This window comes from Mustela putorius, unplaced genomic scaffold (genome assembly GCF_011764305.1).
Source record: "Mustela putorius furo isolate JIRA1106 unplaced genomic scaffold, ASM1176430v1.1 tig00000997_pilon_pilon_pilon, whole genome shotgun sequence".
Classification (NCBI taxonomy): domain Eukaryota; kingdom Metazoa; phylum Chordata; class Mammalia; order Carnivora; family Mustelidae; genus Mustela; species Mustela putorius.
Genome location: NW_025421527.1, coordinates 1,527,015 through 1,778,452, shown reverse-complemented (window position 1 = coordinate 1,778,452; position 251,438 = coordinate 1,527,015). Strand labels below are relative to the sequence as shown.

Here is a 251,438-nt window from a genome sequence, read left to right as displayed (position 1 = left end):
TCCATTGTATGAATATTCCACATCTCATGTATCCCTTCATCTGCTGATGGACAGTTTGGCTGTTTCTTAAGACTGTTATGAAGAATGCTGCTATAAAAATTCATGTTCAAGTTTCTGTGTGGACACATACTTCATTTCTCTCAGATCTACATCTGGGAGTGGAATTTCTGGGTCACATGGCTAATTCTAAGCTTAATCATTTGAGAAACTGTTTTTCAAAGCAGTTGTACCATTTCACATTCACACCAGCAGTGTATGAAGGTTCCAGTTTCTACCATCCTGGCCAATATTTGATTATCTGACTTTTTATTTCCAGCCATCCTAGCAGACAGGAAGTGGTATCTCACTGTGATTTTGGTTTGCACTTCCCTGATGACTATCAATGTCATGTATCTTTCATGTTTATAGACATTTTCATCTTCTTTGAAGAAATGTCTAATCAGATCCTTTGCCCATTTTTAAATTGTCTATTTCTGAGTTTCAAGAATATATATTCTAGGGTGCCTGGGTGGCTTAGTGGGTTAAGCCTCTGCCTTCAGCTCAGGTCATGATCTCAGGGTCCTGGGATGGAGCCTGGCATCGGCATTGGACTCTCTGCTCAGCAGGGAGCTTGCTTCCCCTTCCCCCACCGCCTGCCTCTCTGCCTACTTGTGCTCTGTCAAATAAAAAAATATATTCTAGATCCAAGTCCCTATGACGTGTATGATTTACAAATATTTTCTTCCATTCTGTGGGTTTTCATTTTTGATGGTGTCTTTTGAAGCGCAAAGCTTTCTAGTTTTGATTAAGTCTAATTTATCTTTTTTCTTCTGTTTTTCATGCTTTTGGTTCCATATCTAAGAATCCCTAGCTAAGCCCAAAGTTATAACAGTTTTAACCCTGTTTTTTTCTAAGAGCTTTACTGTTTTGGTTACTACTTTTAGGTCTTTGACCTACTTTAATTTTATCTAATGTGAGGTAGGGATTAGGCTCAATTCTTTTGGATGTGGCTAGCCAGTTGTCCCAGCACCACTGTTGAAAAAACTGTTCTTTCCCCACTGGATGGTTTTGGCACCCTTGTCAAAAATCGGTTGACCACAGATGTGTGTTTATTTCTGGACTCTTCGCTCTAGTCCATCAGTATCTGTGTCTGTCCCTGTGCCAATAGCACACTGTGTTGATTACCATTGCTTTGTAGTAAGTTTTGAAGTCAAGAAGTATGAGTCCTCCTTCTTTTTCAGGACTCTTTTCTTCTGAGTCCACCACAATTTCATGTGATTTTTAGAATTACCTAGTCAATTCCCACAAAGAAGTCGGCTGGGACTCTGATAGGGACAGCACTGAGTGTTTAGATCATTTGGGAGTGCTGCCGTCTTGATGATGTTAAGTATTCTGCTCCATGAACATGAGATACCTCTCCATTTATTTAGATCTCCCTTGTTTCAACAACGTTTTGTATTTTTCACAGTATTGGTTTGCACTTCTTTTGTTAAATTTGCTCCTAAGTACTTTTTCCCCCCAAGAATTCTTTTTATGTTATTGTGAACAGGATTGTTTTCTTAACTTCATTTTTGGATTACTCATTGCAAACGGACAGAAGTACAATGGGTTTTTGTAAACTGATCTTATGTCCTTAGAATTTCCTATACAAGATCATGCCATCTGCAAATACGGCTTTATTTCTTCCTTTCCAATCTCAGTGCCTTTTATTTCTTTTTCTTGCCTAAGTTTCCTGGCCAGAACCGCCAGCACAATGTTGACTAGAAGCAGTGACAGCTGATATCCTTGTGTTGTTCCTGATTTTAGGGGAAAAGTACCCAGACTTTCATCATTAAATATACTGTTAGCTGTAGATTTTTCTTAGATGCCCTTTGTCATGTTGGGGAGGTTCCCTTCTCTTCCAACCACTGGTAGTTTAACTTTCCCAAAGTGAACTCACCTTTCCTCTACCTCTGTCAAACTCAGAACCTCTCCTATTCTTTTTTTTTTTTTTAAAGATTTTTATTTATTTATTTGACAGACAGAGATCACAAGTAGGCAGAGAGGCAGGCAGAGAGAGAGAGAGAGAGGGGGAAGCAGGCTCCCTGCTGAGCAGAGAGCCCGATGTGGGACTCGATCCCAGGACCCTGAGATCATGACTTGAGCCGAAGGCAGCGGCTTAACCCACTGAGCCACCCAGGCGCCCAGAACCTCTCCTATTCTTATCTCTTAGTTGACACCACTGTACTGTCTTAGGCCTGGATGCCCTAGAAGCAGAGCTCAAGAAGGGATTCTGTGCAAATGGTTTATTGAGGGAGTGCTCTCAAGTAAAACCTGTAACAGAGTGAGGAAAGCAAGACAGGATGGGGGGGGGTTAGGTAAAGATAGGGGTTCCTAAGTTTACCCTCCACTGGGAACTCTTTGGCACATATATGGCACATCTGCCCCACCCTGAGGAAAGGGGGAAGAATCATTTGCTGATAACACAACCGATTACATGTTATCACTGATAATGCAATCTCTATCAGAATCCCAATGCCATCGTACCATTGTCTGTGATGCTGTCCCTTGGAGGCAATAACCTTCCAGGAATTTCCAGAAGTGGCTCCATTGGCACAGAGGACTATTCCCAAAAGGATGCAGCTGTGAGCTATTTGCAGCCAAGACTTCTACTTCCTAGTAAAGAAGATCTCGACGGGGTACCAATAATGCTTACTTCAGTCCACTTCTATCTAGCATTGCTCAGATCCACATGCTTTGTACACGTTCATTCTACCCAGGCAGTTTCTCCAGTGTTCAAGTTAATCACAATTTGGGGGGACATGTGCAAGAAGGGTCCCTAAGCTGTAAGTGGTATTGTCTCCCTTCTCTAGTACCCATTCTAGATTCACCTCCTCATTAACTGGCACTTCCATTAGTCTAGATGGCTTATCCAAGAGTAAACCAGACCCTCAGCCCTGATGGTTCTGAGGCCCTAGAGATCATGCCCTTAGGAGGATGTAATTGTTTACTTCCTCATTTACAGTTAGAACTGAGTAGAGGAGGACCGAGAGAGATCTCAAGGATCATATGTGCATCTTCCTCTCCATGTCCTATTAGCAGCAGTCCTACCTCCCAGGCAGTATGGGAACTTCTTTGCTTGAAAGTCTGCAGGCATTAGGAGTTCCAAGTGACCAGAAGATGGCATATTTTTAAGTTTATTGAGATTCTTATGTTGAGCCTAATTGAAGGCTCTCTCACCCAACCCCAGCCTGCCACCAAAACCAGGACCTCCAGACCCACAGAACTTAAAGTTGCAGGGAGAGGACATAAAATTTCTCAAGTAGATCACTAGAAGTGATGCTGAACAGGGTCACCTCTGTTTCTACCCTTGGTCCCAGAACTCTTGGATTCTACCTAAGGGCTGAGGATGAAGCCCCCTATTATGGTCATGTAGGTTTATACTGTATTGTAAAGGACAGCACCGCATTCTTGCTGGCACCACCAATGTACCTTCCAAAGTGCATCCCAAGGCTCTACTGGGTCAGAAGCTTCTGGATGGAAAGGTATTTGATAGGAAGAGTATCCCTACTGCCATGTTCCTGTTGCTGCACCTGCTTTGTCATTAAATGGGTCCCTTGTTCCAAGGCATTATTATACAGGATCCCACACCAGTAGATCAAAAGTCTCTTGAGTCTTTGGATGGTAGTACTGGCTAAGGCACTTTCAGCAGGATAAGCACAGTGAAAATATGTGATCAGAGGAAGCTGTTGGGTGTGACTTTTCCAGCATCGAACTGTTGCCACCAGGTGGCGGGCTCTTCTTGAGCAGTGGTACTGAACTAGGGGATCAGCACTGCTTTGTAGCTGACGGTTAGGTATTAAAAATAGCTAGGTCAGCCACGGGTAGGAAAGGAGTCCAGTGCTAATAGGTGGGTAAGTATCCATCTCTCCGGCAAGGTGATTCTTCTCGCGAGCACCCTGTGCAAGAACCCCGTGAGGTGAGGCTCCTGACCAAAGCGTCCTATTCATGTGGTTATTAGTCAACACTTTTCTGGTGAATACTGTGACAAGTCCTGGTCTCACAGACCCACTGAAACATTCTTCACCAGACCTTCTCCTGCATTTTCTTATCTTGCACCTTCTGGGCTCCTGATCAACCAGCCCACTGGCTGTGAGAGTTCACCTATACCCTGGCCTCAGGCCACTTCTCTTTCCACACAAAGTGATCAGCTACACTGCCTGAAGAACTACTGGTTGAGGGGCACCTGGTTGGCTCAGTGGGTTAAAGCCTCTGCTTTCAGCTCAGGTCATGATCCCAGGGTCCTGGGATCAAGCCCCGCATCAGGCTCTCTGCTCAACGGGGAGCCTGCTTCCTCCTCTCTCTGTCTCTGCCTGCCTCTCTGCCTACTTGTGATCTCTTGTCTGTCAAATAAATAAATAAAATCTTAAAAAAAAAAAAAAAAAACTACTGGTTGAGAATTTCTCATCATGGACTCTCAGGACCACTCTAGATGGGCCTGCTGAGAAGCAATGGTCCCTATTTGTCTTGCCCTAACGTATCAAACCAACTCATCCACCGACCAGACCTGGACAAAGGGTTGCAGGTATCCTGACATTGCCACAGGCATGATCTAGGACAAAGCTAGCCCCATGCAACAGACACAGGTAAACGGAGGCCTGGGGACCCTTGTTCATTTCAACTTACTTGTGCCCCCCCAACTGTGTTTGGGCTTCTTCCCAAGTGCACCACTTCCGCTGTAAGACAGACAGCTGGTGTATCCGCCCAATCTCATGACCTGGCAGGTCTCACAGTGACCAGCGGGCTCTATGGACAATTGGTCACACAGTCACTTGATCCTTTGTGGTCAGGCACTGACTGGTCTCTATTGGGGCCTAACTGTATGCTAGGAGATGCTTTTCGAATGACACTTTCTTTACTGCAGAGGCCACAGCCTTTCTCTAGAACCCTAGAGAACTATGCTGGAACTCTCCTACTGTGGATTGCCCTAGAATCCACACATCATCTTTCCCTACCACAGACACCTCTAGCACCGCAGAATTTTCCAGGCCATACGGCCCACGCAGCAGCGCTGCTCGTGTTGTAGCCTGGATCTGCTGTAGGGGCCTTTCTTGCATTCCCAAGCACAGAATATGGGGCCTCCTAAACTGAAAGAGGCCTACCACGGCACTGGGCTTCTTTCCCACAGTAAAGGATAGAAGATGCAATAGTTTACCCTTTGCCTTACAGAGAATGTCCCTGCACACTCTAGACCATGGGACTCCTACTAAAAACTTACTCAATGTAGTAGGACCCTGTAAGCTCTGCAGGATTTATCTTCCACTCCCTGGAATGTGTCTCACCAAGGAATCCAAAATACTTGACAATGTCTTTTCATCGGGTCTGATTAGCACACCCTTATTTCCTGAGTAGCATACACGAGCGTGACATTCTGCAGAATGTCCAGCTCCCTTTGGACTACACTGTGACAATGGAGGAGAATTAAGAGCCCTAGATCAAGACTGTGAAAATACACTGGTGCCCATCGCTTCTGAATGCACATTGCTTCTGATACTTCTTTCTGATGGGTACTGCAAACCATATTCACGGCATCACAGGGTCAACGAACTTTCTGTGAAGGGTCAGAAAGTACGTATTCATCACCATGTACCCATGGCAGAGGCTCTAAACCACACTCAACGCTGTACTGCAACAGGGCCAACTGCCTGCTCAAGCCCACTGCAGGGCACAGCAACCCGGTTTGCAAGAGCCAGACTGGAGCAACTAGGAGGAAGTGAAGGAAACCCACACCCTGCATTCTTCTACCTTTCTAAGCACTGAACGATCACGGCCGTTTTCCCTAGAATGCAGGACGATTTTCTTATTTTCTATCTTGGCAGAAGTGGGGGTACAGTTTCAGGGGCTTTGACTGGGGCTTTCTGCCAACTGCCAAATACGTCCATTCTGATTATACATTTGGAAACTGAAAAAATGACCATAAAGCGGGTTTTTGGACCCACTGTGAGGCCGACTTGGGCGAACACTCGGCTCTGAGCCCACTTCTCCCTATAGCAAAGTGGATGAGTATAGGGAGGGAAGTGCTGTGGTGGTCCTTTAGGTCACTGGGTATCAGAGTCAATTCTGACCCAGTATCCCTGTTTTCCAACGTAAAAAATCAGGTCGTCTTCTCCCAACACAGTTAACCGGGGAAACTTTCAGTTGACAGGTCGAGTCTGAGAATGGTCTGAGGCCTAGAAAACGGGCAAGGAATTTAGACTTTTCGCTGAAGTTTCTAACTCCTTCTTCTGGGTAATGATTCTTGATCGCTCTTAAATATAAACCAGTGCCGTCCTTGGCTGACCATTCGTCTGGTCCCTGGGACCACCCACGTCATTAGCCACCTCCACTCTGCACATGCTGCCCTTCTCCACTCTGCTTCTGAGAGGCCAAGTGCTGCCGCTCGGCCTCGGCTGTGCCCGGGTCCTATCTTCCTCACTGCTACAGGGGAAACCGGCTCTTAAACCCCCCTCCCCCAGCCTCCGCTGCTACGGGGACCGGCTCTTAAATATCCCCTTCCCTCAGCCTCCACCCACAGAGACAGCCACATCTAAATTTCTCGAAGATACCAGTGACCCATTCATTAGTGCCCTTCCTTTGTTAAAAAAAGTTGTCCTCAGGCCTTCCTGAGGAACATGGTCAGCCAGTGGGTTTTCCAGTATAATACACATTCTCTTCCTCTAGGCCTTCTGATCACTTTTCATATGGTCCAGCGTCTCAACTTCATTTCCTGTGCGCCATCGTTTTCTGCAAGTCCCCCAAAGCCCTCTCAACAGAGTGCTCCTGGGGCCCTCACCAGGATGGTCCAGAGTCACAGGAAAATATCCTCCTTATCACAAATTCCATAGGAATTCAATTCTTAATTCATGAAACCATCCAAACAACTATAAATTTATTATCTAACATACAGTATTTTAGAACAAAGGGGCAGCTTTAAATCCTTTAAAGTTTGAGAGCAGCATAAAAACTCCTCATAGAGCTTGAACCTAAACCCTGTGATGGTTATTTTTAAGCAAGAGAAAAGGCTAGAAAAATACTATAAATATCCTTACAGAGACACACCTTGTCAAAGAAGCAAGTTCACAAGAGGCAATCCTCACGTGAGAGAAAACACGTACCGAGACTGTCCAGTGGCTGACAGAGCTCCAGAGCCCGGGGAGGGCCTAGCAGTGCTACTCAACGGGGTTCAAAGACTTGTACCGGTCCGTGAACAGTTTTCTTACTAGTCTACGACATGATGAATTAGTAACTGAGAGTGTTTAGACACCTTTAAGCATTTTGACATTGCTGTGATACCCCAGTGCATGATCCGTGGACTTCTGCTGAAAGGGCTGTGGTCAGTTCAGGTGTGCAGAAGCTCGTGGGGTGGGCAGCATACTGTGGGGACTGCACCGTTGTCATGGAAACACATCTTAGGATACAAAGGACTGGGTATTTATAAAGCAGAAAGCCTGGTCCTTTAGCAAAGATAGCTTGAGAAGGACTGCTCTGTCCTTCCCCCAAGTCCCGGAATCAGTCAAATAATGCTTTGGGAACAGACAGTAACCAACTGGAGGTCAATTTGTTTATGTTCAATCAAACTGAAAACAAATGGCCTGACCTGGGAACAGAACTGAACTGGACTAGGGCATCTGTTTCGACTCCTGGAGTAAGGCCAGAGTAGGCCAGCAGGAGTGAGAATCTGTTAAAGCCAGCCACCCCTACGTACAGGAGGCATGTGGATCAAGGGTTGGGGCCTCTCTGTCCTTCCCTTCCCCTCTGTACCCTTGTCCAGTCTGGCCGGGGATAGATGGACAGACTTTAGCCCTTTGGGCTCTGTGACCACCATAAGTCTGCCTGCACCGTGCCCACCTCCTCCAAAGGAGAGGAGTCCTGGGTTCAGACTGGGGTGCTTCCACACTCTGGTAAGAGCAGTGGCTGGAAGTTCCCAAACAGCCTCAGGCTCTCAGAGCACTTCCTTCCTTGTCAACACCACAGAACAGGCAGGATCACTTTAAGGGGTAAAAAGCTTTACCCAAGGGAAGTGGCATAGCAGGAGCTCCAACTGACTCAGATGCCCAATGTACCCCTGCTCTGGGCATCATCTTCTGAGTGCTGAACGGGACAGCCGCTGGCCTGACCAGAGTGCCCACCAATACCTGGCAACGAAGGTCCATGGATGCAAGGAGAGGTGCCAGGTCAACTCAAAAAAAAACCAAACAAACTGTAATTTAAAAGAAAAGGTTAACAATATATTACTAACAATAATAAGAATGTCAAATGTTAAAGTACAGTACCAACTGAAGGGCTTGCCAGATTGAAACACCCAGAGGGAGGGAATGAGGCAAGATGGCCAATCGGTCTCCTTTGCCAAGTGAGGCGCAGACTGAGCTGGGGAAGGCGGGTGACGGTAGAACCCAGCATGGTGAGATCACGCAGAACTCGTCTGCAAGCACTCCTCACTGCGGCTTACCGATGGTGAGGAAGAGCCGAGAAAGACCTGAATGAAAAACCGGCCACACTCCTCAATCAGAATATTTATTAGTCAAGAAAAAGGACCCGGGCTGCACTCCACTCCCGTTCCCAAGTCACCTGCTTAAGGGAAAGGATTCAAAGAAATCAGAGGTCTCAAATAAGCCAGAACGTATCTGGGGAAGAACAGTCATTCATTTCCTAGACCTGACACTGTAATTACATATGTTTTCCAATCAGAGTGGTGGTGGCCCAGAGGAGGGGATATAAGATGGCCCTTCTTTGTCACAGCCCGGGTTCCAGAGAAGGCTGGAATAAACGAGTGTTTAAAAAGAGAAGAGATGAGGAGAGGCAGGGGGCAGAGGAAGGTCAAGGGCTGGTTTCACCCAGATCACAGAGCACTGTACAAAGAACCATGGTAGCAACTTGAGTTCTCAGGCCGGAACAGGGAGTTGAAGGCTCAGCACCTAAAGAGAGGAGAATCCCAGGGCTTCTCTCCCAACCCTACTGTGATTAGATGCAAAACCCCCACCTCCTTTTCCTTCACAGAGTTCATAACGGTCTGTCTGAAGGCAAGAGGACATGGTGGCAGACCTCGCGTCCCAGCCCAGGCTAAGTTTCTCCCCATCAATCCCAAAAGCTCTGCCCAAAAGAACTAGAGAAATACAGAGTCCCAAGACTCTGTCTCTGCTCCCCAGGTCCCAGAAGGAGTAGAGACAAGGCACGAAGACCCTGAATGCAAAAGTGAACATCAGTGTGGCCATATATAACATTATCTGGGAGGTAAGAAAGTACATGCCCCACGAGGGATGCCTTTCTTCACCTGGAAGGTAGCTGGGCCTTTGCTAGCAGCAGAAACCGCATGGATAGGGCCCACAGAAACGGCCCGCACAACAGGCCATGTTTCTAGAAAGACAGAGTTAAAGCCTCAGCTGGTATGGCACAGTCCCAGTCAGCTGGGACGACACAGGGCAGCGGGCAGGCTGCTCTTGGAGTCGGCTCTCCTGCCTCGGCTCCCAGTGGTTCTGCTGACTCCAGATGCTCCCCATGGCTGGGACTCAGTGACAGACACGTGCTGTGTTTTACATGATCAGACACTGTTCGCCATTGGCACCTGGTGGGCCCGATAGATTGAGGGCATCCAGGTCGAAGTTGAGGCCAGGAGGCTGGAGAAGAGATGGAGAGACTGAGATTACTGCTCCCACCTCAAATGAGAGCTTCCGAAGGTGCCTCCCCCAGAGCCACAGTGATCGCCTCATGTGAAATCATTAAAGATTACAGAATTCCAGAGACTTGGAACTCAGATTCAAATCTTGGAGAAGATATACTCACCATCTCCCCAGCCAGTTCTTTTGGAGGATGGCCCAAATCCTGTAGCTGGAAAATAAGAGGAACTTGAGAAACAGAAGATCCTAGAAAACAACAGAGCAACCCAAAGAGGAATCTGAGCCGTGTTATCTCTCCCATCTTCTGAGGACCAGGCTTTGGGACCTCTCTTGTGCTCCCTCCTCCACTGGGTCTGGCAGTGTGGCGTTCTTCCCAGACCCGTCCTCCACCGAACACCCAGACAGCACCCGTGGGCAGACGGCAGAGGAGACCTTACCTGCTGCATGAGATCCAGCACTAACTCAAAACGAGCCTTCTGAGTGGCCTCGCTGTCCGTCGGGGTCTCGGCCTCAAACTGCTCACATATCTTGCCCATTACACTGTGCTGTTCCTGGTATTTTTCAAACTGCTCTGGAGGAAGAGACTCCCGGTGACTCTGCAACCATTCTGGATACTAAGGAAAGAAGAGCATGGGTGGGGAAGAATTCATGAACAATGGAGAGGAAAGGAAATTAAATATGAAAAACAATAAAAAATGAAGGGGAAGGGGAGGACATGGAGGAAGATAAAAACTAAAGAAGCGAGTTCAGTGTCAAGCAGCAGCACGGACTCCAGCCAGACGACTGGCTATGCTAGCGCGATGGTCACCAGAGGGTGGCGCACTTCTCGGTGAAGGCCTACACAGTCCTAGTTTAGCTCTTATGGGCCATGTGTAAGCTCTGTCACAGTCTTTCTTCTTCCTGTTTTGACTTTACAACTTTAAACTTGTAAGAACCACTCTTAGCTTGAGAGTTGGCTTTGGTCCACCCAGACCCTCGCCTGCTGACTCCTGGTCTACATGGCTCACTCCACACTTGATCCCACGTAGTACTGTCACGGGAAAGCTTCTACTCCTGTATGTTGTTTCTTGAGCGAAACTGTAAGCTCCCTGACAGCAGGGACCATCTTTTCACTACTCTTAAACTGCATAGCACCAAACCAGCAAAAGAAAGGGCTGGTCGGACAGCAGTCGGAAACCAGTTTACAGAAACCAGAGCTGAAGGACCACCCGTTCCACCTTCAGCATCTTCAGTGTGGCACCCTCCCGCTCCAAACACAAAAAGGAGAAAAGAGTGGATGGCTTGTGCCCTCGAGTTACTCTCTAGCTTTGTAGGCTCTAGGCACACAAAGTAGCCCACAGGGGCTGACACAACGGACAAGTAGGAGGAAAAGCAGAAATACAAGTTCACAAACCTTTTCAGTAATCTCCTTCAGGGATGGGTACAGCACATCCTTGGACAGGAGGTTCTGCATGATGCTCTGCATGATGGGGAGGATGTTGCCCTCCCCCTCCCCTTCATCCATGCCCAGCCCTTCCATGGCCTTGGTCAGTTCCTCCTCTGACATGCCTGAGTTCTAGAAAGGACAAGAAGGAGGTGAGCCAATACAGGTGGTCTCTGACCGCGGACCATTTTCAACTTTATTAGGATGGTGTGAAAGAGACGCACATTCCGTAGAAACTATACTTCAGATCTCGAATTTGGATCTTTCCCCAGGCTGGTGATATGCAGAGGATACTCTCCAGCAGCCACACCGTCACCAGGGTCAACAACTGTGGCACTGGTGACGTCCCGCCCCCCACAACCATTACTTTTCACTTTCGGCACAGCAGTCAATAAATTACATGAGATACTCGACACCATATTAGAAAAAGGGCTTTGTGTGGAGGACTTTGCCCAACTGTAGGCTCACTTAAGTGTTCTAACCGTGTTTAAGGCATGGTTAGCGAGGCTAAGCTGTGATGTTCAGCAGGGTAGCTGCATTAAATGCATTTCTAACTTAAGACATTTCCAACTTATCAGTTGAGGAAGATCTGTACACGGCCTTCTTGGGATGCTTACCACCCCTTCAGGTGGGAAAGAACTATTTAAACTTGCCTGCAGCAAAACAGTGTGGCGGGAACAGACTTCACCTGCTACGAGATAGGGTCTGTCTTTTGAGACTTTGCTGTTCTGTGAGATCCCTGGTGGGCCCCCCCCCCCTTTCCCTCACCTGGAGATCAGTGGCATTTTTGGCGAGTCCACTTAGTGTCTCCTTTAGGCAAGACGTAAATTCTTGTTGGGAGGTTGCGTCACTGCCTAAGGAAGGTGAAGAAAGACAAGGTCTTCAGGTTTTAACTGTTTGCCTACCAGCTCGATATGCACCATTTACTGGTGGATCACCAGCACTCCAAATCTCTGAGTCCTCTGTGTTCATCTTCACAGCCATTTTCACCAGTCTGCAAGAACTGTGCCTGTGTCGGTCTGTTCTCCAAGATGACAACCACCTTTCAAGTGGTCGGTTTTCAACAATCTTTTCAAGGACTTTCCAGCCTCATTCCTTTCTTGAAGCCCTGTAGCCATCCCTCTTCCCACCTGCTGGCCTCACCCCAGGGTGGTGATAGCCCTATCAGCCTTCCTGACAGTTCTCCCGATCTCGGGCAACAAAGACCAGAGAAGTTTGTTCCCAGTGTTCCAGCCCTGGGGCGCCTCCTCACCCACTCTCCCCGCGGCCTCCGAGAGCTTCTGGAACTGCTCCACCAGGTGGGGCTCCTCCTCAGCCAGCTCCTTCATTGCCTTCTCGAATTCCGCAGTGGCTTGGGAAGCCAGCTCGCTGTCGAACAGTTCCTGGAAAAACTTCTCTTGGGAGGCAAAAAGGGCATCCTGCAGGGAAGGGGTGGCAAAAAGGCATGTCTTACTCGGAAACCCTCTGACAGAAGCCACAGGCAGTGGCTCTGGGAAATGCAGAGCTTCCCTCCTACCCCCTCCACTGGACATTCTAACTACTTCTCTTTAGGAGAACAGGAAATAAGGCTTCTGGCCACTGAGGAAAGGGTATGGGGCGGCATTCGCAAACCAACCATCTAAACCCACTTTTTTTCCAAAGAACTTGCGCGAGATCCCACCAGTCCATCCTCAAAAGTCCCTGTTTACCAGGACTGAGGCCTGAAAGAGCACTCATTGGTGTAAGGCCAGGGCCTCCTCCCCCCAGACCACTCCAACCCACAGGGGCCTGTCCCACCTCTGCTCAGAGATGCATGCCCATCCCCTCCCCATCCCTTAAGAGGGTGGAATTTATACTTTGGCAGTGTCTCCTGGCGATCTCTTCTGGGGCCCCGAAGCATCAGGGGCCGTGGTAGTAGGAGGGGGTGCTGGGGAGGGTTTGGCCTTATCGAAATCATCAAGGGCACCTTCAGAGACAAGAGACATAGTGTGTGTGTTGGGGGATGGATGAGGATGCAAGGCTGGGGTCAGGGAGGGGTAGTTACGAGAACAATCTTTCAAAGTGCCAACCTTCCTAAATTTTTTTTTTTTGTCTCCCTCTCCTGGGCCCCCCTCAATAAGCTTCCCACTTCCCTCCTCATTACCCAATTTATGTGATCAAAGGAGAAGAAATCCCTCAAGGTGGAAGAGGCATCTCTCTCGGAGCTGGGGGGAGACAGTGAAAAGCTCTGCAAAGACCCCTCCCTCCACACAGTGCCTTCCTTGCCACATCGAATGATTCCCCAGAAATCCCCTACACATATCCAATTGGAGCAGAGAGCACAGGCATCCATACGCCCCCGAGGGATTAATTTTTGGCAAGAAAGCCGAAGCCACATGATGCTCCACCCAGCCTCCCCAGGGTCGGGCGCTAGCTCCGACTGAGGGACCGCGCGCTCTGCTCTACTCCCGGGGGAGCATTCAACTCCCTTCGCTCATCCTGCGATTCAGCCCACCCGGGCCAAGCTCCCAGAGCTCCCTCCCGCCGCTCTGCAGCTGTGCCCCAATCCGCACGGTCGCCTGCCGCTCCTCACTTCTGCTCATCCTCCACCTCCCCACGTGTCTGTGACTGGGCAAGGGACAACACATACTCACCTCTGCCCTCAACAACCCGAGTTCCCACCCCCACACTGCCTGCCAGGCCTAGGGGCGGGGGCACGGCCCACGGCGGGCAAGCGGCCAACAGAGCAGCGGAGGTCAGGGCTAAGGAAGAAAAGAACCTTCCGCCTCTCCGAGGAGGGTGAACGGTCTGCCCCCAAGGCCGCAGAAGGGGGTGGGCTTGAGCTCTGACCCGTGAAAGCACCGGCATGGGGCCTGCTGAGGAAAAGGTGAGAGGCCTGGCGGAAGACGGGCGAGGAGAGGACAGCGCACAGAAGGCCGCGCCACGGGCTCGCCCACACTTCAAGCGAGCCGTCGGTGAGCGTCGGGGTCGCCGGCCACCGAGGACCGAACGCTGCGGCTGGCGGGAAGGAAACTGCTCATCTAGAGCAAGGGGAGCTCAGGTCGGACCGTGACACGCCGGCCGGTGCGTTACCGCTTTCCCTCCGGCCCGGAGACCAACGGTCTGACAGGCTCAGGGGCCCACGGTGGCTCCCGAGCTCCCGCCGCGGAGGAAGGAGAGCGTGACCCGCAGATCTTCCTGGGAGGCGCAGGCTGACCCTCCGCCCCCGGCCAACATTTTGGAGAGCCTCTCCCGCTCCGCCCCCAATATCTCAGGTTCACTTTACCCTCGAATGAGTCCTTACAACCGCCCCCGTCGGGCCTCTCCCATAACGAGCTCTTACTTTCCAGGAGCTCTTCCAATTCCCGGTCAGCGTCGGCCCCAGCACCACAGTCCTCCTCGGCAGCGGCCATCTTGCTCTCTCCGGCTTGCCGTAGGAGGCGGGTCTCCGAGGCGGCTGCGCCCCGCCCCCCCGAGCCCCGCCCTTATCCCCGCCCCTTCCCCTCCTGCGACCAATAGCAGTGCAGGTCGGTGCGGAGCCGCCATTTTTAAAGGGACAGGAAGCTTTATGGGTTGTTTTTGTTTTGTTTTGTGTGTTTTCCTCCCTTCGAGCCAGGAACCGTTGAACTAACGGAGTGGAACCCGCTGTTAACTTCTGCCAGGTTACTCCGTAGCCCGGCTTCCTTTATTTCAACTTCTCGCATTATCCAGAGAAGGAGCTCTTTCGTTTTCCCTAACACTCGACGCCCCCGGCTTCCTGTCTCCCCGCCGCCGCCGCGCCGGCGAGGACCGTCCCTGCCGGGTTCTCCGCTCCCGGGCCGGGGCCTGCGGGACACGCTCGCGGGCCGTTCTTCGCCCGCCCGGACCCTGACGAGTCCGACGGCTCCCTGTCACCGCCTGTTCCCCATCAGGACGGCCAGACTGAAGGACACAGACCTCGGAACTTAGAACCCAGTGTCAGCTGAAGCCACTCAGGCAGAAAAAGCCAGTCTGGGGCCCTGGAGCGAGCCGGGGGACGATTCGAATGTAGTCGTGGTAGAGCTGCCGTCCCTGACGCATCTCCTTTTCTCCAGACGGAACCCACCCTCCAACCCCGAGAGGCTGGGGGAGGCGCGGAAAGGGGCAACTCCACATCCCTCCCCTCCTCTTCACACGGGTCGGAACCCCTCGGACGCAAGCTCACTTTAGCCCTTGGAGGGCATCCACTGTTTAGGATCCTGTGCTGGGCACAGCGGAAGGAGAGGCCAGGCAGGCCCAGCCCCTGCTGTAGAACAGCGGCCCGGGGACTGGGCTGGAGGTGAGGTCCGACGGGCGGCAAGGAGGGTACACGGTAGAGGTCTTAAACGAAGGATCAAGTGCTATGGAGCTTAAAAGGGAGAAATTACATGAGAATGAAGTCACTTCCCTCCTTCAGTCCTTGGCTTCCCGAGCACAGACTTGAGTTCTGTGTTATGCACCAGCTTAAGTACCTTCCTCTTTCCTTCAGATTTTTAAAATCATATCCGTGCAAAACCTACTGCATTGCCCCAGGCACAAGTGGTGTGACTCAGGAGAGAACATTCTGCACTTAAGTCAGAAGACTTAAGTCCCAGTCCCAATTCTGTAACTTTGTTCAAAACACTTCACCACCCAAGGCCTCGGATGGCAACTATGTAACACTGAAGTTCCTCTCAGTTCTGAACTTCTATAATGGAAACCCCCTCCGTTTAACCCCTTTCTCAACACCTGTACCAGAATCTATTCCAGGCTTCCCCGCTCAACTCCAAACTGCTTACATGCGCGTCTCTAATATGACTATTGTTCTATCAAGCACATTACAGGTATTTTTTTAAAGATTTTATTTATAAAAAAAAAAGATTTTATTTATTTATTTGATACAAAGAGAGACAAGTAGGAAGAGAGGCGGGTGGGGGAAGGAGAGAAAGCAGGCTCCCCGCTGAGCAGAGAGCAGATGCCAGGCTTGATCCCAGGACCTGAGACCATGACCTGAGCTGAAGGCAGAGGTTTAACCCTCTGAGCCACCCAGGTCCCACATGAAAGGCATTTCTATCAGCTTTACAGTAATGTGGTAACAAGCATGTTAATAAGGAAATTACTGGAGGTAACTGAGACAACATGGAGTTGAAAACAAACACTTTGCATTTCTTAAACTTGCTTCTGCTTCTCTCTTATTAATGATATTCCTAAAACTTCATCTTCATATTTAGTCACCTCCTGCCCTTCTAATGTATAGTGAACACTGTTGCAAAATAGTATTTTACAGCATTTTTTAAAAAGTGAGCTCCAAGCCTAGTGTGGAGCTAGGCGTGGAGTCCAATACTGGGCTTGAACTCATGACCCTGAGATCGAGACCTGAGATGGAGTCAACATTTAACTGACCGAGCCATGCAGCTGCCCCTGCAGCGTTTTCTTTCTATCATTCTCTCGATTAAGGACACAATGGGTCTCCACCGTTTAACGACCAGCTTCGAATTCTTGCCTGATATTCACAATCATCTTACATATATCCATTTCGTTTCCCCAATAACATGAGCTTCAGGAAGCATGGACTGTCCTTCTTTTATATACCCCTGTTCAGAATAGTTTGTTTGTGTGCAAAGTTAGTTTTATAATTTAACTTTTAAACTTGCAAGAATTTTTTTGGCCCAAATTTATCACCAACTTGTTTACAGAAAGAATGTTGACAACTTGAAAGAGTGTCATCAAAACAGTATGCAAATTTTTGCAAAGGCAGGCTTTGTTTGGGGATATTAAGTTTAAGCAAGCAGCTCTTAAAGCTAAAAAAAATATCAAGGCCTGTGCTCTTTGGTGCAGGAATTCCATCTCGAGGAGTTTATCCTACAGACACATTTCCCCAAACTGTACAATGTATGTTCAAGTCATTCACTGCAGCATTTTTTTAATAATAAAGATTGAAAACAATCTAAACACCCATCAACAAAGAAGGCAACTTCTATGAACTAAATCGTACAATGGTACACTATGCGGAGAAGTAGAAAAAAAAAAAAACAGAGAGAACCTAACATGTGATATAGAAAAATATCTTAAATGCAGTACATGATAAAACTAACAAGGTGCAGTCTTTTAGTGGTATGCGTCATGTATGTACAGCAGGGGAACGGGGAAGGACATATTTTTGTCTGTCTGCAGACACACAAGCCACTGGAGCATACAAGGATGCCAAGAGTGGCTCCCTATCTGGAGGAAGGTAACAGGAACTGGGCATTTGAGGAAAAGAGCGGAAAAAAGATGTCACAGAATAGTTTTTTACCTTTACTGAGTTATGAACTACATGAATGAATATATTGTTTATTGAAAACATGAGTTTAAAATGAAAAAAAGTACAAAGTCTCATCACAGGCACGGGATGTCAGTCTATCCAGTGTAGTCTTAGCACACGACAAGCAAACTACCGCGGTTGCCAAGGTAACGGTTGTAACATAACGTATTACTTATTAATCTTACACTTGTCTATTACTGTAAAACATCTAGAACAGAGACAAGTAGGAAAGGTGGGTGGCAGGTGTTCAGTCTGGCTCTAACTAGCAAAAGTGGGAAAGTACTGTCATCAGTCATGGAACAGGGGAGCTACTTGCTTTCTACATTCTCACAGTTTAATACATGAACGATAGGTGCTTTTTAAAAAAAAGACAAAGGGCATTTGTTACTTACAAAAGTAATGTAAATTACAAGTAACTCTAAGTAAGTAATTTTAATTGTATAATTACAAAAAAAACCTGTCTGCTTTGGTGAGGCAGCCACACGGAGCAGGAACATGAGGGTTTCCAGGAAACAAATGGGATCACAAAACTCTTAGAAACTTACTTTATTAAGGGGTGAGAAACAAAGCACTAGAACAATGGCTATAAAGAACAAATCAATAAAAAGTGACGTGCATTTCTGGAAAACAAGTCTCTCCCCAGACTTTAAGTTTCTGGGCATACAGAGGGTACTTGCCTATGAGTTTAAATGTCCGAGGAAAATGGGGGACGGCTAAGAGTTTGCTGTGACTGATCTCGTTTACCACATCCTGCTTCTTCCCCAAAGAAAATACAAAGACAGCGGGGAGGGAAGGAGAAGTACTAAAGGAATTCGGTAAGCAAATGTGCGCCACCGAGTTTCATTTGTTCCTTGAACGATCGAAGCGGGGAAGGAAGGCCAACAGCGACCACAACTGTAGTCGCCCTTGAGGAGAGGACAAATAGTCAAGTGTGGACATTCTGATTAGCCACAGAAGAAGAGAAAGGGACACTGGTCTTAGGGCAGGAGACCTAAATGTCAATGATCTGAAGGGTAGTTGAGGAGGAGGAGCTGGAAAGACAGAGACTGATTCTCCGAAGGGGGCCTTAGCGGAACTGCAGAGGACTGATCCTTAAACCAATGACATCTTTGCCGATCTCTGTCACCTGTGGAAAAGGAAACAGAGGAAAAAAATTAGGGATTTGTGAGGGCAAAAAGCCCAGAAAGCTTACTCCCTCCACTCTTCAGGGCATACAGCAGGATTCGTTGTTAACATCTGTTACTGATCAGTAAACAGCAGTGGGAGAAGCTCCAGCTTTCTTCAGTATCACTGCCTCAAGGAGCTACAGGCAAATACAGGAGGAAAAAAGGACCCACATGCTTCTTTCCCTTTCCTCTTCTCTCAAAATCCTGGATGCATTTCTAGAAGACAGTACTTACTGTAGTGACCTTGCAGATTTGACCCTTGAACTCTGGGGAATAGCAGGCCCCGCTGAGCGGACATTTCTCCACTGGCTTTCCACGGTAGATGGGCCGATAGGACGCAGCACAGATGTCAAAAGGGTTGTGCATGTCGTAATTGAGCTGGTAGGCATCTGTGGGGTTCTTCTCACAGGCAGACAGAATTTTGCGGGTCTGAGGAAGGGAAGGAATATTTCATTCAAGAGGACTGAACGTTGCAAACCACAACTCAAATGGTCTCAGCACCATGACTGAGGAGTTTCTTTGATTCAAGATGCAACCATCCTGAGTGAACACAGAGTGTGTCCTTCACACAGGACCTATGCGGAGGGTCACAATCACATTCCTGCTCTGTCAGGACTTCCCCTTCTCAATACCAAACTGGTTCCACGGACTGAGACCCATATTCCTTCACCAAGTCTAGGAATTATCAGGGTCAGGACTCAAGGGAGTAAGACTGGCTTCGACCGCCCGAGAGGAACGCTTCTAGGGAACGCAAGTAGGGGCACGTGTGTGTCGGGTTAGCGGTGGTGCTAACGGGTGGAAGGGCTTAGGCACAGAAGGCAGGAGGTACTCTAGGGAGCAGGTCGCTCTTACACCTGCAGCGCGGCTGAATGAGTTCGAAGTTCACTTTCCAGGGGCAGAAGGAGGCGCGCACGGCTGTTCCTCAGCGCTCTGCTTCAGAGGCCAGGGCCTGGGTCTTCTACTCCCTCCACATAAGAGACCCGATTGCTTCATGCTTAAAGGGTTGCCATCTACCTGCTGAGCCACCTCCGGCTTGGGCCCAAGTTCTAAGAGGCGTCGAGCAAAGGTGGCAGCTGTCTTAAAGTTCTTGAGCTTGAAAAAGAGGTTGAGGGCGGTCCGCAGCACCAGGATCATGTGCACCGGCTGCAGGTTCGAGTGGGTGAAGTAGGCTGCCATCTGGCGGACAGAAGGAGGGACACATGCCAGGCTGAGGCCGCACAGCTTCACAGATCAACAGATCATTTCGAGGCTGCTGCACATGCATTGAACACGACACCAAGCAAACAAACACGGGACTGACTACATGGCAGAGGGAGCCTTCTGCCCCCTGGGTGTGGAGGCCTGATGCAATGAAGAGGGGCAGAAAAATACATTCTCTCCTCACAGAAGTGGGCCCAAATCTCTTACTCCCCAGGCCGAAACCTGGGTTTAGAAGTCAAGAATTCCGACCTACTAGACGGGAGAGGGGAGGATACCTCTGTACGGCGCAGGAAGCCCAGAGATCGTACCTCGCAGATGCGCTTCTGCTGTTCCAGAGTCTCTTTAGGCAGCTTCTTCCTCTCTATCTCCATGGACAGACCCACGATGTACTCACGGCAGATAGTGATGAGCTGCTGCGCCTGCAGAGGGGGCAAAGCAAGGTCAGGGTGCAGAGGCAAGGCTGTGGGTGAGCCCAGGACTAGAACAAGCGGCTGCGCCTCCTACCTCCGCGATCTCCTGTTTGTTGTCCACCACGAGAAGAGGCACACTGAGCAAAATGGAGCGGAACTTCTCCACAGCCTCCTCAAACTTGCCCACTGTGGTGAGCTGGTAGCAGAGCTGCAGCCGCTGGATGAGGTCATTCAGCTTCAGGCCCACGGCCGGCACGCCATTCTTCAGCCCTGCATCCTTCCTGCGAGCACGGAGAAGCAGGAAGAAGACAGGATAACCGGGACTCAACGGGGGAAACAGGAGGGGGAACCGCACACAGGTGTACAAACCCAGCCGCATGGAGCATCAAGCCGAAGTTCTCTTCCTACTAGGAAACCTCAGCTCTGAGGTTACCCATCCCCCAGGCGACCATCGGAAGTACCTACCCCAAGCTGGAAGAGAGCAGAAGTCAGGCGCAAGGGGCCTTACCAGTTGCGATTAGGATAGCCATACATGGAGGGCAGGCAGGGCAGGGCCTGGTAGGTGGTACGGCCACGGGCAAAGGTCTGTAGGAACAGCTGCTTGTAAGGGCCAAACTGGGTGACCCCCACTTGGTCGTGAAGAAGCTGGAATACAGGAGGAAAGCAACACAAAAACTGACCACTGAGAAACGAGCTGACCCTGGGCAAGGTGCTTATTAGCTGCTCCGCACTTGTTTCCTCATCTGTAAATTACACTTCGCTGCAGGACCACCACATTCAGTAACACCCATAAAGCATTTAGGACAGTGCCTGACACACCGTCAGGAAAGGTTTGTGGCTGTTGCATCTGTAGTTACTGTCAGCGTAATGCATGGTTCAGTGTTTCACACACCTGTTCGTGTGGGGTACTGACTTCACTGATGCGAGTCCGAGAACAGACTATACATGGGGGAAGGTGGCTGGTGGGCTCTGCCTAAAGAGATTACTGAGCCAAATGGAAAGCAAGAGGAAGGCCTTATGAGGCAAGTTTCCTTAGGCCAGATGAGGGTTTCCAAGATAAAGGCACACCTCTGCCCTTGTGGGCAGGTTAACTTCCATTTGGTTAAGAGGAGTCGGCCACCTCCCTGAGGACCCTGAGCGAGGTCCTCAAGAGCCCACAAGAAGAGCCAGCGCTACTCTAAGACTTACCCGCATGGCTGTTTCAAAAGAGCCGGCCAGGATGTGATCGACTGGAAGCTGAGAGTTATTGCACCAGATCTACCAAGAAACAGAAAACCCAAGCCAAGTGACACTTTGCACTTTCTCCTCCCGAACTATTCCACTCTGCATCTTCAGCAGAAGAGCACAGTCTTCACGCATTAATGCAGTACAGCCAGCTCAGAACCAGTCACGCCCACACGGCTGTGCTTCCCTGCGTACCTGAGTCGGGCTGGTTCCCTTGGTGGGGGGCACAAAGAACCCATCCTCAGCGCCCCCCGCGGCTCCAGGGGGTATATCCTAGGAGGAAAACACTCAGTCATTTTGTGAGCCGTTCAAGCACTTGCCCTGCTAAGTCTGAACACTGCCCTAGACGTCGTTCCCGGATTCCACTGGGGAGGCAGGGGGACGGTTGTGGGAGCAGACCTTCCAAACAGGAGCAGCTCCACCAGTAACAAAAACCAAAAGCTCCAATTCAGGCGACAAAGACTGCTGCCTTTTCACAAGCTGCTGTTGGCACAACCTGATTATCTCCTTTTTTCTTCCAAATGGAGACAGGCATCAGACCAGGAGGGTCCAGACCCCCTGCCTTCTGGGAACCTCAGGACAGGACGGGGGCGGTAGGGATGGCGGCCGGCACAGGGAGAAGCAGAGGGAGCCTTCTCAGGGCGAGAACCGCACGCACCAGCTCGGGAGGGAGCTCCAGGTCCTCTTCGACATCCCAGCCGCCTCCTTCCTCCTGTCCCTTGCCAAGACCATCGTCCCCCAGACCTTCTGCAGCCTCCACAAACCCGTCTGTAAGGAAAATCCAGCTCAGAGTGGATTTGCAGAGTGACACAATCTTAGCCCAAAGAAAGCATAATGCTAGGATCTTTGTGGGTCCCATGGTCTGGAACCCTGCAGGGCCGTCCCACAACCCAGCCCCCAGCCAGGCAACCATCCTGCCAGGACAGTCCGAGAAGCGCGCTCTTACCTTCGTCCAGCTGCAGCTCCGCATCCTCTCCCCAGCCCTCGGTGCCAACAGTGTCGATGTCAATGTCAGCAGCCAGTGCGCCGCCCTTGCCTGCACAGACAGAAGGAACGAAAGGAGCTCGGTGTAGTTGGCAAGTCTGAGATCTGCCCTTTCTGCAGGCAAACTGCAGCCTTGCAAAAGCAGGTGGCAAGGCTCTGTCCACTTCAAGTTCTTGTTTATTATTTATTGTTATAGTATATATGCTATGCTAACTTGCAATAGGTTTCACAGAGAGAGGGAATGAAAGAGAGACAGAAAGGCCTTCCTGCTACTAAAATCTGCCTCTTAAACCATTTTCTTAAAAGATTTGATCTATTTATTTTAAAGAGAGAGAGAGACGTGTGTGAGCTCGAGCAAGTAAGAGGGAGAGACAGAGGGTGAGAGAGCAGCAGACCCCCTCCTGAGCAGGGAGCCCAAGGTGGGGCTCGGTCCTGAGACTCCAGCAGCATAATCCAAGCCAAAGGCAGACACTCAACTGACTGAGCCACCCAGGCGCCCCTCTTAAACCATTGTTTACTTAGCAATTTTTAAGAGTTTCCTGCTGAGAGCTCTGCTAAGCTAGCACCACCACAGTGTGTACAGGGCATGGGGACAAAGGGTAAGAGAGAGATGGAGGAACGAGCAGGGCTGGGACCAAGATGCTCAGGGCTGTATCTGAGCTCTCAGCCAAGAAAAACAAGCCAGGAGACACAGCCAAGAAAACCGGAGCAGGGCACACGTCTGCATGCGGCCCTGGTGCCTTAAGACCGTACGTCATGAACAATGAAATACTGAGCGGGACTGTACATGTACACATATGAAAAAAACCAAGGAAACACACCCAAATGTTCAGAGCGGTTGTCGAAGGCCCGGACTACGACACAACTTTCTTTTCTCCCCCTATTTTCCAAATTCTCATCATCTCATAATGCTTTTATTTAATTTTTAGTGAAGTTGGTTTTTTAGATTTTATTTATTTATTTGGCAGAGAGATAGAGAACACACATAGTCAGAGCAGCAAGCAGAGGGAGAAGCAGGCTCTCCACCAAGCAGGGAGCCTGATGCAGGACTTGATCCCAGGACCCTGGGATCATGACCTGAGCCGAAGGCAGCCACTTAACTGACTGAGCCACCCAGGCACCCTAATTTTTGAAAGCATGTACCATAGCTCCGACTGGCGTCTCCGTGCTCCATGACGCTCACGGAGAAGAAAGGATGAAGAAGCTGAGGGAACTCTGTGGGACAGCTCCTCACAAAACAAACAAACAACTAAACCACTACGGAGGGGCAGGCACTTACCCTTGCTGGCAATGGAGCCTTCAAAGAAGCCTTTGGACACAGTCAGCAAGGGCCAGTTGGTGTCCAACGGCATGATGGGTGCCGGGGGCTGGAGCAGCTTGGCATTAGGGTCAATGTCCGGGATCTGAAGGGTGGAAGGAGGGGAAAAGCCAAGAGCCGTCAGCAATCATGCAGGGAAGGTTACGGACCTCCTCTGATCTCCTCTGCGTCTCTGCCTCCCCTGGGAACCAGGCGGGAGAGGAACTTCTCTAGATTGACACTGTCCCCAGATCTCGGAGTCCATCCTGTAACCAGACCCTCAGGTCAGCAAAGACTCACGGTCTCCTTCTCTGGGTCAAATGTCTCCTTCAGGCTCTCAGCCTCTTCATCTAAGCCATGAGTAGCAGCTGTGAGGTAGGCCAGTGACTCTGTAGAGGAAACACACCCCGTGGCAGACAGCCTCCCAGACGTCCCCCAGCATCCCTCCCCCGCCTCCCGAGATTCAAGGCTGTGCAAAATCCGCCCCCACACCCACACCTGCCGTGCGGAAGGGACTCGGTGACGCACTTCTAATGAACGAGACATGGCAGATGTGACGGGCTGTCACTTCTGAGATTAGGATACAAAGACCGTGGCCTCCACTTGGAGGCCATCGCCTGCTCTGAGGGAGCCCAGCTGCCACGCTTTGAGGTGCCCTGAAGAGACACCCACACAAAACGGACACTGCCCAGCCAGCAGCCCACAAGGCCCTGAGCACCGCCGGCAGCCCTGCAGAGCGTGGGAGAGCCTCCCCAACTCATGCCTTGAGACCGCTGCAGTCTTGGCCGACACCCTGACCGCAGACTCCGGAGAGACACTGAGCCAGAGGCACTCAGCTAAGCCGGGCTGCAAACTGAGGTAAGCAGCATTTGTTGTTTTAAAAGACTCCGGCTTCGGGATAGTCTGCTACACAGCAGTAAGCAACGAATACAGCTGCTTATCCTTAAATTCTCTCATCAGTGCTGACAAGAATCTTGGAATCTTCCCCGACTCTCCTCCCGTCACACATCCAGCCCTTCAATAAGTCACGACTCCACCCTCACAACACACAGCAAGTCTGACCCCGTTACTGTTTAGCTCCTCCGCCCAAGCCACGCCTCTCACCTTTCTTGTTTCCTAGCGTACCTCAAATGCTAGTACTGTGCTTGGTACACAGTGGGCCCTCAGAAAATGCCCCTGAGGGGCGCCTGGGTGGCTCAGTGGGTTAAAGCCTCTGCTTTCGGCTCAGGTCATGATCCCAGGGTCCTGGGATCGAGCCCCGTGTCGGGCTCTCTGCTCAGCGGGGAGCCTGCTTCCTCCTCTCTCTCTGCCTGCCTCTCTGCCTACTTGTGATCTCTGTCAAATAAATAAATAAAATCTTAAAAAAAATAAAAAAGGAAATACCCTTGAATATATAAACAAATCAATAAGTAAATGAGTGAAACCTGCTGGCTTGAAGTGAAAGACTAAAACTCTAATGGCATCGGACCAAGTGTATTTACTAGGGTCTCTGCTTCAGGATGCGCTACGACTGCCTGGCTCCTCCGTGACTATTTAAACGGTCTTCCTCGGAGTGCTCGGCCAGACCGAATACTCTGGCTGTACCCGCACCGGGCTCTGGAGAACGTTTTCTGAGCATGACGGGCATGCTGTCTCCTCTGGAGAAGTACACAACAAAGGGAAATACCTCACCCCTGGGTAATTTGCCACCCAGAGAAAATACTGTCCAAGCCCCAAGAGAGCCAGGGAGTTCCGCCCACTCACTTACTCTGCCCGCAGTTCTTCAGGATCCGGACCCGCTCGGACACGTCGCCCAGGTAGAGGGCATTCTGATAATGGCCACTCATGTCCTTCCGGATCTCAGCTGTGGAAGTCGGTAAGAGACACCGAGTTAGGTCTTTTCTTGTAAGTTCCCGCTCTCTTCTGTTTGCTTTCCTTCCCCGCCAAGGACGGCTCTTCCCATCCTTGGTTTCCGGGAACTCACCAATCTTCATCATCTTGCGAAGCTTCTCTAGGTTGCCAGTGATAAGGTACAAGAAAGAAAGTCTGTCGAAGTTTTTGGTGCGCTGATAACACATTTCCACAATCTGGTGGTTCCCTTGTAGCAAGGCTACTTCTCCCAGCTTCTCCCAGCAGTTCTTGTCATCCAGCGCTTTGGCTGCTTCCAGAGCAATCTAAAGAGTCCCCAGGGTCAGAGTTAACAGGTTGGCAGACACTGTGACTCAAAACCGGGGACTTCAGTCGAAGTATCCGCCTCCACAGAAATCTCCCACAGACTCCACACTTGTAATCACCGCTAGCATTTGTCTAATTCTACTGAAAATCCTATCACCAGAGTCCCTTTCGTTCCATGGAAACAATCATATCACACTCTCCTCCTCCTCAGAAATTCACTTTTATGGTGCGCCTGGGTGGCTCAGTGAGTTAAAGCCTCTGCCTTCGGCTCCGGTCATGATCCCAGGTCCTGGGATCGAGCCCCAAGTCGGGCTCTCTGCTCAGCGGGGAGCCTGCTTCCTCCTCCTCTCTTTCTGCCTGCCTCTCTGCCTGCTTGTGATCTCTGTCAAATAAATAAAATCTTAAAAAAAAAATTCACTTTTATGACAAAATCATCTCCGACCATTTGCTGACTCTGTAGGGCCAATTCTTACTTAGCTACCTTTCCTGCTACTTGCTAAGTCTGATGATCTTCAGGGGCTTTAGGAAAGACAAAAGAAATAACAAAAGAAAGAAGTTCAGAACTAGAAAGTCAATTCACCTAAGCCCTCTATCCATTTAAAAATAATGCCTGTACCCTGTAGGTCCCAGTATCTTTTAAGATTTGATTTAATTTTTAAGTAGGCTCCACACCAGTGGAGGGGCTTGAACGCACGACCCTGAGATCCAGACCTGAGCTGAGATCAAGAGTTAGAGGCTGACCGAGCCGGCAGGCACCCCTTTAGGTCCCAACATTTCACAAGTGCTTCTTCATCTAAGCAGCCAATCAGCAAGTAAAAGGTGAAGTAAATAATGAGACTTTTCAGATTCCATGTGATGCTGCTCCAATTCTAGAAGTTAATGAATCCAGAATGACCGAGAGTGACAACAGTAGCAATGCTACGGCAGAAGCAGGGACAGGAAGTAGCAGAGATGGGCAAACAGCAATAGGAAGATAGTTCTATCTCACAGCTAGAAAAATCTCTAATTCCATCATACTCGCTGAAGAAGCAAGCCCAGAATGACGTCCTCGCAATGCGACCTTAACCCTCTCACCTTCTCTGCAATGACACGGGGCTCATGACCACGTCTCCCTCACCTCAATGTTTCCGCACTCAAGTGCCAGACTAAAGCGAGTCTTCTCGTCCTTGACGAAATGCAGTGCCACTTCCGGGTAGCCCTTCTTCTGGAGGTAAGCGATGATGGACTGGCCGACTAGCTTGGCGTTCCTCACCATGTGCAACACCTAGACATTCGGGGTGGGGGCGGGCAGGACAGAGAGGTCACTTGGAGGGAAAAACAAGCGCTGGCCCACCTACATCCCTACTGTGCATTCTCGTTTCATACCTCGTCGTATTTTCTGTTGATCAAAGCCAGTTTGAACTTGAACTCTGTGGGATCAATGGTGAGCACCCGCGGACGACACTCCCGGTCCAGGCAATACACGTTGTTGCCCTTGACCCGCGTGACATAGATGGGTAAATCCAGAGTCCGGATGATCCCGTAGTCCCTGCAAACGGAGGAGTCAGGAGGCACCACTTTCAGCCAGTGAGGAGGGGGGAACCAGGCCTGTGAGGACCTGGAACAGGCTTAGGACACAGCCTTTTCTCTTCTCACTGCTATTTGGCCAAGGGCCGTCTGCACAATGGTACAGATGGGAAGCGACTCAAAAGAGAGCAGAACTAAATGCCACACTACTTCTTCTGTACGAAGCAGGAAAACACAGGGCACATGGTATGATCTTTCCTCATAAGCTACGACTCTGAGAGCCAACACACGTGGCTACAGGAACCAGGCCTGCGCGTTAAATCTTAAGTTCTGCTATACAGGCATTGGGCCAGTTAAACCCTTCCCTGCAGCTACAGGTAAAAGGAGAGCAGGAGATGCAAAGTTCTGACGCACACAGAGATGACAAAAAGCAAAAATTAGTTTGAACTGAATGAAAACTAAAAATTTAGAACTTCTGGGCACAGCTGACACAATACTTGATGGGTAATCCAGGATGCTAAGTGCACACACTGTATTAGAAGAAACACTGAAAACTACTGAGTTCTATGTACATATATTAGAAAATTAATAAATCTAAAAAACAAAAATGTAGTAAAAATTAATAAGCAGCCAACTCAAAAATGTTGCCCTTTTAAAAGCTAAATCAAAGAACATACTTAGAGAAAAAATGAAGTCAATCATAAAATTAAGAAACAGAAAACAAAAATATAACACAGGAGTTCATCAGTCAATAAAGGCAAAAGCTAAATAAAACGGAGAAGCCTCTCATGAAGCTAACAAGGACAAAACCGACCGAACTGCAGGAAGAGGAACGGAAAAGGGGCTGCTACAGGGGCTAGCTCCCGCAGGATGGGGGCAGGCATGAACTTTTTTTAAACGATCAAATGCCAAGAAAAGTAAAATTTACCAAACTGACTAAAAGAAATAGAAAATCCCTACAGTCCCATAACTGTTATACAAGATAAACTGAATCATAAAAAAAATCCTTCTCTAAAAGAAAGCCTCATGCCTGGATGACTTCACCAGCAAATTATACCCAACATTTCAGGAAGAATTAAACCGAATCTTATTACAAATTCATTGAGAGAACAGAGGAAGGTGTATTACTTTCCTCAACACCAAAAACATGACAAGGACAGAAAGAAAAAGAAAGTCATTGGCCAATCTCACTTACACACAAATGCAAAAATCCTAAGCAAAATACTAGCAAACTGAAACTAGCAATATCAGAAACGGGTAAAATACCAAGTTAGATCTGTAACAGGAATACAATGTTGGTCTAACATTTTTTTTTAAATTTTATTTATTTATATGACACAGGGAGAGAGACAGACAGACCGACCCCACACATACGCACGCACACAAGCAGAGGAAGTGGGAGAGGGAGAAACAGGTTCCCCATTGAGCAGGCGGCCTGATGTGGGGCTCAATCCCAGGACTCTAGGATCACAACCCAAGCCAAAGGCAGATGCTCAACTGACTAAGCCACTCAGATGCCCACTGGGCTAACATTTTTTAAGAACCAATTTAATTCACCAATCAATAAAAAGAGAAAATCCTACGATTACCTCAGTATATGCAGGAAAAGTATCTAATAAAATTTAATATTCATCTGAAATATAGCAAGGAAATTCCTTAATAAATAAAAGCTATCTCTAATGAAGTCTATGACAAGCTTCCATAATGCCAATACACTGAAAGCTTGATCTTTTTCTTAAAGATTTTATTTATTCACTTACTTAAGAGTGAGAAGGAGAAAGAGTGAGTGCAAGCAGGGGAGGGGCAGAGGGAATCTTAAGCAGAATCGCAAGAAACTTCACACTGAGTGTGGAGCCCAATGTGGGCTCAATCTCACAACCCCAAGGTCACGACCCAAGCTGAAACCACGAGTCAGATGCTTAACCAACTGAGCCACCCAGGCGCCCCAAAGCTCATTCTTTAAATTGGAACAAGACAAAAAGGTTGCTATCACCTGTTTATTCAACACTATGCTGGGGACCCTGGTGAGTGCAAGAAAAACACATGAAAATAAAAGTACTGGAAAAGAAGAAACAAACCATCATTACCCACAGATGCTATGGTAGTTTATGGGGAAGGGGGGGGGAAGACAAATTACTACAAATAATATAAATCTAGCAAGGACTCTGAGATAAAATCAATTTAAAAACTGCATTTCTAAATATCATAAAAAATAAGAAAATTAAATTTTTAAATGGATACTATCCACTTACAAATTGCATTGAAAACGACCAAGGGCCTAAGAATAAGGAAAAGCAAGATCTCTATAAAGAAAATTATAAACTTTACCGAAAGAGGTTTTAGAACATCTAAATAAATGAAGAGTCACTACATCATGTTCACAGATCAGGAAATTTAATATTGCAAAGATGTCAGTTAGGCCCCAAATGACAAACAGATCCAATGCAATCCCACCCAAAACAGCAACAGTGTTTTGTTTGTTCGTTTTATTTTGCATGGAATTTCACAAGTTCGTTTTTCTTTTTTATTTATTTAAGAAAGAGAGTGAGAGAGACAGCACAAGCAGGCAGAGGGGCAGAGAGCAAAGCAGGCTCCCCACTGAGCAGGGAGCCCCGTGCGGGACTCGATTCCAGAACCCCAGGACCATGACCTGAGTCAAAGGCAGATGCTTAACCCTCTGAGCCACCCAGATGCCCAGCTGATTCTAACATACTTTTTCGAGGCAAAAAAAATTTTGAAAATTTTCCTTTTCAAGGCAAAAGTAATTAGAAAATAGCCTAATAACTTAAAAAATTAAAGTGGGAAGGATTTGAGGATGCTTTAGCAGATGCGGAAACTCCTAGAGCTGGAATATTTTAAGACAGAATGAGATCAGAGATCAACACACCTATCACAGGAAATAGGTCCTTGCATTTTTGGAAACATGATTCATATGTGACAAAGACGACACTGCAGAATGAGGGGGGTAGAGACCGATCTTTCCAGTAAATGACACTGGCACCACCGAGTGGCCGTAAGGAAAACTGAGAAGCTGAGCTCCCTGTACCCCATAACACACACAAACACTAACTTCAGGTGGTCCACAGTCCTACGTATGGAAAACAGGACTCTGAAGTTCCTGTAAGAGACTATGAAATGGTGCCTTTATAACCTTGGAGTCGATTGAGATTTCTTAAAGATACCAAACCCAACACCCATAAAAGGTTTAAGATTCATAAATTCAACTATATTAAGAATACCTGTTCATTAAAGAGTATCATGAAGAGAATCAGAAGACAAGCTAGAGAAGGGAAGAGACATTAAGATTTGCAACACGTAGCCCTGACAAAGGATGCACATGCAAATATACGAAGAGCTCCTAAAATTACAAAGATAACTCATTTAAAAAATGGATAAAAGGCCTGAATGGAACTCATAGAAGAGGAAACCCCAGTGGATGGTCAACTGAGAAGTTGCTTAATCATTAGGAATCAGAGAGCAGCAAAGGCAAATGACAACGCAATGCCACTGCACACCCACCAGACAGACAGAGATAAGTCTGGCAAAGGCAAGTGCTGGCCAGGATGACCAGCAGGGAAGCTTTGCTACCACACTGGTGGTCGTGCAAATTGGTACAGCCACCCAGGAGAGCAGTCTGACATTACCTAGTAACCGTGAAGATACACAAACTCTATGATCCAAAAATTTGGCTCTGGGTCACACTCTAGAGAAACGTTACGTGCATTTGCACCAGAACACATGTAGAAGAACGTCTAGAGAACACTGTTCATCACGGTAACCAAATCCTAGAAACCACTCAAATATCCCTCTACAGTAGAACTGGAAAACCGTGGCATAGTCACATAACAGCGTATTACACACCAATGAAGATAAATAAATTATAGCTACAACACAGAGGCAGCTTAGAAACAAAATATTGAGCAAAATAAGCAAAACATGAGACAATATGTTCAGTATGATTTACATAAGTTCAAAACCAGGCAAAATTAAAACATACTATTTTAAGACACACACTGGGCAGTAAAATTACAAAGCACAGCTAGGACGGAATATCTGTAGAAATCCGAATAGTGTGATCTCTGCATGGGAAGTGAAGGTGGTTGTGACCATAGCCAAGCACTGCTCTAGCCCCTGACCTGGGTGGCAGGGACACAGATGTCCACGATGTGACAATCTGCTCTCCTCTCTACATGGACTCTGTGCATGTTTCTTTACTTGAGTCATGTGTCCTGATTTTGTAAAGGGTTGAAAAAGAATGCTGAGATGTGCCTAGCACGTATGTGCCCAACAAAGATTTCCCACGAAGAAAGTTCAAGGAAGACTCAGTGACATCCCTTGAGACAGGACAGTGATTTCAAGAGCTACCTTCTCCCACTCTGGGCGTCAGATAACTCACTTACCCAGTGGTGACGGCATATTTGATGTGGTTGCTTGTGGTATAGATGAAGACCCCACTCTCATCCCAGGCCCCACTCTTGACGCGAATGTTCTCATGAATGTTACACAGAGCCTCCAGTTTGCGGTTACAGATGACAATGGCTGTAAGAGGCAAAGGACATGAGTGCTCTGCTGGACAGGGTGAGTGCAGCAGACTGGCAGGGGTGGGAGGGAGGGGCTGGTCTCTAAATCAGGGCGGATATAATTTAGACCTACCATGTTTGGCCAGTAGTGCTACGTGGGACATGTCTGCTGACCAGATAACATATTTCACCTTAGAAATCTTCACCGAAGCCAGAGTCCTGGGACAGAGAAAGGCGAACATGAGGGGACCTGACTCCCTCGTCCCAGGTAAAGACCGACATCCTTTTCATCTCCAAATTATCAAAAGCCCCAGTTTTTTTAATAACACCAAATAAATGCTCTGCATTGTAGTTGAGCGACTGAAACACGTTGGCTCACAGCGTACTCTCTCTCCTCCCTCAACTCCCTGCCCCCACTCGCACGTGTTGTGAGGGACTCGCGTATGTCTGATCTCACCAGAGGACGCGAAGCTCCTCTCATCACAAGAACCGTGCTGGTCATCCCTCCGTGCCCACACTTCCAAGTGCCAGAAGCATTCCTCACTCGGGAAAGTGCTCCAAAAACCGGTAAGTAAGCCCCTCCTTGAAATGCCAGTATGGAGAGGATGGAAAGTGACCCCAGAGGGCAAAGTGGCGGGAAAGAGTCCTGGAGTTCCAGCACAAAAGTGGCCACGCCTGAGGCAAACTCACTGGGAGAAAAGTTCCCACTGCAGAGGCCCACTCTCACCCACTACGAGCCTGTCTACTTCGGGGCAGCTGACATGTTACCGCTTCTGCTGAACGTCAAAGAGCGTGATAGATTCGGCATCTCGAAGCAGGAGGTTGCCTGTGCCGGCATAGAAGATCTCCTCGCAGTTGGGCACCTGTACCTTTTTGGTGATCTCATTCTTCAGATTCTTGATCAGAAGCTGAAATAATGACCACAGGTGGGGTGATCAGAAATGGGTATTCGTTGGGGCGCCTGGGTGGCTCAGTGGGTTAAGCCTTTGCCTTCAGCTCTGGTCATGGTCCCAGGGTCCTGGGATCAAGCCCCGTGTCAGGCTCTCTGCTCCACAGGGAGCCTGTTTCCCCCCTCTCTCTCTGCCTGCCTCTCTGCCTACTTGTGATCTCTCTCTCTGTCAAATAAATAAATAAAATATTTAAAAAAAAGAAAAAAAGAAAGAAAGAAATGGGTGTTAGCGGACAGTTGACCATGTGCCTCAGGCAAGAGTTCCTTAGCTCCCAGAAATCAAATCTGGGTTGTTCCTGTCCAAGCCAGCTACCCCTCCAGGCAGCCCCCTCCAAGCCTGACCCTCTCCAGGGGCTTTGAAAGCTTTTGTTTTTTTCCCCCAACCGAAACATCCTGAGAAATCCAACTAAAGTGTGAAGTCCTCCCTCAACCAAAGGAAACTTCTGGGGCTTAAATTTTTGTCACGTATTTTCTTGAGCTTTGTCTGTCTTACATTCTTCGTACCAGCGGGGGTGGGGGGAGGATGTACTCCTCATGCAGTCCACCGATTTCAAATTTGGTGTTTTTTGGCTTCTGTATTGTCAAGAGTGGCATGAGGCTGGTTCTCAAGCTCAGACCCACAGGGGTCATCAATCCAATCAAGTCAATTTTCAGGTTTCTTTGCTTCCCAAGGGGCCTGGGGTATCTATCTGCTCCATGATCACAATTCCCCAGGCAGTGAGCAGAGAGAAACCCGCTCTTTCTTTGCACAGTACAGAAACCACTGCAGCAACAATGCCCAAATCAGTTTCCCCTTTTAGGCTTCACTCACCGAATGCATCCGATCTAGGACAGCAAACCGATTTCTAGCAACCCAAACGGCTGTCAGGCCTGAGGATCGTTTCCCTTCTGGAGCTGAGAACAAAAGCAAAGGGCGGGAGCGTGTGGTGAGCCCCTGGCAGGTGACAGAGTCAGGTGCCCCGAGCTGCCAGTCATGCTGGCTGCCACGTTGGCTTCGCCAGTTCAGCTGCTTCCTAACTAATTCAGCCGTAACCTGAGGCTACTGTCAGTGACTTTTCCCCACCAGTCCCCTCCAAACTCCAACCTACACCCCTGCCAAGCCTCTTTTCTGTAGGCCAAGTAGCTGCATTTCAGCCAACACCGCGTACTGGCAGGAGGACCGCCCATCTTGGGAGACAGCACACTCCATCAAACTAACGAGCAGGGCCTAGCTGGCCAAGCAGCATCTAGGACCTCCCGTCTCCACAGAGCCCCCTCCCCAGGACGCAGCTGTTCTGCTGCTTTTAACATGCAAATGCGGACCTGGGGTAGAGCAGGGTAGGGCAGGGCGCTCCTAAGGAAATCTTGACAGGCCTAGGAGTTCTGTGCGGAGCAGCAGTAAGCACCAAGCTGTTGCTCCATAAATGTCAATCATTCTTATTACCCTGAAGAAGCTTCTAAATGTTCCTCGGTTCCCCAACATTTCACTGGCTGATTAGAATTCTGAATGGGCTCTCCACTCCCAGAGACACTCCCAGGGTCACAGGCAGAAGGCTGCCCCGAAACACTTTTATCTATTAGCATCGGCAGAAAAGTGGACAGAACGGGCTGGCCAGCCTTGCTCTGCAGTTCTCTGGCACCTGTGGGTGACGGGCAACTCGCATCGCAGCCGACACCCCCACTCTCCGGGATGGGGAGGCACGCTCCTCAAGCCTTTGCTCTCTCTTCCTCCTCCTCTCTGCTGCCTGTCACCAGGCCGCACTGGACTCCTTTACTGATTATCCTCTCCCTCGAAAGGAGAAAACAAGAGTGGCAGTAAAACAAAACTGAGGTCAGAGCGCCTGGGTGGCTCTGTCGTTAAGCATCTGCCTTTGGTTCAGGTCATGATCCAGGGTTCTGGGATGGAGCCCCACATCAGGCTCCCTGCTCAGCAGGAAGCCTGCTTCTCCCTCTCCAACTCCCCCTGCCTGTGTTCCTTCTCTCCCTGTGTCTCTCTCTGTGTTAAATAAATAAAATCTTTAAAGCAAAACAAAGTGAAGGTATTTTAAATGCTATTAATTGTAAACAGATGGGGAAAAAGTACAAGGGGGTGGGTAGAGAAGGACAAAGTCATAAAATTTGGTCAGAAATGGCTTCACGGTTTCATTTATAGGGAAGACTGATTTATGGGTGCCAAAGACATACAGGCTTCCTCTCCTCTCGCTAGGACCACACTTTAAAAAACCAACAGTGATTCGTATCAGCAACACTAACAACACCGCAGCAGCCGTAACAAGGCCAGGGCTAGCAAAACGGTTTCTCGCAGTCTGCTGACGGAGTCTGAAGGGTCATGAAAGCGTGCTAGTAAGGTGGGGACCCCAGGACAAGCCCTCTGTAGAGCAAGGGGAGGAAGCAGAGGGCAGGAGCTTCCGAGAAGGCGGTCTGTGAATTCTAACAGGGAAGACTCAACAGGGGTGGGAGTGATGGAAGAGGCAGACAGGGGTCTCAGCTGGATCCTGGGGTCCCTGGTGGGGTGTGGCGCTGGGAGCAGCCTCATCTCTTTGACATGCAAAAGGAAGCTGATCTGATCTGGATGTGGATGGGAGAGCACAAATCCCAGTCGCAGGATGAGACCGGCAAGATTGGAACCACATTCTTAAATAAATGAAACTACTGGGGTGAAAATCATATCAGCTGACAATAAACTAGGATAACATGCTGTGCCGAAAGAGAAAATGGAGAGTTTCTAATAACCAAATTATAAAATATATATATCTAGCTGGAGTAATAAAATGGAGGAGGGACATGAATATTTCACACCATGGTCGTCTCTGATGCAACTGTCAGCGGCCCCTGCCAACAGCCATGAGTGATGTGGCCGCAGCCTGGGGACGGGACGTGAAAACCCTGAAGGGGCGGATGGCGCAGGAGAGGAGCACTCTGCGCAAGCCCGGCAGACACAGGGAGCACCTACCGTCGGGATTCTGGGAGTCCGCATCCTTGGGGATGGTGTACAGGTCGTAGGTACTGTTCTCTAAATTGCTGGCTCTCTGTAGAGGACAGAGAGAGGTCAAATCGTGAGTGACAGGCACCCAAGGCAGCAGTTTCTTCAGACAGAGAACACCGTGCGTACAACAGTCTAAAGCTATCCCTTCCTCACCCTTCAGCCAGAGGGCAAGGGAATGTGTCTACTCTAAAAATTCTCAGGCTCACTGCCCAAGAACTCAGAATTCACGGCACTGTATATTTTGTAATCTCCAAAGATGCAGGTAGTATTTGAAACGTAACAGGGATTGCTCTTTGCTCCAAAAATTAACGAACCAAACCAACATTCTGGCTGCTCTACCTGCATACACGTATCCCCTTTAACATCTGCTCAAAGGGAAAAAAAGGAAAAAAAAAAAATCAAGAGGAAAGAGAGTAAAGACAACTGTCAGGGAAAAAATGTTCTTAGATACTGAACAAGGACCAGATTAGACACTCAAAGTCGTATGGGCAAAGACAGGTTTTCATTCTTTTTAACTTGGTGAAAAGGACACTAATACTAGAATGTCACTTCTTTCCCCCCCAAATTGTAAGGCAAGAAACACGGGGGCTACTGGCTGACCTTGAAGCAACTCCACTGACAGGAACCCTCCTTCAAGTCAGTGCCACAATTTTTACCAACACGGAGGAATCAGAGAATCCTCTCTCCACACAGGACACAGTGACCTGGGGCATTCATCTCGATGGTCCGTTCAGCTTAGAGATCATTATCCTTATGCAAAAGAAGTTCACAAACCCTAACATGATCACTGAAGCAGACCTGGTTTGAGCCTGTTTACTATGTTAGCTCCCTTAAAGGACCATTACAGAGCTTCTAAGGAGCCGCCGAAGGTTCCCTAAAGGCATCAGAAAGAGACCTATGGGAAACGGGAAGGTCCTAGGAGGCCTCCATGGGTTACGTACCGTACACAGTAGGACTGCATTTTCTGCTGGATTGTATGACATGTTGAACACCGGAAACTTGGAACCACTGGAGTTATACATGGAAAAAAGAGAAAATACGGAAGAAGAATCAGGACGGAAGAACGGAATTACTCCCACGCCTCCTACTTATCTAGTCTTTATACATGTACTCATCACTTTTATAATCCAGAATAAAAATCAATATTGCATCTACTCTCTTCCTTCCTTTAAGGCTTGGAGACATCCCTAAATCAGCTTTGACAGACAGTTTTAAAAAAGACAAACCCTAGTAGCCCAGCTATCCGAAGGAAGCTCTAGGGTTAGCACACACTGTAGTGAGCAGGACGGGGTCTTCTTGGGTACACATTCCTACACATAACTGCAGGGGACACCACAGAGTAACACGATGTGCTCTGTCTCTGGCTAATTTCTCCTGTCCCTTGGAGCATTCGCATAAACCCATCTTTTTACTGTGGTAACGCTGGAGGGCGGCTATCAAAGCCTCATGCCAGAGTTTACCACCATGAATGTTTCAGCATGCTGATGCAGCTGGCTTTCCAAGAGGACAGTTCTTTTTGCCAGACATCCCAGAGGTTATCGTGTCTTCAGAGCTAAGAGCTTCCAGAGCCATATATCCTACTTTAGAGATGTGTGCATTTTGCTGGAAAGCAAAGGAAAGTTACAGAAATGCCAAAGAGAGGCAAAAAGACCTGTCACCAAGCTGGGCTGCTCTGCCCCAGGAGACTGTGGTTTGCAGGAGACCTGGCGGACTGTGGCCATTACGGTCTCCTCCGCGCAGGGTCACTAGCGTTCTCCTTAGGGAGACCCCCACTCTCCTCTTGGCACCTTCCTTGCCTGCCACGCTCTTGGGGTTTCAGCTGAGTAGGCTCCCCAACAGGGACTTGATCAGTGAGAGGCGCTGAGATCCAAAATGTTGTTGGGAGCAGAGTCCGGTGTGGGCATCACCTCCAGCGACAGAGAGGGCCTGGGGGAAGAACGGGTCGGACTTACCTCCGCAACTGCATCACGGCTACGTCTTTGGAGCTGTTGAAATCCAACTGACGCAAGAATCGGTCCTTGACGTAATGTAGCATATTGCCATGAACGGCATAGGCTGGCCGTTCCCGCTCCAGTTTAAACACAATCATGCCACCGTCATGGCCTGGGGCACAGGGAGAAGACGAAAGAATTAGCTGTAGGCAAGAAAGCAAGCTGGAAGAAGCAAAAGATACACAAGGATAAGGACTGCATGTGAGTGCTAAAAACCAAGATACCTAAATGCATCCTTTACTTGTCTAAACTGTCACAGTTCTTAGAATCTTTATTCAAATAAATTTCTGTGAAACCTTTCCTAATCCTCTGTATCACACCAGCACATGTGACAAACCCTCCTCTGTGTTCTCCCAACACTTTGTACAACGTTCCATTAGAGCGAAAATAAACACACGGAATTCCATCACTAAAGGCTTCAGCACAGCAAAGGAAATCATCAACAAGATGAGAAGGATGAAAGGGCAACCTATGGGATGGGAGAAAATATTTGTGAATCACACTATCTAATAAGGGGTTAATATCCAAAATATCTGAAGAACACAACCCAATATAAAAAAAGAAAACCACACACAAACAACCCAATTAAAAAATGGGCAGAGGACTTGAATAGACATTTCTAGAAGACACAGCAATGGCCAACAGACACATAAAAAGATGCTCAACACCACTGATCATCAGGGAAATGCAAATCAAAACCATAATGAGGTATCAGCTCATTCCTTTCTGGGCAGCTAATACCAGAAAGACAAGAGATAGCCCGTGCTGGTGGGAATGTGGAGAAAAGAGAACCCCGTGCACTGCTGGCGGCACTGCAAATTGGTTGCAGCCACTATAAAAAAACAGTATGGAGACGCTTCAAAAACTTAAAAATACTAATACTGTTTGATCCAGCAATTCCACTAGTGGGTATCTATCTGAAGAAAATGGAAACACCAATTTGAAGAGATATATGCACCTCCACGTCCACTGCAACATTATCTCTAGTAGCTATGATACGGAAGCAACACACATATGCACTGATACATGGGGAAAGAAGACGTGTTACACACACACACACACACACACACACACACAGGCATACTACTAGGCCATAAAGAATGGAATCATGCCATTCATAACAACATAAATGGACTTAAGAAGAATTATGCTAAGTGAAATAAGTCAGACAGAGAATGACAAAAACTCTAAGATTTCGCTCCAACAAACAAAACAAACAAAAATGACCACCATCACCACCACAATGGAAACAGACCACGGATACAGAGAACAAACTGGTAGTTCCCAGAGGCTGTAGGCAGTGGAGAGGGATCAAAATACGGAAAGGGAATGCAGAGTATAAATATCCAGTTACAAAACAAGTCAGTCATGGGGATGTATGGACAGCGTGAGGAAAACAGTCAACGACACCGTAACTTCGTGTGGTGACAGGCGGTAAGTAGACTGAATCCTGAGGATTATCTTGTAATACATAAAGATACCAAATCACTCCGATGTTCCCCTGAAACTAACAGGACATAGTATGTCCACTACGCTGAACCCCCAGCACTTAACACCCTGCACTGTAACTGTCTAAGTCCACGGCTCCCGACACCACCAGCTCCCTGAAGAGAGAAATTACAATCATTTCAATCCTTCCCCCGTCCCTAGCACACAGCAAGAACGTAAGAGGTTTTGCTGAACGGGGACGCTAATTCAAAAAGCCTTTTCAGTTGTTTTAAAAAATCTTTTGCTTTTTTTCCCTACTAGCATCAACCACCTCTCAGAGAAACCTCTGACCTTTGTCCTCCTGGTCAGCTCTCCACACATAAACCAGATCATTCACTTCCCTAACGGGCACCTTCCAATGGCTCTCCACCCATCCAGAGTAAAATCTGGACTCTGGGGCACCTGGGTGGCTCTGTCGTTAAGTGTCTGCCTTCAGCACAACTGATTTCAGAGTCCTGGGATCGAGCCCCATACTGGGCTCCCTGCTCAGTGGGAAGTCTGCTTCTCCCTCTCCTACTCCCCCTGCTTGTGTTTCCTCTCTTGCTGCCTCTCTGTCAAATACATAAATAAAAATCTTAAAAAAAAAAAAAAAATCGGGACTCTAACCCTGGCCTGCAAGGCAGAGCACAGCCGGACCTGCTCTTCCCTCCCACGACTCAGCCCCTCCTCGCTGTGCCCTCCCTGACCTCTGATGCCACTCACAGGTGCCCCGCAGCCCTCCCAGCACCATCAGGGCGTGTGTCACTCTCACTGTCCTCCACACCCAACAGGAAGCAGCAGTGCCCACGCGTCCCCCCCCACGCCCCTTCCTTTTGCTTTTCTTCAAAGCATCTTCCACGTGCTGTTTTATATACTTGTTTTACCGCCCCTCCGCTCCTCACTACAAGTAAGAGCTCCCCAGGGTCAGGGACACTGCACTCGCAGCAGCACCCAGACGACTGCCTGGCGCACAGCACACCATCTGCTACGCGGATGACAGAAACTCAGACTCTCAGCCTCTCAGCAACTCAGCTCCTCTGACTGGCAACCCTGAGTGTCCACCATTAGCTTCCTAACTGATCAAAGGGAAGGGGCTTTCTTGTCAAATGGATCTAGGTGGAGAACCAACCCCAAACAAACAGTTCTCCAGGAAGGTAAGGGGGAGCAAAGGCGAGAAGCTTCAACTGCACAGCTCTGAGAACCCGAGCTCTCCCCACCACCCTGCCTCGCGTCAACCAGCGAGAAAGCTGAGAGAGGTTCACTCTCATGTCTTAACGACGTGCAACTTAAACAAGAGAAAAAGAGAAGGAATGGCCCTTACCTGCCGCAAAGAGGTTCAGATTGGGGTGGGCAGCTAGGACCCAGAAACGATCATGGTCCCTACGGAAGGTCTGAACCCCAGTCCTAGGAAAGCAGAGGATACACAAAGGAAAATATTAATTTCCGAGTAATCTTCAGCTTATCACATACAAGAGCACTGAGCACCGAGTGTAAGCCAGCACACGGATTAAAGATTAGATCGGGGACAGCAAGTTGCACATACTAAGTAAGGGGAGTCTTGATAAATTCTACCAAAAGAAAGAGGAAACCTCACTGACCCTAATATTTTGGTATTTCAACTTCCCCTTATTCATCATGATTACCTTCAATTCCACATTTCTTTCTCTAACTACTGAGGAACATGCTTAAATTTGGAGGAGAAAAAGAATGCATGTGGAAGTTGTATTTGACAGGAGATCTGTAAATACGGGCTGATCTCTAGGCCCCTTGAAAACATCGGGTCAGACTTGTCCATGTGCTGAAGATGGGAGAGATGCACAGAGGCAGTCCGATCTGCCTTTTAGGAGAAAGAATGACAGGCAGGAGGGGCTTTCCCCTGGCTTGGGTCACACGTCATCACATCCCCCGTACCGCTTGGACATATCCCAGACTCGGATGCTCTTGTCCTCCGAATTGCTGAGGATCAGCTCTTGGCGAGGATGGAAGACGGCACAAGACACGTTGTTGTAATGACCGCGGCAGGTGTCAACCTCCCACGCCTTTGACTCTGAAGGACCAGAGAGAATTAGATCATCGCAACTCTCTGCAAGTTCAGGACTTAGAATTATGGCATCTCTGACCAAATGCTAGGAGCTACTCCAAAATGCTACACAAGTAACTTCTCTCTGACAGGGCAATTTTTCCATTTAAGCCTCTGAATCTCAGTATGTTTCTTCTTCCAATCAGACCCAACCACCAATGACAGCACCTCTTCTCTTCTCCGTCATTATCTTCTTACCCTGTTTTATCACTAGCTCTTATGGTAGAATAAATGCAGGCTCTATAGCTTTTAGTCACCACTGTATCTCCAGAGCCTCGAACAATGATTAGCACAAAGCAGGTACTCAATAAATATTTTTTGAATGTTTACTCTTAACTATGTTCAGAATCCTCAAAATCATGGGGCACCTAGGTGGCTCAGTTGTTAAGCATCTGCCTTCGGCTCAGGTCATGATCCCAGGATCCTGCGATCGAGTCCCGCATTGGGCTCCCTGCTCAATGGGGAGCCTGCTTCTCCCTCTCCCACTCGCCCCGCTTGTGTTCCCTCTCTCGCTGTGTCTATCTCTGTCAAATAGATAAATAGAATCTAAAAAAAAAAAAAAAAAAAAAAAAAAAGGAATCCTCAAAATTAGGATACCTCAAGACAGGAAAAAAAAAGAATGGGACAATTTCTATGCTCCTAGGGTTAGCGTTAAGAACCCAAGGTAGGAAAATGGGTCACTAAGTCCAGAAGACTTGGCTCCTTCACCTTGTTGTCCAGCAGCCAGCTCTTCAGACCCAGTGACACTGTCCCTGGTCTACTCACCGTTCATGCGCCAGATCTTCACTTGTCGGTCGTCTGCCCCAGAGACAATAAGGGGCATGGTGGGGTGGAAGGCAGCCCAGTTTACGCCACGATCATGACCCTGTGGAAAAAAAGAAGTGGTTCTTCTACGGCAGCTTTGTAACCATCACTGAAAGCAAACTAAAGCACCACCAGGTGGTTATCAAAAACATCTCTGATTTTTACTCTTCCAGAGAAGAGTCAAGGGATTATGGTAGTCTAACGTGAGAGTTAGTACCAACCCACCCAAAATTATACCCAAGTTCTCATGGCAATTCCCAAATCTTTCTACCCCCAAAGTCAGCATCACTTGCATTTGGGATACATTGCCTTGTTCTGTTACCTATTTATATGTTATTTCCCCAACTAATTATTAGCCTCACAAGAATAAAAACCAATTTTATAACTGGAAGAAATGTGGTCAGAAAACTCTCGGGTGAGTCCCAATACTCTTAGGAAACCCACAAGGCCAAAACTTCTTACCCTGTTTTATCACTAGCTCTCATGGTAGAATAAATGCAGGCTCTATAATGTTAATAATGTTAAGACATTATTTGCCTTTTTCACTTTCACCCTCTCCTGAGGATGTTTTCCAGAGGCTACGTGACATGACGTCATTGCTTTGATGGCTAACAGAATGTGTGCTTATGTACTTTATGTTTTAAAAAGTTCTTACTTTTAATTACAGATATGGTAAAAACTGAAAGATATAAACCACATTAACATGAACTCTTTGGGGTCCTCAGTAAGTCTCAAGGGTATACAGAGATTCTCAGACCACAAAGCTTGAGAACTGCTCATTTTCAGACATCTTGTACTTAGTTGTACTCAGTACTGCAACAGGACAACAGATAAGGTAGTCTCCGATTAGCAGCGTTTTAGAGAGACTTCATGCTGTGGCGTAAATCCCCTGGGTTTTAGAATCTGATCCAAGTTCAAATCCTAGTTCTTCCATTTACTAGACACATGTGAATTTTGGTAAACTGCCCAATTTCTCTAAGTCTCAATTTTTTTCATCTGTAAAATGGAAGTTACCGCTATCTGCCTCAGAGGATAGCTGTGAGGATTAAATTAGATATTTTTAAAAACCTAGTTTCTTTCTCTAATGCTCTTCTGTTTCCTCACCACGCACACAACTTACTCACCCAGGGCTGGTCCTTAATAACTCTGATCACATCAGAACCCCCACCCCACTCCCTACTCTCACAAGAGGCATGCGAACGGACTCTGCTCAGAGATGCGACAGAGCCGACACCAGCTCTCTCCCTCCCTCCCCCCTGGGCTTAGGAGGTGACGTGACTCTCCCTCAGATGCCACAGAGGCTTCGCCTCTCCCGGCTTCCAGACTTTCTGTCTCCAGAGCCTCCACACAATGCCCAGCACTTCACAGGCGCTGCACAGATCTCTCCCCCAGGAGGGAACGAGCGAGCGGCGTCCTGTCCCTGCTCCCCCGACGAGAGCCCCGATGAGCCTCGAAGATCAGTACCTCCAGCACGTGTTTGACCACCGCGTCGGTCGTTCCGAACAGATCGACCCCGGTTATTCCTCGCACGTCGGACTCCACTGCACCAGGGGACAAGTTTTTTTTCCTTAGACCTTTGAAGGGAGGAGGAGTGGGATGGAAGACACAAAATCCTGTTACCAAAGAGAGCCCAGTAACAGTGGCACGGGAAGGTGCAGGGAGAGACTAACGTTAGCGACAAAGAAAGGAAAAAGAAATCGGGAGAGACTGAAGTCGGTCAAGAGCTCCTATCTACCTCTCTAAAAACGCTCACGATGCTGACGTACTGTGATGAGCCTCTCTTTCCCTCCCTGAACGCTTCACAGCCCTGCTACTGGGATCTCCTCCCCGAGGACGAGGACAGCAATACAGACTCCTGACCCGGCACGCTTCGCCCCAAGAGCTGTCTCCCTGAGATCATTCCCAGTCTTGTTCTTGAACTGTGGCCTGAAGCGGTAAACCTCCCATTTCCACTTTCAACTTTATGGCAACTATAGTAACTTTTCTTCCATCATCCCAAAAACCCTGGAAGAAAAGCCATTTGGGGAATCCACAGCTCCGTGCTTCTCAAGTGGGAAGCTGCTCGGCCACTCCACGGGACAGATCCAGAGCGCTAAGGAAACGAGGCCTATTGAACACCGACCAGCTGTTTGGTGGCAGAGAGGAAACACATACAACTCTGCGGAAAGTGTACTCTTCTATGTGACTCTTGCGCAGGGACAAAAATCATTTCAACTGTCATGTCCTTATGCACAACAGAACTTCATAATGTACTCGCAACAAGAAGACGGCTGGACCAATGTGATTTCTTTCCTTTAGATCACGACTAATAAAATCTAGTTAGGCCCAAAATAAATTTTATAAATAAATAAATGAATAAATAAAAACTGTCAGTCCTTTTAAGCTCTTACTTTAAAAGGCTGGTTACAGATCTGAATGTGTACTTTGCCAACAAATCTTCTGGAGGCTAGTTTCGCTGGGAGGAAAGTCCCATAATTTGAAAACAACAGAAAAAGGACACCAGGGTAAGAACAGTCTTATTCACACAGGACCCAAACTCAGGGCTCAACTACACCTATCTTTAAAGACTATCTGTGGTACACAACGAAAGCTACGCTTGTTAGCATACTTTACAACTACTTTACATTTAAAAAGCACTTTGTGATTTTTCAAAGCACTCAATTTTACATTTTACACTTGATTACAGATGTTCTATAATTTGATCCGATAACAACCTTAGAGACAGGCAACCAGGTATAATTATACTTTAATAAGAAAACAGAACTGGGACTAAAATTCTATCTTTTGAAGTATTTGTGGGGGAAAGCGGAAATTCAAACTACTGGCACTTGTAAAATAAAAAAACAAGTATCCACAATTGGGGGAAAAATAAAATCTATCACTGAAAATAAAACTTAAGTCACCTTAAGTCTAAAAGTTGGCCTCTGTAGGAAAATATAAAATTTAACTTTAATGATTACATTTATCTTTGTTTTAAAATTACAATATTAATATAAGCTCTTCTCTTCCAGTGGCATGTAGACATCAGCACTGGGGAAACAGTGCTAAGAGGGCCCAATGGCATCAATCATCTCGTCCCCTGTCCAAGATGAGCACTTAGTCAACAGTAAGAGAAATAAAACGGATGCTGTAACAAAAATGCACTCTCCAAACCTCCGTTTAAGTACATCATCAAAGGGATGTCTCTTCTCACTTACTTCACTTGTCTCTTTAATGGGATCTGTCAACTTCTTCTAATGGGTCTGGTGTATGAAAGAGAGTCAAAGGAAGACACAGAGACAGCTGTGAGGAACTTCACCTCCAATAAACTTCAAAAAACACATTAAAAGGAAAAGCCGTATGACAGAACTCAAGCCTCTGCTGCACTTGCTGTCATGATTCAGGAAAGGGGGCAGAGCAAAACCACATAGATGAATAGTGACAGGCAGTGAAAAAGATACTTAGAGAAGAAATATTTGAGCATTTGAAAAGCCACTCACTACGACTGAACGACAGATGGAAAATTTCTACAGCAGCTACTCAAATCCAGAGGGAAGGGAGTTCACTCTCAGACTGGACCAGGCTGACGTACGCTTCCCAATGGGGGCCAGGGGAAGTAGTAGAAAGAAGAATAAGGACAGGAATTGGCAGCAAATTAATACTTTTTTAGTTGTCATTTCAAAGATAAAGCCTGAATTACATGGGCTTGACATGCAAAGGTGTAAGCACATTAAGATAATTTAACTGTCAGTTTACTTGGAAGATCAAGCTAAAAAAACAACCTATCTTCTATATCTAGATTGTAAATATATTCTCTTTTAAACATACTTTTCCAGGCTAACAGAAAAGATTCGGGTTAAGTAAGCCCTAAGGGGCTCAATTCTCACAGCACAGATAACCAGACAGGTTTTTCTTTAAAGATCTCTGTTTTCTTACTGTATATTAAGCTCAGGTAGACATTCCAAACAATTAGGATTTTCCGCAGTCCTTTAAATGTGAGGGTATTCATTCTCAAACTAAGAATGCACTTTTCCTCTCCCAGAGTTACTACCTCTGGTCCCTAAAAGACCTGAAAGCTAATTCCTCTTCCTGTGTTCAGACTTATTCAAACCCAGGCAAAAATAACTTGGCTAAAAAGAGTGTGCTGATCTCCAGAAAAGGAAAGAATAAATGTAAAAGTCAAACTCAAAGCCCCTTTAGGTTAAAGACCAAAGCAACTCCTTTCACTCTCGTTAAGGGGTTACTGGAAGTCCAGAGAGTTTTAAGTGGAGAAAAACACTTAGAAACGGGAAAGAGAGCATTCACATTAGTAAAGCAAGTCAGCACAAGGTCCTCAGTATCACATATGCTGAACAAGGCCAGCAATCGCAGCTGTTAGACGGTGACCCATGCCCTGCACACATTCAAGAGCAAGTAGAAACCCCAAGCAGGGTCAAACTCTCTTCTCGGTTTTAATTCTGACGTAAAAATGACCTTCAACCTACAAACGTGAAGAAAAGGATTCCTTGCTTTGGGCATTTCAGGTTATCAGTGAGACTCCATCACCCAAACTGGCCCAATCACCATACCAGGCCACCGGCACCTGCTGTGCCAGCGTGGGGGCGCGGCCAGCACTCGCAGAGTGGGGTGGAGAGGCCCCTCTCCGAAGTCCTAAGGGCCAAAGCATCCCTTAAGCACGTAACAAATTAACTTCTTTATGATCTACAACAGCATTAGCTGTAGACCATTCTCATGAGAAGTGAGAAAACAGTCACTCCAAGGATCAGAGTGGCACTCGGTCCTGTCACAGAGCTCTGGCTGGGAGACGCTCTTCTCAGTACGGGAGGCTCCCCAGCAGAAACCAGGTGAGCCAGCTGCAAGCCCTGAGGCTCCTGCACCCAGAGACAGAGAGGGCGCTTTGAATGTGTGCACAGTGAAAACCACGGAAAGCCACAGCTGGGTTACTGAGAGAGTCAGTAAGGAGCCCCCGGCATGAGCGGTGAGGAGAGAGCACAGGCTTCATGCTGCCTGTGCTAACCCCTCTCGGCAAGGCTGGTCACATCTGGGTGTACTTTAAAAGGCCTCATCAGTCTGACGAAAAACTGCAATGGCAAAAGCCCCAGTGGAGAAGAGTGCAACTTGCCCATCTCCCATACACTCTTGCTGATGCCACTGCCCTCTAATCCTGACCCTCTGAGAAGCGCAGACGGTTCTAGAAATTCTAAGACGAGAGTCATCACAATGGTTTGCCATGACACAGGACTCAGACGGCCATTCCCAAGTTCAAGATAATATGTAACGTACACTGAGTTTCTGTCAAAAACTCTTCTCATGGCTGGGAAGGGGAGGGGGCTAGAGGGATGGGTAGGAGGGTCTGTGTCACCTAAATTAGTTTCCAGCTCTTCAGATCTCTGCCACGCCAAAATACGTACACATGAGAAAGTTGAAAAGTTAAAAAAAAAAAAAAAAAAGACCCAAAGGTTCTGCTCTGCCTCTGCCCTCATCCTCCCCCAGCTGTTTCCATGCTGCACGGACCTTACCCCGCTGCTCCGGCAGCATTCCGAGCGCTGCTCCCAGAAATCCAGCTCTCTGACTTGCTGTTCCTAAGTGGCTCGTACAAGGGGCAAGCACTGCGGTGCTCCAGCCCGCCATGTCACCAGCAAGCTGAGAAAAACTATGACCTGGGCCACACAATTCAGACGGGTGACACGTTTGCCACAAAAAAGAACCAGGCCAAGGACCCCTGAGTCCTCCCTTTCATAGAAGGAAACAAGTGTTTTGCACTCTAGCCACTGACTTCCACAGAACCCCAATCTCTAGGAATTCTGAAGAGCAACAAGTAGAGAGACAATTCAGCAGGTGAGAAGCAGACTTTACTGGGCAGGGAACCACAGCAGCCAGTGTTCCTTTTCCACGGTCCAGCCATCCATGAAGCACTTCCAGCCAGCAGCCTGCTGGCCGACCGGCCTGCCCGCCTCACAGGGGCCGTCCTTCCCGCACGTTTACGGGCTCGGCTTAGCAACTTCTCACGTCTCCCCTACACAGCGCCAAACAGTAAATCCTTACGCCCAAATCAAGATAAACTGTGAAAGGAGGGATTATCCCAACTCTCCAAAATCTATAATTCTATTTTCATTTCTGGTCACTTTAACTTCTAGAAGTCTGCCCACTGAGAGGTTTCTTGGACATAAAAATCCCACCCTCCCCTGGGCTCCCTACATTAGAAGAAATGGAGGGATTTTTCTATTTCTAAGTGAGGCCATAAGATTCCAGAATCTTGCTTCCCTGCGTTAATCTATCCCCAAAATTCATTTTGGTGGAAGATGGTTTATTTCACTGGAAGGCATGACTCTCCGACATTCCCAGGTACACAGATTCTCTAATACAGCAGCATCTAGATTTTAACTACAAACTCTTCCACCTACCAAGTAAAACTCCCTTCAGGTTAAATATACTTTCCAGAGTAGCCACTTTCCTCAACAATCCGCTAATGCAAATAACCATCAAAAGCAGACTTCATACCCTCATAAGCAGAGACGCTATTACGTGAGAACAGAATATTCTAACTTCTCCTGTTCTAGGCCAACTACCGTCACTATTTTAAAAGCAATTGCAGTTTTGCGCCAGACATGATGAGGCTGTCCCCTGAACTTGGGCAGCTCACCAGAAATATCCCAAACACGCACAGTCTGGTCCAGGCTGGCTGACACAACCAGGTCTTCTGAGGGGTGAAACTGAGCACACATTACATAATGGTTGTGTCCTGTTAACACACTGCAAGAAGAAAAAAGAAAGACAACACCAAATTAGAGGCAGGACTCAACAGACTCCTACACACTAAATACCACTCTCCACACTAACAGATAACCGTCCCAATATTCTTTTTGGAGGCAAAGGCAAGTCACCCTAACAATTTTGAACTAGTAACAGTAAGCAAGGTCAGCTCTCTTAACAATAGTCCCCTTCTTTCCTCTGATGCTTCAGCATTTAAGTGTTACTAATTGCAGGAGACGTACACTGCACTGCTCTCCTCTCCTATTAAACATGTTCATATATCGGGGCACCTGGAGGGCTCAGTCGTTAAGCATCTGCCTTCGGCTCAGGTCATAATCCCAGCGCCCTGGGATCAGGCCCCACATCAGGGGCCCTGCTTGGCGGGAGGCCTGCTTTCCTTCTCCTAGTCCCCCTGCTTGTGTTCCCTCTTAAACTGTCTCTCTCTCTGTCAAATAAATTAAATCTTAAAAAAAAAAAAAAAGTTCATATGTCAAAATAAATGGAGTCATAGTAATTTATACTGGAAACTACCAGTTTGATTTTGGTGGGATAATCACTCTTAAATAGCATCATTTTCAATGGTCCTTACAGCTTCACGGAAAGCTCAAGACCTGAACACAAGGCAGGATGATGGTCTAGACCTTAACTCAGGTTTCATGGGAACAGAACTGAAAACTAGCTGAAAATTCTGTTCTAAAAGTCTAGTGATGCCCTCCCTTCCCTGGCAAGAAGTGATTAGAAAATCCAGACTGTTACATTACTAACAAGACTGCCTCTATATTTATCATCTGTAAAAGCATCTTACAAATAAATGAGTAATTAGTCAGTGGGCAGGGCCCACCAGGGAAGGGAAAGGATTGCTGTGAAGGGAAGCTCATTATGCAAACACGAGGCAGAACGAAGCCTCTCTCTCAGCTGTATCTCCTGCTTTACCAGACACAGGTTCTAGACTGCCAGTTCCACACTCGGATGGTCTGGTCATCTGAGGCGCTCAGAATCCAGGGATATTCCTGAAAAACAATCCAGACAAGGGTTTCAACACTAAACAAATGTGTTTTTTTCGGGCTCTGTAGCCATCCCTCTCTTTGGAGGAAACCCCCCATTGCCGGGCATCTCAGCTGTACTAGCAAAGGGACCACAGCTTCTTTCTCCTCCCCACCATTCTACCAGCTTTTCCCACAGCGGCACTTTCCCCTGGAGATTTCAGAATGAAGCCAGACAAAGGCATAAAGGTTTATGAGAGGCGAAGAATATGTATCGTTCTTACTTTTACGTATATGTGTGTGCTTACATGTATTTCTACTTATACACAGTTAGTCCTGTCAATTAAGATCCTATGAAAGGATCTTCTCTCTTTCACGCTAGGATTAGAACACTGTTTCACGGTCTGACTCCTGTCACACCATCCAGTCTCAAAAAATTCCCATCTCAGGAACCAAAGCACAAAATAACATGGAAAAACAACTGAGTTCTCTTAGAGTCTGTAAGTTTATTGAGAAAAGGTATTTCTTATTCACAGTAGTAATGTTCAGTGCTTAGCACAGAACTTAGTAAGTACAAGGCACACATCTACTTATCCAGCCAAAAAAATACAAGAAACTTTTTCTGAACTTTCCAACTGGATGGCAACTTGTTCTGGACAGATCTTCAGCATGTCCCTTACCCCAAGGACAAAACAATCTGCTTCACAGATCATTTCATCGAGTGGTTATCATTCTCAAATGTCTTCCTTTTTTTTAATTGATCACATATATTTCTATTAATTACCTGACATCACTGAAAACCAGATTTTTCCATCCCTAAAATGGGGTTATTATTGACATTTCTGAGTTGAATGAGTCTTTGAAGGGGACCATTCTGTACATGGAAGGATGTCTAGCAGCGTACCTGGATTCCGTACACCAGATATGGGCAGCCTTTGTGCCCTAAGCCATGACAACAAAAATGTGTCCAGACACTACCATGTCCTCTAGAGGGCAAAATCCCCCGCGGTGGAGAACCATGGAAGAGGTATCCAAAACCATTCAGGCCACTCAGTCAGTGTTCCATTCACACTGGCCGCCTCCTCCTCTCATCATTCTAGACTTAAAATAAAAGCAAATGCCACAGGGTCTTAACACTGCACATGATTTCCTCAAAGTACCAGTAGTGCTGGAGGTAAAAATTTGGGACGAAAGGACTCAGAGAATGGCCTTAATAAAATGTATTTCCTTCATTTTGTTCTGTGCGTTGAGAACAGAAAGAAACAGAAAGCACTCTTGGCTTCATTTCTCATAAAGTGAAGCAGGCCCTCCAGGACTGAGTGTCAGCAGGACGGCCTCAGCACCAGCCACGAGCTCACAGCAAGGCCTGCGCCGTCTGAGAATTTTCTTTTTCCTCACGGTAAGTGCACTCTTTGATCGCCATCCTCTATTTCACCTAGCCTCCTCTCTGGTAACCATCATCTTGTTCTCTCTAGTTAGGAATCTGTTTCTTGATCTGTCTTTGTTTCTCCTTCACTCATTTGTTCTATTTCTTAAATTCCACATGAAGGAGATCATTTACTATTTGTCTTTCTTACTTATTCTGCTTTGTATTATATTCTAACTCCATCCGTGTCCCTGTAAACGTCAAGACTTTATTCCTGTTTGACACTGAACATTCCACACCCCTCTTTATCCACTCATCTACCAACAGACACGTAAGATGCTTCCACAGCTTGGCTACTGTAACTCATGTGGCAATAAACATGGGGTACGTGTATCCATCTGAATTAGTGTTTCTGTATTTGGAGGGTAAACACCCAGTAGAGTGACTACTGGATCATAGGGTAGCTGTAGTTTTATTTTTCTTTTTTTTGCAGAATCTCCATCATATTATTTTTCCAGAGCGGCTGCACCAGTTTGCATTCCCACCAACAGTGCATTAGAGTTCCGCTTTCTCCATCCTCACCAACACTTGTGGTTCCTTGTGTTGTTGATTTTGGCCATTCTGGTAGGTGGAAGGTGATAGCTCACTGCAGCTCGGCTTTGTATCTCCTTGATGCTGAGTGACGCTGAGCATCTTATCAGGTGTCTGCTGGCCATCTGTGTATCTTTGGAAAAATGTCTGCTCACCTCTTCTGCCCATTTTTTAATTGGATTATCTGGTTTCGGATGTTAAGTTTGTTGTTGCTCTTGTTTTTAAAGTAGGCTCCACCACCAGCATGGAGTCCAACACTGGGCCTGAACTCACATCCTTGAGATCAAGACCTGAGCTGAGATCAAGCGTCAGATGCTCAACTGACTGAGCCACCAGGGACTCCTGGGTATTAAGTTTTTTAAGTTCTTTATATATTTTGGATACTAAACCTTTATCAGATGTCATTTACCAATATCTTCTCCCATTCCACAGGTTGCCTTTTAGTTTTGATTACTGTTCCCTTCACTATACAAAAGCCTTTCATTTTGATGTAATCCCAAGTTTATTTTTGCTTTTATTTCCCTTGCCTCAGACCTTATCTTAAAAAATGTTGCTACGGCTCAGGGTGCCAAGTCTCTGCCTTCAGCTCAGGTCATGGTTTCAGAGTCCTGGGATCAAGCCCCACATGGGGCTCTGCTCAGCAGGGAGCCTGCTTTCCCCTCTCTCTCTGCCTGCCTCTCTGCCTACTTGTGATCTTTCTGTGTCAAATACATGAGTAAAATCTTTTTTAAAAAAAAAAGTTGCTAGGGCCAATGTCAAAGAAATTACAGCCTGTGCTCTCTTCAAGCACTTTTTTTTTTTTTTTTTTAAAGTAAGCTCCATGCCCAGCATGAGATCAAGACCTAAGCTCAGATCAAAATTCAGCTGTTTAACCCACTGAGCCATGCCAACACTCCTCTGGGACTTTTATGGTTTCAGGTCTCATATTTAGGTCTTTAATCCATTCTGAGTTTACTTTTGTGTATGGTGAAAAAAATAGTCTAGTTTTTCCAACACCATTTCTTGAAGAATCTGTCCCATTGTATATTCATTCTTCATTTGTCCAAGATTAATTGACCATATAATTTAGGGTTTACTTCTGAGCTCTCTATTCTGTTCCAAAGATCTGTGTGTCTCTTTTTATGCCAGAACCAGACTGTTTTAATTACCACTGCTCTGTAATATAACTTAAAGTCTGAAATTGTGATACCTCCAGTTTTTTTCAAGACTGCTTTGGCTAATCGTTTCTCAGCCTTTTGGCTAAGATCAAGTGAAGGCTGCTTTGGCTATGCAGGGGTCTTCTGTGGTTCCATACAAATCTGAGGATTGTTTGTTCTACTTCTATGAAAAATGGTGTTGGTATTTTGACAGGAATTTCATTAAATCTGTAGATTGCTTTGGTGAATACAGACATTTTAACAGTATTTGTTCTTCCAAACTATGAGTATAGAATATCTTTCCATTTCTTTGTTCATCTCCAATTTCTTCCATCAGTGTTTTATAGTTTTCAGACTACAGGTCTTCCACCTTTTTGGTTAATCATTCTCACATGTTTTTGTTACAATTTTTGCAATTGTTCTAAATTTTTTAAATTTTACAAAAAGAAATAAACTATACTTAACCAAGAAGCTCTTGCTTATTTCTTTATATTCTAACTGAATTCAAGAGACTTAATCAAGAAGCAGTAGAAATTAAATCTAATAGCATAGAATTATAGAAAGATCCAGACAGGTTGAGACTGGATAAAAGGCTGAGTCTCTAATCTACATTTAACTCCGTCTTCTAGGATACCTGACAGATCAAAGAGTAGAAAGCCTAGTTAAAGTAACAGCCTCTACTGCACCTTAAAATCCTAGGATTGAAACGTTTGATTGTTCATGCTTCAAACTGATTAGCTCACCAAAACGGCATCTAACCTCGATCTCCCTCCAGACACACCTACTTAAAAACACCCCACATGGAATTAGTGAGCAAACTTTTGTTCGCTAGCTCAGCAAACCTGAAATCAAATCTCTGCTTTTCCCAATAGAGAATCAATGCCTTCCTTATAGAGCCCACTGAATCCAATTCAATTCAATTCAATATAACCCTAAGTGTTTCCTTTCCCAGAAGGAAACAAAAGATCAACAACAAAGCAGAAAGGTCAACACCACACAGATTCCAGAAGAGCCACTCCAAGACCTCCAATAATTCTGGTATCAAAGCATGGGTTCTTGAGATGCAAGTAGAAGATTCCACAGAGAAAGCGAAGAATGCTCTGCAACTAGAGGTACCATGGCTACTTACGTGATGAAAAAATGTGGTGCGAATGTAGTCCAAATGCCCAAGCAATGTGAAGAGACAGCGCCGAAGCTTGTAATTCCACACCTGCAAGGAGAAACGCAACTAAGCAATAGGACACAAGGGTCCTGAGCCTCCAAGAGCTTCAGGTTTCTCAACAAGTACATTTTGTTTATATTTTTTGGCATTTCTAAATAAGTAGGAACCCTGATAGAAGTCTTGTTTAAGACTTGTTTAAGGCTGGGGCACCTGGCTGGCTCAGTGGGTTAAGTCTCTGCCCTCGGCTCAGGTCATGATCCCAGGGTCCTGGGATCGAGCCCTGCATCGGGCTCTCTGCTCAGCAGGGAGTCTGCTTCCCTTCCTCTCTCTCTGCCTGCCTCTCTGCCTGCTTGTGATCTCTGTGTGTCAAATAAATAAATAAAATCTTAAAAAAAAAAAAAGACTTGTTTAAGGTTGGAGGCAAAGAGATCAAAGATGAAAACATACGTCTGCTAAATATATGGAGAGGGGAAAAAAAGGCAAGGCTAGGGACAATTATGGATAGGTTTTTCCTTTCTTTGGGGAGAAACCATCCCTATTTAATAATATGAGACAAGGGGTGCCTGGGTGGCTCAGTGGGTTAAGCCTCTGCCTTCGGCTCAGGTCATGATCTCAGGGTCCTGGGATTGAGCCCCACATCGGGCTCTCTGCTCAGCGGGGAGCCTGCTTCCTCCTCTTTCTCTGCCTGCCTCTCTGCCTACTTGTGATCTCTGTCTGTCAAATAAATAAATTAAAAAAACAAAACAAAAACAAAAACATGAGACAAGAGGTCTGCACAGGCTTAACTCTTTTTTCCACTTCATAATTGCGTTCTTAGCTTGAACACTGACCCCCTAGTGTGTTACCTACTACCTTAAATCAGGATAAAAAAGCGGGACAGATACTATGACTCAAAAGGAAACAATAAGGGGCACCTGGGTGACTCAGTGGGTTAAAGCCTCTGCCTTTAGCTCAGGTCATGATCTCAGGGTCCTGGGATCAAGCCCCACATCGGGCTCTCTGCTCGGCGGGAAGCCTGCTTCCCCCTCTCTCTCTGCCTGTCTCTGCCTGCTTGTGATCTCTCTCTCTGTCAAATAAACAAATAAAATCTTGGAAAAAAAAAAATAAGGAAACAATAATATAACACACGGTATCATCTTCTCTTAGACTGCTAACTTGGTGGCAAAGGATGCCCATACATTCACAGCCTGTACTGGGCAAACAGACTTTAATTCATTGCTATGGAAAATACTACATTGCCCAGTTGGGATGGACTAAGCAGACAAACATCACATTCAGATATAAAGTTGAGCTAACTACTAAAGTACCACGTATCAATGAACGTAACTAAGGAAGACACTAAACCAGGACCAGAAATGTAAGCACATACTCCCATCCAGAAAACCTCCCAAAAAAGTACTAAAAAAATTCTTTTTAAGATTTTTATTTATTCATTTGACAGAGAGAGAATGAGATCACAAGCAGGCAGAGAGAGGGGGAAGCAGGCTCCCTGCTGAACAGAGAGCCCAATGCAGGGCTTGATCCCAGGACCCCAGAATCACAACCTGAGCCGAAGGCAGAGGCTTTCACCCACTGAACCACCCAGGCACCCCAATATTTAAAATTATTTTTACCATCTACCCCAAGCCAACTACTTACTATTCCTTTTTTACTTAAAAAAATTTTGATTTTCATTTGTGAATTACAAAAGGTAGTACCATTTCCCGTAACAAATTCAAACAAACTGAAAGTATGATCGTCCAAACAAGAAGGCAAGCTCTCTGAAGGCGGGGTCCTTGTCCACCATGCTCAACACTATCCCCCAGCACCTAACACAGTGGCCACCACTTCGGAGGAGCTTAACAGGTGTGTGTAGAAATGAGAAAAGGTGAACAAAAAGAAACATCAAAGTAAAACGTGAACGTATCCCAATACTTTCACTGTCACCTGCTCAATTATCTATAAATAAAATACAGGTACACAATGAAGTTTGAGTGTCACACAAAAATTAGATCATAAATACTATTCTTTAACTTTTTCCTCCTTACAGAGTTCAGTGTTTTAAACGACATTTCCAGCTTCAAACTATCTTGACTCCCTTACAGTCCTCTATCGAACTCCAGAACTGTGTATCCTTAAAGATCTACAGGGTTTTTAGACTTTGGCTATCTGTGCCTTCCTGTGGTAACACTGCACACCCCGCCAGCTAGCTAATTCCTTTATTTAAAGGCTTTACTGGAATATAATTCAAATCCCCCAAAATTTACACCCTAAAAAACATAGAATTTAATGTTTTCAGTACATTCAAAGCTGTGCAACCATCACCACCACCAATTTTAGAACACTGCCCCCCAAAATTATACTCAATCGCTGTGACTCTCCATTTCCTTCCAACCCCTCTAACCTCAGACAACCGTCTACTGTTTGTCTTTACTGATTTGCCTATCTGGACATTTCATATAAATGGAAAATAAATCTTTTTAAAAAATAATGATGTGGGGAAAAAATCCTTTTTCTTACAAGTCACGCAGTCTTTCCTTTCTTAAACAGATTATAAGGAATCCAAGTTAACCATTCTTGATAGTCAATGGCCATCAATATAAATAACAAATACTTCACTAAAAATATTAAAAGAAAGTGATATCCCGAGGAGCTTCTGAGATCTATCAAGTGGTTTGAGCTTCTCCGTACCAGCAAATAGTGTGAAATCTAAAAACAGAAAGAACTGTCCTTCCTATAATTCTAAGGCCTCTTTTATCTGTGGGCAGTCAGCATGTGTCACGCCTGTCACCTAAGTTATGCTGTGTAATCTAGAACATAATTTTCTGAGCTAGCTTCTGAAAAAATTATCTTTTTTATGAAGTAAAATTCACTGGTTTGATTTGATACACATGTTTAATGCAAACTTGTGGAAGTAAAAGAAATTTTTGATTTTGTTTTTTTTTTACAGGTTCAAAGACTCTGCCTCTAGATTTGCCTTTATCAGTCAAGCTTCTTCAAAGAGTTGCCTATATTCTGCTGCCTCACTTTCTCTTAAGGGGCCAGCATCACTAACATCTCCCTCCTCCAGCAATCCAAAGGTTACGTGGTCCTGGTTTATCCCGACCACTTTTCTCCTTTAAATTCTTCTCTCCTCCCTTGGCATCCAATAAGCTTCCGCTTCTTCCCCGTGGTTCACCTCCAAGCTCTCAAATCATTCTTTCCTACATGAACTCTACTTCCTCTAGCTCTTCAATGACAGCTTCTCACTCAACACAATCCCAGACACCTTTGGTGGTAGACACCTTCTACCACCTCTGCTCCGGCTCCCTCCTTCATGAGGCCAACACCCAAATACGACTCCAGCGCAGACGCGTCTCCACAGACTGCCCTTAGCTACCTCAGGCTCATCAGTGTCAAGACGGTACTCATTACCCATCTGCCACGGACTGAATGTCCGTGTCCGCCCCACAGTCACAGGCTGGAATCCTAATGCCTGATGTGAACGGATTAGGAGGCAGGGCCTTTGAAGAGGCTGGAGGCCTCCTCCACCGATCAGTGTCCCGATCAGACAGACTCTGCAGAGATCCCTCACCCCTCCGCCACGTCAAGACACACAGCGGGAAGGCAGCCATCTGCAGCCAAGAAGAGGAACCTCACCAGAAGCTGACGGTGCTGGTCCCCTAATCTCTCACTTGTAGCCTCCGGAACTATGAGAAGTTTCTGTTGCTATAAGCCACGCAGGGTGTGGAGCAGCCCCCTCAACAGGCCAAGACACCATCCTCCGCCGGCACTCCAGGAAACTGAACCTCCTCATTTCTTCCTTTCCCCGTAAACGGTACACCGCTCCCCCAACGCAGTGACCTAGGCTAGAAGCCTGCAATAAACGCCATCTCGTTTGTCCCCTTACCGTCCCTCCGGCAGACTCCCTGATGCCCTTCCTTAAGCTCTCAATTCCATCTCTGTCTCCGCTGTGAAACACCACCGCCTGAGGTCAGGCTCTGCCCATCTACCACTCGGGCTTATAGGACGGTCCCCTAACTGGCATCGCTGCATCCAGCTTGCCTGCTTCCTCCAAACCATCCTGTATACCACCATCCACGTATTCTTTAAAAAAAAAAAAAAAAAGTGAATCTGATGTCACTTGTCTATTTAAACCCCCGTAATGGCTCCCAAAACTTCTGAGACACCCAAACTTCTGAATACTGCAAATAAGCACTCCATGATCTGGCCCCTCTTGTCTTCTGGCCCTTCTCACACCTTTTCTCCAGGGTTTATTCACACAAACTCATTACCTATCTCAGATGTATCCAGCTGTGTCATGCTTTTCTATCTTTGGCCTGGACTGTCCTTCCCGATTTCACTTTGGTTACCTCTCCACTGTATCACTCAGCAAGCTGTACATGCTCTTATTTTGGATGTATATGTATCTCCTCCATTAGAACATTTCTTATTTTATTAGAATATTTTTCCATTTCTTATTTATTTTTGAATTCCCCCCAAAATAAAACAGTGTCTGGTACAAGACAAGAGTTCAATGAATGTCTCCTGGATCAGTGTCCCTGATAACATCAGAAGCCTGAGCTCTGTGTGAATGTGATGTCCTGTTTTGGGTCCCTTCCATAACTGCTCAAACCCAAATCTTATCCTTTACTCCCAATCATAACAGACCCTTTGTACCTTAATCTTATAGTCATCTCCTCCAGAAACAAACAGTGGCTGCTGCTTGTGGAAGTCAATGCCTCGTACTGGACCTGAGGAAGAAAGCAGGCAATGTAGGTTAGAGAGAACTGTACTTCCTAATCAACAAGGTGATTCTTTATTATTATTATTATTTTTTTTATTTGACACACAGAGATCACAAGTACGCAGAGAGACAGGGGAAAGCAGGCTACCCACCGAGCAGAGGGCCGGATGCAGGGCTCGATCCCAGGACCCTGAGATCATCACCTGAGCCAAAGGCAGAGGCTTTAACTCACTGAGCCACCCAGGTGCCCCTCCAAGGTGATTCTTATTCAGGATGCAGTCCTTTCATATTCTCTAAACCTAAACAAAGCTTAAACTACCCCAGAAGTCAATAAATACTAAGATCTCTTCAATTTCCTCCTAGAAACTGTTATCTTACCATCATGTTCATCAAACTTGTCGATAAGGGTACACATCCGATAGTCCCATAACTGGATGACTCCATTGTGTAAACTGGTCAGGATCCAAGGTCTTTTGGGGTGAAAACTGAGCCCTAGGATGAAAAAACAAACGGGATGATCCAATTAGCTAAGCATAGGCCACAATAGCACCCCATCAATTCGGATAGGAAAAACAAAGAGCTAAGCTGACCCTAAGCTCATACACTCACTCACTGACCGCCAGACATGAATATTATGCTGTTCGGTGCTGGATTTTGTTACATTCCTTTAAATACTGCTAGATTTTGTTTTAGGATGTTGTGAGGTTACTTGTTTGGAAGTCTGCTTTTAGCTTTGTTAGCGTGAGCACACAACAGCCGTTAGTCTCGATCTAATTTGGCACCACGGTGAAGGCGATGCCGCCTGAGGCCCCCAGGTGATGCCCCACAGCATGAGGCCTTCAATTCTGACAAGCAGGAACACAAAACTACTCCCAGCTCTGAGTGAGTGCAGGGATTAGTTGGCCTTCTTTCTAGATGCTCTTTCCCAGGCTCTGGGTCATTTTCTCACAGGCTAATGTAGATGAGGACTCAGACAAAGGGCGGACAGCATCCCCAGCAGGACTCCGGTGTTCCCTTTGTAGCTCCCTCCTTGGTATTTTTGTCCAGCAAATCCTAGCTGTCTTCAGTGAGCCACAGGGCTCTTTCCCCTTCCCTCTACCACAGCCTGGAAAGGCTCCAGGTGCTGAGCTCAACCAGCCACAGGACTCTCGAGAATCACTCTCCTGCACTGCCTGTCACACACACGGTGTTCAGTTGTACAGCTGTTTGAAGGTGGAAGGTCTTTTTTCACTCTACGATGACTGGAAATGGAAGCCCACAGAAGTAACGACTGCTAACTGTCTGGAGTATATCCTTTCAGACCATATCATTTTATGAAAAGGAAATAAGTTACACAAACTTCTTTTCTCTATTAGTTATATACCACGGATCTCATTAAGTATATATAAATATACGAACTCATTCTTTTTAACAACAGCAAAATACAAATGTACCACATTTTTAAATTATTCTAGTGATAAGCACTGAAGATTTTTCCCCTAATTTTCATCTACCAGAAACGGAGCTTAAAGAAAATATTTCTAAACATTATCTAGTCTATTTGCATTATTGCCATTTTAGGCTAAAGACCTGGAAGAGGATTGCTCAGGAATACGGTATGTGCGTTTAACATTTTCACAGATACTATCTGACTGCAGAAAGACTAGGAGCATATAGTCTGATCAAGTTTCTGAAGACACCAATTTTGCACACATTGCCCAACATGAATGTTATTGGTTATTTGTTGTTTTGTTTGTTTTACTAACCTAAAGTTTTAAAAAAAGGTATTTAACTTTTTAAAAAGATTTTTTAAGGGACGCCTGGGTGGCTCAGTGGGTTAAGCAGCTGCCTTCGGCTCAGGTCATGATCCCAGCGTCCTGGGATCAAGTCCCACATCGGGCTCCTTGCTCCGCAGGGAGCCTGCTTCTCCCTCTGCCTCTGCCTGCCATTCTGTCTGCCTGTGCACGCTCTCTCCACCCCCCTCTGATAAATAAATAAAATCTTTAAAAAAAAAAATTAAAAAATAAAAAAAAAAAAGATTTTTAAAAAAATTTGTCAAAGAGGGAGAGAGCGCGTGCGCACACGCAAGGGGAGGGAGAAGCAGGCTCCCCACGGAGCGAGGAGCAGGATGTAGGACTCCATCCCAGGACCCTGGGATCCTGACTCAAGCAAAAGTCAGAGCTTAACCAACTGAGCCACCTTTTCTTTTCTTTTTTTAATATTTCTTTCATTATTAGTGAGTAGGAGAATATTTTCATTTACCTACTGAACACTTACATTTCTTCTAAGTTATCTATTTTCCCATTAAAATTTTTTTTTTTCTGGGACACCTAGGTGGCTCAGTCTGTTAAATGGCTGCCTTTGGCTTCGGTCATGATCCCAGGGTCCCGTGATGGAGTCCCACATCGGGCTCCTTGCTCTGTGGGGAGCCTGCTTCTCTCTGCCTCCTCTGCCTGCCACTCTGCCGGCTTGTGTGCTCTCTCTCTCTCTCTCTGACAAATAAATAGAAAATAAAAACTTTAAAAAATTATTTATTTCCTTTGTGGTATGTAGTAATTCCCTGACAGACAGTAGCTCTCGTATAGTCCAATACCTCTTCCCCCCATTTTCCTTCCCCACTGCCCCGTGAGAAATCAGAAGGGAAGGTTCACGCATCACGCAGACCGTTTCGGCCGGCCACAAGTTCTGCCACGACTCCCACGAGACTCCGACACTGCTCGGAATCTACTCCCACAGGAACGGTGGCCTCCGGTTTTCGAGCCACTCAGTCTACCCCAGGCACTGTACCAAGCAATCTCATACATTATCTCACTCCAGTTCTTTTTTTTTTCTTTTCTTTTTTTTTTTTAAGATTTTTTTTTTATTTATCTGACAGAGATCACAAGCAGGCAGAGGCAGGCAGAGAGAGAGGGAGAAGCAGGCTCCCTGCTGAGCAGAGAGCCCGATGTGGGGCTCGATCCCAGGACCCTGAGATCATGACCTGAGCCGAAGGCAGCGGCTTAACCCACAGAGCCCCCCAGGCGCCCCTGTCTCACTCCAGTTCTAAGAAGAACGTTAATCATGTGCGTTTTAGGGGCGAGAAAGCAGAGCTTTAGGAACCTCAAGTAAGTCGCCCAAGATCACACAGCTTGTTAGGGGCTGTTTCAGGATTCCCAAGCAAAGCCCCTGTGACTCCAAGTTCCCAAACCCCTTGTTCTCATGCACCTTACTAGACATCCAAGATCTCAGCAGACGTCTGAATTTCTACACGCATAAATGGAAATTGTTCCCGCCCCCAAGAGGCCTCACTTCTCTGCCCTTCCCATTCGAACGTTCTAAGAGACTCCGCCGCGCTCTCAGCCCCTTGCCCTCCACCTCCACCCACTGATCCTCAGGCTTCGGGGTTCCCGTATCTAGGAAATGAAGAATGAGGACGCCCCGGTAAAGATGAACTGCAGGTAAAAAGCGAACACTCCCGGAACATCGTTTCGCTGTTTCTCTGAACCTCTAATTCAACCAGGCGTGCAGTATTTCCTCCGGCCACCTGCGCAAGTTCGGAGCTCGCCGGGGTCACGGGCCTCCGGGTCCCGCCTGCGGGTAGGACGAAGCGCCCCACGGAGGCCCTGGACGTCGGTGAGGTGCAGCCCGCGCCCCGGTGAGCGGCAGCCGGCTCTCGTTTCCGAAAATGCCAGGCTTAGATGCGAAGGGCCCAGGGCGAGACCCGACCCCCAAGGCCACTCCCTACAACACGGTTATCCAAACGCCAACAGGTCGCAGGACCCTGGGACGGGGCAAAGCCGGGGGCAGTGGCCCCCGGAGAAGAGGGAACGGAAGGCGCCGGGAGCAGCCCTCCGGGGCCTCCTGCCGTGCGGGCGCCGCCACAGGTGCACCGCGTCCCGAGGGCGCTCCGGAGACACAGGGCCTCGGAAGGGCCGCCAGGCGGGCCCGCCCTCCTCCCCTCGGCCTCCGGGCCCGCTCGGTGGGCCCCGCTCGGCCTCTGTCGCCCCCGCGCAGCGTCGCGCCGACACCCAGCCCCCGAGCCCCCATCCCCGGCTTTCTCCACTACCTTTGACCCGCGCGCTCTTGGTCTCGAACTTGGTTAGCATCCTTCAGGCCTCCGGCTCCGAGGCGCCGACCCAAGCCCCGCCACTCCCTGCTGCCCTTCGGCTCCCTCCACGTCAGCGCCGCGGCGCGGCCCCTCCCGGAAGCTCCCCGCGAACTTCCGGTCCCAGGAGCCCCGCCCCCGGGACCACAGAGACGACACCGGTGTTGGCCTAGAGAAGCCACTGCCGGACCAGAGGGGAGGGGAAGCTTCCGCTCAGCCGGGAGGCAAGATGGCCACGGCCGGGGGCGGCTCTGTGGCCGACCCGAGGAGTCGGAGTCTTCTTCGCCTTGTGTCTTTCTGCGTCCTGCTGGCAGGTGAGGCCTCCTCCGCCCGTGAGCTCTGCTGCGTCAGAGGAACCTCCCGAATCGGCCGGCCCGCGACTGCCGCCGTCCCCCCTCTGGTCCCCCCTGCCCCTGTCCCCGCGCCCAGTAAATCCTCTTTCTCTTTCGTTCCCGCGACAGAAGTTCCCCCTTTTGCCTGGACGTGGCTTGAGGGTCCCTTCTCCCCCGCGACACAGGGGCTCCCCATTTCCTCCCCCGGGCCTCCTCTGGACTTCCAGCCTGACCCGCCCACTGCGCCGGCGGCCCGGTTCGCCCGCGGCCCCCGCCCCCGCCCCCTTGTCAGAACAGGTGTCGGGCAGCTCGGCTCGGTGCCCGCGCGGACGCTGTCGGCTGAGCGCGGCGCGGTTCGGCGGGCGCAGTGCGGCCCCGCTCGCCCCCGGCTCCGGGGCTTCCGCCGAAAACCCGCGTCCCTGTGCTTTGCCTCGGTTTGTCCTGTCAGTGAAGTGAGGCGAAGTGGGCGGTGGGCGCTCTTGACTGCTGAGACCGTGCAGCCGGGATTCAAGGAACTCGAGGCATTTACAGTGCACAGAAATGTTCGCTTACGCACCTCTTTGTCCTGCTGTAGGTCTTTCTAGTTGCTCGAGCCCTAAAATGCAGACGTGCCTGGGTCTGACTATGACCCGTCCTTCCCCTCAATTCATGTTGTCTTTAAAGAGCCCCAAAGGAGAGACGCCTGGGAGGCTCAGTGTTAAGTATTGGCCTCTGGCTCAGGTCATGATCCCAGGGTCCTGGGATCCAGCCCGGCATCAGGCTCCCTGCTCTGCAGGGAACCTGCTTCTCCCTCTCCCAACCCTGCTTGCGATCCCTCTCTCACTGTCTCTGTCAAATAAAATCTTTTTTAAAAAGCATTGTATGTATTCATTTGACAGAGATCACAAGTAGGAAGAGAGAGAGGAGGAAGCAGGCTCCCTGCTGAGCAGAGAGCCAGACATGGGGCTCCATCCCAGGACCTGGGATCATGACGTGAGCCGAAGGCAGAGGCTTTAGCCCACTGAGCCACCCAGGCGCCCTGAATAAATAAAATCTTAAATTAAAAAAAAATTCCCAGAGTCACCCCACGCCATAGCCACACACAAATGACCTATGGATGTTGCATTAAGTGACTCATCTGTGGCAAAAGATTTCTCCCAATTCTGTTCAGACTCCTGGAAAAATGTCTCAGACTTCTTATTGTAATCTCTGTCATTAGATTCCTCTTATCCTTTTATTAACCAGGTAGATATACACACACAAGGTGGAAGGCAGAGGTGTGCTCACCCAGGCTGCCAGAAGCAGGTACTTCCGAGGCTACATGCTTTTGCTTTAGGAAATGAAGTTTTCCTTCTTTTGCTTTTGACATAAGTTGCCCTAAGTGAAACTTGTAATAACTCCCTGTGGCACCTAGCTGTGTGCGTTCATTGACTCCAGTAATGTGTCCAGGAAGTGAGAAGAATTTTCCTTAGTCCCATTTTAGAAAGTATGGTACACCCAAGCCATGCAGCAAGTGAATGACTTGATAGTGCCAATGTCTGTCAGTGGTTTCTGACACTTGTCGTCTTCTGAGCAGGTTTCTGCAGGGGAAATTCAGTGGAGAGGAAGATCTACATCTCCGTAAATAAAACAGCTCCTTGTGTCCGTCTGCTCAATGCGACACATCAGATCGGCTGCCAATGTGAGTTGAGGTTGGGATTTGTGTTTGTGGCCATTGACATTTCAGTCTGTGCCCTCGATATGAAGATCCGAGTTCTGCCTGAGAGTCTCAGCACCCAAGTCAGGCTGTGTGGGCAGAAGTGATAGAGAACTATTTGTCAAACCAGGCGAGATGGTCGTTAAGTGTTGCATACCTAAGCTGCTTCTAGTACAACTCGTTTAACTGCCACGACAGACCCATGAAATAGATTCTCTTATTATCCCTGTTTTACAAACGACAAAACTGAGACTGAGAGAAGCTGAATGACTTTTCCAAGGTCCTCATGAAACTAGCAATTAACTGATGAAACTAGCAATCGAGCCCCACAGTTCAAGTTCTAAGCCAGGACTCTTAACCATCTCCTAGTTAAAGTAGAAAACCACTGTTTTCTAAGGAGAAGGAAGCCTCGTATTCTGTGGAGCCCGCCATCACCCACTGTCTGAACAATCTTTTTGGAACTGGAACCGGCTCTCTTAAGGCAGGGGACTGTTTGTAGAGAAGGCACATGAGAAAGCCAAACAGTTGCAGGAGGAATTAGTAAAGCATTCGGATTTGTCTTTGTATGTTTTGTAAATGTGTTCCCAAAACAGCGTATCCTGACAGTACGGTTATAAAACTGTGCAAGGGGAGAAAGCAGTGGTGTGAAGGCCGGACCCCAGTCCCTCTGCGGCTTCACTTGTCTTCAGATTTTGTTCTCCCGTGAATAGTCGTTCTGTCAGAAGGCAGTTGGGCAGTAAGCGGGAAACGTAGAGTCAGATCTTGGGGGTTTTTTAAAGTTTTATTTATTTGAGAGAGAGAGAGAGAGAGAGCAAGTGTACGTGAGCAGGGTTGGAGGTTCGTAGGAAGGGCAGAGTGAGAGGGGGGTGGCAGATTCCCTGCTCAACAGGGAACCGGATGAGGGACTCAATCCAAGGACGCTGAGACGAAGACCTGAGCCAAAGGCAGAGGCTTAACTGACTGAGCCACCCAGGTGCTCCAGATCTTTGTTTCTTCATCATCAAATTGGTCACGTCTGAATTTCAGTTTACACCTGCCAAGTGACTAAATTACACACGCACAAAGCTGAAAGTCAAACTCCCTTCTCTAGACTCTTACCAATGGCGGCTGAGTGAGCAGCGTGGTCCCAGCAGTGAGGACTGTGTGGTCGCCGGAAACCTTCCAGGCTGGCAGGAGGACACACACACCGGCAGTGAAGGGCTTGCTTAAGGTCCTTCCCGGAGCTATGCTCTGTGTTAATTGTGCCATGTCCTTGGTGCAGGAAGTTCTGGGGGTAGGTTAACTGGCTCCAAACGATTCCACATAAAATTTGACTTTGTCCTTAAACTGGGTTTGTGGGTGGCAGAGAGCTGGGTCCAGCATGGGCTGAGATCACACTTGCTGGTCTTGCTGGGACTCCACTCTGGTGCCAAGAGGCTCTGGTGACACGAGGGCCCCCATCCTCCTGGAGGTGTGCTCTCAGATAGCCTCTCTGGGAACGAGTCATTCTGCTTCATGTTCTTAGAGCAGCTCCGTGGGAAACAATAGCCTGTAGACATGAGCCAAGTTCCAGGACAGAGAAATGACAGGGGAGGGCTTGGGCTCTGGCCACTTCCTCGGGAAGAGCTTAACTCCTTTTCAATTTATTTCTAAGTCTTACTTCATATTTGTCCATCCTGAGCAGGCTACACCCTCTTTAATTAGGATTGCTAGCATGATAAACTTAAGGAGAAAAAGACGTGGGTTTGATTTCCTGACCATAATTCTCTCCTTCTATTGGCCCCTTTTAGTTAGTTATTTGTTTAAAGATTTTATTTTTAAGCAATGTCTACACCCAACACGGGGCTCGAACCTGCAACTCAGAGACCAAGAGTCATACCCTCTAGTGACTGAGCCAGCCAGGTGCCCCGTCGGCCCCTTTTAAAGTGCTCCAAGGGGGCTATATGTAGGTTTCTTCCTTTTCCTCCTTTCTTTACTTTTTTAATCTGTCGCCACAGTATGAGACGAACAAGGGTGAAAAAGTTTCTCCTCATTGACGGCCCAGAGAAAGTGAGCAAGCTACTCCAGACGACATAGCCACCAGCTGGAACCCAGGTCAGAATGCAGGTGTTTCGGTCCAGTGTCTTGGCTCGGCTTTCCCTGTGCTCCTTGGAGCTGCAGTGAAACATGTTTTGTTCCCAGAACAGCTCTTCCTTTCTGCACGTTTTGTGTGGCAAGGACTCCTGCCTTTCATTGGACCGAGAGCCGCCATTGGTAGCTAGATCTTTATTAAAGTTATTCCAGATTCTGATACTACTCTAAAGTTTATTATTTTCACTATCACCAGGAATTTCTTAGGTACTTACTCTCTGTAAGATGTAGCTGAAGGTTGGGTACTTGCTTCCATGTCTAGATTTTACCAAATCTCATGGAAGAAACCTTCTTCTTGGCTGACAGTCGGGATATGCTTAAGGTTTTGCACAAGTTAGAGATATTTCACTGCCTTGACCTCGAACCGTAATTCTCACGACTGGCTCTATGTAATAAAGAACCATATGAGGGGTACCTGGATGGCACAGTTGGTTAAGCGTCTGACTCTCGGTTTCCACTCGGGCTATGAGCTCAGCATCATTAGATCAAGCACCATGTCAGGGTCTGAGCCCAGCGCAGAGTCTGCCTGAGGGTTCTCTCTCCTCTCCCTCTGCCCCTCCCGCTCATACACGCTCTTTCTGTCTCTCTATACTAAGTGACTCTTAAAACAACAATAATAATGGCTGTCTGCAGCAGGTTTGGAAAGTGGACATTCAGGGGCCTCGCCTGTAGAGATTTAGTAGATCTAAGGCCCGCGTATCTGTATTTTTTAAAACTCGAGAGTGATACACAACAAGGGTCAAGAACTACAGCTCTGAGACAATATCCGAATAACACGTCCAATTTTCTGTGGGGAGAAGGCTTGTGGGGAGACCGTGGGATGTCTCTTCATGGATCACTAGGGACTTGACGGGCATTTGGGACTATGAACCCTCCATCCTCTACTGTGGTGCTTCCCAGTCTTTGTCATTCATGAGACACATAGAAAATGTTACTTGGGTGGCATCCTGGTATGTACGGAAATGGATGCTATTTGTAGGCCTCCTAGGCTAAGGGGGACGAGTTTGCTCCGAGCTGGGAGTGACCAGCCTAGGGTCTTTGGAAAACCTGGGTCTCCAGAAATGGGGGGGGGTCAATATCAGCTCATCATTAATCCAGCAAGCCCCATCAGTTGGGAAGGTGTAGAGACCCCAAGGTTCTTTATTAATCTTACCCAAAACTGGCTGAAAGCAAGTAAAATCATTCCCAATTAGGGCAGAGGAGTGGATACCCAGGAGTTCTCCTGAAGCCAAGGGAGTCTACACATGTGTTCTCACAAAGGAAGATTCAGTGCTAGAACTCTGAGCGAGGGATCTAGAACCTGCCATTTCCTGGAGAAAATACAGTTTGAGAACTTTGGTGTCTGCTGTCCTAGAAATTTGTTTGTATGCCCACACTTACAGTTGAGGGTTGCGTGCAAGAAAATGATCATGTAACTTTTCCGAGATTTAGTGAATAAAGCCTCTAGTGTGTAGATTTCTTGGGCTCTCTTGTCCCCCAGTCAGGCCCACCAGCTGGTGGCCCTCAGATGGAGCTGGGTGACTCAGCCTTCGGTTCAAGTCTGGGTCTGGAGATGGCGGCATCCACCCAGTGTCCTGAGCCAGGTTTGGGGGATAAATGATCTGCAGAATCAGGCAAAGTCAGAATTGTCAACTGTGGGAGCTTTACTGTGACCCATTCTGTCCTGGCAGCTTCCGTCAGTGGGGACACAGGGGTCATCCACGTGGTGGAGAAGGAAGAGGACCTGCAGTGGGTGTTGACCGACGGCCCCAACCCCCCTTATGTGGTTCTGCTGGAGGGCGCACTCTTCACCAGGTGAGGGCTGTGTGTGCCTGCTGGGAAGACACAGCAGAGAGGGGAGGGTTTGGAGGACCATCCTCACATCTGTGAATAGAAACTTCCCTTGGCCGCCCTGGTCTGATCAGGGAAGGGGGCAGGGTGGTGGGACTGAGTCTCAGAAGACACATCCACCATCAGGGGAATCATGTTGGTGACCTCATAGATAGAGCTCCAGGGAGTAAAGACCCCAGGGAGGAAGGAGGGGTCCCTAGGGTGAGATTAAGCCCTGAGCTCCGGTTGGGTCATCAGCTTCACTTAGGAGTTAGAGATGGAGAAGCAAGAAAGGAGGCAACAGCTGTGGCGGTTTTTGTTTGTCCTAATTTTTTAAGTGTATAGTTGACAAACAACATTACATTAGTTACAGGGCTACAAGGAGTCAGTGGGTTGGGTTCCATTAGTTCCCCATTTGTTTCCATCCTTGGGCAGATATTGGGACACTAATAACCTTCCCACCTTCCTTCCTGGCCTCCCTGTTTCAGGAATCTGATGGAGAAACTAAAGGGGAGAACCAGCCGCATCGCTGGCCTGGCCGTGTCCTTGGCCAAGCCCAACCCCGCATCCGGCTTCTCTCCTAGTGTGCCGTGTCCCAATGATGGGTTTGGTAAGAGCTCCAAAGGATCAGGGGACATCCCATCACCCAGAGCTCACTGCTGCTTCAGCGTCATGTCTTTGGAGGGGTTGGGGGTACGCATCTGTCTGGACGTCTGTCTGTGCGTCTGTTTGTATGTAGGGGAGCAGCTGACTCCCAAACAGAAGATGGTGTTTCTTAGCGTCAGTCATGCCTTCCATCTGCTGCTTCCCCTTCTTCCCCTTTCTGTCACGAGCTCCGTCCCTCATCAGCCAGCCGCGGGCTCCCTGCTCCCACTGTCTGTTTTACTCTAAGTGGTGACAGGTTGATGCTTGCTTCTCTGAGCCCCCCTTTCCTTTGGAACTCTTGGTCCCAACCCAGTGATATCCTAGCCCTCCTCCCACGCTGGGTCCCTGAGCGCTCAGAGTCCCAGCAGTCTGTCCCCCATCCACCCCCACAGGCATTTACTCCAACTCCTATGGGCCGGAATTTGCTCACTGCAGAGAAATCCAGTGGAACCCCCTGGGAGATGGTTTGGCTTATGAAGACTTCAGTTTCCCCATCTTCCTTCTTGAAGATGAGAATGAAACCAAGGTCATCAAGCAGGTAATGACTGCCAGCTCCTAGCAATTCTAGTTCCAAAGAGCAGCTTTGTAGGTGCTTCTCCTGTTCGGAGGGACCTCATCTCCCAGCACGCCCACTGAAAGACAGTTGCTCCAAGAAGAGCCAACACCTGTATTTTTCTCACATTTCCCTTCCCATTTCTATCCTGCCTGCTCTTACAGTGTTGACAGTTCAGGCTGGAAGAAAATAGAAACAGTATTTGCTGTGAAGTGAGGTGTGGAGCCCTGGATAGGAGCCGCGAACATGGTAGAAAGAGCGTCAGACTAGGCGTTGAGAGAGTCAGAGACCTCTGACGTTCTTTTTCAGTTCCGGCCAGTTGCTAATTCTGGTCTAGCTTCTTTGTGCTGACACGCAGGGCAATTAGGAGATTTGTTCCATAGTTTCACAGCGATGTCTAAGTGGTCTTGAATTTGTTCTTTGATCCTTGGTTCACTGCTCTGTACATCAGATCGCTTTAAGAACTTGAGCCAGGCCATTTGGGATGGGGTGGTGTCGTCCACCCCAACTAAGGCATTGAGCCTGTGGCTGTTTGGTGAGGTTTTCTCTTGGACCTTGTACACGCTGGGTTTGTACCAGGATAACTAGCTCAGGGACAGATGTGACAGTGGCTTCCTGACGGGGCTGGGCCCTCTTTCTGGGATGTCTGGGCAGGACTCCATGCGAGCTGCCTCCGTGGGGTCTGTCTCCCTCCCTAGTGCTATCGCGATCACAACCTGAGTCCGAACGGCTCAGCGCCCGCCTTCCCACTGTGCGCCATGCAGCTCTTCTCCCACATGCACGCTGTCCTCAGCACGGTCACCTGCATGCGACGCAGCTCCATCCAGAGCACCTTCAGCATCAACCCAGGTAGGCCAGGTCTAAGGCCCGCCGGGGACACTGGGGGGCTGGGGAGCGTGGGAGGGACAACTGCAGGCAGGGAGCGTGCGGTGGCAGATGCAGAAATGATTCTGAACAGCTGAGGCCACTAGTCCCTGAAGTGGGCAGAGCAGAGAAACCAACCTTGAGCAGCGGAGACAGGAGAGGATTCCCAGGCCCACGGGGCAGTGGGCGGAGGAGTCTTCCATGCCGTGTCTGGGGCTGCGGCGTCCCTTATGCCTGTTGCTGTCTCCCGTGTCCTGCTCAGAAATCGTCTGTGACCCCCTGTCCGACTACAACGTATGGAGCATGCTGAAGCCTATAAATATGTCTGGGATGTTAGAACCCGATGACAAGGTTGTGGTTGCTGCGACCCGGGTGAGTGTTGGCCCCTGGTCAGGGTGGATGGGGCTGGTCCCCGATGGGCTGGCAGGCCTCGTGCGGGCTCGGGTTTCTGGCTTGCTATGGTGGGGAGCCTCCGTGGAGAGGGATCTGGGCTCTGGGCCTCCCCAGCTTAGCCATCATCCCAGCCTATGAACATTCTCTTGGCTAGAATAGGTTCGGGGGCCTGGGGCCTTGTCCTAATGGCCATTTTCAAAGCCTGCCTCCCCTGCCTTTTCTGCTGTGCCCAGCTGGACAGTCGTTCCTTTTTCTGGAATGTGGCCCCAGGGGCTGAAAGTGCCGTGGCCTCCTTCGTCACTCAGCTAGCTGCTGCTGAAGCTCTGCAGAAGGCCCCTGATGTGGCCACCCTTCCCCGCAATGTCATGTTCGTCTTCTTCCAAGGGGTAAGGAAGCACTCTGGCTAAGGTGGAATGGGGGGGAGGGGCGGCAGGCAGGGCCAGTGGGGGCGTGGCTCTTGTCTGGGGACGATCTGGGCACTTGATGTAGGTGGTTATTCAGCAGAGAGCATCTGGATGTAACTCCATGTGTCTCCCCTTAGAGTCCCACATTTTCGGAAGCTTTTGCACCCTGACATGAAATCGCTGTGCTGCAGTCCCCTTGTCCCCTGCCCGTTACTTTTATTCTCTCAACCTTTTCACTGCCACTCCCACCCAAGGGCCCTGAGGCCCCTGGCTCTCCCCACTGCCACCACAGCCTGGCCCTGGAATCAGGGAACAGCAGCCGTGGCTGAGTGGGCAGAGGGGAGGGAGAGGCAAGGAGCAGGCACGTAACAGCTGATGTTCGCCTCGGGCCCGTTTCTGGGCTGAGAAGTCCTGTGATACCCACGTGTGAGGGATGGTCACAGCTGGGAGGCAGGGTAGGAAGGAGGGCGGAGTCACGTGACTGCGTGAGCTGGCCGGCAATTGTGATGACATGGGACAGTAGCCTTCATGCCTTGACCCTGACTCTTGGGAATCTCTGTTCCGTTTCCCACCCATCTCTACCCTCAGGAAACCTTTGACTACATTGGCAGCTCAAGAATGGTCTACGACATGGAGAAGGGCAAGTTTCCTGTACAGTTAGAGAACATCGAGTCATTCGTGGAGCTGGGACAGGTGTGCAGCGTGTGTCCTCACCCCTTCCCTCCTCCTTCACGCTGCCGCCTCTGTGTCCTGTTGTCCCCGCTGCTGGTGCCGCCACCTCTCCCCCTGACTTTTCTCTGACCTTACGCCTTTCTCCCGGGTACGGGCCACAGTGGACACCAGTGATACGTGTTGCGTCTTCATCCTCCCCCAGGTGGCCTTAAGAAATTCACTAGAGCTTTGGATGCACACAGACCCCATGTCTCAGAAAAATGGGTCCATACAGAATCAGGTAATCTGAGCATCTTTCCTCCTCACTTCCTGTTTCATCAGCTTACCATATGGGCACCCCTCACCCGAGCCCTATCCCCTGCACCAGCCCTCAGGACCGTGAGACAGGACCTCAGGTTAGGTACCAGCTAAAGGATGGCCAGCATGGCTGTTTCCGCTTCCCAGGAAGAGCTGTGAGCACAGCTCGTGTGTTGGTTTCCTGGGACGGGCAGTTCTCTGACTCCGTGCCTAGCGGTGGACGGGGGAGCGACTAGCTCCTTTCTCTCTGCTGCCACACTGGCCTGCTGGTCCAGGCTGCCCTGCCCGATGCCCAGCTGCTTCAGACTCTCTACCCAGATTGTCTTCAGCATTCCTCACCACTTGCTCAAGACCTTCCTCAATCTCAGGGTCCAGCTTTAGGCCTGTTTTACTCATGAGGTGGTCTTCCTGCCCTTCCGGTGTCCGTGCACCCCACCCCCGCTCTGGGCTCCCGTGTGGCAACCCGTGCGGTTTTGTGGGAGCGATTTGCTCTTCTAATTCTGCACAAGTAGGAAGTTGAGCATCTAGTGAGACTAAGACAGTGTGAGCCGCAGGACACTCAGCCTCAGTTCCCAAGGGCTTGAGGAACTGGGGTGCAGGAGGCCTGGGGGCATCTCCCAAGACTCGAGGGAGATGGCCCTGTGGTCCTGGAAGAGACCTCCGGCCACCCCGAGCTAACCCATTCCTGCAGGTAGAGGCCCTCCTGAGCACCCTGGAGAGGAGCGGAGCCGGCGTCCCCGCCGTGGCCCTCCGGAGGCTGAAGCAGTCCCAGCCCCTCCCGCCGTCTTCCCTGCAGCGCTTCCTGCGGGCTCGGAACGTCTCCGGCGTTGTCCTCGCGGACCACTCCACCGTCTTCCATAACCGGTAAGAGTCCCCGAGGCCGCCGCCTCGTTCCGGGAGAGAATCTACGCTGTAGTCTGGGGTCTGTGGCGGGGGGATGTCTCTGTGTCCAGAAAGAGCCCCACCCTCCCCTGCTCCCACAGCATCCTCTTCAGAGCTCAGGTCGATTCGTGTCTTCTTCTCAGTAGCCTGCTCACCTCCAGGCCAGGCGCCTCATCTGATGTGGCATCTTGGAGAACAGGCCCCGCTCAGCCTTCGCTGGCCCAGAGCATCCTTGCTCAGCCAGCCTCGCCCCGCTCTCCGGAGGCCTGGGTCCCCAGGGCTGCCAGCAGAGGGCAGCACCTCTCGCAGGAGCTGGCCGTTGGGGGGCTGCCCCAGGGTGCTGTGCCGGGTGTGCAGATAGAACTCGTGCTCTGAAGTGTACCGTGTGCCTGCCGTTGGGGTAAAAGTGTCCCCTCCAGATGAAGGGACTCCAGAGAGAAGGGGTGAGGCCCTGTCGGTCACATCTCTCCTGGTCCTGGGCACCCCAGACTGCCCCTAACTGCAGCCCTAGGCTATCGGGGGACTTCTCACTGGGGCCGGATTGCTAGGCCCCCAGCTCCCCTTCCCTCTGCCATGAGACCAAACGGGTTTCTGAGTAAAAACACTTAAGTTTCAGTTCTCTGACTCCAGCCAGGGAGGACTTTCTCATTTATTTGGGTGCAGAGATGCTTCCAGAGCTCAGGTCAGCACTCTCCTCCCTGTCTGACCTCCGCAGCACCTTGGGGTCAAGATGGTCATTTGCACACGTTCAGCCTCGCTCCTGTGGGGGCCAGCGTATGTCAGGGCTGAAGGCTAGAAGTGCTCTGCTGGGCTTCAGAGCCCACATATGCCTGGGCTCCCCGAGGACCTGGTGCGGTGCGGTGCGTTGCATCTGGGAGCAGACCCGCTCAGCTCCCTCTGCCCCAGCCCACCCTCAATGCCGACGTTTGTTGGAAGCGCCGCGCGAAAGCTCTAGTGATAGCGCGCGTGCTCCCAGAAAGTCCTCTCAGCCGTCCCGCAAGCACGTCTGCAGCCCAAGCAGAGGGGGAGAGCGTCTCTTCCGTTTGAGGCTTCCCGGGAAGGGGGCCTCCTGCATTCCTGATCTCATTTGCCTTTTCTCGCGTGTTGTTAGGAGGGTCCTTGTATTGAATTGCTCCTCTCCCGTCTCCCGGCCCCCACGCTGTCTTCGATGTGGAACCCTCGTGCTCTCTTCCCTTCCTCGGAGGATGAAAAGAGAGAGGCTCCTGCAGGAGGGGCCTGGGAGGGGGGCTAGGGCAGGGCGCTGGCCGCGGGTGGCCGAGGCTCACGGCGCCTCTCCCGGCAGCTATTACCAGAGCATTTACGACACTGCGGAGAACATCAACGTCAGCTACCCCGAGTGGCAGAGCCCCGAGGAGGACCTGAACTTCGTGACAGACACTGCCAAGGTAGCACTCACCTGGGCGGGGAGCACAGTGAAGCTGCTAAGAGGTTAGAAGAGGTGCGCCATTCAGCCCCTTCCTCGCCGCCGCAGGCTCTGGCAGATGTGGCCACAGTGCTGGCACGTGCGCTGTACCAGCTCGCAGGAGGGACCAACTTCACCGATGCCATCCGGGCTGATGCCCACACGGTAGGGACAGGCGGACCCTGCCTCCTCGCCAGCCCTGTGCCTGCAGCAGCCTGCCCCATCCTCGTGCCACTGTCTCTTCTCCCAAACCTGGGAGCGCACGTGGGTGGAGCTCCCCGCGCCCCCCAGAGCCGGCCCCTGCCTCCCCAGCCCCTGGCCCACAACAGGGTTTCCCTGGAGAACGCTCCCTGGGCTCTGGATCTCCAGATTGTTGCTTCTCGCTGCCCCAATCCTAGGTCACCCGCCTGCTCTATGGGTTCCTGGTCAGAGCCAACAATTCCTGGTTCCAGTCTGTCCTCCGGCAGGACCTAAGGTCCTACTTGGGTAAGCACGTGCTGTGGGAATGGCACCCTTGGCCAAGGCAAGGGATCGAGAGAGACCATCTTGGTTTAATCCTTTTTTTTTCTCCTTTTCTGTTTTGTCCTTTTCTTCCCCTCTGTTTGCCTTTCCGTCTCCTGATGTATCGGACCCATTCTCTTAACCTTCTGTTCTTGGGCCCTGCCAACCTCGGGCTCCTCTGTCTCACACCCACACCCGCCTCCCACCCTCCAAACCCTCCCTCCCCTGCGGCCTCCGCTCAGGCGATGGGCCTCTTCAGCACTACATCGCCGTCTCCAGCCCCACCAACACCACTTACGTGGTGCAGTACGCCTTGGCAAACCTGACTGGCCAGGTGGTCGACCTTACCCGAGAGCAGTGCCAGGATCCAAGTAAAGTCCCCAGTGAAAACAAGGATGTGAGTGGTAGTGGGAGTGGGAGGTGCCCCGAGGGCCTCTTTCCCCTGGGGAAGTTGGAGAATGTCCTGGGCCCGGCCGGACCCAAGGGGCTGGGATGGAGAGGCTGCCGTGCCTTAAACGCGAGTGTTGGAGAGGCAGTAGCCTGGGTGGAAGCAGACCCATCTAAGAGAGGATCGCCTCGGCCCCACTCCATGGCCTGTCTTCCCGTGCAGCTGTACGAGTACGCGTGGGTCCAGGGCCCTCTGAATTCCAATGAGACGGACCGGCTGCCCCACTGTGTGCGTTCCACGGCGCGACTGGCCAGGGCCCTGTCCCCCGCCTTTGAGCTGAGGCAGTGGGGCTCCACCGAGTACTCCACGTGGACGGAGAGCCGCTGGAAAGACATCCGGGCCCGCATCTTTCTGATAGCCAGCAGAGAGCTGGAGGTGAGCCGGGAGGGGCCGGGCGGGGCTTCCCTTGCGGCTGCTGCCTCTTCCCTCGCACCCCCTCCCGTCTCCCATTTGGCCCAGATGTGCCACAGAAACCACCTGTGACTCTGTCCCTTGTCAGCCGGCATGCCCCGTTAGGAAGCCTGTCTTCACGAGAGTCTGGGTCTGTACTCATGCTGGAGTGAGGCTCCCACGGAGACCCACGGAGGTGCTCCTCTGCCGGGGACCCCCCGCAGCTCCACTCCCAGCCAGCGGTGCCCCACCTGCTGCTCCTGGGATATGGACAGGGTCCCCCATTTCTTGAGCATCTGTCATGAGGAAACCAGTGATGTAATTGCCACCAGAGTCAAAAGTCATGGATCCTCACTTCAGGATGCTTAAACTCTAACTCAGGCAAGGGGGAAAGAAGAGCAGAGACTCTTTACTTCTCTTTCCAAACGGAGAGACTGGGTCTCCCAGTTGGGAAGATGTTGCCTCTGATTGCCCCAGACTTGGCGCTCAGAGCCAGGTCCAGAACTCAGAGCAAACTGGCTTGAGTTCTGAGAGCACCTCTGCCCTCCCCGCCCCTTCCCTGCCCCCCGCCCGCAGTTCGTCACGCTGATGGTGGGCTTCGGCATCCTCGTCTTCTCTCTCGCCGTCACCTACTGCATCAACGCCAAGGCCGACGTCCTTTTCATCGCCCCCCGGGAGCCCGGAGCTGTGTCTTACTGAAGAGGAACCTGGCTTTCCCTGCCAGCTCTACTGTTCATGTCCTAGATCATGTGTCCCATGGGGACATAAACCACTAGTTTGTCACTGGAACCTCTCTGGGCCTGCTCAGACTGGAATTAATGTAAAGAAGTGCAACCGCCCAAAAGAAGGGAGGGAGAAGCAAGTCACCTGTCCTCTCCAGCTCCCCCTGCCCATCTCCCCTTCCATGGTTGGTCCTCACCCCTGCCAGATTCTGGAATGGCAAATAGAAGCTTCCTGCTCCTGTTCGACTCCTAGCTGCGCCCCTCACTCACTTTCTTCAGGGCCCCTCCTCTGCCCTCCGTCCTCCGCAGGACCGCCCCCTGCTCCCCGACCCAGCCCGGTTCTCAGCATTTCCGGTTTGCTCACTGGGAGGGGCGGGAAGGCCAGATGCCGGGGGGCAAACTGCGAGGAAGCCCTGAGGAGCAGGCCCGGCCGCCTGGGGCCCTCGCCTGCTGTCTCCCTCCTGCTCTCCTGTCCCCAGACCCTTCGGTGGCCCAGCAGGGGGTGGGCTGCTGGGTGGTGGTCCACCTCCAGCCACAGCGCTCATTGTGATTTTCCGAAGCTGTAATATCTATTTTTGTTTTCTCTTTTCCGTGTGTGTGTGTGTGCGCGCGTGCGTGTGTGTAAATATATAAATAGCAAGTTTCATTAAAATAGGCTGTCCCACGTGACCTGTACGTGTTCTTCCGCACCCTCGCGTTCGGTGACCGCGACCAGAAGTCATGAAATTGTTACCTCACGTGCTCTCTTTGGGTCTCTGGGGGCTCAAGGAGTGCGGCTCTGTCAGAAGCGGTGGAAGTCCTCCCAGCAGGCTCCCGGGGCGCCGCGGAGCCCTGGCTTCCCTCTTGCAAGAGCCCCGTTAGCCTCGTTTCCCGCTTCGTGTCGGACAGGCGCGTCCTCGTTCACTGCGAGACGCCAGCTCGGGTGCGGGAGTGAGGGGACCGGCCCTCGGGGAGAGACTGGTGGGCGGTGGCTCTGGAGCGCTCGGACAGCATGTGGCAGGCTTCAGGGCCCTGGGGACGTCTGGAAAGGCCACCCAGAGTGGGGAGGCATCTGAGTTTCGGTCTGGAGTTCAGCGGTGGAAGCACAGAGCCCAGGAGGCTCGGGTAGCGTTCGGGAAGGGCAAGTTGTCCAGGGCGCAGCCAAGGAGGAGACAAGGCCAGGGCAGGTGTCACGGGCCTGGGCTGGAATGCTGAGGGATTGGGCCTCCTGTTTCCCGTGGGCACTTTGTAGACCAAAACAGGCGTGGCTTCCGACTCTCCTGGAAAGAAAACCTTGGCTCTGGGCAAATACTCGGATTCCCTGGGTCTTTCTGGGAGCAAAACTGCAGAGTATGGCCGCACAGCTAAAGGCTGGGGTGGGAGGGGTGGGCAGCTGCGAGTCTGGGGAGGGGAAGACCCCTCCGGAGCGGTGCCTGAGGCCAGCCTTGTCCCCTCACTGCGGCCCTGAGGCCCCGGAGGCCCCAAGACCGCTGACCTGGGGAGGACCCGCCCCCAGTCCCTGGGGCTGGGCTGGTCACCTTCCTGTATCCCGCTGAGGGGCTGATTTTCCTTGAGGCTCCCCTCAGCGGACACGTTTGGGGTTGTAGGAGGTAGAAATGAGCCCGCTCCACCCCACCCCCACACCCCTCCTGGCCCGCACACTGTGCTGGCGGGAGGCAGGAGCAGCTGCCACCATTGCTGGGCCGACTCCTCGCCTCCCTCGGCCAAAAGGGTCTCCCAGCGGACAGGGCAGTGAGCTCCCGAGGCCCGCTGGCAGCTTCGGGAGGCAGGGAAGCGGCTGGGTACCAGCGAGGGGGCTGCACAGCGTGGGCGCCGGTACAAGACAAGGGCCCAGCCTCCTCGGCTCAGGGAACGCTCCGCACCAACGTGTCTTCCACCCCCCCGCCCCGTGCCACCCCGACCTCACAACCCTCCCACCCCAAATACAAAAGCTCTCCCCATGGCTCTTGGGGAAACCAAGCTCCATAGGTGGGGCCCAGACCCCTTGCTGACCCCTTCAGGGGCCCCTTCGCTGAGACCTTGGTCTGGCTCCTCCCCTTGCACCCGCTGTGCGCTGGAGACCTCATGGCCATGGTCATGGCTGGCAGCCGGTTAGGGTCACAAACCAATGCCTCAGCCTGCCTCCCCCACATTTGCTTTGGGCCTTGCTCACCCCTGTGCCCCCTGGGGATGTGTCACTTCCCCTCCCTACTTCTACCCATGCGGGGCTTGAAGAGCTGACCACTCTGTCCCAGGACCCAGCCCGTCTCTACCTGCCACAGCCCCTTTGTATCTCAGCACCGAGGGCTCTCCCAACAGCCGGTGTTTCTTCCTGTGCTTCTCTCAGCCTTCCCAAAAGCAAGTGCTGGCAGATATTTTCATGGAGAGTCTGGTGTTCTGGACCAAGATCCCACCTTATTCAGTAGGACTCTGTTTCTTCGTGGAACCCTACAAGCAGAACTTAAGAATTGTACTTATGAGCTAACTCATTCAACAAATGGGGGAAACAGTCGCCCAGAGTGAGTGAGTGGCTTGCCCAAGGTGTATTAGAACCGAGCTGAGACCAGAACAAGTCTTGTATCTGCACGGGCAGTAATCAACATTTACTGAGCACGGCTGTGACAAGGTGCTCCGTCCTGGCCTTGGAAAAAGCTATGGTGAGATGTGGCAGCTTCCCTTAGAGACTCAGGGTCCAGAGCCTGGATGGCAGAAAGGGCCAGGACACAGGATAAATAACCAGGCAGAGCAGCGCACGCTCCGTGAAAATCGGTGCTGGGAATAGTTTCTTCCTGAGCTCAGACGATGGAAGGCTGGCATTGGGCAGGGGGCCCGGTGTGCCATGAATGGTCTGTGTGCTTCTGGGAGGGGCCCGTGTTGCCTGCATCGTGCGGAGTCAGACGAGGGGCAGCTGTCCGGGGTCCCTGCTGGCTCTCACAGCCACCTCCATGTGGCCTTACTTCCACACTCAACTCCTCAGGGCAGCGGGGATGAAAGGTTGGTCAATTCTTGGGGCCCCGGGATGATTCAGTCTGTTCCGCAGTTAAGCAGCAGGCTCTTGGCTTTGGCTCGGGTCATGATCTCAGGGTCGTGAGATCAAACTCCCTGTTGATCTGGCTCCAAGCTCAGCCTGAAGTCTGCTTGTCCCTCTCCCCCCGCATGCTCTCTCTCTCTCTCTCTCTCTCTCTGTCTCAAATAAATCAATAAGTAAAATCTTTAAAAAAGGGCAGACTGTGGATCAATTCTTGAACTTTCTAAGGCTGTTAGGAAGTTTTCCTCCCAGAGAGGAAGGCTTGGGAGGCACTTATTGCGCTGTAACCCGAGGACCCTAGGAGTCTGGGGGTGGGCGGTGGGACAGCAACACAGGGGCCATTGCAAAGTGACTCGGAGATTCAGGTCCCCGGCCCCCCGTCCTCCCTGAAGTTGTAGCTGAGCTTGGGAAGGAGAGAGCCCTTTCCAGGTCAGGGTTCAAATGGCCTGGGGTCTGATTTGTATTCCTTCCTGAATCCACACACAGAAGGTACAGGGGGCCCCACCGTCCTGCAGTGGAGACAGGCAGGCAGAGCTCTGCGCCTTAGTCCTCAGCCCCCGAGTTGTCCCTGAGTCGTCGGAATAGGGAAAACACCGGCAGAGCAGAGCGCAGGGGCCACCTCAGGAGGCCTCGAGATGACGCAACCCCAAGTAAGCCTCCAGGCTTAGGCTCCAGTGGGCTGGCCGCCGGGCGGGGCGGGGGTGGGGGCGACTGGGGCCGGGACCCTGGGGTCCCCTTCCGCCCACACCTCCAGAGAGGACTTGGAGAAAGGGCAGAAAGGGCAGGGAGAGGAGAGGAAAGCGGGCATCCTGGAAAGAATAAACCAGTACAGGGAAACAGGAAGTAGGGAAGCCGGGGGCCAAAGGGGGAAAGGGAACTGCGGGAGCCCGGAGCCCGGGAGGTGGGGGGGGGGGGTGGCGGGCGTGGCCAGGAGGGGAGTGGGCCCCGGAGCTGCTGGTGACAGATGGGTGGACACAAAGAGCAGAGCTGCAGGGAAGACAGATGGGTGGGGGGGGAGGGGAAGGCTGGAGGGGCAGTGGTTGGAGGCCTTAATGAGATTGGGGCCGGGCTGGGGCTGCGGAGAGGTGAGCAGAGAGGGGAGAAGAAAGGCGAGGCCGCCCCCGGGACACAAAAGCAGCGAGGCCTGGGGGCCAGGGTGGGAGAGGGCCCTGGCCGGCCACTGGAAAGGGGGGCTTCCAGCCCGGCTGGCAGCGGAGGGAGTGACAGATGCGTAGTTCACCAGAGTGGAGACCCGCTGTCACCTTCTAGAGGCACCAGGAGGGGAGCCCAGAAAGACAGACGGACAGAGCCAGTGTGGGGGCAGACACGGAGGCAGAGGCTGGGCCAAGGCTTCCCAGCCACACGGAGGCCGCTGCCCAGGCTCCTCTAGCCTGCCTCGCTCTCCTGGCCCGGGATGCGGACCAGCCTTTCCTCATAACAGCCCATCCGGGGCCACTCCCTGGAAAGGGTCAGGCACCGCGGCACAGCTAGGGTTAACGCCGTCTGCTCTCCCTGCCAGCCGCGCCCGGTTGGGTCCCCAGGGCTCCCCACATATGTCACCCCCGCTCCTGCCAACCCACTGCTCCCAGCTCCTCGGGGCCCTCCCCCACCCTCAAGGACTAGGCCCCGGACCCCGCGTCCTCCCCATACTCCAGCCTCCCACCCAGCAATCCACCTTGAAGGCTGTGTAGACGCGAAAAGGTGGTGACAGTCTGAAAAACTGGCCGGACACAACGGCACACAAAGTGATGACAAGCAGCCACAGGCCGGCTCAGGCCCCTTCCTGCTCCTCCCACAGTCCTTGCAGCAGAGACCCTCACACAGCTTGGGGGACAGTTGGGGGGTCTCCTGCCCCCTCGGACCAGGGGACCAGGGCTGCCGGTGGCCTGGGCTGACCCCAGAGCCTCCCCTCCCTCACCCATAATGCCTCAGATCACGCACGCAGGAAGGTGATTCAAATCGCCCCGCACAGATGTCCAGGTTGGGGTGAGTGCTTGGCCTAGGACTCCCCCACAGTGTGCGACACGCGCCCTGTGAGGAAGGCAGCTTGATTGATCCCCATTTCACAGAGGACACAACAGCCTAAGTCAGGATTAACGACCCGCTGAAGGTCACGGGCTCGCAGTTAGGGAGCGTTCTTTCCGGTGCCCCATGGTTTCGGCTCCTCTGCGGAGGACCAAATTCTCAGAGCCAAACAGCCTACAAGGAGAGAAGCTGAGGACTTGGGACCCTGTTCCTCCCTACCTTCCCCACCCCCACCCCCAGCAAGGGGCGCTTCTGCTCCTGGGGTCCCTCTAGGTTTTGCTTCTGTTTCCCTTAACGTCTCCCTCTGGGGGAGGGACCTCCCGGCCTCGGTCACAGTCCCTCAGACCTAGAGTTCTGTTCATCTTGTCTCCCCATCCCCGGCTCTCTGCCCCCTTCATGTCTGTGTCCCCACCCTGTCTTGGGCTCCCCCAGGGCTCTCGAGTACCAGGCAGGATCATCCCAGAATTCCAGTGTCTCCCCCTCCAAGCCCCCACCCCCACCCCCGTGTCCCCAGCTCGCATCTCTGAGTCTCCACAGAGCTTCCCTGTCCTAGCAGCTCCTGTCTGTGTCTCTCATCTCTGGGTCTGCCCCACACGTCCCTCTCCCTAGGCCAGCCCCATGTCCGCTACCCAGTCCCCTCCTCTCCCCCCGTCTCCCCTTCCTCTCCAGCCCACCCCATGGCACTCTCTCCTGGGTCTCTCTGTCTCCCAGTTTCTTGGCCAGGGTGGAGGGCAGGAGGGTGGGGGAGGCAGCATTGCGGCTGCTGGGGGCTCATTAGGTGGAGATTGGTTTTTAATCAACACCATGGCAATGATGATGCAAGAACTGAGATGCCACCTGATCCCCTGCCCCCCAGCCCCCCTCCTCAAGCCTCCTTTCCCTCCAGCTCAGCCCATCTGCTGGCGCCGGGGCACCTGTCTGGGCCTGCCCAGGTGGGAGTTGGCACCTCCCAGACCTGGGGGTGAGGAGGGGCAGGGGAGCTTGGGGAGGGATGAGAGGACTCCCCTTAGGGAATGCCTCTCCCTGGAGAAAGCCCAGGAAAGGTTGATGGGCAGCAGGGAAATGGCAAATGACTTGACAACCAGCAGGTGGGGTGTCTCCTACTGAGGTCTGGGGATAACCAGACCTTTATGCAATAACTCAGTCTCCACGGCAACGTAGGAAGCAGCTCTAATTAACCCCATTTTACAGAAAAGGACGTTTGAGGCTTAAGAGGTTACGTTACTTGTCCAAGGTCACACAGCCCACCAGGGCTTTCTTCACCGTAGACCACTCTCCGCAGTGCTCGGGGCCCTCGTTCCTCCTGGAGACGCACAAAGACTCCATGAAGGTATCCAACAGCTGGATGGAGGAGAGAACACAGGGACGCAGCCTCTGCCTCTCCAATGCTTCCCTTGCTCCCAGCCCCTGCCATCCTGCAACACACACACACACACGCGCGCGCGCAAGCACTCAGACACGCATGCACGGGCACGCACACACACACACACGCATGGGCTAGAGGAAGCTGAGCTGCTCGTGTGAACTTCACCAATGCCCGTTTGCACACAGCTCTGCATCTGGTTTTCTTACTGCTCATTGGCTGCCCCGGCACACTCGCAGCTGTCCAGGCCGCCCTGCCCAGCCTTGTCCCGCGTCCTCACTCCGCCGCCTTTAGCCCTTCCTTTCCTCCCCAGGGCCCCTAATTCCCAGTGGGTCAGCTCCGTGTGGGGAATCTGACCCTGCCACCCCTGGTGCCGAGGAAGGTGGGAGGATAAGGGCTGGGATACAGGGTGTGGGGTGACGGAGTCCGGGGGTGACGGAGTCGGGGGTGACGGAGTCCGGGGGTGACGGAGTCCGGGGGTGACGGAGTCCCGGGTGGCGAGGGCAGGCCCTGAACAGGAGCCACAGGCAGCCTCCAGGGGGTCCGCCGGGCACCAGCTTTGTGAAAGATGAGAGCTTGGTGACGAGAGCAAGGGCTCTGGGGTCCTTTCCCACATTTTAGCGCTGTCCACTTGCATACCCTGGAGAGCCTTCTTCCCAGGAGAAGGGACACAGGGGAAGGGCCGTCAAAGTCACACTGGGACCGGGAACAGGAGCATGGCGCTTAAACCTGGCATGCTGGGGGCCTCTGTCCCCACTGCCTCTGGTGTGGAAGACTGAGGGGGTTCATCTGTGATCCTGCCCTGGCTCTCGCCCCAGCCCCACCCCTTCCCCCTGCTCTCCATTTCTTGCTTATGAAATATGCATGGAGAACAGATGTCCCTGCTCCCCTACTCCCTGCCCCCCCCAGGGCCATTCCCTACCCCCAGCTCCCGGGAGGTGGGGTGGGGGGGTGTTCCCAGTTCCCTCTGCCAATGGCTGCCTGGCCTGACTGTTTAATATTGATGAGGGGGGGGCCTGGGCCAGCCAATGGAGGGCTGGGGGTGTGAGTGTATCTCCATATATATACATAGGGCTGGGCCCCCGCACAGGTGTGTATGTGTCTGTGAGTGTGTGTGTATATGTGTGTGCGTGTGTGCCACTGGCCTCAGCACCTGGCCAAGCCCACCCTCTCCACCTGGGCCCTCCATCCTCGCCATGTGTACCCCTCTCATCTGCCCTGGAGCCCGCGCAGCCTCGGCACAAGGCTGCCCCCGAGAGCTCTAGAGAGCTGGTCACTAACTTTGCAGACGGATGAGCTCTGAGCAGCCAGAGGAGACCGGGGCTGTAAGCGCTGCCCCCATCCTGCCGGCCGTGGATCCCCTCACAGGGTCTTCCTAGGTAAAGGGAGAACTGTGGGCTGGGGAGGGGTGGGTGAGTCCCTCGCCCTCTGGCTCAAGTCCCCTCCCGGAGCCTCCCTCTGGACCCTCTCCCACGACCCTGCACTTCCCTCTTCCCCACTCCTCCCCTTGGACTCTTTGTGCCTGTCTGTTCTCTATTGGGTTGAGCACAGCAGAAGTGGGGCCGGAGGTCCTACCCCCGATGCTTGGGATTTTGCTGCTCTCCCTCATCCTTGGAGCCTGGAACTTTGGGACCAGAAGTGGACTGGGGGTGAGGACTGTAGGGATAAACAGAAGCTGCTGCCAGGACTGGAGCTGGGCAGGGCGGCGGGGCCAGGTGGAGGTGGCCCAGGGATCACATAGGGAGCACATGGAGGGCGGGGTGGCAATGGCGGAGCGGTCAAGGGTGCAGCACCACCGCACGGGCAGAGGGAGAAAGGGGCCGGGACGGACGTGCGCAGAGGAACCCCGCAGCTAACTCCTGAGCCGAGGGTGGGGAGTTGGGGCAGGAAGGAGGTACTGGAAGGTGCTGACTTCGGGGTTGTCACCCCCTCTTGTCCCTGTGCAGCCGGAATGCACAGTGTGTTCTGAATTTCAGTGCTGACCACCTTCTGTTTTATGTGACGGCTGTGCCTGTGTCTGTGAGATGGGGGGACCCTTGCACCCGCCACGCCCCCCAGCGCTTACTAACCACTTGTCAACTACCCCTGAGCCTGTCTTCCCTGCAGTGGGATGGGGCAAAGGGGCGGGGGGCTCCTGACCTCTGGGAGGAAGTCCATCAGGCCGGAGAACTAGGCTGGTGAGGAAGGGAAGGAGCCTCGGTGCTTCTTGTTTTGGCCGGTTCAGTCCCGCTGAGCTCCCAGCAAGTGAGCCCCATTTCCCCCTTAACACTCCTCCGAAGCAAAGCTTTTCCCAGACCATTCTCTGCTGCTCACCCTGACCTCCTCTGGTCCCAGGGACAAACCAACCTCACCCAAGTCCTATAATAGGGTCCCCAGGAAGCTGTCAATGCCTCCCTCCGCAGCAGACCATATCTGATCAGAGGGTGGGCTACGGGAGGACGTGGAGTGGGAAGCTGACTGTCATCCCTTCCCCTCTTCTTCTCTGTGGTGTCACTGAAAGCACCAGGGAAAGGCACCCACTGCCGAGGGTGTTGGAGGCAGAGCTAGAGGAAGGCGCTGGTCCTGAGCAGGGCCATCATGGCCAGAAGAGATAGAAGCCCCTGACTCTAGGGGACGGGAGGTAGAATCAGGTGTCTTCGGGGGTCACGGTGGGCTGTGGGGGGCCGGCAGGGACTGAGCTGGGGCAGCTGTGCCGAGCTCCATATGTCCCAGTCCACTCTACAATGGGCAATCTGCGTGTGTACCCCTCCCCCGCCCTCCCCCGCCCCCCCCCGGGGGCCAGCAAGGCTGGAGAGGGGCCCGGGGAGAGAGAACATGGCAAGGCCAGGGCTCGGAGCTCTCGTCACAGCTGGGGAAGGCTTCCAGCCATGGCCATCCTCTCTTGAAGCTGTGGCCGCAGTCGTGCTCAGTTTTCTTTTTCTTCCTCCTTATTATTACAAAAATGTTTTTATGGTTAAAAAAACCAGGTAACATAAACATTGACCATTTTCAGTGTACAGGGTGGTAGTGTTAAGTCTATGCATACAATGGTGAAACAGATCTCCAGAACTTTTCCAGCTTTCAAATCTGAAACTCTACGCCTTTGAACCACACCTCCTCTTCTCCCCCGACCCCGCTCTTGCCCCAGACCCTGGCCAAGTGCCACTACCCATTCTGTTTCTCTCAAGTTAACTGCTTAGATCCCTCGTATAAGCGGCATCATACAATAGTGGTCTTTTGGGGACAGACAGGCTTATTTCATTTAGCATAATGCCTCGAGTGTCGTCTGTGCTCCAGCTCCTTTTGAGGGCCAAATAGTATTCCACTGACGGTAGAGGCCACATCTTTACCTGGCCATTTGCCGCCGGACGTCTGGCTTGTGTCCATATCTTCACTCTGGGGACGAGTGCTACAGCGAACGTGGAAGGGCAGAGCGCGGTTCGAGATCCCGATTTCCATTTTGGGGGGCTACCACCCAGAAGTGGAATTGCTAGATCATCTGGTAGTTCTGGTTTTAATTTTGGAGGGGTTTTCCACGGTGGCTGCACCATTTTGCAATCCCACCGACACACCGCACGGTCCGAGGGACTCAGTGTCTCCACGTCCTCACCCCACCTGTTCCTCGGTTTTTGTTTTGAAAGTAGCCGTCCTCATGGGGGGTGAGATTTTAGCTCGTTGTGGTTTTGATTTTCTTTTCTCTGATGACGAGGGATGAGAGGCATCGTTTCATCCTGCCGGCCATCTGTCTATCATCTCGGGAGACATGTCTGTTCAAGTTTTTTGCCCTTTTTTAATTGCTCTGATGTTTTGTTGTTGTCAGGGTTCTTTATAATCCTCCGGATATTCACCCCTCATCAGATACAAGATGTGCAGGGTTTTCTCCCGTACCTTGCCTTTTCACTCTCCTCGTGGCATGGCATCCTTTGACTTACAGAAGTTTTCAAGTTCCACGTGGTCCCATTAGTCTGGTTTTGCTCTCCCGTCTTCCTGTCGGCTCATATGCAAGAGATCACTGCCAAGTCCAGTCCAATGTCATGAAGCTGCCCCTTGTGTTTTGTTCTAAGAGCTGTCTAGTTTTCCGTGTTTAATTCTGCTGCTGGGTTATAGCCTGCAGTCCTTACCGCTTCTCACCCCGCTCCTTTCCTGCTGCTCCCTTCCGGGATTCTCTTCCCTTCTTCCGAACTTCCCTCTACTCCTGTACTTGGGTCCACCTGCCTGTCTCTCCCAGACGTCACCCCTCCCACGTTTCTGCCGTTCTCCCCGCCCCCCTTACAGTACCTCCCTGCTCCCAACACCTGTCCAACCTTCCTCTTGCCCTCCCCACCTCGGAGCTGTCCCCTAATTACCCTAATAACTCCTTCTGCCCCAGTCAATTTCCCCTTCTCTCCTCCAGGCTCGGGACTGGAACCCTGACCATGGGACCTTGAAGTGGCTCCGACCTCCTCAGCTCAGTGGCAGACCCCACTCCCCCAGGCCCTTCCTGCCCCTCCCACCACCAGCTTGCGGGCTCCCAGAGGGAGGGGTGGGGAGGGGACCGCGATCTCACGGGGCAGGGGGCTTCCATCATGATGCTCAACTCAGACACGGTGGAGCTGGACCTGCCTCCCTCCCACTCAGAGACCGAGTCAGGCTTCAGCGACTGCGGGGGCGGGGCGGGCCCCGACGGGGCTGGGCCTGGGGTTCCAGGAGGGGGCCAGGCCCGGGGCCTGGAGCCGGGAGAGCCCTGCCGGAAAGACCTGCAGCACCTGAGCCGGGAGGAGCGGCGGCGCCGGCGCCGGGCCACAGCCAAGTACCGCACGGCCCACGCCACGCGGGAACGGATCCGCGTGGAAGCCTTCAACCTGGCCTTCGCGGAGCTGCGCAAGCTGCTGCCCACGCTGCCCCCCGACAAGAAGCTGTCCAAGATCGAGATCCTGCGCCTGGCCATCTGCTACATCTCCTACCTGAACCACGTGCTGGACGTCTGACGGGGCCTGCCTCCAGCCTCGCAGGGGTGGGGGTGTCCCCCGGCCCCTCCTCCCCCTGCATCCCAGCAAGGCATGGAGTCCCGCAAGCCCCAGGCAGGGTGACCCTGCTCCCCCCACCCTTCATCCCCCCCCCCTGCAGATGCCCCCCCCCACCGGTGGCTAACAAAAGCCTGACCTCCTCTTTCCGACCCCTGGGTGGGGGCCCCTCCCCCTCCCCCACGGAGGGCGATTCTCCCGCACCTCCTCTCCTCCGGGGCGTTTGTGGTTGGGGTCCAGCTGTTCAGAAATATTTGCCTGGATGGTCCGCGTAGGGTTCTTGCTGGGGTTCCTAAGCCGTCTCCCTAGCTCTCTCAAGGTCTGCTGCCTCTTCTAACCCCACGACCAAATTTCCAGAGACCCCAGACTCTGTCTGTCTCCTCTCCCGTCCTCCTCCTCCTGCCCCTGGGAGGGAGGGTCATAGGCAAGGGGAGGCGGAAGGCTGGGCTCCAAGTACATCTCGGACATCTCTGCCTGGCCCTGTTGGCCAGAGGGACAGGCCCGGGGCAGCTGGGGGTCTCCTGAGAGGGCTCCTGCCAGGGGAGTCTCAGAGCGGGAAATTAGGGGAAAAGCTGTGCCCGTTTTCTCTCTTGTTCCTGAGGCTCAGCGCAGACAGACCTCGGATCTTACTCGGTAGTGCGTGCCTTGCCCTCTCTGAGCTCCCTGCCCGCTCCCACCCAGCCTCCCGATTTTCTCCCTTCCTGTGTGCAGCTGGAGAGGGGGAAACCTAGATCCTGGAGGAGGGGATGATGGCCCCAGACTCAGCCCAGAGACTCCGCAGAGGGCCCAGGCAGTGGGTGGGCCAGATCTCACATCTGCTCCCTCCATCCCAGCCCACTGGGAAGATGTGCAAAACCCACCCGCCTTCCTCCCTCAGGTGCAGGGGGGAGGTTCTCTTACTGCCCCCTGGGAATGCTCAGCTCTCTGGGATCTAGGGCCAGTTCATTATAGCTATATTTTTTCTCCTTTCTTAAGCTTGTCTTCAGCAAGGGAAGTCACCCCGCCCCACTCCCCACTCCCCACTCCCCACTCCCAGGCTCTCTGCGCCTCCCTACCAGGTGGCTTGGCCCCCTCTGCTCCTGCAGCCCAGGATCAGTGGGGAATGAAGGGCAGGAGGGTGGGTGCAGAAGCAGCAGCTCACAGCCCTTCCTACGCCCCCTCCTCCCGAACGCCAGACTCCACGCTCTACAAGGATATTATTTATTTATGTATTTATTTATTTATTCATCTATTTATTTACTTATTTATAAATATTACTATTTATTGCCGAGTTGTGCACTTTGGGGTAGAGCAAGGGGGGTCCCGGCGGTTCTAGCTGGGTCTCTCTTGCTTCCTCCCTGGTTACTCCTTTCCCTTTCCTACTCCTTCTACAAACTCCAGGTGTGGGGTTTGTGTGCAAACTCCAGCTGCGAACTCTCTGCTCACCAAACTCATATGCATTCCTCAGATCCGTCTGTCGTCTGTCCGGACACTGAGTCCTCTGTGATGGTACCCTCCCCCCAGCTCCAGGGCTCCTGGACTCTTCTGTAGCTTTCTCTACCCCCAGACAGTTGCGCCCAGTCCTGCCTGCCTCTTATCTCGCTCTAGCCCTCTCCCGTGACCTCTCACTTCTTCCTAATGCCCCCAGCTGCAGGCCCCCAGGGTCTGTGCCCCGAGTCCTTCGTGTGATCCCCCTCCCATTGCATTTCTGATTTCATATGAAAAGAAAAATTAAAGTGACCTCGTTCTAGTACCAGGTATGACTGTGGGTCATTCGACTGGCTTGAGAAGCTGGCGTAAGCATGGAGGGTCCTAGGCTTTGAAGGCTTTTCTGATGGGGCCATGAAAGCTCAGTATGATGGGCACAGGGCCACAGAGTAAAGGGGTGCAGTGAAGGGTATCAGACACAGGTCCCAGACCTCCGCACCGAGAGTCCCATGTTCCTCCATCTTGGTATTCATTGAGTGACACTTTCTGATCCCTCTGACATTGTGCTTCTGCTCTGCTCTCTCTGAGCCTGAAGAAGAGCTCACGTTCTCAGGGGAACCCAAGTCACACATGTGTCTGTAGGTCCACACTACTGGGGAAAGCCATGGCATGAAGTCTGTCTCTCCTCATTGTTGTCTCTGAACTGGGTCAGTGTTCACTGCAGTTTGTTCTTGGCCCGGTTTGTGTTTCCCAACCTGAAGATATGGGGGAGAACGTAGCAGAGGACCTGGGACTCTGAAAGGAATAGGAAAAGGGATAAAAAGGAGCTCTGAGAGAATATCAGAGGAATCCTGGAAGAGACCCTCCAGTCAATTTACAGATGAGGACACTAAAGGCCGGAGAGGAGGCGGGGCCTTGCCCAAGGTCACACAGCCAGTTGGGGTACAGAAATGAAGTTCAAACCTAGGTTCTTTATGTCCTGTCCTGCCAACGCCCTGCTTCCCTGAAATGACCCAGACTGCGAGGGGGATTTCTGGGGGCCTCATATGTTAAAAAGAACCCCAATAAATCAGAGAGTATTCCGTTTTGTGGCCAAGAAGGCCAAAGGTCTGGAGAAAATTTTGCAGTAGGAATAGCTGAAAAACTGAGGCTATGTGTCTCCACAAGAGCACGTTGGGGGCCACATGGTCCTTATGTTTACATATTGAGAGAAGAAAGGAAAGTAAGACATGCTGGGTGGCCCCGGGAAGCAGAACTGGAACCAGTAGGGGGAAGTTAGAGGAAACAGATTCAACCCGGTAGCTGGAGCTGTCCAGCAAAGGAAGTGCCTGCCTCGAGGAGGGGGAGTCCAGACAGCCCCGGGGGAGCGCGGAGCACAGGCAGAAGCCCTCGAATACTTTCCTGCCTCCGTGGACCATTGCCTAGGGAAACTCAAGGATCCTTTCCAAACTGGAGGTCCCCTGGGAAGTCTGAAGGCAAGCAAGGGGACGGAAATGCTGAGACACGTCCGGACCCTGAAGGTGCCCTTTTCCTCCCTGACATCGGCGGCAGGAGGGGGTTAAGTTCGACTGGGGGAGAAACCGCCACACACCTTCCCTTCCCTATTTGCATTAGACGAAATGTGCTCTGCCCAGAGCCTAGCAAGAGGGAGGACTGAACAGAGACCAGGGAGAGTCTGAGGACTCTAGGGCAGGAGCTGGAGGAGAGCATGCCATCACTAAATGGCCATCACTCAATTCAACACCTTTGTTCTGAAGGCAGGTAAGCTGCAGTCTACAAAGGCCATGGGACTCACCCATGACAGTGGGCTGGTGTAGAACCTGTGTCCTCCATTCCTGGCCCTGGAGCCTGGTGCCTTCCCCTGCATAGCAGCATGGCGCTCTGAGTTCCCTGCCTCTCTGCTTGTCACTCTGCCCCGCTGGAAGGCAGAAGGAGGTTCCTTGGCCCCTCTGCTCGGGGATCCCTCAGGGCCGGGGGGTGGGGAGAGGGGGCAGCTGCAGCTGTTTGGCTAGCTCCAAATTTCTTCAGATAATCAATTGGCCTCGGCTGCCGCTCTGCTCCACAGGACTGGAAGCTGGAGGTGGGGAGTGGGAGGGGGAAGGGGCAGGGGGCCAGGCGCTGGGAGAGGGGACTCTTCTGGGAAACCCAAGTCCCCAGGCTGAGGTTGGAGGGAAAGTAGGAGCTTGGGGCTAACACCCAGGGAAGGAGGGAGGGAATGTCAGAAGAGGAGACAGCTGGGGCCCTCATTCCCTGTGCACCCCCCCCCCCCCCCCCCTACACACCCAGCAGGTGGGCCCGTGGGATGGGCCAGGGGCAGGTGGGGGGACTAAGCCAGTGGGACTTGAGCACCTCACCCCTTCTTTCCTCCTCCAGCCCCTTCCCACCCCTGCCGGCCTCTTCCAGCTGTCCATGCCTTCCTTCCAATTACGCAGGCGCTGCCCCACCAGTGCTCTGCCCCTTCCTCAAGCAAACCCCACCCCCGTGGCAGAGCCCAGCAGGCCCAAGGGGCTTGAAAGTGGAGGGAAGGCTCCTAGCCTCTCCTCCCCCTACACACACACACACACACACACACACACACACACACTCACACTCTCTGGGTAAGCTGCCAGGCATATGGCCCTTTGTGCCACATAATGGAGGCCCTGCCTGTGCCCCTTTCGAGGCTGGGCACGGGGGCTCCTCTCCCTCCCCTCGCTCACCTCCCTTCCTTCTCCATCCTTAAGCAGGGCCCGCCTGCGCATCCTCTTCTTCCTCTAGCTGGACCTCCCCTTCCTCCAGCTCCCTGCCTCTTGTTTGCTCACTTGCTTGTGTCCTTTCCTGGGCCCCTGAAGTGTGGGCGAGGCCTGGGTACAGAAGAAAGAAGGGGAAGGCAGGTCACTGTCCTTGAAGGTTGGTTCAGAGAAGGAAGCCAGAGGGGTGGGGGGGGGGGGGAGGGAGGCAGTGCTGGGATGGAGGAGACAGAGAGCCCGTGGCTGGCAGACAGAGGACCTGAGTCCAAGCTCCAGACTCACCTGTGCTCTTTGTGCCACAACAAGCAAACCCCAGGTACTCCCTGCATCAGTCTCCTCAGCTGTAAGATGGGGACTCTATTAAGATCTGCCTCACAGGGGTATTCCAAGGATGAAACGAGGTCATCCCGGCAGGGTTAAGCATGACAAGTGCCCCCTAAATGACACGGTGAGGGGCAGAAAGTAGCAGGGACAACCTGTACTGTTGTACAGTCTGTGCACTGTACAAGGTGCCAGGCCAAGACGGCGAAGGGGCCTGACACCTAGCCGGAGCCACCGGTCATGCCAAGGGTGTCAGTAAGGACGCCCAGGGATGAACTTAAAGGAGTCCAACCGCAAACTGGGAGTCCTGACAACCTTGGAAACCGAGACAGAGTGGGGAGGGCTCGAGAAGGTTTTGGGGAGACCCCCGAAGGGGCGCTCCCTTCCCTCGTCTTCTCTGGAAAGCAGGGAAAGGCTGGACTATTAACAGGCTACCCCCATCAAGGAGACACAACGGCCCTGGAAAGCCGGGAGGAGGGAGAGCTGGGGCGGGGGCGGTGGGTGGAGACGGGACCCGGTGCGGGAGGAGGGACCTCTGGCTCTTGCCCCGCCCCCGGGGTCCCCGCGCGTCGGCGTCGCGGAGCCGCCCTGACGATCGCTTGTTGAACACCGCCCCCTGCCGGCCGGCCGCGGCGCCGCCTCGCGTCCGTCTCGGGCCGGAGCCGCCCGCCCGCCCGCGCCGAGAGGTGCGCCCGGACGCCGGCGCGGGGGAGGCAGGTGCGGTGGGGCTGCGACCCGGGACTCTGCTGTGGTCAGAGTTTCTGCGAGGAGGATGGGGCGTGGCTGCTGACCCGGGAGGACGAGGTCTGGGATTCGTGGGTGGTTCGCGGACGTGTGTTACCCACGTGCGGGCGGGTTCTCCCTGCCGGTGTCCACTTCATTCGCTGCGTGTCCGCGCGTGGCGCGCTGTCCCCGGGGCCGTGCTCGCTCCTCTGCGCTCCCGGCTGTGCGGACACACGTGGGCTTGCTTCTCGCCCTTTCCTGGGGGGCCGTCTGAGTGTCGGCTTGCAGGAACGGGGAGCTGGCGGTGGCTTCATGCTCTCCCCTGACCCCCACTGTAGACCCCTGCCTCCCACCAGCCGCTCGGCCGCCTCCAGCGGACAGTCCTCTGACGGCTCCTGCCCCGTTTGGGCCAAGCTCAGAGCCTTGCTCTGTCTTTCCCCGAGGTTCTTGAGCCTCCTAAGCGGGGCGTCGGGCTTGGTGCCCAAGTGCATGAAGGACCCTGAGCCCAGAGCCACACCTCCTTCTTGTCCTCACTGGCGTGGAACCTCCAGCCTTCTTTTATTACCGTGTGGCTGTCCCCTTCGTCATCAGTCTCCTTCTACTCACTGCAGCGTATGTTTATGAAAGAGCCAGCGTGGGCCAGGCACTGTGCCAGTCCTGAAATACCAGGCCGTGGCCGGGGAGGGGTGTGGGGAGACGGACGTGTGAACACACACTCCTGAGAGTGAAAAGCGCAGGCGAGGACTGGAGTCCGGCCAAGGAGAAGGATGGACTCAGAGGCTGGGCTGCTGCGGGACGGAGCAGGTCCGAGGCCAATTTTGAAAACGGTAAGGGCGTGTGGGGTCTGCGCAAGGGCTTGAAGACAAATCTGGGATGGCTGGCAAGACCCCTTCACAAATCGCCTCCTCTGAGTGGGGACGCTCACTTGGCAGCTCATTGCCCAGGCCCTCCTCAGGAATGCCCTTGGAGGAAGACAGCTGCCTTGTCTCAGGTTGTGCTCCCTCCCTAGGGCAGCCTGCGTGCAAGGACTGGTGGGTGCGGGTTACAGAGTCCCTGTCCAGAGGCAGCCAAGAAAGGCCAGCTGTGCTTGCACACCCCCCCACCCCCGCCCACGATGGCCAGAGGATCACATTTCAGCTCCTCCTTCTGCTCCCTGCAGCATCTCTTACACCTAACAGGTGTTCCCGAGAGCGCACCTGAGAGGGCTGTCCTGCCCAAGAATCCCTTTCCCAGAGACCCCTACCTAAGCCGGGACAGTCCAGGTAGAAGGCACGGAGGCCCGAGGAGGTTTTGTGAGCTAGAGTGCACTCTAAGCAGTGTGGTTTGTTGGGACATAAAACGCAAGGGGCTAGTGGGACAGGAGAGTGGTGGAGAGTGACCTGGAGAGGTAAGCAGGGACGTGTCCGGAGAGGTCCCCGTGGTCATGCTTCTATGGGGCCACGTAGCGGTGGGAAACGGGGAGCTGTTCCCTAGTAGGGCAGATACACACCATCAGATGGACAATGTAGACACGTCACTGTAAGAGTGGTTGTGAAGAGAGTCGAGCTAGGGCTCAGATCTGTGCAGGGACAATTTTGGGAGGCTATGACAAGGTCACAGGCAAGGCTATGGCAAGGTCAGCAAGTGAAGACAAGAGTCTGTATTGAAGCAGTGGGAGGGAATGGAGAAGAGAGGACAGACTGAGGAAAGCTGTTTAACCTGGGTTCAGTAGGGCTGGGTGATGGCTTAAACACAGTGGGCTAGCAGGGGACCCCAGGTGTCCAGTGTGGAAGTCTGGATGGACAGAGATGCTCCCTTCCAAAATAGACTACAGAGGAGGGGAGACGTGCTGGGAATTGTTGGGGCCTGTGGCTATGGTGGCAACATTCCAGGGAGAGTGGGACAAACGTATGGAGCCTTCCATGGTGTGGCCGGAGAGGAAGCTGCTCTCAGCGGTTTTGCCGAACAGCTGGACCTCTTTACCGGGACGCCTCCCAGAGATCTGCGGCTCCCTGTACCCCAGCCAGGCGCCCCTCTCCTCTCCTTCCTCAGCCCCACGTCTCCCCGGGTGTCCCTCACATGAATAAATGACACCCTCCACATTCCGTTGCCCGGGCTGTCCCATTTCCGTCCCTCCTGCACTATCTCTGCGCAGGAAACAGATGTTCAGAGATTCAGGCCATTCAGTCCGGCTGTGACGGACTTGCCCCAGTGCTAGTGCATAATAGTGTTCAATAAATGGTGCTTATATTAGGGTAATCATTGCTTTTAGTACCTTCCTCTTTAATTTGCTGAATTGTCCTCCCAACATCCACGTTGTCATTTTATTTTATTTTATTTTATTTTATTTGAAAGATTTTATTGTTAAGTAATCTCTGCACCCAACGTGGGGCTGAAACTCACAACCCAAAGTTTAAGACTCACACGCTCTACTGGCTGAGCTGGCCAGGACACCCAGTGCCTGTTACCATTTTATCTTGAGAATATGTAATTGTTCACATAGTCTAGCCCATTTGACACTTCAGACGGGGTTCTCATGAGTTATTTCCCTCCAGAAACTTTGTCTTATCTTTTCACTTCACTGGAAATCATAGGATTTCTTATTTTATCTCTCTATCATCTATCTATCTATCTATCTTGAGATGGAGAGAAAGGGGGGGAGAGCACCCCAGATTTCTCATTTTATTTTTTTAAATTCTATTTATTTTTAAAAAGATTTTATGTATTTATTTGACAGAGAGAAAGAGAGAGGGACAACACAAGCAGGGAGAGCGGGAGAGGGAAAAAGCAGGATCAGGAGCACTGATCAGGAGCCCACTGTGGGGCTCGATCCCAGGATCCAGGCATCATGACCTGAGCCAAAGGCAGACTCTCAACCAACTGAGCTCCTCAGGAGTCCCAGGTTTCTCATTTTTTTTTTTTCCAGGTTTCTCATTTTTAAAAAGTGTTTCAAAAAGTACCAAAGTAAGATATGCCTATCATAACACACTCAACCAATACTAAATTGTCTGGACTTAAGGAGTCCCTGGGTGGTTCAGTCAGTTAAGCATTCAACTTTTGATCTCAGCTCAGGTGTTCATCTCAGGGTAATGAGTTTGAGGCCTGCCTTGGGCTCCATGCTGGGTGTGGCTCCTACTTAAAAAAAAAAAAGGGTAAATGTATGACCCCTACGTACTAATTGTGTAAGTCTGAATTGCACTTCCCTCCCCAAAAGTAATTCATATTAACCATTTGGTCTGTATTCTTTCAGACTTTTGTGATTTTTGCAAATACATATATAAACATGTAGATGCATGCATTTAAAATTATACTGTACATTTACCACTACACTTTAACCTAGTATGCACTGCTGCTTACTTTTTCTTTAACGATACATTATAAATATATTTTTATATCTGTATATATAGACTAACTTTACTTTTTAAACTTCTACCTAGGACATACGTATTATAATTCATATAACCCTCCTCCTGCTGACATTTAAGTTCATTCCAATCTCTTGTTAGGAATAATACGGCAGTGCACCACACTGCTCTCTGCATATGTAATTGGGCACTTATGTGAGCACTTTCGGAGGGTAGATTCTTAGAAATGGAACTGCTGGATTAAAGAGAATATACCTTTTAATTTAAAAAATTTTTATTTATTTAACTGAGAGAGCACAAGCAGGGGGAGCAGCAGGCAGAGGGAGAAGCAGACTTCCCGCTGAACAAGGATCCGGGGTGGTGTGATGGAGGGTCGTGGGGCTGGATTCCAGCACCCCAGGATCATGACCTGAGCTGAAGGCAGACGCTTAACTGACTGAGCCACCCAGGTGGTTCCCCCATCTTTAAAATTTTGATAGATACTTCCAAACTGCCCTCCCAAAAGTCCTTATCAGTACAATTCTTCCAAACAAACATGAGAATCTACTTTTCTTCACACACTTCGTAGCAATGATTAGTGTCATTCTTTTAAATATTTTTCCAATTCAATGCACAAAAGCATATTGAGTTTTTCTTAATTAAGGTTTTCTTTATTTGAGATTGATGATAATAGTTTCATATTCTTATTGGATGTTTGTATTTCTTCTGCAAATCGCCTATTCTTTTCCTTGGCCTCTTGAAAAAAACTGTTTAATTCGTTTTCTTCATTTTATGCTACATGTTTTTCTCTAAATAATACAATGTATTTTAAGTAAAACAGGGTTTTTGTTCTACTTTTGTTAAGCTGGTATAAGCAATTAAATCCTTCAGTTTATGGCACACTAGATAATTGGTCCACGTCTTCCTTTCAGTTGCCTCTTTTCCCATCCTTGCTCCCTTTTTCCTCGCCACCCCTGACACAGGTTTATTTATGCACTCATTTATGCAGTCATTCGACTCTCCTTTCACTCCTATATCCACATATATAGGTGTCCCTGATCAATACATTGTATTATTTTGTGTGTTTTGCATCTCAGGACAATCGTGTTGAATAACATCTCATTCTGTTTTCCTTTTCTTTTCACAAACATTGTGTTTTAAAATCCTGTTCTGCTTTTGCTGTGGAATGGCTAGATCCTGGGATGGAGGGCAGAGCACAGGGAACAGAGTTAAAAGGATTGCAACAGAGCTGTAAGGTGATGGACAGACGGCAGCTCCACTTGGGAACACAGTGTAACATCGAGACTTGTTGTAGCATTATGTTGCACACTTGAAACTAATGTAACATTGTGCATCAACCATACTTCAATAAAAATAAATAGGTAAGATTGAAATGTCAAAAACTTCTATTCTGGCTTTCGGTCCCCTATGCCCCTCATAGCCATGCATTGCAAGATTGAAGAAATCAAGGACTTTCTGCTCAGGGCCAGGTGAAAGGATGTCAAATCTGTCAAGATCAAGAAAAATACGGATAATGTGATGTTTAAAGTTTCATGCAGCGGATACCTTTATACCTTGGTTATCACAGACAAAGAGAAGGCAGAGAAACAAGCAGTCCCTGCCCCCAGGTTTGGTTGTGAAGGAGCTGAAATGAACATGGCTCACTGATTTTGTGGCAGGGTTTCACAGTTCTTGTCTCACGGAGTCCAAGAATGAATCTCGGGGACAAAAAGGTGAAGTGAAGTGGAAGCTTATTAAGTGAGGGTGAGAACAGAAAGGAAAGAAAAGAGTTCTCTAGAGCCAGCGGGGTCCAGAAGGAGCTGCCACCGAGGGCTTTAATGATAGGTCTTTTATAGGATACAGACCAGGGAACCTGGTAAATTTCTTATGAATAGCCTGGCAGATTTGTGACTATCATGTCTATTTAGAACACCAAGGTGGACTTGTAACTATCACCAGCAAACAACATGTTCTTGTAAGTATCATGGGAATTTCTCCACATCTGGGATTTCTGTGAGCCTGGTTACCTATGCCCCTGAGGGACCCTAGTCATGGCTCCCCCTACCTGTCTCTCACTACCTAGCCTCACCTGTCCCTTACTCAATTTGAACTGTATCAAGATTTTAAAAATTTAAAGCACACCCACACCCACACACAACTTCTATTCTGCTTTTATATATGAGATGGTATTTAAAAATAATATATGGTGAACTAGTTCATTCTTTAAAAAAATAACTTTATTTATTTAACAGCACAAACAGGGGGAGCAGCAGACGGAGAAACAGACTCCCTGCTGAGTGTGGAGCCCCATGTTGGGCTGGATCCCAGGACCCTGGGATCATGACCTGAGTCAAAGGCAGAGGCTTAACTCACTGAGACAGCCAGACGCCCCATGCTTGTTTATGATTTTGCCATAGTTCACATGTCCTGAATTTCAATTCTCTGTTATTAGATAAAGACTTTTTTTTGCTGGTAATATTACTGACTTTTATTTTTAAGACGAATGATCTTTTCCTTGGCCTCTTGAAAAATACTGTTTAATTTGTTTTCTTCATTTTATGCTACATGTTTTTCTCTAAATAATACAATGTATTTTAAGCAAAACAGTGTTTTACTTAAATTAATTATATTTAATTACTTAATATAATTACATAAATACTTAAATTAATAAATTAAACAGTGTTTTACAAAAATTTTTGGACTCCTTTTATTTTTTTTTTTTAAGATATTATTTATTTGACACAGAGAGAGACAGCACAAGCAGAGGGAGAGGCAGAAGAAAGGGAGTAGCCGGTCATGACCTGAGTTGAAGGCAGATAATTAACCAGCAGAGCCACCCAGGCACCCCATGGATCATGCCATTAGTGTCGTAGCTGAGAAAGCTTTGCCTAGCTGAAAGTTGCAAAGATTTTCTCTTATGTGTTCTTCTGGAAGTGATGTTTTACATCCAGGTTTGTGGTCAATTTTGAGTTAATTTTTGTGTGTGATGCCAGGTATAGATTGATGTTCTCCTCCTCCTCTCTTCCTGCTCCTTCTTCTTCTTCTTCTTCTTTTTTAAGATTTTTATTTATTTGACAGACAGAGGTCGAAAGTAGGCAGAGGCAGGGAGAGGAGAGGGGGAAGCAGGCTCCCTGCTGAGCAGAGAGCCTGCTGTGGGGCTCGAGCCCAGGATCCTGGGATCATGACCTGAGCTGAAGGCAGGGCTTTAACCCACTGAGCCCCCCAGGCGCCCCTCTCCTCCTTCTTTTGTTTTATTTTTTGGCATGTAGTTATCCAACTGTTCTATATTGAAAATACCATCCCTTCTCTACTGCATTGCCTTGGAACATTGGTCAAAAATCTATTGACCATGTGTATGTAGATGTACTTATGAACTCTCTATTTTGTTCCAGTGATCTGCCTTTTTTTATGCCTATAACTATACTATCTTAATTACTTGAATTAATAAATAAATCTTGAATTTTTTCAAGTCTTTCAGCTGTATTCTTCTTTTTTAAAGTTGTTTTGGGTGATCTAGGCCCTTTGCATTTCTATATGACACTTAGAATCAGATTGTCAGTTTCAATAAACATTGCTGTTATTTTGCTTGGGACTATATTAAATGTTTAGATCAATCTGGGGGAATCGAAGGCTTAATAATATTGAGTGTTTCAATCCATGGGCAATATGTATCTTGCCATTTATTTATGTCCTTTTCTTTCTAAGGTTTTGTTGTTGTTGTTTATTTTTTTGTTTTTGTTTTTGTTTTGAGAGAGCACAAGCAGGGGCGGGGAGGGACAGAGGGAGAGGGAGAGAGAGAATCCCAACCAGACTCCCTGCTCAGCATAGAGCCAGAGGCAGGGCTCAGTCTCCTAAAACTGAGATCATGACCTGAGCTGAAATCAAGTCTGATTTTCTACTGACTGAGCACCCAGGCACCCCTCTTTCGGGCTTTTTTCATTTATCTGAGCAATGTTTTGTAGTTTTCGGTGCACATCTTTTGTCAGATTTATCCCTAAGGATTTTATGGGGTTTTTTGATGCTATAATCAATAGTATTTTTAAATTTAACTTTTGAGTGTTCATTGCTAGTGTTTGGGGTTAAATTGTGTATCCCCAAGAGATATATTGAAGCCCTAATCTTTGTACCTGAGAATGTCATCTAATCTGGAAGTAGGGTCTTTGCCGATCTAATCAGAGTTAAGATGAGGTCAGACTGGAGTAGGGTGGGCCCTCGATCCAATATGATTGGTGACCTTTTCAGAAAGAAACTTGGACACAGACATGCAGAGAGGGAAAATGACAGGAAAACCCAAGGGGAAAAGACAGCCATGTGAAGATGGAGGCAGAAATTGGAGCGACACGTTTGTAAGCCGAGGAACACATGGATTGCTAGAAGACGCCAGAAGCTCAAAGAGGAAGGAGGGTGTCTCCCCTAGACCCTTCATTGAGAGCGTGGTCCTACCAATACCTTAGTATCTGACTTCTAATATCAGAACTGTGAGAGAACTAAGTTCTGCTGTGTTAAGCCATCCCAGCTGTGACACTTTGTTACGGCAGCCAAGGGAAATTAATTCAACTAGTACGCAGGGACATGATTGATTTCTGCGAATTGATCTTATAGCCTGAAAACCTGCCAAACTCAGTTGTTCGACCTAGTAACTTTTTGTAGATTCCATTGAATTTTCCATATAGATGACTATGTCATCTCTGAATAAAAACAAGTTTTCTTCAGGGTGCCTGGGAGCTCAGTCAGTTAAGCATCTGCCTTCAGATCAGGTCACAATCCCAGATCCTGGAACTGAGGGCCACGTCTGGTTCCCGCTCACTGGGGAGCCTGCTTCTCCCTTTCCCTCTGCTGATCCCCCTGCTTGTGCTTTTTCTTGCTCTCTCTCCCGCTATCTGTTGAATAAATAAATAAAATCTTTAAAAAAATAAAGTAAAAGACAATTTTACTTCTTCCTTTCCAGTCTGGATGCCATTAATCTTTCTTGCCGCATTGCGCTGGTTAAAGCCTCCAGTATAATTCTGAAGAACAGTGGTGAGAGCAGATATCTTTGCCTTGTTCCTGATCTTAGGAGGAAAGTATTCAATCTTTTACCATGATGTTTTAATATGATCTTATTGTAGGGGCGTGTGTGTGTGTGTGTGTGTGTGTGTGTGTGTAGAAGCCTTTATCTGGTTGAAGAAGTTTCCATCTTTTCCAAATTTGTTGAGAAGTTTTTAAAATCAGAACTTTACACTGGATTTTTGTCAAATGTGTTTTTGATAGGTATTAAGATGATGATATGTTTTCTTGTCTTTTCTTTTTGGTTTTTCTTTTTTAAGTTAGAAATGTTTCAATGTTTCAGATGTTTACTGTAACTTGCATTTTTGGTCATGATGTGTTATCCTTTTTATATAATATTGGATTTGACCTACTAAAATGTTGTTAAGGGTTTTTGCATCTGTGTTCATATGCAACACTGGACTATAGTTTTCTTATAATGTCTTTGTCTCATTCTGGTGTTAGAGTAACGTCAGCTTTATATAATGAGTTGGGACATATTCCCTATGCTTCTATTTTCTGAAAGAGTGTGTGCAATTGGTATTATTCTTTTTTTTTTCTTAAACATTTGGTAGAGTTTGCCAATAACACTATTCAGGTCTGGTGTTTCCTTTGTAGGAAGGTGTTTGTTTGGTTTTGTTTTTTAAGATTTTATTTATTTATTTGAGAGGGCATGAGCAACAGAGCACAAGCAGGGGGATGGAGAGGCAGAGCCACAGGGAGAAGCAGATTTCCTGCTGAGCAGGGATGCCTGATATAGGGCTTGATCCCATGACCCTAATGATGTCATCACATGAGCCTAAGGCTGACTGAGCCACGCAGGTGCCCCCTTGTGGGAAGTTTTTATTTTTTATTTTTATTTTTATTTTTTTAAATATTTTATTTATTCATTTGACAGATAGAGATCACAAGTAGGCAGAGAGGCAGGCAGAGAGAGAGTAGGAAGCAGGCTCCCTGCTCAGCAGAGAGCCCGATGCGGGGCTCTATCCCAGGACCCTGGGATCATGACCTGAGCTGAAGGCAGAGGCTTTAACCCACTGAGCCACCCAGGCACCCCTTGGGAAGTTTTTAAACTATAATTCAACCTGCTTAATAGCTTATAGGGTGATTCAGGGGATCTATTAGTTTTTGAGTGAGTTTGATATTTTATCATTTTATTTTTATTTTTTTAAAGATTTTATTTATTTATTTGACAGACAGAGATCACAAGTAGGCAGAGGTAGGCAGAGAGAGTGGGGTGGGGGAGGAAGCAGGCTCCCCCCCTGAGCAGAGAGCCCGATGTGGGGCTCGATTCCAGAACCCTGGGATCATGACCTCAGCCGAAGGCAGAGGCTTTAACCAACTGAGCCACCCAGGCGCCCTGATATTTTATCATTTTTAAGGAACTTTTATGTTCAACTAAGCTGTCAAATGTTTTGCATAAATTCTCCTATTATTCTTTTAATATCTTTAGAATCTGTAGTGACATTATCTCTCTCATTCCTGATATTAATCATCTGTGTGTGTGTGTGTGTGTGTGTGTGTGTTTCTTGTTTGCTGATAAGTCTGGGTAGATTTATCTATTTTTCCTATCTTCTCAGTGAACCAGCTTTTCGTTTTTAGTTTTCATTCAGTTCAAAAATTTAAATTTTCTCTTTGATTTCTTCTTTTACCCATGAATTATTTAGAACAGTGTTGTTTAGTTTCCGAGTATTTGGGGATTTTCTGGATAGTGTTCTATTATTGACATATAATTTAATACCTCTGTGATCAGAGAATATATTTTGTATGATCTCATTCCATTTATGTATGTAAGTATGTATTTATAAATATTTAATTTTTAAGTAGTATCTACATCCAGTGTGGGGCTCAAACTCACAGCTCTGAGATCAAGAGTTACATACTCTACCAACTGAGCCAACCAGGCACCCCAGGTCTCATCGCTTTAAAATTTACCAAGACTTCTTTTACAGTCTAAGATATGGTCTATCTTGGTAAATGTTCCATGCACACTTGGAAAGCATGTGTATCCTGCTGTTATTGAGTGGAATGTTCCATAAATATCAATTGGGTCAAGATAATTGATGGAGTTGGTCAAGTCTTTACTGATTTTCCGCTTACTTGTCCTATCAATTATTGAGACACAAGTATTGTCATTTCTGATTATAACCGCAGATTCATTCATTTCTCCTTACATTTCTATTGATTTTTGCTTCATGTACTTTGAATCTCTGTTATTAGGTACATAAATACCTAAAACTTATTGTTTTCTTCTATTTTTTTTAAAGGTTTTATTTTCAAACAATCTCTACATCCAATGTGAGACTTGAACTCAACCTCAGCCAACTCAGCCAGCCAGGTGTCCCTCAAATTGTTATGTCTTCTTGATGAATTGACCTGTTTATCATTATGAAGTGATCCTCTGTATTCCTAGTAATACTCTTTGCCCTGAAATCTATTCCATCTAGTTTTAATATAGCCATTCCAACTTTATTTTGACTGGTGTTAGCATGGTATATATTTCCCCATCCTTTTACCTTTAACTTATTCATGTTTTTATATAATGATAGGGATTTCTTGTAGGCTGTATATAGTTAGATATTACTTTACAATCCAATCTGACAAGCTCCTTTAATTGGTGTGTTTATTTTTTTTAAGATTTTATTTATTTATTTGAGAGAAAGAGTGAGTGAATGAGAGAGAGAGAGAGAGCGAGCACAAGCCAGGGGGAGAGGCAGAGGGAGAAGCAGACTCACTGCTGAGTGGGAGTCTGCCATGGGCTTGATTCCAGGACCCTGGGATCATGACCTGAGCCAAAGGCAGACACAACCTACTGAGCCACCCAGGTACCTCTAACTGGTGTGTTTAGATCATTTACATTTAATGTGATTATTGACATAGTTGGATTTAAATTTTCCGTCTTGTTATTTGTTATCTATTTGTACCATCTGTCCTTTATTTCTTTTCCCCTTCTTTTCTGTCTCTTTCTTAATAATGTAAATAAGTGAAATCCAAAATAGAAAATATGGCACGAGAATTTCAGAGAAAGATTTGGGATTTTACAGATCACACTGATGGTGTCAGGAGCGGCTTAATAGAGAAAATATCAGGTCTTAATTCCACTCTGGGCTGACCCTGGCATCCTTGCTGAGGGTCACATTGAGCTGTGAGGGGCTGCAAGGGTGTCTTTAGAGTCAGCACCAGGACAGAAGACATCAAGACCAAAATCAAGAACCACCAGACTTCCCCTTTTGACAGCCGCTTCCCCAACCAGAACCAGACAAGGAACTGCTGGCAGAACTACGTGGACTTCCTTGCTGAGAGGACACAGTGATTACTAAAGGGGTGATGTCTCTGTGTGTGAATGTACTGGCATGAATACAAGTCCTTGTGTCCCACATCCTGGGTATAAGCCTGGGACGACTGCTGGGAACAAGGCACGTTTCCTGGAAATATCTGAACTGGCTCCATCACCTCTCCTATCTCCTCCATCGTTCTCTCAGGGTGGTGAAAGGGGACCTGGACATTTGGTGATCCCCAACCTGGGATCCTGAGCCAAGGCTTTACTAATAATAAATACTCTTTGGAAAAGTGTAAAACTGTGTATGACCAGGAAGAGTGCTTCAGGATGATTTTTTTTTTTCTGTTTTGTTTTCTTTTATGTTTTTAAACAGACCACATTCTCTATAAAAAGAATAGGGAAAATATCATTTGAACTGGATTGGGGTGATGGTGGATGGAAGGCACACCATGTTGAGGGAATAGGATGAGCAAAGGGGATAGAGACCAGAAAGTAGGTGTTTGGATCAGGAGAGAATGGATTATCCAGATGGTCAGAGGAAGAGTGGCAGCAGAAGATGTGGAAGGTACTTGTGTTATTGCCAGCTTCCTGTGGACATCCCCACCCTGATGGCCTGCAGATAGCTAAGACACCTGTCAAAGCAACCACATTATCTGCCTTCAAACCTACTCACTCTCAGTAGCCCATAATTTGATGTATGGCATCACCATTTTCCTTAATATCTATACCAGAAGCCTCTGAGTCATCTTAAATGCCTCTTTGTTCCTCAACTCTAACCATCCCACCCATAGGTCACCTCTCAAATTTGAACTTTCCTTTCTCTTCCCCTGGTCTTGAACCCAGCACATGCTTGCTCTCATTCTTGTGCTCTCCCTCTTTCTCTCTCTCTCTCCCCTCAACTACTGCATTAGCCTTCTGTCTCGCCACTTCTAGATTCTTCTACCTTCCCACCATCTTTCACACAGGCAATAATTCCCTGTACCCCCTGAAAATGGATATGAAATTATATGTGTGTTTTTCCTGGGGGAAACCTATAGCTTTCATTAAAGTGTCAAAGACAGCGACAGTCCACAAAAAGCTAAGAGTGACTGCCTTGTGTCTTTATTTCAAATGAAATTATTGATGCTCAGTTAATATAGTGCAGTCAACAGACTACTGAATGAGAAGTCAGGAGACCTAGGGTGCCTGGGGGGTTCCGTTGATTAAGGGTCCAACTCTTGATTCTGGCTCAGGTCATGATCTCAGGGTGGTGAGCTTAATCCCTGCATCAGGCTCTGTGCTGGGTGTGAAGCTTGCTTAAGATTCTCTCTCTCCCTCTCCCTCTGCCCCTCCCCATTCCTCTCTCTATCTTAAAAAAAAAAAAAAAATCAGGAGACCTAGGTTCTAGCTCTGGTGTTACCACTAACTTCCTGTTTGATTTGGGGGCAATGTGTTATGCCCTCTGCATCCTTTCCTCACTTGTAAAATAGAGAATGATCTCTGCCAGTCTCAAAATGTTATTTTATGACTTACAAGTAGATTCCTTTAACATCAAATATTCCACAGTTTATCTCCTCTCAGGCTCTTCTCTGTTCTGTTTCACTAGACAAACATTTACTGTCTTGTGCTGTTACTGAGCAAAGCTCTGCATTTAGAAAATAAATAAAGCACTGTTTCTCCCACTTCAGAAACTCATAGACCAGCTGGGCAGATGGATATGTAAATAAGAAATTACCATACAATGTCATAAAATGCAGAGCTCTGGAAGCACAAAGGAGGCCCTTTGGGGGAGGAGCATCTAACTTTGCTTGGGAACATTGGGAGGCCTCAAAGAGGAGACCACAGCTGAGTCTTGGGGGAGGGACAGAAATTTCTGAGCAGAGAAGGTGGGGGAGGACATTTCAGGCCCAGGAAACACCACCTGAAGGTAGAGGGAGGCAGTAACCAGTAACAGCATCCCAAGTTGGCAAAACCACCCACACATGAGGCTAGTTTGAATGTCCGCGTGTTGAAGGCTTGGGCTTTGAGTGCACAGGAGTAACAGGACAGAGGGCTGGAGGACAGAGTGAGTCGAGTACTCGAGGCCCTTACACAAAGTGCCAAGAAGTTTTGACCTCATTGTGGGGAACTATTGGATTTTTTGAAGCAAGGGAATGACCATCTGATTTCTCTTTCTCAGAGAAAGCACGCTGGCCACGGAGGGGAAGGTACATTGGAAGGGAATAACACAAGTTTGGAAGTGGCAAAGGTCTGAAGAGCCAAGGGGATGGGAGATGGTGGGGGAAGACCATGTGTTCCCTTTATCCTATCACCCCCAAAGAAGAGCCAAGTTAAAATGTCCAACAGGGTGTTGGAAATAGGAGTCTGATGCTCAGAAAAGGGATCTGGATTTAGGAGCAGGAATAAGTAAGCACTGATGGAAGGCACGAGAAAGACAATGACAGTACTTTGGAAGAGCCTTGTAAGGTGAGGCGTAAAGGGGCCAAAGGCTGAATCCTGGGAAATATCCGTGTCTAAAGTCAGGAGGAGGAAAGATTGAGAGGTTGGGTGAGAAGCAGGAAGCCAAGATGGGTGGTGATGAGGAATCTGCTCCTTCCAGAGGGTTCCATGAGAAGGAGAGAAGAGGGAGGCCTGCAGCAAAGGGAGCCTGCGGGGGGGGGGGGGATCTGATGTTGTTCTGCCAGCTAGGCAAGGATGAGCCAGGAGGCCCAAGTGAGAAACAGGAGAGACGGGGAAAACAGGTGGACGCAGGAAGGGACAGTATGTAAGGCGAACCTGGGGATCATCGTCCTCGGCAAGGACATGGGGCTTTCATTCTGCCAAGGAAGGAAGAAAGCGACCAATAGTTTGATTCAGAGGTTCTCACGGTAGAATCACCGAGATAACACAGACACACACACAAAAAGCCAATAGTTGGGTGCACCTCGGAAATTTCTGGTTTAATTACGCTGGGATGGGTCCTGGGCATTGGTATGTTTTCAGAGCTTCCCAGGTGATTAAAATCTGCAGTCAAGGTTGAGAACCACTGGTTTAATTGTAGGTAACTTTTTAGATTGGTGATAACAGGATGGGGTTTGAGGAACCTCGCACTTGATAAAGGTTGGATGATAGGGGACGGTAAAGGTTTGGGACAGGTGAGAACTAGAGAAAGAGAAGGAAGTTAGAAGGGAAGGGAACATACAACTTAGTGACTTACGTGCCATCCATGTAGCAATGAATGGGGCTCAGTCCTTGTTCCCAAAGACACCAGGAGCTTAGGGAAGAGAGAGACACTTTGCAACAACCCTAGGATATCACCGAGTTTTTATCCAGTTAAGATGTTTTGCTGTTTTGTACCCTTTCTCGCTAAAAGTGAAAAAAAAAAATCCAGCTGTTTCACAGTATAGACTGGAGCCAGAAATACTTCTGTAAGCATTGAGAGTTGCCTTTCTAGGAAAGTGGGTGCTCGTGAAAGAGCTCTAATTATCCCGGGAGATAGAACTGTGCCCGGTTTTATCAGCAGGGCTCCAAGAAGGTGATGGTTCTGGCTAGGATGTGGACATTGCTGGGGTCACCTGTACCTGGGAGTGGGCTGAAATCGCTCATCACTCAACAGTGAAAGCCTCTGACGGCCATCCTGCTAGGATGGGAAGCTTGTGTTTAAGCAAGGTCCTAAAGATACCCCTTTTTCAACAGTGGTGCTGGGAAAGGGCCCTGCTTTTCACCAGAGTAGAAGACCTAACATTTGCCGCTGTGGTCTGTGCCTGACTTCTGGGAAGAGCTTTGTCCTCAACGGAAGCAGGCCCTTCCCGCAGCTGGGACTTCCCTTTAGAGAGTGTCCATTGCCACAGCTCGAGCCTTTGGGTATCCTCCCTGGACATGCAGACTTCACGGCTCCTGAGAGGCCTCCGGTCAGCCTGTTCCAACCGTCCCAACTGCTTGAGGCCCATGACGGGGGGAGGGGCTGAAAGAACTTCTGCTGAGAGCTCTGGTTTGGCTAGGAGCCCCTTCCTTGAGCAAGATTCTAGAAAGCACTAGGAATCTTTAAGGTACATAACAAAGAGGGGAAGTTTGAGAATTGACGGGGGCATGATGGGTATACAGAGGGGGTTCCTTCTGTTACCTTATTCGTCCCATTTTCTATAAACAGGAATTGAGCAGCTGCCCAAGTCCTCAAAGCTAGGAGCTGTGCTTTTGAAGTTGTTGATAATCATCATCATCATCATCATCGGTTCCACTCTATTGTCCTTCTGGCTCCTGACCTCCCTCTGTCACTGTGGGTTGGGCCTCTTGGGACAATTCCAGCTGGATGTCACCTCAATGTCCTCTTCCTGCCTAGAGTTAGGCTAGGTCCCTTGGACCCCAGGATGCATGGACCTTCTCTTTGGCTCTACACTTCTTCCCTCTGTGAATCCAGATGGGTTTCCATTCCAGGGGTGAGCATGGAACGTAGCTCAGAGAAGGGCCACATGGGACACATCACACTGCTTAGACTGAATGTTGGGCTTCTCCTGTGGGAGCCAGGGCTTTCCATGCACAAGTAGAATTGGAAGCCTCCAGCCTTGCCCTTGCAGAGGAGAAAGGAGACCCCGAGTTTATTCCGGCTGACCTGATCTGTTGACATCCCGACTTAGGTTTTGGCTGTAGGTGGGGTCCGTACACAGAATGATCTGTAATTCCCATGCTAGAAGCCCTGTTTCCGATTCATTGGGCCTTTTTGAGGCTTGTGAATCAGGCTACCGTCATATGAACATATTCACGCTGAAGCTAGTGCAGCCTCAACACTGGGTCAAATTATACACCCGCTGCCTTGCACTGGGGGCGTGCTCGGGGCCGGGCTGGGAGCCCCTACACCGGCTCTGTCTCCCTTTCCCTTTCCCAGCTCTTCTGCCACATGTCCCTCATACCGTGCCAGGACCACGGGTACAGCCTGGTGCCGGGCGCGTGACAGGCCGGGAGCACCGGGGCTCGCACAGGGACTTGGGTAACAGAATGATGACCCTGCATATGGCAAGCAGTCTTGGTACTGAGTCGCTTGCTCACGCGTGGCGTAGGATGGAGAGGCGGTGGAGAGGAGAGGCAAGGGCTAAGAAGAAGGTGCGTGTTTCCGAGGGTCTTCCAGCTTTGAGCGCTAGCAGTGCAGAGAAAGGTGGCTCTGTCCTTGCGGTTGGTTAAGTTAGAATGGGCAACTGTGAAGGATGAGCTTCGGTGTCAGAGAAAAAAAAAATCTCATCAGGGAGGAGCAGAAATCCCAAATAAGTGAGGAACCAAGGCTGAGAAACTTCTTCCCTTGGGACTTCTTGATCACAGGGTTGGGTGAGAAGGTATCAGGACTGAAAGTCGGAAGATGTTGATATGCTGAGAGGACCCTCAAGGGAGAAGCACGCGAAGGTACGAAGCACGCAAAGGTACTTTTGAAACATTACTATTCTAGGTAAGCGCAGGGTTGCGCAGCAGTAATAGGATAATATAATAATACTTAAAGCTTTTGCTCACTCCAAAGGGAATAGGGACTTCCCACAACCCAGGCTTTCATGATGGGGGAGACCGTTGGTGGGTTCGGAGCTCCTGGCCCGCTTCATGAAGCCCAACTGGTTCCTTGAAATGCTCCAAGGCAGAAATGCCCCAGTTGTGTGGGATATTTTGTGATACCTACAGTCTCTGTCTAGTACCCCAACTCCAAGGTATCTGAATCCCCCAGGGTCCAGAGCTTGTGTGATTGGGCTTAAGGACCTGATAGGCCTTTGGAGGTTTCCTGGGAGGAGCACCCCTCTCCCCTCCATACAAGTTCCCTGTCCCCGCGCCTCCCCCGCCCTCGCTCCCCCAGGGCAGGGTTCCCTTTGTAATTAATCCCTACGCTCGAACCAGAGGGGAGGAAAAAAGTGTTAATGAGGGAGCGTCCCATACTGACTGGGCGGTCGCCGCTCGCAGCTAGAACACCGAGTAATTAAATTATTTTTGGAAGGGGGGGGGGATGCGGTGGTGCTGGTGTCAGGGAAATCCCCGTATGCACGGGAAGCGGGGAGCGTCTCCTGCCACTAATTAAAATCAGAAATTACTCTCCCTTCTCGCAGCCCTGGGGGGGTGGGGGAGGAAATCAATCTTCCCACGTCCCAGATTGGACTCTGTGTCGCCGGGTCTGTGGCCCGCAAGAACGCACACCTCCATCCCCGGGGGTCCCGGGGGCACCGTCTCTCACCGGCGGGTCGGAAAAAGGCACCCCGGGAGGGAGGGGCTGTGGCTGGGCCTCGGCCGGGGATGGAGGCCTCCCGGGTCACCGCTCGGGGCAGGGGTCGCCGGGCCACGGCCTTCCTCCGGGGTCGGGAGGGCCCCGCGCGTCCGGGGCGGCCCGCCGGCCGGGGAGCGGCGGCTCCGGGAAGAGCCGGGCCGCAGACAATGGGCGCGGCGGCGGGAGGGGCGCGGCGGCGGGAACAGCCAGGAGGCGGCGCCCGGGAGCGCGCGCCCCCCGCCCCCGCCCCCCGCCCGCTCCCCTGCCCGTCCCCTCCCAGCTCCGCCGGCGGCTCCGGTGCGATTCCCGGTCCTCGCTTCCGTGCTCCTGGGCCCCGCCATGGGAGCCTGAGCGCCCCCATCCCCGGCCCCTGCCCCCGGGGCCCCGAGGGGGACCGGCAGCGGTCTGGGACGCAGAGGGGGTGGCCGGCTCCGGAGCCCCCTCCGCGCCGCCCTCGCCCGCGCTGCCCGTCCGCGAGCACGGAGTTCGCCGCGACCCGGAGCGCTGCGGATACAAAGGCGCCGGGCCGAGCCCACCGGCACTTGGCGGCGGCGGTGAGTGCGGGGCCGCGGGGGCGCGGGCAAAGTTTGCCAGGAAAAGAGGAGGACGAGAAACGGGAAAGGAAGACGATCGTGCGGGGGCCCCGGGGGTGCCCGGCCCGTGGGCGGGCGGGATGGCTGCTGGGGGACGGGGCGGGGGCTCGGGGCACCCCCTTCCGGTCCGTTTTCCCACCGCGCCGCGGAGTGCCCCCCCCCAACTTTGCGGACGGCGGGGTGCTCGTGGGGAGGGGGCGGAGCCCGGGCCTGGAGAGCCAGGGACTTTCCTGGGCCCGGGGCCCCGGCGGGGGCCTTGATGATCCCGGGGGAGCCGGCCGAAGCCGGAGACCGGGAGTGTGTGTGGTGGTGGGGGGAGAGGCAGTGCGAGGATCGGAGTCTGGAGGTACTGGGGGGGGGGGGGTGTTTAGGGGTGCAGACACACCTTCAGGAGTGTGGGAGGGTCGGGGCAGGTATGCATTCGGGGTGTAGTGTGGAGCCTGGGACCGACGGAAGGAGAGCAGAGGGGGCGTGTGTTGCTCGAGGCCAGGGCTGGCGGGCACCGTGGAAGGGGGGCCCAGGGACAGGCGCCGGCGACCCTCTGCCCACTCAGATGGACCCATCCGGGGGGCCTGGGGGCTCTGCATTAGTGAGTCTTAAAGCATCGGTGGAGGCTCAGTGTGCGTGATTGTGTGTGTGTGAGTGTGCGTGTGCGTGCGCCGGAATGTGCTGCGTGTTTCTGCAGGTGGGCCCCTGGGTCTGGAGGTGTCGGCGTTTTCGGCGTTTTTCTGTGGCGGCGTGTGCACCCGGGTGGTGGCGTGTGCACCCGGAGAGCGGCGGACCACGGATCGGCCTGTGCCTGGCTGTGCATTTATGTGGATACTCGGGCGAAGGGGCGTGTGTCTGTGTGTGTGAACTGCACAGGGGTTTCTGGGAAAGAAGGGGGTAGGTACTGAGGAAGGTGGGTGTTTGAGAGCAGAATGGGGCACACCTGGGTAGGTGTGCATGCACCTGTGCAGCGGAAGGGGGGGCGAGCGAATCCGTTCTCTAGTGTGGACCCTGCCTTGATGGGTACGTGGCAGTCTGGGTACTGTCTTAGGCGTGTGTGGGTTTCTGAGTGTGTTTTGGGGGTATATCCTCCTGCCTCTGCAGGCAGATTTTCCTGGGAGAAAGCCCGAAGGGACAGCTGTCTGGATGCTTCTGAAGCTTCTCGGATGTGGCTTTCTCGGGGGTGCGAGGGGAGAGCTTTAAGTATCCAAGAACAAGTAGGAGTGAGTGGGCCGTCGGAAGAGGTGCCAGTTTGGGGAGGTGGGTTTTTCTAGAAAAGGGCGTATATTGTTGGGCATAGAGAGCAGGGGTTCTGGCTGTAGTCCTAGAGGAATCGGAGGCCCTGGAGGGGTCCGGGAGAGAAGGAAGAGGGGCCCCCCTCACCACATTCTTGGTTCTCCAGAGCCCAGGCTCAGCCCCCTAGGCCACAGTTGTCTTGGAAAGCGCCCTGCCGTGGAGTCCTTGACTTCAGAGCCCACGAACTCTGCCCTGCCTCCAGGACCCTACGGTTCCTGAGGACCTGGGATTTTGGTACGGGCTAGAGGCCAGAGGAGGCCAGAGCAGACAGCCTGCTGGAGGGATGAACAACTGGGGGAGGCACGGGGGGGGGGGTGTCTGTCCATGGGGTTGAGAAGGTGGCGTGGGAGCTCCGGGGAGCCTGGGGTGGGGGGATGGGGGTTCCTCAAGAGTTTCTGCAGGTGCCTCTGTGTGGATCCCTTAGTTTCCCTTTTCCCTGGTGAGAAGCGTGGCGGGGGTGGGGCTGTGGCCTGGGGCCCGGTCCGAGGGTGAGGACCAGGAGCTGAGGCAGTGAGGGGGCGAATGACTGTGTGTTGGGGAGAGAGAGGATGGGCACCCCTTGGAGGCCGTCCTCACCATCCTGGTAGTGTGGCGGGGGATCACCACTGGGAAGTGGGTGTACCTCTCCCCACAGAAGCAGTGTGTACCCCCTCTGCCTCTCCTCTCTCTTGTCCTTTCTCTTTTGGGGTGAAGGGAAGGGGCGGATCATGCACGCTTTGTTCTGCCCTGCCCTCCCAGACGCTGCCCTGTCGCCCGCAGCAGTGAGGGGGAGCCGCCCAGTTTTAGGGGCTAAGGTGGTGACCATGCAAGTTTATCAGGGTCTCTGAGGAACTACACTATTGGAATGTCTGACTCCCTAAAGGGCATGTACCATTGGAATGTTCTTTCTCTAGTCCCCGGGGCTCCCCGGCTTCCCTAAAACTCCGGGGTGAGGGTAGTGGGAGTTAGAACATGTTGGGACTAGGGCTGTGGGCAGAGCAGGAAGGACCAGATGCGTGATACCCCCAAGCTGGACACCTGACGGGGCGGGCTCCTGTGGTGAGCAGGGCTCTTAAATCTAGGATGGGGGGTTCAGGCTCTCTGCGTGCCGGTGGGGCGTCCTCCCAAGGAGGCGGTGTTGTGCTCAGAGGCTGGCAGGGGCCTCTCTGGGACCAGTGGCCACACTGGCTCCTCCTGCCCCCTTGTCTTGCTCCTGCACAGTCATTCCGCCGATTCCTCCAAGACAGGCCTCTCTGGTGTGGCCCTCAGCAAATTCTGCTCCTTCAGAGTCTGAGGAAGGGCCCCCTTTCCTGGCCCTAGAGCAGGACAGACTTTTTATCTGTTTATCTGGCTTCCCAGAGGCCCTTCTGGCTAGAGGGGGGGGTGTGTACTTGGCTACCAGAAGCGTTGTGGGGAGAAGAGGGATGGGCTCGGGGACTCTCCTCCTCCCCTCTGAGTTGTAGGGACTCCTCTCTGCTCTGCTGTGCCTTCTGCCCCCAGCAGCTCCCTACACCCTCACGGCGTTGGTTGGAATTAGTCCTTCATGGTGCCCTAATGTGGGGCAAGTTCTTAAACCCCATTCTTTAGCCTGTTATGTATCTTAGGACACCCTCCTCCAACCCCAGATGGGGCGTTCCTGCAGGAACCCCAGGCCCCCAGTGATGTCCTTGCCTGGCTCTCGGCTTGCTTCTGCTTTCTCAGTTTTGCCCCTTCCTAGTTCTGAGACCTCAGACAGAGGAGGTAACTTTTTGAAGCCTCACCCGTAAAACGGAGTTAATAGTACACCCTACCTCTTTGGTTTACGAGGCTAAGTGAAGGCACGGAGAGCCTCCGCACGGCGCCTGGCTCCTAGAGAGCGCTCGGTGGAGTGGTTTGGGGTCTCGCTGATCATGGTGGGGGGCAGCGCTGAGTTGGGGAGCAGAGCGAGGTGTTGGCCCGGCTCTCCTGGCAGACCACGTTGGGCACTGCCCGCTCTCTGCCCGGCGCCGTGGGAAGCGCCGCGGAGAGGGGCGGATGAAACGGGCTTTCACAGGGAGACGTGCGGAAACACGTCGAGCTGCTGCAGCCCCGTGAGTGCCGTGTGGAGGTGTGTTCCGGAGGCCGCCGGAGCCTGGAGCCAGAGTGCTCGGCCCTGCGGTGGGTGTCCGGGAAGGCCCTGGAAGGAGATGTGCCATTTGCTGGCTGTTTTTTTGAACAGGTGAAACTCACATAACATAAATTAACCATTTAAAAAACAAAAGATTTTATTTGCTAGAGATAGCGAGAGCGAGAGTGCACAAGCAGTAGAGGGAGAGGGAGACGCAGGCTCCCTGCTGAGCAGGAAGCCCGATGCGGGGCTGGATCCCAGGACCCTGAGATCGTGACCTGGATGCTTCGCGGACGGAGCCCTTCAGGTACCCCTGAAATTGACCATTTTAAAGTGCGCATTGGCATTTAGTACGTTGGCAGTGTTGTCCAAGCGTGGCCTCTGTCTGAAAGCCTTTCCCCCACACCGAAAGGAGACTTGTCTGCAAAGCAGTTGCACCCCTGCTCCTGGCAACCACCGGTCATTCAGAACATTTACCTGTTCAGGATGTTTCATAGAAATGAAATTATACAACGTGTGACCTCTTCTGTCTGTCTGTCTGCCTTCGCTGGGCACCTGCTCTTCAGGGCTCCTCCCTGTGAGAACAGGTGTCAGAACCTTAGTCCTTTTCACGGCTGAATCGTATTCCATGGTGTGGATGGACTTTAGCAGGATGGATAGTATGAGCCGGGCAGACGGGGCGGGGCCCGCGGGGGCTCTGCAGGTCCAGGCCGTGCGTGCCGAAGGATCGGGGGTGTTGCTGAGCGGCACGCAGCATGATACTGTTGGATCTTAGGTTACGGTGGGGACCTGGCCTCAGTTTCCCTGCCTGTAGAAGGAAGTCCCCTGAGGTTGGTGGCGTTGGAAGCAATAGGGAGGGAGAGTCTGGGATCCTGTTGCCCTTCGCAGGGTCTGCGTGGAGGACGGGACGTCCTTGCTCTCTCCTCATCTTTCCCAGGTGGCTCCGTCCTGTTCACATCTGCCCTCGGCCCTACCTGTCCTTCAGCAATACCGGACGCCAACTTCCCCATCTCTGAATCGACCTGACATTTCTTCTCTCACCGTCTCCAGGTTGGGAGCCTTGTTCACGGGGAGGTTTTAGTAGCGGAGGTCAGGGAAAAGCCTGGGGGTGAATCCTACTCAAAACACACCCCCCCACTGCAGACCCCCGCCCCCTCCAGCCTTCCCTGCTCTGGCCTGCCTCCTGGTGACCTGACCCAGACGGCCCTCCTGTGATCTGGAGAGAAGGGAGGTGGGTCCAGGAGAATCTTTCCGTCCCTTGCTCCACGCTGCTTGGTTCGGAGTAGGAGGCAGAGGCCTTGTGTGGCGGGGCCCTTTGGAAATGAGGTGTTGCTGTGTCTGTCTGGTGCCCCTGGCGAGGCTGGTAATTACAGACAGGACGGCCGGGAATGGGTTTGGGAGAAGCAGGCTTGGAATCAGCAGAGTCAAGGACCTCGTGGTAATCAGGGTGGGCCGTGTGGGGAGAGGAGGGAGAAGCTGGGGGCTGGGGTGGGGTGGCAGACGTGGGGTCCCCTTCCCCAGCCCCTGCACACACAGCCGGGCTTGGCACCTATGGGAGAGTGGGGGGCGGGGTGACTGGAGCCCGGCCGGTCTCTGCAACCCGGTCTCTGTAAGTGTGGAAGGAGGGAGGAGAAGAGGGGGATGGGGGGACCTGGGCCAGCCCCGCACCCTCAACCCAGGAAGGAGACCGAGCATGGGAAGAGGGGTTCTGGCTGCTCTCTCAGTCAGTGCTTGGCCGTGGTGCAATTAGGGTGGGGTCGGGGTCCCCGGGGGCTGGGGCCAGCGCTCTAGCCAGAGGAGATTCTGTCTTATTCTGGCTGGGGTCTTTCTCACAAGGAGGCCATGGGAACCGGAAGTGGGACCACGGCAGGTGCACCCTGTAAAGGGCGAAGAGGTGGGAACTGACGTTTCATTGTTCCCGACTCCGTGATGTTCTGTCTACGTTATTTTGTGGAAAACTCTTCACCTTCTGCAGTAGGAGCTCTTCCTCCCTTTCACTGGCCTGAACACGGGTTTAGAGAAGGTGAGCGGCGTCCCGGGGGCTGCGCGGTGTCCACCGCACTCGGCTCTTCCGTTTTCCACAGCGCCCCTTCGCTCCTGCCTCCTTCCCGTGGAATCTGACTTGCTCGTTATTGCCTTTAATCTTGAACTTGAATAGCTGGCCCGTCTCCTGGAGGGTGGACATGAGTTTCCGTGTCAGCTCCAGGAGAGACGGCTGCGCCTGAGGCTGGGCCTGGGGGGTCTCCTGGAGGAGCAGCACCTCCTGGTCACGAGCCGGGGGCCGGGCTGCAGCCTGGGCAGAACCTGTCCAGGGGCCGGCCTCTTCCTCTCTGCGGGCCCCTTCACACGTGGCGGACGCTGGCCGCTCCAGCCTGGGGGGTCTTGTCTGTGATTGGGAGGGGCCTGGCCCTTGTTGTCTGTAGTGTTTTCCAGCAACCCCCAAAATATCCCTCGGACCTCCACTTTCACCAGAGGGCTCCTGGCTCCCCGACTCTGGGCGGAAGATAGTGTGAGTCTGGGGAGGGGCCTCTGGCTTTTTAGGGTAACTGGGGGTTGGACGGGAACAGGTGCAGAGCCCGAGGTGTGAATGCGGTAACTTAAAAAACAACCGAGTGTGAACAGAGACACTTGTTTTGTCACGTGCTTTGCTCCAGGACGGGAGGTGGCAGATAGAAGGGCTGGGGTCCACGTGAGTTCCTCCGACCCCGGCTCCTTCGGAAGAGGGAGACCTCAGGTGGTGACTTAGTCAAGATGGTGGAGGTCGGTTGGTACGCAGGCCTGTCAGCTGGCCTGGTTTTCCTCTACAGGAGCTGGGTCATTTGCCGGATCTCGGCCCCTGGGTGTGTGTGAGGGGAGGGTTTCCAGAGTGGGGAGAGCCAGGCCTGCCGCCCGCGCCCTCTGTCCTGCATCACACCGTAGGCCCGCCCTGCTGCTTCTCCCGTACAAACCAGCTTTCGGGGTCTGTGGCCCTCGCTCCCAGCTCCCCCACCACATGTCAGCCCGAGGGCCGCTGGATTCCCCTCCCCAAGTAGCTGCTGGCCACCTCCTGCTCCATGGCAGAGGTTGGGCGAGCAGGCTGGGGGCCTCCTGGAGTCAGGGTCACGGGGGGCCTACCTGAGACGGTAGGCTACGGAGAGCAGCGTTTTGTGTTCCGCAAGGCTGGGGGTGTGGAGCGCCCAGGAGCTGATCTGTGAGTAGCCTGCTCACCTCCCGGGGTCCGCCTTCTCCTGTCCCTGAGGACAACTCGAGGTGCCTGTTTTTCTTCTGGGCTCTTCCACAGCTCACCTGCTGGGCAGGTAGGGGCCAGTCCTTCGCCCCAGCTGAGGGAGGGAGGAAGAAGTTTGGAGCCTGGCGGGTGGGAATTGTGGGGCCAGCCCGTTGGGTGGAAATGAAACCGTGATCCGGGCACCTAGAAGCCCTGGCTCCCTTCTCCCCGTGCCTGGCACCCTGTCTCCCCTCTGGCCCCCAACCTGGGACGGGTGCCAGAGTGATTACTCACCCTTTCTGCAGTCTGCCCTCCCCCGGCCCAGGGTACCCTTCTCCGCTGGCTGAGGCTAGGGAACGGGGTGCTGGGGTGTGGGTGCATGGTGTGTTGGGGGACAGAGACTTTCTGCGAGCAGGGTTGGGGGTGGGGGAGCCAGAGAGGAAGCCAAGCAGGTCTCTGCAGAACCTGCCCGGCCGGGGCGGGTGGAGCTGGGTGGGGCAGGCAGGAGCCCGTTGAGGTTTCAAAGGGGGCTAGGAGTGTGGGTGTATGTGTGCGCGTGTCAGTGTGTCTGTGGATATGGGAGGGTGCCTACATCTCCCCTGCCTGAGATGGAGGAAAACTGAGGAAGTAGAGGAGCAGCGCTTGGCTCTGGCTCCCCCAGCTCCTCTTCCATGAGATGCAGCCTCAGGTGTCCTGGCCAGGAGCCCGGTGTGTGGGCTCTCCCCAGTGGGGCTCCTTGCACGGGGTCTGGCCGTGTGCATCTGCGCTAGAAGCACAGTCGCCACGGGGACCCAAGCACAACCGTCCCTGCTTTTCAGCCCAGGGAGGAGAAGGGTCCTGCCCCCGCCCTGGGGCTGGGAGGATGGTGAGCTCATGTCTGGGGCTGTCCTGGGAGAGTGCCTGGTTCGTGGGGGTGGGGGGGTGCGCCCCAGGCCGGCCCTTTCCTCCTCCTCAGCCCTCTGAGATCCAGCTGCTCCCTCTGGTCTCACCCAGGGACACTGGGACCCTTTTCACGTGCAGGAATGGGGAGCAGCCATTTTTTGGTCTAGGGCCTGGGTCTGTTCCTGGCTTTTCTCGCCCTGATTCTTCTTGTGATGGGGAAACCCAGCATGGCCTCCTGGGACGGAGGGCTTGTCCACCACTGGGGACTGGCTGGGGACTGGCTGGGGGAGCGTCAGGAGCCTCAAGTGGGTGGGGGAGGGCTGGGGCAGAAACCAGCCCTTGGAGGGCAAGGGCTCTGGTCTGCACTGTCTGGGCTTGGGCCTGTCTGGTCTGTCCCTTGTCACTGGTGAGAAGAGCGGCTGGGGCAGGGGTCCATGCGAGTTCTCCCCATCCCGGCCTTACAGACTTTGCCACTCCGAGGACCAGGCGTGTCATGGAGGAACCTGGTGTCGCTCTTGAGAGGAGCACGCAAAGCCAGAGCTTTAGTGAGGTCTGACGGCCAAACAGGCGTGCCCGAGATGCGGCCGAGGTGTCTTTCTCTGGGATGCGTGTTTTTATCTTGGAACATAGGGTTGCCTCTGGAAGGCCGCCTTCCTCCAGGTTAGTGCTGGATGGGTCCATGCGGTTCCCTCCTGGGAGGAGGGGAGAGAAGGGAGCCAGGTCTACATGGGCCCAGTTAGGGGTTCTCGTACCTTACTGTCCTGTGCGGCAGCCGGATAGGTCACCACATTCACTGCCACCCCACCACCAGTGGTTGCCAGGGTCTGGATTGAGCTCACGGATGAGTCTCATGGCAAAGAGGAGACACCACCGGTCTGAAGACTTTGCGTCTCTGCCCTGCCCCCACGAGCCTGCTGACAGGGAGGGTGCTCTGTCTTCCTTGACAGATTTCTAGTTCTTTGGACACTGGGTGGGGAGGTAGGACCCTGCTGCCACCCAGGAGGGTGGCCAGCCAGCACTTGGCGTGGAACTCACATCGATGTCCTTGGACAGCGGGGCTGTCGTGGGTGACGCTGAAGGGACCACGGGACCAGGGCACTCACACGTCCACACCTAGCTGTGGGTGGAAGCAGGAAGGGGGAGGCTGAGGCCGTCAGACCCAGGCTCTTGCGTGGGATCACAGCCCTTTAAGGGCCAGTGTCCACAGATTGCTCTGTAGGAGGGGTCCAAGGAGGCGATCACGCCCCTTCCTTCCGGGTCTCGGATGGAGAAGAGGAGGGCCCTCTGTCTCAACAGTGGGCCTGTCGAGAGCGCTGCCCCATCAGAGTCAGGAGAGCTGTCGGCATCTGTCCTCTTGCCATCCTCTTCCCGCTGCAACGGGAAGGTCCAGCCCAAGCACCTTCCGTGGTGCAGCTGGTCTACTGCCCCAGCCCTGTCTTCCCTAGAGATGAGGAATCACAGGTGCGCTCTCTAGTACACGTTTGTGTTGGGTCCCCTCCGCACGCACCTTTCCTTTCCAGGCTGAGTCACGCCCCCAGCCCCACCCACACTGCTGCCCCGCCTCCGTTCCCCACCCCAGGCCTGAAGGAGCTGGGATGGGGTGGTGGGGTGGCCCTGGTCCAGATGGCGGGTGGAGGAGGTCGTGAGCCTAGCCGCCTGGTGGCTGGCCGTCGGTCCCCAGCACCCGCCCCACAACGGTGTGCCTGTGTCCGTGTCCAGTGCCTCGTCCACCTGAGCTGTGCCTCTGAGGGGGGCAAAGGGGCAGGGTCCCGTCTCAGTCTCCCTTTGCCCAACACCAGCCTCCCCCTCTGTAACCCCCCTACCCCCCCCAAGGCCTTGTTCCCTCTGCCTGTTGCCAGGTTCTGAGTGTATTTTTTCCAAAGGCCTCTGATTGTTTCCTGAAGAAACCCGATCCCAGGGCTCAGACAAAAGCTGGGGCTGCCAGAGGAGAAACCCCATTCTCTCCCCTCTGTCCCTAACCGCGCCCCCACCTTCACAACCTCTCTCGCTTTGGATGCTGGGTATGGGTTCCAGGACCCGGCTGCCATCACCTAGGCAACAGGGGGCTTTGGTTGCCATGGTGATCAATGTGGGAGAAGCTGGGCAGCCGGGACAAAAGCCCCCACATTCCCCCCCACCCCTCCCCCCAATCCCCTTGGGATGGTATTGAGACACATTCCATTAATTTTATTTCTGAAAGGCCTTTGGGGGGGGGAAGGGTCTTGTTTTTGTGACAGGCTCCCTTCTCTCCCTCTCTCCTCTCTGGCCTCCTTTTAACCCCAGATAATCCATGGTGGGTTTGAGCAGGGAACCGAGTGAGTGTGATGTGCGTCGGTGGTGCGGGCAAGGTGGACGCAGTGGGACACGCTTCCCTTTCCCAGCCTCCCAACCGCAAACCAGTCCCCCCCCACCCCCATCCACACCGGCTCTTGCTGCCCTCCAGGTCCACCTCTGACATTTCCACTTGTTGGTCTCATCCAGGGCTCCCCTCCCCCACCCTCTTCCCTGGGAACCCGCCCACCCGGGAGACCCTGCAGACCCCCGATTCCTGAGCTGATGAAACAAGGGCAACTTCTCCCCTGGTTCTTCCTCACCTCCCATCCCTCCCCGGCCTCTCCAGCTCGGGTTAGTGCCCCGGGTGCCCGGGGGGACAGCAGGCAAGGTTCTGAGGAACCGGGCTCGTTCGGGCCACTCTGGTAGGGGAAGGAGGAGCACGTTCGGATGCTTTCTGGGGCATCTGGAGTTGGGTTGGAAGGGGTGGGTGGAGCAGGCCAGGGGAGCAGGGCGTATGCTGGGTCTTTAATACACGGCTGGGAGGAAGGTAGGGGCTGAGGCTGAGCAGCTCCGAACAAAGGGCTGGGAGGGGCTGGCACCCTTGTCTGGTTTGAAATTTATCTGTAGGAGAAACACAATGGCATCGGCTTCCCTCCTGGGTGTGTTTGAAGTGGTCCTGGCCAGGGCTGTGTGTGTGTGTGCGCGCGCGTGTGAGACTTCTTTATTTAGTAGTCCCCACAGCAGGATTTATTTATACCACCTCTCCCCCAAGTCTCAGAGGAGGTGTCTGGGGATCGAGCGTGGGCGACCCTGGAGCCAGAGCGTATTAATTCCTTAACTAATTCTAACTGAGCCGTACAGAGGAGCATTTCACCCCAGGGTCCTCACGGCAGCCCCATCAAACACGCATCCTTGTTTTCCTGTTGTACTGATGAGCCTACTAGGCTGCAGAGCACAGAGAAGTTAGGTAACTTGCCTGTGGTCACGGAGCAGGTGGCCGGGAGAGTTGGGGTTTGAATGCGGAGCCTCGGACGCACGTCCCCGGCTCTTTGTGCCACTGGCTCCGGGAGACGTGAGCATTAAGGGCAGGATGGAGAGGGTGCGGAATCCAGACCCAGGCAAGGGCAGGTCTGCTCCCCTTCATTCTCCACCGCTTGTCTGGAGCCCACCTGTTCTCTTGAACCTCCCGGTGGAGTTCAGGTTTGGGGACGAGAGTAGGCTGCAGACGGAGGGCGGGTACCTACGGAGACGTGAGCCCGGAGGAAGGGTTCTCGGGAGCTGGGCTGCAGGAGCCCCGCGTGTCGTTTGTGGACGGGGTGCCTGTTCATGGCAACGGTACTGAGTAAGGGTTCGGCTTGGGTTGAGGCTCTGTGTCTCTGTCCCCTAAACGTGTGTCAGTCATGTGCTTGCCTTGACGTGGGGCTGTTGACAGGCATGGCGAGGCCATGGGGCTGCCTCTAGGTAGCTGGTAGGGGGGCCAAGGAATGGCGGGATGGATTTCATCTCCCACAGTCGGGGCGGGCTCCCTGGGCGTTAGAGCAGCGGGTGCATTCCCAAGGTCAGTGCCGGTTTCTTGCCGCATGCCCCTGGGACGGGGGCGGACACAGCCGGGTCTCGGTCGTGCTTCCCGTGCTCTAGTTGCCGAAGACCTGGCTTAGTTGGAGAAAAGTTAACAACGACACAAAGGCAAGCCCGTTTCGGTTCTGAACATCGTTGACTTTATGACAGCATGCGACCTCGAAACGCCCTCCTGTGCTTGGCGCCACGGCAGCCCTTCTGGCCCTCCTGCTCCTCCGGCCGTGCCTTGTCAGCCCCTTTGCCTGCTCTTACATCCTGGGACTCCCAGATCCCCCGTACGCATTCCTCTTCCCAGGGGTCCCACCCATTCCCACCTTGTACCCCGTCAGCACCTCCAGCTCAGACTTTCCCGGGTCTGGCTCCTCAGGAACCCCACTGCCTCTCTGACTGCCTGTCTCGTGGCCTTGAACTCAGCCCATTGGAGACGGAGCTCATGGCCTTCCTCTTCAGATTGGCTCCCCCTTCCCCACGTGACAGCACCGCCATCTACTCTCTTGCGCGGGCACCCCCCTGCCCTCAGCCAGACCCCAGGGGCCCTGCTGATCCTACCAGCACGTCTCACAGCTGGCTGTTGTCACCTCCAGGCCTGCTCGCCTCCGTCCGCGTGTTCCCACGTCTGCTCTCCCCCCAGCCCCTGCCCGCACAGCTAACATCCTTCACAGGCATCCCCTGGCGCTTGGAATAAAACGTGAGCTCCTCGCCTGGCCCAGGATCTCGGATAAGCTTGGCCCCTGGCTCCCTGTCACCACCCTTTTCCTCAGCTCCAGTCCCACTGGCCGTTGCTGGTCCTTGATAGACACCGAGCTCTGCCGCCCTCGGTCTTCCCGGGCGCGCCTCCCTGCGGTTCTCCACTCTGCCTGGTTCACTGCTGCTCTCCTTGTAGGCTCAGGTGTCCCGTTCTCTGAGAAGCTTTCCAGAAGCATTCAGTTTCTGGTCGCGGCCCCCGAGCCGTCCCTCCTGGTTTTTCGCTCCTTTCCTGTCATCACTGCAGTGGTTAGTTACTCGTATTCCGGTTTCCTTGGTCAGTGTGCACCTGCCCCACCGGCCCGGGAATGCGGTGTCAGGTCCCCGCCGTACCCCCGGGGCCTCGCGGGGAGCACAGTGCACGCGGTCCCTGAGAGTGAGACCACGGGCTGGCGAGTGAGGCTGGGAAATGCGTGTGTGCGTGGCAGAGTCGTGCGTGCGCGACAGAGGAGGGGCAGAGGGGAGATGGCACCATGTTGACTGCTGGGCTCTGGGGGCCCCGCAGGATGTGGGTGGGGGTTGGGTAAGCAGGAGAAGGAAAGGCTGGCTCTGCTCCGCGGAGCATGGAGGTGACCGTGCAGAAAGAGCCCGCCGCTCGGAGCACACACAGCCAGGACCTTGCCTCGACCTTGCCGTTCACGGACGTGAGGCTTTTAGAGAATGGTTCCTGCTGCCTTGTACTCCCCGCTTGCTTCCAACGTCATCCACGGTTTCCATTCCTGACCTTGTCCCCTAGTCTGTGTGCGTGCACATGTGCGGGTGCACGTGCGCACACACACACACCCCGTCTCTGACCCTCAGAGGAGCCGCCAGCTTGACCTGGTTGTGTGATGTAGATGCTGGCAAGATGGTGACAGGAGCCCTCCTTCTGTGGGCATCCTTGGAAGCTGTGAGTCAGGGGACAAGGAGTTGAGGGGGAAGGAGAGGCCTGGACAGCAGCCAGCTGCTTTCTGCTCTGTGAAGTCTCTGTTGCTCCAGCCTGTCGGCTGGCCAGAACCTGCTCTTTCTGAGCCTTGGGTTTCCTGGCTGAGAATAAGGAAAGCGTTGCCCTGGCTCTTGGCCCCGGGGCGTGCAGGGTCGGGTTGTTCCTAGTGGCCTTTGCCGGCCGTCTTTCTTGCGCCCGCTGGCACAGCCAAGGAGTGCTCTTTGTAGGAGGCAAGGTCGGAGGAACTGGGCGCGCTGGACAGAGCGGGAACCTGGAGGGACTATTCTGAGGTCATGGCGAGGCCATCTGCAGCTGCCCTTTGGGGACGGTCCTCTTCTCGGCCCTGACTTCCCAGGGAGCTCCGGCTGCTAACCAGCTGCTTCCTTTTCTCAGGAACGCCGCTTGATTTTCTCTGAGACAAGCCCACCCGTCCAGCAAGATAGAGTCCCTCAGGGTGACGGTTGATTTCCTGAAGGTGCCCCTTGGCCTGAAGAAGCCGGTGCTGAAGGAGGCGGCTGTGGGGCCCCCCAGAAGGCCCCAGCCCGTGGCCCTGGAGCGCTACAAGGCACGGCGTTCGGACGCCATGGACACCGAGTCCCAGTACTCGGGCTATTCCTACAAGTCGGGCCACTCCCGCAGCTCCCGCAAGCACAGGTGGGCCCGCGTGGGGGTGATGTGCGTGGTGGAGGGTGTGTTGGGGGTGCGTGAGAGGTGGGTGTGCACCGGGGCTGCTGAGAAGACCCAGGTCCCCCCTCTGATCTTCTGTGCCCGCTTGTCTGGCCTCCTGCTGCAGGGACCGCCGGGACCGGCACCGCTCCAAGAGCCGCGATGGGAGCCGCGGTGACAAGTCCGTGACGATCCAGGCTCCAGGGGAGCCCCTGCTGGACAACGAGTCCACGCGAGGGGATGAACGGGTAAGCCTCCGTGGGCACGGGGTCCGGGCCAGGGGACTTTGGGCTGCTCGGTGAAGCGGGAGGTCCACCGATGGGGCGGGGCCTGGAAACCTGGGCTCTTTGGACAGAGGTCCTATCAGGGAGGGCATCTGGTGTCACACCTCCTTCTGCTGGTGTCCCAGGGTAGGACCCTGCTTCAGTAGAATTCAGGGAGTTTCTGTAGAGATCCCTTTGGAAGCAGCAGCCTCTGCCTCCCGGTGTCAGAGAGGTAAGGTGACCTGGGCTGTGTCCTGGGAATCACCTGGCTCCTCTGGGCTGAGGCCGGCCAGGCGGGTGGGCCGGGAACCGCCAGCAGGAGGGCCTTGCCGGGCAGGTGGGGTCTGAAAGTGTGGGCGGAGTTTCCCTTGAGCCCGGAGGCGTGGGCACGACCGCGCCCTCTGTTGTTCACCTGCGGAATCGCGTCGCCTGGTCTGGAGGGAAACAGGTGTGGGCGGAGTCAGCGGAGAAAGGACCGGGAGGAGGGGGAGAAGGCGCTGGGAAGGACACTGTCATTCCCAGAGGGCCCGTGAGCAGGGTGCTCCTGCTCTAACCTCTGTGGCCCACTGTGCTCGCCAGCAGGGAGGCCAGCAGGCAGAACGCTGTGCTGGATTAGGGCAGAGGTAGGATTTGAGGTGACTCTGGGGTTGCCTGTGTCCCATGTGCCTCCCGAGCTTCCTTCTGGGGCTGGAGACTCCCAGCCCCCTTCCCCTCACAAGAAATTTGTGTCTGACATGGGGACTTCCTGGGTCTTGGGAGCAGATGAGTACCTGAGGGAAGTATTCTTTCTCCCTCTTTCCCAGTCCTGTCCTCTCCCTGAGACCTGGCCTCCCGAGTTCTTGAAGGGGCCCTGAGACATGGTCAGCTCACCTGCTGTAGGGGAGAAGGCTACAAACCCCTGATGCTTGGAGAGGGTAGGCAGCGTGTCTGCGGGTCAGCCTAGAGTGGGGGCTAGACCCAGTTCCTCGAGCTGAATGTGGTCCGTGCGCACACTTCCTTTCATCAGATCAGGCTCTCCTCCCGTCCTTCGGAAGGCCCAGTCACTGACCCTGCCTGGCATCTTCTACACCCCCCAGTCGGTGTCCTGGTCCTGAGATGCTGTCCCCGTGCTGTCCAGGAGTGAAGGGTGTGGGCACTGATGGCCACTGGGGGACTGGAAGCTCCTCTGTGGGATGGTGTCTGGCCGCAGCAGAGATTGCTTGAGTGAACCCCACTCTGAAGGACACTGGGGACCTCAGCCCATCTACCCCCTTGCGTCCAGCAACAGGCAGCTGCTGTGCTGCGGGCCGACCAGAGACCCGGGGTGGCCCTAAGTGTGTCCGTCTTCCATGCCCTACACCGATCACTTGCTTTCCCCCTCCTTGCCCCCCAGGGTCCTCTGGCCTTCGCCACGCTGCTTTGTTTCAGGTCACCCCCTTGGTCAGAACCCTAAAGTGGCTCTCGAGGTCTGGGGGGTAGGTGCTTCTAGCTTAGCCCAGTTTGCACGTGGCCTGCTCCCGCTCCAGCTGGTCGTGCCTGACTCTCCTGGTATGCACACCTTGCATGTCCTCGGGGTGCCTCAGCTCCCCCTGCCAGCCCCCGAACGTTCGAGCGGTCCATGGGGGCCTTGTTAGAAAGCAGGTTCCCGCACAGTCGGCATGGGCTGGGGCCTGAGACGTGCGTTTCCAGCAGCTCCCAGGAGGTGTCCGCGCTGCTGGTCCACAGACCGTGTTATGGATATACAGGACTTAGGGATTGTTGAGTGAATTCAGTGATTCTCAGTTTGGGATGAACGTGAAAATCATCAGGTTTTTGTTTTTTTATTATTTTTTAAAAGATTCTATTTATTTGAGAGAGAGCGTGAGCCAGCGTGAGCTGGGGGATGGGCAGAGGGAAAGGGAGAAGCCGACTCTCCACCATGGGGAGGGCTGGACCCCAGGATCCAGGGGTCATGACCTGAGCTGAAGTCAGATGCTTAACCGACTGAGCCACCCAGGAGCCCCCAAATCATCTGGGTTTTTTTAAAAAAAGGTGGTTTTCCTCTTGGGTGAGATCTGGGCATCGGTGTTCTTTCCCGAGCTCTCTGCTGTGTGCCCTTTGGTCCAGGTCTCAGAGGTCCCAGCCCTGCAGGGGCCAAGCTTGGCCAGAGTGGATCTTGGTAATGCTTGGGTGGTTGCACACTGGCTGATGGCCGTCTCTTCTCTCTTGTGCTGGCTGTCTGTCCGCCCTCCCCTTCTCCCCCCCCCTTCCCCATCTCCCCCTTCTCCTCCCCTTCTCCCCTCCCCCTCCATCTCTTCTCCCTCCGGCTCCTCCTCCCCAATCCCCCTTCGATGCCTCCGCCCCTCCTGCTGTAGGATGACAACTGGGGGGAGACGACCACAGTGGTAACAGGCACCTCAGAGCACAGCATCTCCCACGATGACCTCACGCGCATCGCCAAGGACATGGAGGACAGCGTCCCGCTGGACTGCTCCCGTCACCTGGGTGTGGCGGCGGGGGCCACGCTGGCACTGCTGTCCTTCCTCACGCCGCTGGCTTTCCTGCTGCTGCCCCCGCTGCTGTGGCGGGAGGAGCTGGAGCCCTGCGGGACGGCCTGTGAGGGCCTCTTCATCTCCGTGGCCTTCAAGCTGCTCATCCTGCTGCTGGGCAGCTGGGCCCTGTTCTTCCGGCGGCCCAAGGCCTCGCTGCCGCGCGTCTTCGTGCTGCGCGCGCTGCTCATGGTGCTGGTCTTCCTGCTCGTGGTGTCCTACTGGCTCTTCTACGGCGTGCGCATCCTGGACGCCCGCGAGCGCAGCTACCAGGGCGTCGTCCAGTTCGCCGTGTCGCTGGTGGACGCCTTGCTCTTCGTGCACTATCTGGCCGTGGTCCTGCTGGAGCTGCGCCAGCTGCAGCCCCAGTTCACGCTCAAGGTCGTGCGCTCCACTGACGGCGCCAGCCGCTTCTACAATGTGGGCCACCTCAGGTGTGGGCGCGGGCCTTGGGGGGAGGCTGGGGGTCTGCAGGGCGCATGGGAGAGAGCCGGGCGTGGGGGCGGCGGTGAGATGCTGGGGGGCCGCAGGCCGCAGTAGGGGACTTTGCACGCGGTAGGTTTTCAGCAGCGCAGGGTCCTGGGGCAGGTGGGGCTGGGAGTTGGGAACCGGGAGAGAACAAGCAGTGAGCCACTGGGGACCTTAGAGAGGGCTGGACCAAAGAGGAAAAAGGTGTGGGGCGCGAACAGGGGATTTGGGGAATTACTTCCCTGGCCTTCTTGGAGGCACAGCCTTGGTGAGCCCTCAAGTGCGCAGTTACTGGGATGAAATGACAAGAGGACGGTCTCCCAGAGGGAGAGATAACGGGGAGTTCCTCTGCCCCTCCCCCTGGCCCATGCGGAGTTATCTGGAGCACCTCCTGGTCCCGGAGGGAATCTTGGGGGACTCTTGGTGTCCTTTGTGGGGATCCAGGTCCCGTGTCCTTTCTTCCCTGGGCTTCAGTGCAGCAGGAAAGGTCTAGCAGGCCCTGCCCCCCAGGGAAGGCTTGCGAGCCTGGGAAGTCGACCTTGGGCCCTGAGCCAGGCTTCTTGGAAGCAGCTTGTCCCTGTGCTTGTCCTTCCTGCCCCGCTGACCTGCCCTGATGTCTCCCTCCCCGGCCCCCCTTGTCGGTCCCTTCTCCCTCCCCCTCCCGCCGTCTCCCCCACAGCATCCAGCGAGTGGCAGTGTGGATCCTGGAGAAGTATTACCATGACTTCCCTGTCTACAACCCCGCCCTCCTCAACCTGCCCAAGTCCGTCCTGGCCAAGAAAGTGTCTGGCTTCAAGGTGTACTCCCTCGGAGAGGGTGAGCGGCCCTGCTCCCCTGCCCTCCCGTCCGTCCCAGGCAGGGCGCGGTACCTGCTCCCCGTTTCTCTCAGCCTTTTCCCTTGCTTTCCCCGGTCCCTTTTCTTCTGTCATTTCCCCGGACTCCAGCTGGCTGCTTGCTGTCCCCCCCCCCCCCCCGTGCTGTGGCGCGTTACCCCCCGTCCCCCCATTCTGACTTCTTGCTCCCCGGCCCTGGTCCTGAGCCCTCAGCTTTCTGAGCTCCAGGTTCCCCTGCACCGGGGGAGCACGTGCAGGACTCCTGCCCTCCAGGGCCCTCCTGGTGGCCGTCCTGTGGGCCTCTCCCAGCTGTGGCCAGGAGAGTTGGGGGTGCCAGCAGTATCGGGGTGGGCACGGCCTCCTGCGACGTGTCAGGTTGCCATCTCCAGACTTCCTGGGATGGGGAGCGAGCGCGCTGGGAGGTGACTGTGCCCGTCTGTCCTGCTCCTGCGCAGAAAACAGCACCAACAACTCCACGGGCCAGTCCCGGGCTGTGATCGCGGCTGCTGCTCGGAGGCGGGACAACAGCCACAACGAGTACTACTACGAGGAGGCAGAGCACGAGCGGAGGGTGCGCAAGCGGCGGGCCAGGTGGGTCTGGGCGCCGGCCGGGTGCGGGTGGGCATCTGTGCCTGGCACGAGGGCTGCGGACTGAGCGTCTGGTCCCGCGGCTGCCGGGACAGACCCCCGCACTGTGCACCGTAAACCCGCGCACGCTTCTCAGCTCACAGTCCCGCAGGTCAGGTCCTGGGTCTGTGGCAGGCCAAAGTCAGTAGCTCTTGGAGGCCTGCTCAGCGGATGGTACCTTTTACCCGCAAAACATGAGGTTCTGGCGCTCAGATCGGGTACATTCTGCAGTACTGTCCTCACTCCTCCCTTTGTCCTGTCCGCATTATTACGGTCGCTTCAGTCAGGCCTGAAGAGTCTTTCTTAAGTACCTGCTGCTGCCGTGTCCCACCGCGGCTTGTTGGGATTTCCATGGGGCCTGCGGCAGGAGAGCGCCCCAGGATCTGACCACCCACTGTGCCCTCTGCCCCTCCTTCAACGGTCTCCAGGCTGTAAGGGAGGAAGTTATCCCTTCTGTCCTGACATGAGGCTGGTGTCCCCTGCCATAGGTTAAAGACCAGCAGTGCCATTTTTTTTTTTTTTTAAGATTTTATTTAATTATTTGACAGAGAGAGGGAGAGCGGATGAGTGGAGGGGTGGAGGCAGAGGGAGAAGCAGCCTCCCCGCGGAGCAGGGAGCCCGATGCTGGCTCGATCCCTGGACCCTGAGCTCATGACCTGAGCCAAAGGCAGATGCTTCACCAGCTGAGCCACAGGGCACCCCGTATGCTTATAACGCAGACTGACTTCTTTCTGCTGCTTCCCCTTAACACGGTCCTTGAGGCGCACCCCTGCTGCGGCGGGTCCGGCGTGAAGCTTCTCATCGCGGCACCCGCCGTGGGTCACGGGTGGCTCCCGCCTCCTCGGCCGTATTTGGATCACAGTCCTCTTTCCTCTTTGCCTGTCTCGATGGACACAGACGTTTTCATTCTGTCTGGTGGCCAGGTCTCTAGCCGCCGGTCTAGCCACTAGTCTGTAGCCGTCCAGGTCTCTTGTGAATGCTGGGCTCACCTCGGCCCTCCGGCCCTCGTGTTCTTGCCTTTCTCTCTTCCTGGTTTGTAGTCAGCTCCTTGCAAACCCACCCCCAGACGGATGTCAGTGTTGCCCCTGCTCTGTGCCTGTTCATTTGTTGCCCAGCGAAGTGTGACCGCGGGGCGCGGCAGGGGGGGGTCTCGGACAGCACGGCGGCTGCCCGCGAGGCTTGCTGCTCTCCCTGAGCCCGGGCCCTAGCGGTCTCCAGCTCTGACACTGGACTCCCTGCGCTCCGCTCCCGGAGCTCTATAGCTCTTTCCTGCCTTGCCTCCCACCTGCCACCGCACCGTGTGTGTGCACGGCCCCTCCCCCCGCCCCCGCATAGCCCAGCCCTTGGCTCAGGTGGGTTTGTGTGCTTCCGGGTCTCCACCTCGAGCCCTGACCTCACTCAGGCTGCTGGAGGGCTGGAGCCGAGGGAAAGATGGGAGGTGGGCGTGTGGTCCAGGCCCCTCCTGTCCCCCAGGCTTGTGGTGGCGGTGGAGGAGGCCTTCACGCACATTAAGCGGCTGCAGGAGGAGGAGCAGAAGAACCCCAGGGAGGTGATGGACCCCCGGGAGGCGGCGCAGGCCATCTTTGCCTCCATGGCTCGGGCCATGCAGAAGTACCTTCGCACCACCAAGCAGCAGCCCTACCACACCATGGAGAGCATCCTCCAGCACCTGGAGTTCTGCATCACTCACGACATGACGCCCAAGGTAGGCCCAGCCTGCCGCCAGCACCCCGCTGCCAGCACCCCGCTGCTCTCCCTGCTCCGCCCACCTTCCCACGGTGCTCTCACCGCACCCGCCCCACGGCCCTGCCCCCCCACCCCGTGGTCTCGTCTGTCATCCCTGCCCCCCCCATCTTGGCTCCGAGTCAAGTTCCCAGGTGCTGAGGAGCAGGGGTGGCTTCTGGACTCTTCCGGGGCCGCTGAGACCTGACTCCCATCTCTGCAAGTTCTGTGCGGTCGCCGCACCGAGTCCCCCTGCCCCTTCACCAGCCCCTTTGAGCTTTTTTTGAGCCATTACCCCCCCCCCCCTGCTGTATGGTCAACTGCGTCCTGAACCGCCCTCGGTGAGCAGGGTGACAGCCTCCGTGAGAGCTGATGGCAGGGGAAGGAAGAACCAGGGAGGGCTTGTGGTCTACCCTGGTGCAGGCAAGTGGCAGGGCGCAGGTCCTGACCCTGGGGCACCCCCCTCTTCTGTAGGCTCCGCTTCCCCGTGTTTCGTACGAGGGTCTGAAGCAGAGGAGCTCTGCCCCTTTCTGCTCTGTTGTAGATGGGGTGGAAGCAGAGCGTGAGCTGGGGGACGTCTTGGTTGTCTCTGGAAGCCGTGCCCCGGGCTGGGGGGCATGAGGCGGTGGGGGGGTGGGACCAACGCCCATGCAGCCCCTGGCCCCCCGCAGGCCTTCCTGGAGCGGTACCTGGCGGCCGGACCCACCATCCAGTACCACAAGGAGCGCTGGCTGGCCAAACAGTGGACGCTGGTGAGCGAGGAGCCGGTGACCAATGCGCTCAAGGACGGCATCGTTTTCCTCCTGAAGCGCCAGGACTTTAGCCTGGTGGTGAGCACCAAGAAGGTCCCCTTCTTCAAACTCTCCGAGGAGTTTGTGGACCCCAAGTCGCACAAGTTCGTCATGAGGTTGCAGTCTGAGACCTCGGTGTGATGGAGCCGCAGGGTCGGGGCGCAGGTCCCGCGGGCGGGGGCGCGCTCGGCCCCCACTTCTGCCGCCCTTCGGGCCCTGCCCCCGTTCCCTTTTACTTGAATTGAGCCCCACCCGTCTGCCCCCTTCCTCCCTGGTTGCCCCACGGGGGCCTCAAGAGGCCCCTGCGTCGTCAGCAGAGCCTGGGAAGCTCGCCCTCCGTCCCCAGCCCTCACTTGGTGTCATCATGCAGGAAGCCCTGCCTCTCCCTCTCTCCCTCCCGGGTGGCACTCTCTCCTGAGCCCCCAGCGCCCCCCCAAACCAGGTTCTGGTAGCAGTTTCCGCCTGTGGCCCCGATGAGGTGTCCCGGGGGCCCAGACATGACTCCCGAGAGCCACCGTGCCAAAACTCCTCCAGATGGGGGGTCGTCCGCGCCTCCTGCCCACTCAGCCGGCCCGGTACCATCGCTGAGTCCTCGGGACAGGGTACCTGTGCGTCCCCCAGACTCGGCCCGGGGGGTCTCCCTGCCGTGGTCATTGTCGGAGCCTCCCCCGCACAGCCACACACATTTAGAGCAAGGGGGGATCTGCCCTTCACCCCTAAAGTGTCTGCCTTCCGTCTCTGAGTCATACGGTCTTCTGGGGCCATAGCCGGACGAGGCGGAAACCCTCTGTGACCACCTTTCCTGGGCTGTGGGGGTCGGCGCCTTCCCTCACTGGGTCGTGCTGGGCAGCCTCTGAGGGAAGGATGGGAGCGATCTGGGGAACATCGCGGGTCCCCACCCTGAACCTGCCTGTACCCTCGTTCCCGCCTCGCTGGGCCAGGCTTCCCCTTCCTGGGGCAGGATGGCGAGCAGACGCCAGCCCTGATTCAGGGGCTTGCCGCCCACGACCCGATGACCCCTGCGGTCTTAGACCAACGCTTTTCTTTCCTCCCGACCCGCTCCACACCCCCGTGTGTCTTCTTTCCGCGCCAGGGACCTGTTGCCTCATCTCGTTTGGGGGGGAGCCGGTAGTTCCTCCTCATCCCCTGCCTTAAGCCCACTTCTTTGCCTCAGGGGTCTCTTTTCCTTGGCTGGCCAGGGTCCCCTCCTGTCTCCCTGCCTGGTTCTCTGGGCGCTCGTCTCTCTCAGTGCTGGGGGGAGGGGCCAGGATCGCTGCCTTCGTGGGTATCTGTCCCTCGCCCCGTTGAGCTTCTGTGGTCTCTACACCCGATCTGAATTCTCTAGAGTTTAGGTCTCTTTTTGAGCAAAATTCACCGGTCTTCTAAGACATATTTTCAGTGTAAATCTGAGCCTCTCATTCAGACGTGTAGTTTTAGCCAAGGGAACTGGAACCTCCAGCCGGGATCCCCGTGGCGGACCATTGGCGGCAGGGCTGGAGGGTGGCCCCCGGGCTGGGCCTCTGAGTAACTCGCCGGGCCCCTTCCCGGCCCCATCCTTGGGCAGACTCACTGGTTCTGGACACACGGAGTGCCCCCTGGGCTCAGATCCCCACTGGTCTCTGGCTGGGGAGGCTTCCTGCCCGTGGAGGGGCAGCCCTCGTGTTGGCCATCCTCTCTGAGAAAGCACATCTGTGCACCCACTGCCTCCCAGACAAGGGCTCTTCGGCGCGTGCTGACTGCTGTCCGCCCGGCAGTGGGTTGGGGCCTGACTCCGGCAGCACCCGAGGGAAAGGCGTCCTGTCCTGGGGGTTGCGGGAAGGTATCTTTTCTTCTCTGCAAGGACTGGGTTTCCGAGGAGTCTCTCCTGGGTCGCATTTCTAAATACCTCACTATCCTGGAGAATGGGGCCTGGATGGTGGGCAGGAGCGGGGCTGGTGCGACGGGCGGACCCAGCTGGGGCAGGTGGACCGAAGGTGTCTGGGATCCTCGTGGTGGCCCTACGTTAGCGGTGGGGGAGTGTTTCTTTTCAGAACCTGCCATGTTTTTAATCACTGTGATTTTTTCATTCCTTTTTCTGAAAACAAAAAGCAAACTTTCCCCCAACTCTAAGCACTAAGGGCTGTGACTGAGAACGGTAGCGTTTTGGTCCTTTGCGTCGGAACTGTGGTATCTTTGTCTTCTTTGACGATTATTATAATAATTATTATTATTTTTTAAAATGTCAGGATGAGTTGTCAAGTGTTCGGCTGTGTGTGTCTTTTGCTTCTCCGCACGGGGAGCTGTCTTCATGCTGTGAACTGCTGCGGGCCCAGCCCCTCTGGGCACTGTCCCGCCTGCTCCGCCGCTCCTGCCATGCTGGGGTTTCTTCCTCTTCTCCTGTGGGGGCCGCACCTACCTGTGGCCCCTCACCGTCACCGCTCCCCCAGGACCCCGGGCGGGCGTGTGGCCGGGTCTCCAGCATTCCCCAGCTGCCCCGCCCCCCCAACCAGGCCTTCCTTGTCATCACCTTGGAGCGCCCCGGGGACGCTGCACGTCAGGCCTTCACCTACCTCGCCACGCCGCCTGTCCCCATGGGTCCCATTTCTCTCACACGACCCTTCACGCTCCGTTGACTCGTTTTTTCTTTTTGATCCTTCTTTGTTTCTGCCCATCTCTGTCCCATCTGAGCCTTTCATCTCGCGTTCCACATCCCAACCCCGCCACGGTACCTGTGAAGAGACAGTGGGACCCCTCGGAACCGCCTCATCCTAAATACCCCTTCCCAGGGTCTACGCTTCTCTCCTCTGTGGGACCCGAGGAGCTCCGTCACCCCTCCGCGCTGTACGTCCATCCGTCTGTCTGTCTGTCTGTCTGTCTTCTCTTTCCCCTGCCCTTCCCCCAGGGCAGCATCTGCTGATGGATTCGGTCCTGGTGTGTGACTGTTGTGGTCTGTTGTTCTGTGCGCGAAAGGAAGGGGGCTTGTTTTGGGTCCCTTCCAAGTGAGATTGTAAATGTAGAATTTGCCACTGTTGAATCTAGGTTTTTCTTTCTTTTCTTTTCTTTTTCATTTGTTTCTTTCTTCTTCTTCTTCTTTTTCTTTCTTGTTTTTCTTTTTTTGGGTTACAGAGACCTTGTGCATGCATGTAGAAAATTGTAAAATGTAAATTTTTTTTTAATATATAAAAAGCTTGTTTTTACAGTTTGCAGTGGATCGAAACATAATGGCAATTTTAGGTTTTTTTTTCTTAAACATAGGAACTAAAACTGTACAAATTTTTTTTATATAAAATAAAGACATTTGACTTTTGTGGGGGCATTCTGCTGTTTTTCTTTTTCTACTGGAGCCGAAGTTGTTGGGCAAGTATGTGCTCCGCGTAGGGGGAGAGCGGCCAGCAGGGGGCAGTATGAACTCACCATCGCTCTGCTGTCCCCCCCCCACCCCTCGCACCCCTCCCCCCGCACCCCCCAGGCTCTTGAGACTGGAAACTACCCGCTCCAAACCCAGATTCCAAGAAGGGAAGGTTCCGCTCCTCCCTGGGGGTGGGTAATCAGGATAGGGAGGAAGGAAAGACTACCTTCCGGGTGGACCCGGAGTATTTTCAGGAAGTTGGTGATTTCAGTCAACAGTGATATCTCATCAAATCTCACTGGGAAAAATTCCTGAAGTATCTCTCTTCTAAATATCTTCTCTCTCTCTCTTTTTTCTTTAATGATTTTTTTTTTTTTTTTTTTTAATTTGAGAGAGAGAGAGCACAAGAGGGAGGAGGAGGGTCAGAAGCACTCCCCACGGAGTAGGAAGCCCGATGGGGGGCTCGATCCCAGGATCCTGGGATCATGACCTGAGCCCAAGGCAGACGCTTAGCCCACTGAGCCCCCCAGACGCCCCTCTTCTAAGCGTCTTCTTGTTCCTGCCATTCTCTAATCTTTCAGGCATGGCACAAAAAGAATCTTACAGCAATCGTCATTTATTTAAGATGGAAGCATTCAGTTGGCAGGATGCTTGTAGCCAAGCACCAGAGTCGCTATTAGGAGATCAGGGTCCTTCTCTCAGCTCTGCCCAGGCCCCCGCTTCTCTGGGACTTTGGGCGCCAGGCTTCGCCCACGAACAGCCTTCCGGGATTAACGAAAAGCAAGCAAACAATTGTAAGCTCTCTTGGGAATTGACCCATTTCCCAGATTCCGGCTTCTTCTCCCCCGTGCACACTTTGCCAGGCTGAGGATGCAAAGACAGAAGACTCGGGCCTTGTCCTGCAGGAAGAGCCAAGTGCACACGCGGCCCCAGGCTAGATGGCTCAAAGTACCGGTCCAAATGCTGCGTGCCTCGTTCACTGGCAAAGCACACACAGGCGCCGGCTGGACTCCGAGCAGCTCAGGGAGCCTTCCTCCAAGAAATTTCCGGAGTTTGCTGAAGAATCAAGTTTGGGTGACACGGTCTCCTTGAGCGAAGGGGCTTTCTCTGTTTTGTTCACCAAAGTATTCCTGGGATCTACGTTCCTCACGTACGGTTCATGCTCAATAAAAAGAAAATTATTGAATGAGTAATGAATTCAAAAAGCTAACCAAATGGTGGGTCCCATGACAGGGGTCGTCTTTTTCTTCTCCCTTTAAAGTTGTGCTCCCATCTTTCTCGTGGGAAAATGAATAAAAACACTCGCCTCGAACTGCCATCCCCCGGCCTCATGACTGTCCTTCGGGGAATTAGACTTGTACTTTCACTTACGGTTTCCAGTTCACTTCGAAGCCAACTTTTGACTTACTGTGACCAAATTTCTGCCCTTTCCCGCTTCTGAAATTATTCTCGCTCTTCGAGGCGAAGCACAGCAAACACCTTGGTCTAGTGAGGCTTTATTCAGCGCCGGTGATGCCCCCAGCCGTGTCTAACCTCCCAGACCTCCTCCTCCACTAACATTGGCCCCAGGAGTGAAGAGATTTAAGGCCAGGTCTCAGCACTTGATCTGCGGGATCCTATCTTCTCTTGGGGTTTGCTGAATGAGGAAGTGATAGCCCTGACCATTGTCAGGGCGCAAAGGGCTTTTGTAACTGCTTAGAGGACACACTTTTTCCATAGAAGTGCTTTCCAAATCACTCAAGACAGAGTCAGCTTGGGCGCTGTCGGGATAATACCGGACTTCTGGACATTTCTGGCCAGACGTGGTTTTCCAGCCTTTGCCCCTGAAATGAGGCCAAAGGGAAAACCCAGGGCTGGGGCTCTGGGCGGGGGAAGACATGAGAATCTTTAGATACAGTTGTCTGCAAAACCTTATATACATTTTTTGTTTGGGTTCATTTAAATGTCTTCTAAAGAACTAAAAACCAGCAGCCTCACAGAGCTCCTGACTTTTTATATGTTACTTTAAGCACGGATGGAAATACTCCTCCAGTTGCTGGGAAGGCTGGGTGGAGGAAGTGAGCCTCTGGAAAACTATCACAGCGTAGTGCACAAGCGGTCATGGAAGATGCTAGAGAGAGAGTAGAGGACCTCCCGCATTGTAGAAAGAACTTGGGGACCAGTTATCCCTGTACTAGCTCTCCATTTTCTCTGTAGACAGAGAATGGGGTCTGTTTCCCTCATTACACAGCTCAGGGCAGACGTGATATCCTAAGAACCCATAACAAGAATTGCGGAACTGAATTACGTGTGGAAAAGGAAGCAGAGGTACTGGCCATGTTGGGAAACCCGGGAAGGCACTGGCTTCTCTCATTCCTGTCCGAGCAAGTTTGGGGGACATACTGTATGCTCAGCAATGACATACAAAGATAAATAAAGCCTCGCCCCTCCTCTAGTTCATGGGACTTTGCCTAGTAAAACCACAGAAATTTTATTATTTTGTCACCTGTTTTCAGCAACCCAAGGAAGTCAACTTTACCTGCAGATGGGACACACTGAAGCCAAGATTTGGGGAGAGTGTTGAGCCTGGTGGGTAAGCCGCTGGATGTCATCACTGAAAAAGAGCCATCTGTACCCTCCGGTGTCCCGTAATGGGGACCGCTTAGGCAGAACAGGGTTAGAGGACAAGGAGATCTTCTGGGTCCTGTCTTTCCTGCTTGCTTTATGGGCACAGTCCATTCTGCTTCCTCACCCGGGACACTGTGGTTGCAAGTGAAGGAATTTTTAAGTGAAATTACTCTGTATGAGACTCTAGTCATGGATATGTGTCCGTATAAACGTGTCCAGATCCACAGAAAATCCCAACACCAGGAGTAATATCTAATGGAAGCTGGGGGACTTTGGGTAATAATGTGTCACTATAAGTTCAGCAGTTGTTATAAATGTGCTGCTGTGGTGGGGTGAGTGGATATGGGGGGGCGCCTCTACCTGTGTGGGGTGAGTGGATATGGGGGGGCGCCTCTACCTGTGTGGGGTGAGTGGATATGGGGGGGCGCCTCTACCTGTGTGGGAGGCAGGATGCCTTTGGGAACTCTGTACCTCACCAGTTCTGTTACTGGCAAAAGATGAGTCTGAGAAGAGCAGAGAATTGCAATCCAGGACTAGCGAGCTGTGGTGAAAACCACAGGCGAGTCCAACAAACCTAGGGGAAAAGCATTATTTTTATAGAGACGAGGGAGGAGTTGGGAGGGATTGTTTTGAACAAAAGTCCATTGGAGAGAAACAAGAGTTTAGGATAATGATGGCTTCTCATTGGCTGAGTTGCCGGGGTGGTCGATTTCTTGGAGATGCAAGTCATTTTTCCCATTGAGGCCTGTCATTGATAATTCTTTCCAATTTTTTTTAAAGGTTTTATTTATCAATTAGAGAGAGAGAGAGAGAGAGAGAGGGAGCACGAGCAGGGGCAGAGGGAGAGGGAAAGGGAGAAGCCGCTCCCTGCTGAGCAGAGAGCCCACTGTGGGGTTTGATCCCAGAATCCTGAGATCATGACCTGAGACGCTTAACTGACGGAGCCACCCAGGAGCCCCTCCAATGAGATTCTTCTGTTAGGGTCTGTGAGTGACAATTTTTCCCGTATTTGACATTGAGCGGTAGGGCTCCCCCCACCACACCCTCCTTCTAGCCCCCAGAGTCCACTTCAGTGAGGTACCTCTTTATTAATTTTCACACTGGGAATCTGAGACTGCTCTGGACAATAAAGTCTGGCCAAAAGGTAAAATGTCCAGTTGTAAGATAAGTAGGGGCATCTAATCCCAGCATGATGACTACGGACAACACGGCTGTATGATGTATTTGAAAACTGCTAAGGAAGTAGATCCTAAAAGTTTCCATCCCAAAGAAAAAGTCATTTTTCTTTTTTTCCCTTTTTTCTTTATTCTTGTGTCTGTGTGAGTTGATGACGGGGGTTGACTAGACTCCCTGCAATCATCATTTCACAATACACTGTGGGTCAAGCAGTTACGCCGGGCACATTAAACTCACATAGGGCCACAGGTCCGCTATATCTTAGCAAAATGGAAAGGAGAAGAAATAAGATTAAAAAAACCCAAAGCAAGCCTACCGTAATTTAGTTCCAGATATAGATCTAGTAATAAAAGTAGTAGTATGGGCTCTTTTTTTCAGGGAAAAAAACGTGGAAGTGTCTGCTGTTTCCGCGGGATCCCTGGAGGTGTGCCATGCGTGCAAGGAGCTTCCGATAAAACCTCCGGGAAAGGAGGGTCTGGTGTTCCATCCACACATTGACAGCTGGAAATTTGCATGAATGGGCTTGAATGTGTCAAGGAACAGGTGGTTTCTCTTAAGGGCAGTTTTTGTTCCTTTCAAGTTCCTGTTAGTGTTTGTTCTGTTTAACACAGAATGTGTGATTTTAGGGTGAGATTACTGCCTTAAGGAGGTGCTGCTGCAGGAATAAGCTTTTGTTATCAGATGAGTAAGCCCCGGGGGTCTGCTGCTCTGCCTGGTGACTACAGTTGACTACACTGTGTTGAGTACCTGAAATTTGCTAAGAGAGTAGACCTTCCGCGATCTCACCACTCTTGTGCGCGTGCGCGTGCACACACCCACGCGCGCGCGCACACCCACACCCCCCCACACACACGCGCGCGAGGTAACAGTGTGGTGACCGATGTGTTAATCTGATTGCAGTCATCATTTCACAAAGTATACATGTGTCAAAACCTGCTGTACACTAGAATACAAAGAATTTTGTTTGCAATGATAAGTGCGAGATGGAGCACAAAACAACCTCGCCGTCAAAGGACTAGTTTTTGGAATCTTTTTTAAAATTATTTTTGAAATTTAAAATCAATTTAAGTAACATAGAGTGTATTATTAGTTTCGGAGGGAGATTTCAGGGATTCGTCAGTTGCATATAATACCCAGGGCCCATTACATCACCTCCTTGACGCCCATCCCCCAGTCCCCCATCCCCCCGCCACCTCCCCTCCATCACCCTCCATTTGCTTCCTAGAGTTAAGATCCAAGGACTGCTGGTTTACATTCTAATATGGAACCCGAGACCTCAAAATGAGACCCAGTTAAAAAGGAAGTGTTCCCTGAAGATGTTCTTTTCAAGGACTGGTCAGCAGTTGGGCCCTTCTGGTTGGGAGCATCTTGAAGAGTCTGATACCAGTGAACCAGTTGGCTGGGCTGGAAATGTTCCGGTGATTTTTATTCTGTCTTGAAGTAGGTTCTGATGCCGATTCTGATTCAACAGGTTTGGGATCAGGTGTGAGATTCAGCACTTCTAACAAGCTCCTTGGTGTCTTAGACACCAGGTTATCAGAAAAAAATAAAAAAAAAATAAATGAAATAGACTGGTGGCTAAAACAACAGAAACCTATTTTCTCAGAGTTCTGAAGATGAGAGGAGGGTGCTGGTGAGGACTCTCTTCCTGGCTTGCAGACGGCCACCCTTTCTCTCTCTTCTCACTTGGCAGTGACAGGAAGCTCTGGTCTCTTTCTTAGGAGGACACTAATCTCATGTGGGCTCTAGCCTCATGACCTCAGCTAAACCTCAGCTAAACGTCTCCTGGATGTTCCAATCCAAAACCATCACAGATGCTTCAACATAGGAGTTTGGTCCCAACACCAGATGCTGCCTGGTGATGTTCCACAGAACTTCTCTGACTGATAAGGCCCTCAGAGACACCGTATTCCTGTGACATTTTGAGGGGCCCAAACTTGCCTTACTTAATACTCAGGTACTTGATCCAAGAGATCAAAATTGTTAAGTGACCTAAATTTCATGGATGTAGTAAATAGTTTGGTAAAGTCGTTGTTGTGCCTATTGTAAGATGGCACTCTGTATCTCAAGTTGTCATTTGTGAGATTCTCAGATGTTGTGAGATGGCCTTCTGTGTAGAGTTTACACATGAGTGGTCCCATGGATCTCTTACTGATTCAATGAGATGATCATAATGACATAAACAAGGGCCAATCTGGTGAGATTTTAACATTAAAGCTCACAGAAATGAAGGGAGCAGATTTCAATATTAATTATCTTTGACCTCAGATTTCTTGCCAACATGATCAACAGAACAGAGGAAATTCGGTTTTACCAAATATAGAGAGCTTCAGATAAGATGCCCTAATGTGTTACAGTATTTATATTAATTGCAAAGGCTATAGGATGAAAGTAAACTGTCATCCTATATCAATAAATTGGAAATACCTTCTCGAGTTTCTTTGTCAAAGTCGTTGTGATTGTGACACAAACTTCAAGATCATCGATCACAGTTGATGCTGCTGCCTCATCTGTGTCCAGTGTTTTTCACTCACTGAGCCATTCAACGAAGACTTGCTGAGTGCTTTATGTGCTCAGAGCTATGCTAGGTGTTAGTGATAGGGCAATGAAAAGTACAGATGTGGTCTTCGTTCACAGACATGGTACCTGAAATAAAAGTTATAAGTGAATCTATTGTTCTAAGAATAAAAAAAGAAAGAGAGAGGAGGAGTTGGAGCATCAAATGCATCCTGCTGATATACACACCAATTAGTCAATACTAGGGAAAGGATAAACTTTGTGGCAATGCCCCATGTAAGACCATGGAGTCCATCCCTGTCTTGGCTCCTGCTCAGTGGCCATGGTTCGTCCTGAGAGCACAGTCTCCGCCTTGCCAAAGCTTGTGCATAGCTGAAACATATTTGACCTGTACCATTTGAGGAAAATTCTCAAATGTGCCATTTGAGGAAAATTCTGAGTTACCCATTTGCAATTCAGAATTTTTTTCCCCTTGAATTTTTCAGCAAGCCACATGGAAATCCTTCTTCCCAGAATTCCTGGCATGGCACGTATGGTGGCTAAGGAGATGCCCAGGAAAGCCTGCTGGGTGCTGCTGGTAGGACCCCCACAGAGTGTTAGCAGCTTGGAAGGTCATTGTTTGTCCAGACATTCTACTTCTATCAGTGAATCAAAGGGAGACAAGGTTTGGGGGATAGAATCAAGCCAGCCACAGGAGAGCAGTTAAAGATAAGAATGGGATTCTATTCATTTCTAGCACCCAGTAGATCTGGTTTGGGGACTGAGGGTGGTCATCTGTATGGGAATATTCCTTTTTAAAAATACTTTATTTTAATTCAATTTAGCTAACATATACTGTATTATTAGTTATTATTAAGGGTAGAGTTCTGTGATTCATCAGTTGCATATAACAGCCTCCTCAATGCCCATCCCCCAATTACTCCATCCCCCACCTCCCCCCCTCCAGCAACCCTCAGTTTGTTTCCTCAAGTTAAGAGTCTCTTATGGTTTGTCTCCCTCTCCGTTTCTATCTTATTTCATTTTTCCTTCTCTTCCCCTATGTTCATCTGTTTTGCTTCTTAAATTCTACATGAGTAAAATCATATGGTATTTGTCTTTCCCTGACTTATTTCCTTTAGCATAATACCCTCTAGTTCCATCCACATCATTGCAAATGGCAAGATTTCATCTTTTAAAATATTTTATTTATTTACTGTGTGAGAGAGAGAGAGAGAGCAAGCAGAGGGAAGGGCAGAGGGAGAGAGAGAATCGCAAGTAGACTCCACACTCAATGCAGAGCCCAATGCAGGCTTTAATCTCACAACCCTGAGATCATGGCCTGGGCTGAAATCAAGAGTTGGTCACTTAACTAACTGAGGGGCAACCAGCTGCCCCAAGGTTTCATTCTTTTTGATGGCTGAGTAATATTCCATGATGTGTGTGCGCGCGCGCGCGTGTGTGTGTACCCCATCTTCTTTATCCATTCATCTGCCAATGGACATCTGGGCTCTTTCCATAATTCGACTATTGTGGGTTTTGCTGCTATAAACATTGGGGTGCAGATGCCCCTTTGAATCACTATGTTTGTATTTGTATCGTTTGGATAAATACCTAGGAGTACATAGGCTGGGTCATAAGTTAGCTCTATTTTCAGTTTTCTGAGGAGCCTCCATACTGTTTTCCAGAGTGGCTGCACTTCCCACCAACAGTGTAGGAGGATTCCCCTTTCTCCATATCCTCGCCAACATCTGTCATTTCCAGACTTGTTAATTTGAGCCATTCTGACTGGTATGAGGTGGTATCTCATTGTGGTTTTGAATTGTATTTCCCTGATGCCGAGTGATGTTGAATACTTTTTCATGTGTCTATTCGCCATTTGGATGTCTTCTTTGGAGAAATGTCTGCTCATGTCCTCTGCCCATTTCTTGATTGGATTATTTGTTCTTTGGGTGTTGAGTTTGATAAGTTCTTCATAGATTTTGGATACTAGTCCTTTATCTGATCAGACATTTGCAAATATCTTCTCCCATTCTATAGGTTGCCTTTTAGTTTTGTTGACAGGTACATTCTTGCTGAGACAGGTCAAACAAATAAATTAGCACCCTGTCTGTTAAGTACAGAAGTAGATCGAGGAAACTGGGAGTTCTGAAGAGACAGAACCAGATGTTGTCCCTTCCCCCTTATCTACATACTGTCCCTGGGGAACCTCATCTGGTCCTTTAGCTTTAAATGCCATCCTACACCAGGTAGCCCAGCCAGGTGATAAAGAGCTTGGGCTCTGGGGTCAGCCTGTCTGGGGTTTTCTTCTGGTTTTACCACTACTGGTTGAACAAACATGGGGAAATTTTCTGTTTCCTTATCATTAAAATGAAGACAATAGTACAGTGCCAACCGCATAGGGATTTTGAGAATATAACTAAGGAAACATTCATAAATTGCTTAGAGAGTGTCCAGTACCTTATAAACACCCGATAGATGTTCATTGTATGCCAAGTCCTCCCAAATCTCTATTTCTTGTCCTGATTTCTCCCCAGAACCTGGATCCATAAATCTTAGTCACAAAGACATCAAAGAGTTGTTTCACACTCAATATGGCCGAACAGACTGGTCCCTGCTTACCTCTGCTTCTTCCCTGGTGATCCTGTCTCATTCAACACACCTCTGTCCATCTCCTCACTCCAACTAAAAACAGAGGAATGATCCTTGACTCCTGTCCTGTCTTCTTTCCCCACATTCATGTCCCTGGAACACGCCACACTCATTTTCAGTGAAGGGCCTTCCCATTAGGCATTCTCTGCCTGGAATGCTTACCACTTGATCTTTACTTACAAGGCTCTTGTCATTCAGCTGTCAGCTTAATGTCACCTCATAGAGAAGCTTCCTTTAAACAACTGTCAGAACTGTGAAAGATAAAGATAGTGTTTCTCTCTGGGGCAGACTGCAATGACTCAACCAGACTCTTGAGGATGGTTCTGTGCCAGGAAGCAAGACTTTGCACTTATTTTAGCTTTAAGTGACTGCTGGTGGCCCAGGCTCAAGGAGCCAGACTTCCAGTTTTGTCTACCCAAAGCTTGATTTCTCTGCTCCTGATACCATGACTTTGAGCTCTGGGGGTATCTCGGCTAAGTGGCTGCTACTGGGGGGCTGCTGGGACACTGCCACCACCACACCCTTCTTCATCCCACTCAGAGGAAGATGAACAGCAGCTAAATGCCGTTGGGCACCTTGCTTCAATCTTAACTCTTGACCCTCAGCCCCACTGACAGATAGGATAGTGGGGACCCGTGCTCCCCACCTCTTGCCCATCAATGGGGTGAGAGCGTTTGCTTCCAGATCCCAGGGAGCCTCTCTTAGCTCCTGACCCAGCCCACAGTGGGCCCTCGGACTTCCTCCTCCAGGAAGCCATATTTCTGTCAGCGTCTTGTCCTCTTTGCCGAAACTGTTAACAGCTGTCAGGATCTGAGACTTTTTTCCGCTCACAAGCTAACGAGTTTGCCTGCCACTGTTTCACAGACGCTGACAGAAGATACAAGTGTCCTGGATCAGAGACAAAGGACTTGATCACTCATGGCCCAGCTGGAGGCAGGAATGCACGTTTGCATTGGCTCCCCTTGCCTCTGGGGCCCACGGGCTGATGCTGAGATGTCCCGGCAAGTACTCTGCTTGTCGTCGTCGCAGGTGACAGCTGAGGAATCCCAGTGTTGTCAACCACATGTATATGAGAGGGTCTCCATACTCTGACCAGTTGACATAGTTTCCTAGTCTTTCTTTTTACCAGTCTTCAAGGTTCTTCTTTGACGTCTCCAACCAGAGGGCCCACCTGTTCGATGTTACTCATGGCTCGTGCAGGTAAGGACCTCAGGCGGTCTCCTTCCAGACACCGGACTGTCCGGTGTGCTAGGTGGGGTGCTTCCCAGCGGAGAGGTTTTCTCTCATGCCTGACCTCGAAGCTGTCCCCGAGTGGGCTGGAGCGGAGCGGCCGTTCTCGTCCCGCCGGTCGGGCACGGAGTTCAGTCAGCCCCGCGCATCTGCTTCCTCCGTTAGCCGATACTCACCAGGAGCCTGTAGGTGTGCGGGAAGGGCAGAGACGGACAAGCGGACGGAACCCTCGCTAAGCCGCCTGCTGAGGCGGCTCGCCCCGGCCCTCCGCACCTGTTCACACCCCGTCTGGCACCTTCCACTTCTGGTTTATAATGGATGATGTGAGGCACATTCACGTGGGTCCTCAGTGGGGAACGTTCGCGAGGGGCAGTTTGTGTCATGGGACACAGCCCGCAATGGGCCCTCGGACTTCCTCCTCCAGGAAGCCGTATTTCTGTCCCAGGGCGGATACCCAGTGTCCAGCAGCTCCCAGAAGCAAGCCCGCCACGGCTTTTCACCGCAGAGGGGATGTCAGCTCGAGGGGCCAGCAGTTCACAGCAAACCTCTAGAGAATTCAGACTTCTAAGGGGGGGGGGGATCAATCTAAATTCGATTACAAATTAATTGAGAGACTTCAGGCCCAACTTTTTATTTTGTAACAAAGGCAACAGAGACAAAAAGTTTTAGTTATCATTTAAAAAGTTGGAAGAAATTATTTTGTATTCTCCACAAAGTTTTTTTTTTTTTTTGAAGATTTATTTATTTATTTATTTTGAGAGAAAGAGCAGGAGAGCACAAGCAAGAGGGAAGAACAGAGGGAGAAGGAGAAGCAGGCTAGCAGGCTTCCCGATGGACGGTGGACGCGGGGCTCCATCCCAGGACCCTGGGATCACTACCTGAGTCAAAGGCAGATGCTTAACCAACTGAGCTACCCAGGAGCCCCGAAACCCCACAAAGTTTTAATATTACTCGGTAAAATAAAAACAGGAGAGCCAAATTTAAATTCAATTTCACTTACACTTCTAGAATTAAAATGGACTTTATAATAAATACAATTATTTTGTGAATTTGGGGTTATATTATGACTCCTTCTTTTTCTTGTGTTTGCCACAGTGTGAAACAAAAACACACAGCATGTTAATTAATTCAAAACTTTGTGTTTCTATTTTAACAAAAAACTAGATTGTATGGAACGATCTAAATTTCTTACCCTTGTCCTCTAGGTCAAGTACCCATTATTTAAAAGTATGTAAATATAAACATAGTTATAAGAGACTACATTGGGTTACAATTTAAATAAGCGATATCTCTTTTTAAAAGATTTATTCATTTATTTGAGAGAGAGAGAGAGAACATGGGTCGGGGGGGGGTGGCAGAGAGAGAGGGAGAGAGAATCCCAAGCAGATTCCATGCTGAGTGTGGAGCCTGGTGTGGGACTTGACCCCAGGACGCTGAGGCCACCACCCAAGGTGAAAACAAGAGTCAGGTGCTCAAGCGACTCTGCCCCCCAGGACCTTCTAAATAAGTGGTATCCATATATATTGGTTCTTTTATATAAACCTTAGGCAACATTGTATATTATGTGGACCTAGAGTTAACCCAATTTCATGATTCTGTGTAAAGTTTTAAGAAGTTGTTGTATTTCTGGTAATTTCTTAATAGTAAGTTAGTGTGTTGCACTTGAATATATTAATTAGTTATATTTTCTATGCTTCTTAGTTGACTTTGTGCTATCATATTGCATTTATTAGTTAACAAATTTTTGGCAACTTTTTTTTTTAAGATTTTATTTCTTTATTTGACAGAGAGAGACACAGCAAGAGAGGGAACACAAGCAGAGAGTGGGAGAGGGAGAAGCAGGCTTCCCACCAAGCAGTGAGACCCATGCAGGGCTTGATCCCAGGACCCTGAGATCATGGTGTGGGCCGAAGGCAGATGTCTAATGACTGAGCCACCCAGGTGCCCAATCTTTGGCAACTCTTATTTATTTTTTTTATTTTAATTTTTATTTATTTTTTTTAAAAATTATTTTTTTATTTATTTGACAGAGAGAGAGGGAGAGAACACAAGTAGGCAGAGAGGGAGGCAGAGGGAGCGGGGGAAGCAGGCTCCCTGCTGAGCAGAGAGCCCGGCGTGGGACTCGATCCCAGGACCCTGAGATCATGACCTGAGCCGAAGGCAGAGGCTTAATCCACTGAGTCACCCAGGTGCCCCATTTTTTATTTTTTAAAAGATTATTTATTTATTTATTTGACAGAGATTGCAAGTAGGCAGAGAGGCAGGCAGATAGAAAGGGGGAAGCAGGCTCCCTGCTGAACAGAAAGCCTGATGCAGGGCTCGATCCCAGGACCCTGGGATCATGACCTGAGCCGAAGGCAGAGGCTTTAACCCACTGAGCCACCCAGGCACCCCTTTAGCAACTTTTAAAGAAATTAAAATTGAGAGAGATTCAAAAGAAAATAGTGCCTAGCCAGCACCCAGTGCTTGTGTGTGTTTTTAGCCTCTACATTCTTATCTACTAGAAGCACTTCTGCAGAACATTCACATTAAGATGAGAGTATCAGTCACTGTATTTTCTTCTAAAACACTTGATAAGATTATATTTTGTAAGTGAGAATTTGAAAGGTTTAAATAAATAGTCATTAAAAATATTGCTTTGGGAGTACAGTCGATGCTCAGTCGGTTAAGTGTCTGCCTTTAGCTCAGGTCATGATCTTGAGGTCCTGGGATCGAGCCCCATGTCTGTCCTGTCTGGGCTCCCCGCTCAGTGGGGTGTCTGCTTTTCCCTCTGCCTCCCTGCCACAACTCAGGCTCTGTCTCTCACTCTCAAATAAATAAATAAAAACTTTAAAAAATATATTGTTTGGACTACCAGATAATGTGACAGTCGTACAAAGGTTGTGAAGTAATAGAGAAAATTGTGTATATTTACACAGGTCTTGCCCCTGGTTCCTGACCCAGAACTCCTAAATCCCTTGGAATTTCCTGGGTGACAGGAGTGTCTGTTCTAATGAGGTGCTTGGTGGGGGGGGGCTCCTGGATGGGGCCTGTCACCAGGAAGACAGAGCCCTTTGTCAGCCCCACTCCCATTCTCTGGAGCAGAGAGAGAAGCTGGATATGGAGCTAATGGCCCATGATGCCTCTGTGATGAAGTTTCTGTAAAAATTCTGAAGATACGGGGTTCACAGAGCTTCTGGGTCGGTGAACTCGTTCGTGCGTCGGGAAGGTGGTTCCTTCAAACTCCACGTTCACAGAAACCGCCCCCCACCTCGGTCCCATAGATCTTCATTGGGCTGTTTTCATCTATATCTCTTAGGATCATCTGTATTCCCTAATAAAGTGGTAAATGTAAGCAAGTGTTTCCTGAGTCCTGTGTGTCATTCTAGCAAATTCTTGAACCCCGAGAAGGAGTCCCGAGAACCCTGACTTACAGTCGACGGGTCAGAAACAGGGCTGAAATCCCAGGACTTGGCGGGCCGTCTTGTGGCCTCTGCCCCTAACGTGGGGCACCTAGAGCTGCCCTCGGGTAGACAGAGCCAGACCTGGGCTCCATCTGGAAGCTTCTTCGCTCAGCTGCTGTCGGGGAGGACTGCCCCGTGGTGGGGAACCCCACATGCCTGGTGTCAGAGGTGAAGGACTGTGAATGTGGCGGTTTGGGGAGTGACAGATAAACGGAAGGACTGGGGTTTTTTCCTTTACAAAGTTCACTGAAATATTTTTAATGCATAAAATTAAATGTTTTTTAAAACAATTTTTTTTAACTTAATTTTTTTAATGTGTAAAATTAGGACTAGCCGCTGAAGAAAATTCCCCTGTGGTGTGTGGTTTGTGCTCGTGGGAGGTGGTTCCAAAGAGTCATTGTGATTGTGCCTCTGGATTCTTCCCTGGGGGGCAAAACGCGGCCTCACTGGCCCCAGTGCTTTTGAGACAGACTCTGGCTACGGGTCGGGGCACCTCGTGAATTGTGAAAAATGGGCATTTCTCATTTCTGGGTGAACGACTGTGGCTCAGACTCCTTTTTGACTTTCTGTTTAGGTTGTTATGAAGCAGTTAGTTTGGTTAAGGACACCTCCGGGGCTGTGGCCATTTCTCTTCACAGTTACCGTCGCACTTAGCGTGACAGCTCGCTCCGTTCCCGTCACCACGCTGTCAGATACTGCTCTCCTCCAAAGCCAGATGCCGTATTCAGAATTCCTGGAGGTTAATATGGTGTTTGGTTTCATTTATTTTATTTTTTAAAGACTTTATTCCTTTATTTGAGAGAAAGAGAGCACAAGCAGGGGGAGTGGGAGAGGGAGAAGCAGGCCTCCTGCTAAGCAGGGAGCCCTGTACGGGGCTCGATCCCAGGACGCCAGGATCATGACCTGAGCTGGAGGCAGAGGCTTCACTGACTGAGCCCCCCAGGCTTCCCTCCCTGCCTGTTTCTCAAAGGAAGGCAGCAAATCAACGACACAGAATTTGAAAAAATGAGCTGGCCAAAGGTCGTGCCAGTTTCCTTATCCAAACGACAGAGGCCGGATGTTCCGCCCGTCATCTTAAGAAGCATGAGTGTTAGAACGCCTAGAAGGCTCAGCCTCTTTCTGCACCAAGTATGAATGGGTAGGCCCATGACCGGTGTGGTCAGTAAAGGCCAGACACTGTGAAACGTCCAGGGGATGGATAATATGAGGGTCAATTATTATCAGCTGTTTAGGGCAATTCATGCACAGGGTCAGGAAGCCCTGATTCGGCGCGTTCAAATCCATTTGCATTCCCAGAAAATACTGCTCAGGTTCTGCAGGGAGGGAGGGAGGGGTTCTAACCAAGTCAAGCTTTAACACGGCCTCTGTTTTAATCCATGCCTGTTGTCCTAAGGCTATTAATAGCGTCCCTAGCCATCTAAGCAACTGATTGTTACTCATTTCATTTTTTCTTTCAATGCTGAGATTAACAACCCATCCACATTTTCCCGTGGGGAACTTAGAGGAATCTGGAAGAGTGTCCCGAGACCCAAGGACAGCTGGGAGATGTCCTCTAATCCTACCAATAAAATCCAAACACTTTCCAGACTCGTTCCAAGTAAGTACCATCCTACAACAGCTGCAGTAAGAAATCCGCAGCAGGACAGCACTCCCCTGCCCATTCGCTTAAAAGAAAGTCTTGTTTCTGACTTCATTTTTGTGTCCCTAAAAATCTTTTTTTTAAGATTTTATTTATTCATCAGAGAGAAAGAGAGAGCACGAGCAAGGGGAGCTGCAGGCAGAGGGAAGAGACCGCCTGCTGGGCAGGAAGCCCAATGCGGGACTCGATCTCAGGACCCTTGGATCATGTCTGAGCTGAAGGCAGTTGGTTACCTGACTGAGCCCCCCAGGCGCCCCAGTGTCCTTAATTGTAACCTTGAGTTCAAGAGTCTCAGGGTCGTGCTAGGAGGCTGGGCCTAGGAAGACCGTGGTTTAATTCCTTGTTGAGAAGCCGCGGTGCTGTGTTCGCAGCTGACGTGTGTGAAAGGAGGTGCTGATTCTGTCCCAATTCCTGGTGGCTGCTCGGCCTCCCAGGCTGTCCTGGTGCTCAGTGAGGACAGACAGACGTAGGCGCGGAAGAAGATGAAATAGCCGTAGGGCTTTGCATAGAATCATGTGCATTTTCAGAACATGCTCAGATGATTTTCCTTTTGCTCCTTTCTGGAACTCTGTGAAGCAATGTGGAGGAAGAGGAGGAGACCAAATCACGGGACTAATGCAGACCGTTATTTACAAGGGCCAGGCATGGTTCTAAGCTATTTCTGTAGTTACGGCGGCTTCATTTAAATTCACAGATGCTCTTTACGACAACTCTGCAAAGTAGGAACCACTCCCCCGGCTGCTTTACAAATGAGGAGACCGATGGGCCAATAAATTATTTAATCAGGTCACGGAGGCGCCGCTCCTAAGTGGCAAGGCTGGGATTCAAACCCAGAGCCCACCTGTCTTAGGGCCCTGGCACGGAACAACCGGTCAACACTGGGTCTATAGAGACAGGGGTAAAAGTCTTAGAACACAGTTTAGAACCCAATGAGTTATCTTAGAATCTAGGTTTCCCGACTCCTATTCAATAACTTCTTTCTTTCTTCTTTTCATTTTTTAAAAACATTATTTATTTATTTTAGAGGAAGAGAGAGAGAGAGAGCGCATGGCAAGGGTGGGCAGGGGCAAAGGGAGGGGGAGAGAATCCCCCGCAGACTCCCCGCTGAGCACAGAGCCTGATGTGCGGCTCCATCCTCATGCCCCTGGGATCACCCCCTGAGTCCAAATCAAGAAAGAGCCCGAGACTCAACCAGCTGGGCCACCCGGGCGTCGCCCCTTCTTTTCGTTTTTTTTTTAAATTATGAAATATGTCGTACACAGATCATACTGTATAAACACATATAATTTTATATCGAAGCATTTGAAATTGTCAATATTTGCTTAGATTTGACACATAAAAATGGCAATGTCATGATTTGATATGCTGTACGCTATTTAATGACTCCAGTGACCCTTTCTCTGCTGGAAAAAGTTAAAGCAAACAGGAGTATAAACACTGTCCAGTTCAAAGAGAGCATTGCCTCCACGTACGCCCCTCCCCGGGACGCGTCCCTCCTGTCTGTCTGGGTAACACTGCGTGAGTTTTGTGGTAAGCATTTCTTTTCCTCGTGAAGGCAACCTTAAGGCACGTAGCTTGTTTGTGCTCCCTCCGTCTTTATATAACTGGATCGCACCACACGTGTTCTTTTGAGACTTGCTTTTCTCATTCATTACTATGTTGGTGCAAATGAGCTAGATTGCTCGCGCAATTATAGTTTTTTTGGGTTGTTGTGTAATATTACATTATATGACTAAATGACTGTTTATTTATCCAGTCGGCTGTTGAAACGCATTTGAGCTGTTCCTGGGTTGGAGCTAATAAGCATGGAGTTTCTGTGTACATTCTTGCATCCGGCTCCCGGTGCACTTGGCAGGAATCCGTTCAAGTGTACACTTATGGATGGAATTACCAAGTGCAAGAAAAGACTAAACGATTTATACCGAATTGTTTTGCACTCAGCAGGTATAACTGCTCTGAGTTTCCACTGCTCTGTGTTCTCTCTTCCATGCAGTATGGTCAGACTTTAATATTTCATTTTTGTTATCCGGGGGTGTGTAATGGCACTTTCTTGCGGTTTTACTTTGCATTTCTCTAGTTATTAAAGAGGCTGAGCAATATCTTGTGTCTTTATCGACCATTTGGATTTCCCCTTAGCCCTTTGGGAAATGCCTGTTCATGTCTTTGCCACTATTATTTAATTTAATTTAATTTAATTTAATTCTCTCTCTTTATGTACATCTGTGTTCACAGGAATTCATTAAATGTTTCCAGATGTCAGTCTTTTGTCAGTTACATATGTTAAAAATGTTTGTCCCCAGGTTGTGTCTTGGCTTTTCACTTTCTTTATAATGTCTTTAGGTGAACAAATTAAAAAAATTTTAACAGGGGAGTATGATTAATACTTTTTGTGTCTTGTTTAAGAAATCCTTTCCTGCATCGAGATCATGAAGCTACTCTACTATATTGTCCTTTAAGATCTTATATTTTTGTGTCTCATGTCCAAGCCTTTAATAATCCTGGAAGTGAGTTTTGTGTCTGGTGTGAGGTGGCCACTTGTCTTGCCCCAGTGTGATTCCTTTAAAAAACCCTTCCTTTCCCCACTGATACACACCATCACCTCTTTTATATATCCGTTTTCCGTTGTTTTTCTCTCCTACGGGTAAAAAATTTGCTCCCCGTACAAATTTGAGAGCAATGGAATGAACCACTTTGTATACCCTTTCTTCCCTCTTCCCACTGATTGTTTGCACATGGCGGTTTCACGGACGTGGAATCGTGAAAACACTGCAGTATCACCCGTATCGAGTATGGCTTGGGTGGATTCTAGGCAGACTGGCACATTGACGACCTCTACGTTCCCCAGGACCTCGTGGCCCCAGTGCTGCCTTGCTCAGGGCCCCGAGGTGGCTGCCGCTGTTGATAGCCGATTCTCAAGGTTTTGATGCTTTGGGGAAACAAAAGGATCATTTGAGTCAGCAGGGGAAGAACTGGGCAAGTGAACTGGAGGAGATCCCCCTGCATGAGTTGGATACTGGGCAGGAGGCAGATTACCCGAGTCCTTTGGGTGCTAGTCTCTGCTCTCAGGCTGACCTGCTTCCTGAGTCGTTGAACTACGTGAATCCAGTGACTCTTTCTCTGCGGGGACGCAACGGACTCCATCGTCTTCTTTCTCTGTGACCGTGTGTATCACACATCTATGGACTCCAGTTTCTCCTCTGCCTCCAGTGTCTCTTACAGTGCCCATCTGGATGGACGCCGTGCTTCATGGATAACGGAGTCCTTACTCTTGAGGAGGAACCGGAAAGAAGGTGCCCCGCGTGGGGAGACTTGGTGAGAAGTTGGTGGTGAAGGCTGGAGGTCCATCCAGTCTTCCTGTAAACCCTGTAACGATACCTGTGCCCCTTCGAAATGGTTTCCTTCACTACCGACCTCATTTCCTCTCTACACGTGTCAGGAAGACCAAACGAAATAACATAGATCCAAATGATAAAGTGTTTTTTTTGTTTTTTTTTTTTTTTTACAAATAATAAAGTACTTTTAACAATTTTATCTGTTTATTTTAGAGAGGGAAAGAGTGAGAGAGTGGGAGGATAAGCACGAGTGGACGGAGCAGAGGGAGAGAGAGGGAGAGGGCCTCTCCAGCAGACTCTGTGATGAGCACAGACCTTGAGCTCATGACTCTGAGATCACGACTTGAGCCGAAATCAAGAGTCTGTTGCTTAACCAACTGAGCCACCCAGGCGCCCCACAATTCTGTAAATTTGCTAAAAACCATTGAACTGTACACTTAAAATGGATGAATTTATGGTATGAGTATTATACCTAGAAAAATCTGTTTCTTAAAAGTCTCGTAAGACCATACACTGTCCTATTTTTAAAAAACAATGTATTTCTATAGGGGAAGAGAAGATAAAATGAAACAAGATGAAATCAGAGAGGGAGACAAACCCTGAGAGACTTAGTCATGGGAAACAAACTGAGGGTTGCTGGAGGAGTGGGGGTGGAGGGTTGGGGTAACTGGCGGGTGGGCATAGGGAGGGCACCGGATGGAACGCGCACCGGGTGGTCATGAATCACTGACCTCTGCCTCTGAAACTAATAATACATTATATGTTAATTGAATTTAAATTTTAAAAGTTAAAATAAAACAATTATTTGACATTGCACCTTAAATGGTTTAAAGTATATGCTAAGAATTGGGATATGTTCAAGACATTTTAAGAGATTTTAGGAATCAAATAAGAAGTTAAATCAATGCCTGGAAAATGACCTAGGCTGTATTAAAATGATGTAAACTTTAAACACCATGAATCAACTCTGAAGCTATTAGCTTATTCTTTTAGAAACTATTTAGTTTTAAATTTACAAAGAGTAAAGTTCATTTTGGGGTGTACCATTCCATGGGTTTTCACAAATGAATACACCGTCATATAAGCACCACCATAATCCAGATATGAAACAGTCCTGTCACTCCCAAATTTCCCCTGTGCCACCCAATTATAGTGAACCCTTCTCCCCACCCACAAATCCTAGTGATCACTCACTTGCTTTCTGTCTGGAGGTGTCTCTGCAAGGACATTATATGATGTGTAAATTTTGAGAAGATTTTCAAACCTACCATTATCCTTTTTTTTTTTTTAAGATCTTATTTATTTATTTGACTCACAGAAAGAGATCACAAGTAGGCAGAGCAGCAGCAGAGAGAGAGGAGGAAGCAGGTTCCCCACTGAGCAGAGAGCCCGATGTGGGGCTTGATCCCAGGACCCTGAGATCACGACCTGAGCCGAAGGCAGAGGCTTAATCCACTGAACCACCCAGGCATCCCTCCATTTTACTTTTTAAAATTGAAATATAATTTACAGACATTATGTTCATTTCAGGTGTGCACCATAGTGAATTAATATTTGTATATACTGTGAAATGATCACCACGAAAAGTCTAGTTAACATCCATCACCACACACAGTTATACAACTTTTCCTTGTGATGAGAACTTTTAAGATCTACTCTCTTAAAAATTGTCAAATATGCATTAAATATAAATTAAATACATTGATGCTGTACATTACATCTCAGTGACTTCCTTATTTTATAACAGAGTTTGTGCCTTTGGATCGCCCCCACCCATTTTGCCCACCCTTGTCTCTGCGGCCGCCACTCTGTCCTCTGCAGCCACCTGCTTGTTTGTTTTGGTTTGGGTTTTTTAGAGGGAGTTGTTCAGATTTCATATATAAGTGAAATCTGGTGGTATCTCTCTCTCTCTGGCTGACTTATTTTACTTGGCATAATAAGCTCAAGGTCCATTTATACCGTGGGATTCGAACTTCTGAATGATAAAAGTAATGGTTATTTTGGGGTGGCAGGAATTTCCCTGCTCATAATTAGTCAGATCAAGAATGGCAAGAGAGTGACAGGATGAGACTGGTCTGAATTCAGTTACACTCACAGGCTCACAGGCAGTCGGGACCAGAAGGAACTTCAGGGTCATTTAACCAAAATCTCACTTATAAATACAGAGAAACTGAGTCTCAAGCTTGGGTCCCTCCTTGCACGGTGGGTCCAGCGCTCAGCGTGTTAGGAGTCTGCGTCACTACACTTCCCGCCGCTGCACACCGTGCTTGGGCTGTGGCTTTGTCCATCAGTTCCAGCACAAATCCTGCCTCTCTGACCCATCCCTGACTGCCAACAACCCAGGTAACGCTGGTATCCGTCATCAGCTGCAGAAGAAAGGCTGGTTCTGAGAGTCGTCTCATGAAGTTAATTTCTGACGCTGCAACATGGAACTGTCACATACTCACTAGTATTAATCTGATGGCTGTTCATTCTGTTATTAGGCAAAATGCCCAAGAGAACACATAATCTGGAATCAAAATCAAGTCTTTTTAAAAGGCAAGAACTGGAAGGGTCTTCATAAATCATTTGAGGTGGTTCTGAGGTGTCCTCAGACATCTCCAGAGTTCCCGCAGGGAGAGAGCGTCTCAGTGGAGGGGCGGGGAGGGGCTCAGCGGTAGCTGTGCTACCTCCTCTGATTAAACTATTATTCTTCTCGAAGGTCTTTTTAAAACATTTCTTGTGGCGCTGATCTGCTGGTAATGAATTCTTTCAGTTTTTTTATGTTTGAAAAAGTCCTCATTTTCATCTTTGTTTTTGAAGACTATTTTCACTGGGTATAGAATTCTAGGTTAACCCTTTTTGTTCCTCACTCTCAAGATGTTGCTGCACCGCGTTCTGGCTGGCACGGTTCTCCCCAAGAAGCCTGCTGTCATTTTATCTTTATCCCTCTGTACTTTTTTTTTTTTTTTTTGGTAAACATTTTATTTATTTATTTGAGGGAGAGAGAGAAAGCATAAGCATGGGTGAGAGGCAGAGGGAGAGGGAGAAGCTGACTCCCTGATGAACAAGGAGCCCAAGGCAGGGCTTGATTCCAGGACCCTGAGATCATGACATGAGCCGAAAGGCAGACGGCCCCACTGACTGAACCACCCAGGTGCCCTATTCCTCTGTGCTTAATGTGTCTTTTATCTCTGGCTGCTTTTAAGCTCTCCTCTTTATCACTGGTTTTAAGTAACTTGATTATGATGGATCTTAGCATAGTTTTCTGAAGTTTCTTGAGGCTGGGATTTATTGAGCTTGGATCTTATTCTTGGATTTTTTTTAAATAAGATTTTTATTTATTTATTTGACAGACAGAGATCACAGGTAGGCAGAGAGGCAGGCAGAGAGAGAGGAGGAAGCAGGCTTCCTGCAGAGCAGAGAGCCCGATGCGGGGCTCAATCCCAGGACCCTGGGATCACGACCTGAGCTGAAGGCAGAGGCTTTCACCCACTGAGCCACCCAGGCGCCCCTTAATCTTGGGTCTTATTCTTGGATCTATCTTTGATAATTTCATCAAGCTTGGGAAATTTGACCCTTATTTTTTCAAACCTTTCACTTTCCCGTCCCTTTTCTTGGACTCCCGTGAAATCTATGTTGATCCATATGAAGTGCCCCCAGAAGTCAGTGCTTCCAAGTTATCTTGTTTTCAGTTTTTCTTTATGTGTTATTTTGAATGGTTTCTATCACTGTGTCTTCCAGTTCATGTCTTTTTAAAAAATACAGTGTTTAATCAGTTCTTAATTCTACCTAGTATATATTTTGATGAGAGACATTGAATTTTTTTATTCTCCAGAAGTTCAGTTTGGGCTGTTTTATATCTTCCAAGCTTCTCCTTAATATGCTCTTATTTTCTTTTAGCTTCTTGGAAAAATAGAATGTGTCTATAGTCATGGTTTAAATGTCTTTTTCTATGACTTCTGTCATCTGTATCTTTTTTTGCTTCTGTTTATATTTAATTTCTTTTTGTCCTCATTATGGGTCATATTTTCCTGCTTCTTTATGTTGCCTGGTAATTTTTTAAAAAATATTTTATTTATTTATTTGACAGAGATCACAAGTAGGCAGAGAGGCAGGCAGAGAGAGAGAGGGGGAAGCAGGGGCTCCCTCCTGAGCAGAGAGCCTGATGTCAGGCTCGATCCCAGGACCCTGGGACCATGACCTGAGCTGAAGCCAGAGGCTTTAACGTGCTGAGTCACCCAGGCACCTTGCCTGGTAATTTTTTTTATTGGATTCCAATTATTGTGAATTTTAGGTTATTGAGATTCTTTGAATTCTTTTAAATAATTTAGAGTTGTCTGTGCAGTTAATTTATTAGAGAAATTTGATATTTGAGGCACATTTTCAAGTTTTGTTAAATGAGATTAGAGCCATTCTTCTTTATTCTTTTGTACGTATCTAGGCTTCCATTTGGAATCTTGGTATTTTGATCTTAAGAACTTCTTTTAATATTTAGTTCTGGTGCCGAGTTCTTTGAATCTTTTGTTCTTCTTTAAAGGTTTTCATTTTGCTTCCTTTCCCTGAATAGAATTCTAGATTTTGTGGTTTTTTTTTTCCCTTTCTTTCTTTTAACACTTTAAAGATGTTGTTTGCTGGCTTGCATTTTTTGTTTGTTTTTACTAGAAGATTGCCATAAATCTTATCTTTCTTTTCATGTATATAATGTTCCTTTTCCTCTGCCTACTTTAGTATTTTCTTTTTATCACTGGTTTCCAACAATTTGGTTATGATATTATTTGAGTAGTTTTTATATTTATCTTGCCTGTGGTTTGTTGAACTTCCTGAGTCTGTAAGTTTATAGTTGTATCAAATTTAGAATACTTCTGGTCATTTTCCTTGAAATAGTTCTCCGCTGTCCCTTTCTCTGGTACCTGACAACATTTGCATTATACTGTTTAACAATGCCACCCTTTACTGATGTACTTCCTTTTTTTTTTTTTAAAGAGTTTTTCCTCCTACTTCCGTTAGGATGGTTTCTATTACTATGTCATCAAGTTTGTTTATCATTTCTTTTGCATCTGTTTAGCTCAGCTAGTGAACTGTCATACCAGGTATTGTATTTTTCAACTCTATAACTTCTCTCCGGTTCCTTTCTGTATCTTCCATTTATTTCCACATAAACACAATAAAGAGAGAAGTAGAAGATACAGAAAAGAACCCTGTTTGCATCCTCTGTTAATTTTTTTTTTTTTTGAGGTTGCCATGAAGTACACCACTCATGTCTTTTGTTGCAGGAAACCTAATTGATTGATGACTCTGGCAGTGTTCTCTGAATCCACCATTGTATCTGCATGAAAGCCTCCCCTTTCATGGGCTGCCTGTAGTCATTGATTGAATGTAGTATGAATACTAATGTAGGTCTTTTCCTGCAAGGTACAGATTCCTCTGATGGGTGACTCTGGTTTGAGGACACATCAACCCAGATGAAACTTTCTTAGAACTGCACAGCTGTCTGAGACTCTACTCTTCCAGTCCTTCTTTTCGTCTTTTTCCCAAGGGTCGGAGCCACATCATGGTCTGAAGAGTCCACCTCTCCAGCTTATCCTCTTTTTTTTTCATAGGCATTTCCTCCAGTAAACCTTTGGCATCTTGTTTCTTGAACTATCCTAATTAATATATTTATTATTATTGATATATATTTGGTTCTTATTTGCAGTCAGTATAGAATTTCATTTAAATAAAAGGTTGAAGATTTAAAAGTGTTTGAGAACTATGGTCTGTTTTATGTCATTTATGATTGAGGGACTGAAACTCAGAGGTTCTTCTGAACATTGAGTTTGCGAACTTAAACCTACCTATATTATGGCATTAAGAATCAGGAGCCCCAATAATACTACTAACTCCTTTTTGCCTTGGACAAACTACTTGACTTCTCTAAGCTTATTAAAGGTGTTACGGTAGTTCATCTATATAGCCTCCTTAATTTTAAAATGTAACTTTACAGATAAGAAAATTGATATAATTTACCTCACCAATTATCCAAAAAGTTGTTAGGGAATATCTAGATTGGATTTTTTTTTCCCAAATAGACAACAAATGGCTCAAAACTTTGTGTGTGTGCGTACTGACCTGTATTTAGGAAAATACCTTGATAAGCCACTTATGGTAAAGGATATGATCTGAGGACATGGATTTCAGGACCAATATAGTAAAAAAGGTGGCCGAACTGTTTGACATATAGAAGGGAAGAAATTTACTTTTCATTCTAGGAAGCAGCAGAAAAGAGAAGACAGAAGGGGAAGAGCAAGGAAAGAGAGTGGAACCCCCGTAAGAGTAGAAAACGAGAGATAGGCATGGGTGAACATTTCTAGAGGCAGAGTAGGGAAAGGGCATTTAAAGCCAGAGATACCCATCATTTAATTGGAAGTTTTCTGCTTTATTAATCAGGCTTGTTATGTTTGAAAGTGACACAAATCCAATGCAAAGAATCTAAAAAAAAAAAAAAGGATCTTAATGGGTCACAAAGTTTGGTGAGATTGAGATACTGGGAACTAAGCAACCAAGGAAGAACTGCAGACACCAGTGCTGCAGGCACCCAAAGTAGCAACTTGGGTTAGCAGTGCTAGATCTCTCTTTCTCTTTTCCTTCTTCCCTACTTTCCTTTTGGTCTGACCTTGCTCGTTTCTGTTTGGCTCTGCTTTTCTTTGACTTCATTCTTTCCTGCAGCAGACTGGTCTTGGCCATGTGGCAGGAAACATGGCTGCTGTCAGACTTAGCTCAGCAACCATAAAGAGAGTTTGTTGAAGGAGGAGGGAAAGGAGTTCTGGTGTGCATGTAACAATTCCAGGGACATGTTCTAACTAGCCTTGGTTGGATTCTGTGTTCATCCCTTGCGCCCGTCATCAGTGTCAGTGAAATAGGGCCCTATGGTCAACTAACACAGGTCGTGTGACTACATTTTTGCCCGGGGTGAGGGAAGGGTCTAGTACTAGAAAAATGAGGATAGAAATACTTCCTGTAAAGATAAAAATAATAGCTGATTCTGTGTTGTTTTGGTGTAAACCAACCTTTCTTCTAAGAACCTTTCTTTTTTAAAGATTTAGTTTTTTAAAGAAATCTCTATACCCAACTTGGGGCTCAAACTCACAACTCCATGATCAGAAGCCATATGCTTGATGGCTGAGCCAGCCAGGTGCCCCCCAAAACCTTTCTTACAATTGGAATGTTGTATCTATGTGACAGCTTTGTGTAAATGAGACTTTGTGGCAGACATTTCGGGAGTGATCTGAATCCTCCTTGGATTTAAGGTAGCAAAGAACAGGGAAATACACATGGGTGGTCAAATGATCCATAAACTGAATTTGGCAGAAACAAGAATTTGGAGCCAAAAGTGACATTGAGAGCAATGCAATAAAAGAGGGCATTGCCTTGACGAAGGCTTCAGGATGGAGGTTTGAGCCCATTTTTATATCTCTGTGATCTGGATTGGGACAGATTAACATTATTGGCCGTTTTGTAAGTTCTTCAAAGATACCCCTACTGGGAATATTTAACTATAATTCCTGAGATGTGAATGATGCTTCTTATCAGATTGGCTGGTTTTAACTTCAACTCTCAGGACTGAGCTTCCCCAAGTTGGTCTTGGGGGACCTCTGTGGAGCAATGAGCTTTCAGATTGGCTCCAGGTCAGCTCCACCTCCGAAAACCCATGTTTGGTCTGGGGAGACACTCCTGGATCTGTCCCCCACATCTGCAGTTGGTCACCTGTCCTCTGCTCTGTGGCCTTAGGCCTGTCTGTCCACACACAGCCTCTCTTCACAGCCCTTACTCCCGAGGACACATGTCGCTCTGAATGACCTGCCACTTATGATTCTATTGGAGTCTAGCCAATCGGCTTGAGGGGAGGGGACATCCCCTGCCCCATGCTGTGTAGAACGCAACATTCCCACAACTTTTTGCAGAGAAAGTCTGTCCTTTTCTCTTCAGCCTCAACTTCTGCTGGAAGTGAAGTGTTAAGGGCCACAAAACCAGCTTTTTCTCATCATCTTTGTAGATTCCTGAAAAAGTGGGCCAGCCCTGTCATGTGGGAAGAACTTAGCATCTATTGTCTTATTTATGGTTTTTGGAGGCTTAGCCCAAATTTAAAAAGAGAGAATCTCATTTTAAGCTCCTTTTACACATACATTATCCCACTGAAACCTTTAGATATGTTAGTTCCATTTTACAGATGAGGAGACAGGTTTAGTGAGGTTATATGACTTTTTCAAGGTCATACAGGCAGTAAGTGACAAGGATAGAATCTGAACCCAGATTTTTCTGACTCTAAATTTCACACTCTTTCCACTTTAAAACTGTTAACTGATGACCAGACAGACCTCGATTATTGCTATTAACACTCTGAATTGGGCGTGAGGAGCTTTGATCAAGTGTTGGTGGCTCTGACTGATCGTTGTGATCTTAACCCACTCACCTCTGTGTCTATGCTTTCTGTTACGTAAGCTGTGGAACATAATAGTAATATATAAATAGATATATTTTTACTGTTTCCTTCCACAACTGTGTCGGTGACAATATTTGGGGGTGGGCGGGTAGGAAAAGAATTGACAGAACAAAAATTTACTGCATATCCTGGACTATGTTCCAGTCACTCTTTGATCGGTTCCTCATGTACACTGTTCAGTCAGGATTGACTAAAAACATTTAGCAATGGGTAAGCAGAGTCAGCCCATGAGGTCAGCCCAAGTGTGGGCCTTGGGGACGCAGGCTTCGCACCTACACAGGTCACACAGCCAGTGAGGGGGCCCAGCCTGCCTCCCGGCCTGCCCCCCGAGCGACTCCACAACAAAGTCCATGCTCTTTCCAGCCACTACAGCAAATACTTCAGAAGAAAGTCGCCACACAGTGGAACTATTATTATTCTCAGATGTAAGTACTCTGATGTTATTTAGAAAAAGCTAAACAAGGCCTTTAAGTTTCATTTTTATGGTTCCTCTTTCAAATGAACACTGTTTTGCTCCTTTGTCTTATCTGTCTGTCTCTTTCTCATGCCTCCTGCGGACCAAGCGTAGTTCAGTTATGAGCCTCCAAATCATACGCTCAGACTCCTTTTTTCCTGTCCTCGTGATAGTACCCCCCAAACAAGATGCATCTGAAGTACTGAGAGTAACACTGAAGAAGAAAGAAAGGAAGAGGGGGGGGAAGGGGTGGGGGGCGGGTGCCAAGAGGTTGTGGGGGGAGCAGGTCAGAGAGAGAGAGGGAGGGAGAAGGAAAGAAAGAGGGAGACAGAGAGAAGCCAGGATGAAAGAATGAAAGAGAGAAAGAAAGAGAAAAAGGAAGAAAAAGAAAAGAGATGGAGACAAAAAGAAACAGAAGGCATTCAGGCAGAGGCTCCCTCGGAGCTCATATCTACATAGTCAATCAGAGAGGCTCACAGCCACCGGAAAGTTTGCAAATTTAGATGTCATTTTAACAGCTTTGAACATCAAAGTGCCCCAGAGTCCCTGCCATTCGCCCAAACACCAGGACTGCAGTAATCATGACGCTGGAGGGGTGGGGAGGGTGGAAGGTCGAGCCTCACTGGGTACTTGTGGAAAAACCAAGGACAAACAGGAAGAATTAAACCAGGAAATGACTCATAAACCCTACAAGGGGGTGCGCCCCTCCCCTTTCTTATCCCCCTCACAGAAAAACCTGTTTCCATTCGCTTTGTTTTTAGGATTTTTCCCTCAACAACAACTGTCTCTCCTGACTCCTTCCTGGGAGGGAGATTCAGTTTTTCCAAGAGAAAACTTCTCTCACTGATTTCTCATAAGCCCTTGTAATACTGAACACTTGTGCTCTCGATCTGCTATTGAAGAAACAGGGTTAGGCAGATTTGTGAGTGCACGATTTAGAAAACCCACCGCAGCAGATGCAAATTTTACGGATGGCAAACTCACCTTAGGAAGTCTTCTCAGGAGGTCTTTCTTGGTTCAGCTCTTGGCTCCAGAGCCTGCTCAGAAAAGGGAACTTTGGGGACATGGGGTTGAAACTGGTCTTCAGGTAGAATAACAGGTGTGTTTCAGTTTTCCCGTGGGAGAGGGGAGGGAAGCCCTGGCAGGTTTAACAACCTCCTCTCCAATAAGAACAACAAACAACCCTGCCCCCCCCCCACAACACCCTAACTTGCAGCACTTGCCCGAGTCTGTGGCGGTATTTGCATAGAGATCAGCACTAATATAAAATATTTCCACCGTATGAGAGCAATAGATGTAAATCATCTCAGGGGCATAGAATGTCACATGTAGTCAAATAATTAGGAAGTGATGTATTTTGAGTACTTATTACCTTTTTAAAAATCAGCCTATTTACATGTAAGCTTATACAATTCAGTTTTTTATAATGGCTGCATTTAACAACAGGTTAGCAAAATTCCTGAAACGTGAACAGTTGACTTGTGTGAACCTGTATGAGCAGCTTGCGGCTTGTGGGCCCGGGGACTTGGAGAGGATGAGCGAGACCACAGGACGGGTACATGCTGGAACCCATGGAGGGCGTCACCAGTGGGAACGTCTCTCTATGTGACTGGCCCAGGGACCACAAAGGTGGTGATTTGAAGGATTCCATTTTTTTTTTTTTTAAAGATTTTACTCATTTATTTGACAGAGAAAGAGAGGTCACAAGTAGGCAGAGAGGCAGGCAGAGGGAGAGGGGGAACTAGGCTCCCCGCTGAGCAGAGAGCCCGATGCGGGGCTTGATCCCAGGACCCTGGGATCATGACCTGAGCCGAAGGCAGAGGCTTAGCCCACTGAGCCACCCAGGTGCCCCGAAGGATTCCATTTTCATTTGTTTTTTATTCTGCATCATGCACTCTGGCCCTTTCCTTCAAGGTTTTTTTGTTTTGTTTTAAGATTTTATTTATTTATTTGACAGAGAGAGAGAGAGAGAGAGACAGTGCACAACTGTACAAGCCGGGAGGTGGGGTGGAGAAGCAGAGGAAGAAGCAGGCTCCCTGCTCAGCAGGCTCAGTCCGAGAACCCTGGGATCATGAGATCATGAACTTAGGGGAAGGCAGACGCTTAACCGACTGAGCCACCCAGGCGCCCCTCCCTCAAATCTTTAAGTGTTTTGAAAAAGGATTAAAGAAGACCATGTAGGTGACCCAAACTCTATCTAACACTTCATGAGGCAGACCGTTTCCATTCAGAGCACTGCAAAATGGGTCAGGAGGCAGGACACTTTTCTAGGACAAAGAATGAAGAGCAAGAAAGCAGACACAGAGCCCATGGGTGGTCTGGGGGATGGGGCTTGGCTGACTGGACATACTGTGTTTCTGGTCAAGCAGAGCCTTTATAGGGTGTGAGCATTGTCTGTTTCAGCTTGCTGCCATGGCACTGTAGGCAGGGTGGCCCACCTTGGACCTAGAAAGTAATTTCAACAAGTGAAGGAGCGATAGACACACAGACCTGTGTTTGGTGGTACTTTGTAGGTCAGGGGTCACACTGGTGACAAAGTGGCCTGAAGCCTCAATTTCTTTATCTGTAAAGTAGAAATAATAATAGTGCCTAAACCATAGAGCAGTTGTGAGTATTAAATGAGATCGTTTGTCTACAATATGAGCCTGATGCCTGGCACATAAGCGGTTTCCATCCCTCCTCCTCTGACCATTCCTCGTCATATTCCTTTATTAGGTCTTCCTCTTCCAGAGGCAACCGTCTGTTTTACATTTCCTCTGCTCACTCTGTATTAACTCTTCATGGGACCACATTTGGTCTCATGCTTTTAAAAATTACCCATGTGTTGGTGGTTTCCAGGTATAAGTTGTCTACAACCACTGGCATTTTTAGACTGCTGACTTCTTCAGCTCCAAGTTTAGGATATATGAAGCAAAAACAGAATCTAGGAAACTCAGCACTGGGCCTTTCCTTGGGTCCTGAGTTCCCTGGCCTGTTTGTCTTCTTCTCTCCTCCTTCAGCATCTTCTTATGTTTGTTCTATATATAATGTCTAGGGTTTTACATTGCTCTCAGTGAGAAGAATAGAAAAGCATATCAACTTTATCTTGGTGGGTGTGTTTATTGAGTTTTTTTTTTTTAGTTTAAAAATTTTTAAATGTGGTAAAGACACAATATGAAATGTACCCGTTTCACCACTTTTAAATATACAATTCAGTAGTGTTAACTATATTCATATTGTTGTGTAACAGATCTTTAGAACTTTTTCATCTTGCAAAATTGAAAATATACCCATCGAACAACTTCCTGTTTTTCCCTTGATGGGGAATTCAAAGCACACAAGAGTGTTTAAAAAGGCAGCATATTTAAAAAAGGAAAAATTGAGCCCTCAAGCACTTAAAATAATAGGTTGGCATAATTTTCTAGAAAGTAAAATATTTATGCTTAAAATTATTAAAAACATAAAAAAAAAAAAACAAGATTTTACAAAATTTAGTTTCCAGAAATAAGGCATATAATTGCTGTAATTAAAAACTCAGTAGATATTCAGCCTCAGAAAGGAAGGAAATTCTGTCACATGCTACCACATGGAGGAGCTTTGAGGATATTTTGCTGAGTAAAGTAAACCAGTCACAAGAGAATAAATATTGTATGATTCCACTTACAAGAAGTATCTGAGATCATTGAAATCAAGGAAACAGAAAGTAGAATGGTGGTTTCCAAGGGTAACTTGTTACATAGCCATCGGTAATTAACACAGGTATCATAAATATCTTACTAGTTTAAGACCTTGAAGATATAAATCTATCCTTGATAATCTTGACCTAGTACCTTAATCTTCTCGACTCAGATCTTTATTTTTACCACCTTCATCTACATGTACAAACTAGGCCTTGCTAATTATCTAGAATGTTCTGCCTGTCTGAAATACTGAATTACTGTATCCTACTGCTTGACCACAAATTTTTATCCTTCCATGTCTTGCATCATTTCTCAATAGAAATTATAAACCTCATCAATATTTCCAGTTCAGGGGCGCCTGGGTGGCTCAGTGGGTTGAAACCTCTGCCTTCGGCTCAGGTCATGATCCCAGGGTCCTGGGATCGAGCCCCGAGTCAGGCTCTCTGCTCGGCGATGAGACTGCTTCCCTTCCTCTCTCTGCCTGCCTCTTTGCCTACTTGTGATCTCTGCCTGTCAAATAAATAAATAAAGTCTTTTAAAAAAATTTCCAGTTCAATAACCCACTCATTTCTCCCAGTTTATTTGTCTCCTTCCTAGCCTCAATTTGTTTTCCCAGCAGCATCTGCCTATTGTTTCTCTGTATGCCGAATGTTGGACCACCCGGGAACTCTTCTTGCATTCCATGTGGAAGTGGTAGGGCAGTTGGGTCTTGTGGCTTAACCCTCCACGATAGGTGTGGGCCCCTGACCCAGGCCATCCAAGCAATCCTTGTTGGGGGTTGATATGTACACTGTAAGAGAAAGGGTCAGGGTCAGCCTATGGGGCCATGAGCTCTAAAGAATATGTAAAAACAGAGCTGCTGGAAACTTGGAGAGATTTGGGAATGAATAAAGAGAGAGAATTTTTCTAGTGATATTATTTGAACTATGGATCCTGCTGGACCTGAAGCCAATTTTATCTCTTGGATGTTTTCTTCCATATGAGTCAGTAAATCCTCTCCCACGTATTTTCCCTTAAATTACTTTATAATTACCCCCCCCCCCCCCCCCAGTACAGAGATGATCTGGAGACATTTTGAGACAGACATCATTGAGGTAGAGGATCTGTCAAGTCAAAAACTGCATTGTAGCTGGGTCTATTTTGTATCCCACACATGGGATACAAAAGAAGCTTCTATATTTACCTAACATTTTTGTTTTTTACACCCAAAAGCATCGTGACTAACATATTTACGTAGCCCGGAGCTCTGTTTCAGGTATGAACACATTTGGTTGCAAACCACCAGAAAACACAAAAACAAGAAACCTGAGGCAAGTCAGTCCAGAGCTGATAACAACAGCACTGAACACAGTCAGGAATGCATGTTCTTTCTCCCTTTCTGCTCTGACGTCCTTACTTTGTGACTTTATCCACCTACTTGCGGCCTCAAGGTCACCAAGTGGCTGCTGCTTCTCCAAGCATCATGACTGAGCTGTAAACACTAGAAAAGAGAAACAGAAGGGCATTATTTGTAGACTTATGCTTATGTCTCATCGCTGCATGGCTTCCCCTAGCTGCAGGGTTGCTGGGGAAGTAAGTGTTTACCTTTTACCATCTCACTATTAGAGGCAGGCAAAGAAAAGACGAGTTGGAAATAGACAAACCCAAGCTGATTGTTTTCAGGATCTTACCACTACACGTGACCTCTTTCCCTGCCCTGGAAGCCACCAGCCATCTGTGAGTTCTGCAAGTCATTCTGTACCTGAGTGTTGAAGTTTAGTGAATAGAAATCACATAATTGCAGAGAATAAAACCTCTACGAATTAACAGCATTTAAAATCATGTAGGTATTTACAGCTATTTAAAAAAAAAGATTTTATTTATTTATTTTGAGAGAGAGAGAGAGAGATCGTGATCATGTACACAAGCAGGGGGAGGGGCAGAGGCAGAGGAAGAAGCAGGTTCCCCACTGAGCAGGGAGCCTGATGTGGGACTTCAACCTGGGATCCTGACCTGAGCTGAAGGCAGACTCCCAACCAACTGAGCCACCGTGGTGTCCCAGAGCTGTTTGATGGTTCTTTTAAATTTTTGTTTTATTAGATTTCCCTCCTATTCCCTTTAATTATTATTACAAATCTTTAACTGAAATACCTTCTTTATGTCCCATTCTCATATTCCTTTCACCATCAACAGATTGCAGTCTCTTGCTTGCTGAGAAAATAGAGGCCATAAAAATATGAAGTCCTTCAATTTTCTGTAACCAATCCTTTCCTCCTTCCTTTATTCCTTTTGGCTTTAAAATCAGAATCTGTGGTTGTGGTTTTAACCTTGCCCACATGCATTATGCTACACTATATTTCTTTCATTCGTTGATTCTCAACACTTGATATCACTTGGTCATGGGCCCACCATAAATATTTGTGGGATGCTACTGAATCCTCTTTGCCGGACTTTGGTGTGTCAATTACCCTCTACTGGATCTTTCACTTCTCCTTTTCGTCTATAAATAAACTCGAGCTTTTTTCTTCCAAAGGACTAAGACTTTCCTTCTCATGTACCTTCATTTACCTCTTAGCTACCATCTAATCTCTCTACTGAACCAAGATTCTCGAAATAGTAATCTCTCCAATTTCAGTCTCTACTTCTATATTTTCCAGATATTTCTCAACCCCTTGCTCAGTAGCTTCAACCCACCCTGTCAAGGAAACTGGCCTTGCTGAGGTCCCTGATGACTTCCTAAGGGCCACATTTACATATTACTTAAGTTTTCTGCAGAATTCATTTACATGCCTCCTATTTCCTGTGTCTCTCCCTTTCCTTGAATTTTGCAACACTAGGGTTTTCTGGTTTTTTTTTTGTTTGTTTGTTTATTTGTTTGTTTTTCTAGTTCTCGGTTAATTCCTTTTTTGTTCTTCTGTTGGTATTCTCTCCCACCATGGTATTACTCAGGGCTCTGTAGGTGACCATCTTCTCCTCCCACTATAGACACACATTTTATGTGACCGTATCAATACTGTGGCTTCAGCTGTTGCCCAAATGCAAATGGTTCCCAAATCTTTCTCTCCAGAAAATGACATTTGAGCAAAACCAGAAGGAGGTGAGAAAGTAAGCCATGGAAATATCTGGAAGAATATCATTCCAAAGAGTGGAAATAGACAAGGGTCAAGGTCTGAGGTAGGAAGGTTTGGCATATTTCAAGAATGGCCAGAAAGCCAGTGTGACTGCAGCTGAGAGTGAGGGGAAAAATTTAGTAGGAATTGAGGTCAGAGACGTAGTGGAAGATAGGAGAATCAAGCCACATCAGGCCTGTTGGGCCATTTTAATGACCCTAATGTCTACTGTGAGTGAACTAAAAAGCTATTGGAGAGGTTTGAGCTGAGGAGTGATACATTCTGACTGAAGTTTTAAAAAGATCACTCTGTTGACAGTAGATTGAAAAGAGCAAGATAGGAAGAAGGCCCACCTGGTTGGGAGGCTATTGCAGTAATTTAGCTGAGAGATGATGGTGATCTGGATCGGGGAAGTCACAGTGAAGGAGCTGTTACGGATCTATTTAAAAGAGAGAACCAATAGTATATGATGACAGATGGGATGGGGGTTTGAGAAATAAGGACTCACAGATTTTTGTCCTTAGAAACTAGAAGGATGGAGTTGCAGTTTACTGAGCTGAGGAGTACTATGGGAAAAGCTGGTTGGAGGAAAGGTTAGGAGATTGGGATTGTACCAATTAAACATGAGATGATGGTTAGAAGACATTCAAGTGTAGAAGTCTTGAGACAGCTGGATAAAGGATGGAGTTTAGTTGTCAAAGGGACTGGAGATATGCATCTGTCAGTCATTATCCTGTGGGTAGATGTTAAACTTATGAGGATACATGAGATCATCAACAGAATGAGAATAAGTAGAAAATATTCGTGTTCTAAGAGCTGAACCTTGGCATAATCTAATGTTAATAGGCAGAGAAGGTGAGCATGAACAGTGAGAGAGACAAAGGAGTGGCAGGAGATGGGAAGAAAATCAGAAGAGTGTGGTGGCCTGGAAAATGACTGAAGAAATGTTTCAAGAAGGAGGAAGGAATTGACCAAATCAAATAATACTGATAGCTCGTGTAATTGGAGGACTGAGTATTTCAATGGGTCAAGAGGGTGGGAGAAGAGAAGTAGGAATTTCTCTGTGAATGGAAGGAGCAATAGAGCAGTAGCTAGGGAGAGAAGTAGGATCAAGAGAATCTTGTTTTGTTTATTAGATGGGAGAAATAATATGTCTGCAATCTGATTGTCATCTGATGGGAAAGATCTAGTGGAGAGGAAATTTGTTAAAATTTAAAAGGGGATTTAAAAGGGGAGGTTTAAAGGGGGAGAACTACTAGAACAATGTCCTTGAGCAGGCAAGAAGAGTTGGTTCTAGTGCACAAGTAGAGGAGCTGTCCCTCACTTGACACAGTTAATTAAATTCATCCATAGTAACAAGAAGATGAAGATAGATACAGAGAGGAAGAGAAGACAGAGTAGGATACAAATGAAGGTGGGTGGCTGGTTGTTATAATGGAAGCATGTGGAAATGCTCTTCATATACCTTCTGTTTTATCAGTAAGGAACTTGAGAATGAAGACATTCTTAAGTTAAGACATTCTTAATTTAAGTATTGAAAGGTGGTGCCCCTTATGACTTCTCTGCCCTCACCTCGTAGTTGTTTAAGAGAGTGAGAGAATGAATGACAGAAATAAAGTATAATTGCTTGGTAGCATTGAAGTTAGGAATCATAAATTTAAGTGAGACTAATCATAGCATGGTTGTATACTCTTTTTCCAGATAGTTGTATAAATTCAGGCATGAATAAGCCCAAGTTGGAATTAAGCAGTATTGAATTTTTATTTATTTATTTGCCAGGTGATACGACTCAAAATGGAACAAGGGACTTGAGGGTGTGTGAGAGGGAGTGATGACAATGACTTACTGTAGTTATTAAACTGGGTAAGGAGGAAAGTGATGTCATGAGGGGCAGGAGGGACAGTGAAAGGTAGTTGGATCAATGGACTATTGGCTGGGGCATGGAAATGAAAGGATTATTGGAGCTGGGGCTAAAGAAGGAGTGAAATAGAAAGATAGAAGGTGAGATTAGAAAGAGTAGAATGCTTGAAACTAAGATTACAGAAAGATTATAGCTTTTGGTACTCGGTATGACTACAGAAGATGGCTAATCAGCAGAATCTAGAGAAACAAATCAGGTTATGGGACAGGAATCACAAGAGGAAGCAAGCCAAGGAGCAGTAAGGAAGAGACAGAAAGACAGAGGAGAAGACCAGGATGGACCAACTGAAAAGCTAATCAAGTGAAAGGAGTGGAAGACAAGGTAATTGGAGGACAGGAGGTCAGGGATCTGGAAAATAAGGTTAATGGAAGGACCATGTGCATGGATAGAAGTTCAAAAGGAGCAGTGTCGAAGAGCGTACAAGTTAGCCAGCCGGAAGTTAAACTCAAGGAGTTGGAGGACAATGACTCGAGGAATGCATGCGACTCTAACAGGAAGACTGGTGGTGTTACAGTCTTATAGCATGAGATTCAAAGCTAAAACTGTTCATTGTATGGTCATGCATGATCTCCTGCTTAGCAAACTTTTTACTTAAGTTTTCTGCAGAATTTGTCATCATTTCCACTTCCTTGAACCTCATTTCCACTTCCTTGAACCTCTTTTATCTTGAACTGTTGTGATTCTAGATCTGCTGGTTCTCTTACCTCTCTGTCAACTCTCTTTGTTGTTTTTTCTTGGATTTTCTTTCTCATGGGTAACTTCTCAGTTACCCAGGGCTTCCTACATGTTCTTTTCTCTTCTCACTGGGTGATCCCACCAATCTCATGGCTTCAGCTGCCACCCAAATGCATGTGGTTTCCAGATCTGTAGCTCCAGCCCCAAATGGGCTCTCTTGCTCTAGTCTTCTATTTCTTCTTCTTCTTTTTTTAAAAATATTTTATTTATTTATTTGTCAGAGAGAGGGAGAGCAAGAGAGCAAGCACAGTCAGGCAGAGGCAGAGGGAGAAGTAGGCTCCCTGCTGAGCAAGGAGCCCGATGTGGGGCTCCATCCCAGGATGCTGGGATCATGACCTGAGCCGAAGGCAGCTGCTTAACCAACTGAGCCACCCAGGCATCCCTCTAGTCTTCTATTTCTGATGATCAGTGCAGAGAATTTGGATGTCCTTCATGTGGCTTAAATTCATTCAAGACCATGTTAATTATCTTCTCCAAACATCCTCCTCTTCATTTTTGAATTTCAGCCAATCATCGATATATTTGACTCATCATAGTCATATGTCTCATCCTCATCTCCCATATATAGTCAAGTCACTGATTTCTGTGAATTCCATTTCCAAGCTCTGAGTCTTATATCTGAATGTCAACACTGATTAAGTCTGACACTTTGCTTCCTTCAAACCTCTATCTGTGCAACAAAAAGTTGGTGAGGAAAAACAGAAAGGTACTGCCCAACTTCATAGAGCTCTAGGATATGTAGTTTATTAGATGTTCTCTTTCTATAGCACAGGAAGACCCATAGAAGGAAGATGGGATGGGTGTTGAATGTCAGCCCACTGCCTTGACAAGTCATCCTGAGATTCAGGAGAGGGAATGTTCTAGGTTGAGAACTGGTGTGTGTGTGTGTGTGTGCATATGTATCCACACTAGATAAGAAGTTTTGGCCTCAGATTATTATTTGTAAATTTTTTTTAAAAGTCACTAACTCAGAGAAGACTTCCTTGATCCCTTTGTCTGGGTAGGCTTCTCCTCGTTATTCTATAATTGTTCCTTCATCAGTTTACCAAAAGTTTAGAGTATCTATTTCTTTTCACACACTATTTTTTTAAAAGATTTTATTTATTTATTTGATAGAGAGAGTCACAGTGAGAGAGGGAACACAAGCAGGGAGAGTGGGAGAGGTAGAAACAGGCTTCCCACCAAGTAGGGAGTCCACAATGCAGGGCTCAATCCCAGCATTGACCTGAGCTGAGGCAGACGCTTAATGACTGAGCCACTCAGCCACCCTTCGTCTCACACACTATTTTGAGTGCTAAGAATACAGTGAAGAAAAAGGACAAAATCCATACCATCACAGAACTTAGACTAATTGGGGAGCTAGGCAAGAAACCTGTATAGAAATAAATAATGTATTTTCCAATAGTGATCTGTGGTATGAGAAAACAAAGGGTACAGGACAGAATGAGTGGGGGTAGGGAGGCTGGGAGAAATTTTAGGTAGGAAAATCAGAGAAATCTTTGATATGATTGGTGAGAAGAAACTGGCCATACAAGGATATGGGGAGAGAGATGTGAACTGAGAGTGGCAAGTATAAAGCCCTGAGGCCGTAGAGCCTGGCAGGTTCAACATGCCTGTACCTCTGAAGGACTCATATAGCACTTACCACGGAGGTAATTTTGTATTTATTTGTGTTTACTCACCCAGATCTGTTGCATATTTGTATAGTGTCCGTTATCCCCATGATTCCTGAGGACTGAGGCCCTGTCTATCTTTTTAAATGTTAATACCTTGTACCTAGCACGCAGGGAGCAGTTAAATGTTTACCAAATTAATGAATAGCTAAATGTCAACTGCTTAATAAATGCAATTATTCATAGGGTTAACTGTTGAAGAGGTGCATTTTGTTTTCTAAATATAAGCCTGTGACACTGACTAGGTCTCTTCAAACTGCACGTTCTGCCCTCTGTCATAAGCAGGCTCCTGTCCCTTCCTTTCTTGAAAATCTCTGTTGTAAGAAGTTAAAAACTTAAGTTACCTTCCCTTTTGTCTTAAATTGCTGTGAACTCACCCTATGACTTGGATTGTTATCATATCCCAGGAGGGTCTTTTGTAGGGAGTTTCTCCTTTGAGTCACTAGAAGTATTAATGACATATAGTCCATGGAAATGAGTAAAAAGAGAGAGAAAGGGGCAGAGTTTAAGGTGACTATGGGACATCCAGTCAGCAGAATCATGAGAAACAAATCTATTTATGAGAAAAGAATCCTAAGAGAAGCCAAGCCAAAGAAAGGGAAGAAGGACCAGAAAGAGAGAGGAGAGGGCTAGGCTGGCACAATGTACTGAGAACTAAGAAGTGGGAAACTTTTGGAGTGGAGAGGACTCTGTAATGTCAAATGCCCCAGAAGGCACTGGCATACTGATGCTTTTAAGAAGGAGGCTTCAGAAGAGTGGTACGACGAGGTATGAAGAAGTGAAAACTGGGGACATAAGTCATTCCTTTTAGTGGTCTGGTAGAGGTCAATGACAATGGCCTCTTCCTTCTTTCCCACAGAAAGTGTCTTCAGGCAACATCTGGGAAGAGGAGAATCAGGAGTTCAGACCCCCCCCCCCAACTTGAGAAGTCATTTCTTAGCTCATTGTCATCACAGTGAAATTCAGCATGAAAGGTCTGCCCAGGGACTCTGGAGCAGGGTTGCCTTCTCTCTGCTCTGCCTCCATCAGTGGCAATCTTCCTCCTAGAAACATATACATTGGACCCGGATGGGGGCTCTGTGGGTCTTGACTAAAAGCTTTGGAGAAATGTTCTAAAGCCGCACAGGATCCAACTATTGGTTTAGGGGTAGATGGGAGTGAGGAAGGAAGGTCAGGCCTTTTGCCTGACTTACTAATCTGCTTCTTGGACCAGTATGGAGTGGGGCAAAGCTTCATGGCTTAATCTAGAGGTTGGAGATTTAAATCTTTATAGATATCAGGCATATCAAATAAGTCAGTGAGGTGGGTGGGCCAGGCCGGGGATGAAGTGTAGAGTGTGAGCCCCATTTAGAATAGGACAAATGTCCCTTAGCACCAGATATTGCTGCCCTATAGAAATGTGCTCCTAGTATGGTCAGGGATCTGGAAACCATTTTTAAAGAAAAGTGAGAAGTGGGTATCTCGAGGTAAATTGTCTCAATTTTTCATGTTCCTCTATAAAAAAATTAAGGTGAAGGGGACTGGGAGATATAGGCCTTCAGTTATGGAATGAATAAGTCATGGGGAGGAAAGGCACAGCATAGGAAGCTAGTCGATGGTATTGTAATAGCGTTGTCTGTGACAGATGGCAGCTACACTTGTAGTGAGCACAGGGTAATAACAACAACAAAATTAAAGCACTGTGGGGCCAGATATCTGTAGATAGGATCTTCATCTTCAGCTGCCAGTTTGTGATTTCTGGTTTAGGACTTAAGAAAGTATGCCAACGGAATCCTTTCCTCATTCCTCACTTCATTACTGACTCCCCAGCCCCACAACACCTCCATCATCGATCCCAAACCCCTTTTCCCAGCCATTCACTGACTCTGATTGTTTTCTCCTGCACCCTTATGTGCTAACTCTGAGGGAGGCAGCAGGTGGGCAGCAGCCTGTGGATAGGAATGGGGAAGAGCTGGGGAAGCTTCATCTCCAGCTTGGTCTCTCGAGTCTGCAAGCATGCCATCAATGTTCTATTAAAGTACCTGAAGATCAACACATTACCTCGCCAAGAAGATCACTCTCCTCTCAAAGACCACACTGTGTAGTCTATGTGTGCAAAAGAATGTTTCTGCCAGTACGTAGACCGAGTCTACTCCCTCGGAGTCAGCGGGGGAGTTCAGAAAGGCTGCACCTGAATCCCAGCCTAGAATAATTAGATCAGTATCTTTGGATGTCAGATCCTACATTGGTGGGTTTACAAGCTCCTCTTGTGGTTTGGATGAGCAGTCAACGGCTGAGAACCACTGTATAGGTGATTACTGAAAATATAGAAAGGGTGAAGGGGTTTGGATTAGCAAAGGTCCAACGAGAAATTGCATGGACTTGTGGTGTGTCCATTGGTCATTGGCTTTCTCCTATGGATGTCGGAAGTTGCACTGGGAAATTAGGATGGGACAGGGCAAGCCTTTGGGTTGGATGCTGGCTCAGCAAAATGGAGAGCCCAGAGTGTTAATAATGACTTTATTGATGTGTGGACAGGCAGTGAAAGCTATCAGATAGGGACTAAGGGTCTGGATGACTTCAAATGAGTGAAGGAGGGAGGAAACATCAGTGAGTAGAGGGGGCATGTAAGGAAGAGGGGTAATTTCGTATTTCAGATTCCAGAGGCCATTGTGATGAGACAGTTTGGGGTTTGCCATCCTGGTGTGATTCCACTGAAGAGCTGTCTCTCTTTATACCAGGAATCCCCTCTTGTGTTCCCAGCATTCACATACACTGCTTGTATTCTAACAATCTTAATGTCACTCATTCTGTACCCTGGTCCTTCCTCCAGTCTTTAAATTCCCCATCTACCAAATTACTTCTGATCTATTCTTTGCTCCTTTATTCAACCCGTAGGTATTGTATGCCTACTTTGATAGACTAGGTACCATGTGAGGTTCTGGGGACACAGTCACTATTCTCTTGAAACTCAGAATGCAGTATGGTAGATATATCAGACATAAAATTACATAAATGCTTATTAAATTACAATTTGTGTACGTGTTTGGAGAGACAGAGGGAGCTATAAAACCACAGTTCAGGAATAGTGAGGGTCAATTTGTCAGAGAAGGCTTCTCTAGAGAAATGATATAGAAGCTGAGTCCTGAAGGATGACCAGGAGCTGGCTGGCCTGTGTGTGTGTGTGTGTGCATGCGTGTGTGTGTAGAACTTATCACAAAGGGAACTGAATATGCAAAGGCACAGAAGCAGAGTTTGCACTCTTCCAGGACTGAAATAAAAATGTGATGGGGTGCTGTGGAAGGAGTGGAGATGTAAGTAGGGGTCTTGCAGGTCATGCCAAAGGTTTGGGACTGCCAGGGGTTGGACTGGGCTGCTTAAAAGGGGACAGGACTTCTCTTTCATGACTCTCCCAGAACAGCCAACCACAGTCTCCTTCCCTCAATCAAAGCAGTTTAATGGTGGTGCAGTTTCCTCCATTCTGCAAGGAAAACATTGAAGAACAAGCTTATTTTCTGGACAAAGCAAGGTTTTCGTTTTTGCTTTATAGGAATTTTGTAGGCATAGAATGTTTTCTTCACTGGCTGCAAAATGCATTTTCTATGTCTTGGGAATGGGGCATCCAGGTCTTAATGTGTTTACCTTCATAACAATAGATTACTTACAGTTGGCTAACTCCTTTTGTTTCCCACAAGAAAGGGAATAAAATGATTAATTATATGGTGAACATTGGGTGGTCTTCAGGCCTGTAAAGGAGGTTTCTCATTAACAATGGTTCCACTTATTGATATGGGAAAGAGTAGTAGAAGAGCCTTGGAGAGCGAAATCCAAAGGTTTTTTTTTTTTTCTTTTTCTTTTTCAGCATTCTAAATTTGATATGTGTGTTAGACATCTAAGTGGAGATGCCAAGGAGTGATGTAAGCCAACAGGACAGGCTAAAGATTTAAATTTGGGAACCATTAGCATATAAATCATATTAAGACGATGGAAATGGTTGATATCATGTAAGAACATGGAGATGGAGAAGTGAAAGGGGCCCAGGTTTGAAGCTTAAGTCCAGTCTTTACTGGTCCTGCAGAGGAGAAAGAAGTTCAGAAGGAAACCGAGAAGCAGCTGGTAAAGAAGAAGAAAACTTGGGACAATGTGGTTTCACAGAAGCCAACAGAAGAGAGTGTGACACTGATAATAAATATGGAAGATGTTTAAAGATTTAAGGAAATGTAAGAATTAAGAAGTCTATATTTTATTACCTGGTTTATGGTGAAGTGGTAGCTTAGTTTTTCTTAAAACTTTTTTCTCACTCACTTCTTAGATATTCATGGACACATTTCTAGTTCCCATTTTAGTAGTGATCCTGTCCAGGGCTGTCCAGGCTCAGGGTGGGTTCTTGTAGATTTCCTGCTCTAGATAGATTAGTATCCCTTTCCATGACTTGATCTCCAATTCTCTGGCATCCTAGATGTTGAAAACGTTTCTCTGCCTGCCCTGATTTCACAGATTATTCTTCTTCCTCTCTGCCTTCAGAAGTCTTCCTTTTTGTTGGTTGATCCTCTCAGTGTAGAAGGCATAATTTTACCCAAAGAGATTTCCTCTGAGCTTGATGCCATCTTGTAGGGCATGGCAGTAAACTTCTCTTTCCTTGATGCCTCCAAGACTCTGTTCCTAGAAGTTCTTCCTTCTTCCTGATCAAATTTTCTCAGTCCTTTCCTATTCCACTGACTGAGCATATAATTGATGGCCAATATGTGAGATTAATTTAACTTTGATGAGTTTTGTTTGGCTCATCTATTGTTTGCAACCACTGTTTTGGCCATTCCCTATTCAAGCTGGCTCACCCTTTCCCACTGAATCTTTTCCACTGAATCTTAAAAGCTGGTCTCCATCACATAGTTTCCATCACATGGGCTCTCCCCAACAGTCCTGGCCTGTTTAAAATTTTGCATTTAACTTTAAAAATGGATTTAAATTTTAAGAAGAATTTTATTCATTTAAAATCACAAAACCAATACACTATTACTATAGTTATTTAAATGATTCAGAAATATATAAAGGAAATCATAGATACAAAAGTTGGAATATCTCACAGAGGAGACAGATAAACGTTTTAATGAAGGTGATAGCAAAGGTAGTTCCCAAGACAATGGCTGTGCATCAGGCATAGAAAATAACCAGCTCAGGCTGGAGTAGGAGGTCAGATGCTCCGGGAGGGATGCCTCTAGAAGAACATAAAGCTAATAAGTTATTTAAAGCTAATAAGTTATTTAACAGATTTAACTAGGCGGAGAATTATATTGAGAATCGCTTTTACAGAGCTAACGGAGGGCATGGGAATCTAGATGTTTCATGAAAACAGAGCAAAGAGGGAAATGAGACAATTAGCTCCAAGAAAAACTAAAAACTGTGCAAGAGGAGACATGTAATCATAGTCACTTCTTGGCTCAGTAACCAACAATATTTTACATGGTCGTAATGATGAAAGCATTTGAATATGTATTTGGCCCAAACTGAGACGTCTTCATATTAGGAGGATGGAGTTTAGAATAAATGTAAACAGGTAAGAAGTCAGTAGACAACAGGTGGTGCGTGCATCTGAGAGGCGAGTAGGAAACAAGACACTGTAGTTAGTTGTTAAATACATTTTGTTTTTTTAAAGATATTACTTATTTGAGAGAGAGTGTGCACAAGGGGGGCATGAGGAGGGGGCAAGCAGACTCCTTACTGATCAGGGACCCCCATGTGGGGCTTGATCCCAGGACTCTGGGATCATGACCCAAGCTGAAGGCAGACACTTAACCAACTGAGCCACCAAGAAGCCCCCTTGTTATACACATTTTAAAGCACTATTTGACTTTAAACTATTTGTGGATAAAACTGGATTAAAAAATCCACAACTGGATTTGTGGATAAAGCTGATAAAAATTAATCAAAAAATAAAACTGATAAAAATTAATCAAAAGCAAAAACAAATGTAGGACAACGACAGGTTCTAACATTGGGATATTGTTTAAGAGATATTCTTTTTTTTTTTTAAAGAATTTTTAAAATGTTGGGGCACCTGCAGGGCTCAGTAGGTTAAATGACTGATTCTTGGTTTTGCCTCAAGTCATGATCTCTTGGAGTCTGGGATTGAGCCTTGCCTGGGCTCTGTGCTCAGCAAGTAGTCTGCTGGAAATCGTCTCCTCCTCCCTCGCCCTCGGCTCCTCCCCCACTCACATACTATTTCTCTCTAAAATAAATAAATAAAAACTCTATAAAAAAAAAGATTTAAGAAAAAGTTTAAGTAATCTCCATACCCAATATGGGGCTTGAAGCCCTAACCCTGAGATCCGGAGTCACAGGCTCCACCTACTGAGCCAACCACAGGCCCCTGGAGAGAAATTCTTAAGAAAAAAAAAAAATAGGCAATCTAAAAAATAGTTCATTCTGGTAAAAAAAAAAAAAAAGTTGTTCTTTAATAGGAAACCATTTGTGGTATTTATCTTGGGGATTGTAGGGGATTTTTGCTTGTGGAATGTTTGAATTATTTATGATGAGGATTATTTGTTTTTGTGATCAGAAAAAGACACACCAAGGAAAGATGTAGCAGAGTGACGTCAGCTAGATGGTGGGATAAGAGGGCCCCAGCCTTGCCCTCCCACAGGAATACTGATGGAAGAGCCATTCATGGACAAATACACTTTTACTAGAGGTCCAGGGTCTCGTTGAGAGGTCCTAGGAACCAGTGGAACCCAAAATCGGAGAACAGCCATGTTGCAAAGGGTGAGAACAGTCTCACTTTACGGACATCCGCCAGCCCCCAGGCTGGCACAGCCCAGTGCTTGGAGAGACTCCCTCAGTCTGTGGTTCCTCTCACAGGAGACACAGAAAGTGAAGCGAGTGTGCCGGTTTTCCCAGCCTTTCCAAACGGGCCTGGGAATGTGCATTTCTGCCTCATGGAGGGGCAGTTAAGAACAAAGAAAAGGGGATGGGGCTCATGGCGACTGACATGTGAATCTCTAAAACCAGCCCATGGGCCCTGCCCATCAGCTGGCCCAATGGTGGAGCCCAGCAGCTGGCCTGTGTCGGCCCTTGCAGAGGTCACCCCATCGGGCACGCTCCACCCCACCATGCACGGCCCTACAAACAGCACCCAGCTTGCAGCAGTCAGCAGGGATGCCAGCAGCTGGTTGGCTCTGCAGGATTGGGAGAAAGCGCACAACCTCCCCCGCCCCCAGCCCCCCACGACTGCTCCTTCAGGGAAGGAGAATAATGGAGCTTGTACCCATTATCCTGCGATGCTGAGTACTACTCTGGGGAAGGTGGACCGGTGACTCAGCCCTTAGTCTGGTTCTGCAGAGTAAGGAGAGAGGGTGTACAATTTCAGTCCTGCATGAGGAGTAAGTCCCAGAGAGGCACTGTGCCTCGCTGAGCCTATAATGAACAATATCGTACTGTACACCTAAAAATTTGCTACTCGAATAGGTCTTATGTTAAGTGTTCTTATCACATAAAAACCTGAAAATTAAAGAGATTAGAGGAAACTTCTTGTGGTGCCAGATATGTTTATTGTACCAGTTGTGGTCATGGTTTCACGAATGTATTCTTATCTCCAGACTCATCAGGTTGTGTGCATTAAGTATGGACAGCTTTTTGTGTGTCGATCCTACCTCAATAAAGTGTTGAAAATAATTTGTTTAAAGATCTCCAACTTGGGGTGCCTGAGTGGCTCAGTTCTTGGGCATCTGCCTTTGGCTCAGTTCATGATCTCAGGGTCCTGGGATCCCAGCTCCGCATCAAGCTCCCTGCTCAGCGGGGAGCCTGCTTCTCCCTCTCGCACTGGCCCTGCTTATGCTCCCTCTCTTGCTCTGACTCTCTGTGTCAAATAAATAAATAAAATCTAAAAAAAAAAATTTCAAACTCACACAAAAAATTAGAAAATTCTTCCCTAGAGATGAAAGAATGAAATTTTAAAATCTGATCAGAGGAAAAAGGTAGGAAATGATGTGGAACCAGGACACGGAGGATGTATCCTATCTCCTCTCTTGTGCTGGGAGTTTGCGAGAAGGTTCTGTCAGCTCAGGAGGGATGCAGTTTCATAATGGAAACAACAGCAGCAGAAGAGATGCTCACACTCACCGAGCTGTTCCGTGTGCTAAGCCCCAACACAGGGAGCTGCAGGTAGCTCGCCTTTAATTCTCACAAAACTCTACCACACATTCATTTATTTATTAAAAAGTATCTGTTGAACATTTTCTATGTGCCAGAGGCTCTGGATACAGAGATAAAATCATCATGGTCCCTTTCCTGGAGAGGGTACAGTAGAGTACCTTAAATAAAAATAAATATTTAATGGCATATGATAAATGACACATAAGGTGTGGCAGCATAACAGGGTTTAGGGTTAGGTCCAGTGGCCTGAAGGTCTTTCTTGGAGGGTAACATGTATATATTGAGACCTGTAGAGTAAGGAGGCAGGCAGAAAGGGTCTTGAGGCAGATGTGAGGAAACTCTCTCCTCTGATGGAGGGGCTGAAAGAGAATCAGAGAAGCCAAATCAGAGCGGGGCAGGGAGGGAGGCGTGATGGCTAAGGCTGCAGGTGGGCCAAGCCATCCAGAGCTACGGAGACTCGGTTTCTTTCTGAGTGCCTGGGAAGCCTTGCAAGGCCAATTTTAAGCAGTCAAGTGAAGGATCTGGTTTATATTAAAAATATTTCTCCAGCTGTCTTGTAGAGAATGGATCAGAGGGGGATAAGAGCAAAAACTGGGGAAATTTGAAATGTGCTTACTGTCACATTTCATGTTGGAGATGATCATGGGTTAATACAGGGTGGTGGATAAGGTTTGGAGAGAACGGGGTCCGTCTACAGTACATATTTGGGCCTGGTGATGGAACAGCTGAAGTCAAGGCTAACTCTGGTTCCTGGTTTGAGTAACAGGCCGATCCCCATTTTTCAGTCTAGGAGACCAGAGCTCAAGAGGTTGCAGAACATGTCCCAGGAGGTATGTCTATAAACCACATGTGAGGGTTTGGAAATAGGCCCAGCCAGTTCCAGAGACAACATACATAACAAATCCACTGTACTCCCTCCCAGTGAATCACAATCCAGCTTTCTAAAAGGGGAGGAGGGGTTGTCCTTGAATTATAACTCTCTGTCAAACACAACTCTGTCAGTTCCCAAAGAGAAAGTCAATGTCCAGGCTTGTTCACGGAAGCATGTTTTGGCCTGGAGCAGATTAGAACATGTTATTTGGATCACACGCTGGAAATGACGTTATTCCCAAGATGTTTGATGTACTTGAGCAGGTTCTAGTCCGAGGAACTGGAAGGGATAATCCTAAATATTCAAATTCTGTTGCCAGGCAGAAACCAAGCTGTGATCTCCCCGATGGGATCGGGAGAAGCTGTGTCACTCTGAGTCTGAGAAGAAGCTGAGTTCCTTTTGAGACCTCTCAACAACTTAAATGACATTGTTGAGGGCAGTTGTCCTGGAAGAAATAGGTTTACTCTAATGGAAAAAGGGAAAATGAAGTAGGTTAGTAGAGACCAGAGCCTCCCAGGCTACCTCTCATGCCTGTAGAGAAGGTCTGGAGAACACTAACTGGTGGATAAGGATATTGATAGCTAAGGCAAAGTTAAATTAAAATTTGAATTAAAAAAACTCATTAAATTCAGGTACATTGAAAACCTACTTATGGGTGGAGATCCTGAAATACAAGATAACTTCCTGGATATGTTTTGGTGATGTCCTGAGGCTTTCTATACCCTGCTGGTATTCTTGCATTTATAGAATGACCCCTTTACTTGTACTTTGACTGTAAACTTACAAGTCTGGGAGAGAGGTAAGATGTGAGAACAGGGGGCAATCATGGGCTTACCTCTTTGGACTGATGAACTGTGGAGTAAATGGTGGAGAAATCACTGCTTTTCACAGGTGTTGGGCTATTTATTTGCTGCAAAAAATAACCACACACATTTGTCTCACACAGACGAAGAGATGTTCATGCACAGATGCATTCTGAGGGAAGGCAATGTGATATAGAGGCATGATGTTGAAGTTCTTCAGGAGGAAAAGGCCAGAGACTGTGTGGCCAGAGGAGCTGGAGACCAAACACCATGAGCTCTCCAACCTGAGAAGTTTACTGACACGTCTTGAGGCCCACACAGAAGCACAACAGCCCAGCAAACCAGTAGCTCAAGAGCCAGAAAGGCGCAGAAGGGTGACCTTGTTGGTAGGTGGTGTGAACAAAAGGAAGGATTCTTTCCTGCCTCCAACTCTGCTCTCCTTCCTCCATTTTAAGAATGGATTCTATAGCTGAGGTGTACAAAAATATTGGGTCTTTTGTCTTAGATCTTTGCTCGTTACAACTGGAGGTATTGTCTGCTCTAGTGTGTCCCTTGACTCGAATTGCCTTGTCCTCATGCTGTTGGGTTCTCCTCAAGCCCGGGGAATGGAAAAGTAGGAGGAACCCCCCAGTCCGAAGAATGGTTCTGCTTGGAATACGAACACAGAAGTAACAGCAGAAGTGCCTGTGCTCACACGTTTTGACATTTAAAACTAATTAAGGAATATTTAAGATATTTATTTAAACCTCTGGGACACTGCAAAGTATAATTATTGCTAAAGAAAAAGTTAGAAAATTTGCTGGAGATTCATGTATTGGTTTGTTGAGGGCGATTCATCTTGTCTTCAGGATGACCTTGAAAGAAATGTCTGAATAAGCGAGAGTACCCCTTCTTGTTACCTGTCTTCAAGGGGCCTACCTTGCAAGTAACGGTGAGGGGCTGTGTGACATTTGACACTCACTTGGGGAATCTAAGACTTCTAGCTGGACCATTGCTCCCATGAGTTGGCGAATGCTGAGGTATCTTGGCTTACTTTCCAGAAGACGTATAGTATTATTCAGAAATGTTCACCTCCAGGTGCTTCACTTGGGTGCGGGGGGCGGGGCTGTGAAATTGCTGATGTGTGGCGGGAGAGTTCCTGGTGGCTGACCAAGGCCATCTGTTATGTTGCAGCGGGGGGAGAGGGTTGAAGCCTGCTCATGCCTTACCGTCTTCTACTGTTGCAAATCCTTGCCCCACTTCCTCTCTTGAGAGACTGTTTCTGAGTTCCCCTATTTCCACTGCATCCAGGGTAAGAAATCCCCTGCGACCGAATTGTCTGCTCTGGAAACTCTGACTTAAGTGAACTCTGATCCATTCAGCAACTATTTACTATGCATTGGGAAGAGAGAGGAAGACGTAATTTTCACTTCAGGTAGCTTGTAATTAAGCTGAAAAGGGACAAGACTTGCTGATGCATCAGCAGTTAGAGGACCATGTGAAGCAGGGTATGAGCAAACACACCATGGGGCTGAGCCCTGGGGGCTAGCTACGTCCCACATACAATGCCATGGCTCCTGCCACTGCCTCTCCTCTCCTTCACGGTGTGTGTCATTGGATTAGTCAGATGATTGTGGTGACAAGTTTGTGAATAAAGGCTATACAAATCATGGCAATGATGGAGTATAAAGCTGAAAAGACTCACCCTGTTTGGATGTGTGACATGAGCATACACGGTATTCCCTGGAGAGACGGAGACATAGTCTATGTTCCTTATGGTCTCTGCTGTTAACATAGGAAGGTGCAGTCAGTGTCCTGCTCTCCTGGGACCTTTGCCTACACCAGGGCACTTTTTGGCTCTAAAGAGGCAGTTGCTCAAGGCAATGCCCTTCCCTAGGGTTCATTCATTTTTGACAGTCTTTGAAGTTGTGGGTTGAATCAGAACCTTCTAAGCCATGTGTTCTATTTCTGACCTTACCTCTTAGAGGTACCCTAAAGCTTCGGAGTCTACCTCTGGGTTTGCACTGGGCCAGGGAGCTCCTGGACCAAATAGCACTGCCTATACAAGGGCTAGAGAACCTCCTTGGCTCCTTTAATGGAGCCAGATTAGGTCACATATATAATATTGTTAAACTTCTCAGATTATATTGTAAGTGATTATACTCTAGAGGATTATACTCTAGAGGACTGTATTATATTCTATTATTTATATTATATTCTATTATAGAAACTGGAGGCTCAGAAAGTTCAATTAACTTGGTACAAAGTCCAACAGGAAGTGATGGAACAGAAAGTGCTGCCTGCCTTCTGACTGTGAACCTCATGTTTGTCCTCTACACACAGTGTCATATCTCTCAGCCAGGAAATGAGACTCACAGCCAATCTGAAGCCAGAACCTGTGTTCCTGACTCTATATCATACTTTCTTTTTAGACTGCATCTACTCAGTGTTCAAACCTTGGCTGAAAGAGTGATGGGTCAAGCAGTTTGTCTTTGGACCTTTGATGCTCTAACCTTGTTCCTGCCCTAGGCTTGTTGGTTGATAATGGACAGGCCATGAACATTTCACTGGCACCTGGTTTCTCATCAGCAGGGCGGGGAATGACCTTAATCCCGCTCAAAGAAACTGAGTGAGTGACTGGTTTGCATGCTTGTAAGGGGTCCTTTAGGTCCCAGAGGGGAGAGACACGCATAGTAACAGGTCATATCCTTTTGCACCATCTGGTCCATCTCGATAATGACATTCCGACTCCCTCCTCTCTCATTATGCAGCCCTCTGACTAGCCCTTTCCTCCTCCATTAGGCTCTCCCCATCTGTTCTATGATTGGGAGCTAAGATTCTGCAAGCTCACCAGGACTCTGGGTTTGTGGAGTAGAGAAATGAAAGATGCCTGAAAAATAAAATCAGGTAAATTGAAATTTGTGAGTGTAGTGAGAGAGGCTCCCACACCCTACCCCATGCCCACAGGTGTCTCTCTAGAGGATGTGGGGGAGGTGGGCTGCACGGGAAGTGCAATGCAGCTAGACCTTGAAGCTTGGTTGGGCATTTGCCGGTCGGACCCACTCCCCTTAGAAACTTAGCAGGTCTTTGGTCGCATCCCAGGGGTTGTCCCAGTGGACGAGCCTCCCTCCTTTTACCTGTCCTCCACAAACGATCTTTTTTCCTCCAAACAAGTAACCCCACAGTGATGGCTGTGCACATCAAAACAACCACAACCACAGTTACAATCCACTTGGCATCAGGCTGATTTTTCGTACTCAAAACACCTGAAAAAGGAGAAAGGAAGTTGCATTTGAGACACAGGGAGTGTTTTCCTCCGAGCCTCTGCTGAGCCTCGTTTAGGCCCCCTTTTGGGGGCTGGCTAGGCTCTGGCTCTGGGTCGATTTTCTGAGAGTGGGAGTCAGACAGGACAGGAGCCTGCTAGAGCCAGAGTGGGGAGCAGTTCTGACTCCCCAGGGACCTTGCTCCTGAGCTTTGAGAGAGCTGGAGGTGGGGTTGGGGAGGGAGGGAGGAAGGCGAGGCCTCTGGAGGTGGTGAGAGGCACAGAGCCTGCAGGAGTGTCTGAACTCTCCTAACAGTGTTCGGCTGCCTCCCACGGGGCCACTGTTCTGGGGAATCACCTTGGGCAGGAGGAACACACCCCACCCCACAGCTGCTCAAAGCTCCCAGAGGCACCAGAGACAGACTGTTACCTTCGCAGAGTCTCTGTGTGGAGACAGAGAGGGATATGTTGCTGACAGGATTCTCAGCTATGCAGGTGAACTCCTGTTCCCCGGAATTCCTGGAGTCCCAGGAGATGGAGAGGTTTGCTTCATTTACAGATGTGTTTCCTACAACCTGCCACCTTATGAAGGTGTCCTTTGAGTTCTCCACAAAGCAGGTCAGATGGATCTCACAGGTCCCAGTCTCAGACAGCCAAGTGTGACTGGCAGTTTGTACGTTCCTCAGCCGTCCTGCGAGCAGAGAGAAGACCCGAACTAAGAACAAATGGCTTGCTTCAGCCCTCTGTGAAAAATATCCTTCCCGCCACGGAATGATTCTGCATTCCACTCAACACTCCAAGTTATGGTCTGTGTACTCTGTAAGTCAGTCGGCTTCTATTGCTTAATTGACGACACCAAGGTCTGGGGTGACCAAATGATGAAGGGCTTCCACACGAGACAGAGCAGCCAGAGGGAGAAGCGGGTAGAGACACACCAGGGCAGCCACCGACTCGTTAGATGATTTGGGCTGCCTGATTTACTCTCTGGGCCCAGTTTATTCCTGGAGTCCCTTCTAGCCTTGCACATAGCCTCGTGTAAAGACATTTGGGGGTTCTGCTGAGGGTCGACTGTACTTGAGCCAGGGCAGAAGCCAGGAGACCAGACTCAAGAACCCTGTTTCCTCAACCATCACAATTCCCTTCCCCGGGTTGGGATGGGAAATAAAAGCTTAACGTCCTTGCGGAACTGTATTTCTCACCAATCTGCAGGAATCCCGGACTCACTGTATCGGTGCTGGCTCCCACGGTGGCAAAGAGACTCTGGTGTGGAACACCAGCAAGTCACAGAGGGAAATGTTGAGAATCGAGAAACCAGGGAAAGGAGGGAAACTGAACGAGCGAGCAACTCGAGGGAGCAAGAAGTACATTCAGACACGTGAGAGAACATCTGCTGTGGGAATTTCTGAGAGCAGAGGCCAGAAAATATTGGCTATTAAGAGGTCAGTAGCTGTGAATCAACAGGGAAATGGGAAAGTACAGAAAAGGCCACCGACATGGACTTGGCCGGAGGGTAATGGTGACCCAGAGAAGAACTTCATGACCCCCCTGCCCCCACCGGATCTGGTAGGAAGAGATTGAAGGATGCTCCAAGCTTTGTTAATGGAGCAGGAGGTGGGACATATTTCTAGAGGAAGGAGATTTTGTGTAATGGCAAGTGTCGGATTTGGAGTTAGGAAGACCTAGGTTAGACTCATGGCTTTGTCGCTTACTGGTTACACGACCACGGATAGGTTTTTAATCTCTCCGAACCTCAGTTTCCTTATCTGTAAAACTGGGCAATAATACCAACTCCTTAGGGAATTATGAGGATTAATTGAGACTGTGCCTAGCACAGCAATGGCAAATATTTGGCATGAATGCCACATTTCCCTCAATTTGTGTCCGCGGCTGACCTCAATCTATCTTGTTACCTTTTTCCAATTAATGAATATAAAATTGCCCACATGGCATTTCCGCTTGGATATAATGTGTGTCTCAAACCCAGCATGTTCAAAAGCATTCCGGTTTTTCTCTCCCAAGCCTGCTCAGTCCGTAGCCTTCAGCACCCTTGTTGGTAATCGCCTTTCGGGTTGCCAAAAACCCCGGAGCTGATTCACCGCTTCCTCTGATACCATATCAGGACATCCTTGTGGCTTTACCTCCTAACTATACCCAGAGTCCAGCCCCTTCTCCTTACCTCCACGGCTACCACCCTGGTGCAAAGCACCGGCAACTCTTGCTTGGCTTGTCACAGTGGCCTAATTGGGAGTTGGCTTCTACTGCTGTCCCCTGGAGCCTATTCTTAAGAGAGCAGTCAAAGGGATACATTAAACAAGTAAGCCAAATCATATTACTGCTCTTCAAAATGCTCTGATGGTCCTCAGCCTCACAGAGTAGAAGGCAAAGTATCTGTGATGGTTCTCAGAGCCTTCGCAGACATGGCCCCTATTTCTTTAGTGATCTTGTTTCCTGTTACTCTCCCCTCGCTCTGCTCCTTGGTGTTGGTCCTCCTTAGTGTTCTTTGAGCATGCTGGGCACAGGGAATGCCTATGCTAGATGGTTCTTCATTCAAACATCTACATGGCTCACTTTTTCACCTCCAACAGGTCTTGGCTCAAAAGCTATTTACTCAGAGGCCTGTTTTGATCACCCCATTTAGAAATCACCCCTGTTCCCTGGCACTCCGGAGCCAAGAGGCTCTGAGAAAGGATTGGCATTGAACGTGGGGAGTATGGTTATTGCAGAGGAAGTCACGCTTGGTCTTCTGAAGAATGGCAGAAGAACATTGTCTCAACAAGTATAGTGGAGCCCAATATGGGGTCTATTCTCAGATTCTCTCCAGGGTCCTAGCTCTGCCTTGATAGTCCTGGTCACCCTGCGTGATTCTGCTTGTAGTGGGTTGAATGATGACACCCTCCCTTCCCCATCCCTCGGCCAAAGATATCCCCCTGTCCTAATTCCCAAAATCTTCTTTGGAGAAGGGTCTTTGCAGATGTAATTAAGTGAGATGAGGAGAGGATTCTGGATTATCTGGAGGGGCCCTAAATCCAATGGCAAGGGTCCTTGTAAGTGGAAAACAGAGATATTTGAGACAGAAGAGGAGATCACACAGGGAGAGGAGGATGCAGAGACTGGCGTGATGCTGTCACAGACCAACAAACACCAAGGAATGCCAACAACACCCAGAAGCTGGAAGAAGCAAAGAACCGATTGCCCTCTAGGGCCTCCAGAGGGAAGGTGTGGCCCTGCCCACACCTTGATTTTGCCTGTAAGGCCTCTGGAATTGTGAGAGAATAAAATTTCTGTTGTTTTAAGCCACCATATTTGTGGCGTTTTGTTTTGGCAGCCTCAAAAAACGAGTACACTGTCCCAGGGTGATTTTGCCCCTTTGGTTGGAATTCCTCTTGCAGACCTTTCTAGACAATCTCTCTTTCCCATCATATTTACATGTTCTGCGTCCTATTCTTTTAGGGACACGACTTTGACCAATCTAAAATGGTAAATCCTTTTGGGGGGTTCTAAAGGTTCACTTGTAACCTATTTGTGGTGACATTTTATTTTAACTAAAGTGCTTTTTTTGGATTACATGTCTTAACACAAAGGACTCTGGGTGAATTTTAGATACCATGGATTCTGGAGGAGATAAGAATTATAGAATCTTGGTGGCCTTTAAAGTTGCCAACTGAATGCTTGGATCTCCTGTACAACATCCCCACCAAGTTACTGTCTTAAAGCCATTCATGACATCTCTGAACCGCATTGATTGCCAAAAGGAGGTTTTCCCCTACCCCAATCTGATTCATAAGCTGTCTCGTAGTTTTTATAACTTTATGTTGAGGACCTGAGCCATCTGGGGGAAATATTGTTAGAAATTAAATAACCTTGAGATGCCTGGGTGGCTCAGTTGGTTAAGCATCTCCCTTCAGCTCAGGTCATGATCAAAGTGTCCTGGGATCAAGTCCCACATCGGGTTCCTTGCTAAGTGGGGAGTCTGCTTCTCCCTCTGCCTGCTGCTCCCACCGCTTGTGCTCTTTCTCTCTCTGACTAATAAATAAATAAATAAAAATCTTAAAAAAAAAAGTTAAACAACCTTGATAGAAAATATCTTTCTTATTATCCCCTCATCTTTACAGGGCACTATTTTCTACACTGATCACTCTGCGGGGGCAGAGCGGCCTTCGTGTAAAAGGAGGCATCATGTCAGGCACTGTCTCCATGACTGCCGGCAGGTTGCTGGCACTGACTCGAGGCCTCAGGCGTAAGGGTGGCACCTGCCTCATGACGCTGTTGTGAAGAATATACTAGAGATACAAGTAATGCACAAAGTAAGAGAGTCACAGTGACTTCACTTCTGCTACTTCTGGAGACGTGCTGGTCAAGAGGAACTGTTTTACGGTGTGAGCGAGAGTGATGGCATCTGAAGCCAGGAGTTACAAGACTTACGTTCTCTTCTCCACTCTGCCACGAACTGGTGGGCTTGCTTTTCTGCCAGACCTCAGTTTGACCACAAAGCCATGCCTTTTACCACTAGGCTACAGTGCGTCCCTGTGGTCACATAGGATCTGACCTCCGTAGTATCTTTCAGCCCATACACAATTAAACCCCACGCTTTGACTCACTGAAGACCTGCAGAGTGTAACAGGAGAACTCTTTAGAAGTCTGAATGGTCATCTGGGCGCAGTAACGTCCTGCGTCTGCCCCGGTCAGGTTGCTGAGTCGTAGGGAGTAGTTCTCCGCCGGCTGCAGTCGATCTTTCCATTCTGGGTCAGTCACGAAGAAGTTGGAATCTGAGACAGCTTTCGGCAGTATGAAGGCGATGGAGTTTCCATTGTGAAGCCAGGTGGTGGACTGAATACCCGTCGGCACAGGAGGCTTCAGGGAAAGAGTTACCGCCTCCCCCAAGACCCCATTCACTCTCAGTGGCTTTGAGCTGTCTTGCGAAGCTGTGTTCCCTGTAAGCACAGAAGGGAAACAGCTATGACCATCCCCTCGGCCTACCCCTGCTCCCCACACCCTTTCCCCTAACTCTACCCATCTGCGAGAGCCTTCTGATACCCAAGCCCAGAGATGGGAGGTAGACAGACAGGGGTTAGGAGAAGTGCTGAAACGGACAATCACAGAGGTTCTACCCCCAACAAAATGTGTGGCGTTCCTGGATCATGGACAGTTGGCCCAGATGGTTCTGGCCCGCTCCACCCTCCCACACGAACCAGTCACTCCTGGGTCTGACTCCAGCTTCTCAGTTCTCTGGGCATGAGGTGGACGGGGACACGGAACTTCATCTACGCCCTGGCATGGGCTCTAGAAACCACCAGTCTTTGCTGATGACGTTTAACAAAAGCTCAACCCTTACCGATTACCTACTCTGCTCAACGTAGTATGTTTGTGGGGCTTAGAGGACTGATCATGAGAATTTATAGCTCTTCTTATCCATTATTTCCTTTGATGCTGGTACAATTCTGGGAGGCAGGTCGGATGGATATTACTATCCCCATTTATAGATAAAGGAACTGAGGCATGAAGAGTTTAACTCATTTCCCCAGTGAGTTGTCCAGATAAAGAATATGAGTCAGAATTCAAACCTAACTATTCTGACTGCACGACTTTGTGCTCTTTTTATGATACCAGAAGATACCTTTTCTATTCTCAAAAAGATTATAGTGTAATTGAGGAGATAAAACTGATAAAGATCAAAGTAATATATATAAGAAGCTCCTGGGTGGTTCAGACACTTCAGTTCAAGTGTCTGACTGTTGATTTTGGCTCAGGTCATGATCTTAGGGTGTGGGGATCGAACCCCACATCGGGCTCCGTGCTCGTGTCAGTTGTCTTAGCCCTTCTACCCTCTAGTAACCACATGGGTGAGTATCACAAGCAAAATCTCGAGCAAAGATTTATTTTGCTTTTATTTTTATTATTGATTCCATTTATTGAAAGTTTAAAACCGGGCAAAACAAATCTGCTGCTAGAAGTCAGGACAGTGGTCCCCTTTGAGGAGGAAGGAGAGAGCAGGTAGAAGGGAGCGTAGACAGGGAATTCTGGGCTGCTGCTAACGTTCTATTTCTTGACCTGTGACTTGATACACAGATTTATTCATTTTATGACATTTCATTGAGTTCACACTTAGGATTTGTATAGTTTTCTCACAGTGTGTTATATTTCTTTTATTTTTTTAAAATCTAAATTCAATTAATTAACACATAATGTCTTACTAGTTTCAGAGGTATCGTGATTCGCCAGCTGCATTTAACACTCAATGCTCATCACATCAAGTGGTCTCCTTAATGCCCATCCCCCAGTTACCCCAGCACCTCCCCCACCTCCCCTCAGCAACCCTCAGTTTGTTTCCTAGAGTTAAGGGTTTCTTATGATTTGTCTCCCTCTCTGATTTTGTCTTATTTTATTTTTCGTTCCCTTCCCCTGTGTCCCTCTGCTTTGTTTCTTAAATTCCACATATGCGTGAACTCATATAATTGTTTTTCTCTGATTGACTTATTTCCCTTAACATAATATCCTCTAGTTCTATCCACGTCATTGCAAATGGCAAGAATTCATCGTTTTGGAAGGCTGAGTAATATTCCGTTGTGAGATATACATATATATCTATACTCACATATTTATCCACTCATCTGTTGATGGGCATCTTGTAGGAGAATGAAATTGGACCATTTTTTCACACCACACACAAAAATAAACTCAAAATGAACGAAAGACCTAAATGTGAGACAAGAATCCATCAAAATCCTAGAGGAGAACATAGGCAGCAACCACTTTGACCTCAGCTGCAGCAGCTTTTTACTAGACACGTCTCCAAAGGCAAGGGAAATGAAAGCAAAAATGAACTACTGGGACTTCATCAAGATAGTTGCACAGCAAAGGAAACAGTTGATAAAACTAAAAGGCATCCCACAGAATGAGAAAAGATACTTGCAAGTGTCTTATCTGATAAAGGGCTAGTATCCAAGATCTATAAAGAACTTAACAAACTCAACACCCCCAAAAAACCAAATAATCTAGTCAAGACATGGGCAGAAGATGTGAATAGACATTTCTCCAAAGAAGACATCCAAATGGCCAACAGACACATGAAAAAATACTCAACGTGACTTGCCATCAGGGAAATGCAAATCAAAACCATAGTGAGATACCACCTCACACCAGTCTGAAAGGCTAAAATTAACCAGTCAGGAAATGACAGGTGTTGGCAAGGATGTGGAGAAAGGGGAACCCTCCTACATTATTGGTGGGAACACAAGCTGGTGTAGCCACTCTGGAAAACAGTATGGAGGGTCCTCAGAAAGTTGAAAATAGAGCTACCGTACGACCCAGCAATTGCACCAGTAGATATTTACCTAAAGGATACAAACATAGTGATCAGAAGGGGCAGCTGCACCCCAGTGTTTATAGCAGCAACCTCCATAATAGCCAAACTATGGAAGGAGTCACTGTGTGTTATATTTCAGTTAAAAATGTTAGAACAACAACAACAAAAAAATCAAACCAAAAGAGTTACAATGGCCTATAAGGACCAAAATAATTTGCTCATTTTTATCTCTCCGAACTAACTTCCTATCCCTCTCCCCAGACTGGTTCACTTTGCTCCAACTCTACGGGCCTGGCTATCCTTGACTAGACTAGGGCTCACACATGTGCAGTTCCCCCCGTCTGGAAGCCCTCCCCCCAGGGGTGCATGGGGCTCACTTTTTCACCTCAAAAAGGTATTTAATGCACACATTCCCTTCCAAAGAGGACCACTCTTCCCTCATCACCAGCTGCCCTTTCTTAATATTTAAATTCAGTTTCATTACCATACACTGTATCATTGGTTTCGGGGGTAGAATTTATGATTCATAGATTGCATATAACACCCAATGCTCATAACATCGAGTGCCCCCTTCTTAACGCCTATTCCCCCCACCCACCTCCCCTCCAGTGACCCTCAGTTTGTTTCTCAGAGTTAACTCTCTAATGTTTTGTCACCCGCTCTGTTTTCATCTGATTTTATTTCTCCTTTCTTCCTGCTATATTCATCTGCTTTGTTTCTTAAATTCCACATATGAGTGAAATCATGTGGTATTTGTCTTTCTCTAAGTGACTTATTTCCCTTAGGATAATACCTTCTAGTTCTATCCATATCACTGCAAATGGCAAGATGTCATTGTTTTTGATGACTGAGTAATATTCCACTGCACATATATACCACATCTTCTTTATCCATTCATCTGTCAAAGGACATCTGGGCTCTTTCCATACTTTGGCTATTGTGGACATTGCTGCTATAAACATTGGGGTGCTGTGTCCCTTCGAATCACTATGTTTATATTCTTTGGGGTAAATGCCCAGTAGTGGAATTGCTGGTTTGTAGGGTAGCTCTATTTTTAACATTTTCGAGGAACCTCCATGCTGTTTTTCCAGAGTGGCTGCACCAGCTTGCATTCCCACCCTTATACATTCTGCTGCCCTTGAATTTATTTTCTCCATAATGCTTACCATTTAGCATACTTTATAATTTTCATTTTTAAAAAAATTCTCTCTCCCTTCCACTAGAATGTAAGGTCTATGAGAGCAAAGATTTTTGTGTGTTTTTCATTGTTGTGATCACTCTGGAACAATATTTGGCACGTTGTAGGTACAGATGACTCATTCAATGAGTATTTGTAAGGAGTTTGGGAGTACCCTGGGGCCCGAGGACTCCCCAGGAACTGTTGCCTCTCTGCCGAGCATATTCTTTGAAATCTCCTTTTTTAAAAATTGATCGCAATTATGCATTTAACGAGACATTCTTCTACTATTTGCTTAGTTCTATGGTAACTCAGTGAATGAAGCCTTAGAAATCATGGCATTCAGACGATATGTATTAGATTCCTTTTATGGACCAATTTTGGGGCTAAAGATTGGGAATGTGAATAGAAAATGTTGGTCTTCTGGGCTTACTATGTGGAAGAGGAGTCCGGTAGGTAAGGGAGTAGTTTTGGTGCAGTGAGCTAGCCCCTGAGCTAGGATGGGCTGACCTCTGCACTGCCTGGTACCGGGTACACTCAGTACCAAATCCTTCTTTCTTTTTGTTGTTATTATGAAATGGTTTTCCTCTCTTTTCCAGAATCTTGAGAATAGGGATTGTGCTTTTTCTCTCTATCCCTAGCACATAGCACCCTTTCTAGCTCAATAAATGCCGTGCTCTGTGGGGCAAAGAAGTGAGCATCAGGGGCTGGGAGAGTTGCGGGTTGTCAGGGAACACTTCACAGGGGAGAAAGCATTGTGGCAGGGTTTAAATAAAAACAAGAGGTTCCCAGCGCTTAATTATTTGTGATTCTTCCAAGAATGCCCTCCCTGCTCTTTCTCTGCTCTGTTATTCCTTTTGTCTGAAATGTCCTTCCTCGCCTTTTCCACCTGGCGAGTTCCTAGTTATTGCTTCAAGGGTGAGCTCAAATATCTGTTGGCCTCTGCTTATATTTGTGGAGAGTTTGCTTGGGCACAAGGTAATGAGAAAGGAGTCCATAACAGCAGAAGAGACAAAGTGGGAGAAGGTGGAGGAAGGGAAGATAGTGGTCCCTGAAGGTCTACAAATAAAGAAAAAGGCTGGAGGCACTTTGCTTGGGGAAGGTGAAGGACAGAAATTCTAGAAAAAATGTCTCAAAACCCTTCTGTGAGGCTTTGGACACAAGGAGAGAAGATTCTTCAGGGCCCAGGTGATTTTGTCCCCAGTGAACCCCACAACTCAAAAAAATCTTCAAAGCTTCTGCCTAGCTATCAATTGTGTCTTTTAGAAACTAGCTAAAGAATTGTTGGAACAGGAAAAGAAACGTTTTGAGTAGGATCCCTTCTGCCCCCCGCCCCCAGGGCAGGCCTGGGCAGATGATTCATAAAGCGCCTAACGGTTAACTCAGATTCATCACAGTTTTAAAAATCCCTGCCCTGGGAGAGCATAAGCCTCTTGAGCATAACATGCATAACTGTATGTATAGGCATATTTTCTGAGTATGCGTGCGCAACTCTATGTCTGCCCATGACGTGTGATGAGGAGCAACTCCCCCCGAATATTCATCCCAGACCCCAATGAGAGGATTCTGCTTATCTACAAATTTAATGCAATCGCTGTCAAAATGCCAACAGCATTTTTCATAGAACTAGAACAAAAAATCCTAAAATTTGTATGGAACCACAAAAATCCCTGAAGAGCCAAAGCAATTCTGAAAAAGAAGAACAAAGCTGGAGAATCACAATTCCAGATTTCAAGATACACTACAAAGTTGTAGCAACCAAAACAGTATGACACTGGCCCAATACAGACACAGAGATCAATGGAACAGAAGAGAGAGCCCAGAAATAAAACCAGGTTATATGGTCAGTTAATCTTCAACAAAGGAAGTAAGAATATACAATGGGAAAAAGACAGTTTCTTCAAAAAGTGATGGGAAAACTGGACAGTTACATGCAAAACAATGACACTGGACCACTTTCTTATTATACCATACACAAAAATAAACCCCAAATGGATTAAAGACCTAAATGTGAGACCTGATAAGATAAAATTCCTAGAAGAAAACAAAGGCAGTAATGTCTTTGACACCAGCCATAGAAATATTTTTCTAAGTATGTCTCCTTTGGCAAGTAAAATTAAATGATTGGGGCTATACCAAAACAAAAAGCTTTTGCACAGTGAAAGACACCATCAACAAAACAAAACGACAACCTATTGAATGGGAGAAGATATTTGCAAATGACATATCTGATAAAAGATTAGTATCCAAAATCTATAAAGAACTTATACAACTCAACAGCTCCAAAACAAATAATCCAATTTTTAAATGGGCAAAAGACATGAACAGACATTTCTCCAGAGAAGACATCCAAATGGCCCACAGACACATGAAAAAATGCTCAACGTCACTCACCATCAGGGAAATGCAAATCAAAACCACAATGAGATACCACCTCACATTTGTCAGAAGGGCTAAAATCAAAGGCACGAGAAATAAGTGTTGCTAAGATTGTGGAGAAAAAGGAGCTCTCCTGCTCTATTGGTGGGAACGCAAACTGGTGTTCCCGCTGTGGAAAACAGTATGGATATTTCAGTTCCTCAGAAAATTAAAAATAAAATTATCATATGATCCAGTCATTTCACTACTGGATATTTACATCGAGAAAATAAAAATACTAAGTCTAAAAGATATAGGCACCACTCTATCTGTTATTGCAGCATTATTCACCATAGCCATGACACAGAAGCAACCCAAGTGTCCATCCACAGATGAAGGGATTCAGATGTGGCATATGCACACAATGGAGTATTATTCAGTTGTAAAAAAAGAATGAAATCTTGCCATCTGCAACAACAGAGATGGATCTAGAGGGTATAATGCTAAGTGAAATGGGTCAGGCAGAGAAATATAAATACCATATGGTCTCACTCACATGTGGAATTTAAAGAGCAAAATAAATAAAAAAAGAGACAAACCGAAAAGCAGACTCCTAACCCTAGAGAGCACACTGCTGGTTACCCAAGGGGAGGTAGGTTGGGGGGAGGGCTAACGTAGGTGAAGGGGATTAAGAATGCACTTATCCTGATGCACACTGAGTGATGTGTGCGATTGCTGAAACGCTACATTATACATCGGGAACAAATATAACACTGTATGTTAATTATACTGGAATTTTAAAAGATTGCGTTAAAAGAAAGGAAAGAAGGAGGCTGCTTGCTCCTGTCTGGGGAGTCACGACTTTGGAGATTCTCCATGTTCTCTTTATTTGCTGCAAATAAAGAAGACTTCATAAGGCATCTCCAGCTAGTGTAGTCTCTCTCTATAACTCACCATGGGGCTGACCCACATGGGGCCAGTAACAAAGTCTGATGACCCAGATGGATTCTTGTCCTTTGGTGGTTCTGCCCTCTAGTTCCCTGGTTTCTGAGGAGCAGAGCAGAGGACAGTGGCATCTCGCCCTGGGCTAACCCATTCAAACTCCTGGGGACTGGCCGGGCTTGGATTCCTCAAGGGGCTTTCCCTCCTCGGTGCTTGTAACTGCCACCAGTGTTGGGACCGCCCCTGAAATCCAGTGGCCACACTGAGTGTGTTTATTCAAAATGATTGCTGCTGGCATAAGCTGGGTCGACAGCACAGGCTTTAGAGGTAAATTAGAATCACCTCACAAAGTCTGGGTAAATCGGGAAAGACAGGAAGCTGGTGTCACCTGGCTCTTCAAGAGGCTTGGACGTTCCAGCCTGGTGAAACCAGAGCTTTTCTTTAAAGACCAGTCCACAGGCTAAATTTGGTTGGTCCCTTTGTCAAGGACCCTGGATACTATGTTCTGATATCCGGGGCTTAGAGTCTGGGAGATTTCTAGACATCTCTGCCCTGGCTGACCTAATATGTGTGTCATATGCTTTTAGTCAATAGACCATTGCTGACTGGCTCACTCCCCTGGGGTTTGGCCTTTGTGTACCTTGTCCTTCCTTTCTCTTTCTTTACCGGCAATCTGTAAGTAGAGGTCCCCTGTTCTCTGGTTTATTTCCCTTTTTACTAACTGATAAGATAGAAATCTCAGACTCCTTGGCAGTCTCCCAACATCTTTTAAGAAGCCACTGGGGCACCTTTCTTTCTCTAGCTTTTCTCTTAAGGACAAGCCACTGGAGTCTTAAATATTCTGTGAGCAAGATGGCGTGGCATTCGCATCACCACTACTCACTGTAAGTTACCTTTGTAGGTTAGAGGGAGACTCTAAGGAAAATTCCCAGAACGTGGGACAAGTTCCATTCTGAGGGAAAGACTGTGGACTGTAACCTCCAGGACTGGAAGGTGTTTGGATACTCCCCCTGGACTTAAAAGCAAGTGATCTCCTTTTGCAACATAGCCTGACCACAACGTACTGTAGAGGACTGAGAAAAATGGCCAGGGAATGGAACTTTAAATTTCAATAACACATTGCAATTAAAAGTATTTTGTAGAAAGGTAAGAAAATGGGAAGGGAGCCTATATGTTCAACGCTTTATGCCACTATATTGAAATGAAGGTTTACAAAGGAAATGTAAAATTTGTAAGATTAAGGTGGAACCTAAAACCTCAAAAATACTTCCCATATTAAATCCGATGAAGAACTAGTCCTTTAAGTCAGAGGACATAAAAGCTAGAAACAGTTCGCCTCAAATCCCTTCTACATTTCCAAGTCAGCCATGAAGTCGTAATAAGCCTCTGCCTTATTTCCCTGGTACCCAGATCTTCAGTGACACCTAGACCCCAGTTCTGCCAACCCTGTTAGTGCCAACCCCTGGTTTCCCATTAACTGCCCCCCCACCCAAGCAGGTCCCAATATCTCCTCCCTTACTAGATAGGACTACTAGATTAAGGACCCACTTCCAGAATATTCCATTTGGACAAGTTCCTAATGGTCACAGGCGTCTCATTAATGTCCTCTTTTCAACATCACACCTGTGCGACTGGAAGACACACCTGGGGACTACGAGCTCATCTAGTTGAATTCATAAATTGGCTGCATATTTTCTATGCACATCCCCGTCTGGGCGGACATCCAAGCTTTACCAACCATCCTCCTAAAGCCAGAAGAACAGTCGGTGGGAGTGACAAAAGCCAGAGAAGGGGCTGAAAGGGACTATCGGCCTGGGTCGTGGTCCCAGAGAGAGTGAAGAGGGAGTGCCAGGAGTTGTCCCTCAGTGGGATCCTGACTCCTTAGATGGGAGAGAGGATTTATATGGCTTTTCTGGAGCCTGCTTTTGAAATATATGCAAGAAGTGGGTAGACCTCCTATAAATCATCCAAATTGAGGGAGAGTCACCAGGGAAAAAATGCAAAATCACCAGCCTTCTCAGGCTCCAGAATTAGTCTGAGATAACCTACAAATTGGGCCCTCAAGGCACAAGGTAGCCAAAGTGGTCCTTAATACCTATTTCATATCTCAAAAGCACTCCAGAAATCTGTAGAAAACTTCAAAAACTGACCATAGGTCCCCAAACTGACTCCGCTCAGCTAGCAGAAGCAGCCTTTGGGGTGTTCAATGCGGATGCGGGCGGGGTGGGGGGAGTTAGCGGGAGAGCGGTCCAGAAAGCTGAAAAGTGAGCTGCCTTCTGACAGTGGTGCTCCAGGCCACTTGAGGTAACCCAGGCTCAGGAAGGAAGACGTTGTGGGTGACTGTCCCCGGCCCCTCTGCCAACCTGCGCCCCACCCGTGGGATCAAGAGGCAGCTGACAGAGTTGGGTTACGGTCAGGGGGCCTCCTGTAAACGGAAGGGCAATGGAGACAGAAGTGCTCACTCCACCCCCAATAGGAGGCTGGGCAAAACGGAATCACCCCAGCTGCCCCTCAGTGAAGATGGGAGGAGACGGGGCCATGGGGCTCCCCGGCCAGCTTCAAATAACCAGATCCTCCCTTCCCATGAGGAGCCCTCAGTGACCCTCTCAGTGGGGAGGAGAGTGGGTTGAATTTTTGCCCAATACTGCAGCCAGTTTCTCTGTGTTGAGCACCCAAAAGAGTAGCTTTTCTAACACAAAATGTAGTATAAAAGGAGTCTCGGGAGGAGGAGAAACTGAAAGATTTCTGGAGACTCTGACCAGCAGCATAGGGTCAAGATGACTCAAACACTCTTTTCTTTATGCACCAGAACGTCCTATTCCTCTTTTAGGAGGAGACATTTTATCCTAATTGAGAGCCTTACTCAGTTAGGAGCAGGACAGGAGAGAGATCCAAGTGTCCAGGTCCCAGGGAGCTAAAGCCACAGCTCTACTACGTGGTCTGCTAGCGTCTGCAGGAGAGAAGACTGCACAGACTGTTTTAAGCCAGGTTAACTCAGAGGTCTGGGCACAAGGATGAGTGAGATGTGCCCACAGTGCCACACTCGTGATGATGGAATTGAAACAGATTGATTGGGCACCTGGGTGGTTCAGTCAGTTGAGCGTCTGCCTTCAGCTCATGTCATGACCCCAAAGTCCTGGGATCAAGTCCCACATCGGGCTCCCTGCTCAGCAGGGAACTTGCTTCTCCCTCTGCCTTTTCCGCTGCTTGTGCTCTTTCTCTCTCTTTCTTTTATATAAATAAATAAAATCTTGAAAAATAAAAGAAGACAGATCCATCATTGGCTAGGGGTAAGGCAACACCCGTTAAAGCCAGAAGCTATACAAGGGAAGTTCTGGGTAATAGATTCTCAGAGCAAACGTTGATCAGGCCATGTAGATCCCCACGCAATACCGCAGTTTACCTGTTAAAAAGCCAGGAACCAGGGACGCCTGGGTGGCTCAGTGAGTTAAGCCGCTGCCTTCGGCTCAGGTCATGATCCCAGGGTCTGGGGATCAAGTCCTGCATCGGGCTCCTTACTCAGCAGGGAGCCTGCCTCTCTCTCCGCCTCTGCCTGCCTCTCTGCCTGCTTGTGTGCTTTCTCTCTCTCTCTCTTTCTGACAAATAAATAAATAAAATCTTAAAAAAAAAGAAAGAAAGAAAGAGAAAGAAAGCCAGGGACCAAGGAAAAGATTTGTTCAAGGTCTCCAAGCTATTGATGAGTCTATTTGAGACTTATATCCTGTAATACCTGATCTATATACACTATCGGCCAATTTGCCAAGTGATAGTACACATTACACTGTGTTAGATTTAAAGAAGGCCTTTTTCTACTTCCCACTAGATTCTGAATCCCAAGAATTTTTTGCTTTGAGTGGGAAGACCTCGCCCCCCACCCCCAAGAAAACAATACTGCTGGACTGGTTTATCTTGGGGATTTAAAAAAATTCCCCCACTATCTCTGTAAAAATCCTAGAACAAGCTTTAAACGAGTTAACTCTAGAAGAGAGCTCTCAGACCATGCATGGATGTATTCCAATAGCCAGCCTCACTCAAGATATTCTGAACAAAAATAAGTATATTCATGTTAAATGTCCTGTTTAGCAAGGGGTATAAGGTATCAAAAGAAAAAGCTCAAATTTCTAAAGAAACTGTAAAATGCTTGGGGCTCATTATTTCTAAGGCGGCGGAGCAGGTGGCAGCAAGGTTTTCCTCAAGAGAGAGAAAAAGCAGTATGTCCAGCAGCTCCACCAAGAACCCGCAAGCAATGTTGTGGGATTTGGGGAATGGCTGGGTTTTGCACATCTGTGTTCCTAACTTTGGGCTAACCGTGAAACGCTTTTATGGTCAGCTTCAGGGACATGAGACCAACCTGTCTGAGCGGGATAAAGCATGGGATCAAGATTTCACTAGACTTAAATACCCTCTTTCAGAAGGGTAATAAGAAGTGGTAACAAGAAGTGGCTATGGGGCTGTTAACCCAAATGCTGGGGCGCCTGGAGAGAACAGTATTATTTCTCTAAACAGCTGGACGTGGTGGCCAGCGGTCGGACTCCCTGCCTGAGGGCTGTGGCGGCCACATGCTTTTCGATCAAAGAGGCAGAGAAAAACTACAAGTCAGCCTATTAGTCTGGACCCCATGCCCGGCCTCTGGTCTCTTGGAAGCCGAGAGGCCTCTGGGGCTGTCCTAACGGAGACTACTGCGATGGCCATGCTGCTAGAAGCCCCCCTCAGTGACAGCTGAAACCATGTCACACTTCCAACCCAGCCACCCTACTTCCTGATCTTCATCCACGCACACCCCACAGTCGCCCAGAAGTAAAGGATCAAGTATGCTCTAGTCTCAGAGATCTCCAAAGTGGAGCCCTGTCCAGTGCCCAGGAAGGCTGGTTTGCAGGCGGTGGCGGTTTCATAGAGAATGGGCAGGACAGGCATGTTGTGTGGTTTTGTCCCTCAACACTCTGGTGGAGGCTCAGAGGCTGGCCCCGGGCAGACATGATTGTGCTAAGCAGAGCTTTAGAATTGGGTCAAGATCGAGTGCTACCTATTCATACTGATTCTAAATACACCTTCTCTGTAACCCACGCTCATGGAGCCATATGGAAAGGAAGAGGGTTCTTAAATGCTGGAAATAAAGAAATCAGATATGGCAAAGAAATCCAAACAGGCTGTTAGAAGCAGGGCACAAGCCACCAAAGGTGGCAGTGGGTCATTCACTGTAAGGGCCACCAGGAAGGAAATTCAGAAGTGATACAGGGAGGTTGTTTGGCTGACACAGGCATGGAAAGGCCTAGATCAGGGGAGAATTTGCTGAGGCCATTAATCTCTCCCTTGCCACTTTATCAGTCCATCCCAACCTACTCCTGTGATGAAACAAAAGAGGCAGCAAAAATGGGCTCCCTGTAGTCCCTGATAATCAGAGACTGGATGACAAAAGAGCAGTGGGAAAGTCCGGGCACCTGGCAAACTGTATGGGGTGGGGGTGGGGTCCTAAGAGTGCACGTGATCCAACTCCTTACGGCCAAGAAGCTTTATGCCTATGTAAGCTTTAGCAAAGATTACAGACATTCCGGGGATGAGAAAGGTTATTAAAAATAGCAAACCGGTGTGTCTACTGTCAGACAAATAAGCGATAATGGGTCGGCTTTCATCTCAAAGGTTATTTCTGGGGTAGCCAGAGCTTTGGACATCAAATGGAGGCTGTACTCTGTGCCTGGAGACCTCAGTCCTCTAGAAAGTCAGGGGAAACTAAAAGAACCCCTTGGGAAAGATCCGGTGAAGTTGTGTCCAGAAACACAGCAAAACTGTTTAAAATTATTACTGATAGCTCCCACCAAGGTAAGAGCTGCCCCAAAGGGTAAACCAAAATCAGGCCCGTTCAAAACAACTTACGGGAAGCTCTTTCCTAAGGTCTCTCACTCCTCCTCACCACCAAACCCAGAGGTTTCTCTGCCCACTAAATATATAATTAATAGCATTAATAATTTATCATAATTTATAATAATAATTAATAATTAAGCCTCCAATTAATCTCCAACACAATCCTTGGGACCTTCCCCTTCACCTACCTACTGAAATCAGGGTTCACCCGACCAACTTGGAAAAGTGGGTCACTCCGGGATTAAGCACACCCAATAAGCACGGGGACCCACCTAGTGCTGTTGGCCATGCATTCCCCTGTAAAACGAAAAGGAATGGTGCCTTGGATCCCCGACTCTGGAGTGGAAAGGTCACCGGCACTCAAGAGACCAGGTGCTCCAAGCAACAGATGACAACAAGCACACCCGTGAGCCACTCTCTGGTCTGAGACTTCTGTTCCAGGGACATACAGAAAAGTAAAACCCCAGTGGGCAGGACGCTCAGATCTGAACTACAGTGATTTCAGTCCACACTGTGCTAACTGCTGTGCAGCTTTGCTGCCTTTGAGAGCTTAACCCATTTCCCCTATGACTGCTCAGTAAGACATGCAGCCGCTCATTGCTAATACATGGTGAAAATGGATGGTTTTCAATCCTCTTGGCCCTGCTCACCAGACTCCAGAGGCCGGGTACCATGTTTTAGCCCTTAAGATCTTAGTGTGAACACTTTCCTGATATTGTTTATTGTCATAGAGGCTCTAGGAACATCTCAGGCTACAGACACACTAGGGCATCTTGGGATTGGAACTCCCAAGGGAAACTAAGTAAACTCATAGCAGAAGGGGATTTGTCACCAGTGCCCACAGACTGAAACTGGACGGCTTCTGTACCATCCAGTCCAGAGGGACCCGAATGTAATTTTTGTCACTTCAAGAAATAACTTTACCCAATGGGAATTCAAATGGAAGATACATTTAACACCAATTCATATATTAGTAACTTATACACTTATTATCAAGTATGACTTCATTAAAGTGCAAAGTAGTCTCTTCCGATCTCAACCCAACTTCTGGCCTCCCTTATGTCTCGTTCCCATGACTACCAGCCGCACGCCTAAAGAGACTAGGGAAAATTTACTGAAGATGGTTTTCTAGGAAATGGATAAAATTGAAAGGCAATATATGTCATATGGAGCATAAACACCAATAGGGCCCAGAATTTACTCTGGAAAGGCTGCCTCGGGCATTACTGAAACCACGGTTGTAAATCCCTGATCTGACTTAGTAATTTTATGATCTTAAAAATTTCAGTTTGAAGCACAAGTTGACATGGCCATGCTCATTGGTATATTATTTTCTCAGTAAGGGCATATGTGAGAAAGAGTATGTCTTTCTAGGACGCTGTCTCCCCAGTTCGTGTTTGTAACACCAGTGATTATATAAGGTGTGAAAGTCAACTTGGTTATTTTTCTATAATGCATTTTAAGAACTGATGACACAATGAGGAAAGGACTGTTTTTACACAAAACAATATTAAATCCACCTGTGATGAGGTGAAATAGTGAGGCTCTAAGAATTTTACAAAATAATAATTTAGAAATTGTAAATGCTTTTATTCAGATCGCAAAAAGGGCATCAGTTCTCCTCACTTGCTGGAATCACTGTTCTTACAAATAACAGCGTCTACTGATGAGCCTGATTAAGAATGAATAAAAAGAATTAATTGGAAAACTGGAACGAAAAATAAGATGCAATTTGGGATGATTCCGGTTGAAACCAGAATACAAAATGATGAAGACCAGATCAGTTTGACACCGGGGACAGCGGTACTGCTATCTGGCTAAGGAGAATAAGGAATGTTCCTGACCAGTGTTTTCCAAGTGCCCTGTGCAGGGGACCTGGGTGGCATCAGAAGCTGGCTGAGAGTGAGGCGGGCGCCTGAGGAGTACAGCTCCACTCTGGACCTCGAGATGTTACTTCTGTCTGTTTTACCATACATTGAGAATGTGTGAATATGTTTTTTTTTTTTTTAAGGCTTCAATATGTTTTTTTTTAAAGTCCTGAAAAACCATATATATATATATATATGTATATATATATTAGCATACGTGTGTGTGTGTATACTTTTTCCAAGCACACCAAGAGAGTGGAAATCAGGACATCCGAGACCAAAATTTTTAACATTAAATTGTTAGAGGGGACCACCTAACATAGGAATATACACAGTACTTAGCACACAAGTTCTTTAATAAAATGTTACTGAATCTATTCTGAAAATGTCCTGTTTGGGCAGCAACCTCTTTGACCTCAGCCGCAACAACTTCTTCCTAGGAATATTGCCAAAGGCAAGGGAAGCAAGGGCAAAAATGAACTATTGGGATTTCATTAAGATTAAAGCTTTTGTACGACAAGGAAACAGTTAACAAAACCAAAAGACAACTGATAGAATGGAAGAAGATATTTGCAAACGACATATCAGATAAAGGGCTAGTGTCCAAAATCTATAAAGAGCTTAGCAAACTCAACACCCAAAGAACAAATAATCCAATCAAGAAATGGGCAGTGGACATGAACCGACATTTCTGCAAAGAAAACATCCAGATGGCCAATAGACACATGAAAAAATGCTCCACATCACTCAGCATCAGGGAAATACAAATCAAAACCACAATGAGATACCACCTCACACCAGTCAGAATGGCTAAAATTAACAAGTCAAGAAATGACAGACGCTGGTGAGGATGCGGAGAATGGGGAACCCTCCTACACTGTTGGTGGGAATGCAAGCTGGTGCAGCCACTCTGGAAAACAGCGTGCAGGTTCCTCAAAAAGCTGAAAATAGAGCTACCCTATGACCCAGCGATTGCACTACTGGGTATTTACCCTAAAGATACAAATGTAGTGCTCTGAAAGGGCACGTGCACCCAAATGTTTATAGCAGCAATGTCTACAGTAGCCAAACTATGGAAAGAACCTAGATGTCCATCAACAGATGAATGGATAAGAAAAAATGAAAGAAGGTGGGATTGGGAGGGTTTATCTTTATCTTTGCCATATCTGATTTCTTTATTTCCAGCATTTAAGGGAGACAAAGCATAAAAGACTCAATTTCACAAAACAGGCTGAGGATTGTTGGGGGGAGGGGGGGTTGGGAGACAATGGTGGCGTTATGGACATTGGGGAGGGTATGTGCTACGGTGAGTGCTATGAAATGTGTAAGCCTGGTGATTCACAGACCTGTACCCCTGGGGATAAAAATACATTATATGTTTATAAAAGAATTAAAAAATTAATTAAAAAAGATTTTAAAAAATGTCCTGTTTGCTAGTAGTATGTTCTGAAGGATAAAAATCAGGAAAAAAAAAATCTACTCTAAAAAAAAGGATGTAGTGGGAGCTTGGGTGGCTCAGTCGTTAAGCATCTGCCTTCAGCTCAGGCCATGATCCCAGGGTCCTGGGATCGAGCCCCAAATTGGGCTCTCTGTTCAGGAAGAAGCTTGCTTCTCCCTCTCCCACTCCCCCTGCTGTGTTCCCTCTCTCACTGTGTCTCTTTCTGCCGAATAAATAAATAAAATCTTTTTGTTAAAAGATTTTATTTATTTATTCGACAGAGAGAGATCACAAGTAGGCAGAGAGGCAGGCAGAGAGAGAGAGGAGGAAACAGGCTCCTCACCAAGGAGAGAGCCTGATGCAGGGCTCAATCCCAGCACCCTGGGATCATGACCTGAGCCGAAGGCAGAGGCTTTAACCCTCTGAGCCACCCAGGCGCCCCAATAAATAAAATCTTTTAATAAAAATTTTAAAAAAGGATGTAAGGTCCACTCTATCCTAATGCTGCCATTAGAAAATTTTTTTTAAGTTATAACAGGTTTTATGCTTAATACATACATTTTGGGCTTAGGAAATAACACATAATTACAAGGCAAAATTTGATTTTGATTAACACATAAAAGTATGGATCACTTCAGGAATTTGCACATCATCTTTGAGCAGGGGCCATGCTCATCTTCCCTGTATCGTTCCAATTTTAGTCTATGTGCTGTCGAAGAGAGCACTAATGTAAGTTTTTTTATGGGCTCCCTGAATTCCTCTAAAAATTCTCCTTCCAGGGGTACCTGGGTGACTCAGTGGGCTGAGCGTCTGACTCTTGGTTTCAGCGCAGGTCATGATCTCAGGGTTGTGGGACTGAGCCCAGAGTCAGGCTCTGTGCTCAGTGGGGAGCCTGCTTGAGATTTTCTCTTCCTCTCCCTCTGCCCCTCGCATTCATGGCTGCACTCTTTCAAATAAATACATAAATTTTTAAAAATAAAGGAAAATAAAAAATTTCCTTCCCTCGTTGTATGGCTGAGTCATTCCCATTGAGAAATTCTCTGTGTAAATCTTACCCTCATTGTTAATGATACTGGGAGAAGAGGGGTGTGAGACCTATGTCGCACCTCAGCACCAGAGGCCTGCTTGTGGGTATACCCCTGAAACAGCCACAGCCCCTCTTACTGTCAAGGTCACTGAGGATTGCTGTCCAAGAGAAGCTCATCGGTGCCATCGAAGGGCTGCGACAGCACTACAAGGACATAGGAAAGTCAATGGAAGGCAAGGACAAGACTGACCAAGCCTAAGGGGTGCTGGAGACAGACCTATTTATGTAATCAGGCCCCTGGAAAGGCAGCCTCAGGTCCAAGCCATTACACAGTCTTGTGGAGCGGACCTTTGTTGTCTCCTGCATGCAAGGGTGTCCCCCAGCTGGGGCCCCGAACTGCTTCACTGGTTTAACTCAGTGCAGCTCCCTGAGCCTGTGCATCCAGGATGTGCTTTTATTGGTGGGTCACCTCACCACCAGCTCCCAAGGACACATCTCCAGTTGGGATTCTTATCTCCCCACGTCTCGCTGTTGCTCATGTGTCTATTGACGATGACCAGCTCACTGGACAATGTACTGTAGGCTTCGTGAGTCCCGTGTGAATGACCTTCCATAATCCTACTCAACCTTCATTGGGAAAAGAGAGCCCTGGGACTGATTCTGGCCAGCACTGGACTGACCATCAGATTAACCGCCCCTTGGGAGGTTTTATATCATGAAGCCACCCTAAAGAATTGGCACAACAGAAACATTGGCTAGAAATACAGGCAGTGCCCTCAAGAATTTAAAAATTGTCCTTGACTCCTTAGCTAATGTAGTGTGTGATAATAGACCAGCTCTGAACTAGTTAGCAGAAGGAAGGGGCATCTGTGTAGAAACTAATACGTCACGTTGTACCTGCGGGTGAAGTAGAAGTGAATATTAAAAAACTCTGATCAGGAGTCCTGACTGCATACCTTCAACCAGAGAAAGATCTCCCAGTTAAGACTGACCAACTATCAAACGGCATAACCCAGTATCACAGATTTCCTCTCTTTCCTGCGGCCACTAATAATCCTGCCACTCATTACTTCTCGGACCTGCATACCCACCAGTTTGGTACAGTTTGTGACCGAGCATGTGGAAGCCATACAGTTGCAGATGGTGATAACACAAGGGTATGAAGAGCTCAGAGCTGAGCCCAGTGACCCACATATCTCCGACTAGCTGGAAAGAGCTCCACTGAGCCCCCAGAGGATGCCCGCATCCAGCAGGAAGTAGCTACAAAAGACGATCTCTTGTCCCATTCACCTCAAGAATGAGAAGCTGGAGGAGGGATTTTGTCACCAGAGAGACCTCCTAGACTCAGGAAACTTCTAGAAGCTCCTGTCCAACTGTGAACTTTATCTTTTAGAAACTAATTAATTAATTGCTGGAACAGGAAAAGAAACCTTTTGAATACCAACTCCAGAACAGTGACCATCGCCATCAGCATCATCAGAAAGTAAGTGCTCTTAAGAATTCACAAGATAGGATGCCTGGGTGGCTCAGTTGGTTGAGCGACTGCCTTCAGCTCAGGTCATGATCCTGGAGTCCTGGGATGGAGTCCTGCATTGGACTCCCTGCTCCGCTGGGAGTCTGCTTCTCCTTCTGACCCTCCCCCTCTCTTGCTCACTCACTCTCATTCTCTCCCTCTCTCAAATATACAAATAAAATCTTTAAAAAAAGAATTAGTAAGGGCTGGAGAAAGTGGAACCCTATATACTGCTGGTCGGAATACAAACCGGACCAGCCACTGTAGAAAATTATTTAGTGATTCCTCAGATTAATCCTAGAATTATCGTATGACCCAGAATCGGATCACAATTGAAAACAGGTGCTCAAGCAAATACCTGCATGAAAATCCTCATTTACAAAGGCCAAAAGGTGGAAACACCCAAGTGCTCATCTCTGTAGATGAGTGGGTCAATAAAATCTGCTACATGTATACAATGGAATGTTACTGAACAATAAGAAGAAATGAAAGGCTGGTACATGGTACGGTATGAATGAACCTTGTAAACATTATACGACGTGGAAGACGTCAGACAGAAAGATCTCATATCTTACTATTTCATTGATATGAAATGTCCAGTATAGGTAAACCCACAGAGACAAAAAGCTAGTTGGTATTTGCCAGGGGGGCGTGGGGCTTGGGGGAAGGGGCAAGCGGGAAATCACTGCTTAATGGACATCCAGTCATCTTTCGAGGTGTTACAATGTTTTTGGGATGATAAAGGAGGTTGCACACCACCGTGAACGTACCAAATGCTACTGAATTATACACTTGAGAGTTATTTTATGTTTTGTGAATTTTACCTTCATGGAAGAAAGAAAGAAAAGCTGCCTGCCGACGGAGACCCCGCTGAGGGTAGATGGAGCCTGGGAGGCTGGAGGTCACATGGGGACAGACGGTGGTCACATGGGGACAGACGGCGGTCACATGGGGACAGACGGCGGACTCAGAGCTGGAAAGGCACGGCTGTCCTTGAGGGTAATGTCAAAATGCAAAACAACTCCTGGCCCGTAGTGAGCAATGACAATGAGCAATGATAATTCCTGGCAGCTGTGCACGGTTGGTAAGAGAAGTTGCTCAAGGGCTGGGAGCCATCGGATGTAATCTCTGAGCAGGAAAGTCTTCAAGTTTTGGACTCAGGAGACCTCAGAATCACAGGGCCAGCTCCCATGTATTGGCTCTACCTACGCCAGCAACCACTTCTCTCCTGAGCATCCGCATACCTGTATCTGCTTCTGGCAAACATAAGCAAAGACTCGGTCCCTATTCTCCCCCCCTTCAGCCGCAACATGACTAAAGTCCCACGAAATCTAGAGCCTTGCTACTCATGGTGTGGCCCACGGAGCCTCACTGGGGTTACCAGAGAAGCTCATATAAATGCAGAGTGTTTGTCTGCGTTCAGAATCAGTATTATACGATTCCCTAGGAACCTGTATGCCTATCAATGTTTGGTAAGTTCTCATCTAGAAAGAACAAAATGGAGAAACGAGTGAAATTCATTTTCTCGAGGGCACAAAGATGCCCGATTTTAGTTATACCTACTGGGATTATTTCCTAACATGGTTTATCTTTTCAGTGAACTTTAAAAAAAAGTAGCAAGTCACAGTGTCTGACCAACTGGAAAGTAGGTTGATGGTATGAGTCAACTTCCTTCACGCGTCTTTTCAAAATTGACTTGATTTGTGCCAGATCTTTGCCACAGCAGATTTCTTTTCCTTCCTCAAACTTTTCCCAGCAGCGGGCTTTTGCACACTTCTGGCCCCACGCAAAGTAGATACCCCTGTTTTTCTGTTTCATGACAACCTGCTGATTTTCTTCCCAGTGTCACATTTTATATGCATTATAGCTGCACGTCAACCGAGTAGCACAGCCAGGTGATTCTGAGCACCGACTCTGGAGCAGGGCTCCCTGACGTCCGACCTTGGCAACCTTCGCTCCTCTCCTGGGTTCCAGAACACCAGCAAGTGCATTCACAAGTGTTTCTTTTTCTACAGGGCCCAGGGCGCCACCCCAGCCCATAACCGTGTGACACAGAGTAAGTTACTTAAGGGTCCTGTGCCTGCTTTCCTCTTCCCTGGATCTATTTCACAGGGTCTTTACAAGAGGTATTGATGGAAATGGGGAGGAGCAGGGCAATTTTAACCTGAGGACACTCAGCATATTGCATTTTAGGGTGGGTTCAATTTTGCAAGGAGGGAAAAGTGCAGCAAAGATGCAGGGCTTTGCTCTCAGGCCGGGGAGCGGCTCTCGACTATACAAACAAATTCTCCCTCTTTTCTGCGTCTTACACACACTGCCCAGGGTGCTGTCTTCCTTGAACTTTGTCCTTAGCTTTGTTTATCAGTTCGGTGCCATGACTTCCAAGCCTCCAGCCCCTAGTCCTCAATTTCCAGCTGCTCTTCGGAAATCTTCTCATGGATATTGATGTCTTAAAATCAGCAGGTCCTGAACTAGGCTCCCCTTCTCCATGGCGGCTCCCTCCTCCGCTCCCCGTTGTCACCCAACTTCGCCACCGTTGGTTACTCTGTCTGAAATTTCCCTGCCCCTTCCACGGCACTTCATACCCTCTTTCTCTGCTCGACTTAGTTGTCCTTTATCTCTGTGCAATTTGCCATTTCACTCATTCGTTTCCCCTGCTCAAATGTGAACTCCACAAGGTGGGAAGGTTTTGCCTGCTTTGATCCTGGTACGTCCCCGGAACGTGGAAAACCAGCGCGTTCCCCTCACTCCTGCTGCCAGTCACTCCAGTTCATTCTACGTCTGTGTGATGCTCTCACTTCTGTCTTTTGGTTGTCACTATTTCTCAAAACTTTTGCAACTATTTCAAGAGTTTGCCACCTGCTGGCTAATGAAATTTGGACAAGTTATTTAAATCATCTTGGCTCCTCAAAGTGGGTCAATACAGTTCCAACTCACAGGCCTGTCCTGGGGCTTATGCATATATTGTGTGTGCAGCACTTAGCCCAGGGCCTGGAACAGAATCCCTTCCTGTTCTCCAAGTAGCAGACAGCAGGGAACCAGGAGGCAGGACCAGCTCCTGTTCCTTTCTCTGTGGCACGTACAGTCCTGCTGGGCTGCCTAGACCCTGATTTGCATCAGAGGAAGGGAGATGTCTTTTTTTACAGTGAGCAGAAATGAATACGACTATTTCTAGGTCTTCATTATGCCCAGAAATTCTGGCTACACGGAGCCATAGGTTTTCAGTCTTTTTGATGAGGACAGTGAGGTTCAGGCACACTCAGTAACCTACCTAAGGTTCCAGAGCAAGACAGCAGCTAATTTGGGAGGAGAACTCACTCTCCTCATCCCAGTACTCTTTCTTCCAGAACATGATGGTTGTAAACGCCACATTGTCTCGTCTTAGAAACAGCTCACCTCCCGTGCTCCGCAGAGACCCCCTCACAGCCCTACGCAGGTGAAGCCGTGAACTCTGAAGGAACTTGGGCACTTAGTGTGCCAAGTTGAGAGGAGGTGGCACTTTCTCGGGCACCACCGAGAACCTCCCCGCCCTACCCCCCACCCCGCCCCGGTCCACAGCAGACAGACAGACAGACAGACAGACACACAATACGCATAAGTGATTCAGATTGAGCAAGCAGCACAGAACGCGGGAGTCCGTCCGTGGCTACGCCAGTCTGCTGCGGCATTTACCTGGGCTGGAGAAGACAAGCAGGAGGGGCGGGAGCAGCCAGAACATGCCGTCGGCGGCAGGGGCTGGTGCCGGTGGCCTCCGATGCCTGGCATCTGCCCTTCAGTGCTCTGTCACAGATTGAAATTGGTTCTCACGAAGACTTCCCCTTCCTCTGAGAGGTGTGGTAAGCCCTCTTCCTGCATACTGCATTCCCGATTTTATTGCTATTCTGCTCACTTTTTCTTCTGAGCATAGGGCAAAGATCTGAAGAATGAAATGTAAATTGGCATTTTCATTTTTCATCTAGATCCTTTTTTCATTTTTCGGTATTTTTTAAAAAATTGGGGTGAAATGGCCTAAGTGACATGTGGTGAGGTTGTAAGCTGAAAGTTACTGTTGTAGGGACACCTGGGTGGCTCAGATGGTTGAGTGTCTGTCTTTGGCTCTCAGGTCACGATCTCCGGGTCGTGGCGTCGAGCCCCACGTCAGGAGTCTGCCTGTCCCCCGACCCCTGCCATGCTCATTCTCTTTCTCTCTCTCTCTCTCAAGTGAATAAATAAAATCTCAAAAAAAAAAAAAGTTCCTGTTTTAACCGTTCAATTCAGGGGTGTTAATTACACTCACGGTGTTGTGTAACCACCAACATCACAATCATACCTTGCACTCCACTTTACGGAGTGTTGCAGACATGTTGCTTTTTACAAGTTGAAGCTTTTAGGAACCCTGGGTCGAGCAAGTCTACTGGCGCCATTTCCCCAACACTTACTTGCTTTGTGCCACGTTTTGGCACTTCTCGCAATATTTCGAATATTTTTATTATTATATTTTTATGAGGATCTGTGATTACTGATCTTTGATGTCACTATTTTTTTAAAGATTTTTATTTATTTATTTGAGAGAGAGAGAACATGAAAGGGGGGAGAGGCAGAGGGAGAAGCAGGCTCCCGGCTCAGTAGGGAACCCTACTCGGGGGCTCGATCTCAGGACCCCGGGATCATGACCTGAGCTGAAGGCAGATGCTTAACCGACTGAGCTCTCATGGATGTTCAGGTTACTTCTTGAACTTCAGATTTGGTAAAAACAGTTAACAGGATCAGAATCAGAAGTGGGACCTGAATATGGGATTGAATGGTTGTAATCTCTTGGCAAAACTTTTTTTTTTTTTAAAGATTTTATTTATTTATTTGACAGAGAGAGGTCACAAGTAGGCAGAGAGACAGGCAGAGAGAGAGAAGGAAGCAGGCTCCCTGCCGAGCAGAGAGCCCGATGTGGGGCTCAATCCTAGGACCCTGGGATCATGACCTGAGCTGAAGGTAGAGGCTTTAACCTGCTGAGCCACCCAGGCGCCCCTCTTGGCAAAACTTTAACGAATGAGGGGTTGCTCCTTACAGATGAGCAGAGGAAAAAACCTTTTTTTTTGGGAGATGGATTCTATGCCTGGTGAGGGTGCTGTGAAGATTGTCAAAATGGCAACAAAGGGTTTAGAATATGATGTAGACATAGTTGGGTAAAATGTTATCAAAGGGCATCACCTAATACAGAGAAACCATTCCTGTGGCAAACTTTATTATGGTCTTCTTTTGAGAAATTCCCACAACCGCACCCAAGCTTCAGTCACCACTGCCCCGATCAGTCAGCAGTCCCCAACATCGAGGCAAGATCCCCCACCAGCAAAAAAGATTGCTACTTTCTGAGAACTCAGCCTTTTTTTAGCAGTAAAACATCTTAAGAGTCTTATTGTATCTGATATATGAGTGTTAAGAGATAAAGAGATAGGATTTCATATTTCCATTGCTCAGATTTAAAGATGCTGGCGTAAGGGTGTTTGCAGGAGAAAAGAATTAGGTCTCCACTCACAGAGGAGCAGAGATCACGAGAGTCAAGGAGTAGAGAGAGAGAGAGTGCACCTGGAATGATGTCATTTGTCTCTGGGTATAAATGTCCCTCATGCTTGAAAGACACACTCATGAACTCCCCACAGATGTAAGCCATGGCAGTCCTGTTCCCCACTTACCTAGAATTTGGTAAGTGACATTATTGGCCACTCCTCAGCTCTGGAATTTTTAAAGATTTTATTTATTTATTTGACAGACAGAGATCACAAGTAGGCAGAGAGGCAGGCAGAGAGAGAGGAGGAAGCAGGTTCCCCGCCGAGCAGAGAGCCCGATGCGAGACTCAATCCCAGGACCCTGAGATCATGATCTGAGTTGAAGGCAGAGGCTTAACCCACTGAGCCACCCAGGCGCCCCTCAAATAAATAAATAATCTTTTAAAAAAATCAAACTAGTGTTACTAGTTTCGGGTGTAAAACACAATGATTCAACATTTATAGGCATTTTGAAATGCTCACCACTATAAGTATAGTTACTGCCTGTCATCGTACAAGGTTACCACAATTTATTGACGATATTTCTTCTTTTTAAAGTGTATTTGAGAGAGAGGGAGAGAGAGAGAGAGCACAAGTGAGAAAGGAGCAGAGGGAGAGGGAGAAGGAGAGATGCGAACTTCCCACTGAGTGCAGAGCCAGAGGCAGGGCTCGATCCCACGACATTGAGACAATAACCTGAGCCAAAATCGAGAGTCGGACGCTCTGCTGGCTGAGCCACACGGACGTCCCACTGATATTTCTTGTGCTGTACTTTTCACCCCCATGACTTGTTTTGTAACTGGAAGTTTGTATGTCTTGGTCTCTTCCCCTATTTCACTCATGCCCCTACCCCCTTCCCTCTGGCAACCACCAGTTTGTTCTCTGTATGTATCAGCCTGTTTTTGTTTATTTGTTTGTTTTTTAGAGTGCGTGTGTAAGTGAAATCATCTAGTATTTATCCCTCCCTGCCTGACTTATTTCACTGAGCCTAATACCTTCTTGGTTATTCATCTTCTTGCAAATGGCAAGATTTCCTTCGTCTCTATGGTGGAGTCATCGTCCATTACATCTCTTGTATTTTTTATCCATTCATCTGTCAGTGGATGCTCACTTCTGTATCCTGGATATAGTAAGTAATTCTGCAATAAGTGTGGAAATGCATATATCTTGTTAAATTAGTGTTTTCATTTCCTTTGGATCAATATCCAGAAGTGGAACAGCCTGATCATATGGTAGTTCTCTTCTCAATTTTTTTAGGAACTCCAAACTGTTTTCCATGGTGGCTGCACCAGTCCACACTCCCACCAAGTCATGAGGGTTCCCTTTTCTCCGCATCCTCACCAATACTTGCTATTTCTTGTCTTTTTGATACTAGCCACTCTGACTGATGTGAGGCGACATCTATTGTGGTTTTGATTTGCTTTTCCCTGCTAATTAGTGATGTTGACCATCTCTTCATGTGTCCAATGGCTATCTATATGTCTTCTTCAGAGAAATGTCTAGTTGGGTTCTCGTCTCATTTTTAATATATATATTTTTAATTTATTTGACAGAGAGAGATCACAAGTAGGCAGGGAGGCAGGCAGAGAGAGAGGAAGGGAAGCAGGCTCCCTGCTGAGCAGAGAGCCCGATGTGGGGCTCGATCCTAGGACCCTGAGATCATGACCTGAGCTGAAAGCAGAGGCTTTAACCCACTGAGCCACCCAGGCGCCCCTCATCTCATTTTTAAATTGGATTAATTTTTTGGGGGGGAGGTATAGAGTGTTATGAGCTCTTTATTTTGTTACAAAGTATTTTTAAATGAAGGTGTGCGTTTTTGAGACATATTGCCATTGCACACTTAATAGACTACAATTTGGTATAAACGTAACTTTAAAAAAATTTATTTATTTATTTGAGAGAAAGAGGGGGTGCATGTGTGTGAACGGGGGGAGGGGCTGAGAGAGTGGAAGAAAGAGAATCTCCAGCAGATTCCCCGCTGAACAGGGAGCCCAACTCAGGGCTCAGTCCCATGACCCTGAGATCATGACCTGAGCTGAAATCAAGAGTCAGACGCTTAACTGACTGAGCCACCTAGGTGCCCCACTATAAACATAACGTTTATATGCACTTGGAAACCAAAAAATTCACTTGACTTGCTTTATTGCGATATTTACTTTATTGCAGTGCTCTGGAGGTACACTTACAATGTCTCTGAGATATGCCTGTATCTACTTCCAAAATGATTTCATTACCTGTGATACTGTGATTCATGAGAAATATATATTTGGTCACTCATTTCTTATATATATTTGGTCTTTGTCCAGGGTTTCTGTCTCACAGCTTCCATGACCCTTGGAATTTCCTCAGTGCTTTGATATTCATGGGAATATCTTTTGTTATAATATTTGGTCTCTTGTCCTCAGTTCCTAAAAATCTCTTCAGAGCCTTAAAAGAGAAATGGGTGTCTTGTTCATAACAAACCTTTTCAATCACAACCGGATTTATGTTAATGAGTGGCTTTTGGACTTCACCTTAAGATGAAGCCTGGTTGCCAGGGGAACCAACCATGTGATTAGAGGGTTGGAAATTTTAATTCCACTTCCTGACCTTCTGAGAGGGGAGGGGGCTGGGGGTTGAATCAGTTGCCAATGGTCAGTGAATTTTTCAGTCATGCCTACATAACAAAATCTCCATGAAAACACAAAAGAGGGTTCAGAGAACTTCTGGGTTGGTGACCATGTGGAGATTTGGGAGAACGGTAACCTCAGAGTGGACATGGAAGCTTTTTGCCCTTTCCCATACCTTGACCTGTGCATCGCTTCCATTTGGCTGTTCCTGAGTCACACCCTTTTATAATAAACTGGTAATCTAGTAAATGAAGAGTTTCCTTGAATTCTGCGGGCTGCTCTAGCAAAGTAATTGAACCTAAGGAGGTGTTGTAGGAACTTTCAGTCTATAGCCCATGGGCCAGAAGCCCTGACGGTAACCTGCATTTGTGACTGGCATCTGGAATAGGGGTGCAGGGCAGACTTGTGGGACTAAACACTTAATTTGTAGAACCTGATGTTATCTCCAGGTAGAGGGTTTCAGAATTCAGTTGAATTATAGGACACCCAACTGGTGCTGGAAAATTCCTTGTTTGTTTGGACACCCACCCCCTACCAGAGCACACAGTGGGATTGGGTGGAGAAGGTTTTATTATCCCCAAAAGACTCTCTATAACCGTTAACCAATGTATCCCTATTTCTCCTTTCCTTCAGCCTCTAGTAACCTAATCCACTTTCTCTCTCTCTAACTTGGCTAATTCTAGATACCTCTTATAAGTGGAATTAGACCATATTTGCCCTTTAGTTTCTGTTTTATTTTAATAGCATAATGTTTTCAAGGTATATCCATATTATAGGTTGTATCAGAATTTCACTCTATTTTTTATGGCTGAATAACATTCCATTGTTTTTATATAGCACGTTTTCTTTATTCATTCATCTATATGTGGACTCTGGGGTGTTTCCACTTTTTGCATATTGTGAATAATTTTGCAATGAACATTGGAGCACATGTATCTGTTTGAAGCCCTGCTTTTGATTCCCTTGGATAGATACCTAGGATTGGAATTGCTGGGTCATATGAAATTCTGTGGTTAGCTTTTTGAGGACACACTAAATGATTCCCCATTGTGACTGCACCATTTTACATTTGTACCAGCAACGTGTGAACATTCCAGGTTCTGTACATCTGTCGTTTTTTTTTTTTTTTGATAACAAAAAATTTGATAGCAACATTTGTCATTTTGTTTTTTTGATAATAGTCATCCTCATCTATGTTAAGTAGCATCTCATTGGTGGTTTTGATTTGCATTTCTTCAATGATTAGTGATGCTGAGCATCTTTTCATGTGCTTATGGGTCATTTGTTTATCTTCTTTGGAGAAATACCTATTCAAGTCCTTTGCCCCTTCTAAAATTTATTTGTTTGGGTTTTATTGTGGGTTTTATTGTGCTATTGTAGGAGTTCTCTATAATTTCATTTAGTAATGTTTTATAATTTTCTGTGTTTAAGATTTTTTACCTCCTGGTTAATTTTATTCCTAAGTATTTAATTCTTTTTAATGTTATTGTAAGTGGAATTGTTTTCACAATTCCATTTGTATGGTTCATTGTTAGTGTATGAAAACAGCTCTGTTTTGTGTGTTCATTTTGTGTATTGCTATTTTGCTTAACTCATTTATTAGCTCTAATAGTTTTTTTTTTTAAGATTTTGATTTCTTTATTTGACAGAGAAAGAGATCACAAGTAGGCAGAGAGGCAGGCAGAGGGAGAGGGGGAAGCAGGCTCCCCGCTGAGCAGAGAGCCCAACGTGGGGCTTGATTCCAGGACCCTGAGACCATGACCTGAGCTGAAGGCAGAGGCTTAACCCACTGAGCCACCCAGGCACCCCTGGTCGTTTTTTTTTATTAAGATTTTATTTATTTATTTGAAAGACAGAGATCACAAGTAGGCAGAGAGGCAGGCAGAGCAGGCGGAAGCAGGCTCTCTGCTCAGCAGGGCTCAATTCCAGAACCCTGGGATCATGATCTGAGTTGAAGGCAGATGCTTTTTAACCCACTGAGCCACCCAGGCACCCTCTACTGGGTTGTGTGTGTGTGTGTGTGTGTGTGTGTATGATCTTTAGGGTTTTTTATATATAAGATCATGTCATCTATGAACAGAGATCATTTCACTTCTTCTTTTCCAATTTGGATACCTTTTATTTCTTTTTCTTGCCTAATTGCTCTGGCTAGAACTTCAAACACTATGTTGAATAGAAATGGTAAAAACTAACATCCTTGATTTCTTCCTTATCTTAGAGCGAAAGCTTTTAGTTTTTTACCTTTGAGTATAATATTAGCTGTGACTTTTTCATATATGGCCTATTATGGGGCTGAATTATAGGTGTGTGACTTAGGGATACAATTAGTCATTTCAGTGGAAGCCAAGAATAGACATGGAGTTATCCAGGAATGACCTGGGGAGGACTCTCTTCTCTGAATGGCATAGACCTCTGTGAATTGCATGGGAGACTGGCAAGGCTTTTGGGGATTTTGTACCAGCAGAAATGCTGTCAGCTTGGACTGAAGGAGACAGGGACAGGACTAGATGAAGGACAGCCACGGTATTTCTGGAATTCTACAGGACAGACCAATGAAGTTATCCAGTGACAAAAGTGTGTTATCCTTCCAGAAAAGAGAAAAAAGGCAGGGCTGATACTACCACTATGGGCCCTAGGGCACAGCTCAGGGGTCAGGACTGCTTTCAGTTACAGAGGGGTGGGACCATTGGTGAAGGTGGAGAAGATGAACCTCGTTGTCCCAGAAGGCAGGGCCACCCAGGGGGACCAAAGAGCAGAGCATAGAGCCAAAGAAGATTACTCCCATGTCTTAAAATCTAATAAAATCTGCCTTGCTACGTTTTAGACTTGCTTGGGACTTGTGACCCCTTTTCTTTTTTCTATATAATTATATTAGCTTCAGGTATACAACATGACTCCGTATTTGTATATAATGGGAAATAATTGCCACAACAAGTCTAGTTATCATTGGTCACCATACACAGCTATAATTTTTTTCTTGTGTTGAGAACTTTTAAGATTTATTCTTAGCAACTTTCAAATATGCAATACAGTATTATTAACTACAGTTTCCCTAAGTACATCCCCATGACTTCTTTATTTTGTAACTGGAAGTTTTTATCTTTTGAGCTTCTCCCACTTCACGCTCTCCTCATGCCCCCACCCCAACCCCAACAACCACTAGTTTGTTATCTATATCCATGAGTATTGTCATAATTTCAAAGTTTGTTAACATCATAATTTGATTGTTTGTTTGTTGTGTTTTAGATTCCACATATAAGGGAAATCACAGCGACATCATTGGTCCTTGAGGGCGTTATGCTAAATGAAATAAGTTAGACAGAGAAGGACAAACTCCATGTGATTTCGCTTATGTATGGAAATGAAAAAAACAAAACAAAAAATGTGACTCCTTTTTTCTCTTTCTCCCTTGGGAGTGGGCGTGTCTATCCTTTGCTTGTCTCACCATTATATTGGGAAAGCACATAGCTTGTCCAGTTTTACAGATTCACGACTGGAGTTAAATATTCCCTCAGGATAAATCATACCTTGAGATTCCCACCTAGCTGATTTAGATGATATTTAAATGAGATTTTGGATTAAGAATTGATATTGGAATGGGTTAAGACTTTGGGGCTATTGGGACAGAGTAAACACATTTTACCTGTTAAAAGGACATGGATTTGGGGGGATGCAGAAGGCAGAATGTTATAGGTTGAAATGTGTCTTTCCAAAATCTATATGGTGAAGTCCTAACCCCCAGTATCTCAGAATGTGACTGTATTTAGAGATAAGGTATTTAAAGAGGTAACTAAGTTAAAATAAGGTCATATGGGTTGGCCCTAATTCGATAAGCTTGATGTCTTTATAAGAAAAAGAGATTAGAACACAGACATGCACAGAGAGACCGTGGGAAGACACAGGGAGAAGAAAGCAACGTGCAAGCCAGTGAGCGAGGCACGAGGCTTCACAATAAACTGACCTTGCTGACATCTTAATTGCAGACTTCTAGCCTCTAGGATTGTGAGAAAATACATTTCTCTTATTTAAACCACCCAGCCAGTTGTACCTTGTTATGGCAAACTAATACATGTGAAAGAAATTTCCTTGTATTCCTATTCTGTTCACTATTTTTAATCATGACAAGGGTATTGAATTTGGTCAAACATTTTTTTTTGCATCAGTTGAGATGATCATATGGGGTTTTTTTTCACCCTTCATTCTATTAATCTGTTCTATTGCATTCATTTTTTTTTTTAAATGTTGAACCATCTTTGCCTCCCAGGAGGAAATCCAAATTGGTCATGATATATAGTCATTTTAATGCGCTGCTGCATTTGGTTTGCTGGTATTTTGTTGTTAGTACCTTAGGGGCTCCTGGGTAGCTCAGTGGGTTAAGTGCCTGCCTTCAGCTCAGGTCATAATCTAAGGGTCCTGGGATGGAGGCCCATGTAGGCTCCCTTCTCAGCGGAGAGTCTGTTTCTCCCACACACCCCCACCCCAGCCCCCTCCTTGAGCGCGCGCTCTCTCTCTCTCTCACTCATTCTCAAATAATAAGATCTTTAAAAAAAAGAGGAAAAAAAACCCACCACACCCACCAGACCAATCAGGCTCCTTCCTTCCTTTGCCGGGTTTCCAGAGTGGCCCAGACAAGCTCCTCTCTTGTGGGCTGTGCAATTTAGAGCGTTCTATAGCTTTTCAAAAAGCATCACATTTTAATTCAGCTTCGCTTTCTTTTTCTGAGAGGCATTTGCTGCGCGGATCCTCCCGTTCTCTGTTCCCTGTTCTCCGTGGAAAGCTCAAGTGCACCTGCAGGTGCGGGGCTTGTGCTGCCTTACCGGTACTTGCCACTAGAGGGCCCTGCCCCTCCAGATTGCAATTTCAATGAAACTTCGTAAAAACTGACCCATCTTGGTGTGGTCCATAAGAACACACATCCATTTTGCAGAAGGAGAATCTGAGAACCAAGCCCTTAGGGGATGGGGTGAGTAGCTTATATCTTCATTAAATCAGAAGACTAGGGAAGAAAGTGAGAGATGGGAGCTTGGTGGTCCCAAGTCCCAAAGGCCACATGAAGAATTCCTGGGCACTGGTTCCCTTCCAGGTTTGTTCTCGTGCAAGACCCAAGGAACACTTGCCTCTGGTTCTATTCCTTCTCCACTTGCCATCGGGACTGTAGGAAACTAGCAATCTGACTGGGTGAGCGCACCAGGAAGGAGTAGGGGCAAGCTAGAGAAGGACCCTGTACAGGAGTGGTCCCTCAGCTCACATGAAGGTGAGGAGCCATGCTTTTAAGGGGAAACCCAGCCTGTTCAGTGTCCCTTTGGAGCTTCTCCATCCTTATGATGTGTCTCTTTGTTTCTTCCCTGGTGTTCCTCCCTGGGTGACTGCCTTTCACTCACAGGTGGTTCATTGCTTCCGGTGATGTCTCCACCGGTCTTAACTCTGAAAGTCTTTTCCCTCCAAAGTGCCCTTACACTGACGTCTGCGTTCTGACATTGAAGGCTTGCCATAACGGGATTCCGCTATGCATCTGTCTATCAGTGCTTGAAACATAGACCTTCTGTTTGAGCTGGCTGGTCATTTTCAATTCTATTCAAAGAATTTATTGCTCACAAGCCTGGTGCAGGGCACGACGTTGGCTGGTGGTGGGTGCACAGGGGAACAAAACTCTCATCGTTCAGGGTCAGTCTCGATGGGTTTGAAGTCACGGACCTTGCCCTTCAGCATGCACAGTATGGAGGGATGCAAGTAGCCTCTGTACTGTGAGGCAGAAGGAAATGAGTTGCAGTGATTGATATAAGGACAAAGTGGGGGAAGGGAGGGCAAAAAAGCCATAATTAATTTGACCCATGATGCCAGGGAGAGCTTCACAGAGGAGGTGACATTTGAGCTGAGCATTGATGTGTGTGCAAAGGGCTGGGGCCGGGGGCACACACTGAAGCAGAGGCGCTCTGCCGTCAAAGACAAGGGACGGTGAGTGTGCCCCGTGCATCTGGGGCAGTGCTCTGAGCACATCACACAGATCCAGCCTCCGCTTCTTTCTTGGGCTTTCCTCAGTGGGATGCCACCTGTCCATTTCATTTATGGCCAAATCCTACTCTTCCTCCAGAGCCCAGTTTCAACCCACCTCCAACCCTCCAAGCCCCACCTCCTTCAGGAAGCTTTCCCTGATTTTGCTAGCTCCTGCCACTCCCTGAAACGTGTAATTCAGCATTGAACACGAGTGCCCATGCTTGCCTTGCACAGAGCAGCTAGACCAGAGCGGACATTATGCTCATCTGATACTTTGGGGGTCTTGCAGCCCCCAACACAGTGCTAATGGTGGTCAGGGCTAGACGGTGCTATGGACCCATTCACTGGGACTAATACTTCCCTTCTACCTACATACAGCTCATTTCTGCTGCCCAGTCTGGGATCGTTGATGGGGATTTGGGATTTAGCTGGCCGTGGGGGCTCACACATACGGGAAACAGTTCTTCATATGATCACTTGAAAATTCTGCTCAGCCGCGGGCGATTCCTCCTCAGCGCTGGTAGGAAGGGCATGGACATCTAACCAGAGTGTGAAGTCCATGATTCTTTTATAAGAATCTTACGAGGCTTCTGAAGTAGAGCCTGAAGAAAAATGCCCCAGCTGTCTAGTCCCTATGGAAAGAGCATTTTCCAACGCTCCATTAGGAGAGTGTGTCCACACAGCTGAGAGCCACACCACCAATGGCTTCCTATGTGACCCCGTCATGCACGAGTGGGCTGGTCCAGCCAGCTGTCCCTTACACAAAAGTTCCTGGGCAAAGGGGCACAGAGAGGCTGAAATGCAGCCCATACTCCATTCCTCAAGCCATGTGCTTGGGAGGGGCTGCATCTGCCTCAGGGAAAGGGTGCTTTTGTCTCATTTGTCGCTGGGGCTGTGTAGAGTTTGGAGGCTCTGCATCAGGGCTCCTCGCAGACATTGAGTGTGATAAGAGCATCTCAGGTGGTGTGCCACCACGTAGCACAGGTGTGCAAAGTATCAGTCTTTCTTACATAGGGGGTTGCTGGGAAGGGTCATCACCTCCAGTCACAAAAAGTGATGGCTTCAGTCTCCATGTAAGACATGCGCAAAGAAAGTCTGGGTCCGGGGCATCTGCTGGGCTGTCGATGGTGGCTGAAGCTCTGTCCGCAGGGAGAAGGCTGCCCGGGAGCCTAGACCACATTTTCGTAGGCTGAAATCCCAGGAGGTTTGCCGTCCTGAGTGCTGGTTTTCCCCATCTGTGCACAAGAGGGAGTTGGAGCGGCAGGTTAATTGAGAAATGCCGCCTGGGAAGCCTGGCCCCGGGCGGTACCAGGACAGAGAGACAGCCCGGGCCCCGGGGAGATGCTCCAGTTGCCCACTTGCAAGCGCTTGGGGAATCAGCAGTGGAGCCCAGGGAAAAGGCAGCAGAAGGGAATGGGGGTGTTTGCATTGATTTGATGACGGGCTTGGGCAACACCAGGCTCAATCCACCCGCCTTCCTTGCTCCTGGCTGAGCCTCAGCTCCTTCTGAACCCCCACAAGGGCACCCCACGTACTAGGGAGCTAACTCCACCCATGTCCTCTGTTCTAGTTATGCGGACAGACCTAGAGCCCTCCCCACACCCCACTCCCAAGCAAAGTGAACCCGACAGGACAGGGAAAAAATTCTTCTCAAATCACCTAATGAGCAATCAATAATTGCTACCCACCTCATCTAGAGGATGTGCTTTGAGATGCCGCAACCTGCGCCGCCCTGGTGAATCCCTCCCGTGGAGTCCTCGCTAATGTCTCCTCCTGTGTCCTTCCCCAACCTGCAGATCCCGGCTCGCACCTGCGGCCCTGCCCCTCCCTTCTTCCTTCCCCTTCGCCTGTCCGTTGTCCCTCCGTTGTCCCTCGGTCTCCTTCTCCCTCCTTCCCTGTCCTGAGCACGGAGGGAGCGAAGACCCTTCTGTCTTGTGCTCCAGGACGCGGGCTTAGCCCCACACCCCAACCACCCGAGCACGCGTTCTCTTGCAAGCCTCCTGCTTCTGCAGCTCACAGATGCCCTCTACCGAACCAGCTCTTCATTCTCATTCCCCACCCATCAGCGGCCCATTTCCTAATGTCCTCTCCCGCTCTTCATCTGTTCTCTCGACTTTCCCTTCCCCCAGGCCCCCGGGTTCCTGTTTATCTTTCACAATGATTTTGCTCAGCTATCACACAGGAACACTGACAAAACATTTGATTCCCCAAGACACCCCAAAGCTGTCCTTCTGACTGCAGCAGAAATGAGGATCCTCACAGACAGTGAGTGATGCCCCAAACGGAAAGTCTCACCTGCCCTCTATGCATAGTCCAGAGCAGGACATCGAGGCACAGGGCACTGTGCGTGTCGCTGCTCCATTTCAAATTGTGGTGCAGGTTGCACACTGTGCAAGTCAGCTGGCGGAGGAAGTGGGAACTGAAATTCAGCCTGTGTTCCATCTACTTCCCCGGGCTGGGCACCTGATGTGGGCCTGTGTCTGTCCAGAGGGGGGCACCTGGTTGTCTGATTTTATTCTGTGAGCCCACATGGCCCCAGCCGCTTGAGAGGCTAGAGTTGGAACCCCGCAGTTCAGAGGCCCTGGGGCTCCTGCATTTAGAGGCAGGCTCAACACCCCAAGTGAGCCAGCTTTTGGATGGCCACAGACCTGGAGCTAGGTTCTGTGCAGGGGTGGAACACTGTGGGCCAAGGTCCTCACCAGTTAGTCCTGAGAGGGACAGAAAGAAGCACCAGGAGAACCAGCTGGCCCCTGCTCGGATGGACAGGGCACGGCAGAATGGCTGGAACAGACAGGTTGGGATAAAAAATCAAAAGGATTTACCTTCTCCATCTGCAGTGTGGCGTAAACCCTGTTCACTGGGTCCTCGTTGGCAGGGAGCTCCTGTAAAACACCCGTCTTCCCCTCAGTGAGGGGCCCAGGCAAAACCTCAGGAGGCCCCTTCCCGCCTCTGCCTGGCCTGCTGCCCCCTGCTCCCACTCCCACCAGGTCACCTCCGCTCCCCGCCTCCGCTCTGGTTCCATCCAGCCTCGAGAGGCCCAGGGCAGGGTGTGGGGCGGGAGGAGTGGGTAGCAGTTGGGTAAAACCCTCAGGAGCCAAGGGGAGGGGTTTGCGTGGTTCACGCTGGGTCTTGCCCACTGAAGATTTTGGCTCTGGACACCTAGTCGCCCATCAGCACAAGCTCAGTGCTGGCTGGACCAGGCGGACCTCCGCGCCCTTCCACTCCTGTCGGCTTTGGGGGAGCAGGCCAGGGCCTGGGAGCACAGAGGAAAGTGGTTCAGGGTAGAGATGAGGGCAGGACAGGCAGGTGCGGGGCAGGTGGGAGGAGGGGGTGTCCCTGCCAGACCACGAAGTTCAAGGGGACCTCTCTTGGGGCTCCTGGGTGGCTCAGTCATTAAGTGTCCGCCTTCGGCTCAGGTCCTGATCTCAGGGTCCTGGGATCGAGCCCCGCATCGGGCCCCCTGCTCAGTGGGGAGCCTCTCCCTCTGCCTCTCCACTCTGTTGGTGCTCTCTCTCAAATAAACTAAATCTTAAAAAAGGAGGGAATCTCTCTCAGTTCTGTTCCCATGTTGGTGGCCACCCAGCAGCCCTCACCTCTCACCTAAACAGCCCCCCTGCTGTCTGTCCCTCGTGGAGGGCACCCCACTCCTACCTAGTCAGGCCTCTCACGTCACCCAGAACCAGACCCCCGTGTGGAAGCTGACGGCCTCTACCCCTGGAGGTTGCTGTGCAGGGACGACTGGCCATGTTCCTGTCCCCACAGGGGGACTCCTGGCATCATTTCCCTGACATGACAGTGCTTGGTTAGACCCTCTGGATCCCTGGCCTGCTGCCCCCAACTCCCTTTCCCTGGGGGTGGTGTGAGGACCTGTGAGTGGCATTAGCTCACCTTGGACGGGGGGATTTCATCGTAGATTCTGCCCTCTGCTGGGGGGGCAGCTCTGGTCACCATGACGTAGGTGTATATTGTTTTCTTTGAGGCGGCATCTGCGTCACACAGAAACATAGAAACACAGCGTGTGAGAGGCGGATGGGTTTTAGAGATGACTTCTTCTGAGGTTCTCTTTTTAAGGTAAAGAAATGAAGCCCTAAAAGGTCAGAGGGCTAACATCGCCTTGAGACGGATGCTCGGGTCCTGGGACGGCCTCTCCCTCTTGTCGGGATTTCACGCGGTGTGGGAGGCCCGAGCTCAGGCCTGGCTCACCCAGGGCTCTCCTCCAGAATCCACAGGAGGCTGACGAGGCTCTCCCGGCCCGGGCGGGCAGTCAGAGGCAGCCCCGCCCCGCAGGGTCTCGCATGGCACCTCTGGCACATGGAGCTGACGGCGTCCCCTGGGCTCACTGTCCTCGCATGTGAGGGTCCTGGTTTTTCCGTGAGGTTGATTCTCTCTAGTTACACACTGTGTCAGGCTCCTTTGCTCCCTACCTTCCTGTGACTATCTCCAGGGAGAAGCACAGAACAGATACTCTACAGACATTCGTTGTCTGCTCGATTGAGCCACATGGTAAAACTCTGATGAGAGGCTTCCTCTGTGCGCCGGGCTCCGTGGGAGGCAAAGACCACAGAGACAAGTCTCTACTCTGAGGAGTTCCTGGGCTGACAGTAGCCAAACTATGGAAAGAACCTAGATGTCCATCAGCAGATGAATGGATAAAGAAGATGTGGTGTACACACACATACACACACACACACACACACACACAGTGGAATATTATGCAGCCATCAAACCCCCAAATCTTGCCATTTGCAACAACATGGAAGGAACTAGAGGGTATTAGGCTAAGCAAAATAAGTCCATCAGAGAAAGACAATTATCACATGATCTCTCTGTTATGAGGAATTTGAGAGCAGAGTAGAGGGTCTTGGGGGGTAGGGAAGAACAAAATGAAACAAGACGGGACCAGGGAGGGAGACAAACCATAAGAGACTCTTAATCTCAGGAAACAAACTGAGGCTTGCTGGGGGTGGGGGGTTGGGATAGGATGGCTGGGTGATGGACATTGGGGAGGGTATGCGCTATGGCGAGTGCTGTGAAATGTGTAAGCCTCATGATTCACAGACCTGTACCCCTAGGGCAAATAATACATATGTTAAAAAAAAGAATTCCTGGGACGCCTGGGTGGCTCAGTTGGTTAAGCAGCTGCCTGTGGCTCAGGTCATGATCCCAGCATCCTGGGATCGAGTCCCACATCGGGCTCCTTGCTCAGCAGGGAGCCTGCTTCTCCCTCTGCCTCTGCCTGCCATTCTGTCTGCCTGTGCTTGCTCTCTCCCCCTCTCTCTCTGATAAATAAATAAAATCTTTAAAAAAAAAAAAAAAAAAAAGAATTCCTGGGCTGAGGCAGCTGGGTGGCTCAGTCGGTTAAGCATCTGCCTTCGACTCAGGTCATGATCTCAGGTGTCCTGGGATCAAGTCCTGCATCGGGCTCCCTGCTCAGCAGGAAGTCTGCTTCTCCCTCTCCCACTCCCCCTGCTTGTATTCCCCCCCGCCCTGTTATTTCTCTCTCTCTCTGTCAAATAAATAGATAAAATCTTAAAAAAAAAAAAAAAAAGAATTCCTGGGCTGGTAAAGGCATCCGTCCCAGTGTGCCCCTCTTTTTGTTCCTAACATGCAACATTTTAGGGCAAAGTCAAAAAGAGCTGTTTCAGGGATGCCTGGGTGGCTCAGTTGGTTAGGCAGCTGCCTTCGGCTCGGGTCATGGTCCCGGCGTCCTGGGATCGGGTCCTGCATCGGGCTCCTTGCTCAGCGGGGAGCCTGCTTCTCCCTCTGCCTCTGCCTGCCATTCTGTCTGCCTGTGCTCGCTCTCTCCCCACCCCTCTGATAAATAAATAAAAACTTTAAAAAATAAAATAAATAAATAAATAAAAGAGCTGTTTCAGGGCACCAACATATCCACAAATAGCAGCGAGCTGAGTGGCACACAGAGGCAAGTCCTGTCCCAGACCCTACCTCCGACTCGCCAAGAGAGTCAGCCCGGGCACTTTCTGTCATCTCATTGGTAGATGAAAAAAGTAGCATTGCTTCCTTCCCAAGAGACCGTGAGGGATTGGAGACAGAGGTCTCTTGGAGGAACCCTGAAGATACCTACGGCTTGAGTCAGGTTACGGGACTTCTCCCCATCAGTCGCATTTGAGTTAAATTCTCTGCCCTGGAAAGCCTCCTTCCGTGCCAAGGCTGGATGGTCAGTTGTACGCATCGTGCTGATATTTACTGAGTTCTTACTAGGCACCAGGCTCCAGGCCAAGTACTTAATGTGGGTAATTCCATTTAATCCCGAATACGTATGTATGTCTGTTTTACCACCCACAAAACTGAGGCTTGTGGTGACAGATCACTCATAGCAGATAAATGGTCAAGCTGGGACCTTCGGCCCAGACCTCCACGAAACAGAAGCTGAGTCTTAACCCATCTGCCGTGAACTCATCACTCTCAGTTGTCATCCGTGGAAACTCGTGGCTGAGAACTTACCAGAGTTCTTACTGAAGGGCTTCAAGAAGGAACCTGAGGAATCAGACCCAAAGGAGAGTCAGGAACATGGAAACAGATGTGGCGCTCTCTACACCCAGGCTTGTTACTGTGACTGGGGGGAAAGGAAGATTTGGGGAGATCATGGGGGTAGGAGGAATAGGAGGGCATAATGATCCTTGAGGGGGCCCAAGATTAGGTTTTCTGCATTGCAAATAGCACAATTACAGAAGGATCCAGAGGGATCCAGAGGGATCTAGTGACGTCCATGGAATGAAAAGTTAGTACATGTCCGTCAGGGACTCTCCAAAGTCAAAATGTAGAGGTATTAGAAGGGACTCAGGATACCCTATAGTTCGAATCTCATTTTACATGTGAGAGCACTGAGCTAGAGAAGGAAAGACACAGTCGTGAAGCACAGCTCCTCCGTGGCAGTAGTGAACTCACACCCACATTCTGGGCCCACCAGATACTGATGGCAGCAGGAGCGGATTCCGGAGCCCACTCAGAGCACTGGCGTCCAGGGGTCAGCACTCCGGAGAGGGTGCGGGAGTGCGGATTGGAGGAAGGCAGACTCCCCAGAACAAGGCACCTCTCTACCCCACCTTGGATAGATGACTCCCGTCCCGGGAAGAAGGAAGGTGTATTTCCACATTTTACCTTCTGGAGAAATCCTACCTTCTCCTCGTTTGCGCAAAAGGAACAAAAGCACCAAAGGCACGATGAGTATCAACAGAAAGAGCCCGGCCAGCCCGCTCAGCAGCCCGATGCGGCGAGAACGGAGGCCTGTTGCAGTGTCTGGAAACAGAAGAGACAGTGAGACTTGGCCACACTCAGGGACACTGTCAAAAGGGGTGCCCGCCGGGGGGTGCCACAGCTCCAAGGGAAACTGGACTTTCTGGTATTCAAAGTCAGCGTTAGAAACAGTCAGAGGGCCAAGCAGGGGCTGCCTCAGAACACCGCAAACACCCGGCCTATCTCAGACAGCTCTGGCCTCTTTTCCAGGCCCTCCTGGGAGGAGATGCCCCTGCGGACCAGGCCTGGCCTAAGGGAGGGGCACCCCCCGGGGAAACAAGGAAACAAGGCCCAGTTGAGGCCACTCTTCCAAGTGGGTCTTGTAGACTTCAGGGGAGCCAGACGGCGCCGGTCACCTGCACAGAGCTGCTGGGCAGAGATGGAGTCCGAGCTGTTGCTGATGGGGTTCTGGGCTGTGCACGTGTAAGTGAGCTCCTGGCTGTCGGGGGTCCGGGAGATCCGAATGACATTCCCCGTCTCCCCCAGAGGACTCCAACTGTATGTGACGTTCCCTTCTTCTTTCTCCACGGAGCACGTCAAGGTGACATAGCAGGTGCTGTTCAGAGACGTCATTAAACTCTGCGTGATTTGTGGCTTCCCAAGCCGACCTAGGACAGGGAGACACAGGTGTCCGGGCTGAGCGGGAGCTACCCTCTCTCAGGAGAGCCAGCTGTTGGGTTCTCAGAAATTCTTTCGAGAGGGTTGTTAAGTGCAGCCATCGTGAAAAATGAAATGATAACAACTTACAACAAAATAAATCACGTTTTAAAAAAGCTAATACGGGCTCAAAATTCACTGCCTTCTATTTTTTTTGGCCAGTTTGCTGTTACCTACGCTCTAAGTGATTTACATCTCTCAGATCTGTCTTGTGTAATGATACACAGTCTTCCCAGTTGTGCAAGCCTTAAAACATAGTGGGAGGCTTTACACCACAGAAACGGACAAATCAGGGGGTACTCGGGCGGTCCTGTCGGTGAAGCGTCCGACTCTTGATTTCGGCTCAGTTCCTGATCTCAGGGTCGTGAGACGGAGCCTCGCGTGGGCCCCGCACTGGGCATGGAGCCTGCTTGGGATTCCCTCCTTCTCCCTCTGTCCTCTTTACCCTTCCCTCAAATAAAAGAAATTGGCAAATGCTCAGGCCTGGGCTGGGTTGACTGGTCTACAGATGGTCACTCTAGACTGGAGAAAACAAGAAGAAACATGAAAGATGAAGAAACCTTAAGAACATTAAAGATGGTTCAAGTCAATTAAGCTTCAGTCTGCCTCCTGTCTGCGGCCATTACACTGTGAGGAGCGCCAAAGAAACTAGGAAATATTCTTCCAGTGTTTGAAAACCATTATCTGATCCAGCAAAGAAGTCTCTTGCATTGACTTGCAAGGTCAGGTCTGAAGTATATGTTTGTTGGGTTACTTTTTCCTTATTAGCTTGGTTCACAAAACTATCGGCCAGTATTCCCGTGGGCTTCTTCTTCGACACCTGAAGCCTGGGAAGGAGAAACGTTCAGCAAAATTCAATGAAAACGTTCTGTGCATATGGCTAGCTCTATGGGACACACAATAAAGACCGGTGTATATTTACAACCATTTATGAAATCATGTGCCGCACGCCCTGGGGGTCACCCACGCCATCAAGAACCAGTGCACCGCTGCATGAAAGTCTCTACGAAAAATGTTTTGGCTGTGTTTTCTGGTGTGTTTTCATGGAGTTGTTTTGTGTTGTTCTAAAGTGCCACAGTAAAAAGTTAAAATCCCTTCAAAAGTTCATTTTAAAAGATGTTTTTACAAAAGCAATCAAAAGGTTAACTGTCCAAATGGTAAGCTGAGCAATTACGGAAGAGCAAGTATATTTAGGTTGAAGTTAAGAGCTATCTGGGGCCGGCAGAAGGAAAGGGAAGTTCTTCCCTTTACTGGCAGATAAGAAAGTGCCCATGTTGCGAGTTGGTAAATTTAGTTAATTCTTGGCCAGGCTGCTGTGCTGGGCTTTGTTCCCTCTATCCTAGCCACGTGGGGAGGGCTCAGAAGGAGGGGGCATGTGGCTTTCTGGTTCATGTAGTATTTTTAAAGTTGTCTGTGCCTGCAAGGAAGTAGAATATGGTAAGGAAGAATCTATAAATGTTTTTCATTCCAACCGCACCAGAAAGCCTGGTCCTGTGAGTCTCTTGGAGGGATCTACTCCAGACCAGAATTAGTGGTGACTTGTGAAAAAACTCCTAAAGAAGTTTGGAGGGACCTTGATGTGCTACAACAGTGATCAATACAGAACATCTACAGCAAAAACCAGCCAAAGTGTGTGTGTGTGTGTGTGTGTGCGCGCTCGTGTGCTTTTCTTTAGAAACTGGACTTACAGGAATATTCAAGTCTCTGCTTGATATTTACTTATTTTTAGAGAAACTCTTTTGCTGAGTGTCAAGGTGGGGGATAGTGGGAAAGATAGGATCCCGTCTCATTCTTGTCAGCAGGAACAGAGATGTTACCTGCATCAGGCTACTGGACAGAGAAGAAGGTCAAGGCTGTGGCTAAGAGTGGGGAAGCCCCTGGAGACCTGGATCCGACCAGGCTCTGCTGCTTTCCAGAAAGGGGACACACGCGGCCTCACTGAGGTTTAGCTCCACCCCTTAAGCACGGATAGAATTTTCTCCTGCTAGGGTTGTTTGTTGTGAGGACTAAATGAGCTGTTGTGTTTAAAGAGCACCTAATACCTGTCTCCGTCCATCTGCCTATCATCTGTCTAGACATATTAATTATCTATGGGAAAGACAAAACAAGCCAGCAACAGGGACTGCCTCTGAGAAGGGAGAGTTGCAATGCGCTGTGTATTGTCTTTGACTCTGTGCATGTGTTGCGTAAATGTATGTGATCTCTACATATTTTTTAAAATTAGGTGGTAAAATGGCAGACACACAGAGTTCAGTAAGTGTCAGTTCTGTCTCATTATCTTCTCCACTAACTCCCCGAGAGGTACAGATTGTGTTAGGTAGGCGATCTGGCTTTCTCTGAGACTTTCTGGTGGTTTGCTCTACCTGCACATGGTATAACACCTCCCAGAGATTGAGTGGGGAAAACTGAACATATAAAGGGATGAAAGCAGGGGCGCCTGTGTGGCTCAGTTGGCGAAGCATTCTACCCTTGATTTCAGCTTGGGTCATGATGTTGGAGTCCTAGGATTGAGCCCCATGTGGGAGCTCTATGCTCAGCAGGAAGTCTGCTTCTCTCTCTCTCTCTCTCTTCCTCTCTTTCTGCCCCTCCCCCCTGCTCACATGCACTCTCTCTAAAATAAATAAATAAATCTTTTAAAGAATGGTTAAAGTGTTTAATGTTGTGTTACATATATTTTTATCACAATAAAAATTTTTAAACAAATAAATGAAAAAATGAATTTACCACGTGTTTTCCTTCTTGGGCATTTATCCTAGAGAAGCAAAAAGTCATTTCATGCAGAAGCTTGTACATGAATGTGCTTAGGCTTTATTTGTAATACTCCCAAGCTGGAACTAACTAAAATATCCCCTCATCAGTGAATGGTTAAACAGACTGGTCCATCTACACCATGGAATACTACTATCCAGCCATAAAAAGATAAAAACTACGGATCCTTGCAATAATTAGGATGACTCTGAAATCATGCTGCGTGAGAAGAGCCAGTCTCAAAAGCATATGCATATGCATGAGTCCATATATGTGACACGTGTGAAATGACGTAATGTTGGGCGTGAAGAACGGAGTAAGGTCTTCCAGGAGCTGGGGAGGGAGACGGTGGCTCTGAACGGCTGAGGGACTCTTGCAGCAGTGGTGCTGTGGTTCAGGACCTTGATCGCACGCAGGTGAGTAAACTCTGCAAGCTACGCATACACTTACACATAGAGGAGACCCCGTACATCTGCTGACGTCTGAATCAGCTTCCTAGGGATGCCTGTGCTGGCTTCCTGGCTTTGATACTGTCCTATAGTTACACAAGATGCCACCACTGGGGGGACTGGAGAACGTGCACACAGAACCTTTTCTTTTTTTTAAAGATCTTACTTATGTATGAGAGAGAGAGACAGAGAGAGAGCATGAGCAGAGTGAGGGGGAGAGAGAGAGGGAGAAGCAGATTCCCCACTAAGCAAGGAGCCCGACATGGGGCTCCATCCCGGGACTCCAGGATCCTGACCTGAGCCCAAGGCAGACGCTTAACCGACTGAGCCACCCAGACGCCCCTCCCTGCCTGGCTTTTTACACCTCTCTATGCATCTACACTTATTTTAAAATAAAATGGTTTTTGTTTTTGTTTTTAAAGAAGTGCTTTCCATACACTATCTCACTGGATCCTCTCAGTGACCAAGGGAAGTGATTGATTATTCACATTTTATAGAAAAGAAAAACCAGACACATGGAACAACCTGCTGACTGAAGGTTACATTGCTAAAAACAACCGAAATCACAAGCTCTTCATTAGTATTGATGTATTTACGTATGGATTTACAGGTACAGAAAGAATTAGGGACATCAACAAAGAGATAAAGGCGTTCTGTAGATAGCAAATTTGCAAAACAAAGCAAGCCCTTTATCCTGGCACTACTTACGGAAGACCTGAAGGTTGAAGCGCCTGGTGGTGGTGGTGAACACCCCTTCAAAGGTCTTTGTATTTATGTCAGCTTTGTAGATGCCGGAATCTTCCATCCTCAGATTACTGATCTCCAGGTTGTAGTTCTGAGAGGAGACATTTATTCGGTCCTTATAATTTTGGTGGGTCACAGTAACTTTGGGTGCTGCTCCTGCATCTCCTGGCGTTATGAAAGCAACAGATGTCTCAGAGTTCCAAACGATGTTGACAACTTGCTGTGATTTTTCGATATTTAAGGGGAAAGTGACCAACTCCCCCAGTATCCCAATCAATGTGACGACATCTGTGTCACTTCTGTCTGCTCCCAGACCTGCGGACATAAATAGAAAACCATTGCCGTTTCCCTGTTGCACTTTTTAGAGTCTCCTGTCTCCCAGGCCTGAGTCTCCCTGAAGAGCTGCCCAGATGCAGCTCATCCAACCTCTGGAGGGGTTTTTTGTTTTTCTTTTGTATTTTTGTGGGGTTTTTCTGTTTGTTTGTTTTTTAGGTTTTGTTTTGTTTCGTTTCGTTTTTTGTTTTTGGTATTCTACTCTACATATAATATGTTATGATGGCTAAATTTTCTAAGAGATTCTCATTAAAAAAAAAAAAAACGAAATTTCCAGTGAATTTCAAGGGGTCTATTTCATTAAAAACATTTATCTGGACTTACAGACCAAAGGGTCTACGAGATTGGGGGGACAAAGACCATACACCTCCAGAAGGTTTGAGAATTAAGGGTCTTTCTTTCCCAAGATCATATTGCCAAGCGACGGAAGAGCTGGAACAAGAGCCTGGCTGCTGTGGTCTTTGCAAAAAGAAAGCTACTTTTATACCTTTATTTCCGGAAGATACAGGCCTATAGTGCTTTGGAGGTTCTCGAGTAAGTATTTCCCAAGTTAATGATTTGGGGAGGTCTTTTTTGTTCCCTACTCTATCTCCAGCCTCTAGACTAGTCCATGACATGTAGTGGTTGCTTAATAAATATTTGTGGAATGAATTAATAAATGTTGCCTAGAATCTCTTGGAACAGCTTCTGATGTAAGCAAAATTCATTTATTCATTCATACATTTATGAATGAATGCATGAATTTTTTCAAGGTCAGCCTTGTCCCAGATACTACAGCAGGTAATTATTAATCAAATTTCCAATACAAATGTTTGCTGAGCATCTACTCTTTTAAGTGCGATGCAAGGAGCTGTGGGATACAGAGGTGAGTGAAAATGGATACAAATTTCCTGCTCTTTGGAACTTCACAGTTAAAGGAAGAGATCAATAGTGAGCAGATCATCACAGATGTACAGATATGATATATATAGTTGACTCTTGAACAACACAGACTTGAACTGCGTGGGTCCACTTATACATGAAATTTTCCTGTAAATACAATGCGATATTGTCAACGTGTTTTCTCTTCTTTATGATTTTCTTAATAACATTTTCTTTTCTCTAGTTTACTTTATTGTAAGAATGAGGTCTGTAACACAATAAAGCATACAAAATATGTGTTAACTGACTATTATCAGTAAGGCTTCTGGTCCAGAGTAGGCTGTAAGTGAAGTTTTAGGGGAGCCTGAAGTTACACATGGATTTTCAAGTGCATGAGGGGTCAGTACCCTCAACCCCTGCATCGTTCAAGGTCAACTGTGTAAGTATTATGGTGCTTTGAGAGACAATAACAAGAAGACTTGACCTGTTACTTTCCAGTAAAAGCTGAAGGATGAATGCTTTTAAAATCCAATGTGGGGGGAATGAGAAGTTTATTTTTCCTCTCGTCTCCTCTTTCACCTTATGAAGATAAACTGACTTGATACCTAGTTTGTAAAATGAAAGGCAATATAATTATAAAATGGCCGCCCTTGCCCTCCAGCCTAGTAGCTCCTGAATGAGACTAGAGATTGCTAATAAAAATCTCTTTCCTTTCAGACCAACCAAGATTTTGCCTTAGGTGGACCATCCCAGGTCATGCATGATGACTTAGTTAGGGTGGGTTAAGTACAGAAGAAGATGTAATGGGATCCTGGGGGAGGGAGAGACTAAGGACCTGCACCTACAAACATTTATTAGGTGCTAACTATGTGCCATATGCTATGCTAGAGGCTCAGGGAAGAATAGGATGTGGCTGCGGTGCTGAGGAGCTCACACCCTGGAGAATAAGATAAATGTGTATGCAAGTAAAAAATAACACAATCTGATGAGTGCTAAATGGTAAAAGCAAAAGAAACAAACCACTGGGAACCAAAGGAGAGACTAAGGCTGCCTTCAGGGCAAGAGTCATAGTTTACAAAAATCCAGCTTCTTGAACATTAATTCTCTCCAGATAAACTGTTCCATTGGGCTATGGGGTGTGGTAAGGTGCCCTTGGTGTGTGCCAGCCTGAGTCCCTCTCAGACATGGGCATGCCACCTGAGCCTTGAGCTCGAAAGGACTCTGAGGTGGCTTTAAGGCTGCTGTGCCACCTTGAAAGACTTACTATTGTTTGGACAAGGACCCCTCTCCCCCGCCCATTTTCATGTTGCCATGGCTTCTGCAAATTACACAGCTGATCCTGGTGCCAGGTAGCCTGTGTCTTGCAGAACTTTTTAAAATCAGACCCTGGCACCTAACTGCCATTCTGTTCTGTAGATAAAAGTTAAATGTGTGAAGAGGATGTGGGTTCTCTCCCCAAGCCCCAGGAAGTGTGTAGGCGAGTTGTGAAAACAGAACTTCTTAGGGTTCATGGCAGTTGGGTAGCCACAAGGCAAAGTGTGTGTCGTGTTGTTGTGACTTATCCCCCATAGCAAGTCTTTCAGGGAGTGATGTGGTGCATCAAAGGGCGAGGAAGAGGAGCACTGGCAGGTAGATCGGACTGGGGAAAGTCCTGCAGCCCCTCTTGCTGCTTGCATTGTTGGTGAGAATCCTGGACTTGCTGAGGAAAGGCTAGGGATCACCCATGCACCAGATGCAGCCTTGGTCACCTCCAGACCCTCTGACTGTGGTCTGAGTCAGGTGGCTGGGAAGACAAGGAGCCTGGAGGTGTGGGTGATAGCACTTCTGATTAGAAGCTGACTACCTTCATAAAGCTACAAAACCTTTCTGAGTCTCAGTGGCTCCATCCATAGAATGGAAATAATAACCATAAAGTTTGTTCTACCTAAGTAGTAACCAGAAAATCATACAATAGGAGTGGAATGTCTTGTGGCCATTAAGGCACCATGCATGTCAGTTGTTTCTGGAGTTGATGATGACAATGACTCTCATCTTCATCATTTGCTTCATCATCATCCTCATAACTGCTACATGCCTTTGAAGGCTTCCTAGGCCACCCCCATGATGGCCCGGGGCGGGGCTGGGGGGTAGCAGGACCATACTGAAGAATGTATAAAGGGCCATTATTAAGGGCTAATTCAAGTAAAGCCTAGAGAGATAGTTTTAGGTACCACTCCACTTGATGGACTTTATGCTTAAGACTTCAGGTTTTAAAAGAGAATCTCCATATTGAGCTACCTCAATATTTATTTTTCTAGGGGCTGTAATATAATGCAAGTGCTGTAATAAAATGTAGGTGCAGGGTATATATAATATACTAATGACATAATATATATTATGTATTAGTTTATATGTTTTATATTTGTATATTATGTTAATTATATATAATAATATATAACATAAGAGTAATATAATCCATAAAATCCAGTAATATAATATAAATGTAAACATTACATTAATATTGGAATGGACCTAAGGAAAACCCATCTTCAGAGAGAACTTGTAGCACAAAAATGTCTTGAGGACTTGACACATAATGGACTAGGCAAGTCTATGAGAAAACCAGTTCTCTGACATTTTTTAGGAATTTCATAATTGCTTAGGAAATAAGATACACACACATACACATAACTCTTCTTTGAAAAATGAGGTAGTAAATGGTAAATTCATGTAATGGTAGAGACAGTAGTTACAGTACAAATACGAAGAAAGGAGAGATCACTTTGAATTATAGTGGTTAGGGGAAACTTCATCTTCTTTTTTTTTTTTTTTAAAGATTTTATTTATTTATTTGACAGAGATCATAAGCAGGCAGAGAAGCAGGCAGAGAGAGGAAGGAAAGCAGGCTCCCTGCTGAGCAGAGAGCCCGATGTGGGGCTCCATCCAAGGACCCTGGGATCATGACCTGAGCCAAAGGCAGAGGCTTTAATCCACTGAGCCACCTAGGCACCCCTAGGGGAAACTTCTTAAAGAAAGTAGAATTTGAGGAGGATTTTGAAAGAGTGAATAGAATTTTACTGAAGAGAAAGGGAAAGGATGAGTGTCTCAGGTCCTCAGGTCCTGAGTAAAAATTTAGAAGCAGGAGAACATGGGATGTGGGTTGAATAAATATAGATTTGCATAACAGAGTAGAAAAAGATAAGGTGGAGATACAAATCTGGTTTAGGTCTGAGACAGCCTTGAGTTTGAGATCTATATCACAGGCAGAGGGGAGCTATTGAAGTTCTTGAGGATGAAGATTAAAATGATATTTTAGGGTCATAGTAATATAGTAATGTTGGGTAGGAAGAATAAAAAAAGAGAAACTGGACTTGAGAGACCATTTTGGAAGCTTCTATAGGCATCTGGGCATGAACCAGAGGATGATAAGATGAATGGAATGGAAGTGCTGAATTTGAGACACAGTATAAAGAAAGAGAGGGAGTAAGGAGGAACCTGATAGAATTCAGTTGTTCAACAATATATTTTGAGCATCTACTTTGTGTCAGTGAAAACTGATAGATACTGGAAAACTGGTTAAGATTATGCTGAAAAAAAGTCCCAAGGAGAAAATAGGTTTAGTGTTAGAAATATTGAATTTGAGGGGTGCCTAGGTGGCTCAGCTGGTTAGGGGTCCAACTTGTGATTTGGGGCTCAGGTCGTGATCTCAGGGTTGTGAGATTGAGCTCCACATCAGGATCTGTGCTGGGCACAGAGCCTGCTTAAGATTTTCTCTCTCCTCTCCCTCTCCAATGTCAAAAAAGAAATACTGATTTTAAGATTATGTTGGACCATCCTGGTAAGTAGTTGGAAGGATGGAAGATAAGGAAAGAGAATGGTCTGAAAATATTGCTTGGGGGTTGCAGCCAAATCTGTCGGTTATTTTCCAATGTTTGTTCTCTCCTTTATTCTTGGTAAGAGAATGCCTAATTTTTAGCAAGGCATATGGTCACCCAGGATAAAGACTACATTGTTCAGCTCTTTGCTAGCTAACTTTGGTTATATGACGAGATTCAGGTCAATGGGATGAAAGCAAAAGTGTTGCATATGACTACTTTGTCTTCAAGAAGAGGGTATTCTGCTTTCTTCATCTCTTTCTTGCTTCTTGCAGGCTGAAATGCTACGACAGCTAGATCTCAGACACACATTTTGGATCGAGAAGAGGAAGCCAATACTGAAAATGGTGGAACCGAAAGACAGAAAAAAGTATGTATCTCTCACTGCCTTGTCAACTATTCAATCAATGGAACTGCCGACTCCAGACTTCTTCACATGGGCAAGAGTTCTTCTTCTTCTTCTTTAGGCTATTCTCATTTTTGAGAACTGTCGCTTGCCTTTGAACTGAAATCCAAGTAGATTATGAATCCTCCCTCTGCAGAGAAGAGGTGATGGAGGGAGAGATGAGTTATTCAGGAAGCTTAAGGCTAAAGTCCAAGGCTTCTTTGTGAACGGTCACAGGGAGGCATTATCAAAAGAAACGAAATAGAACAAGTGGCAAGAGAGGCACCAGTAGTGGACAATATCATGGGACCCAAGATGAGAAAGAGTCTCGAGAAGGAGATTGTCACAGATGTTTAGTGATTCCCAGCGTTCAAGTGGAATAAAGACTGAAAATGGACCCTACGTTTGTCCATTAGATGGTTATTGATGACCCATGAGAATATGGTGCAAGTGAGATGATTTCAGTGGAGGCCAGAGTCTAGAGGATCGAGAATAGAATAAGTGCTAAGTAAGTGGAAACTCCTGACAGTGAAAGAAAGGGGATGAAATAGAATGGTAGTTAGAGAAGCTGGCAAAACTAATTTATTTTATTTTTGTCTTAATACAGAAGAGATTGCCTGCATATCTATGAACAATTAATTTATGACAGAGAAACCAAGGACATCTAATGGGTAAAGGACAGTCTCTTCAAAAAATAGTTCTAGAAAAACTGGATAGCCACATGCCAAAGAATGAAACTAGGCCGTTACTTCATACTGTAAACAAAGATGAACTCAAAATGGATTGATGACTTGAATGTAAGACCTGAAACCATAAAACTCCTGGAAGAAAACATAGGTGGCAAGTTCCATGACATTAATCTGAGTGATGTATTTGTAGATCAACACTAAAGAGAAAGGAAACAAAAGGAAAAATAAACAAGTGGGACAACATCAAATTAAAAAGCTTCTGCACAGTGAAAGAAACCGTCACAAAACAAAAAGGGAACACACTGAATGGGAGAAGAATTTACAAATCATATATTTGATAAGGAGTTGGTATCTGGTATATACAAAAGAACTCATACAACTCAACAATGAAAAAACAAATGACCTGACTAAAAAATGGTCAGAAGATCTTATTTTCCAAAGAAGACATATAAATGGCCATAAACACATGAAAAGATGTTCAATCTCACTAATCATCAGGAAAAAGTAAATCAAAACCACAATAAGATATCATTTTATACCTGCTGGAACAACTATTATCAAAAAGGCAATCATATGTGTTGAAGAAGAAGTGAAGAAAAAGGAACCCTCTTATACCACTGGTGGGAATGTAAATTGGTGCAGTCATATTGAAAATAGTATAGAGAATCCTCAAAAAATTAAGACTAGAACTACCATATGATCCAGCTATTCTGGGTAATTAACTGAAGAATATGAAAACACGAGTTCAAAAAGGTATATATATCCCTATGTTCATTGCAACATTATTTACAATAGCCAAGATAAGGAAATAATCTAATTGTTCATCAATAGATGAATGGATAAGTGGACACGGTATACACACACACACACACACAGGAATATGTATATATATAATTTATAATATAGTATATATAATGGAATACTATTCAGCCATAAAGAAGAATGAAATCTTGCCATTTGCAGCAGATGGGCCTTGAGGCTATTATGCTGATTGAAATACATCAGAGGAAGACAAATACTGTATGATTTCACTGATATCTGGAATACAAACAAACAAATACTACAAAAACAAACTCATAAATACAGAGAACAGATTGATGGTTACCAGAAGGGGTTAGAGGGTGGGTGGGCAAAATGGGTAAAGGTCAACCATATGGTGATAAACAGTAACTAGACTTTTGTTGGCGATCACTTTGTAGGGTATGCAGATGTCAAATAATAGTGTTGTGCACCTGCAACTTAAATACTGTTATAGACCAGTTTTACCTGAGAGAGAGAGGGAAGAGGTTAGTTGGGGTAGGTGGTAGGGAAGAAGACCATGTAGAAATTTCCCTGATCAGCCCTACTCTAGGTTAGGTGCTCTTACTCATGGGATCTCTGGAACTCTGTTTTTCCTTCACGGTACTTGCGATGTTATGTGGTGGTCATGAACCCCTATGTCTGCTTCCAGACCCCGTGAGTGACTTGAGTCCAGGGTCTATACCTTTCAATCCCCAGACCCAGAACAGTGCAGGAACACGGACCACCAATGCTTGTCACGGAAAAAAAGATGGAGGCAGGCAGTGGAAGGCATAGGTTTTCAATCAGAAGATGTTCATGCCTTGTCTGAGGTGGAAGGGGATAATGAGATGATGAGCAAAAGGACAGAGTATTTTTAGGTATTGTTGGGGCTGGGGATAGAAGAAAGGCTGCTTTCTGAGGTGAGGCAACACAGGTTTGAGCCAGGTGGGCCTATGCTCAAGTTCAACCCCTGACATTTACTGAGGTCCTTGTCTTACTTTACTACAAGATGAGATGTAATAATACCCACCCCACAAGAATGTCTGAGGGCATCTCGAGGTGCTTAAAACACAATGGATATTTTGGAGTAGAGGGAATGAAATAGAAGACAGTCATGCTTGAGGACCTGTATCTGCTCAGTAATGCAGAAGGTGAAGCTCTGCTAAGAGTGAAGGGAGGAGCGTGGGGTGAGGTAGGACGCGGAAGGTTGAGGAGCACACGTGTCGAACCCAGGTACATTTGAATCCAGCTGTGCTATTTTGAGAAAATTATTGAAATTCTCTGATTCTCAGGTTCCTCACCTCTCAAATGCGGATAATTATTAAAATTCAGTTATGAGGCTGTGCAGTTAACAACGCCTGGCACATATACATGGTAGTCCTTGTTATTATTTTGATGCATGTAAAAATTCTGAGGAAATGCTACTGTAAGGAACATCCTAGGGAGTCAACAAGATATCGACTAAGGGGAAGAAGCGGTTGAGGAAGACGTGACCCACTTTTACCACATCTCCCAGTGACTGTGATTTCCCGACTTCATACACCAGACCAGAGAAGGGAGCGGTGAAAAAGACAACACTAGAGGAGAAGTAAAGCAAGAAAGGGCCGGCACCTCAGGGTGTGGGTTTGGGTTCACTTAGTGAAGAAGAACCTAACTGCATGAGCTTGAGACCTTAGGAAAGTTAGCAACCTCTCTGCGCTCAGTTTTATCAGTTTTAAAATGAAGTTAATAGTGGCACTTACCTCATAGACGTATTATAAGAGTTAAAGGCGTTAATATTTATAAATTTCTTAGAATGATGCCTGGCGTTTACTAGGCACTTGTACGTGTGTGCTATATAAAACAAGACCCATGGTTAGAGAGATGAAAATAATACCCCAGTCAACTCTGGGGGAAAAAGGAGAGTCAGAGCCCTGGAGTCCAGAGCAGGGAGCTGGAACAGAGCAGAGATGAGGAAGAATGTGTTGCTAATTACAGCCACCTGACCACTCCCCTCCCCCAGCTTCCTTAGGATTCTTCAAGTAAGCATTTCTTGGGCTTTGGGGACACTAGCTCACCATTCCTCCTTTCCTTCCACCCACTGCTTCCGAGATCAGTAAGTGGGGGGAGAACCTCCCCAGATACGGCAGGCACGGAAGGGTGGATGGAGATGATTGCATCCTGCACTCCTCAGGGTAGAATGGGTTACAGCACGTTATACTGAGTGAAAGGGAGTTGCGAGCAAAGAGGAAGCAAAGAGTTGAGCAGCCAGTTTTGTGTCGTTCTCCATGAGGGTGGAAAGCCCTTTGTCATGAGTTTTTAAGAAAAGGAACCCACCACCCCACACAATAGTACACTATTATCGACTAGATTTTTTTGCTTTCTTTTTTTTTTTTTCCCTAAAGGTTTATTTATTTATTTGGAGAAGAGGGGCAGAGATAAGAGAGACCATCCTGAAGCAGATTCCCCGCTGAGTGCAGAGCACAATGTGGGGCTCCATCCCAGGACCCTGAGCCTACATCAACAGTTGGCTATTTAACTGACTCAGCCACCAAGGTGCCCCAACTTTTATCACCGTTTTTGAGATCTGAGTTGACTTGAATCTGTTTCTTCAAAACAAAAGAAACACACAAGTTCTCAAAACCAAGATGGGATCCTGGCCAGCCACTGTTCTATTACTATTTCCTTCTACTGTTATATAATCAAAAATTGAGTATAACAAAGAAAATATGGGTACATAGCGCCACCAACATCAGTCTCCCAACTGATTGCTCATACCTCTTTCTTTTCCAGCTTCCCCACAGGTGAGCTTAGTAACCCCAAACTTGCAGGTTCATTCTTCTCCAAGGTTCAAGACAAGAAAGATTTGATTCAGGAAGCACTTGAACAGCCTATATCCACCACAGAATCTTGAAGCCCCTTTGAAGGCATGCTGTCCACTTGGTCAATCACCATGCTGACCTCCAGAGAAGCTTCAGTGCACCAAGCTGACGAGGTGTCTCTCTCCTGCCTCCTACAAGTCTTGTGTTAGCACACTGATGCTCCTTCCTACCCTCTATTTGGGAACTGGATTTTTGAGCTGATGTCTTGATATCCAGTTTCCCCCATACATAATGTATTTTTCCATTTCTATAACTGGGCTTCTGCTTTTGAGACCTTTCTGAATATCTGTGGTAAGAGTCTTCTCAAACCTCTTTCTAGAACAAAGGCTTTATCTTTATCTCAAAGGCTCCTCTTTACAAAGACTTTGGACTAGTGGCAAATTGGATCTCACCAGGACCCTTCCAGCCATGAAATCCTGTGTCTAACGCCCAGGTCAAGACTTACCTATCAATGGACAGACATCCACGTGGGCCTACTCACCTCTTGGACTTCTGATTATCAACTTCCAGAATGCTTCTACTGTGCTACACATTCAACAGGATACCAAGACCTTGTTGATATTGGACATTTGCTTATTTTGAAGAAGCTAATTCAAGTCAACCCACATCATATTGATATAATGGGGTACTTGAACTATATCTGGATATGCTCCTTTTCTTGGATATTCTGCTTTGGGGGCCTCTTAAGCTTCTATTATTGGCAAAGACCTGCCCACGAGTCCCATTCTCTATCTGAATAATCCTGTCTTTATGGGAATAAATAAATAAATAAATAATAAATCCAGTGACAAATCTCAAAATGTGATCATGATTGATAGCAGGGGCAGTATTTTTATTCCATTTCAGCATCAAAGACAGCAAAGTCAAAGGCAGCTTTGTTCAGTGGTTAAGTCTAAAGGCATTGGCATTCAAATCTTATCTCCTCCACTTTTTGGCTAATTGACCTCTAGTTTTCTGTGTTTCATCTGTTAAACTGGGGTCTTGGTAGTGTTCATCTCATATGATATTGTGAGGAGTAAGGTAAATAATAAATATGACTACTTAGAGTAATGCCAAACATGTCATCATCGCTTCATAAATGGTTGGTTATTACCATTATTGCTGGGGGAGAGGAAACAGGAGCCAGGTGAAGGGTTGAAGAAACCGAAGCAAGAAAAGCATAGAGAAAAGGAAGAATTAAAAGAGTGTGAGAAAGAACATATAGAATGGGCATGGGAAAAAAGTGGTGGATTCTTCCGTCTTTCACCCTAGAGGGTGGGTGGCTCGGCCCTTGCAGAGGCAGTCAGAATCATAATCACAAGTCAGGATAAGAAAGCAGAATTTGGAGCGTATGACTATGAGTCTTGGTTCTTTGAGAAAACTTTTCCAATGTGGAAGAGTCATGAGTTTGAGTACCCAGACTTCTCTTATCTCAGTGATTTCAGAGGAATTCTATTGGATATGTCTCTTGCAAATATCTTCTCCCATTCAGTTGGTTGTCATTTAGTTTTATGGACTCTTTCCTTCACTGTGCAGAAGTCTTTTATTCTGATGTAGTCCCAATAGTTTATTTTGTTTTTTGTTGCCTAGCCTCCGGAGACACATCTAAAAATATGTTGGTAGGGCCAATGTTATAGACAAATTATTGCCTCTGCTCTCTTCTAGGGTTTCTATGGTTTCATGTCTCGCTTTTAGGTCTTTGACCCATTTTGAGTTTATTTTTGTGTATGGTGTAAGAAAATGGTCCTGTTTCATTGTTTTGCACAGAACTGTCCAGTTTCCCCAACACCATTTGTTGAAGAGACAGTCTTTTTCCCATTGCATATTCTTGCCTCCTTTGTTGAAGATTAATTGGCCATATAACCCTGGGTTTATTTCTGGGTGCTCTATTCTGTTCCACGGATCTATGTGTCTATTTTTGTGCCAGTGCCATACTGTTTTGATCACTCTAGCTTTGTAGTATAACTTGAAGTCTGGGATTGGGATGTCTCCAGTTTTCTTTTTCTTTTTTAAGACTTCTTTGTTTATTTAGGGTCTTTTGTGGTTCCATATACATTTTAGGATTGTTTGTTCTGGTTTGGTGGAAAAAATGCCGTTGGTATTTTAATAGGAATCACATTCGATCTGCATGTGCTAGCACTCTGCAGAGCATCAAGAAACTGAAAACCTAATGAGAGGAAGGCAGGAAGGGTGGAGCAGAAAGAGCTCGACCCTTGGCATCGAGGAACTGTACAAATTTCCAGCCATACACATATCAGGTTGTGAAACTTCAGGCGAACTGTTTAACGTGAGTCTTAGTTCATACGTTTTCTGTGTATAATGGGATTAATATCTATTTTTGCTTACTTCAATGGTCTTAGTGTGGCTCACGTAAGAATATAGGCATAAAAGTTGCAGAATGCTTTGCAAATTAAGGGGCATCAAATGTCACCCTCCAGCCCTTCTCTGGAAGACTGGGGACATCCCTAGATTTTCACTTAGCTTCTGTCCAACTCTCTTCCCCTCTACTTGCATTTTTGTCTGTCACGTCAGGGTGGTCAGCACAAGATCCAGAAAGCTGTCATGCATAGTTGGTGCAATCTCCATGAACCTCAAATTAAAGGAGTCACAGTCATGGGACTTAATTAGTCACATGTGACTATTAATTAAATAGTCAAGTCAATTAAATAGTCAACTATTAATGAGTCAAATTAAATAGTCCAATTAATGAATTAATGAGACTTAATTAATCAAATAGTCACATGTGACTATTAATTAAATAGTCAAGGGAACCACAGATACAAAGGTGTATTGATTCTACCTTTTTAGGAGGTCCCAACCCACTAGATTCTCTGTGTTCTAACACATTCCAGGAATTGCTAGTGAGTTTTTCAGAATGGATAGGAGAGACTATAAGTAGATTTAGAAATGCCAAGCATAGCGGTGCCTGGGTGGCTCAATCAGTTAAGTGTCTGCTTTTGGCTCTGGTCATGATCTTGGGGCTCTGGGATCGAGCCCCACATCAGGCTCCGGGCTCAGTGGGGAGACTGCTTCTCCCTTTCCCTCTGCCTGTTACTCCCCCTGCTTGTGCGCTCTCTGTGTCTGTCAAATGAATAAATAAAACCTTAAAAAGAGCCAACTATAAATAAATAAATAAAATCTAAAAAAAAAGAAATGTCAAGCATAGTCAACTTTTATATAGAGAATATAATTGTTTGGATTTAGCAAGAAACTGCAAAGACAAACCCCTCCTAGATCTGTGTTGATGTTATACAGTTTTCTTCATACTAACAACAACCAATATCCATGTGTCCTTATAGTTTACTGTTCAGCTCTAAGAAAAACAAAATTTCAAGTTCATTTCTTTTGTGAGAGCTAACTTACTTATGAAATGGAGATAACAGTCTCTTCCTCATTTACTTTGGAGAGTTTCTGAAGAATAGAAGCAGAGTAATAACTCTGAATGTGCTTTGAAAATAAAGGGGACTTAGAGAGATGAAGATCTTACAATGATAATTAAAGGTAAGCATTACTCTAACCTGATAGAGTAATGAAATATAATTTGGAAGGGCGTATCCCTGTCAAAAACTATGCACCCAAAAAGAAATGATTTTAAGTTATTCATAGTTTTAGATGATACATTCTTTTGCTGGGCTTTCTGGGTGGGCCTCCCAAGTGCGGACTATTCCGGACAGGGTTTGCAGACTGGGCACAGACAAATTCAGAAACAAACTTGAAAGCTGAAAAGCAGTTAGGTTTGGATCCTGTCTTTCCCCAGACCGTTGAACACTTTTTGAGACCTAGGATGTACTGGTTAAAGTACATGAAGAGGGCATTTCAATGTCTTCTTTACAGGCAATTTCTAAATCTTAACAGGAAACTAGGAGAGCATCGACAAGGGTCAGAACTCACAGGTTTGCAGGCAAAGGAGCAAGATCCACAGGTAGCGCTGAGCCATGTCCTTCTAGACTGTAATCCTGGGTGAACAAGATGTTCCTCCAACAGAAAGCCTGTTGCAAGTAAGCTTCCCTGCTCAGTTTATAGCAACCACTAAGAAAGGAAGTGTGAGCGAGCCGATTGGAGAAACATTGGTCTATGTGTTACGATGATAATTTTTTTCCCATTATATAATACAAAATGCTTAGCATTAATTAATTATTTATTCGGGAACTATTTGTTGAACGCCTTCTGCACACCAAGCACTCGTCTGCAAATGGACACTAGACAGAGCAACAGGACGACTCTTCCCTCTCCTTTCATGGAGCTCATGTTCTTGCTTTTAATTTAATTGCAATTAAATAGACAATTCCCATATGTCTGCTAAGCGTTGCAAGAAAGAAAAATACTGGGAACTGGGAGAGCAGCAGGGGACTCTAACCCAGGCACGGAGAGTGTGGGGAAGCCTCTCTGAAGGAACTGACAGCCCAGCTGAGACTTGAAGAGCAAGTTAGCATTATTAGGTGAAAGGTGAGGGGACAGGGAATAAGAAGAATGTGTTGACACAATATGCACCCAATAAATGGTAGCGACTCACATTATGGAATTACAGTTATATAATTATATTACTTATAATTCTACTATACATAATTGTATTATGTGATTATATTGATTATATAAATTACATATTATGGGTATGCTATATAACATAATGAATACAATTATATTATGATTAAACT

The 251,438-nt window shown here is 48.5% G+C and overlaps 7 protein-coding genes, 3 long non-coding RNA genes, 1 other non-coding gene and 2 pseudogenes across 31 annotated transcripts; 7 read left to right on the top strand and 6 right to left on the bottom strand.

Moving 5' to 3' along the window:
• Positions 1-8,203: 8,203 nt before the first annotated feature.
• Positions 8,204-14,456, bottom strand: PEX19 (peroxisomal biogenesis factor 19). The gene is made up of 8 exons (XM_004775849.3): positions 14,336-14,456; positions 12,870-12,979; positions 12,287-12,452; positions 11,803-11,888; positions 11,005-11,166; positions 10,049-10,225; positions 9,778-9,822; positions 8,204-9,611 (listed from the first exon to the last, which is right to left on the bottom strand). Exons 1-8 carry the CDS (start codon positions 14,403-14,405, stop codon positions 9,528-9,530), a joined length of 900 nt encoding a protein of 299 aa, XP_004775906.1. The 5' UTR covers positions 14,406-14,456; the 3' UTR covers positions 8,204-9,527.
• A 3,347-nt stretch (positions 14,457-17,803) lies between these two features.
• Positions 17,804-62,836, bottom strand: COPA (COPI coat complex subunit alpha). Its single transcript, XM_004775853.3, has 33 exons — positions 62,689-62,836; positions 59,043-59,156; positions 58,598-58,671; positions 53,927-54,007; positions 49,655-49,731; positions 48,612-48,721; positions 43,454-43,563; positions 41,951-42,050; positions 41,017-41,152; positions 40,427-40,509; positions 37,600-37,750; positions 36,589-36,655; positions 35,615-35,690; positions 33,494-33,576; positions 32,502-32,641; positions 31,867-31,952; positions 31,614-31,752; positions 27,073-27,235; positions 26,825-26,971; positions 25,517-25,706; positions 25,301-25,396; positions 23,854-23,942; positions 23,536-23,659; positions 22,219-22,308; positions 21,931-22,040; positions 21,468-21,545; positions 21,237-21,305; positions 20,557-20,693; positions 20,143-20,329; positions 19,947-20,057; positions 19,453-19,614; positions 18,673-18,867; positions 17,804-18,398 (listed from the first exon to the last, which is right to left on the bottom strand). The coding sequence occupies exons 1-33, from the start codon at positions 62,726-62,728 to the stop codon at positions 18,339-18,341; spliced, it is 3,675 nt and encodes a 1,224-aa protein (XP_004775910.1). The 5' UTR covers positions 62,729-62,836; the 3' UTR covers positions 17,804-18,338.
• Positions 62,837-62,887: 51 nt separating this feature from the next.
• NCSTN (nicastrin) lies at positions 62,888-77,515 on the top strand. 3 transcript variants are annotated; one of them, XM_045086594.1, is made up of 18 exons: positions 62,904-63,041; positions 64,284-64,343; positions 64,615-64,719; positions 68,514-68,637; positions 69,141-69,262; positions 69,690-69,835; positions 70,549-70,699; positions 70,977-71,086; positions 71,341-71,493; positions 72,100-72,204; positions 72,386-72,463; positions 73,172-73,344; positions 74,666-74,768; positions 74,855-74,950; positions 75,184-75,271; positions 75,529-75,683; positions 75,897-76,109; positions 76,701-77,515. In XM_045086594.1, exons 1-18 carry the CDS (start codon positions 62,957-62,959, stop codon positions 76,821-76,823), a joined length of 2,190 nt encoding a protein of 729 aa, XP_044942529.1. In that variant the 5' UTR covers positions 62,904-62,956; the 3' UTR covers positions 76,824-77,515. The 3 variants fall into 3 exon arrangements, with proteins under 3 accessions (XP_004775908.1, XP_044942529.1, XP_044942530.1); XM_004775851.3 differs by lacking the exon at positions 64,284-64,343 and having other exon boundaries at positions 62,888-63,041; XM_045086595.1 differs by lacking the exons at positions 62,904-63,041; positions 64,284-64,343 and adding an exon at positions 66,711-66,807.
• A 6,830-nt stretch (positions 77,516-84,345) lies between these two features.
• NHLH1 (nescient helix-loop-helix 1) lies at positions 84,346-89,247 on the top strand. The gene is made up of 2 exons (XM_004775854.3): positions 84,346-84,620; positions 87,614-89,247. Exon 2 carries the CDS (start codon positions 87,786-87,788, stop codon positions 88,185-88,187), a length of 402 nt encoding a protein of 133 aa, XP_004775911.1. The 5' UTR covers positions 84,346-84,620; positions 87,614-87,785; the 3' UTR covers positions 88,188-89,247.
• Positions 89,248-94,146: 4,899 nt separating this feature from the next.
• VANGL2 (VANGL planar cell polarity protein 2) lies at positions 94,147-133,117 on the top strand. 12 transcript variants are annotated; one of them, XM_045086591.1, is made up of 12 exons: positions 111,467-111,772; positions 115,329-115,467; positions 116,098-116,210; positions 116,304-116,391; positions 116,997-117,183; positions 125,162-125,422; positions 125,562-125,682; positions 128,031-128,638; positions 129,352-129,488; positions 129,961-130,096; positions 131,606-131,837; positions 132,526-133,117. In XM_045086591.1, the coding sequence occupies exons 6-12, from the start codon at positions 125,352-125,354 to the stop codon at positions 132,784-132,786; spliced, it is 1,566 nt and encodes a 521-aa protein (XP_044942526.1). In that variant the 5' UTR covers positions 111,467-111,772; positions 115,329-115,467; positions 116,098-116,210; positions 116,304-116,391; positions 116,997-117,183; positions 125,162-125,351; the 3' UTR covers positions 132,787-133,117. The 12 variants fall into 12 exon arrangements, with proteins under 12 accessions (XP_012902937.1, XP_044942526.1, XP_012902930.1 ...); XM_013047476.2 differs by lacking the exon at positions 115,329-115,467; XM_013047475.2 differs by lacking the exon at positions 111,467-111,772 and adding an exon at positions 119,712-119,907 and having other exon boundaries at positions 115,352-116,210.
• Positions 96,494-98,949, top strand: LOC123393727 (annotated as a pseudogene).
• LOC123393712 lies at positions 103,712-106,271 on the top strand (annotated as a pseudogene).
• A 7,702-nt stretch (positions 133,118-140,819) lies between the features above and the next one.
• Positions 140,820-164,743, bottom strand: LOC106004057. Its single transcript, XR_001176904.2, has 3 exons — positions 164,445-164,743; positions 142,184-142,402; positions 140,820-141,276 (listed from the first exon to the last, which is right to left on the bottom strand). It is a non-coding gene; the product is annotated as an uncharacterized LOC106004057 (long non-coding RNA).
• Positions 164,744-182,702: 17,959 nt separating this feature from the next.
• SLAMF6 (SLAM family member 6) lies at positions 182,703-214,865 on the bottom strand. Of its 8 annotated transcripts, none has more exons than XM_045086586.1 (8): positions 214,737-214,865; positions 192,178-192,510; positions 188,010-188,270; positions 187,455-187,583; positions 187,169-187,207; positions 186,023-186,099; positions 184,371-184,445; positions 182,703-183,023 (listed from the first exon to the last, which is right to left on the bottom strand). In XM_045086586.1, the coding sequence occupies exons 1-8, from the start codon at positions 214,780-214,782 to the stop codon at positions 182,724-182,726; spliced, it is 1,260 nt and encodes a 419-aa protein (XP_044942521.1). In that variant the 5' UTR covers positions 214,783-214,865; the 3' UTR covers positions 182,703-182,723. The 8 variants fall into 8 exon arrangements, with proteins under 8 accessions (XP_044942521.1, XP_004775926.1, XP_044942523.1 ...); XM_004775869.3 differs by having other exon boundaries at positions 186,023-186,102; positions 214,737-214,864; XM_004775874.3 differs by having other exon boundaries at positions 182,880-184,000; positions 186,023-186,102; positions 214,737-214,863.
• Positions 188,264-190,876, top strand: LOC123393726. The gene is made up of 2 exons (XR_006608530.1): positions 188,264-188,398; positions 188,789-190,876. It is a non-coding gene; the product is annotated as an uncharacterized LOC123393726 (long non-coding RNA).
• LOC123393759 lies at positions 209,143-209,249 on the bottom strand. The gene has a single exon (XR_006608612.1). It is a non-coding gene; the product is annotated as a U6 spliceosomal RNA (small nuclear RNA).
• Positions 214,866-224,751: 9,886 nt separating the features above from the next.
• On the bottom strand, positions 224,752-250,836 carry CD84 (CD84 molecule). The gene is made up of 8 exons (XM_004775877.3): positions 250,675-250,836; positions 237,006-237,356; positions 232,800-233,051; positions 232,327-232,446; positions 231,652-231,684; positions 229,075-229,172; positions 228,009-228,068; positions 224,752-226,421 (listed from the first exon to the last, which is right to left on the bottom strand). The coding sequence occupies exons 1-8, from the start codon at positions 250,718-250,720 to the stop codon at positions 226,356-226,358; spliced, it is 1,026 nt and encodes a 341-aa protein (XP_004775934.1). The 5' UTR covers positions 250,721-250,836; the 3' UTR covers positions 224,752-226,355.
• LOC106004055 lies at positions 236,151-243,615 on the top strand. The gene is made up of 4 exons (XR_001176901.2): positions 236,151-236,264; positions 237,782-237,908; positions 242,365-242,459; positions 243,082-243,615. It is a non-coding gene; the product is annotated as an uncharacterized LOC106004055 (long non-coding RNA).
• Positions 250,837-251,438: the final 602 nt, after the last annotated feature.

Coding starts and splice junctions, on each gene's coding strand:
- PEX19 (XM_004775849.3), bottom strand. CDS start 14,405: ATGGCCGCTGCCGAGGAGGACTGTGGTGCTGGGGCCGACGCTGACCGG. Junction 12,980..14,335: donor ATTGGAAGAGCTCCTGGAAA/GTAAGAGCTCGT, acceptor TTGTCTCTGAAG/GTGCCCTTGATGATTTCGAT. Junction 11,889..12,286: donor GGAGGCCGCGGGGAGAGTGG/GTGAGGAGGCGC, acceptor CACCTTCCTTAG/GCAGTGACGCAACCTCCCAA.
- COPA (XM_004775853.3), bottom strand. CDS start 62,728: ATGCTAACCAAGTTCGAGACCAAGAGCGCGCGGGTCAAAG. Junction 33,577..35,614: donor GGACTCCCAGAATCCCGACG/GTAGGTGCTCCC, acceptor TTTTGTTCTCAG/CTCCAGAAGGGAAACGATCC. Junction 20,058..20,142: donor ACAAACAGGAGATCGCGGAG/GTAGGAGGCGCA, acceptor CCCCCTCTGCAG/GCGCAGCAGCTCATCACTAT.
- NCSTN (XM_045086594.1), top strand. CDS start 62,957: ATGGCCACGGCCGGGGGCGGCTCTGTGGCCGACCCGAGGAGTCGGAGT. Junction 64,344..64,614: donor ACCCAGGCTGCCAGAAGCAG/GTACTTCCGAGG, acceptor TCTTCTGAGCAG/GTTTCTGCAGGGGAAATTCA. Junction 70,700..70,976: donor CACCTTCAGCATCAACCCAG/GTAGGCCAGGTC, acceptor TGTCCTGCTCAG/AAATCGTCTGTGACCCCCTG.
- NHLH1 (XM_004775854.3), top strand. CDS start 87,786: ATGATGCTCAACTCAGACACGGTGGAGCTGGACCTGCCTCCCTCCCAC.
- VANGL2 (XM_013047483.2), top strand. CDS start 125,352: ATGGACACCGAGTCCCAGTACTCGGGCTATTCCTACAAGTCGGGCCAC. Junction 125,683..128,030: donor CCACGCGAGGGGATGAACGG/GTAAGCCTCCGT, acceptor CTCCTGCTGTAG/GATGACAACTGGGGGGAGAC. Junction 128,639..129,351: donor TACAATGTGGGCCACCTCAG/GTGTGGGCGCGG, acceptor TCTCCCCCACAG/CATCCAGCGAGTGGCAGTGT.
- SLAMF6 (XM_004775869.3), bottom strand. CDS start 214,782: ATGTTCTGGCTGCTCCCGCCCCTCCTGCTTGTCTTCTCCAGCCCAG. Junction 192,511..214,736: donor GCTTGTCTTCTCCAGCCCAG/GTAAATGCCGCA, acceptor CTGTGCTTACAG/GGAACACAGCTTCGCAAGAC. Junction 187,208..187,454: donor AGATCGTTTGTGGAGGACAG/GTAAAAGGAGGG, acceptor TTTATTTTTCAG/GCATCTTTCATTTCTCTACT.
- CD84 (XM_004775877.3), bottom strand. CDS start 250,720: ATGGCTCAGCGCTACCTGTGGATCTTGCTCCTTTGCCTGCAAACCT. Junction 233,052..237,005: donor CTTCAACCTTCAGGTCTTCC/GTAAGTAGTGCC, acceptor TCCCTGTCCTAG/GTCGGCTTGGGAAGCCACAA. Junction 228,069..229,074: donor ATGAAATCCCCCCGTCCAAG/GTGAGCTAATGC, acceptor GGTGTTTTACAG/GAGCTCCCTGCCAACGAGGA.